The sequence below is a fragment of the Thunnus thynnus genome, chromosome 2 (genome assembly GCF_963924715.1).
Source record: "Thunnus thynnus chromosome 2, fThuThy2.1, whole genome shotgun sequence".
Taxonomy (NCBI): Eukaryota; Metazoa; Chordata; class Actinopteri; order Scombriformes; family Scombridae; genus Thunnus; species Thunnus thynnus.
In genome coordinates, this window is record NC_089518.1 from 4,705,556 (window position 1) to 4,949,008 (window position 243,453).

General features: G+C 40.4%; 2 protein-coding genes across 7 annotated transcripts; both read right to left on the reverse strand.

The window, feature by feature from the left end:
* Positions 1 to 3,762: 3,762 nt before the first annotated feature.
* On the reverse strand, positions 3,763 to 85,223 carry fam189a2 (family with sequence similarity 189 member A2). 3 transcript variants are annotated; one of them, XM_067600209.1, is made up of 11 exons: positions 84,683 to 85,223; positions 76,789 to 76,845; positions 18,955 to 19,065; positions 13,408 to 13,527; positions 13,166 to 13,273; positions 11,313 to 11,446; positions 10,946 to 11,081; positions 9,767 to 9,839; positions 8,849 to 9,016; positions 6,256 to 6,593; positions 3,763 to 6,119 (listed from the first exon to the last, which is right to left on the reverse strand). In XM_067600209.1, the coding sequence occupies exons 1-11, from the start codon at positions 84,959 to 84,961 to the stop codon at positions 5,802 to 5,804; spliced, it is 1,842 nt and encodes a 613-aa protein (XP_067456310.1). In that variant the 5' UTR covers positions 84,962 to 85,223; the 3' UTR covers positions 3,763 to 5,801. The 3 variants fall into 3 exon arrangements, with proteins under 3 accessions (XP_067456310.1, XP_067456303.1, XP_067456319.1); XM_067600202.1 differs by having other exon boundaries at positions 10,904 to 11,081; XM_067600218.1 differs by lacking the exon at positions 18,955 to 19,065 and having other exon boundaries at positions 10,904 to 11,081.
* Positions 85,224 to 90,072: 4,849 nt separating this feature from the next.
* LOC137190649 (tight junction protein ZO-2-like) lies at positions 90,073 to 190,735 on the reverse strand. 4 transcript variants are annotated; one of them, XM_067600174.1, is made up of 23 exons: positions 190,442 to 190,735; positions 148,782 to 148,835; positions 146,361 to 146,485; positions 145,887 to 145,989; positions 140,223 to 140,745; positions 139,075 to 139,178; positions 138,138 to 138,291; positions 129,961 to 130,066; positions 129,507 to 129,625; positions 128,217 to 128,280; positions 125,454 to 125,604; positions 125,116 to 125,224; positions 115,827 to 116,046; positions 112,606 to 112,790; positions 110,608 to 110,703; positions 110,424 to 110,503; positions 107,879 to 108,089; positions 107,662 to 107,762; positions 104,724 to 104,942; positions 103,150 to 103,257; positions 100,016 to 100,516; positions 98,106 to 98,191; positions 90,073 to 95,292 (listed from the first exon to the last, which is right to left on the reverse strand). In XM_067600174.1, exons 1-23 carry the CDS (start codon positions 190,499 to 190,501, stop codon positions 95,148 to 95,150), a joined length of 3,624 nt encoding a protein of 1,207 aa, XP_067456275.1. In that variant the 5' UTR covers positions 190,502 to 190,735; the 3' UTR covers positions 90,073 to 95,147. The 4 variants fall into 4 exon arrangements, with proteins under 4 accessions (XP_067456275.1, XP_067456280.1, XP_067456287.1 ...); XM_067600179.1 differs by having other exon boundaries at positions 95,153 to 95,292; positions 98,065 to 98,191; positions 190,442 to 190,733; XM_067600186.1 differs by lacking the exons at positions 90,073 to 95,292; positions 98,106 to 98,191; positions 100,016 to 100,516; positions 103,150 to 103,257 and having other exon boundaries at positions 104,776 to 104,964; positions 190,442 to 190,728.
* Positions 190,736 to 243,453: the final 52,718 nt, after the last annotated feature.

The following is a 243,453-nucleotide window of genomic DNA, read 5'->3' on the forward strand; positions in this document are numbered from 1 at the left end:
CTTAACACACTTAGTTAGATCTACTGGATCGATGAGTCACGGTAATCCCCTGTCTCCCACATAAACGGGCTCAGTAGGTGATTTGAGGGGGGATGAAGGGGGATGCTATCCTCCTTGTTAGCAAAATTACCAAAATGAATACACCTTGTTAACCTGCCATCCCCCCTCTCCATCCCCTAGTAGCAGAGAGAGTGCAGGGGCAGGGGGGTTATTTAGTTGAATATGTTTTTCTGGTTTGCCTGACTCATGGAGGCTTTATCTGACTGAGGTTTGTGCAAGTTAGAATATACAGCCCCAACCATGGCTCTGAAATATCCATAGCCTTACTGTGCTATGTATTGATAAATCCATGGCGCTGTCCATGGTGCTGAAGTAGCAGACAGATTAGTAAATGTGCCTTTTTCTCCATCCATCCCACCCTTCTGTCAGTTTCATCTTGGATCTATAATATTCTCTAAACTGTATACTATAAATACTCAATACTATATTATATTCTAGCCTATATAATCTATGGAGTAGTGTCACCTTCATGATCAAAGTGACAAGTAGCAATTTGTAGTTGTGGGTTACCCCCATTGGGCCATTCCCCTGTTAAAAATTCACAAATTATGACTGAACAGGCTGAATAGCGAGTTCTAATCAACCAGTCTGATGTGTGTCGAGGTATGAGTGGCTCTTTTGTAGAAGTCTGGTGTCATTTGCATGTGATTCAATGATGGTAAACACAGTGAGCAACTGTGTGTAATGGCACTGTGCTCTGATGCAGCAGTTCTCAAATCAGAGGCTGCAGATGTATCAATATATCTGTCCTGCTACCTTCAGATACTGCAGAGATTCAACATACAGTATAAAGCAACTGTGACAACAGATATTGTAATAATCACCCACATTAATTTATAGATCAATGCAGACCAATTTACTGACTTTCCCATTTTAACCATTAATTGGAAAGGATTTGGCGTTCCACCAAAGTGGAAGAATCTTGCTTAGTCAGGCAAGATAGTCTTAAAACATATAGGAAGGCCCTCTGTAACTAACTTCAATGATTTGTTCAGCTAAACCATCAACCTGTCTCTTAGACCCCATCCCAACTAGGTTGCATAAGGAAGCCTTACCCTTAGTTAGCGCTTCTTTACTATATATGATCAATCTGTCTTTAGTAACAGGCTATGTACAACAGTCCTTTACAGTAGCTGTAATTAAACCTCTTCTTAAGAAGAGACAGCACTGGTGAAAGTCACAAACGACCTCCTAACTGCATCGGACAAAGGATTTCTCTCCATACTTGTCCTGTTAGATCTTAGTGCCGCATTCGACACAATAGATCATCACATCTTATTACAGAGACTGGAACATTTAATTGGCATTAAAGGAACTGCATTAAACAGGTTTAAGTCTTATTTATCGGACCGATTTCAGTTTGTACATGTTAACAAAGAATCCTCCATGAAGGCAAAAGTTAGACACGGAGTTCCACAAGGTTCTGTGCTTGGACCAATACTATTCACCTTGTATATGCTTCCTTTGGGTAATATTATTCGGAAACACTCAACAACACATAAATTTTAATTGTTATGCAGATGATACCCAATTATATTTATCAATGAAGCCTGATGAAACCAATCAATTAAAGAAACTCCAAGCATGCCTTAAGGACATAAAGACCTGGATGACCTGCAATTTTCTACTACTAAACTCAGATAAAACTGAAGTTATTGTGCTTGGCCCTAAACACCTTAGAAACACATTATCTAATGAGAAAACTACTCTGGATGGCATTACCCTGGCCTCCAGCTCCACTGTAAGGAATATGGGAGTTATCTTTGATCGGGATATGTCCTTTAACTCCCACATAAGTCAAATTTCAAGGACTGCCTTTTTTCACTTACATAATAAGTAAGAAAATCAGGCACATCCTGTCCCAAAAAGATGCAGAAAAACTAGTCCACACATTTGTTACTTCTAGGCTGGATTATTGCAATTACTTATTATCAGGCTGCCCTAACAAGTCTCTACAGACTCTCCAGCTGGTCCAGAATGCAGCTGGATGTGTACTAACAAAGACTAGAAAAAGAGATCATATTTCTCCCATTTTAGCTTCGCTACATTGGCTTCCTGTAAAATCTAGAATGGAATTTAAAATCCTTCTCCTAACTTACAAAGTCCTTAATGTTCAGGCACCATCATATCTTAAAGAGCTCATAGTACTGTATTACCCCACTAGAACACTGCACTCCCAGAAGGCAGGCTTACTGGTGGTTCCTACAGTCTTTAAAAGTAGAATGGGAGACAGAGCCTTCAGCTATCAGGCTCCTCTCCTGTGGAACCATCTCCCAGTTTCGGTCCGGGGGGGCAGACACCCTCTCTCTAAGAGTAGGCTTAAAACTTTCCTTTTTGATAAAACTTACAGTTAGGGCCAGCCAGGCTCGCCTTGGATCAGCTCTTAGTTATGCTGCTATAGGCCTAGACAGCCAGGGAATTTCCCATGATGCACTGAGCTCCTCTCTCCTCTTCCTCCTCTCCATCTGTATGCATTCATGTACCATCAATGCATTTTACTAACTTGGCTTCTTCCCTGGAGTTTTTTGTGCTTTCTCATCTCGCAGGAAACCCTGGGTTGCAGGCTGAGCCTTTGCGGTCCTGTTGGTGTCCTTCCCCGGCTATTGCTGCTGTTATTGTTATGATTGTTGTTATTACAGCTTTTGCCTGTCGACCTTTTGACCTTTAGGGTCAATTCTGGGGCACTTCCTGCGGTTGTAATTGGGCAAAATGGCAGTCACACATTCAGCAGAACACCAGCTTTCAGACAAACGTGGTTGCAAGTCAATCAGACCTTGTACGGCTGAGAAAACCCCAGGGATGTTGTTCGGAAGGCCCCTATTGACCTTTACTGACCTCTTGCATACAACCCCCCCCCCCCAAAATCCTGAAATATATGAATTACATACATATGTTCATAAGTATGTCATCTGCATGTCACCATGTGTTGGTACATGAAATTTCAAAGTCCACGTCCAAAGTCCACAAGCTAATTTTGTTTCATCTGTTAAAAGCACATTCTCCTAGAAGGACAGTGGCTTGTCAACATGCATTTTGGCAAAGTCCAGTCGGGCTTTTTTATGTCTCCCTCTTAGAAGTGGGGTCTTCCTGGGTCTTCCACCATGGAGCTCATTTTCATTCAGGCAGTGATGGATGGTACGACTTGAGACTATTGTACCTTGAACTTGAAGATCAGCTTGTAATATTTATTGAAGTTTTCCTTGGTTCTTTCTCGACCATTTGAGCAATCCTGTTCAATCTTGGGCCAATTTTCCTCTGTAGGAGATGTCAGCTACAGTTCCATGGGCCTTACACTTTTAAAATTATTGGCAACAGTGGTCACAGGAACATCAAGCTCTTTGGAGATGGTCTTGTAATCTTTACGTTGACCATGCTTGGCTATAACCTTTTTTTAATGTCTTCAGACCATTCTCTAGTTTTCCTTCTGTTTTCCATGTTCAATGTGATGCACACACACATGTAATTTTCTCCTTTTAAACTGGCAGCATGAGTGATTAAAAGATTGAAAACACCTGTGATACTAATTAAAACACAATAGTCTGCTTAAGGTATAACTACAAATCAATTATTTCTTACAACTTCTAAAGGGTACCAATAATTTTGTCCAGGCTTTTTTAGAATGTCTTTGTAGAATAAGCATGAATTCAGTTATTTTCACAACTTTTTTGTTTTGTTCCACTGCAAACCAAACATAGACATGCATTGATAGTAAAATATCTTTTAATTTCAACACTGTTCAAGGCGAATTGTGCATTATTTTAATAAAATGCAAGGGTACCAATAATTTCAGCCATGTCTGTAGAAGGTCTACTTTTTGCAGTGCAATAGACTTAGGCTAATACAAAGAAAGTGTCAAAATATTTCATGTACTCGCTTTCTTTCTCTGTCCTCAATAAGTTCAGACAGTCTGGAAACCTTCCAGCATATCTTACTAGATGTCAGGCAGATTGAAGTAGCTGCATTATACCACTATGCAAGACCAGAAATCTCACATTTCCTATTCCAAAGAAGATGTACATAGATTTTGAAATGTCTCTCCATCCTGTGAGCACCATCAGATATGATAGTAACTCCTCAGGACAGCCATACCTTTCCAAGACAAACACTGCAGTCTACAGGCAACTCAGTGATACAGATGAAAATAAGTAATAGTAGAATAGCTAAAGAATTTCACAAACAGACATAGTACCAGAACAAACAAACACTACAGGTTCTTATGCTGCGATCATGTCATGTGGGATATTATCTTATCTGAATTACCAGTTTCCAACTTGTGAATAGTGTTTATGACAACATTTCAGTTGTAATTGAGACTGGGAGGCTCTAATATATCCCACAAGCCCAGATGCTGAATACAACAGTGGTGCCTGAAAAAGCAAACAAACATGGATGCTTTATTTACAATGCAGGACTAACTCTGTGGCCACTGTAAACACAGAATCTTTGCTATCACTACCTTCATATGATGTGAACGCAGCATTATATAAAGTTAACCTGGTATTTTCTTACATTTAAGGGTGAGGCAGTCCAAAATGGAGGGAGCTATCATATTAGCTGTGCCACATCATACACTTCCATTTATACCTGCTCTGCAGAGTATAAATTGTTCCACAAACAGCCATTAAACTCTGATTTAACAGTGTTACTTGTTACTTGTTTGTCTGGTTAACAACCAAGCTTTGTTGCTTGTTAACTGGAAGTTGGCAAGCCAGCCATCCTGGCTGTAACACCAGTAACACATTATTTAAGGGTACATAATTTTCAAGTAAGTTTGCAGACGTTCCCGAAAAGAATTATGTAATTTGGGGGAACTATGGGGAACATGGAGACACTATTCAATTGTCACACTATGAACTAATGAACTCCTAGTGTGACCTTGAGTGTATTTAAGTCAGTGCACAGCAGGACAGTTGAATATAAAAAATATGAAATTTGTCAACAGACAAACATAAATTTAACTCAACATATTGTCACGGCACAGGTAATACTGGTAGAACAGGTCAACAAATAGATGCAGAGAGAAACTAAACCAAAATACTTCTGGGATAAGGTCATCATTCACTGTCCATCACTGTCTCAATGAACAGTTGCTCCTAACCGCAGCATCATGTGTCTCTCTCTCAACCTCTCTGGCCTGGCTAATATTAGATAAGACCTGCCTTCTGGAAGCTTGGCAACCTGTGACGTGACAATATAAAGTTTCCAATAATAAATTAATAATCAATGAATATTTATTTCTTTCAAGGCCTGTATTAGTACCAAATTTCTTTCTAGGAAACTATTTTCCTATTCAGAAACTATGGAACTGCAAAATTGAACGTTATGTTTTATCTGTGTCTGGTTAAGCTGATACATCTGACCATTAAATAACACTGAAATATATGTAAAAAGATCATGTAGCTGTATTGAATTGACTGGAGCACATACACACCTAGTACAATGTTGACATAAAATCAATAAATGTTTAGTACTATATGACAATATAAGGTGTCCATATATTTGTATTTTACAAATACAGTCACAAACAGCATAAGCATAGCAAAAATTTAAAAAAAAATTGCACTCACACACACTCATTTGCACATATGACAAACACACACACACACACACACACACACACACACACACACACACACAGATCATCTTCAGTTGTTGAATTTGCAGTCCATGGATTATAATTTTTTTTTCAAACTTAATCAGCCGTTGCTGCTGCCCTACATACTTTCAATATCAGTTTCCCCTTAAAGCACTGTCTCTCTGAAGACTCCGATCAGACTGTGAGGGCGTTCAGGATGATCTGGGCGGGACCCTGTCCTTGATGCTGCCCTTGACCCTGCTCTAGAACTTGCTCTTGACCCCAGTTTTGTACTGTTTCTTCTGTGTTCCAGAGACTCGAGCGCAGTGCAGGTGAAGGAGCTGAGGTCCCCACAGCTCTGCAGGTGCAGCAGACCAGGCCTTCTCCTGGGGGGTCGAGGGAAAGTCTGGGAGGAGCCACCTGCTGGCTGCTGCTGCTGGGGAAGCTGCGGCTGACTGGGACCCATCTCTGATTCAGTGAACACCTGAAATGAATGAAACCTCATATTAATGTTCCTGAGACCACACAGAACAAACTTACTGACAATTCATTTAAATGTTTTTTGTATGAGATGTTAGTATCTGTAGTTTTGTGTTATAAATCTCTGGATGGCCTCCTACCTGTTCTATGTAGCTGGCACAGCGTACAGCCTCCTCCATGTGCTCTTGATCAGACTGCAGGACATGTCGTATACTGTCCACCAGTTCCTGAACCTCAGGGGCCAGGCCCTGAGCAGCCGGCTGCTCCAGGATTTTCCTGACCAGTTGCTGTGTGTGTTGGTAGCTCTGGTAGTCCACCATGGAGGATGGCCGGGGCCGGCGGGGCTTTCTGCTGTCATTGTGCCCACGTCGGAGTGTGACCCGTCCCTGGGAGTTGGCAGCCAGTGTGGACTGGGAGGTCTGGGTGGAAGAATCTGTGGTCTGAAGAGAAGGAGTGATGGGAGCATCGCTGCTCCGCACTATAGAAGAAATCGGAGGGAAAGGACATAGTAAGTGTTCTGGCTCTTCAGTTATTACTGGTCAGTCATGTGACATAACCACAAACATTTATTAAACATCTCTTACTTTGCAAACAGAGCCACCAATTAACAACCAGATGAACCATGAAGAAATGTTTGATTTTCAAAATAAGTCACAGAAGTGGAGCCTGTTGTCTCCCTTGTTTATTTTAAACTGGTTGGATGGATTTTAGATATTTTACTCAATTGATGTGTGTGTTAACAGATGAGTGTCTGGCCTCCAGTGGCTGCCCCTATGCATGCGTCTTCTCCTTATCCCCAGCATTATCATTCTGTATACAGGCAGCATGTCAAAGAAAACAATTTCCAGCCAACATATTAATGTGAGCCTCACATGGGTAAGGGATAAACTGCTAAAATGGGACCCTCAGTGTGTTTATGGGCTCCATTGGTTAATGTGGGTTACTATTGGAGCCACAAGATATAATGTAAGTGATTAACCTCAGGCCTGACATCGGGCCCTATTTATGAGTATGCAGGCTCATATTAGGAATAGATTGGGCCACTAGTGGGGCTTATGACACCAGAGAATATAAGATGTCATATAAATATTAAACAGATTACACAGAAACACTTTCATTCACTATACAAAAAATTAAGTTAAATATGATTATCTCCCCTCATTTCTTGTCTATCTCTACACTGTCAACTACAGCTAACATTAGCTTGTTGCAGATATTTACACCAAATCAGTGTAAATTTGGTAAGTAATAATATAACAGTAATAATAAGTATCAAGAAATTACAGTGAAGAAATGCCAAACTAGATTTGATGTAATTTAGAAACAGTGTCGACATTACGTAGTTTACCCACCAGACAGCTCTGACAAGTTGATGTCTCAACTGCAAAATGTTCTGCTTATTATGTGTATGTGTTAAAAAATTTACTATTGCTTCATATATTGGCCTCTGCTTTTTTTTTTTACTCCCAAATATCAATATGGTTATCAGCTTCAAAAATCCAGTATCAGTTGGGCTATACTGCCAACTATCGAATAAAGGCATTAATAGTTAATGTAATATTTAAATTTGCGCAACAGCCATGTTTAACCCCAATGATTAAAAAAAAAAAATCAAGATACTTTTTTTTGGCATTTTATGCCTTTATTAGATAGCGACAGTAGAGAGGTGACAGAAAAGCCTTCTGAAAAAAGGGGAGAGAGAGATATGAAAAGACACATGAAAGGTCCACTGTCGGAATGGAAGTGCAGACGTTGCAGTTATGTAGCATGCGTCCTAACCTGTAGGCTACTGTAACTTGCCAAGTATTTAACCCAAATGTTAACCAACAGATATCCCCATTTGCACCCCAGTTTGGTCCACAAGGGCCCCACATGGCTGTGGAGCCAGTCATCATCCCATACATGACTACAGATGCAAATTAGCTTCAACCTAACTCTGGTGCACTGCATCTTTTATGTTTCAAACTGCACACTGTCCCATTCAGTAAATAAATAAATATACTATAAGTGGACACAAGAAGGAACCCATGTGGGTTTGGGGATGATTGCTCTCATGAGCTCCACTTGTAGTACACCTGCAGTTCAGACACACATATGGATCTGATGGAATTTCTATCAAAGTCTATGTTAATAACTCAAGTGGGGCCCACATGGACATGTTGTATGGGTCATTACATTTGTTGCTGATACCATAATACTCACTCAGAATGTACTAAGGATGTATTAAGAATTAACTTGGCTGAATTATTCGTCATTTTTAATACTGTACATCATAATTTGTCAAACATGAATGTATATTGAAATGTGGTAAATAATAAAAAGACAAATGATATGGTTGCGGACATCAGGAATGGTGAAGTGTCACCAGTGCAGTTGCAAATCAGTGGTGGTTAGAAAATGGTTAGGATTGTCACACAGTGTAATTACCTTAAGTTTAATGACTATACTTTTGCGCAGATAGCCAAATTAAACAATGTCTTATAATAATGTTTTATAATCTTTTTAATAAAATATCTATTATACAGATCTTTTATTGAATCTATTTTAACTGATTGACTGATCTGGTGGTAAGGAAACTCAATGTTAAGATTGGGGCTCAACCTTTCTGCAAACTCATTGTCTCTTGGAGACAGTAAACATCTACTGAACTGACTGGCTTATTGTTGTGCTGGATCTCTGTGTCATGATTCTCATCTTACACTTGTCTAGATCTACGTGAGGAAAAAAGTGAACCTTTAGCGGCAAGATCCATCAACACTGGGTCACTGTTGGAGCGGTGGATCCTTGCTTTCCTCTGAAGTGTCATTGCTAGAGCATGCTGCTGCTGCTGAGTAGGCTGGAGCTGAGGCTTGGCCTGCGGCGCGACGCCTGGTGAAGCTGATTCCATTTGTGGACCTGTGTCTTAGACATGGACAGACAGATAGACACTAGAACAAATTCCAGTTGTCAGACATTCATCTGAAAATCTTTAGCTAAATGAAGGTAAAACAGAAGTTCTTGTTATCAGTCCTGAAAATGGCCCTACTAGTATAGCCAGTTCTCTAAGATCTCTCAATCTGTTGATTGGTAGGCTGTAAAGGAGGACATCCTGTTCTCCTGCGCCTCAAGGATGTGGTGTTGAACAGGCCTGTGATCTTAGCTTAGCACCAAGCCTAACCCATTGGTGCTTCTCCATCCTTTATTTGATCAAGGGTATGAGAAACCTGGTTCTGAAGCTCCTCGATTTCCGATGCAATCGAGTTGGTCACTTCAGTGAGTGATAAATTGTAGGACCTATCAAAATGATCACCACAGCAGTAAAGGTTGTTATAGAGTGGTATACAGATGCAGTCTAAATAGCAATTATTTCATCGATCTGTCTTGTAAAAGTGAAATTCATTGTTCTGTTCCTGAAAAACCGCCACTGCAGCTGCCACAGAAGTCAACACCAAGTCCAGAGCTTTTGGCAGCTCTGCATTTCCACATTGGAATTTGTTGGTAAGTATGATGCATTATAAAAACATGAAACATGACAGACAGACTTGCACTTGCATTTTGTGTCTGTATCAGATTTAAGCTAAGGACAGAATGTAAATCAAAGAAGCCAAATTAAACTGATGTTAAATTAGCCCTAAACACTAACTCTGCCTGCTGTATGGACATGTGTCATACCTTCAACAGAGGCTCCTGCCTCAGGAGTGGTAGTAGGGTTTATAGTGAGCTCTGTCAGAGCAACCTCTGTCTCCTGAAAAAAACCCCACAAAAAACAGAGACCACCATACAGTTATACAAACAGGTCAAAAATGCTCAGTTGGTAATTTGAGTTTATTGGCAAACTTAAGTACTTAAATTAATAATAAATTAATTAAATTAATAATAAATAAACTAATTTATTAATAATAATTAATTAATACATTTATTTTGGTCACAGTTGAGTTCTTCTTGACCCTTGACCCCTATGAATTCAGGAAGATCAGTGACAGTGACATGGTTTGGCTGCAGTTTTTACATTGTGTATTGGTTGTGATGCTGTTGTGAGGCCAAAGTTGCCGTCACTTACACCAAATTACTTGGATTACTGTCCTGTGGTGAACTGTCTGTCACCTTTAGAATTGTACTACAGTTTGTACTATAGTTTTTCAGGCTAACCTAAATTCTATATAAATAATCCTACATAACTTTAAACTGCAACAATGTGAAATCAAATGTTTCTTAATTTTCAAATAGTGCTATTATCATGTGAAAGAAAGGCTGCTTTTAATCCATCCATCCAACGGGGGTAAACTATGTTCTGCTATCTCTCTGGTGCTCGCTCTCTGCTCTTTTGTTGAGGAAATAATGTTGTTTTAGCTGTGTATGCTCAGGAGCGGACGACTTGTCCTTGCAGGGGTGTTTTGTTGCGAAATGTGTTGATGGAGGCAGCTAGCTGTTTCATTAGCCGGAGAGCTAATATCTGCTGGTTGTTTGTAGTTGGATAGCATCGTTTTTGTTGTGTTGTTGTGATGTATGCTGGTCGTTTCATTGACGTTAGCTGGAGAGAGGTAAGGCACTTGGAGGCACGCAAAACATCACTTCTGTTGGATTTTCATGGAAAATCCGGCCCAGGTCCTTCACATAGAAATCAGTCCACAGGGTCTTACAGACAACCGAGAAAGTCGGGGAAGGTCTCATTTTTTACATTACATTACTACCCATTCACTCATTGGCAATAAAAAAAACATTAATACATGTAAATTGCTTCACTGTTCTACATATAGAACCTTTAAGCACAGTATAATCTTGATGATGACTATTCCAGATCTTTCCCACCATGTGTAAAGGTGACTGTATGCATCCTAATCCAGTGTGTACCTGAGGGACTGTATTGCTGGGGCTTCCAGCAACAGCCTCATATGGAGGTGGGGGGTCTAATGGACAGAAGACTTCCACCCCTTTGATCCGAGCCCCGTAGATATGAGGAAGAGGGATCACACTATCCCCAAGCATCCTGGAACACACAAGACAAGCATCAAGCAGCTCATGAGTGTGAGATATCATGTTCTACTCCCACCAGCCAGTGTCAAGCTAATGAGACACATTCCACTGAAAGCAGGACAAGTTTACAGTCACAGTTCTGAAAGCTGTCTCTAAGGATGAACAAAGCAGAGCTATACCGCTACGCAGAGGACTGATGGATGAAAAGGACTGTGTGTGTGTGTGTGTGTGTGTGCACTGTTACCGGCGGGCCAGGCGTGGTGTGTATGAGTAGAAAGTGGAGAAATAGGAGGGAGGAGGGGCCGGGGCCACAAACTCATCTGGGTCCGGGACCTGGGCAGGCTCCTCCCCTTCTTCCACTGTGGCTCTGGGCTCGTCCTATCACAGAGCAGGGACATGTGACATCACTCACTTGTCATTTCAAATACTATTAGATCAGATGCACTTGTTTAAAACATATTAAGTGACTGGTCACGGGTGAATAACTTTCAGGCAAGACTAATTTGATACACAAAATGCACACTGAACATTAACCAATAAGGCTAGATTACAAACTGCAAGAAACATGTTTTGCATGTGCTTGTCTATAAGTAAGTCTGATAAAACAGATATGAAACTCACTTTCTCACTCTTTCAATTGTAGAAAATGTTTTAATAAATACCAAGATGTTTTTAAGTTCGTTGAGAGCTGCAGCAAGCTTTTTCTTCATTTTTGACATGATAGGGGCCTTAAGTCAGCTCGATGTAATCTTCAGTTCCGGATCTAGTTCAGTATGTTTATTGGATCAATATTAGTTAATATTAGTCTAACATGGTGCCTAAATGTAAATGTACCTAAATACATTTGAGTTTAATTCAATTACCACAATGTGGGGCAAGTGATATTTCAGTATAAGAGCACAGACAAAGTAATAATGAGGCCGCCATGTGTAGTCTGCTGTGTGCTCTGTACCTGATGGGTAATTAAAGACACAAAGATGCATACACAATGCACAGTGTGAAGAAATTTACAGTCCCCCTCCACTCATGAATCAGTTTTTCTTATTGTTCCATCAGTTGGATGTTTGAGCTTCACTATGCAGAGTTTGTTTTCACATTCATCTGCTGAAAGTGGAACGTTTCTCTGTGCTCACTGAAAATCTGAATTTTTGGGGTGAGCCTATGAGCATGATTTGTGACATCAACTAGTTCCAATCATAGTCCAGTATGCAGTGTTTTCCCTATAATTGTACAAGCCTGGCGGGCTGCCTGGGCCAACGAGAACCCCTGCCAGGCCAAAAAAAATATTTTTTTTCAATGCCAACAATAACACAAAATATCCATTCATTCGGAAATTAATAGTGTTTGGGAGCCTGAATGAATACATTGTCATGAATACATTTGGGACCGATCAGACACCTCCCTGATAGTATTGCATAATGGATAAGAATCCAAACATCTAGGGTGCCAAAAACTTTTGCACAGTACTGTATGTCTAACACAGTAAGAAATGGATATGGACCTGCAATGGGCAGATTTAAGCACCCCATAAGCCAAATGTGGTCTGAGTGGCCTGGAGTGAATAGACTGGGGACTATGGTCAATATTATTTTTTTTCTTTTCCATGATTCTGTTGCCTAGTTTACTCCTCTTCCTCCTAATTTCTCTCTTTCTCTGGTTACATAGATCTCATTTTACTGTTGGCAGCAGTACATTAATATTCCATTTAGAGCTGATTTCTTTTCAATTTTCCCAAGTTCAGTATTTTTGTCCTTCAATCACATTTATATCTACTTCCCAGTTTCAACCTTCTCATCTCATCACGTTGGATTTAGTGAGTACTTCAATGAATATCTTTATGACGGTATTCCATGTCATGTACTTTAACTTTTTCACAGTAAACAGTAAACATTACCGCTGATTACAATCAGTAAAAATGTGTTGAAAATCAAAAATATAAATAAAATATAAATATCATCATCGCCTCATATCTTATTTATGATTTGGATATTTCCAGGGAGTAGTAAGGCTTGAGACAGCATCAACCTGTTGTAAGTAATACGCCTTGCTGCAGCAGACCTGCCTGGCATGCAGCACAGAACAGTGATGTGATCATACCATGCAGGGGGTTCTTGAGGTGAAGATCTGCAGGTATCTCAGAGCAGCTGCCATGAGGCATACAGCGGTGGTCAGAGCGTTCAGAGCACATAGTGCAAACAAGACTTTCTGGGAGAGAAAAAAGACACAATCAGATGAGTTAGAATAGAGTCATTGAGTCACTCATAGAATTACCCAACTCAAATGTTGTCCACTCCATGACCACTTTTATTGCATATAGAACAAGAGATGTGGTGGACTACCTTGAGCAGGATCCTCATGGTGCTGCAGGAGTGAGCAGGGTGAAGCTCCAGCAGCTTCTCCTCTGGACATTTGGAGCTGGGTGAGAGAGAGCAGCAGTAACACACATCTCCCACTTCACTCTGAAAGAACACACAGGAAACACAAAGACAGGGCTGCTTTTAATACTATTAAAGAATTAATTAAACTTTAAATCATGATCTACCAGAAGAAGAATAAAATACTGTCATCAGAAATCATTCAGTCCACCAATCACCAACAAATAAATACTAGTCCATGTACTGACTGTGACAATGGTTGAACAGTTGGTTAATGGTCAAGAGCAATGTATGTCAACAACTACTGGCCAAGTGGCGACAAAATATGGCCTGCATATTCCTGGTCTCTAGATGACTGCTGGTCCCCCTGGATCAGTCTGGTTTAACAAGTGCACTAAAAAGAAGTCAGATGGGTCAACAAACACGAGCAGGGAGACAGATGGATGGAAACAGTTGATGCATCATCTAAACCACAACATAATTATTTCTAATAGGAACAATGGCTCAACTCCAACTCTTAATAAACCAGAATTACCCTGCGCTGATTTTACACATGATGTGTTGAGGATAATACTGCATATGTGAAAAAAAAAGTTGTTTAAAGTCTTTTTTGTCTCCAGAGGGAGCTGTGTGAAATCCGATGAACCGACTGAAGTGACATCACTCGAGTCAGCGTCGGTTAGGGCTGAAGACTTCATGTTTAAAAATGCAAAACATCTGGGGGTGTGGAGCTAGAAATAAGTGAGGTTACGCTACAAACAGAACACACCCCAATCTCTGAACCAACTGTTGGCAGTCAAGTTACCAATTAAAAAAAGAATGTGTGGAATATAAATGATCATATCTCTGGTTTTACTGCATCAACTGATATTCTTTTTTTCACTGTCCACAAAATATGGTAATGTTTACAAATAGCCAACATTTACACTTAAATGACTGTGACATATTGCAGTTAACTATTACTCTACTAACAAGTATATAAAAAACTATTTTACAGGAGCTCTCTGTTCAAACTTCAATACAAGCCAAAAAGACCAGCCATGCAAGAACAGTATTACCTCCACTCATTTTCTGACCTCACTCCTTACCTCAGTTGTCCTCACTTAAATAAGCATTTTAACATGTAACGTTGCTGACTTCATCTATCTGTGAAAGTGGTGGCTTTTGGGCCTCTGTGATGTGAATGTTCCATAATGGCTCTGTTCAAACATGAACCCTTAACAGACAGATTCACATGAAATTGCAGTGTTTGTAAAGTAAAGCATTACTGATAAAAACTTCTGCTTGGGAAAAGGTAGAAAAAATAGCTGCTTAAAAATGATGGCTAACAAGGATACATGAAGAGTGCTGCACTGGATTTCCATTAGCTCTCTATTTATAGAGCAGAGTGCAAAACACTGTGTAACACCATTTATGTTTATATCTCCAAACCCCCCCCCCCCCCCCCCCCCCCCCCCCCCCCCCACACACACACAGGACAAAAATACCTGTGAGAAACAGTCAGGGAAGAGACAGAGGAGAGGAAACCTTGCAGAGAGAGGAAGGAAAGACAATGCAACAGCAGGAAAGGTCAAAAGTTCACACAGTGCAGCTCTGGACTCAACAAGACACATCACATTTCCTGCAGCCAAACACATGCAGGCACACACACGCACACACACGCACACACGTGAGTCTGATAGTTTTCTCTCCTGTCCAGCCACCATTGATCTGAACTCAGCCAATGATGCCTGGAATAGCAGCGTCAACGACTCCATCAGGGAGAAGTAGATGCAGGCTGTCTGGGTCTCCGATGACAATGTAAACACACACACACATACACACACACATACACACACACCTACACACACCACATTACCAGTGTTGACCTGAGAGGATCCAAATATAGTCTCATTGGATTCAGCAGAAATCTCGTGTCCTTGTTGAGCCTGGGTGTGTATGATCTTAGATTTCTGCTTTTTTAAAATTTTTTGTTAAAATGTTCATTTATTTTTTAATGTTTCATTTAACAGCGTCTGTGGTCTTGCAATCAGTGTTTAGGAAAGTCATCATGTATTATTATTGGGCAGCCAATGTCCATAAGCTGGTCTTTTGGGTCCAGGAGGTGGTGTATGAAGAACACACATGGAACAGCACTCTTGCAACCTGCTATCTATAGTCGGGTTTGCATTCAAATATAGTGCAAATTTTAACCAAATTCCCCGAAAATAAGCAAATGAAAATTTGAATGGTTATGTGTCAATTTGAAGTCCATTCTCAGTGTATGTGCACTGGAGGACTCAAGTTCCCTTGGTTATTGAATGATTCAAATCTTCCTAACCGGCCAGTCCGCATGTTCCTCACTCAAAAGGAGTCTTTAAAAGACTCAGTCACCCAGAACCCTCCGGGTACTTCACACTTGGACATTATCTCCGCCCATGGACCCAGCTTTGACCTACCATTGGTCACTGTGGCATGTGACCCATGATGTCATCAGATTAACAAAACCAGAGCTCCCCCTCTCCACCCTCTCTTTCTCCCACCGCTGCTGCAGGACGCAGCAGTAACTGCTCTCTTTCTTCTGGATACTGACTGCTGACAGCTGCTGAGAGTAGTGATGGGAGAAACTACGCTTTCTGAAGCAGTCAATCATATGACGCAATTGTTTTGAAAATGGTTCACTGTTTTGAAGCATTTGATACAGTCAAAATGGCGACATCTGCTGGGCAACTTTGACATTGCTTTTATATGTAAGGATTTGAGGCAAGACGTCATGAAACATGCAAAATATGTAAACTCACCGCTGCCTTCTCTTTGATGTTCTCTGTGATATTTTATTTCATAAAGGTCATTTACCAAAAACTGTCTCAGTGTGTGGATGTACAAATATATATAGAGATAATTAGTCATTTGTTAATAAGGTTTATAGTAACCCCTTGCTACTTTTATAAACTCTTTGATGAATTTTATGATGAAATTAAATTAAATGTAGCTTTTAACCATTTTTAACCATTCTTCCTTTTTCTCCCGCCCTCACTCTATCAAACACTTGCACACACACAGCCTTTCAGTCACACACTCACTTTCAACAAGTCATTCAAACACTTTCTACTTCTCTCTCACTCACACAGCCAGGTTAGAGGAAAAAATGAAGAAAAAAGCAAAAAATATTGAACATTGATTACAAAACTGAGCATGTGGATTGAACACTGAATAAAATGCTAAAACAACTTTCTTTTTATAAAACAGAACAATGACCACATAGAACCACATTAGAAGACAATAAGTACATTATAATTCAGTCTCCTCAGGGGCATCAGTGGATCTCCAATAACCATTTATCTTCTGGTCCTTCTGTTTATGGGGAATTACAATGTTAAATACTAGATCAAATAAATAAGAACAAACAAAACATCTGAACACAAGGTCCAAATGGTTGTTTCTGAAGCTTTAGAATATAATGGAAAAGTAATGCACACCAAGGGTTATAGTGAGGTGCTGATCACTGGAAGCACACTCGAGCAGGAAGGAAGGGTTGCACACTCTGGCTCCACATGCATTTCCCTTTTATTTGGATGACATTTTGGCCCTCAGGCCTTCTTCAAGATCAACAATCATAGTAGGACACCGGCACTGGTATGTTGTATAGGCTACACCCTAGTAGCACAGCTGATGGTGATTAGATGATCATGTTCCACCATTAGGGTGAGAAAAACAATCAGAATGCCTTCAGCAGAACAAAACTTTTAACAAACAGTGAACAGGAACTACAGCCAATCAATTATCTTCAAATAAAGTGACAAACACCAATATGTTTCATATCACATATACAGATTTAAATTTTACATTCCAGTCCTTTTGGTAAACTGCTTTGGGCCCCACATGGACTATCCCACGGGGGGGCCCATGTGTGCTTTCTCTGGGCAAGCCCACAGTTTCTTGCCCACAGAAAACCCTCACTAGGGCCCAGAAGTGCAAAACTGCTTTGGGCCCCATATAGGTTCACCCACATGGGGCCCACATGGAATTAGTGTGGGTTTGCCCTGCCCACACTGCCCACAGTTAATACCCACAGTGGCCCCACATGGGCATGTTTGCTGGGACTGTGATACTTTTGCTTTGAAAGGTTGGTATTGTGTCAAGTAGTCTGCTTCGAGCGTTACATCACTAACTGAGAGATGCAGTGAAGCTCTCTGCTCTGAGTGTGGCCTGCTCAAGGCAGAGACACTGAACTCTCCTCTGAATGGTAGCAACACAGAGCCTGCCTGATTCAAGTTTAGCGCCAGCTGCTAGACACAAAGTCTGCCAGCTGACCCCACAAGTAACAGGAGCCATTAAGCAAGTTAGTGCCGAGCTGCTAACTCTGTAAGCAGGACAAAGGAGTGACCAGTTTCCCTCCAAAGACTGCACCATCCAGCGTCGGAACCACAACTCTTCACTGAACTCAACAAAGCAGCAAACCAAAGCATCTCTCTCTCTCCATGGACTTGGTAATGAACTGGACACAGCATAGAATGACACATGGCCAAAGCACAGGACTGCTTAATTTAATCAATGTCAGTGTACATGTATTGATTTGATTTATGGTTGTTCATTGAGCTCTATTGTTGTGATGTCTGTTTATAGTCAGGAACCTGGCACCCTTGATCCACACACAGACACACACACACACACACACACACACACACACACACACACACACACACACACACACACACACACACTTAAGAGAGAGTTTAAAGCCCCACTTTAGATACTCTTTTGCTTCTGGCCCAGCACATGTGGTCTCAAGCCACCACATGGTCTGGCCTTTTGTCTTTCTCTTCTATTCCTTTGTTAACAGAACAAAGGAACATGTGGCCTCCGTCGCCATTTTGAATCCCGTCAGCCATTTTGTTTGCCTGCAATTCACACACACACACACACACACACACACACACAAAAACACACACAAAAACACATACACACCTATAATATAGCCTGATTAGTTAGATTACATATTGTGTGTTTTGCTCTTTTATCTTTTTAAATAAATGCTTTTGGATACACATGCTGTCTGTTTAATAAGAGTGAATGTTGCCAACCTTCCAAAATCCTTCTTCCTTTACTAGCTACTGATATGATAATTTTGGTTATAGCTATTAAGTTAATTATTAATCAGAGTTCCAAATTGATAGCTTAGTACATGTTATGAGACTGTATCAATCGATTGGCTATCTTTTTCCCTTTTTCCTTGATTTTATTAATTAACAATTATTTTTGATAATCGTTGATTATTGTCGATAGCTTAACCAAGTCCCAACACTGACAAGGTTTACTTGCCATGTCATGTCTTGCCCCAGTAAACTGTTTCAATATAGAATGCACTACTGTAGATTATTAAGCATGGTGTTCTCAGAATGCCACTTCAGTGTGACTCTCCACAGAATGAACAGAGGGAAGCAGAGAGACAGAAAGGCAGGAGAAAGAAGTCAGAGGATCTACAAATGGAGAGACTAAAAACAAACAGACACAAACAGGTAGCAGCCTCACCAGTTGGCAGCTGGTCATACTGGAAACTAGCTGGGCTCCCTGGCAGCACAGGATGAATCCAGCCAGATTAAGGAGCACACACACCACAGACAGCAGGACAAACACATTGACCTGGAGATGGAGGGATGGGGGAAGTTGGGGATGAAAGATGGGAGGGAGGATGGATTATTGTGTCTAATCCTATGGACATATTATAACAATACAACAAGATTCAATAGACATGATGTAATCAAATGGTGAGAGACAGTGATAAAGACAGTTACAGTGAGTTGAGATGTAGCACAGGCCACATGCCAACACACAAATATGAGAAGTCCAACTGAAATCACAAAAATCACCCCTACTGCAGTCAAAGTGATTTTGAGGTTTATAGTGCATAAGACAGGGGGTGGGGTGGGGGGGGGGTGGGGGGATGGTGAGGTGTTGAGAGAGAGAGGGAGAGAGATAACTTCCCTATCTCAATTGTGGACATCAATGGTGTAAAAATAAACTGTGAAATGCGTCCAACCAGATGCTCTTCTTCGCAAACTGTCACACTCACGAACCAATGGGATTGTTTACAGTGGACGTGTGCATGATGCATACCAGCACGGAATATCTAAACATGGAGCATCGCTCAACTTTAGCTCATATTGACAGAGTGACAGATCAAACATTGGAATTCCACATAATGGAATAACAAGATAAGATTTGTATTATTGTGGTTGAAAGTTCAATCATAAATGATGGACAGGTAGACAACAGTTTGCTACAGGTGGTAGCTGGCCAGCTAACATTACCCTTGAGCTGGGCAAGTTCACGTTTAGCCTACCAATTTAAAGTTAATAACATGTTATTATTACAGAAAGTAACAGTGTCTTGTAGGCTAAAGGCCTAACTGTTAACTAGCCCGTGTGCCCGGCAGGTGTATACAGTAGTGAGTGAAATGTATTTTACATTGTATTTTAGACTAAAATAAATAATAAAAATAAATATATATATAATAATAATAGTGTTCCAATGGAAATGTATAACATGTTAACCTAATCTCCCCATAACACACTTCAGTCTGACTGGTTTAATATAAAATAATCTGCAGAGCTGATACATTATGGAGTGATGTATGTGTTCACTGTTGCTAATGTTAGTCCAGATGCTGTAAACAGCTGCTCATTTACTGTCACCACTAAAATATATTTATACTCAGAGCAGCTATTAAAGTTCATCACTTTTGTGTTGATTTTGTTGGAAGCATGTGTAAGTAGAGTCCTGCTGTCTGACACTCAGCTCTCAGCCTGCATTAACTGAGCAGCTGCTTCTGTTCAAGATGCTAGTTTAGTGTTAGCATGAGTCTCAGATAGCTAAACTGCACAGCCGCCATACAACAACTTTCAGCAACACATTGTCTCAGTGAGCGGGGTGAACTCTGACTTTTTTCTTCCTCTGAAGGAAGGGAGGTACATTTGTTTCACCAAACGTAACCGCGTACTACAGCAAATCCACACAACCGTTTCTGACAGTTAAACTGCATGTCCCTTGTCTTCTGCATTATCGGTCAATATATTTCTAATTGGTTGAATTATTACTGAATTATTATCAGTTAATTATCAATTAACCGATAAATGATTAATCAATGACATCCCTACTTTACATCCTCTATTGTCTCTGTACTAGTAGGCTCAATATGCAACATAGCCAAGCCTATGGGAAATGTCTTAGTAACCTAAATGTGAGTATGGGTGGATGTGTTTTAAGGCCAGACACCACAGGTGAATAGGGACAAAATAAATCTTATTCTTCTGTTAGAATTTATTAATATAGACCCACATACAATATATTTCTGTATTATAATCTTTATTTTTTATCATGAAATTATGCAAATTAGGCAAACTCATGAAACAAGTCAGAACAAACATAGCAATTTCAGGTGTGTTGTTTTCCCTCAATCTTATGTGTATAATAATAATTAATTAATTAATGAGAAAAATAAAAACATGTGTACAGAAAAGTTATGTAGATGGTTGATTATTTGAAAGAGTAAAAACTGAGACAAGCTTTGCAAAAAAGAAAAAGTATCAATTTCATTTCATAGACTGAAAATAGCATTGAAATGACAAAAAAGAAAACTGGCAATAGAAAAGCTGTTCAAAAGTATCTTCTTCCCTTAAAACACTATTGGTCTAGAATATTTAAACTTGATGGCTGCATTAGAGAACGTGGTTATGTGTAGGGCTGTAGTCTGCTGGTCAGCTGGTCGATTAGTTGGTCGATATGCTCTCGTCCGACCAAATTCTCATTGGTCGAATAATCGCCGTTAACTTACTACTCGCCCTTACTTTCACAAGGAGAGAAGTGCTACATCAACAGCCTTCCAGGATTAATCCATTGCTGGTGCAGTGCCCGTTCAAAACGTGCCTGTTCACAATCTAGAGAGAGTTGTTCTGAATGTGTCCACAGTGGAACCGAAAACCCTCCATAAAAAGGATAAACATAAATATTGCACTTGGAAGAGAAATATATAAATGGACTACATAGAGGATAAACAACACAGACTGAAATAAATGAAACATAAGACACAACTTTAGTCATACATTAGTTCCACTTCCACAGTTCTTCAATGCATGTGCACATACCAACACATGAATACAAAACAGTTATGTCCCATACAAGCTGCTGATATCTACAGCATGTTACATAGCTTAATTCATCTGCCATTAATGATCTGCCACACTGCTGTGTATTCATTTTGCAGGCTTTTGACACCATTCAGAACATTTTGTGCTGAGACTGTCTCTCATACATTTAAGTTTCTGCTGTTTTTGTTTTGGGAGTAAATGTGTGGAGTGTTAGCAAGCCTGATGAGAAGACATCAGAATCTTTAAGTAAATCTTTATGACATCTCAGGACCTTGAGAATGATATTTATAATGTATCTCAGAGTCGTTCCTGGCATTTTCAGCCAAAGTTAAAGGTGTTCCATCAACGCAGCTAAAGAAAGCTGTGCTTACTTGAAAAAGCCTGGCTAGAATTAACGTCAACTTTCTAGTCTGGCCAGACTGGAATAAGCTTGAAGTGTGCACGTGCACGGAGTACATAAGCAGCCTAGAACAGTCGATTGTCAAAAAGATGATACTATGTCGCAAAAAGAAGAAAAAACTAGAGCGGTGTTCTTCTCCGCAGTAGAACAAAGCTGCTGATGAAACTATATGAAGGAGTTTTCACCAAAAAGGGCAAAACTGCTGCAATTAACGAGGTGACTTGAGCACAAAACTGATGACAGATACCTGTAGGTGGGCAGTGATGGCCTAAAGGTTAGAGGAGCGAACTTATTACTAGACAGATGATGGTTCAATCCCCACATTCAGCTTGATGAGTCTGCTTGGTGAAAGTGAAGAGCAGTGCTTGTTCCTGCTCACAGATTTATCTTTATTTGTTAATAAATGAGCATTCAGATTAATGACTGTGGTTATATTATCAATAGGCTAGATAATATCAGATGTATATTTAAAATGATGGTGTAGGCAATTTAAGAGAACTTTCCAACATTATCATACTCTTTGACACATTTTTTCTTTCACAGGATCCATTTACAAGCATCACTGAAAGATAAAAATTCACTGGAAACTGGAGAAGGATGTAAGTACATTGGAAGCCACTTATAGTGATCACGTCTGTCCGGGTCAAATATCACTATAAGCAGATGATTATGATAACCTTTTCTTTTTCTTTATTTGTCATGCAGAATACCATCTAATTGACATTTGTTCATTCATTAGCCTACATGAATATAGATATGGATTTTAATGACTGTTTCAAAATACAGTACAGCTGTTTCAAACGCAGTGTGCACATTTTTGAAGCAGTGAAATTTACTTAAATCCCCCCATTGTCATAAGTTTCGAGGAGACTACGTTTGTCACTGATAGAAAATGACATTCTGTCTCTGTCATGATTTCAGTGTTCACACAGCAGCAGACGCTTATCATGGGAGTAAAGTACAAAAATAGATTAACGTGGTTTAAAATGTTTTTCCATATGTTGTCATGTATGAAGAGACACAAAATGAACACTGTAGGCGGACTACTTGATTTCTATAGACGGCTTATTTAAACAGCATAAATGTTGTATATGAATGATTCTGTCTCAGAGCTTTTTGATCCATATAAGCAGCTGATCACTATAACTGTAATCACTATAAGCAGTTACCACTGTATACATTTAAACACAGCAGAAGGGCACAGTTTTATTTAATTAGGGCCCGAGCACCGACCGGTGCGAAGCCCTATTGAAACTGAAGGAGTTATTATTATTATTATTCTTATTAGGGCCCGAGCACCGACCGGTGCGAAGCCCTATTGAAACTGAAGGAATTATTATTAGGGCCCGAGCACCTACCGGTGCGAAGCCCTATTGAAACTGAAGGAATTATTATTAGGGCCCGAGCACCTACCGGTGCGAAGCCCTATTGAAACTGAAGGAATTATTATTAGGGCCCGAGCACCGACCGGTGCGAAGCCCTATTGAAACTGAAGGAATTATTATTATTATTATTCCTCCGAAACAAACGCATTTTTGAGGGCCTAAACATGCACGAAAACTCATGAAAATTTGCACAGATGTCAGGACTGGCGAAAATTTCGATATTTTATGGGTCTCGAAATAAAGCGGGACAAAATGGCTCGACAGCGCCACCTAGAAAGTCAAGAAAATTGAGCCCCTCGATACAGATTGTCGTAGGAGAACGAAATTCGGTATGCATATGTATCATGACCAGACGCACCAAAAAGTCTCAAGGACACATAGCCTAACTCCAACAGGAAGTCGGCCATTTTGTATCAAAGTTGAAATTTTGCACCGATTTTGTCATTTCCAGCCCGCATACTTTAACGAACTCCTCCTAGAGATTTGACCCCAGGACTTTCAAATTCGGTCCGTATCATCTACAGGCATAGGAGATTAAAAGTTGCTAAAACAATTCTCATTAGTCTTTCCTAGGGGGCGTGGCTGGGCGGCGAATTTCGATCCTTCGCCATGAAAAATGAAACGGCTATAACTCCGGCATACATGATCCTAAGAGAGCCAAACCTTTTGTGCTTCATAAGAGTCCCGCCCTGAACGGGTCCATGTGACAATACAGGATATGAGTCATAGCGCCACCTCCTGGCAACAGGAAGTTACATGTTTTACGCTCTGACACCCTGTGGGCAGCACGGTGATGGAATCCAGCTGAAATTTACTGAGAATAGCCTCAAGACCTTGGAGATCTTATATTATGAAGTTGGTGACCCTTCGTTGAAAGGTGTTGCCATGGCGACGCGGCGAATTTCGATGTGACGCCATGAAATTTCAATGCCTTATAACTTGACTCCACGTGGTCTGATCTTTTCCAAATTTCATATGCTTGTTAAGAGTCCCGATCTGAACACATGTTCAGTCTCATATTTAGCGAAAGTCATAGCGCCACCTACTGGCAACAGGAAGTATCATGCGTCGTACTTTGTCTAATTACTCCTAGGAAATTTGGCTGATGCACCTGAAATTAAGTCAGCTAATAAACGAGACCTTGGTGATGCTACATTTGGCAGCTCATGACCCAAAACTGAATGCTGTTACCATGGCGACACATCCTTCGCCATGAAATATGATACTGTTTTTCAGGGAGAAGGGATGGCTCTACAGTCATGAAACTTGACACACATGTCTAGAGTGATGTCAGCTAAAATCCTATGTGGTCGCTTTGAATGGGCGTGGCAAAATGGCTCAACAGCGCCCCCTTTAAAATTTCAAAATTGCAGCCCCGCCTTCCAGATTAACGTAGAAAGATGAAATTCACAGGGCACATGTATAATGTCAACACGCACAAAAAAGTCTGTTGACGCCTTATTGTAAGTTGAACAGGAAGTCGGCCATCTTGAAAAAAATGGTACATTTTCGCCTTTTCTTGGCCATTTCGCATACCTTGTATTTTAAAGAACTCCTCCTACAGAATCCATCGTAAGGACTTAAAAATCAGTGTGTGTCATCTAGACTAGTGTATGATCATGATGGTTTGGCCGTGGCGTGGCGTTGAGTTTTGATGTTTCGCCATGACAGAGGAAATTGATATAACTTGAGTGTACACGGTTGGATCTGCCTCAAACTTTACACAACAAGTCACTGACAAAAGCCCTTCGACTGAGCGTCACTTCGACATGCGCTGGGGTGCGAGGGCCCGATCATCGCTGCTTGCAGCTTTAATTAGGGCCCGAGCACCGACCGGTGCGAAGCCCTATTGAAACTGAAGGAATTATTAGGGCCCGAGCACCTACCGGTGCGAAGCCCTATTGAAACTGAAGGAATTATTAGGGCCCGAGCACCGACCGGTGCGAAGCCCTATTGGAACTGAAGGAATTATTAGGGCCCGAGCACCGACCGGTGCGAAGCCCTATTGGAACTGAAGGAATTATTATTATTATTAGGGCCCGAGCACCGACCGGTGCGAAGCCCTATTGAAACTGAAGGAGTTATTAGGGCCCGAGCACCGACCGGTGCGAAGCCCTATTGAAACTGAAGGAGTTATTATTAGGGCCTGAGCCCAAAGGGCGAAGACCCTATTGTTTTTCGTGCGTTTGTTTGTTTATTATTATTCTTTCTTGTTACGCCACTTTAACTCTAAATTTGACCCCCTAAACATGCTCAAAAACTCACCAAATTTGGCACGCACATCAGGAATGGTGAAAAATTTGATAAAATGTAAAAATTAAACCCCAAAGTGCCAAAATGTGCTCTCTAGCGCCACCTACGTATCTAAAACGGCCACCACGGCCCGTAGGAATGTCGTAGAGAGATCGAACCAAAACTCAATTATTCGTCTCATCAAGACCTACAAATCATACGCTGACACCCCTGACCTAAATCCAACAGGAAATCTGCAATGTCAATTTAAAGTATGATTTTTTTGCCAATTTTGGACCTTGAATAAACGCTATCTCCTCCTAGGGCGTTAATGGTATCGGCTTCAAACTTTAATACATGACTTATCACACTGTGTTGAGCAAAAGTTATTAAAAACTTTGTAATAACTCGAACGGTTTAGATTTAGTAAGCCCTGAAAGTTGGAGTGCGACATTACACCTTACAATGTAAACCAATGGGGAGGCAAATTCTTGGCATGGACTTTGTGCCAAACTGGGGCATCTGGCGTCTAAACTATAAGTCCGACCACTTTCAAACCTGTATCAATGGATTCGCGACGGAAATTCCTACAAAAAAATGATATTTTTATGTAGGATTTGGCTAAAGTTATGGGATTTATGAGGATTTTTCACAAGAAGATCACTTTGAAATCTTTCCTTCCAACTGTGAGGGAGAGAGAGAGAATGGGAGGGGGGGGATGGGTAAAGTAAACATCTACTGCCTGTGACAGAAGCCCTTGGACTGCACCACACTCCAGCTACTTAATGCTTCTACATATCTGACAGCAGTGTTCAATCCTTACTTTTTTTCAAGGAGTACATGTGCTCCTAAACGACAGAAATTAGGAGCATACATATAACTTTAGGAGCACACTGAAAAATGTTCAAGTAAGAGTTTCTTAAAGAAAACAATTCATTACATACATATTTACAATTGATCACATACATATTTAAACTCTTTGTGTGTGTGTGTGTGTGTGTGTGTGTGTGTGTGTGTGTATGTAAATCACAATTTGCTGTTTTTAGGGGTGCTTGATTATGGTAAAAATTATAATCACAATCATTTTTGTTCAATACTGAGATCATGATTATTTAACATGATCACTTTTTGACTGTCATCTTCTCCAATTGCTGTTGTTCATACATGCACATATTTTTTCTAACTTGGCTGAGGAGACTATTACATATGTAATCATATATTGTAGTAATGATTAAGAAAAACTATAGCCTATATGAGGGAAAAACTCAGGAAGGCTGGAGTTCCGGAGCTCCGTATTAAAACTGTAATGGACCTGCCATGAGGGTGGAGCAAACTCCATTTCCAAGGATGCTTTGCGATTTTCACACTTCAGCAGGGAGCAGTCAACATCGGTCCCTCATTGGCGGAGACGCTCCTGCACAGCGGAGCGTCCTGAGGACGCAGCCATGACATCACCACCCCTTTATAAGCGAGCACGCCCGAAATATACGTCTTTCCCATGTCACTGAGCTAGGAGTAACTCCTGTTTCCCTGTGAGTTAGCTTGACTACCCCACGAACATGTTTTCCCCTCATCGAAGACTCCCCTCGTCGGACGAGACGAGACTTTGCCCGTGTTCACCCGAACACATTCCTGGACCCGAGAGAGACCGCTGCTGCAACCAGCGTCCTCAAATTCCCCCGAGAAAGAGGAAATGAAGTTACTTCGGGATAACGTGGACCGGCTCTGCCCTGCGCGTCTTCGCCGAGTCATCTCTGCTGTTCTCTCCGCCACTCCACTCAGAGCCAGCTGCCGTGTTTTCGCCGACCTGTTTTACCTTGATGGTCACGGTGTTTTTTCCGCAGGTTTCACTTCACTCAGCTGGCCGACAGACCCGCTGATTCTCTCCGCTTTAACCTAAATAGCAATTCGGGACTCGGTGCTCCGTTTGGATCTAAACAGAGAGCCGGGGTTAGCTGAGAGGCTAGCAGAGGCTAACTGGTTGTGCTTCTTTCGGTCATGCTGCAATTAACGCTCCGCTGCTGCCTGTTCTCCGCTTTAACCTAAATAACAAATCGGGACTCGGTGCTCCGTTTGGATCTAAACAGAGAGCCGGGGTTAGCTGAGTGGCTAGCAGAGGCTAACTGGTTGTGCTTCTTTCGGTCATGCTGCAGTTAACGCTCCGCTGCTGCCTGTTTGCTGCCTGTTCTCCGCTTTAACCTAAATAACAAATCGGGACTCGGTGCTCCGTTTGGATCTAAACAGAGAGCCGGGGTTAGCTGAGTGGCTAGCAGAGGCTAACTGGTTGTGCTTCTTTCGGTCATGCTGCAGTTAACGCTCCGCTGCTGCCTGTTTGCTGCCTGTTCTCCGCTTTAACCTAAATAACAAATCGGGACTCGGTGCTCCGTTTGGATCTAAACAGAGAGCCGGGGTTAGCTGAGAGGCTAGCAGAGGCGAACTGGTTGTGCTTCTTTCGGTCATGCTGCAGTTAACGCTCCGCTGCTGCCTGTTTGCTGCCTGTTAGTTGTGTTCACCACGCTAGACTATTTTGTGTTTGTCCCGCTCGGGACTACTGTGTTTGTGCTGCCGTGAGTGAGAAAGTAAACTGATTTGTCGATCTGAAACCAGACAACGTGCGTTACAGACTGCTGTCCGTACTTGCGCTCTCTGTGGAAAAAGAACCGCTTCTCTCTCTCTCACGATCGTTTTCCCTACTCCCTCTTGTGACTAACACTACACTCACGCGCGCACAGATACACGCACCGACATCGTTTTGCACATCTGATGGTCAGATAACGTCGGACAAAAGTGTCCAACCTGCAAGTGTCCAACCCTGTGCAAAGCTGTTTGTGTTTTGTTTGGTAGAATTAGATTTTAGAATAGCTATTTATTGAATGAAGCATTTGTTAACTTTGTTAATTTTGCTGAGTTTAATTAACACTGTTATATCTTTAAAGAGAAGTTCTTTAGTCATTATTGGTAACATATTGTGAAAAGTGGCTGATTGAAGGAGTCAGAGCTCGAATTCAACCCTTCTTTGTTCACCCTTGAATGATTATCTCTCAGATATTAACATTCTAGGTGAACTCCCATTTATGAGATTACCTTGTTCGGTTATTGGTCCCGGTTTCGGGATGGTGCTTCGTATTTGTTAGTTCATATTAATAATTCTGTTATTTGTTATAATTATTTATTATTGATAATTGATAATTATAGCAAATAATCAACTGTGTTCCTTGCAGATCCTACAGTTGGTGCCTGAATTATTGATTAAGGTTAACAATATTTTGATTTCATAATCCATAATTGTCTGTGAGCAGAGGGGTGGGCTCACAGAGAGACACTGGTTAGTATTATGTGTCAAAAGACTCTCACACTGATCATCTCCAAACGTTTTCTTGGTTCCCAGAAGCTTAGCTGACTGCGCTGCCGCCCGCCGTGCGCAAGGGCGCGAAGGCCCGTCCAACGCTGCTTGCAGCTTTAATTATTATTATTATTATTATTCCTCCGAAACAAACGCATTTTTGAGGGCCTAAACATGCACGAAAACTCATGAAAATTTGCACAGATGTCAGGACTGGCGAAAATTTCGATATTTTATGGGTCTCGAAATAAAGCGGGACAAAATGGCTCGACAGCGCCACCTAGAAAGTCAAGAAAATTGAGCCCCTCGATACAGATTGTCGTAGGAGAACGAAATTCGGTATGCATATGTATCATGACCAGACGCACCAAAAAGTCTCAAGGACACATAGCCTAACTCCAACAGGAAGTCGGCCATTTTGTATCAAAGTTGAAATTTTGCACCGATTTTGTCATTTCCAGCCCGCATACTTTAACGAACTCCTCCTAGAGATTTGACCCCAGGACTTTCAAATTCGGTCCGTATCATCTACAGGCATAGGAGATTAAAAGTTATTAAAACAATTCTCATTAGTCTTTCCTAGGGGGCGTGGCTGGGCGGCGAATTTCGATCCTTCGCCATGAAAAATGAAACGGCTATAACTCCGGCATACATGATCCTAAGAGAGCCAAACCTTTTGTGCTTCATAAGAGTCCCGCCCTGAACGGGTCCATGTGACAATACAGGATATGAGTCATAGCGCCACCTCCTGGCAACAGGAAGTTACATGTTTTACGCTCTGACGCCCTGTGGGCAGCACGGTGATGGAATCCAGCTGAAATTTACTGAGAATAGCCTCAAGACCTTGGAGATCTTATATTATGAAGTTGGTGACCCTTCGTTGAAAGGTGTTGCCATGGCGACGCGGCGAATTTCGATGTGACGCCATGAAATTTCAATGCCTTATAACTTGACTCCACGTGGTCTGATCTTTTCCAAATTTCATATGCTTGTTAAGAGTCCCAATCTGAACACATGTTCAGTCTCATATTTAGCGAAAGTCATAGCGCCACCTACTGGCAACAGGAAGTATCATGCGTCGTACTTTGTCTAATTACTCCTAGGAAATTTGGCTGATGCACCTGAAATTAAGTCAGCTAATAAACAAGACCTTGGTGATGCTACATTTGGCAGCTCATGACCCAAAACTGAATGCTGTTACCATGGCGACACATCCTTCGCCATGAAATATGATACTGTTTTTCAGGGAGAAGGGATTGCTCTACAGTCATGAAACTTGACACACATGTCTAGAGTGATGTCAGCTAAAATCCTATGTGGTCGCTTTGAATGGGCGTGGCAAAATGGCTCAACAGCGCCTCCTTTAAAATTTCAAAATTGCAGCCCCGCCTTCCAGATTAACGTAGAAAGATGAAATTCACAGGGCACATGTATAATGTCAACACGCACAAAAAAGCCTCTTGAAGCCTTATTGTAAGTCGAACAGGAAGTCGGCCATCTTGAAAAAAATGGTACATTTTCGCCTTTTCTTGGCCATTTCGCATACCTTGTATTTTAAAGAACTCCTCCTACAGAATCCATCGTAAGGACTTAAAAATCAGTGTGTGTCATCTAGACTAGTGTATGATCATGATGGTTTGGCCGTGGCGTGGCGTTGAGTTTTGATGTTTCGCCATGACAGAGGAAATTGATATAACTTGAGTGTACACGGTTGGATCTGCCTCAAACTTTACACAACAAGTCACTGACAAAAGCCATTCGACTGAGCGTCACTTCGACATGCGCTGGGGTGCGAGGGCCCGATCATCGCTGCTTGCAGCTTTAATTATTATTATTATTATTATTCCTCCGAAACAAACGCATTTTTGAGGGCCTAAACATGCACGAAAACTCATGAAAATTTGCACAGATGTCAGGACTAGCGAAAATTGCGATATTTTATGGGTCTCGAAATAAAGCGGGACAAAATGGCTCGACAGCGCCACCTAGAATTGACCCCCTCGATACAGATTGTCGTAGGAGAACGAAATTCGGTATGCATATGTATCATGACCAGACGCACCAAAAAGTCTCAAGGACACATAGCCTAACTCCAACAGGAAGTCGGCCATTTTGTATCAAAGTTGAAATTTTGTCATTTCCAGCCCGCATACTTTAACGAACTCCTCCTAGAGATTTGACCCCAGGACTTTCAAATTCGGTCCGTATCATCTACAGGCATAGGAGACTAAAAGTTATTAAAACAATTCTCATTAGTCTTTCCTAGGGGGCGTGGCTGGGCGGCGAATTTCGATCCTTCGCCATGAAAAATGAAACGGCTATAACTCCGGCATACATGATCCTAAGAGAGCCAAACCTTTTGTGCTTCATAAGAGTCCCGCCCTGAACGGGTCCATGTGACAATACAGGATATGAGTCATAGCGCCACCTCCTGGCAACAGGAAGTTACATGTTTTACGCTCTGACGCCCTGTGGGCAGCACGGTGATGGAATCCAGCTGAAATTTACAGAGAATAGCCTCAAGACCTTGGAGATCTTATATTATGAAGTTGGTGACCCTTCGTCGAAAGGTGTTGCCATGGCGACGCGGCGAATTTCGATGTGACGCCATGAAATTTCAATGCCTTATAACTTGACTCCACGTGGTCTGATCTTTTCCAAATTTCATATGCTTGTTAAGAGTCCCGATCTGAACACATGTTCAGTCTCATATTTAGCCAAAGTCATAGCGCCACCTACTGGCAACAGGAAGTATCATGCGTCGTACTTTGTCTAATTACTCCTAGGAAATTTGGCTGATGCACCTGAAATTAAGTCAGCTAATAAACGAGACCTTGGTGATGCTACATTTGGCAGCTCATGACCCAAAACGGAATGCTGTTACCATGGCGACACATCCTTCGCCATGAAATACGATACTGTTTTTCAGGGAGAAGGGATTGCTCTACAGTCATGAAACTTGACACACATGTCTAGAGTGATGTCAGCTAAAATCCTGTGTGGTCGCTTTGAATGGGCGTGGCAAAATGGCTCAACAGCGCCCCCTTTAAAAAATGAAACGGCTATAACTCCGGCATACATGATCCTAAGAGAGCCAAACCTTTTGTGCTTCATAAGAGTCCCGCCCTGAACGGGTCCATGTGACAATACAGGATATGAGTCATAGCGCCACCTCCTGGCAACAGGAAGTTACATGTTTTACGCTCTGACGCCCTGTGGGCAGCACGGTGATGGAATCCAGCTGAAATTTACAGAGAATAGCCTCAAGACCTTGGAGATCTTATATTATGAAGTTGGTGACCCTTCGTCGAAAGGTGTTGCCATGGCGACGCGGCGAATTTCGATGTGACGCCATGAAATTTCAATGCCTTATAACTTGACTCCACGTGGTCTGATCTTTTCCAAATTTCATATGCTTGTTAAGAGTCCCGATCTGAACACATGTTCAGTCTCATATTTAGCCAAAGTCATAGCGCCACCTACTGGCAACAGGAAGTATCATGCGTCGTACTTTGTCTAATTACTCCTAGGAAATTTGGCTGATGCACCTGAAATTAAGTCAGCTAATAAACGAGACCTTGGTGATGCTACATTTGGCAGCTCATGACCCAAAACGGAATGCTGTTACCATGGCGACACATCCTTCGCCATGAAATACGATACTGTTTTTCAGGGAGAAGGGATTGCTCTACAGTCATGAAACTTGACACACATGTCTAGAGTGATGTCAGCTAAAATCCTGTGTGGTCGCTTTGAATGGGCGTGGCAAAATGGCTCAACAGCGCCCCCTTTAAAAAATGAAACGGCTATAACTCCGGCATACATGATCCTAAGAGAGCCAAACCTTTTGTGCTTCATAAGAGTCCCGCCCTGAACGGGTCCATGTGACAATACAGGATATGAGTCATAGCGCCACCTCCTGGCAACAGGAAGTTACATGTTTTACGCTCTGACGCCCTGTGGGCAGCACGGTGATGGAATCCAGCTGAAATTTACAGAGAATAGCCTCAAGACCTTGGAGATCTTATATTATGAAGTTGGTGACCCTTCGTCGAAAGGTGTTGCCATGGCGACGCGGCGAATTTCGATGTGACGCCATGAAATTTCAATGCCTTATAACTTGACTCCACGTGGTCTGATCTTTTCCAAATTTCATATGCTTGTTAAGAGTCCCGATCTGAACACATGTTCAGTCTCATATTTAGCCAAAGTCATAGCGCCACCTACTGGCAACAGGAAGTATCATGCGTCGTACTTTGTCTAATTACTCCTAGGAAATTTGGCTGATGCACCTGAAATTAAGTCAGCTAATAAACGAGACCTTGGTGATGCTACATTTGGCAGCTCATGACCCAAAACGGAATGCTGTTACCATGGCGACACATCCTTCGCCATGAAATACGATACTGTTTTTCAGGGAGAAGGGATTGCTCTACAGTCATGAAACTTGACACACATGTCTAGAGTGATGTCAGCTAAAATCCTATGTGGTCACTTTGAATGGGCGTGGCAAAATGGCTCAACAGCGCCCCCTTTAAAATTTCAAAATTGCAGCCCCGCCTTCCAGATTAACGTAGAAAGATGAAATTCACAGGGCACATGTATAATGTCAACACGCACAAAAAAGCCTCTTGAAGCCTTATTGTAAGTCGAACAGGAAGTCGGCCATCTTGAAAAAAATGGTACATTTTCGCCTTTTCTTGGCCATTTCGCATACCTTGTATTTTAAAGAACTCCTCCTACAGAATCCATGGTAAGGACTTCAAAATCAGTGTGTGTCATCTAGACTAGTGTATGATCATGATGGTTTGGCCGTGGCGTGGCATTGAGTTTTGATGTTTCGCCATGACAGAGGAAATTGATATAACTTGAGTGTACACGGTTGGATCTGCCTCAAACTTTACACAAGTCACTGACAAAAGCCCTTCGACTGAGCGTCACTTGGACATGCGCTGGGGTGCGAGGGCCCGATCATCGCTGCTTGCAGCTTTAATTAGGGCCCGAGCACCGACCGGTGCGAAGCCCTATTGGAACTGAAGGAATTATTATTATTATTATTATTATTATTCCTCCGAAACAAACGCATTTTTGAGGGCCTAAACATGCACGAAAACTCATGAAAATTTGCACAGATGTCAGGACTGGCGAAAATTTCGATATTTTATGGGTCTCGAAATAAAGCGGGACAAAATGGCTCGACAGCGCCACCTAGAAAGTCAAGAAAATTGAGCCCCTCGATACAGATTGTCGTAGGAGAACGAAATTCGGTATGCATATGTATCATGACCAGACGCACCAAAAAGTCTCAAGGACACATAGCCTAACTCCAACAGGAAGTCGGCCATTTTGTATCAAAGTTGAAATTTTGCACCGATTTTGTCATTTCCAGCCCGCATACTTTAACGAACTCCTCCTAGAGATTTGACCCCAGGACTTTCAAATTCGGTCCGTATCATCTACAGGCATAGGAGATTAAAAGTTGTTAAAACAATTCTCATTAGTCTTTCCTAGGGGGCGTGGCTGGGCGGCGAATTTCGATCCTTCGCCATGAAAAATGAAACGGCTATAACTCCAGCATACATGATCCTAAGAGAGCCAAACCTTTTGTGCTTCATAAGAGTCCCGCCCTGAACGGGTCCATGTGACAATAAAGAATATGAGTCATAGCGCCACCTCCTGGCAACAGGAAGTTACATGTTTTACGCTCTGACGCCCTGTGGGCAGCACGGTGATCGAATCCAGCTGAAATTTACTGAGAATAGCCTCAAGACCTTGGAGATCTTATATTATGAAGTTGGTGACCCTTCGTTGAAAGGTGTTGCCATGGCGACGCGGCGAATTTCGATGTGACGCCATGAAATTTCAATGCCTTATAACTTGACTCCACGTGGTCTGATCTTTTCCAAATTTCATATGCTTGTTAAGAGTCCCAATCTGAACACATGTTCAGTCTCATATTTAGCGAAAGTCATAGCGCCACCTACTGGCAACAGGAAGTATCATGCGTCGTACTTTGTCTAATTACTCCTAGGAAATTTGGCTGATGCACCTGAAATTAAGTCAGCTAATAAACAAGACCTTGGTGATGCTACATTTGGCAGCTCATGACCCAAAACTGAATGCTGTTACCATGGCGACACATCCTTCGCCATGAAATATGATACTGTTTTTCAGGGAGAAGGGATTGCTCTACAGTCATGAAACTTGACACACATGTCTAGAGTGATGTCAGCTAAAATCCTATGTGGTCGCTTTGAATGGGCGTGGCAAAATGGCTCAACAGCGCCTCCTTTAAAATTTCAAAATTGCAGCCCCGCCTTCCAGATTAACGTAGAAAGATGAAATTCACAGGGCACATGTATAATGTCAACACGCACAAAAAAGCCTCTTGAAGCCTTATTGTAAGTCGAACAGGAAGTCGGCCATCTTGAAAAAAATGGTACATTTTCGCCTTTTCTTGGCCATTTCGCATACCTTGTATTTTAAAGAACTCCTCCTACAGAATCCATCGTAAGGACTTAAAAATCAGTGTGTGTCATCTAGACTAGTGTATGATCATGATGGTTTGGCCGTGGCGTGGCGTTGAGTTTTGATGTTTCGCCATGACAGAGGAAATTGATATAACTTGAGTGTACACGGTTGGATCTGCCTCAAACTTTACACAACAAGTCACTGACAAAAGCCCTTCGACTGAGCGTCACTTCGACATGCGCTGGGGTGCGAGGGCCCGATCATCGCTGCTTGCAGCTTTAATTATTATTATTATTATTATTCCTCCGAAACAAACGCATTTTTGAGGGCCTAAACATGCACGAAAACTCATGAAAATTTGCACAGATGTCAGGACTGGCGAAAATTTCGATATTTTATGGGTCTCGAAATAAAGCGGGACAAAATGGCTCGACAGCGCCACCTAGAAAGTCAAGAAAATTGAGCCCCTCGATACAGATTGTCGTAGGAGAACGAAATTCGGTATGCATATGTATCATGACCAGACGCACCAAAAAGTCTCAAGGACACATAGCCTAACTCCAACAGGAAGTCGGCCATTTTGTATCAAAGTTGAAATTTTGTTCCGATTTTGTCATTTCCAGCCCGCATACTTTAACGAACTCCTCCTAGAGATTTGACCCCAGGACTTTCAAATTCGGTCCGTATCATCTACAGGCATAGGAGATTAAAAGTTATCAAAACAATTCTCATTAGTCTTTCCTAGGGGGCGTGGCTGGGCGGCGAATTTCGATCCTTCGCCATGAAAAATGAAACGGCTATAACTCCGGCATACATGATCCTAAGAGAGCCAAACCTTTTGTGCTTCATAAGAGTCCCGCCCTGAACGGGTCCATGTGACAATACAGGATATGAGTCATAGCGCCACCTCCTGGCAACAGGAAGTTACATGTTTTACTCTCTGACGCCCTGTGGGCAGCACGGTGATCGAATCCAGCTGAAATTTACTGAGAATAGCCTCAAGACCTTGGAGATCTTATATTATGAAGTTGGTGACCCTTCGTTGAAAGGTGTTGCCATGGCGACGCGGCGAATTTCGATGTGACGCCATGAAATTTCAATGCCTTATAACTTGACTCCACGTGGTCTGATCTTTTCCAAATTTCATATGCTTGTTAAGAGTCTCGGTCTGAACACATGTTCAGTCTCATATTTAGCGAAAGTCATAGCGCCACCTACTGGCAACATGAAGTAACACGTGTCGTACTTTGTCTAATTACTCCTAGGAAATTTGGCTGATGCACCTGAAATTAAGTCAGCTAATAAACGAGACTTTGGTGATGCTACATTTGGCAGCTCATGACCCAAAACTGAATGCTGTTACCATGGCGACACATCCTTCGCCATGAAATACAATACTGTTTTACAGGGAGAATGGATTGCTCTACAGTCACGAAACTTGACACACATGTCTGGAGAGACACCAGCTAAAAACCTATGTAGTTCCTCTTAATGGGCGTAACAAAATGGCTCAACAGCACCCCCTTTAAAATTTCAAAATTGAAGCCCCGCCTTCCAGATTAACGTAGAGAGATGAAATTCACAGGGCACATGTATAATGTCAAGACGCACAAAAAAGTCTGTTGACGCCTTATTGTAAGTTGAACAGGAAGTCGGCCATCTTGAAAAACTGGTCAATTTTCGCCTTTTTTTGGCCATTTCGCATACCTTGTATTTTAACGCACTCCTCCTACAGATTTCATCGTAAGGACTTCAAAATCAGTGTGTGTCATCTAGAGTAGTGTATGATCATGATGGTTTGGCCGTGGCGTGGCGTTGAGTTTTGATGTTTCGCCATGACAGAGGAAATTGATATAACTTGAGTGTACATGGTTGGATCTGCCTCAAACTTTACACAACAAGTCACTGACAAAAGCCCTTCGACTGAGCGTCACTTCGACATGCGCTGGGGTGCGAGGGCCCGATCATCGCTGCTTGCAGCTTTAATTATTATTATTATTATTATTATTCCTCCGAAACAAACGCATTTTTGAGGGCCTAAACATGCACGAAAACTCATGAAAATTTGCACAGATGTCAGGACTGGCGAAAATTTCGATATTTTATGGGTCTCGAAATAAAGCGGGACAAAATGGCTCGACAGCGCCACCTAGAAAGTCAAGAAAATTGAGCCCCTCGATACAGATTGTCGTAGGAGAACGAAATTCGGTATGCATATGTATCATGACCAGACGCACCAAAAAGTCTCAAGGACACATAGCCTAACTCCAACAGGAAGTCGGCCATTTTGTATCAAAGTTGAAATTTTGCACCGATTTTGTCATTTCCAGCCCGCATACTTTAACGAACTCCTCCTAGAGATTTGACCCCAGGACTTTCAAATTCGGTCCGTATCATCTACAGGCATAGGAGATTAAAAGTTGTTAAAACAATTCTCATTAGTCTTTCCTAGGGGGCGTGGCTGGGCGGCGAATTTCGATCCTTCGCCATGAAAAATGAAACGGCTATAACTCCGGCATACATGATCCTAAGAGAGCCAAACCTTTTGTGCTTCATAAGAGTCCTGCCCTGAACGGGTCCATGTGACAATACAGGATATGAGTCATAGCGCCACCTCCTGGCAACAGGAAGTTACATGTTTTACGCTCTGACGCCCTGTGGGCAGCACGGTGATGGAATCCAGCTGAAATTTACTGAGAATAGCCTCAAGACCTTGGAGATCTTATATTATGAAGTTGGTGACCCTTCGTCGAAAGGTGTTGCCATGGCGACGCGGCGAATTTCGATGTGACGCCATGAAATTTCAATGCCTTATAACTTGACTCCACGTGGTCTGATCTTTTCCAAATTTCATATGCTTGTTAAGAGTCCCAATCTGAACACATGTTCAGTCTCATATTTAGCGAAAGTCATAGCGCCACCTACTGGCAACAGGAAGTATCATGCGTCGTACTTTGTCTAATTACTCCTAGGAAATTTGGCTGATGCACCTGAAATTAAGTCAGCTAATAAACAAGACCTTGGTGATGCTACATTTGGCAGCTCATGACCCAAAACTGAATGCTGTTACCATGGCGACACATCCTTCGCCATGAAATATGATACTGTTTTTCAGGGAGAAGGGATTGCTCTACAGTCATGAAACTTGACACACATGTCTAGAGTGATGTCAGCTAAAATCCTATGTGGTCGCTTTGAATGGGCGTGGCAAAATGGCTCAACAGCGCCCCCTTTAAAATTTCAAAATTGCAGCCCCGCCTTCCAGATGAACGTAGAAAGATGAAATTCACAGGGCACATGTATAATGTCAACACGCACAAAAAAGCCTCTTGAAGCCTTATTGTAAGTCGAACAGGAAGTCGGCCATCTTGAAAAAAATGGTACATTTTCGCCTTTTCTTGGCCATTTCGCATACCTTGTATTTTAAAGAACTCCTCCTACAGAATCCATCGTAAGGACTTAAAAATCAGTGTGTGTCATCTAGACTAGTGTATGATCATGATGGTTTGGCCGTGGCGTGGCGTTGACTTTTGATGTTTCGCCATGAAAGAGGAAATTGATATAACTTGAGTGTACACGGTTGGATCTGCCTCAAACTTTACACAACAAGTCACTGACAAAAGCCCTTCGACTGAGCGTCACTTCGACATGCGCTGGGGTGCGAGGGCCCGATCATCGCTGCTTGCAGCTTTAATTAGGGCCCGAGCACCGACCGGTGCGAAGCCCTATTGAAACTGAAGGAATTATTATTATTATTATTATTATTATTATTCCTCCGAAACAAACGCATTTTTGAGGGCCTAAACATGCACGAAAACTCATGAAAATTTGCACAGATGTCAGGACTGGCGAAAATTTCGATATTTTATGGGTCTCGAAATAAAGCGGGACAAAATGGCTCGACAGCGCCACCTAGAAAGTCAAGAAAATTGAGCCCCTCGATACAGATTGTCGTAGGAGAACGAAATTCGGTATGCATATGTATCATGACCAGACGCACCAAAAAGTCTCAAGGACACATAGCCTAACTCCAACAGGAAGTCGGCCATTTTGTATCAAAGTTGAAATTTTGCACCGATTTTGTCATTTCCAGCCCGCATACTTTAACGAACTCCTCCTAGAGATTTGACCCCAGGACTTTCAAATTCGGTCCGTATCATCTACAGGCATAGGAGATTAAAAGTTGCTAAAACAATTCTCATTAGTCTTTCCTAGGGGGCGTGGCTGGGCGGCGAATTTCGATCCTTCGCCATGAAAAATGAAACGGCTATAACTCCGGCATACATGATCCTAAGAGAGCCAAACCTTTTGTGCTTCATAAGAGTCCCGCCCTGAACGGGTCCATGTGACAATACAGGATATGAGTCATAGCGCCACCTCCTGGCAACAGGAAGTTACATGTTTTACGCTCTGACGCCCTGTGGGCAGCACGGTGATGGAATCCAGCTGAAATTTACTGAGAATAGCCTCAAGACCTTGGAGATCTTATATTATGAAGTTGGTGACCCTTCGTTGAAAGGTGTTGCCATGGCGACGCGGCGAATTTCGATGTGACGCCATGAAATTTCAATGCCTTATAACTTGACTCCACGTGGTCTGATCTTTTCCAAATTTCATATGCTTGTTAAGAGTCCCAATCTGAACACATGTTCAGTCTCATATTTAGCGAAAGTCATAGCGCCACCTACTGGCAACAGGAAGTATCATGCGTTGTACTTTGTCTAATTACTCCTAGGAAATTTGGCTGATGCACCTGAAATTAAGTCAGCTAATAAACAAGACCTTGGTGATGCTACATTTGGCAGCTCATGACCCAAAACTGAATGCTGTTACCATGGCGACACATCCTTCGCCATGAAATACGATACTGTTTTACAGGGAGAATGGATTGCTCTACAGTCACGAAACTTGACACACATGTCTGGAGAGACACCAGCTAAAAACCTATGTAGTTCCTCTCAATGGGCGTAACAAAATGGCTCAACAGCGCCCCCTTTAAAATTTCAAAATTGAAGCCCCGCCTTCCAGATTAACGTAGAGAGATGAAATTCACAGGGCACATGTATAATGTCAAGACGCACAAAAAAGTCTGTTGACGCCTCATTGTAAGTTGAACAGGAAGTCGGCCATCTTGAAAAACTGGTCAATTTTCGCCTTTTTTTGGCCATTTCGCATACCTTGTATTTTAACGCACTCCTCCTACAGATTTCATCGTAAGGACTTCAAAATCAGTGTGTGTCATCTAGAGTAGTGTATGATCATGATGGTTTGGCCGTGGCGTGGCGTTGAGTTTTGATGTTTCGCCATGACAGAGGAAATTGATATAACTTGAGTGTACACGGTTGGATCTACCTCAAACTTTACACAACAAGTCACTGACAAAAGCCCTTCGACTGAGCGTCACTTCGACATGCGCTGGGGTGCGAGGGCCCGATCATCGCTGCTTGCAGCTTTAATTATTATTATTATTATTATTCCTCCGAAACAAACGCATTTTTGAGGGCCTAAACATGCACGAAAACTCATGAAAATTTGCACAGATGTCAGGACTGGCGAAAATTTCGATATTTTATGGGTCTCGAAATAAAGCGGGACAAAATGGCTCGACAGCGCCACCTAGAAAGTCAAGAAAATTGAGCCCCTCGATACAGATTGTCGTAGGAGAACGAAATTCGGTATGCATATGTATCATGACCAGACGCACCAAAAAGTCTCAAGGACACATAGCCTAACTCCAACAGGAAGTCGGCCATTTTGTATCAAAGTTGAAATTTTGCACCGATTTTGTCATTTCCAGCCCGCATACTTTAACGAACTCCTCCTAGAGATTTGACCCCAGGACTTTCAAATTCAGTCCGTATCATCTACAGGCATAGGAGATTAAAAGTTGCTAAAACAATTCTCATTAGTCTTTCCTAGGGGGCGTGGCTGGGCGGCGAATTTCGATCCTTCGCCATGAAAAATGAAACGGCTATAACTCCGGCATACATGATCCTAAGAGAGCCAAACCTTTTGTGCTTCATAAGAGTCCCGCCCTGAACGGGTCCATGTGACAATACAGGATATGAGTCATAGCGCCACCTCCTGGCAACAGGAAGTTACATGTTTTACGCTCTGACGCCCTGTGGGCAGCACGGTGATGGAATCCAGCTGAAATTTACTGAGAATAGCCTCAAGACCTTGGAGATCTTATATTATGAAGTTGGTGACCCTTCGTTGAAAGGTGTTGCCATGGCGACGCGGCGAATTTCGATGTGACGCCATGAAATTTCAATGCCTTATAACTTGACTCCACGTGGTCTGATCTTTTCCAAATTTCATATGCTTGTTAAGAGTCCCAATCTGAACACATGTTCAGTCTCATATTTAGCGAAAGTCATAGCGCCACCTACTGGCAACAGGAAGTATCATGCGTCGTACTTTGTCTAATTACTCCTAGGAAATTTGGCTGATGCACCTGAAATTAAGTCAGCTAATAAACAAGACCTTGGTGATGCTACATTTGGCAGCTCATGACCCAAAACTGAATGCTGTTACCATGGCGACACATCCTTCGCCATGAAATATGATACTGTTTTTCAGGGAGAAGGGATTGCTCTACAGTCATGAAACTTGACACACATGTCTAGAGTGATGTCAGCTAAAATCCTATGTGGTCGCTTTGAATGGGCGTGGCAAAATGGCTCAACAGCGCCCCCTTTAAAATTTCAAAATTGCAGCCCCGCCTTCCAGATTAACGTAGAAAGATGAAATTCACAGGGCACATGTATAATGTCAACACGCACAAAAAAGCCTCTTGAAGCCTTATTGTAAGTCGAACAGGAAATCGGCCATCTTGAAAAACTGGTCAATTTTCGCCTTTTTTTGGCCATTTCACAAACCTTGTATTTTAACGCACTCCTCCTACAGATTTCATCGTAAGGACTTCAAAATCAGTGTGTGTCATCTAGAGTAGTGTATGATCATGATGGTTTGGCCGTGGCGTGGCGTTGAGTTTTGATGTTTCGCCATGACAGAGGAAATTGATATAACTTGAGTGTACATGGTTGGATCTGCCTCAAACTTTACACAACAAGTCACTGACAAAAGCCCTTCGACTGAGCGTCACTTCGACATGCGCTGGGGTGCGAGGGCCCGATCATCACTGCTTGCAGCTTTAATTAGGGCCCGAGCACCTACCGGTGCGAAGCCCTATTGAAACTGAAGGAATTATTATTATTAGGGCCCGAGCGCTGACCAGCGCGAAGCCCTCTTGTTTCCAAAGGAATTATTATTATTATTATTATTATTATTATTATTATTATTATTATTATTATTAGGGCCCGAGCGCTGACCAGCGCGAAGCCCTCTTGTTTCCAAAGGAATTATTATTATTATTATTATTATTATTATTATTATTATTATTATTATTCTTATTATTATTATTATTGCGACTCTTTGACCTCAAATAACTTCTACAAACGTGTACCAAAACTCACCGAAATTGGCGTGCGCGTCAGTTCTGGTGAAAATCGCAGATTTTATGCGTCTCGCAAAAAATGCGGGGAAAAATGGCTCGACAGCGCCACCTAGAAAATTAAGAAAAGCGAGCCCCACGATACAGATGGTCGTAGAACAATGAAATTTGGTGTGCTTATATATCATGACCAGACGCACCAAAAAGTCTCTTGGAGCCATACCCTAAATCCAACAGGAAGTCGGCCATTTTGGTTCAAAGTTGCGATTTTCAGGCCAATTTTGCCGTTTTTAGCCCGCGTACTTTAACGAACTCCTCCTAGGGATTTGACCTGAGCAACTTGAAATTCGGTCAGTATCATCTACAGACCTGGGAGATGAAAAGTTATCAAAACGGTGAGTTTTCGACATTGTTGAGGGGGTGTGGTCGGGCGGCGAATTTCGATCCTTCGCCGTGAAAATTCAAACAGCCATAACTCCGGCATGCACGATCCTAAGAGACCCAAACCTTTTGTGCTTGGAAAGAGTCCCGTCCTGAACACATCCATGTGTCAATATTGGATGTAAGTCATAGCGCCACCTACTGGCAACAGGAAGTTACATGTTTTACACTTTGACGCTCTGTGGGTGGCACGGTGATGGGATCCACCTCAAATTTACTCAGAATAGCCTAAAGACCTTGGAGATGGTATATTATGAAGTTGGTGACTTTTCGTGGAAAGGTGTTGCCATGACGACGCGGCGAATTTCGATGTCTCGCCATGAAATTTCAAAGCCTTATAACTTGACTCCACATGGTCTGATCTTTTCCAAATTTCATATGCTTGTTAAGAGTCCCGGTCTGAACACATTTTCAGGCCCATATTTAGTGAGAGTCATAGCGCCACCTACTGGCAACAGGAAGTATCATGCGTCGTTCTTTGTTGTATTACTCCTAGGAAATTTGGCCGATGCATCTGAAATTGACTCAGCTAAGATGTAAGACCTTGGTGATGCTACATTGGGTAGGTCATGACCCATGACCAAACGCCGTTGCCATGGCGACACATCCTTCGCCATGAAATACGATGCTGTATTTTAGGGATAAGGGATGGGTCTACAGTCACGAAACTTGGCACACATGTCTGGAGCGACACCAGCTAAAATCCTGGATAGGTCATTTGCATAGACGTGACAATATGGCTCAACAGCGCCCCCTTGAAAATTTCAAAATTGTAGCCCCGCCTTCCAGATGAACCTAGGAAAATGAAATTCGGGAGGCTAATGTATCATGTCAAGACGCACAAAAAAGCCTCTTGGAGCCATATCGTAAGTCCTACAGGAAGTCGGCCATCTTGATAAAAGTGGTCATTTTTCGCGTTTTTTTGGCCATTTCGCATACCTTGTATTTTAACGAACTCCTCCTACAGAATTCATGCTAACGACTTCAAAATCAGTGTGTGTCATCTGCACTAGTGTGTGATCAAAAGTTATCAAAAGATTTAGTTATCATTGAAGCGTGTGGCCGTGGCGTGGCGTTGAGTTTTGATGTTTCGCCATGACAGGCGAAATTGCTATAAGTTTAGTGTAAATGCTGGAGTCTACACCAAACTTTACATGTTTGATAAGACTCCCAGCCTGAACACATCTAAATAGCAATATTCAGTCAGTGATGAAAACTGGCTCCATAGCGCCCCCTACGACATTTCAATGCAGCAGCCCCTGCAGCAGGCAGAGTAGGTGATTGAGGATGTGACGTTAATCTCCCCTTGCACTGTCTGAAAACAGCCCAGGTCTGGGGACATCTATATGCCCCTGACAGAAGCTCTTCACCAGCGCCGAGCCCCGACATACGCAAGGACGCGAGGGCCCGATCATCGCTGCTTGCAGCTTTAATTATTATTAGGGCCCGAGCGCTGACCAGCGCGAAGCCCTCTTGTTTCCAAAGGAATTATTATTAGGGCCCGAGCGCTGACCAGCGCGAAGCCCTCTTGTTTCCAAAGGAATTATTATTATTATTATTATTATTATTAGGGCCCGAGCGCTGACCAGCGCGAAGCCCTCTTGTTTCCAAAGGAATTATTATTATTATTATTATTATTATTATTATTATTATTATTATTATTCTTATTATTATTATTATTATTGCGACTCTTTGACCTCAAATAACTTCTACAAACGTGTACCAAAACTCACCGAAATTGGCGTGCGCGTCAGTTCTGGTGAAAATCGCAGATTTCATGCGTCTCGCAAAAAATGCGGGGAAAAATGGCTCGACAGCGCCACCTAGAAAATTAAGAAAAGCGAGCCCCACGATACAGATGGTCGTAGAACAATGAAATTTGGTGTGCTTATATATCATGACCAGACGCACCAAAAAGTCTCTTGGAGCCATACCCTAAATCCAACAGGAAGTCGGCCATTTTGGTTCAAAGTTGCGATTTTCAGGCCAATTTTGCCGTTTTTAGCCCGCGTACTTTAACGAACTCCTCCTAGGGATTTGACCTCAGCAACTTGAAATTCGGTCAGTATCATCTACAGACCTGGGAGATGAAAAGTTATCAAAACGGTGAGTTTTCGACATTGTTGAGGGGGTGTGGTCGGGCGGCGAATTTCGATCCTTCGCCGTGAAAATTCAAACAGCCATAACTCCGGCATGCACGATCCTAAGAGACCCAAACCTTTTGTGCTTGGAAAGAGTCCCGTCCTGAACACATCCATGTGTCAATATTGGATATGAGTCATAGCGCCACCTACTGGCAACAGGAAGTTACATGTTTTACACTTTGACGCTCTGTGGGTGGCACGGTGATGGGATCCACCTCAAATTTACTCAGAATAGCCTAAAGACCTTGGAGATGGTATATTATGAAGTTGGTGACTTTTCGTGGAAAGGTGTTGCCATGACGACGCGGCGAATTTCGATGTCTCGCCATGAAATTTCAAAGCCTTATAACTTGACTCCACATGGTCTGATCTTTTCCAAATTTCATATGCTTGTTAAGAGTCCCGGTCTGAACACATTGTCAGGCCCATATTTAGTGAGAGTCATAGCGCCACCTACTGGCAACAGGAAGTATCATGCGTCGTTCTTTGTTGTATTACTCCTAGGAAATTTGGCCGATGCATCTGAAATTGACTCAGCTAAGATGTAAGACCTTGGTGATGCTACATTGGGTAGGTCATGACCCATGACCAAACGCCGTTGCCATGGCGACACATCCTTCGCCATGAAATACGATGCTGTATTTTAGGGATAAGGGATGGGTCTACAGTCACGAAACTTGGCACACATGTCTGGAGCGACACCAGCTAAAATCCTGGATAGGTCATTTGCATAGACGTGACAATATGGCTCAACAGCGCCCCCTTGAAAATTTCAAAATTGTAGCCCCGCCTTCCAGATGAACCTAGGAAAATGAAATTCGGGAGGCTAATGTATCATGTCAAGACGCACAAAAAAGCCTCTTGGAGCCATATCGTAAGTCCTACAGGAAGTCGGCCATCTTGATAAAAGTGGTCATTTTTCGCGTTTTTTTGACCATTTGGCATACCTTGTATTTTAACGAACTCCTCCTACAGAATTCATGGTAACGACTTCAAAATCAGTGTGTGTCATCTACACTAGTGTGTGATCAAAAGTTATCAAAACATTTACTTAGCATTGAAGCGTGTGGCCGTGGCGTGGCGTTGAGTTTTGATGTTTCGCCATGACAGGCGAAATTGCTATAAGTTTAGTGTAAATGCTGGAGTCTACACCAAACTTTACATGTTTGATAAGACTCCCAGCCTGAACACGTCTAAATACCAATATTCAGTCAGTGATGAAAACTGGCTCCATAGCGCCCCCTACGACATTTCAATGCAGCAGCCCCTGCAGCAGGCAGAGTAGGTGATTGAGGATGTGACGTTAATTTCCCCTTGCACTGTCTGAAAACAGCTCAGGGGTCCGTTTCACAAAGCAGGTTCAACAAACTCTGAGTCTAATCCTGAACTCTGAGTTGATCTACTCTGAGATAGAAAACTCTGAGTTTCCGGTTCCAGAACAGCTGATTTGAGTCAGTTTAATCAACTCGGAGTAGTTTCACCTGGAGTTAAGCGCGTGCACCACAACTATAAAAAGCCAGCATCAATGGAGCCCCGATTCAACGAGTCACCATGGCAACGGGGAAGAGGATGGCTGCGTTTTTCGCCCCCCTAGAACTAGACATCTTAATTCGCTCATACGACGAGTTTGAGCATGTTTTCAGAAAGAAGTGCAACACCGCTGCAGCTACAAAAGAGAGGGAGACGGCTGCTGCTCGGTCATTGCGTAAGTTTAAATGTAGTCCTTTGTGATCACAATAATATTACAGAGGAAAACTGCTTGAATGGTGGCCTATTAATTTATTTCATTTAGGTCCAAGCGCACTTGGCAGCAGTTTAGGATGAAATTTAAAAACATTGTTCAAACAGGTGAGACCTCGGCATAATCTCATGGGGGAACCTCATTTTGATCATGTTTTACATTGTAAAGTAAATATTAAGTGGCTGTTTGACTGAGCAGTTGTTTTATCCCCAACATAATGCTGGTTTCACACACATAAATGTCTTCTCATCTACATCATGTTCTGTTAAATAATTAATCCTATTTAAACTAACACAGACTTCTACTCAGCCAACAGAAAGAAGGCAGATGTCCGTAAAACGGGTGGTGGTCCAGCACCGCCACCTCTAACGGACAGAGGAGCTGGCCATAAGCCAGAATTTAGGAAGGCCAGTGGCTGGCTCCGACATTGTACAAAAAACTTTTGCAAACCATTTGCAAAGAAACGCAGCGCAACACACAATATCTGCTGGGATGTGAGAGCATGACTACGATTGGTAATGTTGCAAATGTAAGGACGGATTAGGTTTTGTATGTAGATGATGGACTGTGACGTGAAACGGTACCGCTCAAAAAGATAATGGCTGGAAATGCTAGAACATCTATGCGTGGTCTGATAACCATCTCTCGACGAATATTTAATTCTCTGCGCAGTAATGCTGCACCTTCATCCACGGGATCGTTATCAAAAGGACATGCCATGTTAGTGAAAAAAAGTCGCCACTTACTGTGCCTAATGGACTTCTAATATACTGACTCTGATTTTTTTTATTTTATTTTATTTTTTTTTTAATGATTTTTTGAAATGACAGACGGCAGAACTAGGCTACACCAAAACTCGCCTGCTGCCTGAATGAATGAGGAAATCAAATGGAGTGTGTGGTTCTGAAAGAGGGCGGAGACTGAGAGAAAGTCGAGGTTCATTGAGAAAAACCTGGTCCCGACCAGGTTAGATTCATAGAGTCTGTTGCTACCGTAACTGACTGAGAGCTTAAGTTACCCCTCTCTCTGAAACAGGCTAGAGTTATCCCTCTTTCTCTGGTTTGAGTTACCTCCCTTTTTGAAACGGAAAACTCAGAGTTTCCCTCATTTCAGGGTTAACAGACTCTGAGTTTTCACTAAACCTGCTTTGTGAAACGGACCCCAGGTCTGGGGACATCTATATGCCCGTGACAGAAGCCCTTCACCAGCGCCGAGCCCCGACATACGCAAGGACGCGAGGGCCCGATCATCGCTGCTTGCAGCTTTAATTATTATTATTATTATTATTATTCTTATTATTATTATTATTATTGCGACTCTTTGACCTCAAATAACTTCTACAAACGTGTACCAAAACTCACCGAAATTGGCGTGCGCGTCAGTTCTGGTGAAAATCGCAGATTTTATGCGTCTCGCAAAAAATGCGGGGAAAAATGGCTCGACAGCGCCACCTAGAAAATTAAGAAAAGCGAGCCCCACGATACAGATGGTCGTAGAACAATGAAATTTGGTGTGCTTATATATCATGACCAGACGCACCAAAAAGTCTCTTGGAGCCATACCCTAAATCCAACAGGAAGTCGGCCATTTTGGTTCAAAGTTGCGATTTTCAGGCCAATTTTGCCGTTTTTAGCCCGCGTACTTTAACGAACTCCTCCTAGGGATTTGACCTCAGCAACTTGAAATTCGGTCAGTATCATCTACAGACCTGGGAGATGAAAAGTTATCAAAACGGTGAGTTTTCGACATTGTTGAGGGGGTGTGGTCGGGCGGCGAATTCCGATCCTTCGCCGTGAAAATTCAAACAGCCATAACTCCGGCATGCACGATCCTAAGAGACCCAAACCTTTTGTGCTTGGAAAGAGTCCCGTCCTGAACACATCCATGTGTCAATATTGGATATGAGTCATAGCGCCACCTACTGGCAACAGGAAGTTACATGTTTTACACTTTGACGCTCTGTGGGTGGCACGGTGATGGGATCCACCTCAAATTTACTCAGAATAGCCTAAAGACCTTGGAGATGGTATATTATGAAGTTGGTGACTTTTCGTGGAAAGGTGTTGCCATGACGACGCGGCGAATTTCGATGTCTCGCCATGAAATTTCAAAGCCTTATAACTTGACTCCACATGGTCTGATCTTTTCCAAATTTCATATGCTTGTTAAGAGTCCCGGTCTGAACACATTGTCAGGCCCATATTTAGTGAGAGTCATAGCGCCACCTACTGGCAACAGGAAGTATCATGCGTCGTTCTTTGTTGTATTACTCCTAGGAAATTTGGCCGATGCATCTGAAATTGACTCAGCTAAGATGTAAGACCTTGGTGATGCTACATTGGGTAGGTCATGACCCATGACCAAACGCCGTTGCCATGGCGACACATCCTTCGCCATGAAATACGATGCTGTATTTTAGGGATAAGGGATGGGTCTACAGTCACGAAACTTGGCACACATGTCTGGAGCGACACCAGCTAAAATCCTGGATAGGTCATTTGCATAGACGTGACAATATGGCTCAACAGCGCCCCCTTGAAAATTTCAAAATTGTAGCCCCGCCTTCCAGATGAACCTAGGAAAATGAAATTCGGGAGGCTAATGTATCATGTCAAGACGCACAAAAAAGCCTCTTGGAGCCATATCGTAAGTCCTACAGGAAGTCGGCCATCTTGATAAAAGTGGTCATTTTTCGCGTTTTTTTGACCATTTGGCATACCTTGTATTTTAACGAACTCCTCCTACAGAATTCATGGTAACGACTTCAAAATCAGTGTGTGTCATCTACACTAGTGTGTGATCAAAAGTTATCAAAACATTTACTTAGCATTGAAGCGTGTGGCCGTGGCGTGGCGTTGAGTTTTGATGTTTCGCCATGACAGGCGAAATTGCTATAAGTTTAGTGTAAATGCTGGAGTCTACACCAAACTTTACATGTTTGATAAGACTCCCAGCCTGAACACGTCTAAATACCAATATTCAGTCAGTGATGAAAACTGGCTCCATAGCGCCCCCTACGACATTTCAATGCAGCAGCCCCTGCAGCAGGCAGAGTAGGTGATTGAGGATGTGACGTTAATTTCCCCTTGCACTGTCTGAAAACAGCTCAGGGGTCCGTTTCACAAAGCAGGTTCAACAAACTCTGAGTCTAATCCTGAACTCTGAGTTGATCTACTCTGAGATAGAAAACTCTGAGTTTCCGGTTCCAGAACAGCTGATTTGAGTCAGTTTAATCAACTCGGAGTAGTTTCACCTGGAGTTAAGCGCGTGCACCACAACTATAAAAAGCCAGCATCAATGGAGCCCCGATTCAACGAGTCACCATGGCAACGGGGAAGAGGATGGCTGCGTTTTTCGCCCCCCTAGAACTAGACATCTTAATTCGCTCATACGACGAGTTTGAGCATGTTTTCAGAAAGAAGTGCAACACCGCTGCAGCTACAAAAGAGAGGGAGACGGCTGCTGCTCGGTCATTGCGTAAGTTTAAATGTAGTCCTTTGTGATCACAATAATATTACAGAGGAAAACTGCTTGAATGGTGGCCTATTAATTTATTTCATTTAGGTCCAAGCGCACTTGGCAGCAGTTTAGGATGAAATATAAAAACATTGTTCAAACAGGTGAGACCTCGGCATAATCTCATGGGGGAACCTCATTTTGATCATGTTTTACATTGTAAAGTAAATATTAAGTGGCTGTTTGACTGAGCAGTTGTTTTATCCCCAACATAATGCTGGTTTCACACACATAAATGTCTTCTCATCTACATCATGTTCTGTTAAATAATTAATCCTATTTAAACTAACACAGACTTCTACTCAGCCAACAGAAAGAAGGCAGATGTCCGTAAAACGGGTGGTGGTCCAGCACCGCCACCTCTAACGGACAGAGGAGCTGGCCATAAGCCAGAATTTAGGAAGGCCAGTGGCTGGCTCCGACATTGTACAAAAAACTTTTGCAAACCATTTGCAAAGAAACGCAGCGCAACACACAATATCTGCTGGGATGTGAGAGCATGACTACGATTGGTAATGTTGCAAATGTAAAGACGGCTTAGGTTGTGTATGTAGATGATGGACTGTGACGTGAAACGGTACCGCTCAAAAAGATAATGGCTGGAAATGCTAGAACATCTATGCGTGGTCTGATAACCATCTCTCGACGAATATTTAATTCTCTGCGCAGTAATGCTGCACCTTCATCCACGGGATCGTTATCAAAAGGACATGCCATGTTAGTGAAAAAAAGTCGCCACTTACTGTGCCTAATGGACTTCTAATATACTGACTCTGATTTTTTTTTTAATTTATTTATTTTTTTTAATGATTTCTTTAAATGACAGACGGCAGAACTAGGCTACGCCAAAACTCGCCTGCTGCCTGAATGAATGAGGAAATCAAATGGAGTGTGTGGCTCTGAAAGAGGGCGGAGACTGAGAGAAAGTCGAGGTTCATTGAGAAAAACCTGGTCCCGACCAGGTTAGATTCATAGAGTCTGTTGCTACGGTAACTGACCGAGAGCTTAAGTTATCTCTCTCTCTGAAACAGGCTAGAGTTATCCCTCTTTCTCTGGTTTGAGTTACCTCCCTTTTTGAAACGGAAAACTCAGAGTTTCCCTCATTTCAGGGTTAACAGACTCTGAGTTTTCACTAAACCTGCTTTGTAAAACGGACCCCAGGTCTGGGGACATCTATATGCCCGTGACAGAAGCCCTTCACCAGCGCCGAGCCCCGACATACGCAAGGACGCGAGGGCCCGATCATCGCTGCTTGCAGCTTTAATTATTATTATTATTATTATTATTATTATTATTATTATTATTATTATTATTATTCTTATTATTATTATTGCGACTCTTTGACCTCAAATAACTTCTACAAACGTGTACCAAAACTCACCGAAATTGGCGTGCGCGTCAGTTCTGGTGAAAATTGCAGATTTTATGCGTCTCGCAAAAAATGCGGGGAAAAATGGCTCGACAGCGCCACCTAGAAAATTAAGAAAAGCGAGCCCCACGATACAGATGGTCGTAGAACAATGAAATTTGGTGTGCTTATATATCATGACCAGACGCACCAAAAAGTCTCTTGGAGCCATACCCTAAATCCAACAGGAAGTCGGCCATTTTGGTTCAAAGTTGCGATTTTCAGGCCAATTTTGCCGTTTTTAGCCCGCGTACTTTAACGAACTCCTCCTAGGGATTTGACCTGAGCAACTTGAAATTCGGTCAGTATCATCTACAGACCTGGGAGATGAAAAGTTATCAAAACGGTGAGTTTTCGACATTGTTGAGGGGGTGTGGTCGGGCGGCGAATTTCGATCCTTCGCCGTGAAAATTCAAACAGCCATAACTCCGGCATGCACGATCCTAAGAGACCCAAACCTTTTGTGCTTGGAAAGAGTCCCGTCCTGAACACATCCATGTGTCAACATTGGATGTAAGTCATAGCGCCACCTACTGGCAACAGGAAGTTACATGTTTTACACTTTGACGCTCTGTGGGTGGCACGGTGATGGGATCCACCTCAAATTTACTCAGAATAGCCTAAAGACCTTGGAGATGGTATATTATGAAGTTGGTGACTTTTCGTGGAAAGGTGTTGCCATGACGACGCGGCGAATTTCGATGTCTCGCCATGAAATTTCAAAGCTTTATAACTTGACTCCACATGGTCTGATCTTTTCCAAATTTCATATGCTTGTTAAGAGTCCCGGTCTGAACACATTTTCAGGCCCATATTTAGTGAGAGTCATAGCGCCACCTACTGGCAACAGGAAGTATCATGCGTCGTTCTTTGTTGTATTACTCCTAGGAAATTTGGCCGATGCATCTGAAATTGACTCAGCTAAGATGTAAGACCTTGGTGATGCTACATTGGGTAGGTCATGACCCATGACCAAACGCCGTTGCCATGGCGACACATCCTTCGCCATGAAATACGATGGTGTATTTTAGGGATAAGGGATGGGTCTACAGTCACGAAACTTGGCACACATGTCTGGAGCGACACCAGCTAAAATCCTGGATAGGTCATTTGCATAGACGTGACAATATGGCTCAACAGCGCCCCCTTGAAAATTTCAAAATTGTAGCCCCGCCTTCCAGATGAACCTAGGAAAATGAAATTCGGGAGGCTAATGTATCATGTCAAGACGCACAAAAAAGCCTCTTGGAGCCATATCGTAAGTCCTACAGGAAGTCGGCCATCTTGATAAAAGTGGTCATTTTTCGCGTTTTTTTGGCCATTTCGCATACCTTGTATTTTAACGAACTCCTCCTACAGAATTCATGCTAACGACTTCAAAATCAGTGTGTGTCATCTGCACTAGTGTGTGATCAAAAGTTATCAAAAGATTTAGTTATCATTGAAGCGTGTGGCCGTGGCGTGGCGTTGAGTTTTGATGTTTCGCCATGACAGGCGAAATTGCTATAAGTTTAGTGTAAATGCTGGAGTCTACACCAAACTTTACATGTTTGATAAGACTCCCAGCCTGAACACATCTAAATAGCAATATTCAGTCAGTGATGAAAACTGGCTCCATAGCGCCCCCTACGACATTTCAATGCAGCAGCCCCTGCAGCAGGCAGAGTAGGTGATTGAGGATGTGACGTTAATCTCCCCTTGCACTGTCTGAAAACAGCTCAGGGGTCCGTTTCACAAAGCAGGTTCAACAAACTCTGAGTCTAATCCTGAACTCTGAGTTGATCTACTCTGAGATAGAAAACTCTGAGTTTCCGGTTCCAGAACAGCTGATTTGAGTCAGTTTAATCAACTCGGAGTAGTTTCACCTGGAGTTAAGCGCGTGCACCACAACTATAAAAAGCCAGCATCAATGGAGCCCCGATTCAACGAGTCACCATGGCAACGGGGAAGAGGATGGCTGCGTTTTTCGCCCCCCTAGAACTAGACATCTTAATTCGCTCATACGACGAGTTTGAGCATGTTTTCAGAAAGAAGTGCAACACCGCTGCAGCTGCAAAAGAGAGGGAGACGGCTGCTGCTCGGTCATTGCGTAAGTTTAAATGTAGTCCTTTGTAATCACAATAATATTACAGAGGAAAACTGCTTGAATGGTGGCCTATTAATTTATTTCATTTAGGTCCAAGCGCACTTGGCAGCAGTTTAGGATGAAATTTAAAAACATTGTTCAAACAGGTGAGACCTCGGCATAATCTCATGGGGGTACCTCATATTGATCATGTTTTACATTGTAAAGTAAATATTAAGTGGCTGTTTGACTGTGCAGTTGTTTTATCCCCAACATAATGCTGGTTTCACACACATAAATGTCTTCTCATCTACATCATGTTCTGTTAAATAATTAATCCTATTTAAACTAACACAGACTTCTACTCAGCCAACAGAAAGAAGGCAGATGCCCGTAAAACGGGTGGTGGTCCAGCACCGCCACCTCTAACGGAGGCAGAGGAGCTGGCCCTAAGCCAGAATTTAGGAAGGCCAGTGGCTGGCCCCGACACTGTACAAAAAACTTTTGCAAACCATTTGCAAAGAAACGCAGCGCAACACACAATATCTGCTGGGATGTGAGAGCATGACTACGATTGGTAATGTTGCAAATGTAAAGACGGCTTAGGTTGTGTATGTAGATGATGGACTGTGACGTGAAATGGTACCGCTCAAAAAGATAATGGCTGGAAATGCTAGAACATCTATGTGTGGTCTGATAACCATCTCTCGACGAATATTTAATTCTCTGCGCAGTAATGCTGCACCTTCATCCACGGGATCGTTATCAAAAGGACATGCCATGTTAGTGAAAAAAAGTCGCCACTTACTGTGCCTAATGGACTTCTAATATACTGACTCTGATTTTTTTTTTAATTTATTTATTTTTTTTAATGATTTCTTTAAATGACAGACGGCAGAACTAGGCTACGCCAAAACTCGCCTGCTGCCTGAATGAATGAGGAAATCAAATGGAGTGTGTGGCTCTGAAAGAGGGCGGAGAATGAGAGAAAGTCGAGGTTCATTGAGAAAAACCTGGTCCCGACCAGGTTAGATTCATAGAGTCTGTTGCTACGGTAACTGACCGAGAGCTTAAGTTACCCCTCTCTCTGAAACAGGCTAGAGTTATCCCTCTTTCTCTGGTTTGAGTTACCTCCCTTTTTGAAACGGAAAACTCAGAGTTTCCCTCATTTCAGGGTTAACAGACTCTGAGTTTTCACTAAACCTGCTTTGTAAAACGGACCCCAGGTCTGGGGACATCTATATGCCCGTGACAGAAGCCCTTCACCAGCGCCGAGCCCCGACATACGCAAGGACGCGAGGGCCCGATCATCGCTGCTTGCAGCTTTAATTATTCTTATTATTATTATTGCGACTCTTTGACCTCAAATAACTTCTACAAACGTGTACCAAAACTCACCGAAATTGGCGTGCGCGTCAGTTCTGGTGAAAATCGCAGATTTTATGCGTCTCGCAAAAAATGCGGGGAAAAATGGCTCGACAGCGCCACCTAGAAAATTAAGAAAAGCGAGCCCCACGATACAGATGGTCGTAGAACAATGAAATTTGGTGTGCTTATATATCATGACCAGACGCACCAAAAAGTCTCTTGGAGCCATACCCTAAATCCAACAGGAAGTCGGCCATTTTGGTTCAAAGTTGCGATTTTCAGGCCAATTTTGCCGTTTTTAGCCCGCGTACTTTAATGAACTCCTCCTAGGGATTTGACCTGAGCAACTTGAAATTCGGTCAGTATCATCTACAGACCTGGGAGATGAAAAGTTATCAAAACGGTGAGTTTTCGACATTGTTGAGGGGGTGTGGTCGGGCGGCGAATTTCGATCCTTCGCCGTGAAAATTCAAACAGCCATAACTCCGGCATGCACGATCCTAAGAGACCCAAACCTTTTGTGCTTGGAAAGAGTCCCGTCCTGAACACATCCATGTGTCAACATTGGATGTAAGTCATAGCGCCACCTACTGGCAACAGGAAGTTACATGTTTTACACTTTGACGCTCTGTGGGTGGCACGGTGATGGGATCCACCTCAAATTTACTCAGAATAGCCTAAAGACCTTGGAGATGGTATATTATGAAGTTGGTGACTTTTCGTGGAAAGGTGTTGCCATGACGACGCGGCGAATTTCGATGTCTCGCCATGAAATTTCAAAGCCTTATAACTTGACTCCACATGGTCTGATCTTTTCCAAATTTCATATTCTTGTTAAGAGTCCCGGTCTGAACACATTTTCAGGCCCATATTTAGTGAGAGTCATAGCGCCACCTACTGGCAACAGGAAGTATCATGCGTCGTTCTTTGTTGTATTACTCCTAGGAAATTTGGCCGATGCATCTGAAATTGACTCAGCTAAGATGTAAGACCTTGGTGATGCTACATTGGGTAGGTCATGACCCATGACCAAACGCCGTTGCCATGGCGACACATCCTTCGCCATGAAATACGATGGTGTATTTTAGGGATAAGGGATGGGTCTACAGTCACGAAACTTGGCACACATGTCTGGAGCGACACCAGCTAAAATCCTGGATAGGTCATTTGCATAGACGTGACAATATGGCTCAACAGCGCCCCCTTGAAAATTTCAAAATTGTAGCCCCGCCTTCCAGATGAACCTAGGAAAATGAAATTCGGGAGGCTAATGTATCATGTCAAGACGCACAAAAAAGCCTCTTGGAGCCATATCGTAAGTCCTACAGGAAGTCGGCCATCTTGATAAAAGTGGTCATTTTTCGCGTTTTTTTGGCCATTTCGCATACCTTGTATTTTAACGAACTCCTCCTACAGAATTCATGCTAACGACTTCAAAATCAGTGTGTGTCATCTGCACTAGTGTGTGATCAAAAGTTATCAAAAGATTTAGTTATCATTGAAGCGTGTGGCCGTGGCGTGGCGTTGAGTTTTGATGTTTCGCCATGACAGGCGAAATTGCTATAAGTTTAGTGTAAATGCTGGAGTCTACACCAAACTTTACATGTTTGATAAGACTCCCAGCCTGAACACATCTAAATAGCAATATTCAGTCAGTGATGAAAACTGGCTCCATAGCGCCCCCTACGACATTTCAATGCAGCAGCCCCTGCAGCAGGCAGAGTAGGTGATTGAGGATGTGACGTTAATCTCCCCTTGCACTGTCTGAAAACAGCCCAGGTCTGGGGACATCTATATGCCCCTGACAGAAGCTCTTCACCAGCGCCGAGCCCCGACATACGCAAGGACGCGAGGGCCCGATCATCGCTGCTTGCAGCTTTAATTATTATTATTCCTCCGAAACAAACGCATTTTTGAGGGCCTAAACATGCACGAAAACTCATGAAAATTTGCACAGATGTCAGGACTGGCGAAAATTTCGATATTTTATGGGTCTCGAAATAAAGCGGGACAAAATGGCTCGACAGCGCCACCTAGAAAGTCAAGAAAATTGAGCCCCTCGATACAGATTGTCGTAGGAGAACGAAATTCGGTATGCATATGTATCATGACCAGACGCACCAAAAAGTCTCAAGGACACATAGCCTAACTCCAACAGGAAGTCGGCCATTTTGTATCAAAGTTGAAATTTTGCACCGATTTTGTCATTTCCAGCCCGCATACTTTAACGAACTCCTCCTAGAGATTTGACCCCAGGACTTTCAAATTCAGTCCGTATCATCTACAGGCATAGGAGATTAAAAGTTGCTAAAACAATTCTCATTAGTCTTTCCTAGGGGGCGTGGCTGGGCGGCGAATTTCGATCCTTCGCCATGAAAAATGAAACGGCTATAACTCCGGCATACATGATCCTAAGAGAGCCAAACCTTTTGTGCTTCATAAGAGTCCCGCCCTGAACGGGTCCATGTGACAATACAGGATATGAGTCATAGCGCCACCTCCTGGCAACAGGAAGTTACATGTTTTACGCTCTGACGCCCTGTGGGCAGCACGGTGATGGAATCCAGCTGAAATTTACTGAGAATAGCCTCAAGACCTTGGAGATCTTATATTATGAAGTTGGTGACCCTTCGTTGAAAGGTGTTGCCATGGCGACGCGGCGAATTTCGATGTGACGCCATGAAATTTCAATGCCTTATAACTTGACTCCACGTGGTCTGATCTTTTCCAAATTTCATATGCTTGTTAAGAGTCCCAATCTGAACACATGTTCAGTCTCATATTTAGCGAAAGTCATAGCGCCACCTACTGGCAACAGGAAGTATCATGCGTCGTACTTTGTCTAATTACTCCTAGGAAATTTGGCTGATGCACCTGAAATTAAGTCAGCTAATAAACAAGACCTTGGTGATGCTACATTTGGCAGCTCATGACCCAAAACTGAATGCTGTTACCATGGCGACACATCCTTCGCCATGAAATATGATACTGTTTTTCAGGGAGAAGGGATTGCTCTACAGTCATGAAACTTGACACACATGTCTAGAGTGATGTCAGCTAAAATCCTATGTGGTCGCTTTGAATGGGCGTGGCAAAATGGCTCAACAGCGCCCCCTTTAAAATTTCAAAATTGCAGCCCCGCCTTCCAGATTAACGTAGAAAGATGAAATTCACAGGGCACATGTATAATGTCAACACGCACAAAAAAGCCTCTTGAAGCCTTATTGTAAGTCGAACAGGAAATCGGCCATCTTGAAAAACTGGTCAATTTTCGCCTTTTTTTGGCCATTTCACAAACCTTGTATTTTAACGCACTCCTCCTACAGATTTCATCGTAAGGACTTCAAAATCAGTGTGTGTCATCTAGAGTAGTGTATGATCATGATGGTTTGGCCGTGGCGTGGCGTTGAGTTTTGATGTTTCGCCATGACAGAGGAAATTGATATAACTTGAGTGTACATGGTTGGATCTGCCTCAAACTTTACACAACAAGTCACTGACAAAAGCCCTTCGACTGAGCGTCACTTCGACATGCGCTGGGGTGCGAGGGCCCGATCATCGCTGCTTGCAGCTTTAATTAGGGCCCGAGCACCTACCGGTGCGAAGCCCTATTGAAACTGAAGGAATTATTATTAGGGCCCGAGCACCTACCGGTGCGAAGCCCTATTGAAACTGAAGGAATTATTATTATTATTATTATTCCTCCGAAACAAACGCATTTTTGAGGGCCTAAACATGCACGAAAACTCATGAAAATTTGCACAGATGTCAGGACTGGCGAAAATTTCGATATTTTATGGGTCTCGAAATAAAGCGGGACAAAATGGCTCGACAGCGCCACCTAGAAAGTCAAGAAAATTGAGCCCCTCGATACAGATTGTCGTAGGAGAACGAAATTCGGTATGCATATGTATCATGACCAGACGCACCAAAAAGTCTCAAGGACACATAGCCTAACTCCAACAGGAAGTCGGCCATTTTGTATCAAAGTTGAAATTTTGCACCGATTTTGTCATTTCCAGCCCGCATACTTTAACGAACTCCTCCTAGAGATTTGACCCCAGGACTTTCAAATTCGGTCCGTATCATCTACAGGCATAGGATATTAAAAGTTATTAAAACAATTCTCATTAGTCTTTCCTAGGGGGCGTGGCTGGGCGGCGAATTTCGATCCTTCGCCATGAAAAATGAAACGGCTATAACTCCGGCATACATGATCCTAAGAGAGCCAAACCTTTTGTGCTTCATAAGAGTCCCGCCCTGAACGGGTCCATGTGACAATACAGGATATGAGTCATAGCGCCACCTCCTGGCAACAGGAAGTTACATGTTTTACGCTCTGACGCCCTGTGGGCAGCACGGTGATGGAATCCAGCTGAAATTTACTGAGAATAGCCTCAAGACCTTGGAGATCTTATATTATGAAGTTGGTGACCCTTCGTTGAAAGGTGTTGCCATGGCGACGCGGCGAATTTCGATGTGACGCCATGAAATTTCAATGCCTTATAACTTGACTCCACGTGGTCTGATCTTTTCCAAATTTCATATGCTTGTTAAGAGTCCCGATCTAAACACATGTTCAGTCTCATATTTAGCGAAAGTCATAGCGCCACCTACTGGCAACAGGAAGTATCATGCGTCGTACTTTGTCTAATTACTCCTAGGAAATTTGGCTGATGCACCTGAAATTAAGTCAGCTAATAAACGAGACCTTGGTGATGCTACATTTGGCAGCTCATGACCCAAAACTGAATGCTGTTACCATGGCGACACATCCTTCGCCATGAAATATGATACTGTTTTTCAGGGAGAAGGGATTGCTCTACAGTCATGAAACTTGACACACATGTCTAGAGTGATGTCAGCTAAAATCCTATGTGGTCGCTTTGAATGGGCGTGGCAAAATGGCTCAACAGCGCCCCCTTTAAAATTTCAAAATTGCAGCCCCGCCTTCCAGATTAACGTAGAAAGATGAAATTCACAGGGCACATGTATAATGTCCAGACGCACAAAAAAGTCTCTTGAAGCCTTATTGTAAGTCGAACAGGAAGTCGGCCATCTTGAGAAAAATGGTCAATTTTCGCCTTTTCTTGGCCATTTCGCATACCTTGTATTTTAAAGAACTCCTCCTACAGAATCCATCGTAAGGACTTAAAAATCAGTGTGTGTCATCTAGACTAGTGTATGATCATGATGGTTTGGCCGTGGCGTGGCGTTGAGTTTTGATGTTTCGCCATGACAGAGGAAATTGATATAACTTGAGTGTACACGGTTGGATCTGCCTCAAACTTTACACAACAAGTCACTGACAAAAGCCCTTCGACTGAGCGTCACTTCGACATGCGCTGGGGCGCGAGGGCCCGATCATCGCTGCTTGCAGCTTTAATTAGGGCCCGAGCACCTACCGGTGCGAAGCCCTATTGAAACTGAAGGAATTATTATTAGGGCCTGAGCCCAAAGGGCGAAGACCCTATTGTTTTTCGTGCGTTTGTTTGTTTATTATTATTCTTTCTTGTTACGCCACTTTAACTCTAAATTTGACCCCCTAAACATGCTCAAAAACTCACCAAATTTGGCACGCACATCAGGAATGGTGAAAAATTTGATAAAATGTAAAAATTAAACCCCAAAGTGCCAAAATGTGCTCTCTAGCGCCACCTACGTATCTAAAACGGCCACCACGGCCCGTAGGAATGTCGTAGAGAGATCGAACCAAAACTCAATTATTCGTCTCATCAAGACCTACAAATCATACGCTGACACCCCTGACCTAAATCCAACAGGAAATCAGCAATGTCCATTTGAAAGTATGATTTTTTGCCAATTTTGGACCTTGAATAAACGCTATCTCCTCCTAGGGCGTTAATGGTATCGGCTTCAAACTTGAATACATGACTTATCACACTGTGTTGAGCAAAAGTTATTAAAAACTTTGTAATAACTCGAACGGTTTAGATTTAGTAAGCCCTGAAAGTTGGAGTGCGACATTACACCTTACAATGTAAACCAATGGGGAGGCAAATTCTGGGCATGGACTTTGTGCCAAACTGGGGCATCTGGCGTCTAAACTATAAGTCCCACCACTTTCAAACCTGTATCAATGGATTCGCAACGAAAATTCCTACAAAAAAATGATATTTTTATGTAGGATTTGGCCAACGTTATGGGATTTATGAGCATATTTCACAAGTAGAGTACACTAAAATCTTCTCTGCAGCTGTGAGGGAGAGAGAGAGAATGGGAGGGGGGGGATGGGTAAAGTAAACATCTACTGCCTGTGACAGAAGCCCTTGGACTGCAGCAGTGACAGCAGTGTTCAATCCTTACTTTTTTTCAAGGAGTACATGTGCTCCTAAATGAAAGAAATTAGGAGCATATATATAACTTTAGGAGCACACTGAAAAATGTGCAAGTAAGAGTTTCTTAAAGAAAACAATTCATTATAACATATTTACAATTGATCACATACATATTTAAACTCTGTGTGTGTGTGTGTGTGTGTGTGTGTGTGCGTGCGTGTGTATGTAAATCACAATTTGCTGTTTTTAGGGGTCCTTGATTATGGCAAAAAATATAATCACGATCATTTTTTTTCAATATTGAGATCATGATTATTTAACATGATTACTTATTGACTGTCATCTTCTCCAATTGCTGTTGTTCATACATGCACATATTTTTTCTGACTTGGCTGAGGGGACTATTACATATGTGATCGTATATTGTACTAATGATCAAGAAAGACTATAGCTGATATGAGGGAAAAACTCAGGAAGAGGGTGGCAGTAATGCACCCAATATGCTGGTTGCCAACCGTTGTTGCCAACCAAAAAGGCGTGGGTAAAATATTTTTCCTCACCGAGTGGTACATCCTGTCAGCCGAGGGATTTCCTATCTGTGCAGCTGAACAAGGTAGTTCTCTACGGACTGTTTTACCGTGATGGTCACGGTGTTTTTTCCGCAGGTTTCACTTCACTCAGCTGGCCGACAGACCCGCTGATTCTGTCCGCTTTAACCTAAATAACTAATCGGGAGTCGGTGCTCCGTTTGGATCTAAACAGAGAGCCAGGGTTAGCTGAGAGGCTAGCAGAGGCGAACTGGTTGTGCTTCTTTCGGTCATGCTGCAGTTAACGCTCCGCTGCTGCCTGTTTGCTGCCTGTTCTCCGCTTTAACCTAAATAACAAATCGGGACTCGGTGCTCCGTTTGGATTTAAACAGATAGCCGGGGTTAGCTGAGAGGCTAGCAGAGGCTAACTGGTTGTGCTTCTTTCGGTCATGCTGCAGTTAACGCTCCGCTGCTGCCTGTTTGCTGCCTGTTCTCCGCTTTAACCTAAATAACAAATCGGGACTCGGTGCTCCGTTTGGATTTAAACAGATAGCCGGGGTTAGCTGAGAGGCTAGCAGAGGCTAACTGGTTGTGCTTCTTTCGGTCATGCTGCAGTTAACGCTCCGCTGCTGCCTGCTGACATCGTTTTGCACATCTGATGGTCAGATAACGTCGGACAAAAGTGTCCAACTTGCAAGTGTCCAACCCTGTGCAAAGCTGTTTGTGTTTTGTTTGGTAGAATTAGATTTTTGAATAGCTATTTATTGAATGAAGCATTTGTTCACTTTGTTAATTTTGCTAAGTTTAATAAACACTGTTATATCTTCAAAGAGAAGTTCTTTAGTCATTATTGGTAACATATTGTGAAAAGTGGCTGATTGAAGGAGTCAGAGCTCGAATTCAACCCTTCTTTGTTCACCCTTGAATGATTATCTCTCAGATATTAACATTCTAGGTGAACTCCCATTTTTGAGACTATTTTGCTCGGTTATTGGTCCCAGTTTCGGGGTGGTGCTTCGTATCTGTTAGTTCATATTAATAATTCTGTTAATTGTTATAATTAATTATTATTGATCATTGATAATTATAGCAAATAATTAACTGTGTTTTTCGCAGATCCTACAGTTGGTACCTGAATTATTGATTAAGGTTAACAATATTTTGATTTCATAATTCATAATTGTCTGTGAACAGAGGGGTGGGCTCACAGAGAGACACTGGTTAGTATTGTGTGTAAAAAGACTCTCACACTGATCATCTCCAAACGTTTTCTTGGTTCCCACAAGCTCAACTGACTGCGCCGCGGCCCGCTGTGCGCAAGGGCGCGAAGGCCCGTCCAACGCTGCTTGCAGCTTTAATTATTATTATTATTCCTCCGAAACAAACGCATTTTTGAGGGCCTAAACATGCACGAAAACTCATGAAAATTTGCACAGATGTCAGGACTGGCGAAAATTTCGATATTTTATGGGTCTCGAAATAAAGCGGGACAAAATGGCTCGACAGCGCCACCTAGAAAGTCAAGAAAATTGAGCCCCTCGATACAGATTGTCGTAGGAGAACGAAATTCGGTATGCATATGTATCATGACCAGACGCACCAAAAAGTCTCAAGGACACATAGCCTAACTCCAACAGGAAGTCGGCCATTTTGTATCAAAGTTGAAATTTTGCACCGATTTTGTCATTTCCAGCCCGCATACTTTAACGAACTCCTCCTAGAGATTTGACCCCAGGACTTTCAAATTCGGTCCGTATCATCTACAGGCATAGGAGATTAAAAGTTGCTAAAACAATTCTCATTAGTCTTTCCTAGGGGGCGTGGCTGGGCGGCGAATTTCGATCCTTCGCCATGAAAAATGAAACGGCTATAACTCCGGCATACATGATCCTAAGAGAGCCAAACCTTTTGTGCTTCATAAGAGTCCCGCCCTGAACGGGTCCATGTGACAATACAGGATATGAGTCATAGCGCCACCTCCTGGCAACAGGAAGTTACATGTTTTACGCTCTGACACCCTGTGGGCAGCACGGTGATGGAATCCAGCTGAAATTTACTGAGAATAGCCTCAAGACCTTGGAGATCTTATATTATGAAGTTGGTGACCCTTCGTTGAAAGGTGTTGCCATGGCGACGCGGCGAATTTCGATGTGACGCCATGAAATTTCAATGCCTTATAACTTGACTCCACGTGGTCTGATCTTTTCCAAATTTCATATGCTTGTTAAGAGTCCCGATCTGAACACATGTTCAGTCTCATATTTAGCGAAAGTCATAGCGCCACCTACTGGCAACAGGAAGTATCATGCGTCGTACTTTGTCTAATTACTCCTAGGAAATTTGGCTGATGCACCTGAAATTAAGTCAGCTAATAAACGAGACCTTGGTGATGCTACATTTGGCAGCTCATGACCCAAAACTGAATGCTGTTACCATGGCGACACATCCTTCGCCATGAAATATGATACTGTTTTTCAGGGAGAAGGGATTGCTCTACAGTCATGAAACTTGACACACATGTCTAGAGTGATGTCAGCTAAAATCCTATTTGGTCGCTTTGAATGGGCGTGGCAAAATGGCTCAACAGCGCCCCCTTTAAAATTTCAAAATTGCAGCCCCGCCTTCCAGATTAACGTAGAAAGATGAAATTCACAGGGCACATGTATAATGTCAACACGCACAAAAAAGCCTCTTGAAGCCTTATTGTAAGTCGAACAGGAAGTCGGCCATCTTGAAAAAAATGGTACATTTTCGCCTTTTCTTGGCCATTTCGCATACCTTGTATTTTAAAGAACTCCTCCTACAGAATCCATCGTAAGGACTTAAAAATCAGTGTGTGTCATCTAGACTAGTGTATGATCATGATGGTTTGGCCGTGGCGTGGCGTTGACTTTTGATGTTTCGCCATGACAGAGGAAATTGATATAACTTGAGTGTACATGGTTGGATCTGCCTCAAACTTTACACAACAAGTCACTGACAAAAGCCCTTCGACTGAGCGTCACTTCGACATGCGCTTGGGTGCGAGGGCCCGATCATCGCTGCTTGCAGCTTTAATTTTCTTTGTCTTTCTTTCTTTTGTCTTCACAGCTTGAACAAAATCAGTGAATGAATAAATAAATAACTTCAAAATAACGCTGGCACACTTTTATTTCTTAAATTATAAACGATAAGCTTTTAAATAAAAGGGTTGCGAGCACGAAAAGATACTTGGTGGAACCGTCTTTTGAGAGTCTGTTTCCATCCGTTGGACATTCTTTGACCGCTTGACCGTTAGCCTGCCATGGAGCAGGCTAGTTCTGCTGACTAAGTTACCATGGTTACTGAGCTGGGACTCATATAAGCCGCAGTGATGGATGGGAACTCTCACTTAAATTAGTGAAGCTTATCGAAATAAGCCAAGCTATCCTGTTAGCCAGCGTGATGGAACACCCCCCAGTAGAGCTGCTTTTGTAAACAGTCTCATTTAAACTCTGTAAATAGCAAAACACACTGTGTATATCTTTAATGCATTTCCTTTCTTATAAAACATTGTCAGAGATAATTGTTTGGGACATTGTTTATATTCAAGCTAGCAGTGTTCTTCCCTGCCATCACTGATATATCACATCACTTGTTTGCTCTTATGTCTGCATGAGATACAAACTTAAACAGGGATCCACTCATAAAAACATTGTTCCATAGCACTACTAGCAGTGATAAACTCTTTCTACACTAGGGCTGCTCAATTATAGCAAAAATCATAATCACAATTATTTTGGTCAATATTGAGATCACGATTATTTAACACAATTACTTTTTGACTCTCATTTTTGCTGATTGCCAATGCCGATATATGCACATACTTTTTTTCCACCTGGCTGAAGAGACTATTACACCTGCAATCATAGATTGTACTAATGATCAAGAAAGACAATATATGAGGGAAGAACTCAGGAAGACTGGAGTTCAGGAGCTCAGCGTTCAAACTTGATGAACCTGCCAAGAGGGTGGAGCGGTAGTTTTCTTTGAGTTTATTAGACTGACAGGATTAATGTAGGATTTAATCTTTGGTCCATAGCCTGAAGCAGAGGGTGGTGGTAATGCAACTAATACACTGATTGCCAACCGCTGTTATAAACCAAAAAGAAGAAAAGAAAAAGTTTTTTCAAACAGAGTGGGGCATCCTGTCAGCCAAGGGGTTTCCTATCTGTGCAGCTGAACACCACAGCACCTCCACGGACTATTACATCGTGACGGTCCCAGTGCTTTCTCCGCAGGCCCGCTGCTTCTTCCTACTTCCCACTAGCCAGGGCTAGCTGGGAGGCTAGTGGAGCATTAGCCGCAGCATAACTGGAGGGAAGCACAGCCAACTAGCCAACTAGCCTCCGCTAGCCTCCCAGCTAGCCCTGGCTCTCCGTTTGGATCCAACCAGAACACTGAGCCCCGGTTTGTTGTTCAGGTTAAAGTGGGAAGACGCAGCAGGTCTGTCGGGCAGCTGGGTGAAGTGGAGCCTGCGGAGGAAACACCGGTTAGCCCTGGTTTCACTACAGGTGGATTCACTCACCACAGTAGATGAGGAAATAAAACCAATGAATCAATACGTACAAACACTGGTTCAGTAAATTTCAGCTGTCAGTTAGCCTGGTGAAGGCAGGTTAGTGTGAAGACAGAGGGCTGGTTTTGTGGACAGAGACGCTCTACACCTGTCGGAGGCGTTTGGGGGCGAATGCGCACTGCTGTAAAGGAAAGAGGTGTGCTAGATTTGCAACACAAGACAAAACGAGAGCATCATTACGAAATTACAATAATAAACAATAATCGTTTTATCTTGATTATCTTGTTTTCATAATCGTTGGAAGCCAAAATTGTAATTTAAAATAAAATTTGATTAGTCGCACAGCCCTATCCTACACACACATTCAATGAGCTGCTCTGACCTGGATCTGAAGATTTCATTTAACTTCACAGCAGTTCTACTAGCTAAAGCAACAAAAAAAAAGTAAATCTTCACTTTGCCAGATGAAGTATTAAATCCAGACTGCTGTTGAAGTTTAAAACTCAGTATCAGTGTTAGAAACCTAAAGCTAGTACACAACTAGGAATTACACCTAAATGAAGATCTCACAATTCATATATTAAATTATTTGTATTAGAGTCTGAATTAAGATTGTATTGATTGATTTTCAGATTGCCTGAACTGTGCTTCCTGTGTAAAGAGTTGTATTATTGGTAAGCACAGCACTACTGTTAGGCTAAGTTTCCCTCATTATTATTAGCAGTGCTGTATTCCTGGACAGTCAGCCTGTTTATTTTCTGCTGTTGCTGCTGATTCATCCAATTGACTAATTAAATCCATAATTGTGTTTGAAGGCTCATGGCTGTGCACCAGTGATTACTTCAGGAGTGATAATAAAGAATGTGTTTAAAGGGGACGTATTATGCTTTTTGTGATTTTCTGCTATTTATTATATACTGTTATGATACCACACTGTTTTATTTCCAATATGTCTTATCTATTTTATTACTAATGTTGTTTTATTGTTTTTTGTTTTATTAATTTTATCTAATACTTGGAACTGAATTGTTTTATTTTAATTTAATTGTCTAACCATACTGTTTAATTATTGTTAAATGTTTTAACCATGTAAAGCACTTTGTAACTTTGTTTTGAAGAGTCATTATTATTATTATTATTATTATGTCAGATATCTAATGTTAAATGTAGTCAAAGTTCTAAAACTTGAGATTAACATTTGTAGAAATGCTCCCTGCAGGTCAAAAGTCAGGGCTTCAACCTGCTCTGAACGCTTCATGTTCATCGGTTTTATCTGCCTTGCCCATAAACGGCCATCCGTTCCGTAGCCTTGGTTGCTAAGGTTGTTGCTAAGGTTTTTCCATGTGTTGTTTGCATTGTCCACTCTCATATGTAAGATCAGATTCTGGCTCAAGCATGTATGGATGTATTTGAAAAGTTGACATTTCCAGTAAAGAATCAGAAAAAGTAGTGAAATCCTACTACTGTAGTTTGTTTCATGGTTTGTTGATGTAGCCTCTGGAGCCAGCTCCCCTTTAACAGAATCCAGTCATTTCCCATGACCCACTGAGCTTTGCAGTCTATATCAGACTGTAGTGAGTAAGCTGACCTGTCTTTCCTCTTTACTAAGAAAGAGGAAATGGATCCAGAGAGGAAGTTCCTTTTTTTACACTGATGCCATGGTGTGGAACAGTCTTCCGTTACACATCCAGTTGTTAAAAATGAGAGGGCCTTATAGACGTCAGGTTAAAATTTTATTTATGTAAGTAAGTAAAATTTATTTACCTTTCACAGAGCAAGCTCACAAAGTGCTTCACAAGAGTGAAGTGCTTCACAAAATAGTTAATAATACCATAAAAGCATTTACAAACTTACAAACACTAGAAAGCACAAGACTAGACAAGAGCCAGTCTGAATAAATGAGTCTTCAGCTGTTTCTTAAAAGTGTCATCAGAGACCGCAGATCGTATGTCAAGTGGAAAAGCATTCCACAGTGTTGGAGCCACAACTTCAAAGGCACGATCACCTTTCGTAGTCGAGAGTGAGGGACAACCAGTAAGCCCTGCTCAGAAGACCTGAGTGACCTACTAGTGTAGATGTAAGGATGGAGCAGATCACAGAAGCACACAGGTGCCTGACCATTTAAGGCTCTATATGTGAACACAAGAAATTTAAAATAAATCCTAAACTTGATGGAAAGCCACTGTAAAGATGAAAAGATGGGTGTAATGTGAGTCGTCTTAGTGGACCTGGTCAACAGCCTTGCAGCAGTGTTCAGGGCCACTTGTAGACTTGCTGAGGCAGGTGAAAAGGGAATTGCAGTAGTCCAGCCAGGATAATATGAAAGCGTGAATAATCATCTCTTGCTCAGGTTGTGACACAACAGACCCGAGTTTGGCAATGTTTCTTAAATGGAAGAAAAATGTACGGGTCAACGACTTAATATGTTGATCAAAGAACAGCCTGATCAAATATAACACCAAGATTCCTAAGACTTCACTTTGCAGCTGAAGAAAGGGACCCAATACACTGAGCCACCTTGGAAACTGTACTGTCAGAAGCAATGATAACAACCTCTTATCTGCGTCTTATCTGTGTTTAGCTGTAAAAAGTTGTTAGCCCTCCAGTCCTTAATGGCAATCAGACAATTGTGCAAAATAGACAGTTTGTCAGTCTCATAAGGCTTAAAAGAGACATGCAGCTGAATAACATCAGCATAGCAGTGATATGAAATACCTTTAAATTTGTTAACAATATGACTTAAGGGAAGCGTATATAAAACATAATATAGGACCCAAGACAGAACCCTGGGGCACACCACAGAAAGAGCAACAGTTTCAGACATGTAGGGACCAAGCAACACAGAAAAACTATCCGAGAGATAGGAGGAGAACCAGTCCAGGACAGTCCCAGAGACACCCACCCACTGCCTAATGTTGTGTTCCCACCAAATGCAAAGCAAATTTTTCACGCATTGAGATTACATATAAAGTCAATGTAAAGACACAAATAGATGAGAATTTGCGTGTATTTGCGCCAGGCAACGCAAATGACACGAATAACAAAACAGGAATGGCGCCAATGACACGAAATTCGCACCACGAATGACGCGAAATTCGTGTATTCGCACTGGTTGAAAACATTCAACTTCAGCGAAAATGTATGTATCATGGGGCTGGACTGGGGGATTCAGCTGCGGCTTGCTGACAGACAGCTGCTGAGAGGCGGACAGCTCTGGAGGAGAGAGCTGGGGAGCATGTTGGTGGTGCTGCTGCTGATATCTGGGGGAAAAAAACACACACTGGACCACCACACGAGTCACACCGGATTCTGCTGTAATCCGGAGCCGTTTACCAGCGGGAGGAGTTTATTTTTTTAACTTTTAAACTAATTTATCTTCACTTTCGCATCTCAACCTAACCAGGGCTAACACCAGAGTCACACACCCCCCTCGGCTGCTGTCATCAATAACAACCTAAATGCCAGTGACTTTACATAATTTTAAATTTAAACTAGTAGATATCTATGTGTTTAAACGTGTCACTGCCGTATTAGATGACGTTATTTTGTGTGGATGGAGCAGCTACGATGTTAGCATAGCTCTGATTGATCCGAACTCCATTCAGAAAATAAGCATTTTAAAAGTTGTTTGCTTGTCATCTTGTGGACAGATCTGATGAAGGATGAATTCAGACTTTTTACAAATCAGCATCATGTTGTAGTTATTTCGGGATCCTTTCGATTTGTTTATTTTGGGTTCATACCGCTTTAAGGTCTGTAGTTGTCGTCTGGGAAGTGCACTAAATAAACAGATTTTTGGGGGGAGTTTAATGCAGTTTATCACAGCAAAACGAACAGAGAGGAGTTGATGTATTTGATGTATTTCTCAGTGTTTACAGATAAGTGTCAATATGAATGTTGTTAACAGGAGGACTGAGCTGGCAGGCAGGCTGAGCTTCAGTAACATCACTGGCTGGCTCCCACTGTCCAGGTGGGGACTGACCAGTGCCTACCATTGCTCACTGGCCGTTTGGGGTGAATAAGCACAAATGATCCCGCGGCAAAACTTGTACGAATTACGCAAATAAAAACAAATGTTCCTGCATTCAAACTCATGTGGGTTACACGAGGCGAAAATTCGCTTGGCGTTTGGTGTGAACACACCATAAGCCTTTCAGTCAGGATATTGTGATCTACAGTATCGAAAGCTGCGCTAAGATCCAGTAGCACCAAAACAGAGCATTCACCCACATCAGAAGACATCATTAAGTCACTGGAGACTCTGAGAAGAGCTGTTTCATTGGAATGTTTCTGACAAAAACCAGACTGGAACTTAACCAAAATGTTGTGTGCAGTCAAGACAGCAGTGAGGTGTTTGGCAACAACTTTCTCTAAAATGTTTAGCTTAAAGTAGGCCTATAGTTTTTCGGTAGGGATGGATCAAGGTTAGTTGTTTTTAGGAGAGGCTGAACTTGTTTAAAATAAGCTGGGACACAACCAGATTGCAGGGAGCTATTTATAATAGAGACCAGGCTTGGACCAATAGACCAAAGTACATTTTTAAGCATGGAAGTTGGTAACATATCTACAAGGACTGAGGAAGGTTTCATACTGCCCATCGGATTAATGAGGTCTTGCAGGGAGATACAGTCCAAAATTGACAGCCTAGTTGGATATATGGAAAAGTGAGTAGATGAGGGGATGATGCTGGCCCTGACATCTCTAATCCTATCCATAGAGAGAAAGTTACTGCAATCCTTACTTGAATAGACAAGCACATCAGAAGGTGCAGGAGTGACAATGTTATTGATGGTGTCAAACAGACACAGTTCAATTAGGGGGCCGTATTCCATGCTGCCAAGTCTCTGTCAGAAACAGGAAATCCAAGCCTTTTGAGATGAATAAATCATTCTGTATGAAGGACTTATTCACAACGGATCAAGCATTAATCAGCACCATCATAAGGGGCACAGACCCACTGCTAGCAACAACAGAAGCCCAAGCCAAGGGGCACAGGTACCGAGAGTCCCATGCACTGCACACCTAGGAATGTCTCACTGTAGGGAAAGCAGTCAGCTAAAAGGGACTGTCCTGGAACACAGGTCAAAGACATCTGAAGCTGAGATCCACAGAAAAACAGGGCAGGTGGGATCCATCAAAAGAAAGAGCAGAACAAGCCAAGGGCAGGCCCATACCTCAGCTATTGGCCCGGACCTACAGCAACTCCTTGCTCCCAGAGCCTCGGCAACTTCACCTGCACCCCAGCCCTTTCCCCACACTTCCTCCGACATCTAGGGAAGCTCTGGTTTGGCCAGCCTACATACAGTTGACAAGGGGGTGGCACAAACGGCCATGAGAATGGGGGTTGGAAGACACCATCCCGCAGAACGGTGCCATAAATATCCACCATAGATGACCGAATACTGAGAAGGGTCTGGCAGTCATACACCCAAGCAACGGAAGCATCATGAACAAACAAGTGCACTAACAACACAACGACACATAGGACAGGAGAGACCAAACGGGATGGGTGGGCAGTGGGCAAGCCAAACACAGGTGCCACAACTCCCATCATGCTTTGCTCCTATAGGGAATGGAACAGGTTCACAGATTTATAATGAAATCTGCAATGACGTTGTCACCTCATTGCTATCAAATTGTCCTTGTATTTTGATGTAGGCATTATTATTTTTTATTTAAATTGTGGTGATTCATTTTTGGATTTCAGGATTGTATTGTTTAGTTTTTATGTTGAATGTCTTGTGCTTCTTTATATTTGTTTGTCTTTTAACATCTTGGGACTATGTTGGAAGTAGGTGTTTTCACCTTAAATGTTGTCTCTTGGATTTTTGTTTTTGTGTTTGTAATCCATAAATAAATCATATCATATCATATAAAGTAGATTTAGCTCACAGCTGATATTCTGAGAGCAAGACAGAAGAAACTCAGTGCCCCCATTCAAACAATCCAACACACCGCTGATAGAGTCTGATAGAGTGTAGGACTCCATGTAATAAATGACCTAATCAATCTCTCACAACTCCTGGTTTGTCGCTGGCATCATGCTAAAGCATGGGCAAACACACAGTGCCTGGTAGCAGTGAGCTCCCTCAGTGCACTAAATCTCTCATTACATCCCGGCTTAAATAGAAATGCCAGAGAACCCACGTAGCTCAGCTCAGATTTTATTTCTTCAACTCTGTAAATACAATTTACTTATCCTCCAGTGACCAAAATAACTGTCTATTTGTTAGAATAATTCAAAATGCAATTTGTAAAGTACAGAGCCACATTATTTAACTTACACAAAATCCTCACAGAAATACTTGAGAACAATGACGCATTCCTTCAGAACCCTATGGGAGACATCACAAGGTCTACATTTATGGTTGGGACAAGCAGGCTGACTATGATATGACAACATGGTATCTAGTTTCATGGCAGTAAACGGGCAGCAATGAATGATAAAACCACAGTAGTGTGTGTCACATAGACACACTTCCTTACTGGGTGGGTTGGTCCTGATGTGGTGGTGTTATGGATGTTCAGCCTACACTGTTCAGCTTTGACTAGCGCATTGCCACCTGAGACCACATCTCCTCTCTGTTATCTGGAGAGCCTCTGGACAGGATGATTATAAAACACATAACCACACTGTCATTTTTAGCATAAACGGTTGTGTGTGTATGCATGTTGTGTGGTTGAGCATTGGGCAGATGGGCATGGTTTAAATAACTTTGCAAACCAAAGTTCTGAGTCTAATAGTCAACACTACCTAATACAAATAATACTGTGCACCTATTTCCATCTGGCTAATTCATTAGTGTTTTACTTCTCTCTAGTTAGGTGTAATATGTTATATTTCATTATTAATGTTATGGTAAGGTGGCTTAAGGTTCAAGACCTACATGGGACAAATGTTTAACTTTAACCCTGCTATCTGTTTAACGAGAGATTAATACAATTAACGAACCAATAACCCCTAGTTCAGTGGTTTTGAACCTTTTGGGCTTGTATAATTCTTGAAGTCCAACTGAAATAAAATTGCATTAAACTTTTTTTCTACCACAGCACACATGCACATACTACATATGTAAATCACTTGTCCTGTGTTCTCCTTTGAGAAAAAATAGAAACAAAAAGAGAGAAACTTGTATATTTTAAATTCTTCGTTTTCATGATGGCACCCCTACCCTTACCATAAATTCAGCAGAATACCGTTAGTTATCAATGTATGTAGATGGATACTTTATTCAGCACCGTAAATCAAATCTGGAATAAAGCAATAACATATTCTATTATAGGCAGAGTAGACGGTCACACTGATCTTGATAGCATCCTGCTACACAACAAAAAAGCCAGAGACTCTGAACACCAACACACATAAGCTTTCCTGCTAAAGTCTCCTTATCTAACTTCTAACTATCTAACTAGTTTGTTGAGCAAGCCACAAAACAAACATTCACCAGGGAAAAGTGCCCCACAGCTAGATAGCTAATCAGCTCCTCAGCTGTAGCACATTAAACAGCATGTAAACATACCTGCAAATGTCACTTTGGTCCCGTTAGATACTGGTTTGGTTCTTACTCTTCAATACCACTGCTAACCACACACTGTCTGCCCATGACTTGTAGCTACAATACAAATTTGATTGTCAATCAGTGCATTTTCACGCACTTAAATAAACAGGTTACTCAGAGACACCAGGTTATGTGGGTAAATGGGTATAGTAACCCGTTTACTGTAAATCTGTGTATACATGCTGCAGATCAGTAACAAGGTTTCTCCTCTACCCTCAACCTCATTTTAGATGCGTGGCTTAGTGATTTTAACTGTATTAGTGATAAAAAACACTTCTTCTTGACTTTTTTTTTTGGTTTCTGAGCAGAAAGACAGTGCAGTGAGCGATGGACAGACACGGAGAAAGCATTTAAATGTGCAAATTTAACAAATAGTCAAAAGTTCAATAATGGAAACCAACTTATTGAGACTTTAATAGGCTGCTTTGTGTAAGTTTCATTTTGAGTCCAAGTCCAAAACATAAAGTGAACATACATTCACCGAGGACTCTATTAGGAACACTAATGCTAACTAATGCAATCCAATACAACAGCTCTGCCATAAATTCTACTTTTACAAAGCTATACATTTTCAGTTTTAGTTGACATTGTCAGAAAGGTGATAATTCTACTTTATGTTTATTATTGAGGTTGTAGTCAGTGGTGGTGTACTGGAGTGCATTCTATTGAAAAATGTTCCTGTATGTATGTTAATGGGATAAATTCACAGAGTGGACTTACAACTCTGAAAAGTTATCATGGCTGCGACCTTGTTTTCTAATGCGCACATGAGACATCTATGTCTGCAGACCACCGATTGTCATATGTATGGAATTGCATGTTGTCCATTTGCATATTTTGGATCTGATTAAGGCTCCAACATATGCAGATGTTCTTTACTCGAAATATAAACTTCTAAAACACAAGAAAAAGAAGTGAAATCCTACTACTATTGTTTGTTTACCTAGCCTCTGTATCTGGAGGAAGTGTGAAGTGAGGCAGCTTCCGGTCTCTTTCAGACATAGGCTGAAGTGAGGGGCTGCATAAAGTCACTCCGCTGTGCTTACCCTGCAGTCTTGGTTGCAAATCTGGTTACGTGTCTACATGGCAGAAAAATCTGTGTTCTCCAGGAGAAATCTAGCTGGGGATCAGGTTTCTCTAATCCTCTACCCGATTACAGACACCAGGTTTCTGGTTTACATGACAGTTTAGAAATCAGCTTAGTGGATAAAACCAACTGTAACTGGCTTAAACACACTGAATCAACCACAGACAGGACACGCCCCTCCAGCTGCTGAGATTAAAAGGAGCATTTCTGATATTTCCCCCAAGACCTCTCTTTCTTTCTTTTAATAGGAGCCGACTCTACATCCTGAGGAGGATCAGGTCCTTCGGTGTTTGCAGGACAATGCTGAGTGTGTTCTATCAGTCAGTGGTGGGAAGTGCATTCTTCTTTGCAGTTGTATGCTGTGGCAGCAGCATTAAAGCCACAGATGCCAGCAGGATAGACAAACTGCTAAAAAAGTCGAGGTTGTCCTGGGAGCCAGCCTGGACCCAGTGGGTATGGTGGCTGAGAGGCCATTGTGGACGACACCACCCACCCACTTCACACTTTGGCCAGACAGAGGAGCACATTCAGCAAAAGACTTATCCTATCTCAGTGTACCACGGAGCGGCACAGGAGGTCAGACTGTATAACTCATCCCTGGACTAAGTGAAACACCCCCACCCCCCACCCCCATACACGCGCACAGACACACACTGTCACTCACCAACCCAACAACACAGTCAGACAGGCACCACAAATTAGACATCTGCACTGCTAACCAACCAGCTCTTAAGAGTATTTTATTGCTTATGTCTGTTTTTAATCTTATTCATTCCTATAATTATTTTTATTCTAGCTTTTTAAATTTTTAATTTCCCCCCCAGGGATTTATAAAGTACCTACCTACCTAATAAGAAAACACGAACAACATTAACAATACAGCTAAAACACATCAACATTATTTTGACTGCAAAAAGGATGATTATTTCAGTTGGACTTTAAAATGAGGCAATGTCTACCTGGTTATGACCAGGTCAATCAAAGAGTAACTTCTTGTTATATTTGAAAAACTTGAGAATATCAGAAAATAAGACCATGCATGTTTTTTTTTCTCTTTTCTAGTCCTATTAACAGTCTGATGACTTAACAGATTTATCTTGTGACCCCTTAGAGGGTCCCAACATCCAGGTCAGGAGCTATTGCCCTAATAAAACAGTAATGATTTCATATTATCAGTAGCATAATATTGTAATCAATGCAATCAGATCTTAATAGAAGAAACCAAACTCATGTCTCTTACCAGTAGCAGCATAGGCCTTCTCCATGTCGTGAGGCCTACAATGCCCGACAAAATGACCTGGAAACACATGGAGAACAATAAAAGTAATGTGGTACAACATTGTGTAAAAAACAAAACAAAACACAAGAACTATGAACATCTATCTATCTAACAAAACCACTAACACAAAAATCCAAGTAAAAATGACATTTTAAAAACTAGAGAAGCATTTCCTGAAGAAAATGCGTGATGGTTGTGCACATTGATGTCGATTGGCATAATTTTTGTATGACTTTATAATCATATGAAAACTCATCTGTGCAGTTGAGTAATATGCAATAGTGAGCATTTCGAAGTTGGAGTTTGTTCTGTATACATGTCCTGGGTTATAACTACAGTGGGACTGAATATAACTCCATAGACATTCATGTTTTATGTGAGTTAAAATAACTCCAACCTGTGCTGTATACATGGAGATATAAATACAATGGAAGCCTAGGGGATTGTTTTTAAATCCCAATTATTCAGTCATAGTTTCGTTTGTGAATTATAAAAACAAAGTCAGCACCCATTCACATAGAATTACACACAATATGATGCATCATCTTGGTAGAATTAAAACTGAAGGAGGACATATCAAATCAAAGTTGTCTTTACAGAAATCATGTCTTTATTGTCATTATTAGTAGTAGCAGTATTATTATTGTTCGAGGCAAAAGTAGTATTAGCATTAGTATTATTAGCACTAGTGCAGCGCCTGTTCAAAACGTGCCTGTTCGTAACGGGCCGATTTCTCAATACCTAGAGAGAACAGTGTCTGTACCCTAAACACCTCTCATGCAGACTATTGATAGAGTCTACAATTTCTTAAACATACAAAGAAAGTTCCCACGTGTGAGGAACGGGAATACAGCTTAACTCTCTAAACTTTTCAATTCATTCTCTATGCTAGTTCCCATCACTACAGGTGTAATCCACCTCCGACCACAAGTGATTTCTGTTTGTTGACTCCACGGGTTGAAGAAGAAGCAAATCAATGTAATTAATGAGGTATTTTTATATATTTCTCAAGAACCGCGCATCCAAACAACTTCACACATCATCATTGCACTTCCTCGTTTCCCCAGCAATCCAACTGCCAGGTATGAAGTAGCTCAGATGAACAGTTCATCATCACCCACATACACTCACACAGACAGAGATTCCTTGCTTTATATAGAGAGATATAGAGAGATTAATGTATATTGGGCTCTTCTCATTTCTCCTCGTCTCCTCTCTCCCCCCACTTTTATCCTGGAATTCGGTCTCAGCACGCCATGTTTAAGGATGTCTCAATTCCTAAAATGCATGTCGAGGAGAGAGGAGTGAGGAAAGAGGAGGCTTGTTGGCGGAAGTCTTTTCGGCACCTTTGATGTATAAAAGACGTACAGCTGGATTTTCTTTTTTCCCAAGCTTATTTATTTATGTATTTTCCCATGATTTTCACCACCTCCCTTTCTCTTTGTCTCTCCTCCATGTGTCTTTCCAGTCTGACAGTGTGGAATACAAAGAAAAAAAACACACAGGGTACATCCTAAGTCTCTTATTTGATATTTCCTCGCTCCTCGCTTGAACTGGAAGTTATTCTGGTCTGCCATTTTCAAGGCCATCCTGGGTCTCTTATTTCTGCTCAGAGGAGCGAGGATACATGAGAGCATCCTGTCATTTTAAAGCAACAACAGTTAAATATAACGTGTGGCAGAGCGGCATCATCTGTCTATTGTTTTGCTATAGCCTACCACTGTATTTTATGTCACATGAGCATAACAGTGTTCATGACACACACACACATGATTGAGTGATATATACACACAAACACACTCATGTCTATCTATGTACACAATAAATACATATATGTACATACATAGATACATGTATATATATATTTTTTTCTCTCTTCCTTTCCCTCTCCTGCCATGGTCTGTATATTCCAGCTGTATGTTACGCCTCTTTTATATGTCATGGGTGCCGAAAAGACTTCCACAAAGGATGCACCTGTGCATCCTCGCCTCCTCTCTTCTCGCTCCGCGTCATGCATTTTAGGAATTGAGACATCTTTAAACATGGCACCCTGAGATTGATATCTGGGTCACAGGCAGGAGGATGGAGGAGAGAGGAGACGAGGAGGCACAAAATAAAGAAATGAGAAGAGCCTCTTGTTTCCTCTCTCTTCGCATGGTTTCCTTGCGTCTCTCCGTGCATCCATGGTGGGAGGGACTAAGACACAAGGATGCAAGTGAGGGAAACGTGGATGCAGTTTAAGAGACTTGGGATCCATGGTCTATTGGCACCCATAGACCTTTGAGTTTGAGCACGTTAAGGCGGAGACACACATGATGACTGAATATGATTTGGTCATGGCGACTGAGTCGGAGCGGCTCAATGGAATAAAATAATGGTCATAAATATTTTGAGCTTGTGAAATGGTTTGTGAATGTGTAATAAAGTTTTGCAGCTGTAGAAATATTTTGTGTATGTGTAAAAAAAAAAATGTATGCAGGATTTTTTCAACAGTGAGGTTTCACAAAGTCGGAGAGACAGACACACAAATTTCTTACCTGTGTGTGCAACACTGAGGTTACAACTACAAACTGCACGATACGAGTACGAAAATCGGTCAAATTCAGAGTCAATCCGTCCAACCAGAGAGCAGATAGTTCCGTTGCTTTCATCCACCTGCAGGTCTTGAAAGATTTATTTCTAACATCTTTTTAATAATAAGTAAAACAATTTACTTTGTGTGTAGTTGCTAAATATGTCAGTGAGAAGCAGCGCTGTATTAGCAGACATATCATTTGTGTGAACTGATATCACCCATTTGTTAGTAGACATAAGTTGTCATTCTCATATTTCAGATACTGAAGGAGGCCAAAGACTACAGCTCCATCCCAAAAGTTCAGAGGGCCATGGTAATAAAATGAGTGTTATCAAGGTCTTGGATGCCACAGCTTTAATCCAGAAGGCCAGATGATCCACGTCAGCCTGGTTTACAGTCTGCTGCACCAGCCTCGAGCACTCAGGAGCCGTTGTAAAGACACAGATCACTAGGAGGCATGACGATGTATGAAAATGTATCACTGACTCCACTGCTGTGCAAGAGGTGGTTGTGTCATGATTAACTGTTAATTGATCTGTCTATGCCATTAGTCTAAGTAAAAATAATTATGGCAAAATGATGTAACAAACATGTATTTGTTCAGAAACAATTCACTGCAGTCACTTTATTGTAAAAGAAACAATAGCACAAGAAATATTACATAGCAAACAAAACATACATAAGTAACATATTTACAGTATAAAGCATCGCAAACTATTTACAATTAAAAACTGAAATGGAAGCTACATCCTCATACAGATGAAACTGTGCTTTCTGTGACACTCTGACAAGTATACGACCTGGACCGAGAGTTCCACACTGCCATGCAAATACTGTCTGTTAGCCTACGCTGTATCTGGCAGGTCAGCTGTTACCTGGGTGTCATTCCTGATCTTCTATGCAACACTCCCTCCTGCGATATATGTGCCTCCATACACAGCAGCGTTGAAACCGTCTCTAGTAATTGGTTATAGCACTTACTCTCCACAGCTGTCGGTATTTCCCTGCATTTCTGACCAACACACTAAACAGGATCCTCAGAGCCAGGATCATCAACACTCTCTGGGATGAACTCACCATCAGCTCTACCTGTGCCAACAGAATAAGATCAATACAAACCAACCACAGCACAGAAAATATAATCCGCTTCCTGCAAATTTACTAGCTTACTGTTATCATTAACCTTACCTAAGCTAATAGCTAACTTTATCTTAGTAAGCAGGCAAATATGAACCTGATACTATCTTCACATTTACAATGACGCTTCTGTAATCCCACAGGAGCTAAACGGTCCTAAATCCACAAAACTGTAAATACAAAGGAGTGTGCTAGTGTTCATGTCTAACAAACTACATGTAATTATGGTACATGTCATCATAGTTGGTTTGCCTTCAGCTTGAAAAGTTCCTGCCAATGTTGATGCTGCTACTTCGGTAATGTTAAAGGACAATTACTAACAGAAAGCTACATCACTGTTCTATTCTGGGTACATAAAGCAGTAAGTACAACTACATACACAACACAACACAACACATTAAATGTTTACCATTAATATCTACAGCATCCTCAAGTACAATAAGACCCACCATCGTCCATCTTTAAAGACCTGCAGGGGGATGAACGCAACAGAACTATCTGTCCTCTGATTGGACAGATTGACTCTGCATTTGAACAGATTCACGTGTAAAAACAGGGTCAAAATGTGTACTCGTGACTGTAGTTGTAACTTCAGTGTTGCACACAAAGGTGGGAAATGTGTGTGTCCATCTCTCAGACTTTGTGAACCCACTCACTGTTGATAAAAATCCTGCACAAATTTTAATTACAACACAAAATATTTCGACGGCTCCAAAAACTTTTTACATTTGCAAATTATATCTGTGTGCACAAAACTTTTTCACACATGCACAAAATATTCCACAGCTGCAAAACTTTATTACACATTCACAAACCATTTCAGAAGCTCAAAATATTTATGCGGCAAAGTGCGACCTACTAAAAGTTGGGAACAGTTTAACTTTTTGCTGCAAATTGTAGCCTGAAAAACCTGCAGCCAGTCAATACACACAGTCCTCTGACGTGTCGACCTATGTGTCAAATCATTTCTTCCCACCAAAAACACATTAACAATGGAAGATAAACTGACCGTGGCTGTTTCTTCACACCCCATACTGTACGACAACACGTTGTACAATTACAGAGATTCAGAAAAAAGAAGGCTGTATGGATAGAGATCACCAGTCTGCTTGGTGTGACTGGTGAGTTCAAACTGAGAAGCTAGACTTCCATGTGGGTCAGTATTTGGATGTGCAGTTTCATGATATTCATACCCCAGAGTTTGCCTTTCTGCTTCAAGTTTATTATCCACCTTACACACAAGTGATAAAATAGACTGTTTATGTCAGACACGTAGGCAACATCATGATCATATATGTGACAGCAAACAGGAGAAAGTGCATGTCTTGTTTCACATGTTACTAGCTAGACTGTAATCTATACACATGGTGGAAGAAGTACTCATCCTCCCGAGTCTGGAGGATGGGATGCAGAAACCTAACCCTAACCATCTCACTTCTCATGCCTAAACCTAACCAGCCTAACCAACGAAGGCAACAAGTACTAACCAAACAGAGGCAGAATGAGGCGGAGTGGGGCGAGTTACCATCCCAGGAAAAAGATTGGCGTTCATGTCTGCGTCATTCAGTGTTAACAGTCAGCAGATAAAACTGTTTCGTCTGTGATATGTAAAGATTCCGAACTCTTCAGATGCAGTCACTGCCAGTCCTTCTCATAAAGACTTTTTTAAACATGTTTGGTATTTGTGACGGAGGAAGATGTACTGTGAATAAATAAGAGAGAGAGAGGGAATTCGGCGAGCAGGTTTGTGGTGTGAGAGAGCAGTGGAGAACTGAAATGGAAGAAGAGCTGATAGAGCTGTAAAGAGAAGGAATCTCTACAAAGTTAGCTACATTTTAAAACTTCATATGCTCTACAGTCCACATTACCCACGCCTCTCCATCCAGGATCTCACATAAACACACGCTTTCTCCTTTTTTTCTTTCTTTTCAGTGCACACTGCTCTGCATATTAACCATGGATTTGTCATGGATGTATAAAGAGAACTGGGTACAGTGTCAGAGGCAGGGCCCCGTTCACTTCTATGAAAGTTGCTCAGTGGTGCATGAAGCCAAAAAAGTTCAACTTCTTCTGCATTGCTTCCACATCTACGGAGCCCATAGAGCAAGCGCACTAGTGACTTTTGCTAGCCGAGCTGGCTACTTGCGGTTTAGCCCTCCAACTAACTTATTAGTACAAGTGGCTAACATATGATGGTTGGTATCGTTCTCGCGGGATTATCTCTGAGAGATGCTACCACTGACTGTGTGTATATATATACACTGTATTACCTCTAGTTTCACTGCAGTAAACTGGTGGTAATGGCTAATCTAACCAGCTGCTGATTGTAGCACCATTACACAAATGGAGACTCCACTACGGCTAATGTCCAGCTTCCTCCACTCTCAGCTTCTTATTCTCAGCATGGCATTTTTGAACAGCCACAGTGCATGATACAGTCCATCAATGTCTGTGTTTGCCTGCTTCCAAGCCTTCTGCAGGCACACTAAATCATACTACTTATAATATATACCGTAGAACAACATACAAACGGCCCTACGTAACACATGGTGTGAAACAGTGGAATGCTGCTGCAGCAGAGACTGGAGAGCTGGAGTGGAAAGTGAGAGGTTTTATCCTTTAATAGCTTTGAATTGATGGAGAAATATAATAAGCAGAGAGAGGATTCTCTCCAGGAGGTTAGACAATATAATCTTTTCAAAAGGCTGGAGGAAAAGCAACATGAGATGTTGTGTTTGTGAGGAAGAGCTGCTGTACAGCAGGGACTTTACCAGAGACGCTCACTTCAAACAAGAATTCCCCATTTATCATGGACTCATGATTTCTATTACATGCCATATTATCCTTATCATAGTTTACATAAAATGTTACAAAGGGTGCCCATGATGTTCAGCAAGTTAAAGTAACAGTACGACATTTTGAAGAATGTGCTTTGTTTGCCACCTTACCTCTGCACAGGATGTGTTTCACCTCGCTGAGCACATATACTGACAGCTGGAAGAAACTAGCAGCCTAGTTTCATCAAAAACCAAACAAAAAACCCTCTAGTAGAGCTTCGTATCCTGTACATCATTATAATATCAAGATCATTTTTGCACTATTTCACAGGTGGGCAGACAGCAAGTGAGTGTCGCTGCGTACAGAGTCAGTCAAGTTCGAGTCAAGTTTCAACTCATTCGAGATAAGTCAAGTCACAAGTCTTCACAAGCAACTGTCCAGTCAAGCTGCAAGTCTCTTAAGTCTCTGAATGACAACTGCTGAAATACACAACATTAGCATTTGAAAAGTGACTTTATCTTGTCAAAAAAAGCCTCAAGTCAATAAAAAGAAGTCAAAGTCAAGTCTGAATGATGACTGCTGAAATAACACACAAGAACATGTTATGTCCCAAGTGTTGTCAAAGCAAGTCTGCAGTCAGCTCACGTCAACAAGTCTTTGTTAGCAACTTATGTTTACCGCTAAAATAAGCAACATGTAAACATTTTACTTGTGTTATTAGTGTTTTTCTCATGATTAAGATCTAGTCCTTCTAATTTTTTGGCCTTTGATTGAAAAGAAGCAGTCAGACCAGCTGACAGTTTATCCAGATGATCATTTTATTTGGAGGTCAAATAATGTTTGCACAGCTACAGCAGGTCAGAGCTGAGGCTGCTCTGTACATTTCTATTCACTTTTGTTTTCTCTTTCAAATTGTTATAAATAAGCTGCTGGTTTGTTTACAACCTGTCTGATTGTCCTTGTTGATATTTCTTCCACTGATGGACTGGTGTTCATGTTGTTGAGAAAATAGAACCCAAGTTCTAATAAACTGTATTTTTGTGTCAGATCTCTACAGCTCTGACCTTGTTTTATGGGATTTTTTCAGCATGTGTGCATCTACAGTATTAGCACTGATATATCCCTGACAGTACAGTATTACTGGCAATGGAAACCAGTCAGTCCTGCTGCAGCTGATATGCTTTTGTGATAGCCATGGTATTTTTTTTGTCTGTCGTCATTTCCGTTTAAATAGTAAATAGTAACATAAACGCCTTTTAATTCACATTATGTGTGAAGGCATGTGAACACATTTTAAAGGCATTATTGTCATATAACATGAAAAGCCATGCACACTGGTGATGTAGCGGCCCGTGGCTAACTTACCGAGGAGCCTGCCCAGAAGGGACAGGAGTTTCGGATGGGGGGAGAGTTGCTGAGGGACAGAGCTCCGAAGGACAGCGCCACCATGGAGCCGCCGAGCAGCAGCTGCAACAAGCCCAGCGAGAGCAGCGGCCGACCGGGCAGCAACAACCGAGAACCACTACCGGCGATACGGGAAGAGGCGGACAAGCCACGGGGTCGGTTTCGGTAGGACGGCTCTGCGAGCTGCGAAGCCCCGGTAACCGGACAGCAAGAGCCCGGCAGCACCACTGGGAGCGACATCTGAGGCTCGACAGACAGGACGAAAAACAAAGAATCAGCCGGAGAAGCGCAGTTTTCACGGATCAGAGGGTGGATCCTCGCGGAGTACAGCGGAGTCGCTCGGTGATCCTTCCATATTGGTGTCCCGTTCTAAATAACATGCTCGCTGAACGGCACGGCTTGGATTGACTTTCACATATTTTGGCAGCGGGCTGAGAAAAGCCAGGCCTGGGGAGGGGCAGAGCAGACCATGTGTAACATGTAAACAGGACACATCTCCTCAAGTCAAACTAGTCTTGAGGCCTAACATAGAATTAAACACCTAAACACAATAGTTCTCATTTTTTTGAGCGTGCAAAAGGGTCACTCACTGTGAAACAAGACCCCACTCCATTACATTTCTATCAATGTTTAGATATTTATATATCTCACTGGAATTATTGATTGTGCACTCTGTGGACCTAATACACAATACAAACAAAATGGTTTCCCCACCACCAAAAGTTAAAACACAACATTGGAACCACTTATCTCAAATGAATTAACAATCTATTATTATCTTTATTATAAACTTGTTATAATTTATTTCCCCCAGGTATATACATCACATTGGTTGTGATGTCCCACTTTATTGTTGGAGGTTATATGAAAATAATAATAAAGATCTTGCTTGAAAAAGAATGTGACTATACATCAAATGTCAATTAGGTATATTTGAACCTAATTGTAACCTCAGGAGAACACTGATTAAACGTATGTGATGGAAATTTCATTGGTACACAATCATCTGGTCTGGTGAGTTGTGATGAAGCAGTTCACTGACTGAATTTAATTGAGCAAAAATAATAAACAAAATATTTTTCAAATGAATAAATTGATTGATAAGGCCTTAAATTGAAACACATCAATAACAACCACTGTGTTGGGAAAGCCAGGGGTGCTATCTAAAGCCAGTCGTTAGTGCAGGGACTTGGTACAATAACTTGCATAATATAGAACTGTGTGAATTCAACATTAAGACAGAGAATAAAATAATTTCTTTTGTGATAACTTTCCAACACGTGTCAAATCTGCCTGGTAGGATGTAAACCACTGTGCACTGTCTTTGCCTTCAAAGTCTACGTCCTGATCTGTATTACATCCCGCCCCCCATGCAGCCCACTATTGTATTGTGTAGTCTGTTTGAATACTTAAAAGGCTCAAGAGTCATGCTTGCCTTTTATTTATTTATTTATCTTTCAAAATTTAAATAGAGGATAAGCCCCTTGAGATGTGGATCCTCATTTTTACCAAACAAGTCTTCTAAAGTAAGTAATTAGGTCATCTGTCAGTGCCATGGCCATTACAAAAATGATTGATAAGAACATTTTTTAGTTTGGTGAGGATACAAGAACATAACACAATAGACTCCACAATTTGCACACATTGCATACAATCTCATCAAAACAGGAGACAAGATGTATCAACATCTCCTTCCAAGGTCTTTACACTTTAAAAATAACAAAAAAACAAAAAATACCCACCCACCCCTTATACCCTATAGCCCTTGGCTGCAGAAAAGAAAACACAAATAAGTAAACAATTCAAAAATACATAAGAAAAAAAAATAATTATGAAATGAACATCATGTATTTCAAACATCATCATTTAGAGAGGATGGAAGCAACTTGAATCTAAAACAAGTACACTTTTCAGCATGCCCACACTGTATGTATGGAAATGCAAATTGATTTTCGAGCACAAAAGGTGCATAGCGGATTTTGAGAAATCCTTCCATATTTTGCACGTTACACAAGCAGATTCTGATGTGCTACCTCTGTAGATAAAGTTTGGTTAGGTTTAGGCACAAACATTTCTTACATGTATTTCAGGAATTTTTGACAGTCAGAGCTGAATAAAAGTGTGTATTGTATTAAAAGGAGGTGAGACAGGTTGACTAAGGTGCAGTTTGGCAGTGCCAACTTGCATTGCAGATCCATAACAAAGTATTTAAAATGCTACCTTGAAAAAACATCATTCCCCTTTGAAAAGAATGAAAGGTTAAAAAAAACTGTGACCATAATCCACCATGCTGTTATACAGTATCTACCTGTGGCTGAATCTTGTGTCACCTTCACACATTGTTCTTGGACTGTACCAGCAGCAGTGATAAATCTTGAATAATATGTGCTGCTGTTTGAAATCATGTGACAGCAGTGTTGACCTGGCTGTGGCCTGAGCAGACTATTTACCAGCCATCACTAAATCTCTGCTGACAACATACCAAACAACACAGTTCTTTTTACAAGACCTGCTGAGCTTCACTGCTTGCAGCTGTTCTTTAAAGCAGATCTGCTCATTTTCATCATTTCATATATAACCTATTGGCTTTCTTGGCTCAGGTGTCATCATGTGACTTAAGTGTGGCACACTGCTCACGTGATAACAAATTGTCACCAATTGCTGTCACAAGACTGACATTTCACACTTAGATCACATGATGACACCTGAGGCACTTCCATTTACTCATGAAGACTGTAACTGGGACTCCGTGTGTTTTTTGCTATCGATCTTTATGCCATACACAAAAAATGCACACGGTAAAAAAAAGGCACATAGTATACTATATATGGACTGCGTTTATGTAGCACCTTTCTAGTCTTCGACCACTCTAAGTGCTTTACACTATATGCAAACATTCACCCATTCACACACACATTATACACTGATGGCAGAGGCTGCCATGCAAAGTGCCAACCTGCTCATCAGGATCTAATCTAAAGCTCATTCACACACCGATCATACAGCCTTTGGGAGCAATCTGGGGTTCAGTGTCTTGCCCGAGGACACTTTGACTTGCGGAATGGAGGAGCCAGGGATTGAACTGCCGATCGTTCAGTTAGCGGACAACCTGCTCTTGAGCCACAGCTGCCCTATACTAGTATATAATACTATATAATGGAAGCCAGTATTGGAAATGTTGTACTTCCTTCATCTTCTCCATATGCTTCAAATGGAATCTTTACACACTTAAAAGGCAGCTTCCACCAATTTGCAAAAACATATTCCTTTTTAAACCTTTACTGGTACAATAGCTCTCCATGCAGATAGTTTTGGTTTTGTTCCTCCAGGTTTTTAAATATCTCTCTGAGATTTCTGCCTTCAACCTAATACAAAGGAGGTGACAGCACAGCACTGAAAAATGACCCTGAGTGTCCCTGTTACCACAGATAATCTATACATATATATATATAATACACTGTCAACTATCTTCAGGACTATTTCTTTGGTAGAAAGCAGTTCCAATGAAAACTGGTCACAGTGAGAAGACACAGTGCTGCAGATTTTTCAGTGCTCTGAGCAGCACAAACTAAAATTCCCATCCCCTCTATTGTACCTGGACAGACATCTCAAAACCTGCACAATTAAAACCAAAACTATCTGCATGCAGAGAATAAAGGGAAGTTAGAAAATAAGTTTCATTGTAATATGGGTGAACTGACTCTTTAAGCCTTCAATAAGGTCCCCATATCATGAACACCTGTCCTCCTCTGACTGCTGTTATCCTCATACTACTGATAAACAACCAGCAAACATCTCCCTAAAGGAAATCAATATTTCAGAGAATTCTATCAAATTCTACAGGTTGACATGAAATGGCAAATGACCAAGCTATTTGGTAAAGTGACAGATATTAGTGATGGCTTGTTGTTGTCATGGTGACAGTCAGGTTGTTATTTGTCTGCCAGCCACCGACTCTCTTGTCATTTCAGAACCTGTCACACCTACGTCGCACTACTCTGGCAGATGTTTTATTTTGGCTTCCCTGCTGTTCCAAACTTATGCTTGTTTGTCTTGCTATCCTGCTTGCTGTTTTTTTTTTTTACTCCTGCCTGCCTTTTTTGAGTTCACCCACCTCTATATGGTCTTTTGAACTTTGCTGCTAGTCTGATTGCCTGCCTGTTCCGGTTCTGTTATCAACCCAAAAAACACTGCAGATACCTCATTGTCCAGCAATGCAAATACCTTATTCTGCCTGAGCAAGTTGAACAGAGGGTCAAAGGTGAGACAGTACTATTCTCATGAACCTAGTTTGTTCTTTAACCTGGAGGCTGCAGCATCCTGACATTCGTATCTCCTCAACACTATCAATAGATGAAGTATCTGCATCTCCTGCTGAACATTGTGGTGTCAAATCCCTGCCTGTTCAACCTGCCAGGAACTATTGATTTTCCAGGAGTATGATCCACTGTGAATACCTTACTGCAGATCACACTGAAACACAAAGAAAAACAAAACAAAAACAACAAAATCAACTACTTTACTATAATTATCCTTTGTAACTAATTAATGTTACATTCATTTTAATTAATTAACATGTCTCCCTGTCTCACTGGTTCAGTTAGCAGGTTGTCAAACTTAATGCATTCAGCCTATACAATATTACAGTTGTGAAAAATTATCATCAATGTACATTGGCAGCACATGCTATCAGTTTTGTCAACTTAATAAACCTGAAAGATAATCTATGGCTCTTCCCTCCAAATGTCAAGGTCCTGTCTGTGGCTCTCTAGGGGGATCTCTGATTGGCTGCTTTTCATGGGGCTCTATCCCTACACATCTTACTAATCAAAGGGACCAATGCTAAAGTCTCTATCAAATAAAGCTTCTGCATTCTTATAATGTGTGTTGTCTTGCCTGACTGACCTACTCTCTACAGATGAAAACGTCCCTATAACTGTTGATGGTTTGGGTGATTTGACCCTTTAAATGATGCTGGTTGTTTCTTAACTGTACTTAGCCAAATAATACAAATGCAGACTACACTACGCTAGACTAGTACAATAATGAGCAAGGAGAAGAAACAGAAGAATAAAGGATAGGTTTGTATGTTTTAGACCATCTTAATACAATAAGATCACATCTCATGTATATTCAAAGATTTATAGGTTGCTGTAATGACTCCTCTTCTCCATACTGACAGTGAGGCAATGCTTTTGTAGAGTGACTACAGCAAGAGCTGGGGGGCAAAATCCACAGTTCTCACGCTGTGCAAACATTTATTCTACAGTTCAGCTGAAGCTAATATGAAGCTTCAATAGTTTCCCTGACATCTCTGTTTGTCAGAATGAACACAGTACATACTGTATGAATGTGGTTAAGACTTCTTTTATTTGGTGTTTTACGGTGAAAACATGGAAAAACTCAGCAGACACAGTCCAGTCATTCTTCTCATTCTCTCTGTTTCATTTGTAATGTAACCCTCTGCCGTCACATAGTACAGTATACTCCATGAGTTCAATGCCAGTCCATATGAAGGACGTCACTCATTAGCACTTAGATTCTGACAGAAAGCACTTTGTAACTCATGTGTGGAGTTAAAGAGTGAACTGAGATATACAATCAAGTGTATTTGAAACATGAGGGATACCATTCATTCACACTGATGGTGGAGCCCAGACCAAAGACAGGTGACTGCCTCCACCACAGACACCAACACCCAGGTCAGAGTACCCCCATCCCCCATCTCTGTGGGTTAGCTAATGTGGCTTCATCTATCACAGGTTTCCATCTGGGTATAACTTGCGCAACACCATTTTATTGCATACTATTACCACAGTTGATGGTGATGATTGTTAATGCGCACTCTCTTTCCAGTATGCTTACACTCCAGCATAGAATTAAAATAATAATCTGTCATATTTTCATTTAAATAAATCTGACATGACAACAAACCCAACAGACATAACACAAAAATGATTCAGACATTTGATAAAAGATTTTACATTTGCTATCCTACAAATTCCACGTCTGGTACAGTAGGTTTTAGTCAAGAAAAGATCACTGGCATAAGCATGTGATCTCTTTTTATGTCTCTGGTTTGTTTGGAATAATAAAAGAAGCTGTGTCTCAATTCATGGGTTGCTTCCTTCGAAGGTCATGGCCCATAAAGATGTGTCTTTCAGATGAGGTCAGATTACCAACCTGGCAGATTGGACTACTGCGCAGGGGACCCCTGTAAACTGTCAGCTTGTTTGTGCTTATTTTAATGAAAATCTTGGAATATGCAACATTAAAGCACAATATCAACTGATATGGTAAGGGCCTCACATTTTTCAAGTTCAATTTTTAAAAAACACTCACATGCCCCATTGAAAGAGCTATCGGTTTCTATAAGGATTATGAATCATGAATTTGTAGTTTCTAAGCCAACACAAAGATTACTCAAGTGATGTCACTTGACTCATCTTCTCAGACATTACAGTACATTGGCATTGGCATGTAAAATCGATGGAGCTCCCTTTTAATAGTAAATATATCCATTCCATTTCTCTCTGTCACAATGTGTAAGTGACTGTAAACTGTTACTGTGTAATGATGAACAACATGTCACCAGTACTAACAGGAGCAAACACTGCAGTTTATTCCTGGCTTCCATCATTTATCTCCTGTACAAACATGTATGGAATATGCTGTGGTCATGTGACATTTCCCAATTTTACAAGTTGACATGGGCCAAATGAATGCAGTGACTGGACTACAGTGGATTTTGAAATACAGATGACCACAAAGTTTATGCGAAAGACAGCTGTATTTCTCACACGCATTCAGAGGGGTCCTTGGAATGGGGCAGCATTGATAATATATTCACTTTTCAAAGGAAGTTCTCCTGAAATGGGACACAGCTTTAAAAAGGTAAGGCTAGTATTCCAGATTTTTCTCACTGTTAAGCAAATCCCATGAAAAGACCAAAACCAATGTGTTAATACATCTCTCAATATTTTCAATCTTCTGCACTCTGTGACTCTCAGCCCAAAGCCCATTGGTTCTTACTAAAGATGTAAATCTTTACAAACAGCTCACAAATATATTGTTTCTGTTTTCTAAAAAGGCTCAGCTAATGTTACTCAAACAGGAGCAAACAGTGCATCTGTTGGGGACTATTTTCAGCATTGGATTGTGTTCATGGTAATGAAAAAACATGTCACCCACTGCAACAGAGAAACTCATTAATGTGTCTTTAATAGTTTTTGGACAACAATGGAGCTCTATATTGTTGGTAGATCAATTAATTGTTGTATTTGGTCTGCACATGAGATTTGCTGACAAGAAAAACTCATCCTTTAAGTGGGTTGTTAGCATAGGCAGTGACAGCCACCATGACTGAACAGACAGAAGAGAGCGCCACCTGCAGATTTTTCTTCAGCAAAACATTCCAAGGCAAAATACATCACTCTACTGGCCACACAATTAAGACTGACAAATCCTTTCTGGCTGGGAAGTGCAGTGCAAAAACAGCACAGTATGAATGCTGAGCACCAAAGGTAGCAAAAATAAGAAAAATGAATCATAAGGCCTGGTCACACCAAAGCTGTACAACAAAATATATCTGTGTATCTTTGCAAAATATGTAGTTCAAGAAGTTTGGTGACGTTCTGACTACTCACAGGGCTAGTTCACCAAGTACTGTAGCTGGTGAGCTAACCACTAACACGCTAGCTAGCCAGAAAAATGTTAGCACGTCAGTTACAAAGTACAATACAATTGCAAAGTGGGAGGAGTTATTTCAGGGGTTCCTGGTTCCAGAAGTAAAAGCAAGCCCCCAGGAGGTCAATTGGACTTAGTGGCCAAACCATGGAGTTACAACTTCAAAGTCCAACAGGGGCTCAAAAAGCATTTTTTCCCCCAAACACAATCATGGAAAAAGGAGCAGCTGTAATATGGTGGATACATTTTTTTTGAGCGTCGCAACCCCCACAAAATGACTTGTTTCACTATCAGAATTTGATCCATTCAGTCCGATAACATTTTGAAAATCTAGAAGAGCCTCAGGATTGAATCATTTTAACCCTATTCAAGTGAGGGTTAAAAGGCTAGGGCTAAACTGGAAGTTAGCCACCACACCAAACTGACATGAAAAAATGACTGATTTCACAGAAACAAAACTGAAATAATTAAAACTGGTCACCATTACATTAAACCTATAGGATCTTTACATTATCCAAGATAATTCAGTTTTTCTATGTTGAGCAACATTGGGGATATCATAAAATAAAAATCTGAAATGGGATTTCATTCTTTTGTTTTTTAGTGAATTTTAATAAAAATCGCTGATAATATGCTGACAGTGGCTGGCATATCTTAGTATTTGCTGAATTTATGATTTAGCCCACGAGACTCTGATATTCCTGTCAGTGCATGATGATCAGCCTATCTGTGCAATGAGACAACATAAAGTAAGTTATGGTACCATAAATTTTGCTTGAATTATTACTATATTACTATATGTTTCCATATATTGTGTTATTAACTAATTTACTAATGATTAGAGAGGGTGCATTCAGTACATGGATATGCTAACATGCACAAAAAGGCCACTGCAAATATTATGAGACAAAGCATTTAAGCAAGAAAACTGAAAACTCCTCTAACAATAAAATTTGACAGGACAGAATCAAATATCTGAAGTTTGAACTTTGACTCAATAAAAATGTCCTCACAGCTCTGATGGAGCTCAGGACTCATCCTGAGTAAGGCTGCTTTATTCCAAATAATTTCTTCTACTTGGAATCTGTGTGTAATATCTTACCTGTCTGAAGTGCAGAAAAACACAGAACATTAATTACCGCTTTATCCTGACTGATGCTGTCACTCTGTCAATGCTATGCCACTAGTATAAAAATGCACATTGCGCAACCTCGATTTGGAGGGCTGAATTCTACATACAAACAGTTCTGGGCAACAAACAGTATATAAACTTACTGATGTTTATGCAAAACATATACAGCTATTTGTCATCCAGCAGTGGCTTTGTGGTTTTTATTTGACATGAGATTTATTAGAGAAGTGTGAGCAAGCCTGTAGGCGGATGTCTCATGCCAAAAGCGTAAGAATTGGCAACCTACTCAAAGGTCAGTATTGTCAAGACAGTTTCCTATTTGCCATTGGTCTGACATTGCAGGTCAAAGTTCACCAACATTGAACTCACTTAATTAGAAAGAAATTGGAAAGATTAACTTCACCTCTGTAAATGAATCCCCTGATTGTGGCAATTGAAATGAATACACTTCACCATGAAATGATGCCATTTCAAATGCTGATGTGACCAGGCCTTTACAGATTACATTTAACCAACTCTAATAATCTCTAAAGGTAACACTGGTGTTAGACAGAAATTGTTTTTGATTGAATCCTAAAGAAGGGACATTGTTTGCCCTTGCTTACACATGGCAGATAGGACTGGCTGCAGGGTGTGTGTTGTAGTTTTAAGGGTGTGTATTGTCACTGTAGGTGACAGCAGACAGTACAGTGTGTGGGGAGAGCATTAAGGTTTTGGTGTCACTGGTTCCCTGGTTTCCCTTTAAGCTTGACAGCAGCAGAGGTTTTAGTCCGGCTGGGCGGCTGAGGGGCAGAGGAAAGACAACCCAAACCTCATGGGACTAAGAAAGTAAAAGGCACTTCAAAAAACTGTAACAAATTCCAGTGTTACTAGATAGACTATCTCTTATATATTATATATATATATGTGTGTGTGTGTATAGATATATATATATCTATATCTACATATATAGATATAGATATATATAGATATAGATGTATAGATATATATACTGTATGTATACACAGGCATTGTCATATAGGAAGGAATGCAAAGACAGAGTATAAACACTTGACTTTAGATATATAATATATATATATTTATATATATATATATACTGTATGTAATAATATATACGTAACCTTTGTTGATCATAGCTGGCAATTATAGGAGCTTAAAAAAGAAGGGGATAGAGATGATCAAGCACATTGTGGGTTTTTGGGTTTGTTGAGGTTTTGTGAGGGCAACACTCGTGGCAATAGGTTTCAGTTGCTGTGCACAAACTGAAGAGTTGCATAGGCAAGAAAACAAGTGGTTCCTGGTCACTCAGTTTTGACCATTAAAAGAGGTACGTAAGAAAGAAACAGTTAAATATAACATAAAGAGTAAAGCGAAGACAGTGTTCCTATCCAAATGGATAGAACAGATTGCTTTGACTTCCTTGAAGCAAAAAAATAAGCAGTTTTTTCCTTGATATCAAAGAAGCGAGAGTCAGTTCAAAGTCAGCAGCTGATTTGTGCAGGGCGTGATGGAATGGTAAGTGTGTAAATAGACTGCATATGCAGTGTGTGTGTACATGTACTGTATGTCCAGGAAGCTGAGGGCTGGCACAGCTGCTGTGTGTTAACCCTACAGTTCAGTGTCCTGGTACTGGTGGGAGTTGGCGGTGTAGTATCCTGGCACTGCCTCCTCCTCTGCCTCCACCTCGCTGGGGTAAAAGGGACGTCCCTCCTTGGAAGACAGAGGAGTCCGGTGTTCAGGACGGGAGCTGGAGCTGGAGGGACAGAAAACACCAGCTGCACTGAGTCCTTCCCCACTTCCAGTTAGGCATGTGCTTCACTAGCATCGACCACACTATGTATGTACTCATTAACAATTTGGCAATGTTAGTTATTCAGTTAGTCAGTCCATCACTTTGGTGCAGACTGAAATACAGTAGAAACCACTTATAGTGATCACGATTACAGTGATCAACCACTTATATGGATCAAAAAAGCTTGGAACAGAATCATTCCTATACAAATGCTGTTTAAATAATTTACTTATCGTAATCAAGTAGTCTGCTTACAGTCTTCATTTTGGGTCTTTTCATTCATGACAACATATGGAAAAAAATTTAAAACTACAGTAATTCTGTTTTTTCTGCTTTACTCCCATGATACATGTTTGATATGTACTTAGCAGCTGCAGCACCATTATTGCCTTGTGGTAACCCGTCCGCTCCCGGCTAGTTACCTGAGGTTGGTGCTGTGTGCACATTGAAATCATGACAGGAAAAGAGTCATTTTCTCTCAATGAAAAACATAGTGTCCTCCCTCAAAGCTTATGACAAGCTAAAAACAAGCCAACAAGATGCAGCAGCAAAATGAAAAGTGTTTGAAACAGCAGTACTGTATTTTGAAACAGTCAATAAAATTCAGTAAATAGTGAAGCTGCCCATTTCATTACTTTATAATTGTGTAATAAATATCAATTAGATGGTAATCTGCATGAGGAACAAAGAAAAAGCAAAGAAGAAAAAAAAAATTGGTTATAATAATCATCCTCTTATAGTGATCAATGTGACCCAGAGAGACATGATCACTATAAGCAGTTTCCACTGTAACTCAGAAACTATTGGATGGACTTGACATGAAATGTTCTTCAAACAATTACGGTCTCCAGAGGAAGAACCCTGCTGACTTTGGTGATCCCCTTTTCCTCTGGCGCCACCATGAGGTTGACATTTGTGTTTCAGAGTGAAATACCTTGACAACTATTAGATGGATTGTAATGACATTTGCAGGATTGAGGATCAATTCTAACTTGCCACTAGCAGGCCAAAGTTTCCATTTATTCAGTGAAATGGCTTGACATCTACGCAATGGATTGGCACAAACGACTGCACATTCCCTAGAGGATACATTCTAATGACTTTGGTGATCCTCTGACTTTTCCATAATTTCTTGTTTTACTACAGTGTTGTTAATATGCATTGCATATTGATTGGAGGCAGTGCCACCTTCAGCCTAATCCCACAGCAGGAGTTAGCTTAGAAGTCAGCTCATGAACAAATTTCTTTTCCTTCCATGCCGGGGATGTGCTTACTCTTTGTGTTTCTTGCCACGTCTTACACTGAGTTCTCAGCTAATAACTTGGTGAAAATGTTATTTTTACTGATAAGAGAGATGGCAGTAACTACAAAAAGAGACCCAGAGTATATGAAACTGGAACTTCCTTTTATCTAATCCTATAACCTATTATAACTATAACCCTTTACCAATTAAAGAATTATCACCTTTCACTGTATTTTTCTCAAACAGTACAAACTTTAACATAGTACAGTATAACTTACATAGAAATTGATATATGTTGAATACTTACACACTCTATATAATGTGCAATATATGCCACTATATTAACATTTTCTTAAAAGTATAATGCCCGTGCATGAACTATTATCATTAATGTTAAATATATTTTAAATAATGACAATACTTAGTTGTAGTACAATATATGACGTGGCAATGATTTAGTATTGCACTTCTAAATAAACATTACACAAAAAGTAAGGAAATTTGTGTTTGGTAGATTCTTTCTTTGTTGTAACAATACTTCTTGGCAATAAATCTTATACTGTTGGAAAGCCTGTTTATTTCCCTTTTAAATGGTGCCACATTTGTAAGGAACATGTATCTGTGGGATGAGCAGCAGAACTGAGTATGTGGGTTGTGCCCATGAAAAATTTGCTGAATCTTCTCTGCCAATGCCAAACAGCCTATTCTGCCATTGACTCTTGTTTGGTGTTTGGTGGATTGGATGATTGAAGTTTGAAGAAACAAGACATATTGGCAATTTAACAATTTATTCATTTAACAAACAGGAGCCCCAGTAGCATGTGGAAGAACCATACACAGCCACAACAGCCTGGCACCTCCTCCTCTTACTTGTCGCAAGTCAGCCAATGTGGTTGTGTTGGTCACTCTGGTACGAAGAGCACACCTGACGGTGAAGGGCAGTCATGGCAGGCCTCCTGGCCAGGTGCTGCCAATCAGGTGCCTGCCTGGCACCTGATTGGCAGCACCTGGGGGTACCAGAACTTCAAAACAAGAGTCAATAGCAACAGCAAAATAAGCTTATGGCATTGGCAGAGAAGATTTGGCATATTTTTCATGGGCGCAACCCACATACTCAGCTCTACTGCTCATCCCACAAATGCATGTACTTTACAAATGTGGCACCTTTTAAAAGGGAAATAAACAGACTTTCCAACGGTATAAGATTTATTGCCAAGAAGCATTGTTACGACAAAGAAATAATCTACCAAACACAAATTTCCTTACTTTTTGTGCTATGTTTAGATATCCTGACTTTTATGCCCTTCAGCTCCAAAAACATTCCTACATTACCTACATATTGAATGACAAAAGTTGAAATACTCTCTTGCTGATATAATTCTCTCTTTCTTTAATAATAATATTCAGGCTGCACTATCAGAAATATCTTGTAAACAGGGAGGTTATAGCAAGCACTGCAGAAACACAAACACACTGACAAACACACTCACAGCATAGCTTGGAAACAGTCGTATGGCAGTGGTTAGCCTACCCGATAGGCTGTGGGCGACTGTGATCCAGCTTGGCTGTCTTCAGGGGAACAGCATAGATGTCTGGATGCTTCTGGGCAATTTCCAACTGGAAAGAGAGATTGATTGAATTAAGTCTTTGTATGTATATTTTTGCTGCAAGAATTCCTTTCTGACAGATACAAAAATGCAGTTCACTACAAGAAATTTCAGAATTGAAGTAAGAGACTAGAAGGAGCTGTGTGGAAGACTGAGGTCCATGAAACCACTAGAAACTACCAGATTTCTACTTTCCAATACTAGACTAATGCTACAGGATTTCAGATCACTCTGCTGTGTCTCAGTGTATGGATGTGTTTTGCATGGCATCTGGATATATACAAGATTGTATTTCAATGTTGGTAGATTAATTATTTTTTAAAGGGGCATCCAGTGATACTGAAGCAAAATGTATTCACAGAAACAAAAGTATAGATGTTATCTAGTAATTATGACTTGACTAATTATGACTCATAATAACTGATCAGTATCTTGTAATTAAGAGAAAAAAAATCTTACACTTCTGAGATTTGTGTCTCATAATTACAAGACAGAGATCTAGATGAGATATTTTTTCATGTGATACAGATCTCATTATGAGATGCTGGGTCATAATTACAAGATGTAGAAGTAATAATTATGAGATAATGCCTCCAATTTTTGTGCCTCTGTACTATGTACACATTACTAATTCTAAATCATGAAATGGTTTCAAACATTTAAACAGTGTAACGTGTGGTGTTGGTATTTTACTCTTTGGTGTCTGCTGAACATCAGTTCTCTGCTTCATCACAGATCAGACTGATCGGTCATAACAGAGTGTTCTGCCGGTTCATGCATTACAAACTGCGGACAGTGACATTCTTGGGATGCACTGTGCACACACACTTTGCACCTTTCACAGTGAATATTTTTTTACATGAACGTTAACCCTGTCTTATGGTTGTTTCCAACTCTTCCTCTCTTCAGCTGGAAAGTGTGTAACACTGCACATACAAAACATTCCACAACCAGATTTTTACATTATGGCAGGTACTGCTGCCACCATGACAAAATAAGTAAATAAAGATAAGTTTCTCAATGTTCTTGTTTAACAAGATCTGTTTCACATGGATATAGATAATGGATAAAGGATGAATGATATAATATGACATGATGTCTCATTCCAAGCATTAAATAAAACTTAAACCATGTCGACCAGTCATTGTCAATTTTTCAAATCATTCTAGCTACAATGTCTTCTGTCAGGCAATGACTGCACGTCTTTCTCATTATATAATGAGAGAGGTTGTTAATGAAATATGTGGGATTTTGTGTAATAATGACAATGTTTATTGATTTCACAAGTTACCGTGATATGTTGTTGAAACAAGAGAAGTTTCTTGGTTAAACAGAATCATTTGGTATGCAGTGATAATAAGTAACACATGTCATTATCACATGAAGAGGATCTTCATGAGCAAATTATTTGTGCATATATACTATCTCTACAACCAAATTCAATTTGCACATGTTCTACCTTTGGCTGCAGATATGTGATATCATATGTCTCAGAAGAACATGGTAAGCATGTGCTCCAGACCTCATGTCCTATAGTTATGCTTTATCTCTGTGCACATCTTGGGCAACAATACTCATTTTTTCTACCTAACCGCTCATTTATTAATTTAATGAGTCATTGTTATTTTTGCAAGTGTTAAAATGTATAACTCATTGCATCTGGTGTGCTGTACTTGTATGAACAACAATGAGTGCTTGAATATGCTCTCACTGTTCTTACACACATGACTTTGTGCTTTGGGCTGGTTATTGTGATGCACCATTAAAATAGTGGTTTACATCTACAGAACTGATCACAGTCCCTGACCACACTGACACTCTTTCATAAACCCACCCTGGCATTCTGTGCCTCCTGTAGTTCCAGAATCCTTTGGGCCCGCGCAAAGTGATCCATCTTCTCGAAGGCCTTGATCTTCCCCATGAAGGACCTCATGGACGGGTCCTCCACAGGGCCGTCCTCGGCTGCCTCCTCCTGCTTCCTACAGGCTACCACACTCACACTGGGCAGAGCGACAGGTGAGTGAACTGAAACCTCTGTTGTGCTCCCGCAGCTGCTGGGCTTTGGTGTGGCAGGGGGCTGGGGCGCTGCCTGGGCCCGGGGTTTGCCGAAGGAGTTGAAGTGGTGAAGCGGAGGTGGGGGCGGTGGGCCGGAGGAGGCAGCTAAACGGGAGATGGGTGGAGGAGGGTCGTTGTTGCTGCTGGCAGGGCTGCTGCTGGACGGAGAGTCATAACTTCGGCTGGAGCTGGGGGGTGGAGGGTGGTGCTGACGATGGTGATGGTGTGGGTTGGTGGAGCCTGATCCAAGGACCTGCTCCTCCCTAAGAGACAGTTTGACCTGACCAGGGAGGGGAAGAATTAGAGCCAGAACAAATACTTACAGGTGGTACTGTGGTGCAAAAAAAGTCTAATCTGACTTTCATGCCAAACAAAACCCTTTTGACTTCAAAACAGCTGCAACTCTCAGCAAACAGTACTACTGTCCAGTCGTCCGGCACTTAGCAATGACTCCATATTGCTGCCAAAATGCTCCATACTGAGTCTGTAAATCAGTGTAATAACTATGAACACTTGAAATTTCATAAATACTGAGGGAATTATTTATCCCAGTAATGCCAGTAAAACTTCTACTACTACTCTACTCTACTACCACCACCACCCAGACCTGGAAAAGTGGATTCTGACCTTGGATAGCATGCAATCTGGACTTGAAATAGATTTGACATTGCAATTAAGTTGGGGTTTTTTTTGGACTTTCTAATGCAGTGGAGGCCTGTAATGGTGAGTGGCTGAAGAACGTGAATGTTTTGCTAAAAGAAGCAGGTACCACAATGCAGATCTGTTCTTATGTGAAGTCAAGACTCAAGTCTTAACAACAACTAACAAGTCAACAAGTCTTTCAGGTCTTTTAATGACCACTCAAATGACGTGTCAAAAAACATTTGAACAGCTTACTTTCAAAGCTGTTAATAGCGTTTTTTAGCGTCCTTTCACTATGTTGTATAATTAAATATTCAGGGCCTGTCTGCACCTGTTATACTTTTTTTTTTTTTACCAGATCAAAACTTCAGACTTTAATACTTTTCCTTTCAGGTGTCAAGGAAGTCATGTCTTCCAAGTCAAGTCTAAAGTCTTCATTTTCTGTGTAAAGAAAAGTCCAGTAATCTTCTCTTTTTGGATATGCCATCTTAATGGAGAGTAAACACTTTTTTGCAATAATATTCAAGCTTTTATTTTCAAATGCATGGCATTTCCAGTCAGGTTTTTTTAAGCATGAACTGGAATTTAAACATCATCTTATCTCTGAAATGTGTTCAATTACTTATTTGAAACAGTTAACAAAACATGTTTGGCTGTTTACTGACAGGATCTGCTTTAATCAAGGGGCTATGTCCTGTTTACATTGTTTTTTCTGGACAGATGAAAAGGTTTGACTACAAATCAACAATTTCAGACATTACAAATACTACTAGATGTAGAGGACTAGTAGATTATCATGACTAGTGGGTCTGTTTTAGTGGTATAAGGGAGGAAAGCACTAGAAAAAGTGTTGGATACAGAACTGAAGTCTAATGGTTTTCATGCCAACCAAACAGCAGCTCTTGAAACAACTCCTTCCAATGGCGATGAGGACTTATCATCTGATGAGCTGTGTTGTTGGAATGAAAACCTGAATACTCTAAGGTCACCACAGCTGAAGACTGAACATCACTGTGATAGAGGAGTGCTACACACAAGCCCACCACCATGTACCAACAACTGAGGGGAATTCTGGGTACCCATCTGGTCCAATGAGCTGCTGTTGGAGGAATCTGAACTGCAGTGAGAGTGTTTTCTCCATATCAGGCCGTTCCTCAGAGGGAAGGGCAGTGTATTCCTTTGGATGGATGTATAGAGCTGCCAGGGTGGAGGTTAGAATCACTGTTAGGTTATCACACTTTTCCATCCGTTACTGAGAAATAATGTCATCACGTAACAAATGATGTTTTTTTGATATGCGGTGAACATGGTGTGTGCTACAGTATTTACATCCCCTGACTAACCAGATTCTATTAACAACCATGTGTGTATATGATGGTAAACTTGACTTTGATATCATTTCAGGAAAATATTTTATTGATGAAATTGAATTCATTGATTTTTTTTTTTTTTACCTACTTGGGGTTACCTATAGCTGTAAACACATCTGCTATATTATAATCTCATAAAGGTGATATGGGAAATATGTTAGCAAACACACAAAAACACCTATTTACACATCCAGCAGACACAGAGCAGCATTATCATTCATTTGGAGTCATGTTTATGTCTATCTGGTGAATGGAAGTCCAATATTCACTCTCCCTTTAGCTCTCAATTAGTCTCCACCAACTCCTGAGAAAAATATTTTTAGCTGCTAAAAGCTCCACTATGTTCACCAGTTAGTCTTTAACTGTCTGCTGCTGTTTGGTGCTGGGTTAAGTGAATAAAGCTTCCTACTGCTGCTGGAAACCAGGTTGATGAAAGAGTTTATGGGCTGGTAAACCAAAACAATAGGTTAAAAGAGGCTAAAAAGCTCTGTAGAGCTGAGGGGAACCGCAGAGTAGGTAACAATTCTCTGGGTACACAGTCATGTAATCCATCATTGATATATAAAAAAACTATTGTTAAAGTCTTCCAGGTTAATTTATTTACTTTTTTGAGTGATTCCAATTGTAGATTTAATCATTGACTTTATTTTGTTTATTATTTGTTTTTTAATTATTATTATTATTAATCGTTCAGTGTATGAACTGACAGAAAATAGTGAAAAATGATACGTTTCCAGATCTCAAGAGACCAGCAGTCATTCACAATGGTATAAAACTGAGAAAAAAAACAGCAAATCTTAATATTTGAGAAGCTGGACCCAGTGAATGAATTGTTACCTACCTTGCTCCTCATTCACACCCCTTTGCTTGCACCAAAACAGTACAGACATGTGTCCCTCACCTTGCTGTCTGTAAGGAAGACAGGTGGAGGGCTGGACCTGTTGAGGACTTCACGACTGCTGATTTTCCTCATGCGACTCCGGATGTCTGGACTGTATCTGCGTAAGATCTACACACACACACACACACACACACACACACACACACACACACACACACACACACACACACACACACACACACATTGCTAGTCTGTCTTTTTGACCTGCTGTGTTAAAACCTGTGGCTTAAAGCTGACTGTGATCAGCTGTTTTAGGAGCCTTAGCTTTTTTTTCTTTAAAAAAAAAAGAAACTATATATTTTTGACCTGTTTTTAAAGATTGATGTATTCAATAGGAACTAATGGGCTTGGGGCTGGGTCAGAAAGTATTCGGAAATGTACTAACACATTTTTGATTTGGGTCTTTCCATTGGATTTAATTATAAGAAAAAATGATAAAACACCAGCCTTATTTCTCCTGGAGAACACAAGCCCTGAAAGCAACATCTTTGTCCTAATAGCCACACTGAATTGAGCTTTTCCCCCCAAAATAAACATTTAAAAGTGATCTTTATGAAATGTGTTGCCAAGACTGATTTCTATATTTATACAGTATTACTGCAATTCTCTTTTTGTCCCCTTCTTCATGTTTGTACATGAGCAAAATACTGGATTAAACAGATGTAACTGTAATACTGCTAACTCAGATGACATCATGTTGGGTACTGCACTATGTACAGAAGTTACTGTAGCAGATTATTGTATTTTCCTGTTACAGCAGACATGTAGCTGTAATTTACAGTCTGGACTACAGATGGCAGCAACACCCTGAGAGTGAATGGAGAGAAACCTGGAGAACTACAAAGTCTGCATCTCAACAAACACAGATTACGCCGAGTAACACATTTTTACTGTTCCTGGGTAGTAAGTGTTATTTCCTTCTTGCTCACGCCTAAAAAGTATAGAAAATGGCCATTACTCCCTTCAAACTTTGCTTTTGTGACCAGGACAGGGATATTTTGAAATGTACCTATTTCCAGGGAAAACGGCTGAATTCATTCACATAAAGTCAGAAAAAAACCACATATGAATCATCGGATACGATGATGGGAGACCTGATTTTTTTTGGGTGGCTAAAATACGTCTTGCTGCTGCTCCTGTCCACAGCAGTACATTACTTAGCTACTGTGCTGGTACTCCTGTCTGCTTCTCCAAACACTGACTATGGATAAATACCTCATGCAACCCCACTTCAAAAAATGCAAACTCTTCCTTTAAGTTGTTAAAAGTGTTTCACATAAAAGGTAGTAAAAACATTAAAATGATGATCAAGACATGAAAAAGATATAAATCATTGTCAGAAATTGAAATACAAGAGAATGACATAGAGAGAGAGTATGATCTCAGCTGAAAGGTAATCTCAGTAAAAAGATTCTCTGAAATCACCAAAATGAGTTTGTTTTAAAGAAAGACTTTAGACTGTGATAAGAGAAACTCCCTGTCATTCCCTGAGTAAAGAAAAGTTAAAAAGGATGAACTGACTTTAACACACACTCCAGTGTACGGAAGCTTGTGTTTGTGTATTTGACTCTGACCTCCTCGGCTGTGACCGGTTCAGACGAGCGGCTGATGGCAGAGATATGCATCGTCTCCACATCAGGCTCGTTGTCGGTGTAGGCCCCGGCCTCGTCAGCGGTGTCGTCCAGGTCGGAGGTCAGCCGGCTGTCCATGCTGAGGTAATCGGCAGACATGGCGGACAGGAAGGACAGACGCTCCACGTCCTGGCAGTCCAGATCACTCTCTACTCCCTCCAGCTAAAAGAGACACATGATGGATCTTGGGTGTACAGGAAGGAAGGATGGACAGACGGATAGCACAAGAACAAGAGAGAAGAAAGAAAGACAAACAGAGCCGAGCTGTAGAGCACCACTGGCAGGAAGTAGGAAGACACACAGTGAGCATGCTCAGAGCGCACACACAGGTGGCTGCTATGAAGGTGACAGAAAGATAGAAGAGCAGTCAGTCTACTATCGTCTACTGACACTGAATAGTAAACTATACTTTACATGTGCACTATAATCATACACATGTGCACACACACACTACTATACACACCACAGTGTACACTTCTACCCATTCATAGACTACAATAGTTAATGTGTGTGTGTGTGTGTATGTCCATCAAAATTAAAACACATCACCAAACTTTATTATTAGCCAAACGTTTTCAGCCATCTTGCCTTCATCAGGGTGGTGTCTGAGGATGCTGCTGTTTCCCATATATACAATAAATTGATTGGTAATGTTTGTTTTTTTAACATGTTGCTGAAAATTTTCTGAAATTTGCAGGTGTTTAAAGTTACTATAAGGAACTTTCATTTTGTGTTGACTTTAGCGGCCCCTGTGGACAAAAGCAGTAGTGTTTTCCTGGAATGGAAACTACATTTCCCATGAGCACCACTGCCTTGTGTCATAAAAATCTTGGCTAGCGTGTGCTTTTGTTTTGGAAGTGAGTAAAAGAACGATGCTACTTATTGTTTATGCTATTTTTCTTTTTTTAACAGCTGTTTACAGGATGCATAGTGATGAGATAATGAATCTGTTTGTGGCTATTTAAGATCAATAACTGTAATATGATGATGGCGAAGCACAGTAAACTCTCTTTGACAAACATGTAACACTGCTGTCCACTACTATATTAATACTACTTGTGATTGGCTGGTGTGTGTGTGCATCATATTCAGATAAGCTCATAGCTCTGACGTAGCACCTTCATCATGCTCTAAATTTAATACTCCTCCTTGAAGGCTGCTGGCTTCAGCTGTTTCTGGAGTAGTAGAGGAACAGCTGACAAAGACACTGCCAACAAGTTCACATTTAGAGTGTGTTGCTCCAAAATATGAATTAACACCACAGTTCAGAATCTTTGGCCGATTCTCTCAGCCTCAGCATTAAGCATTTTATTTTGATAACTGCCTAGCTTGTTTTGGATTCCCCTTATATAACAGTAAAGTAAAATAAGAAATCACATAATGTAAAGTAAAAGTAAAACTTAAATCAAGTAATAGAGTAAAAAGCAATAGTTTGAATAAGAGATGGATAAACTGAATTTTTAAAGTGCAGTGCTGATACTGAGACGTGTTTACTGAAGCTGCAAAGTATCACTAATTGTACAAGACTGATCATGAAAGCAGAGTGTCATTAAAATATTGTTTCGCTTCTCGTTCTCTTCTCCGTGCAGAATGTTGTATGTGCAGAGTTTGTTTTCACATCCATCTGCTGAAAGAGGAAAGTTTCTCTGTGTTCACCTTCTTCTCAGTTTAAGACATATACATACGAGCGTGATTGGTGACATCACAACTTTTGGAGCCAATTGTGGTCCAGTATTCAACTTACACAAGTGTGATGTGGAAACTTGAAGCCTCCGGTGCATAAACACTGAAAATGCACTTTACAGTGAAGTTGGAGACATCTTGTGTCCAACAGTTCAAACAATATTTGCATATTCACAGAGTCTGGAATTTTATATTGTGATGTAATTTATTTTTTTGAATTTAGTGACGTTTTGATGTTTTTTGTGGGAAAAACATTACACACAAATTATTATTCCAAGTAGAGTATTTTTCTATGTGTTGTACAACATGTCTAGAAGGGATCTTTAAACCAGCATTCCTATCATGTTCCTGGTTTTCAGGAATTCTACAGCCTGTCTAGTTTTGGCCATCCTTCCTATCAGTTATGATATACTGTACTTACTGTATTATATGATAGACAATATGACAGTCTTCCAGATATATAAATTTAAATAGCATTTAAATGTTGCTGTTAAAGTCAAGACAAGACCCAAACTTGTAAATGTTCAATAGATCTTGCAGAGCTACAATATGTTTACTGCCTACTGTACTGATCATAGCAGTGCACACATGCGATTGAACAAAGACATTTCTTCCTAAAGTAAGTAGTTTATTTATGTAACCTGTCTGGTCATCTGATCAGATCGTGGGGCTTGCCCTGTTGGATTTTCAAGTTGCGGCTAGCAGTGCTAATGTGTGCTTGTGAGTATGAGGTTATCATTATTGACATAAATGAAAAAGTTGGAATTGAGAATAGAATCACTGTTTCAGCAGTCATTCATTCCTTCTCATTTATGTTTGTGATGTTTGGGGTTATACTATTTTAGTCTGGTTTCCACTCCATTCAGGTTGACAAGTTGGAAGTCTGCATATTTGTCAAATCTACTGAGGTTAAAACCCTTATGTGTCAAATTTGAAAATTTGCTACTTTGGTGCCTCCCAAAGGCAGTCTAAAAAAGACACTGGGGCAGACTGTACCACTTCTCACTGGGATTGTCTCAATTTTTTTACAAATAAACGCTTATGCCATCAGAATAATTGGAAACGTCACAATGAAATTCTACAGTCAAGGGCTTTAATTCTCTGTCTGAAGTATACATGGGAAGCCTTTAAAAACAGTGTGTGTGTGTGTGTGTGTGTGTGTGTGTGTGTGTGTGTGTGTGTGTGTGTGTGTGTTTACCTTGCCGTCAGAGACCCAGACAGCCTGCATCTGCTGCTCTCTGATGGAGTCCTTGACGCTGCCGTACCAGGCGTCATTGGCTGAGTTCAGATCTATGGTGGCTGGACAAGAGAGAAAACTATCCGACCTCAGTATACTCACTCAAATAACAGCAAATACAACTAGAGCTGAACATCTGACTGAATCTCTGTATGTGTGTTGACTGTTCAGCACCAACCAGTGAATAAATGAGAGCAGGTCTTCCTCAGTTTGACGGCCTGTTCGTAGAGTTTTCGGGCACTACGGTTGGAGTTCGGGATGATCCTCTGTCTCATGGCCTTGATGCCGTGCTTGCTGTCTGGGTTGAAGAAGATGACGATAGGGTACCACTGGGTGTAGTTCAGGGTGTCCACTGCCTTGGGTGTCACATCCAGCAAGGCATGCTTGTCCTGTGGTGCGAGGAACAGCGGACACAAGATCATGGAGGTCAGTCTTTTGTTAACAGAGGTGTAACACAGTGTTTCAGCAGAAAAGCTGTGGATCAGCAGACAAAGCAAGTTCTTCTCACTAAGGAACGTTTGTTTGATCCAAAACAGATTTAGGGAAAAATGTGTCACTCCAATAGTAATAAAGAGAGTCACTTTATGTCTTGATAGTTTTGGTGATTTATTTTAGAACTACTGACAAATCTTGTCAGAGAATATAGAACATATAACAGAGCGTATATGTGATCAACAAGCAATGGGAACAATTAAACAACTGAACCTCCTCATACAAATGAAAATTTAATTTCATAAGCAATCAAATGCACTGTTGCTCAGTTCAATGCAATCAATACTACATCAATATTTGGTCTGGTATGAATGTTAGCACATTTTAGATAAACACTGCTGTGTAACTGACAGTACGTAGTCAATGAGCTATCTTCACGACTCTTTTTTGTGCTCAATATTTTTTATTTTCAACAGTAATAAAATGCTACAATGCAAAATGATACGATACAAAGACGTACAATCAAGACAAGACACAAGAGCAAACACAGACACATAAACAACAAATAAATAAATGAATAAATAAATAAAATAAAACCAGCAATAGTCACAACCCGGTGAGTTTACAAAAAATGGTTAGTATGTACTTCTTCTGTTAAATTTGTTAGCCCTATACTTCTCACTCTTGACCTTTCCTCTTTCAGGTATATTGCTATGGGGGACCAGTCCCTTACAAACTCCTCAAGAGTACCTCTTAACACATTCCATAGTCTCATACAAAGTGATTCTAAGAACGTACCTGTATCTGTGTTTATAATTAGAGTCCGATCCCAGTACAAAGTGATGTGGATTTAGAGGCATATCTATCCCAAATTCTCTTAATCTCGTTTTGGACTGATAGATAAGATAAGATAAGATGACTGTATGTACCACAGCTATTTTTACATTTCACTTATTTAAGAGTCCTAAAAAGAGATCATGTGTTTTAGAAATATCAGCATCCTCCCATTTTTGAAACCTACATCTGAACAAGATTTTGCAAAATCAGGATAACATACAACAGGTGCCAAAACAGAGTATTGATTCATTATCCAAAAGTGCCTATGTACCAGATTCCAGGTTTTAAGAGTACATATATACCTCCACACAAATTTACAAATCATACTATGTAGTGATTAAAAAACTTAACTAGGATATAGTTAGGCAACATCAGAATTGAATATAATAGCCTCGGTAAAACATTCATCTTTATAATGGCAACCTGTCCGAGTAGTGATATTGATAAAGGGCCCCATCTTTGAAGATCTCTTCTAATTTCACTCACCACTGGGTCTACATTTATGATTCATGATTGTTGATTGTTGTTGCCTGAGGGCCGAAACATCATCAAAATAAAAGAGAAATACATACGGAGCCAGAGTGTGCCACACTTTTCCTGATTTTGAATCTAGATTTATTTTTTAACCATATCATCAAAATTAAAAGAAAGAAAAACGCCAAGATACCTGAACCCCTCAGGAGACAACTGATCTTCATACTTGTGCTACTGTTACACTACATTTTAGCATTTAAGGCCGTAGCAAATACTGCATCGCTATATAAAGACAACAAAAAACACTGTGTTGTCGAATACTGTGTAGTGAAACCAGAACTTCCTGGTTCTTTAAGAGGTAAGATGACCTCATTCAAAACAACAGTGACATGTGTAATAACACAATGTAATATTGTTTATTTCTGTTTTTAGCAGCCTTTAACAAAGAGCTTGACCTGCAGTGACCTCTAGAACATGCAGAGAGAGATTACAGCCAGTCAGAACACTGACATTAGAAGACAGTGTGGGGGGGTTGTCATGGATATTTTTGCAGGTTAATGATATAAACATTGCTTGAGATTGTTAAAATCACGAAAGGTTCAAATTCTAACACTAAAGGCTGTTAAACATAATCATTGATTGTTTATCTAGAATAAGGATAGTAAACACATTTCATTTTTTCCAGACCAATGAAAGAAATGCTAAATGACGGATTGTATTGAGTCACAGAAGCTGGAACAGAGATACGACAGGATGGAAGTGACTTTGGCTCTCTATATAGATATAATGTTTCCATCAAAGGCCACAGGTTGCTTCTGTTATATCTGTTCTACTTTTGGAAGGGAAGTGCTATCATTTGTTGGTTGACAAAATCCTTTAAATTTTACATTTCAGAGACACAGAAATAAACTTTGAATGTTCCTTACCCAAATGAGATGTACTGGACAGGACATAGAGAGATTGATTTAGTGTGTGTATACCTGCTCAATGATTTGTCGGATGGTGTTGAGGCGAACCACTCCTGAGGACTTTTCAGAGCCAGCATCTTTTGGCTCGGTTTCTAACAAAAGAGCATAAGCACAATGGAAGTGTCGTTTTGAAACAATAATATCTGTTACTATAGTCTGTTCAGACGTGGACAGAGACAAGCTGGTAGAGACTCACTGGCAATAACAAACAGGTCAGGCATCTCCGAGGCCAGTTTCTCATTAGCAGCGTCAGCGATGGGGCCGAACAGCACCACAGGACGCCGGAAACCAGCTGCAACGACACACTGTTAATTACAATGCTGCTCACAGATCACAATATTTATATGATTTACATATCGTTGGATATTTCTGGAGACCTATGGACACTAGCTCACTGATGAGGTTTTTAAGTCTTTCCGTTTGAAAGTCAGATGGTCTTAAATCATTCATATTTGCTAAAAAAAAGTTTCGGATTAAGAGGGGGTAAGCCTGATTTGAAAAAAAAAAAGTGTCTGAAAAGGTACACAGAATGATAAGACATTGAATTTCATATAATGCTTTATCATCATCAAGTCCAGGCAACATGAAGTAAGTCACCGATGCTTCAGAAAATGTGAAACAGTAGACAGTTCCTGGAAATAAAGATTCAAACACAGTCTTGTGATGTCTGATGTCTTGCAAGAAAGCAGCTGCTATGACGGGTGAGCTAAGGCGACGCTTTTCTGACTGATAACATATTGATAACCATGATATGTGGTATACTGTACATTTCTTCCAGAACATGTCTCAAAAGGTGTGTGGTTGGCTGGCTGGTTCTGTGCTGAAGCCATCTAAGATTCATTTTCAGACCTCTGGAGCTCTCTTCAATTAAACAAGATGTTTCAGTCAAAGGAAATTTTGATTTTTACGGTTGTGATAAGTTGTGTCTTTCACTTCAGCCCAAAATTTCACTTTTGGCAGTTTGATAAATATGGGCCCATAGCTCATATCTCAGTCAAACAGACTGTGGTTCAAAAAATGTAGCTGTTCTTTACACACTCTTCATAATGACACACATGCTTTTCCATTTAGCAGTTTACTGGGATTCAAACTTCTTACAACATAAATTAATTAGAAATTAAAGCCCATGAAAACACGGTTTCAAATCTATAACATAAATACTCATCACTAAATAAACAAGCGAAAACCATCTTTATGTGTTAACTATTAAGAGAAATGAACAAGGCAGGTGGTAAGAAGTTCATTCTTGTGAATCTGCCTTTAACTGGACCTTCTCAAACATCAGGCATCAAGTCAAACCTCTTCTCCTTTCATGAAGTGTCCTCCTTCTCCACTTACTTTGCAATGTAGACATTTAAGAGTCTTTGCTATTATAAAGTGAGCAGCTGTTGCAGATTGAGGCACAGTTTCTAAAAACTCAGAGCAAAAACAGCAGAAGTCACAAGACTTGAAACAGAGGGAAAGGGAGGCGGTAGTGTAGCTGATACTACATTCACATGTCCAAAATGAATCTCAGGCAACATTAACAACTCGTGCACTGCACAGGGATGTATCACTAATAAGATATTACCAAACTAAAAACATTTATTTGAAATGTTTCATCAAGAAGTTGACGCTTCAAAAATTGCTGCTCAACTTTGTTCGAGGTGTGCGATCTCTGTCTGTTGTTCAATTATTTAAAAAAAACTAGTCCGCTTCATCAGGACTGTGTGGGTTTGATCAGATTTGAATGACAGTGTTCTGGTAAGTAAACAACCCAACAACTGTCACGAGAGTTTGATTCAAATGTAGCTTAATTCTGATTGGTGCACAGCACAGCAGTGTGTGACATCACCTTCTCCAAGAGCACAGGAAAAAAAAACATAAATGCAGAAAAAGCTCATCAGAAAAAAACAAAACTGTTCCAACTTTGGCAGAAAGTTTATGTATTTGAGTAGGACCCACTGCTCATAGTGAGAAGCTGACTGCAAAGTTCCTGCCTTCTTATCCCTTATCATGTGACACAGCCTGAGAATAGTTCAAGAGAAACTAAATTCTTGAGAATTTCTGTGGATTTCTAAATGTGACTAACCCCCTCCTTGCGAGGGGGTTAGTCACTCTTTGAATAAACAACAAAATCATGCATGCAGCTATTTTTTTTTGCACTTAATGAACAAGATATATATTTTGAGTCCAAACCAGTCGTTCTACCCACCTTCTCGGAGCACCACCCGTTCGTAGGCTGGGAAGCGGGTGGCCAGGGTCTGACCGCTCAGGTTTTCTCGGCTCTTCCTCAGGTCCTTCCTCTTCACAGAACGCTGGCCTCGCAACCGCCAGAAGTCAGCTCGATCGCCCGCAACAACTTTATGAGAGCTCTGGACACTGGCCATCTGCTCCGCTCTGAGAAGAAACGCAGCTCTCACTAATACATTCAGTACTGTATAAACACATACTGTGTGTAAATGTACATAACAAGTTCTGAAACATTGTAGTGCAAAGTGGAAAATTGACCTGATGATGGCGCTAGATGAAAAGTTCTGCTTTTGTCTTTTATTGTGGAGCACTCCTTTAGCAAGATGTTAATACACCTTATCTGTATAATTAGTTACCCTCAAAAAAGAAGAAATTCTGCATTGCAGGCACTTTAACCACACACATTTTTCCCAGGGTGATGGAATGGTGTATGTTCTCTCACACCAGTGATTTGCTCTGCCTCCAGGCTCTGGACCTGTAATTACAGTAGATCTCTTGGGCCAATTAGTGTAATGTTGCTGGAGTGCAGCAGTGCTCTGCACCTTTCCTACTAACTTTGTGCCACTGAAAGAACGTTTTTTTAATGAGAGGACAAGTGGAATACTGTTCACACTTTGCACTCTTTGACAGTATTATACAAACATACACTCTATAGTTATATTTGGACCTGAAGACTATAGTGACCTTCTACTTGATTCTTTTTTATTTTATGTTACCTCAGGTTGTCAAACACGCTTGACATACAGCTGACATGAGGATTTATTGTGTGGATCTCCAGGGTTGATTTTCCACGTCTGAGTCACAGTCACACAGTGGTGTCACTGTGTGGGATGTCATGGTGACCTTGCATTGCTCAAGGCTGTCACTCTTGGTAGAAGACTGACTGACTGTTGACTGGCTGTAAGCAGCTTAACTGAGAGCTTAAAGGAGAACTCCACCAATTTTCCACATTAAAGTGTGTTTCCAGATGTTGAGGAGTACTAGTAGTATAAAGCCTCTTGTGTCCAGAGGGAACTGTGTGAAATCTGATAAACCGCCTCAAGTGAACTGATTTGAAATAGACACAAAGATAATTAGACCTGATTCAAAATGCAGTAGACTCCCAACAGACCTCCATAGATGCTCCACCAATGAACCAGCGGCTGCGGTGGGACAGAGCAACAATATTGCACTGCACATCACAGTTCTCTGCCTGAAGAACATATTTTTCTCTTGCAATTATGATGGTGACACATCATGTGATAAGAGCTGATAAAGAGTCCACTTGGATCCAAACTGGTATGAGACACATTGGTACACAGACCTGCAGAAATCTCAGGAGGATACGACAATTACAAGGATAGGAGGAAAAGATTTGACTTCTGAATTCACTGGCGACAGAGAATGAAATGGAATAATAGCCTGATCTGAATGTAGAGTTATCACATATGTTTGAGACCACCTAAATCAAGAACAATGGAGGACTGAGGGGTGAAGGTTTAAGACTTTAACTTTTGTCACAGATATTATTTTTGTTGGGAGCTCATAGTCACACCCTAAAATGTATACCATTGTCTTATTAATATTTTATAAATGCGGTAAGTCAACTTTAATACAAATAAATATGTAATCCATATTACTGATTTAACTAAAAGCAAAACTTTGATGTTAACCTGTCAGAATGGATTGGTCTGAAGCTACAAACAGTAAAATGATGATGAAATTATAAAACAGCCTCAATGTATTAAGTGTGAATATGAACCCTAGAATGACACATGCCATAGACAGTACAGCTGTTTCTATTTAAGATGCCTCTGTTTGTTCTCTAATTATGCTGATCTGTAGCTCATGATTGCTCCTAAAAAGCAGACAGAGTTTCTGTAAATGCAGGTTGTCTTAATGTTAAATGAGTCATCTCATCATTTTAACCTAGACCGGGTAAAAGTGCAGGTGAGACCGAGACAAAATCAAGACAAAAATGTGTACATTAGACACGGCATGGAACACTATACATTTTTAAAGCCTCTGTGTAGGATTTGAAAAATTCAGACTTTGGTGACTCCTGGAGGTAGCGTTCAAAAGACTAGAACAGACAGCAATGCACCCACTAGAACCACTGATGAAACCCAAACATTCCAGTAGTTCAGGCCCTGAAACTCTGCATATTCAAAGAGCATGCATGATGTGGAGGAGCAGTCAAGATTAAAGTGAGGAAGAAAATAAGAGATTAAAGGGATGGGAGGGTGGATGAGAGTAGAGGATGTTTTGATGGAGAAAAAGATAGAAGCAGAGATGAAAGGATGAGTGTAGGAATGGTTAGCTGGACAGACGTTGAATGTGACATCTGGTCTTTTCAGATAGCCAGCAGCTGGCCTGTGGCCAGGACAGACCTATCTGATCCACCAGGGAGTAGAAAAGATGCTCAGAGTCACTCAAGGCTGTCTTAAAGCTGGAGATCTCATTTAAGAAAGTGATTTAGGTGTTGAGCAACGATCTCTGAAAGAAATCAGGTTCATATATTTACTGTGCAAGTTTTAGAGAACTTCTCAGAGATAGAGAAGAGACCTGCTTATCTGTTCAGACAATCTGCTAATACACGACAATCAGTGAAATAAAAAAATAAAAAAATCACAGGACAGTGTGCACTTGAGGACTGTGTTGGGAAACAGTGGTTTACACTGAGGGGAGATAAGAGCAGCATGAGGCAAACTCCTGATTTCATACTCAATGATGTAGTGTAGAAAGTCCAGGCCAAGGTCTGCATCCAGCCCAAACTGTGAATAAATCATGTTCACTTATTATTATCACTTTTATTGTTATGTTGGGCTATACTATATTGGGACTAAGGGTGCCCACATCCTCCTCCTGACTGCATCACATTGCCTCCCTGATAATGGCTCACACATCTTTGACGGCATTCATGGTTTTGCACTCGGTGGCGTACAGAAAAAGTGATGGAAGTAGTTTGAAGAATGAATAAGAAAGAGAAGCTCAAACTGTCAGATCATGTGTTGGAAAATTACAGAAATAAGACATAGCTGCCTCTGATTTTACCACCGGACAGTAGGCTTTAAGGTGCTGTCAGATGATCTAACAAGCATTTTGAAGCACACTGAGGCTTTCAAGTCTCTGAAAGAGACCCATTTGTAGTCTTTGTCTGCCCCTAAAATGGGAGCAGACTGATGACAGGCTGATGCCCCCTACCTGCTCTTGTTGGGGATGATTCCCTTCTCCAGCAGCTGCTTGTCCTTGCCAACACGGATGGCGAGCCAGTTACCGAGCTTGCCATCATACAGGGTGTCCACCACCTTAAAGATGTCTCCCCGACTGAAGGCCAGGCTCTGAGGAGTCTCTTTCTCATACTCAAAGTGTGTCCGGATGAAGAAGGAGTCTCCACGCCCCGACACCAAGATGTCATTATAGACTAGAAGGACATAACAGTGGCAGATGAAAAGGAGGCAGCAATGCAGGGAGTAGAGAGAGATAGAAAGAGTGAGAGAAAGATGAATGCAGGACCAAAAGAGGAGGAGGGAGAAGCAACAGGAGAAAAAAAAATCAGGCTCAGACAAAGTATTAAACACTTCTCCAAGTTCAAGTAAAGTCAGAACACCGCGGGTGGGAATAGTCAGAGAGGTGGCAGCCTGGAGCAGCTGTGTCAACCTGTGATAAGGTACATGTAGGGAAAATATAGTTTAAAACAGGATCAGTTAACATAAAAATTGTAATGGACATGCTACTCCTAATTATCCTGTTGCTAATCACTGAAAGGCATGTCCTCTCACTGTTTCTCCTCCCCACTTTCAGAGCCTGTGCAACTGCAAAAGGCTCATTACACTCTGTGTGGTTAAATGTGGATTTTGATATGAGCAATAATCTGTATAAATTGAGAATATGGATGTGTGGTGAAATGTAATTTCCAAAGTGTTATCTAATTGTCTGTGATGTGCCATTGTGCCATGATCTTCCAAAAACATGTAGAAGTATGCACTTTTACAAAAAACTTCTCAGTACACATAAAATACTCAACGGGAATGATTTCAGTTTATGGGACATTATTCAATTTCTTTTAAAGGGAAAAAGATGAAATGCTTGTAAAGCTGGATCTTTTTTGCAGTGTATGCTATAATGTTATTTACTTGATTTTATTTTATATAAACCAATAATTAACTGCTCCTTATGTGTTAGCACAGCTGAGAAAGTGGACAGAGATGATCATCAGTTTGTGAGAAGAAATATTGATAGATTCAGGCTCCCAAATCTGAGAATTTGCTGCTTTTCTGTTGTGTTAAATCATCATAAATGATATCTTTTGGGTTCTCTGTCTGTCAGTCGTCGATCTGTTTGAATGTCTTGTTTTGTCCGTCCAACAGTGCAAAACTCCAAAATAATCTGTTCATGATACAACAATACAAACTTTAGGCATTTTTCCTTGGAATATAACTTGTATGATTAATTGATAATCAAAATCGTTTTCTGTCAATCAACTTGTTTCAGCCCTAACTCACACGTTCTCAGAAGCACTCACAGTGTTTGTGAAACCTCCTTGATATCATTTGTGCACACAATTTCATTTAGACGTATTTTTTCTACAACTTCAAATCATTTCTACACATTTACAAACTTGCATTTCTGCGACAGAATTTTTGACAGGTTTAAAGGATGATTTACAAGCGCACATTTACTGATCATCATTTGAAAAGCTCAAAATCTCAAACTTTGAGACCATAATTATCTAATTTGAGACAACTAGACAAACTATTTGTACTCAGGTTCACTGTAAACTCTGGTTTATTGATCCCACTGTTTAGAAGCAGAAAAATATCTCAGCCTGAATTCTTTTGAAATCTGCAACATCTGAAGTAAGTAAATAAAGTAGGTAAAACTTTATTTTTATAGCACCTTTTTAAATGCAGGTTACAAGGTGGTTAACATTGACATTGGCACACAAAGATTCATTGATTTGTCATTGATTTACACCAGGACTACAAACTGCATGAATACTGGACTTTAGCTCCATCAGAGAAAACTCCACTGAGTTCAGACTGTTTTCTGACAGCTTAGCTACTCTCACAGATAACTGAGCCTCCTACCTGCCTGTCAAACAGCAAACAAACCAAAAACCTTCTCTAGAAAGTATGGATCTGAGTGGAGTCCTTGGGGATCAACAGACGTGATGTCCGGTGGCTGCTCGCTCTGCCTGACCCAACACAAGCAGCTAACAGTTCATCAAAATACTGTACCTTCTCAGTTAAATCAGTTCTTATAGAGTCAGTTAAGCAGTAGAGTTGCTGTGTCCTTGTATTGTTTAGTGCAGCTTTTTCAATTGAGGAGATTGTCACGGTTTCAGCTGCCTTTTCTGTGGACATCACTCCACCATGGGTAACTCACTTTTTAATATACCAGCTACCAAGCTGCTGCCGCCTTAATCAGAAGGGGATCTGCCATATTGAACCAGGATGTAATATTGCAGTAAGGATGAGTAATTCTCTGTGAAGCTGGAAGGTGGCAACCAATCAAAAAGAGTAATAACCAATCCAGTCACGCTCGACTTAGCCCCTCTGGATATGCCATGACCCGGATGACTGAGAATCTTCACACACACACACACACACACACACACACACACACACACACACACACACACACACACACACACACACACACACACACACACACACACACACACACAGGTTTGCACAGTTATCCTTGTTAGGACATTGCATTGACTGCATTCATTTTGTATAGCCTAACCCAAACCTTAACCAGGACCTCAGAAATGACGTTTTGCCGCATTAGGACCAGGCTTTGGTCCCCAGGAGGATTATTGGTCCCAATAAGGTCTGTGTTTAAATGAGAAATGGTCCCGGTTTTCTATAAGGTTAGAAAAATGCGTACACACACATATGCATGCATGCACAAATACATGCTCGCACGCACACAAACACACACACACACACACACACACACACACACACACACACAGGAATAATTAAGTTTTCATGAATGCCCTGAAATGTAGTTACAATTTTGAGGAGGTGCATGCTAGCTAAGTCCTTAACGCACAACTATAAATCCTCCTGTATGTCAGGTGATTTTCCATATGTGTCTTACTGTCAACAAATCTCATGTGAAGAGCCAAACCAACAATGAACTGATCTACTAACAAGTACTTTGTGTATATCAAAGCCTGATATATCTTATTCCTCTGTGCCATAGTCCAAAAAAATATTAAAAACATATCAATGAGTGAACTGTTGCAGTGGGTGTCATCCCTGTGAGGAAGCCTGACCAGAGAGGCTAGGAAGGTGGTAGGAGGCAGACTCAGACTTGTTGAATGAGTAAAAAAAAATACTTGGTCTAACTTACAACATCACTGGTGATGTCAGTGAGAGTATAAAAGCAGGAAGTCATTGGGTGACTCCCAAGCCCCCAGGAACAGCGCCGGGCTGTGAGGCCAATTTGACATAGTGGCCAAACCCTGTAATTACGTCATGTAATGCTATGGGGCCCAAAAAGACTTTTTCACATAGACTTACATTGTAAAAGAGACATCTGTAAATCAGCGGATACATTTGAGCATCACAACCCCCACGAAATGACTCGTCTCATTATCTGAATTTGATTAATTTGGTCCGATCACATTTTGAAAGCCCAAAAGAGCCGCATGATTGAATTATTTTATCCCCATTCAAGTTAGCCGGAGGGCTAAACCGGAAGTAGCCGGCTCTGCCGGTGAAAGCCACTAGTGTGCTTGCTCTATGGGCCCAATGATCCCGGAGGATCCGGATAATTTTATACGCGGGAGTCTAACTTTTTTGGCCTCACGCGCCACTGAGCAACTTTCATAGGAATGAACGGGCCCCGCCTGCGACGCTGTATCCAGTTCTCTTTATACATCCATGGTGACTGCCCCTTTGTATCCTGGAAAGCATGGTGAGTGTGGTAAGAAACACAAGCTAATCTATAACTATATAAGAAACTCAGGACTTCAATTTATAAACAATGAGTGAATTTAAATAGTTGTCTGTCAGGTGCAATGCTACATATACTGGCTAAAACAACAATTGGCAAGTTTGGAAAAGAACACAAACTGTAAGAACTTCAGTAAGAACCAGTAAGAACTTTGGCTTAAGTTTGGCAAAAAGAAAGATCTTTACCTTCACATTCTGCCTTTATTCCTCTATGTGTGAATGTCTGCTATTTCCTCCTGCTTTTGGATGTGCATGTCTTCCTTAATCTCTCTCCACTGACTCCTGGTCAGTTACTTTTACCTCTATGCTGTGATCGGCCTGACATACACTTTGGTCATGTGAACTGAGCCATTTCCATTGGCTGACCAATGACCATGAGGTATGGCTGAAAGCTTCACAGAGCTAGTATGCAGACCTTTGAGCTGATTATTTAGATACACATACTGTTCTCAAAGGTCAAGAATGAACCTCCATGCACAAATTTCCAGTCTTATTTACACAATGAAAACAAAATGCACATATTTGTCTGACTGTTGCATGGAAATGGACTTCACAGCCTGCTCCAGGCTTTTGCAAGGACTCCTGATTTGATAAATGTGGTCCGACAGAGCGCTGACCCAAAAGGACCAACAGCAGCAACAGTCATATTGACTACAATCCACGGCTGCCTAGGCTGGCTGCACACATGAAGTTCACACATACTGTGGCCACGACAGAGTAAGACAAAAAGCATATATTCAGTCTACTGTAATCACACACTCACATGGATAAAATACATAAAACAAAGGGTTCCCCTCGTATAACCCTCTTCCGGTTCAGTGCGCCTCCAAAAATCCCCAAAGACTACAAAAAACATGGGAATAGTGGTGCTCCATTGGACTTACTATGAAATAGAGCATTCAAAAAATATATATGTTATTGTGTTATTATGCATGTTCATCATAATGGTCATTATTTTGGTCATGCTTATTTTCATTAACTGCAAACCGTTTTATTCACTGCAGGAGTTTTCCTCCTTTATTCTGGTCAGTGTTTACATATCAACTCAGGCCTGCATTAGCAAGGCCTTACAACACCTTGCTAACCAGATAACCAGCATGGAGCAGAAACATCAAGACTCCCTTCTCATTACCCTTGGGGATTTTAACAGAGCAAAACTCAGCCACAAACTGCCAACATACAGACAGCATATTAAGTGTCCCATCAGGGATAAAAACACACTGGACCACCACTACACAATATTAAAGGATGCATATTGCTCTGTTCCCCGGCAGCTTTGGGACTCGCTGATCACTGTCTGGTTCATCTTCTCCCAACCTATAGGCAGAAACTAAAATCTACAGGCCTGCTCTGACTGCACTGATTGGAGTGTTTTTGAGGCTGCATCTATAGACCTGGACGAACTTAATGACACTGTGACATCTTACATCAGCTTTTGTGAGGATGTGTGTGTCCACCAACACTTTCTGCACCTTTAATAACAATAAGCCCTGGTTCACAGCAAAACTCATGCAGCTTCATCAGGCCAAGGATGAGGCCTACAGAAGTGGGGACAGGATCCTGCACAAAAGACCAGAAACACACTAACCCCTTTACACAGCCTGTTCAAGGCAGGGATGCTACCCCTTTATTCCACCTCACTGTGTTGTATAAAAGGTATGGACACGGAGTGGGGGGGCAGATTGCTCCGCCAATAAGCCAGCTACCTATGCCTGCAGGACATCACTAACCACAGGAAACCCTCCACCCACACTGCAAAGAACCTTCAACTAACCGTTGCCCTGAATGTGTTTTACTGCAGGTTTGATCAACCGACTTTCACACCCCTTGCCCACTCCAATTCAGATATCACACAACCAACCGCATCCCCTGATATCACCTCCCCCCTGACTCCCCATCGGCACTGACGGTCTGTGAAGAGGATGTTTATCAGCTCTTTCAGAGGCTCTGTTCAGACCTGGTATTAACATCTGTCTTAGGTGATCCAATCACAAGTGGACAGCTCTAAATACAGGATTGAATGCACCCAAGACACACATTCTGGGCCACACTGAAGGATCGCCTACTCAACTGACAGCAGACTAGGCACGGGAAGGGCATTGCTGCCTCCCAGTCCATGTACTCTCTGTCCAAAGCTGTGTTCAACAAACAAATACACAATGCATCATTTTGTTTTATTTGTGTGAATTTTAAAAAAAAAACAGAAATCCACATGCTTTTCCTGTGTTTAGTCTTCAAATCAGCAATTGGAGTGGAAATTAAATCAAAACCAGAAATTTCATTATTTTTTGCTTGTCTGTCTAAAAACTTTTAACTGAAAAACATTTTATTTGGGGGGGGGGGGGGGGGGGGGTGTTAATAATCAGTACCCCCACACCGTCCACTGAAATCACGTATGCAAGGATCCTGTTCGTGGACTTCAGCTTTGCATTGAACACCATCATCCCAGAAGTCCAGTATTAATTCAAACACCAGTTTACAAAAAGCATTAGCATGATTAAACAAGAATATGTTTTGTGGATTTGTTGCTCATGTTTTGTCATGGACAGGGATTAGATTACACCGGGAATTTATGAATTCATTATCAAGTTTGTGTAAAGCCCTTGCAAAATCCTTAGTCACTAATGAGTCTCAAACTTTACTTTAAAATCAGGTTGGACAATTAAAACTGAAAGGACTATTTTCGCATTTTGAGAGATAAATTTATTCCCCTTCTTGCTGAGCGTTAAATGATAAGACTGATATCACTGTCATGTCTGTATGGTAAACATGAGGCTACAGCCAGCAGCCGGTTAGCTTAACTTAGCACGAAAATTGGAAAAGGAGGAAAACAGCTAGTCTGGCTCTGTCCAAAGGTAACAAATTCCACCTGCCAGCATCTATTTATCTAAGTGCATGTATAACGAGTTATATCTCATGTGTTTAATCTGTACAAAAAACTGTAAAAATGACATTGTGGTTTTTTGTTGGGTTATGTGCTGAATGCAATCACATCCTTGAGTCTTGTCTTCACTGTAAATTTGCCAGAAAGTGACTGCGCCTGGCCATAAAAGTCCAAGTGCTTAAATAGTCATACATGTTTGCAACAAACTAGTTTTGTCAGTCGGTTCAGTCAATAGTTAAACTTTCATAACAACTAATCTCAACTCTGTCTTGTGGCGTGCCCAAAGGTTCTGTTCTGGGTCCTATTTTGTTTACTGTATATATATTTGACCTTGGGCAGATAATTAGTAGTTTTACAGGTATATCTTATTACTGCTATACAGATGACATTCAATTGTACATTGTACCCTCAAAATATTGCAACATTGTCCATCATATATCAGGCACCAGACTACATTAGAAAACTACTGCAGCACTACCATTGATCAGAAGTCGCTGGTTATTTCTCAGTTCTATCCCTTTTTATTTATTTTTTCAATTTTTAATCTTATATTGCATCTGTATTATTTGTTTTCTTTTGTCTTTTATTTTTAAACAATTTGTGATTTCCATTCCAAAAATGTACTATAAACCTTAGCTTCCTATCCTAAATTAACATCACGGTCACCACCCTGACCTTTCTAATCTCAACCACTATCCTTTATGTGAGAACCTGCTAACCCTCTCTGATAACCTTAAATGTCCTCACTGAGCTTGGCAGTGAAGAGTCACACGGTTTTCATGTCAGGTCAGTGCTACTTCATTGCGTGATGTGTTTTTGTGTCATAAATAGATTTTTTCAATAAAAAGGCCCTGAAGCCCTTTTTTGAATGCCACAAGCTCAGGGGGGCCAATGTGCGCATTACATAACACAGTTTGTGTTGCTCTCTCTCACCCAAATGTTCTTGACTGGATCTGTGTGGGTGCATGTGTCCACGTGTGCCACGGTTGGCTGAACCAAAACTAGCCTAATCTGGTCTCAAAGCCTCAGGGGACCAAGCTGGTATCTCCATCATTACATGGAAACATCGGAGGGAGAGAGAGACTATGGTCCTGAGGTGTGAGTGTGACAGCTTGCAGAACATTGTGGGATAGTACACTGTGTTCTGGGTTATTCCACAAGTCTCTGACAAGCCTACAACAGACTCAATTAAAACTTCTCCTGGTAACACCTTCTATCATTCTAGCATTTCTAGTCACAACACATTCAAATACTGATGGAACACTGGCCCCAGTTATCTTACCCTAATATATTGCAGTTAAAGGATAAGGGTGCTGTTATTCTATATTTTTCCATGCGCAGACCCAAACCAACAATGTGTTAGACCATCTCTCAATACCTTATGTATGACTCTCATTAAACCTGCAACTCTTGTGAAACCTGAGTGTTACAGTCTGCCATAATTTCAGTCAATCTGACAATTAGAGTAAGTAATTTGATTGGTTGTTTTGCTTATAGGAACATCAATAAGTAGAGAAGCATTCAATTATTTATGTTCTTGTTAAAAATATTTTTATGTATTCAAATGCCTCATTATGCACTCAGAAATAAGACAATAATGACAGTGTCATCCAGTGCAATGGTGTGACTCACTGATGCATTTTTAATCATTTTAGGACAACATTAGAGCTCCATGGCACAGAGGAATAAGATACTGTATATCAAGATTTGGATTTGGTTTTTTTTGGGCCATACTTCATAGCAGCAATGTAAACTGAGTCAGGTCAAAGTCCAATAAAAAGTAAAGAGGAGTTTAGGAGTTTATTTCAATTATGTTTGGACGGCACATGACAGATGTCACATTGACTCATATTGATAGACTCATAGAGAATTATCACCAACTCTGCAGTTCTCACACAGTCTCAGTCTCAGCAGGCTGATGTTTTCAGTAAAAATGCTCTGATAAACCCACTGTACACTACTAGCCAAGCATCAAATAGCAGATAGACACAGTTAGTGACTAGCTGGTGAACATGTGGAGCATTAAGCACATATTTTTCTCAGGAGTTGGTGGACACCAAACAGAGCTAAAAGTAGAGTGAATACTGGACTTACATTCATCAGGTGACACAAACATGTCCCCAAATGAATGATAATGTTGCTCTATGTCTGCTGGATGTGTAATCAAACAACTGTTAGCTAAGACATTCACAACAACACCTTTTTACATGATAATGTTTCAGATTTTACAGCTTGTCCTGCTGATCCCCAAGTTACCAAATAAATTCATTAATGCAGCTTTATAATCCATTGTGCAGAATTTAACTACTTGGGAGGATGAATGTGCTCATTAAACTTTATGGCAATATACTAGTTAAATCATCAGATTTAATAATTGTACATTTTGGCTTGGAGAGGGTGGCAAAAATGAGAATCAATTATCTGAGGAGAATAAATGTGCTCAGTTAGACTGTTATACAGCATTTCTGTATCACAGAGAGGAAATGTTGGCCTAACGGTGGCACTATAAACATTGTGTTATTGTTCAAACTTTACCTATATACTTGATCCAGCAACATGTTTCAATAATGTGAGAAATATACTATGTTAATAAACTATGCTTCAGGGTTGTGTGGTGTTTCTGGAGGGAATGTTTTACCATCAGGTTTGCTCTGGGCCAGGATGGTGACCACTTCTCCTTTAGGAATCTCCAACAGGAAGAGCACTGCTTCCTCTCTCACTACACCTTGAAAATCCACGTTGTTCACCTGCAAGACACAAACAAGAACAACAGCAATTAGTGCATCAAACATCTGTCTTAACTATTAATGTTCATTTCATATACAGTACAGCACAAATATTTTTCTGTGAACTCACTTTCATGATGTAATTTGAACTATGTCTGAAAATTAGCACAACAATGGAAACATTGTCAGCTTCATTAAGTAGAAAAAAAAAAAGTTTATTAAATGAAATGAGCTGTGTCTTGATGGCTACCTTTAAGATCTGGTCTCCGATGCGGAGGCCTTCTTCCTCAGCAGGACTGCCCTCTTGAACACCAGCGATGAAGATGCCGACATCATTTCCTCCTGCCAGCCGCAGCCCGACACTGTCTCCCTTCTGGAAATTCACCATCACTGTGTTTGGCCTGCAGGGAGGTCAAACATGCTCCAGTTAAGGTTTACAAATTATCATCCACACTAATTGTTAGTATGTCCAGCTGAGTGTTCAATCACTCACTTTTATATCTCCTGTTTTTTTTCTGTGATCCTCTTTAATACATATCTAATAAAGAAGAAACCGTGCAAAAAGAGGACGAGTAAAGCAAAGCCATGCTAGTGGCACTGTGAAGCCGTACTTAGCCTATGCTTTGAGATAAATAGTAATGTCAGCATTCTAACATGCTAAAATTACAGTGTTAACATGCTGATGTTTGGCAGATGTAATTTTTACATTTTACATTAGTTTAGTTAAGAATTAGCATGCTAATGTTTGCTAATTAGCACTAAAGTACAGCTGAAGCTGATGGGAATGTCATAAATGTGCATCTAATTTTGACCTGATGATGGCGCTAGAGGAAAAGTCAAATTTCATGGTCATCCATCCAATATCTGTTGAGATATGGACCAAAGCAGTGTCCTGACTCACCATTGAGTCGGGCACCTCTGCCATCGACAGAGCCATGTTCCATGTGGGTACAAATTCATGCAAATGACACACAAATAACAATTTAATCTTGGTGCACTTGTTGGATGCATGCATTTTGGGGCAGAATGTGTCACATCTGTGCCTCAAAAAACTGCTGCAGAAACCTTCTGTGTTACTGAATGTGTTTGTTTCTGTGTTAAGCATTTTGATGGCTAATGTTAGACAAGAGAGTATGCTGTGTTATATGCCCAAGGTAGGTAGCTGTAGAAGATTGCTTGGTGAAATGGTGGCTCAGGCAGCAAACTTGTTAAGATGCTAGTTAGCTTAGCTAACATACTGGTCAGCTTGACATACTGTTAGCTGGTTGCAGTTAGTTAGCATGCTGTTAGCTGGTGATATTTACACAAAGTGATTATAAGTTGTTACAGGGTTGTGTTGAGTGTGTAGGTGCAAATAAAGGGGTGGGTATGATGGGGGGGGTTCTGGAATGCTGGAACCCAATGAGCCTTCTCAGTGTCACCAGGGCCCAACTCAATGAAACAGCAGTCATTGAGAGGATGACCCTGTAGACTTGCCTGCACTCTTACAGGAGGTAGGATTTTTTGATGTAACTACCAAAGCATTCTGGGGATACAGGCCAGGCAAGGGAATTTAGTCTCTTCCCCCCTTCCCCTTCCTCAGAATGCCTTGTGGTCCAACAAAGGCCGAGTACCCGTCACGACGGGTTGGACAAATGTTGAGCATGATGTAACAGCAAATCTGACAACGGGGGAACAGAGAAACGCCCTGAAACCCTTGGGGAATGGATCACAACACTCTTATATCATCTGCCAGGCCTTTACAGTATACTTATCATTACACAGTCCTAATTTTATCATAAACACAGAGCTAACATCATGCTATCAGATACACAGGATGCTAACACTGTGCTAACAGCCTTACAGCATTGTAAGTGTGTTTGGGTGAGAAAGTTGCTGCTGCTTTTTTATCAGATGTGTGGAAATAAAACAAATGGAACAGTTACACTTATTAAACTAACTAGTTAATCTTCATTCTTCAAGTTTTCTGTTGTTACAGTAAATAAAACTCCTGACAGAATATGAATCTAATCTTTGTGTCGCTTGTAGGAGTTTAAATCTGCAGATTCATGTTTTATCAGAAGTGTTTCTGTCAGTGGTGGAAGAAGTACTGAGATACTTCACTGCAGTAAAACCAGTACAACAATACCAATAAAGTAATGTAAAAACACTCCGTTACAAGTAAAAATCCTGCATGAAAAATCCTACTGTCTGATAGTCTGATAGTATGATGTTAGCTCGGAATGATGTTAACTTAAGACTGTGCAACACAAGTACACTGTAGCCTACAGGGCCGTGAGAAAAATATAAGAGAGTCTTGTAACTCATTCTCGCAGAGTTTCATGGTGTTTCTCTGTTCCGCTGTCATCAGATTTAATGTTACATAATGTTCGGCATCCCTCCTGACCCATCCTGATGGGACCTTCATCGGACCTCAAGGCATTCTGGGGATGTAGGCCCAGAAAGGGCATTTAGTCTCTTCCCAAGCATGGGAATTTAGTGTCTCCCCGGGCCATGGCATTATGATACTGCCTATGAAGCCAGTGATTTAACATGAATACTGGGCATCCATAGGAATGCTCACCCAACTTTTGGCACATTTTACTGTGTATTGATAACTAATCATCTGAATTATTTTAGCCATTACTATTTTTCCACTTATTGTCCACATCTAAGTAGTAATAACAACTGGAAATCCTTTTTCCTGAACTTAAATTTTCTATTTTTACATTCCTGATGGCCTGTAAGCTTCAAATCATAATCATCACTTCCTTCCACCCCAAATGATATGAACATAGCATCCCTGATATAAAATGCACAAGTGACATCACTACATTCTTCATACTGCCAACAGACCCTTAAATACACTGTCACAGCAGGGTGAACACAGCTCCCACATAATATTGATTTGGTATTGATTTTGCTGTGCTAGTTAGAAATATTTAGTTAGCTAGTTAAAAAAAAACACTACCAGCTGAACTAGGGACCGATCTGGGTTGAGTAGAGAACTGAGACAAAAGACAACAAAACTCACCCATATATTTTTTCATCTTCTGGACTTGGTCGGAGGAAAATCTTGGGCGTTGTTGTTACAGCGACTATAGAGAAGAAAATCCACAAGAATCTTGATTTTAAAAGACATGACTAGATTATTGTGCTACATATCACTCAACCTCTTGACTGTAGACTAAAGTTATTTACAATGTACAATGTGGTACAAAGTCAAGAGGATGTGATATGTAGCACAACAAGCACGCATGCACAGTGGTGTCTGCCTTATAGGAATGCTCTCTGGAGAATGAGACCGTGATTGCTGTTATTAGTCTTTGGAGCTGTGTGACGTGTTTTTGGACAACAACAAAGCTCTATGGCACAGAGAAATAAGATATATCAGAGTTTGGATACACACACAATACTTGTTAGTACATCAGTTCATTGTTGGTTGTATCATAACATGAGTTTTGTTGACATTGAGAAAAGTATAGAAAATGGCCAGCCAAATCCTTTTAGAATGTAGGGGCAGCTGATAGCAATTTTCTTTGAGATGGTCAAATAGATTAATATGTTTACCCTTTGTGTTCAAAAATATGATTTACATGCTTTATCATTTTATTGATTTAATTTGATTCAGTGTCTACAGTATGGTTGTTTGACTGGTATTTATTAAAAGACAGGTTCACAATTTTTCAGGTGTGTCTAAAACAACAGTCAGGAGCCCAAATGAACATTGAAACCTGTTTTTCTCACAGTAATCATTCTTCTTGTTCATACTGGCCATTAGAAGAGCCCTTCATAATGTACTTACAATGGAAGTGATGGGGGACAAAATCCACAGTCCTCCTTCTGTGTAAAAATGTATTTAAAAGTTTATCTGAAGCTAATATGAAGCCTCAGTTGTCCAAATGAGTCCCTCTTTTTGTTACTATACTTCCACCACAGCTCAACAGGGAAACACTGTCCGAGGGAACACAAAGAGGGAATTTGATGCTAAAAAGACCGTGAATGTGTCAGATATCCACTTGATATGACTAACTCAGACTGCTGAAGCCTCATATAAGCTTCACATCAACTTTTAAATGACTGTGTGGACACACTGTGGATTTTGGCCTCCATCACTGACATTGAAAGCACATTTGAAGGAGATCTTTTAATATCCAGTTTGAACAGGAGGAATGATTACAGAGGGGAAAACCTCTTTCACAGTTCATATGGATACCTGACTGTTGTTTTATAACACACTTGAAAAATTGTGAACCTGTCCTTGAATGTGAGAACTCTAACTGTGCCATGGTAGACTGAGGTGGATGGTGCAGTGAGTGATAACCTGGAGGCTCCTCTATGTGTTGCGTGTCTTTGTCCAGCTCAGCTAAGGCCTGATGGTCTTCAGGTACTCGGAATGGTGAAGCCATGGCTGACATCTTGGCCGACCTCAAAGGTTCTTCCCTGTCACACCCACACACACACACACACAAATATATATGCAGGATTAGAGGCTGTAAATGAACAGGACACCACCTGATCCTGAGTATGTTAAATTAGCTCATGTAGGAGGAGGACAAGATCACAATGGGAATCATGAATTTCAGGTCAAAATCTGTCAAATTTGAGTCCCAAGTCCATCGAGACAAGTCTAAGTCTCATCAAAGCAAGTCTGGAGTCAAGTCTCAAGTCACTGAGGCAAGTCCAAGACAAACAGATTGAAAATCAATTGTTTCAAGTCTCTCAACACCTGAGACTTGAATTTTCTTGCGTTCAACTCATCCATTCACCCATCCTACCTGGGGTTGTCTCTTTCATTAGAAGAGTGGGAGGAAAGATCAGACTGGCGGGACCTCCTCTCCTCTGGGGGGGAGTAGGAATGGTATGACTCCATCTCTGATATGTCTGACAGACAGGCAAACAGACAGAAATCTCAGTTAGACACAGTAGCACTCTTTTAAGCTAAAACCCCCTGTCCACTCTGCGTGCCACCACCACCAGTATGAAATGGTTCCCTCGGGAAGCCCCAACACCAGCTAATTAACCCCCGGGACAGAGTGAAGACATTATTAGAGATGTTTGTCAGAGTTATGAGGACAAACTTTGGTGCCACAGCTCAGTGCTCAAGATAAAAGCAGCCATTACTCAAACATGCTGAATTTATAGACCAGAAATCACCACAAAAAAAAAAAAAAACAGCATGATTGTTCAGATTTATGTAAGAACACCCAAAGTGCAAAAGTTTTTAGATTAATTTCCTACCTTCCACACAGCCACTGGTTTCCATTCATTTCAGTGTACTTTGAAAATCAGCTTCCATATTGTACAGTATGTTGATCAGCAATGATCCTAATACACTAGTGTTAAAATCCTGATGATTTCAGTCCTGGTTAATTTGCACCTGTGTTTACTGGCGGTAACAACATAAGCATTTTAATTTTCTGTTGGAAATGACAGTTGTACTGACTACTGGGGTCAGCAAACATGTCTTGAGCAGCAACCGCAAAGCAACTGGTGTATCTGTGTCAAGCTGCTAGGAACTGTGAAGTGATGTTGGCATACTGGCCTTTGAAAGGGACTACTAAGGGCAGCTCTGGAAACTGATCAGTATGGATGTCTCTCTTTGGAGGTTTTCAGGGTACATCCAATTGGGAGGCAGACCCAGAACACACAAGAGAGTATGTCCTATCTGACCAGGGAACGCTGTGGGAAACCCTAGGACCACTGGTAGAAGGAGGTCTGGGCTACCTTGCTTGGCTTGCTGCGATTGAAATCCCAGATCCAGATAACAGATCAAACATTAAATGATATATACACTGAACACTATTGCTGAAAAATTGTTGGCCTTGAATACTACCAAAAAATGGGGTTTGATATAACAGAAATGTTAAGAATCATAACTTTAAATAGACATCAGTAAAGCCAGAAAGAGTGAATTCAAGTTTGGAGACTTTCAAGAAATACTTTCTAAGGATCCATGAAGCAACCTCTGAAATGCCAGTGTGAGGGCAGTGGGATTATCCATACTGCTTTATAACCCAGAAACAGGCTGGTTGCTGTGGCTCAGAAAGTGCTTACTCATACCCCAGACTACTTTCCACAGAGACCGCCTGGCTTTCATTCAGTCCCTGTGAACATGGTGGCAGAGTCTTTGATTTGGCTGCTTTTATCTGACAGACTGTGGCACTTAGAACACTGCTCTGAAGAGAGGAGGGAGGGAGGCTGAAGATTGAAGCTTTGACAGAAGCCTGTACACCACCACACCAGAAACAAAAGAAGCTTTTGAGGACTCAGGTTTCAGAAGGACAAGCGAGTGAACCTCATAAAAGAGCGAATAAAAATTAGCAATAAGTCTGTCCCTCTGAAACCACAGACCATGACAAACCCCTTTACCAGCAAACAACTCTGTCACTTTTGACAATGTTGCAGGATTCCTTCATGGCTTTAGCCACATCATTTTGACCATCAATTTAACAACCCTTAGAGGTCACAGAGGAGGAGTGAGCTGGTTAGCTGGGGATCTGGCACAGCTGTGTTTCACCAGGGACAATCCAGTATGTGATGGTTAGTTTGATTAGAGTTAGAGACATTCTGCATGCAGGCTGTAACTAGAAGTGGAAGGGGAGTTGAGGTGGAGAGAGAGACAACAGAGGAGGAGAGAGACAGACAGTGAGAATAAGAGAAATGTGAGGATGACGTGTCAAACCTGATATGGATGAGGACTGGCCAAATATGTCAGAAATAACATCAATCATTAGGATTTATGTCAAAGCACCAAATTTGAGTGTTACATGGACAGTGTGTTGATGTAAAGGATTCAGAAATATAGCCATAACAAAGACAGGACCAATCAGAACACGGTCCTGCCCTCTTAAAGATGGTGATGTAGGCCACTCTATCTACCCATCACTGTAAAACCCAAACAACAAGATATCTTCACAATTATAGAGCACATTGGATAGTTGTGAATTCTAATAGTTTTGGTGACCACTTTCTCTGAAGACCTTTTGTTCTGCGCCACACTCAAGACTGGGGTCGGGTTCCAAGAGCCAGTTCTGTTTTTGGATCTGGCTCCAGGATGATAGAATAACTGGATTCACTTAGTTCTGACACTGATGATCTACTGTTGAATCTTTAATCTGTTCTCTATATTTTTTACTATAAAGAATAATATACAAAACATTCAGGTAGCAGGTTTATCACTTCAAGCTGACGGCAGAAATTTGAAGTGTCTTCTCCAAAAGCCAAAATGAAACTTGGTCATGGTCTGTTTAATGTGCTCTCTGTAGATGGTGTTTTGTGTATGTTGCAAAAAGAAACACCACTTTATCAGTATTACTGGTCAGAATTTCCCTGTTAAATTGCAAAAATGTATAAAATACCAATATTTAATATAGATTTATCTATCTAATAGAGACAATCTAATATCTATCTAATGAATTAGGAGCTCCAGTATTTAGAGCAAACACCTTGTGAAAAATAAGGTATAAAGGTCAGTAGGCTACAGACTTTTCAATGTGGCAGATACATTTCATCAAAACATCATAAATACTGTTGTTCATTTTCAAGTTGGAATTTCAAGTTTCAAGTTAGTTACATTGTTGTAAACTTAGCAAATGTTGATGGTTAAACTTGAAAAAATGAAGTCAGGGATATGAGAGGACATCAAATCAATGAGCTGATTCAATACTTATTAAGTCTGTTTGCGTCCATTCCATTTGGTCACTGTTAAGTAACTTTAACAAAGCTTTAGTTGTTAGTCAGTGTTTCAGTGAGTGGCAGAGATGCATCAGTGTATTTCCAGGTGAACAAACCCAACACACACACACACACACACACACACACACACACACACACACACACACACACACACACACACACACAGAGCTGCTCCATTACTCTGAACAGCATGTGCCAGGAAGGTGAATGCTCCGCTATGTTTGGCTCACAGCATAGTTATTTAACAAACTTGGTTTTGGATTGAGACATGTATCATAACTCTGTGGTGTTGCTGTATTGAACTGTATCTGTTATTGTCTCCTTGGAGGAACAAATGATTAGTAACATGTAACACTCTAAATAACCTGAGTTAACGATGTACAAAACAACAAAGCTTAAAGGTTGAAAAAAAAAAAACAACTCAAGGTAAAGTATCTTAAAACTTGAACAAATTCAACCAAAACTATCTGCATGGCTGTACACCACAGTAGGGAAGACAGAACATAGGTTTTTGTAATGTGGATGAACTGATCATTTAAAAATGGCATTGTGTTCATTCCAGTGAGCAGGGAGAAATTTAAGGGCTGTATGTTAACTGCTGTTTGATGCTATCATCTTAGCCTTTTGAGGATATATGGTGCTGAATATTAATATAAAAAATACAGCAAACATGCACACACACACACACACACACACACACACACACACACACACACACACACACACACACACACACACACACACTTGTCCACACACAGCTGAGGTGTAGAGGTGATGCAGCAGCACTGGGAGCAAACAGACAGACAGCTGTATTCCTACTGAGTCAACTCTGGGGATTAATCCACGACAATCTAATCTACAGAGCAGTGGGAATGGCTGTGGGGTGGGGTTGGGAGACTTGGTGAAGGAGATTTAGAGATTTATGTTTGACAGTAAATTCTTATCTTAAAAAACCCCAGAGATTTTTGGCATGGAAAGGAGTCGAGAGCTAAATGGGTCAGCCTCTGTCTGGAGAACTGCACATCCTGACTGTTTACAAGAAGGCAAAATAACGCGCGTCAGTTTGACGCATCTGTTAATCTCAAGAAAACCTAATTTTCATGTACTTTGAGGTTGATAAAATACTGTAAATACATAAAACATAACAAACATAATAAGGAGGCTAATTCCCTTTGTGTGAGGGACACATCACACTTTGTAGCAGGTACTGTCATATTAACAACATGCTCACTCATGTATTTTCTTTGTCACATTAAAACATTTTATTTTGTATTTGACTTCTATAGGATGTAACACAGCATTTAGTTAATTAGGCATGCCATATATTGTTCTTCTCAGGATATGTTAGGTTATTGCATGTGAGTAGTACCATACATGCGTGAATCGACTTTTTATGGAAAAAACAAAATATGTAAATGTAAATGTTCTAATTTTGGTCTTTATGTCCAGACATGTTCAATACAGCACAAATCTCTGTATATGAGTGAGAAGAGGAGATTGTCAGGGTGCCATGTTAGTAATGTCAAAAAAATGTATTGATAGAACCAAACAAACAAAAAACCACAAACCCCATTTTCAGTGATAAGATCACTCTGATTGTTATGCTGATTGTATTCGTTCTGTATCAGACATGATTCTGATTGATATCAATGTGACATCATCATGATGTCAAGTTTTTGGTAAAGAAGATAAAACCTTTTTTTTCTTGTTTACGTTACAGTGAATCTGCGTGTGCTTTTCAACACCTGCGGTTCTCGCGCACATGCATGTAGTTGTAAAAACTTTTATTGGAGAAAAAGACAGAAATTTGATTAATATGAACCAAGATCTCAAGCATGTTTTTTTCTGTAATACAAAGTGGATTTTATCCTTAACAGCAGAGAAACAGCCTTCTTTGTAAAGGGTAGGTTCTGCTGATTTTTTCTTTATAATGTATTTATGATGTCTGTGCGTTCTGGTTTGACAAAGTTATGATCTTGAGATTAAGGGGTAGAGTTTTTAATGCAAACTGCAGAAACAAAGGTTAAACTGAACACCCTGCAGAACTGCCTGTACTGACACACTACATACTGTATTGTAAGTGCAATGTTTTTTGTTTAGAGTGATCAGAAATGATAAAAACAATGTTATTATTCTGCATGTTTCTTGATTCTCTATGTTCTGTAAACTCTAGGCAGCACACGTTTATGCATTTATCATTATTGCAGTTGCAAATTCTAAAATCTGTGCTGACATTGTGTCAGGTTACCACACAGGGCTTTAAAGCCAGTCTATGTAATGAATAAGTAGCACAATTATTCTCTAACAAATCAGAAATGTCACTCATAAGCAATAACATGCACCATTTTGCTGCTACAGTCTAATGTTCAGCTTTAGATATTCTATATATTGTTAACTTACATTACTCGGTCAGTTCACTGACCTTATGACTCTTCTCTGTTTGTGCTGTTGTTAATTCATTTGAGATTGAGGATTTCCTATAATACATGAATATTTCCTTGGATTTCAATTGATCTGGTTGGTTACTTACTATGTGTTGTCTCTATTCTCTTCTGAGAAACTTCATAGGAAGTTGTTAAGAAGATATGGGATGAATATTGGTGAGTCCAACAGTGCATGGAAAAAGGAGAGCAACTAGCCTAGCACAGTTTGATATACACTGTATGTTAGGTGAGAATATCTGTATCTATTTTGTTACTTTTTGAACCGTAGCATCGAGTGTACAGTTTTCCAGACAGCAAATCTGCAGCCAGCAGCAGAGTCCTCCCCAGGTTTCAGACAGCAGTGAGGTATAGTGAACCTATTAGTGCACTGAGATGTGTGAAAGTGATGTGAGAATGCTTGCATGAAATGGAAATATAGTGAGAGACAACAGGGAGATGTTGGGAGGGTCAGATATACCACCTGGACAGAAAACGGCGAGTTTCTACACTGTTAGGACAAATCATTAATATGTTATTACACTGATAATTCAACAAGCATCTTACCCACAGTACGAGTCACGCTTTGTCATGCAACACCTCTGTATTCACAAAAATAAACCATCACCCTTTGTCTGAAACATCATGGCATGATTTAATGATGAAACATCTAAGAACATTGTAAAAGAAATCACCTCCATCGGATACAAGATGAAGGCAACTTACAAGCTTCTTCCACTGGCATTATTCAACTTCTATACTTAATGAATCACACAATTCAAAGAACATAGTGATTAAAATAAGTTTATTTATTCAGGAATATGAACCATGTATTAAAAAGTTAAAAGATTTAGAGCAGTATAAAGAGAAGTGCAAAAGGTGTGAAAGCTTTACAACTTAGTCTGGTTGTGTCACAGCCGTTTTACAGCTTAGAAAAAGGCAACAGATTGTTACACATGCTGTGTCTCGGGTGGTCCTTCATCTAAAAGTATGACATATTATCTGGAAGAGAAAACACAGACAAAGATTGCACTTTTGAGCGATTACAGGGATCGCTTTTGCTTGTCAAGATGATCAACTTCAAATCAATGTGATCAGTTCAGTTTCTAGTCAGATTTTTTAGGAGGGCTGAAGCTTTTCCTACAATCAGGTCAGGTGCTTACAGTCAGCCCACACTGCAGTCTGCTGCTTTTAATCAATCCTGACCTGCTGACCGCTCTCTTTTCTAAGAGCTATACAGAAGCTAAACAGCTGCCAGCAGAAACTCTAGACTGCTTCCTTTCAGATGGTATTTTTAACCCCTTGAATGCCAGATATTTTTAACCTTTGTACATGTGTGTACATACACACAGTGTGGCTGTATGTCTATAGAAAACAGTTGAAATAACGCCAATGGACACATTTCTACTTATTGCTTTCATCACAGATCCATAGTCAGTCTACTGTGTTCGGTATGGAGGCAGAAATGTGCCAAGAGGAATGATAATTAACTTTTCAGTTAATTATCATTCATTCATTAGATATTGTATGTCACTGAAATTTTTATTATCTACAATTAAATTGTAAATGGCACTAGCAATTACATTGAATTATTTAAAAAAGCTATGAAGTTATAACAAATAATAATTAATGTGCTAATTACTGATTATATCTTTGTCATCATTTTGTTCTCATGTTTTTATTTATTCACGGATAACTGAAGACTTCCAATAATTAATAACACTTACAATTTACATAGGGCTCTGGCGGATTGCTGCCTTTCTTAACTACTTCATTACTTGTAGAAAAACTTATGATGATTCAGTTACAATGTTCTACAGTGGTAGTAACGCTCTCAACACTACACAGGTAGAGATAAGAACACTCCCTGAAGCTATTCCACCCTTGAATGGAAAACTTCAGGAGTTTGTGCTGTTTTTAGCTAAATGTCTTCTTTATAATTATGTTTATTCATATGATGGTTGTATTGGAACACTGTGCTGTTCTTGTAATGGTAATCAAGTCAACTTATTTATAAAAAAGTTTCAAAAAAGTCTAATGACTAATGAACTGAATTTAATAATTGGCATTTTTAATGATCACTGTATGACTGTTATGTTAATTACTGTATTTAAAATGCACATTCATTTAGTGAATCACTAAACTATCTCAATTAAGAAATGAATAGTATTTACCTATTAACCTTTGAAAAAAATCTATTATTATTCTGGTGACACACTTCAACCCACACAGCTTGGAGCAGATCTGAGAAGCTCTGTGTCTTGGTCCTCTGTCAAGGTTAAATTGATAGAGGACTAAAAACACTGCATATATTTACACTATGACTCTTAAAATTGAATGATCAATCCTACATGTAATCTTAGCCTTAAATCAGTGTCCTTCATGCTGAAACATAAGCCTGACCTGGACTTAAATCACAGTTTGGTGGAGTAACGAAAATTCAGCCACAACATACAGTGTTTCCCACACGCAGGCTTCTCTCAGGTCTGCTTAGATCGACATACAGCACTCCTAGTATATTATAAGGTCATAAATATGAGGTCACACATTACTTATTGAATTGATTTGATAGAATTTGAAGATTTTATTGACACTTTGAGGTGTCCATAGCTCTCTGATTAAGGAAATAGTACGAGGATGAGGAGAATAATTACAAGTATTATAATAAAGCTCACAAACGGACCATTTGTTGTTTGTGACGTGTCTCCATCCAGACTACCGTCGCTGTGGGAAACACTGTACGCAGCATTCCTGCCTACACCACACGATAACCACTGCTAATCACTCTGTGGTTTCACACCAACCCTACTGGTCAGGTCTAGTGTTCAGTGACTCACCATCATTATCAGAGTCGGAGTCTGCGAGCGGGGGGATGCGGACCAGGATCTGGCGGCGGTCTCTCTGGACCACCAGCTGCAGCTTCCCTCTCGACTTCTCTATCAGCTTCCCAGCATCATGCAGGGAGAGGTTCTCTGTCACTGTCCCATTGATCTGCGCATGCACACGCACACACGCACACACACACACGCACACACACACACACGCACACACGCACACACACGCGCACACGCACACACGCACGCACACACGCACACACGCACACACGCACACACACGCACACACACGCACACACACGCACACACGCACACACATACACACACAGTACAGACAGTCAAAGACTATGGGAGATCTGACGGTGGAGCTTATTTTTGTTTCTTTTAAATTTTTAGATTGTTTCTTGAATGTGATATTTTATAATTTATAATTTAGATAAATCTTGCAAATTTTATTTATCTGAAAAAACTTAATCTGTTTTTGTTTTTAAACTTGCATTAAAATACTAATATTACTCAAATAAAATAAGAGAACGGTGTGTTGTGTAAAATTAAATAACTGGTTCACAAATACGCTTTTGGTGTTGCAGACCATCTGACATCTGCGGAATCACTTGATTAAAACATCCATCCAAATGAAGCCACGCCCACTTATGAGCCTTCATCACAGGTTACGGCCTTGGTGGAAATGAATTGTTCAACCAAAGAGTGATTTTCCTTTTCAGATTGTTTCATCTGAAGGATGTTAAGAAGGCTCAAAGATACAACAGTATCCAGAAATTCACAAGCTAAAAAAACAACTTTGTATAACAAGTGTTTTTCTTCTTTATTCATTTAATCATCTAGTGAGCCCTCATATTTATATGTGAGGAGGGTCCTGGGCCTCTGGGTTGGGAACCGCTGTGATGGATGTGACTGTATGACTGCGCTGTCTGTGCACCTTGAGAATGATGTCTCCCTCCTGCAGGTTCCCGTCCTTGGCAGCCAGGCCTGTGCTGGTCATCTGTTTGATGAAGATCTGACTCCCCAGACGTAGACCATACTCTAGAACACACCAACAACACACCACAGTTACTGCGAACCCTGCTGGGACTGACGGGAGATATTTCATGTTGGAGGTGAACACGGTACTGTCCAGCAGATGATTTCTCTCTTTCAGTTAGTTGCTGGTTCCATATTGCCTTTTCACATTTCATTGTCTAGAAGCTGCAAATGGCTATGTTGCTAATTAAAAATGCACCTTTTTAAAGGCAGACATGCAAACAGGGTACATGTGTTACAAGAGAATGCAAAATGTTATGAAGAAAATGATAGAAAAATGACAGGTTTTAACACTATAAACAGTTGATGTTAGAGTTACAATTGAAGCAATGAAAGGGTTTGAAGTGTCAGGTGAAGTGAACACAATTAAAGGAGCTGAAGTGAGTTCAAAAGTATTTGAGAGTACAGTTTAAAGTTTCATCCTTGTTAGTCTCGCGATACTAGACGATCAGAGATCTCAGTCTACCGGAGTCTGGGGATTTCTAAATGCAAGGTAGTCGCTTGAACAGCAGCGAGAACGGCTGCTGACAAACCTGCGCCCCTTCAATTTTGTCAAGGTCACACCTTGCCGGAAATGCTGCTCTCCCCCCCCATTCTCCTCCGTAGTGAACTGCATGTCACCAGTGTTAACAACGAAACCTGGGAGATTGTCATCAGTCTCTATGAGCGAAGCGTTGACTTGTCAGTCTGAATTTGAGCACTTAAAGCAGTTGAACTACGAGTTGAAAAGTAAGAGATTAAAGCAGCTTAAATGTCAATTTACTCAAAACAACAAAATTGAAAGTTTGAGTTGAATATGAAGCAGTGCAAATAGAGTGTTAGCAGTGTGTTCACTATAAGGAGGTGAAGTGTCAATTGGTATAAAAGGAGTTACAGCAGTGATGACGTTTGTCTGTCTACATGAAGAGCAAAGAGTATGTAAGAAATATCTTTATTTTAAAATGCTCTCATCTCAATTCAAAGTGATAATATTGTGATTCTCATTGTAACCAGTCATACAGTCCTTCTTGTAAACAGCAGCCATGACAGGTAGCTGGTGTGTTTTACCTTCGTTGGGTCTGTTCTTCACCAGCAGGACGTTGACAGGTTTCTCCAGTGGCTCCAGCTCTCTGGAAGGTTCTGGGGATGGAGGGTTGTCATGAAGCTGGTCTCTGCTCCTGTACCTCCCTCCTCTTCCTCCTCCTCCTTCTCCTCGCTCATACTTGTCCTCCATGCGGTAGCTGTCCCCGGGGCTGCGTCCTCGGCTGTGGTACTTCTGACGGTCAGCGCTGGTGTCCAGGGCTCGTCCCCGGCTCCCGTCCCTCCTGGATCTGTCGGGACTGGGAGAGGATCTCTCCTGGCTCCTCCCGCGGCTCCTACCAGTCTGGTTATAGTCCCGTCCTCCCCTGTATTCAGGCTCCAGGTACGCTTTGCTGTCAGAGGGATGGTCACGGCCTTCATCGCGGTACCAGCCGTTGTCATTGTCGGCATCATAGTAGTGAGTGGAGGGGGAGTAGTCCCGACTGTCTCCGCCTGGGGACGGGGGCGGCTTCAGTGAGTGGACCGCCACCTTACGAGGTCTCTTCACCGTCTGACAGAGAAGGAAAAAAAGAAAAACACAAACAGTCTGTTAATTACAACCATTTAGACCAGTGAGGTTCAATTCACACCCCCTGTCTGATCAGATGAGTCTCTCCATCAACACCACCAGGCATGTTCCCAATGTGTTCACTGGAATGCATTTTAAACAATGCTATTTAACACTATAAATGATATTACAGTGGATATTGTTATAATAATTGTTTCATACAAGACCTGTATGTTCCTGGAGTGTCAAGACTGTCGCTCTTGACACTCACACCAATTAATAATCGTATTTGCATTTTGTTTTAAACCTAAACACAAATATGTGGATATATTTTTTTCTCCCAAACATAATTTTTAGTTTTTTGAAATTCTGAGATTCCCCATGAAAACTGCAAAAGTACTTGTTGGGTTGATAAAAGTAGCCCTGGTTGGGATTCACTCATTTAAATGATTTAGATTTCTTAAAGGACACACATGTCCAATGCCAGTCAAAAGTTTGGACACACTTTCCCATTCCCTTGATGAGAGAGTGTGTCTTAACTTTTGACGGGTACTTTATTTAACAAAGATTTTACAGGTTTTTGGTTGAGACCAATTCAGACTTGAAATCACAGTTTTGTTTTGTTTTGTTTTGTTTTTTTACTTGAAACACAAGAAACTGCAAAGATCTGAGATAAAAGATAAGTTGAAAACTCTCATATGTTGCTCAGTTGATGGAGAAATATTGGACTGATTAAGACATAACTGAGAACAGAGGGTATGTGAGTCATGTAGATGTAGAATAATATTTTCATATTAAAAAGTTTTTTGGAGTGATCAGAACAAGATCAGATCTACCAAGTGTCACATTAAAAACGTGCACGCCACCAGTTAACGATTGTATCAGTGATCTTTGTACTCTCATTTTCTTTCCTTTCATAGTTCTTTGAAACAGCAATAATGAAATGTTTTAATGAATGTCTATTTGATCATGATAGAGCAGATTCACAACTATTTTAAAATCTGTATTTTATTCCTGTCATTCACATCTGATGCCTGTTATCATGTCACCACTGCTCCATGTTCACATGACAGCCAACTACATGGAAACTAAGCAACCTCTATGCTAATGAAGGCCACAAGATGTGTTTGAAAGCTCTGGAAAAAATGAGTAAGAGGACCTTTAATTAAGATTTGTATCTGCTTGTTCTCTCCAACATTCCATTTTTATATTTCTCGCTTTTAAAAGAAGGAAAACAACAGAACAGAAAACAGACCGTCTGTGTACTTTAATTTTTTGAACTGTGAACTGACTGAAAAAAGCAAATATTAAAAGAGAGATTAAAAAAGAGACACGACTTTAACTAAAAGGCTTCTATTTCTGACTCTCTAAGACAGGAGTGAGAGAACTCCACTATATGCAGCGGGATGTCGTGAAAGCTGTGATTCAAAGCAGCACGTCACATTCCCTTGACATGTAAGGCTTTTATATTTAACTGTGTGGACCAGTGAGATTAGTCCAGTATACACATGGGAGAGAACTGCTGCTACTTTTAGAGCTGCAGCAGCGTGAGAGGCAGCCAGGCTGAAAACCTGAGACATTAATGTCACACACACACACACACACACACACACAGATACTATGTGTTCCTGTAGATGTAAAGTGCTACAAAACAGCCTCTCCAGTGCTGGCTCACCCTCAGCAAGCCTCATCACAATGTTTTCTTTTGGAGTTGTATGGTAACAATATCATCCACCATGGCAGATTGAGTTGAGGTTGGCACCAATAACGGCCAATCACATAAGGGCCCCTTTAACCTTTCAAAACTAGATACATATACAGTACATATAAATATGCTTCAAGTCTATTTTTTTTTGTTTAACTACAGTGACTGTGTGTTGCTCAGAGCTCTGCCACAATGCAGGTGACCTACATTCAATAGTGTGCCTGAATGCATCATGTGTAGACTGAAGCTGCGGCTCTGCTAATGCGCTGCTTCACTACAAATCTCGTGTATGTGTGAGTGTGTGTATTAAGGGAGGTGAGGGGAGTCATCAAAATACCACATGTACACGTACGTTTGTGTATTTTCAGCACGTGTGTGTGTGATAGTGCTCCTTTAAAAGGCGCTAGCACATGTACACAAGCAAGCACAAGTTTGTCTGCCACTATGTTTTTTTAATCGACACTCATGATTCTTTGAACATAACACACATTAACATGTCTTGCTGAATATTTATGATCAGGAGGTTGGTGGTCTGTTTCCTACAGAAGGTGCTTTTATTGATTTATTCAGATGTTTGATTCCACATCAAATCTGTCACAAAGACTATCTGCACGTCTTCAGCATGATGAATAGACTGTGGTTATATTAAACATACGGATACATCAAAGGCCATAGATTACTAACTTTATCATTTTAAGCCCTGTGTAATATTCCTATCATATCCATACAGCCACTCGGATAATGAAGGGTTCAGTCACTTAATGTCGATATCATATTTATAAAATATTCCTTAAGTCTCTGATGATATTTTATGTGTTGTTATATTAATATTTTTTTATTGTAGCTACTCAACAGTGACTTTATGATATTATTATTAGTATAATATTAGCCTACAGGTCTGTGTAGTGACTGTCTGTCTGTGCGTCCTGTCCAGAGTCTCTCACACCCTCCATACAGCCGGCCCCATACTCCATATAATGAAACCTTCCCCTACACACACGGACACACACACACAGATGCATGTGCAAGATCTCCACATGTATGGGTCATTAATACTCTGCATGTTGGCACTGTGCTTGTGTATGTGTGTGTGTGTGTGTGTGCATTATGGGAGCTTGCAGCTGAGGTGTGTGTGCATCTCTCTGTAGTGTGTTTGTGTTAGCAGATCTGCAGTGATGACTCAGTGACCTCTCAGCTGTTCCGTCACTACTGACTGCATGGTGAAGTCATTTAATGACACACAGCAGCCACGCTCACAGTCACAACTATCTTGTCAAAGAAATAAAATGATTCCAAGATTTTAAATTCTGGACTCCCTGCAATGACACAGAAAAAATAATGATGCTTCTGTTAAAACAGAAGCTTTTTCACAGAATGTCTACAAGTTCTAGTCAAGCTGCACTACCAATTCTCAGATATGACAGTCTTTAACGACAGAGGCCAGGAGATGCTGTATGCAGGTCTGGTGGGCTGCCAGGCCAATGAGAACCCTCACCAGACCCCCCCAAAAAATCTTAATGCCAAATATTCATTTATACAGAAATGAATAGTGTTAACACTTCACACTGCTGACACTTTACTTTTAGTTCCTGGATTTAGCATTAATATCAGTATACAAACAGTTATACATGCTTTATAATACACTAAAATGTAGTTGTCCTTATAATGGCTCATAATTACATGAGTCATTATTAGTAGTGATATAAGTAAAATCAGTGTGTAATAAATCATTTATTAAATGCTAATATACTGCTTATAAATGCTAAATAGGGGGACCTGCTGTTAAAAATAACAGTGATGATAACAAAACAGAAATGAAGAGAACCAGAAAAGATGGAACCGATCAAGTCTCATCACAATAACCTTAAACTTTGGGTAATTCTGGGTTATGAAAAACTCACTTTTTCAGTGATTGTGTGTATATATGTGACTACTAACACACAAACTGTGAAATAAGACCCAGTCAGTTTGGTGTGGGCTGGCTTGCTCTGTACTCTTGTGATTTAAGCCGTTCAGATTTGACGCCCCTTCTTACATCACTACGGGCTTCACTGAAATTCTACCACCCCCCCCATCCATGTCTCTATCTGAGTCTCCACTCACTTAACTTCCTGAGGTTCACCATGTTTTTCTCACATGCACCGGCCAGGACCCAACTAAACTAAGCTAAGATAAGCTAAGCTAAGCTAAGCTAAGCTAAGGGCGAAAAATCTGCACACATGGCGGGACTGGAGCGGGGGACAGAGCAGCTGCTGAGTGCAGACAGCTGTGGAGGAGAGAGCCGGGGAGCAGAGCTGGAGAGTCCTGCATCGCTGCTGCTGCTGCTGTCTCACCTCCTGGAGGAAGAAACACCTGATTCTGCTCTGATCCACAGCACTTTACCAGCAGGAAGAGTTCATTTTTTAAACTTATTTATCTTCAAACTCAGAGTTACACATCACTTCAGCTGCTGTCATCCATAATAAACATCTTAAATGCTGGTGAGTTTATAGAATCTTAAAGTTACACAGCATGTGGATATCTATGAGTATAAACAATAATGTCACTGCCGTTTTTATGCCTTTAGGTGATGTTATTTTGAGTGTTAGCATAGCTTTGATCGATCTGAACTGAAGTGGTTTGCTTGTCGTCATGTGGACAGACCTGACAAAGCATGAATTCAGACTTTTTACAAATCGGCATCATGATGTAGTTATTTCAGCATCCGTTTGATCCGTTTATTGCAATTAAATCACAGCAAAGTTTATTTTGTGTTCATTCAGGCTGAGCTTCAGTAACATGATGGTTCCTGCTGTTGTTCGCTGGCTGTGTGGGGAGAATAAACACAAATAATCCTTCCATTCCTGATTTCTCTGGCAGCCATGTTTCTGTGGGGTTCATGCTCAACAGTTGCCACGGTAGCCGGCGCACCCCGCAGAAGAGGGGTTGAGGTGCGCGGGACAGGTGCTCTGTTCTGTACAGGGCTGTTTAGGTGCTTCATCCTTGTGGTATTTTGACCACAGCATGTCAGATACATTTTATTAAAACCCAAGGGAACTGTGTTAATTTGTGGAAAAGGGTATAATATGGCCCCTTTCAATCGAGAATAAAAAGAGGGTGCTGAGTGCATGATGATCATATTTATCTAGATTCAGGAGCTTGTGGAGGACAATGTGAAGCTCTGGAAGAGGATAAGAATGAGATTTATCTATGCAGCAAAAGCCCATGAGAACTGGGCCAGATGTACAGATCCATCATTCTGAATCATTCTTATTAAATGCTCCACATTAATGCTGATTAAATGTTCCACATTAACGCTGATTAAATGCTCCACATCTAGAACTCCATCCTGACAATGTGTATTTGTGACTGTGACTTGATGAGAGCAGTGAGCATCTACATACATTGCTTCAACTCTGCAAAGCACACTGTGTTGTCCTTGTGTAGGGTTCATACTCACTATCTTGGCCACTTTGCCACATTTACGGAGTGACTGCACGGCGAAGGAATGAGGCACGTTGTCCATGGAGATGGAGTTGACCAGAATGACACGATCATTCTCACTGGTCACAAAAGAAACACACAAATAATATAAGATAACGCTGAGAACAAAACAAAAATCAGAAAGTCATATAGTTATAGTAAATGTTTCACAAATAATACAGTCCTGTTTGAGTCAATTAGTCAAACTAAATTTAATTACAGAAAGATTTTTGGCTAATTTTTGTGTTTTTATGACCTTCTGTTTAAGTATTAAGTCACCTCTGCTGTTAACTCATAGTATGTTCTGCAGACATACAGATTTCATCAGAGCTTTGACTGAAATGAGAGTTAAATACAGGATGACTGCACTGTGGGCAGGCGAGTTTCTCCAGAACATGGCAGACAACTCCTCCCACTGAGGAGGATTTTGGTCACTGTTGGACAGACTTACAAGAGTAATCCATCTGCTGGTCCTCCCTGCAGCACATCGGAGACAATGATTGACGTCTCACCATTCTCCACGTTGGGGTTGTCACGCCCACCTGACACAGCGATTCCAAAACCCATCTTAGAGTCCTACAGAAGAAGAAAGATCATCAATTACTGAATACAAAACGTTGAGACAGAATGTGACTCACAGTAAAACTGAGCCAAACTGATGTGAGAGCTTCAACTACTGTCATTTACTTTCCACCAGGCAGGTACACAGGTACTGATGTTGGTTTTGTTAACAAATAAAGTGGGTGGAAATTTCCTTTGTTACTGTCTTTCCCATTAAGCCAGAATAGTTTTGTGCTGCTTGAAAAATATACTGAATCTGATGTCAACCCTGCTTCCTGAAACTACATTTCTATACTACTAAATGCTTCTGCTTGACACCTTTGGGAGGAATCCATAGTTTGTATATGCAGATGGACATAGCAAGCTGTGACATCACCTGCTGGTTTACATTGGAGCTGGTTGGAAGCCCAGAGTTACTGCTTATGGTCAGTGCCAACATGCCCTGCTACCTCAGACCGAAGCTAATGCTAGCTTGCAGGGATCACCAAGCCCTGCACACTAACAGGCTAACGTTAGCTACTTTAGCTAAAATGTGCTAACAGGGCAGGTATCATAATCAAGTAACATCAAACTTAGTGAAATATTACAGCAATAGTCAAACTCAGTGCAAGTCCCAGAGTTGGGGAGAGCAGCAGGTGAGTCAACTGTCAATCACAGCTGTCAATCAACACCCACACAGCAGACACTAAGTCTTCAAATCTTATTAACAGAGCAATAATTTCCAAAATGACCACCAGCACACTTATTAGAGGGCTAAATTTAGAGATGGAGAACATAATGACTCACTGAAAAAATGATTGACTTAGTATATATGTAATGGGCGTCAGTTTGTAGCATCTTAAGGCACCTCTGCACTGGCTTCAGCCTCAAACTGTGGTAGCTGCCACTGGGATAACTGGCAACAGTTTTCCACTCCATGAAATGCTACATGGAGGTGGTCGCGGTGGGTGGTTGGCAGTATGGACTGGAGTTAGTGTCCTGTGTCCTACTAAAAACCATTAAAAGTTAGGTTAGGGAAAGATCATGATTTTAGTAACACAATGAAAGATCATAATGTGATCAATATGACCACAATCTTTGCCTAACCCTAATCAAGTGCTTTGAGTTGCCCATACATAACCATAAAAATGATGTGGTTGATGTGTGAAAGTATTGACTGCTGAGTTCAGAGAGGAGAGGCAGCCTGAGGGCGGATTAGCCGGGGTGAGGGCAGGTCTATTTTAGAACAATGTTCATTTTCACTGGTGAGGCCTACTCTAGCAGAGATAAAGGTAATTTCCATCTTTGGAAATTGTATTTAATGGTCTGTAATTGAGAAGGAGAAAATTACTCTTAATGTTTCATTTTAATTTGGCCTAATATGGATTAGGCTTTTTATATTAGAGATGTACATTTAAAAGGTAAATCCACAACCCCAGTATCCCAGTTGACTTGGACTTGGCTCAGCTGATGGAGTAGCCACACTCCTTCATTTAGCTATTAATTAGATCGTGAACTGACAGAAGGGAGTGTTGGGAGGACGTCATGTACAATAAAATGGTATCTGTGTAAGAATTTGTCTTTCGAGGTGTAATCTGGATTTAAAATCTGAAATGCTGGTAAAAGCTTCTGCAAAGACAAATTTTTTGATATCATATCAATTATCATTCAGCTGCCCATCTTAGATCTTAGGATCAGTGGAAATGCAAGTAGGAAAACCAGTTCAATAATTCTGGAGTTAATTAACCCTAGCTGTAAAATAGGGTTTATTTTATAAGCGCAGAGATTAGTCATCCACAATGTATAATATCTCCAGTTATTATAAGCATACAGTAGAGAAATTACGCTTTACTCTTTAGGTAAATGTATATTTTCTGCATTTAATTGAAGTTGTTTATACTGATTCCACTTTTGATGAGATAATTCTGTACATCTGGTTGCTCTGAGAGCTATGTGGAGCATATGGGAGGATGTTATTGCTTTTTTTTATACTAATTTTTCTGCACTGAAGAAGGCACAGTGTTGCTAAAACACAATGCGATGAGTATGTTTCATATCAGTTACTCCAATGTCCTCCTGCTTTTTAACAAATAGTTATAGTTCACGTTCAGCAGCAACAGTTTATCTCCTTCCTTCTGACTTTAGTGTCAAATGTTGACATCCATCCTCCAGACATCCAGCCAGATTATAGACAAATAAACGTGATAACGATTTGAAGTATACAAGCTCAAGGTCAGAATTCTGATTTATCAGCATTGCATTATAAATGTTGTGGAGTTAGTTAAGTTCATCCTTTGGGTTGTAGACTCTTCAGGTTACTGAATGAACTCACCCGCTGCAGAGTGACTGAGTACTGCTCCCACACCATCTCTTCCATCCCTGAGCTCTGTGGAGAACACAGACACAACACGGTTAGCAAACACTGTCTGACCAGGACATTTCAATGCAAGCAGCAGAATTCAGGCTATGAAAATAAAAACTAATTGTGATGATATAGTGCATTATATTGAAAAGTGTTGCCCTACACATGCATGTTTATGGTACAGACAAAATATTAGCAACACTTTTCAATATAATGCACTCCACATAAAGTAGAATTATCACTGCATTTTCAACAAAAACTGAAAATGTATAAGCTTTGTGAAAGTAGAATTTATGGCAGAGCTACTGTATTGGATTGCATTAGATTGCACAGGTGTTCCTAATAAAGTGCTCAGTGAGAGTATATATATATATAGTATCACAATATAAGACTACATATGCTGTGATAGTGGATTTTATCCATATGGTCCACCCTTAGTTCACAGTCTTATACCTTAACTTTGAAAGACAACTGTCATTGTCTGTATTGATCATAATTAGTAGAGTGTAATGCCAAGCCAGTCACTTCACATGTCTATAGGATAAAAGAATGGGGATGTCTGATATAACCTGGAACACAGCATTATCATGCATAACTGTTAAGTGCACCAATGACCTGCAGTAAAAGAAGCCTCAACACGACTACACATTCATTTTTATGCACTGAAATATACATCACATAAATCTGTGTACAGTGGAAACATATAGACCACTGGGGCTAAGGACACACTAGTGGAAAGGAGACTAACCCAGATTATCTCATACACACACACACACACACACACACACACACACACACACACACACACAAACAAAGGGCCCTGTGTGTGGGAACTGACCCCAGCGAAAGAACAGTCAGTATCATGTCAATAACAGCAGCACAACAGCCCTGCATGTCGTCCTGTCTGTCTCACTGCCTGGCTGGTGGATAATTTTAATTGGACAACTATTCCAGCAGACATCTGCCCTCATCTCTTTCCACCTCATTGCTCTCTCTCACACACACACACCACAGCTCTGATGACAGTGATTGAGGCAGGCAGCTCTGCTCAACTTCAGCTGCTTCTAAAAGAGTGCCGAATGAGAGACAATAGAGGAGGAGAGAGGGGGGAGCAGAAGGAGGAACAGAGGTTGCAATAAAGTGCTATGCTTTTTTTTTCTTTTTGTTGTTTGCTCTCAATCTGCCTCCACTATAGTTCAACTTACATATTTGTTGTTTTACAGAATGCTTTTCATAACCCCCAGAGAAGGAGCGGGGACTACTTTTCATCAAACATCAATGGAAGAAGAGAAAACCCTCTCTCACCACAGAGACCTGGGGTGCAACAGTGTCCTTGTCCCTGCATTGATATAGTTCATTGTGTTTTACTTGAATAATTGATTGAGATATTTATCAGCCTTGGTGTGTTGGTTAATCACACCTGTCATCAGAAAACCTATTGGTACATGTTTATATGATCGTAGGAACTATTTTTTTTTTAACATTTTATCTAGAGATGGACATTATAGATCACTCTGCTGATTCAAACTGGCTCAACTCAGTTCAGTGCACACACGTAGTCACTAAATGCAGTTCATTTGCTTTTTTCTAAACTTAGCAATTGCATCACTGTTAACTGCATGTGGTGCCACTACCCCATATAAAGAGCAGAAGATGTTGTTCGGCACTGGAAACTTTTAAAGGGATGTTAAAAAAGCAGGTCAGCCAGCCGGACTAATGCACAGCTACGAGTGCACCAAATTCTACAGAATTGTCATTTACTACAGAACGGCTTTATCCTTCCTGTCTCAACTCACCAGAGCCGTCACTCACTGCTGAGTAGAGCTAATGATGCACACCTGTTGTCACTACCAGTGATTAAGCAGATGAATAACACATCACAACAGGACTAAAGCCCTTCAACAAATAACATTTTATAAACTACTCAACTGAAACCGATTGTGTAACATGCCTGATAATCACCAGAAACATTGGACTCAAATTAGTGATTTAACACAAAACACAACTAATGTTGGGAACCAGGGCCTAGTGAACACTGCACTTCAGCACATACAACTGTACAGTAAGTGAACGCATCATATAGGTGTTTCTTCAGTTCAGTAGTTCAGGGTTAGGGTTGTTCAGTTCACTACTAAACCAGGCCTATAGGAGCACTGTTTATAAGGATCTCAGCAGAGTTATCAGATCATGATTGTTTCTGTGGCTTCTGAGGTCTTTTAATGAGCTTTTAACAAGGAAATAACATACTGTGTATCACAACTGAGCTGACAACAGTCAGCAGTGAGGAGCTCCACTGCTAAATGTTACTAACTGAGTCAGTTAAGATGAAGATTAAATTCAAAGAATATTCAAAGAATCTTTCATTCATGTATTGAAAACCTCAAACTGGGAAGTCAGTGTATGGGAATTATCTGACAGTTTTGCAAAGCCCTGCATCTAAATGTGATGTGCACACAAAGTCCAGACATTAAGTATTTGGAAAGTTCACATTTCATTCTTCAGGCTCTGTGCTTCAGCACGTTCAATTAGAAATAAAGTCATGGACTACAGTACATCAATATAGAAAGAACATCTTGTTGTGAATCCTCTGAGATTCTGTTCATCAAGTCTTCTCTTGATCGTTGACTGGGAAACATGTCCATCTACATCGTGGAGAACATTCTTGACTTGCTGTGCAGTCGTTAAGGGACAAATCACTATCTGCTCATTCACAAGACTTGTGCTCCTTGCTTTGCCAGCTCGGTCGCCACTTTCTAGTTTTGCTGTGTTCACCTGCACTTTAAGAATGAACCCAACATTCAACAAACCAACGATCTTTTCTATCTCTTTACTCCTCATATTGACAGACAAACGGCAACTCTCAACTCTGAGCCACACGTGAGCTCTTTTGTGCTGAACTGAAGTTGAAATGGCACACAGCTGCCCGACAAACATGTAGTTGTCAGTAGTATATTCATGTAAAGTTACTCAAATTAAAGCTGAGGCTTTGCACTTTCATGTTGTACCTATTACTTTATTTCTAATTGAATGTGCTGAAGAACAAAACATGCGTAACTGTCCAAATACTTACTGTCTGGACTGTCTGGTAGATCTCTGCATCTAAAGGACTTTTACTGTACAACTCACAGAGCAATTCATCTTATTCACATGACAGACATATCGGTCACATCTTAGTCCTGGAACAACTTTTGTATGTGCTTAACACAGTGTACAGTACTTCTGCTGCACTAACTGAAGGACAGTTAGAGAAACTCGGCGTCCCTTGAGACCTGACCCAAAAAGCCTTTCCCTCCAAGTAATGCCACACTGCTGTGACTTAAGGCGAGATAGTTGGGCGGCAGGGCAGGCATACACACACACACACACACACACACACACACATACAACAGTAACCATGGTAGCATTGTGCTAGTTGTGCTGGAGAGTGTGGAACAAGGTCAACTGCTTTAGAACATGTACTGTTGGCACCAAACAAACACACAAATCCAGTGTTTACTGCCCATGCACTATTTGTTCTTGCGGTGTTAATTCGTCAGTGAGTTCCCTACGGAGGCAACTGGAAGTACAACTACTCAGTTAATATTGTATATTAAAGATTCATAAAACTGACTTTATAATTATTACTTCCCAGTTTAAATTGTTCAAGTTTCTTGAGGAAAAATATTCAATCAGTGCAGTATGCTGCGATGCTGTCAATGAAAATGATGGTACCCAGAACACAGAGACATGTTCTGACTGACAGCCGGACTTCCTACCTTCAAATCAAACTTGTTTGGATGGAATATTTGACGAACTGGCCACAGAGTCACACGGTGGTCCACAGTCATTAATTCAGAGGCTCATAAGCAATATCCTGTTTAATAAACATCATCAGACTCTGCTCCATCATAGTAGAACACCAGTCATCACTCCAGTGTAGCCAGCCTGTGTGATTGTCTTTGTTTTCTGATCACCTAAAATGGCAAATAACTGCATTTTAATACTTTGCTTTAGTATTTTTAGTTTACTGTCGTAGTTTTGAATCCTCCTAAGTTTGTACTTTGCACAGAGTATGGGTTTTTCTGGCTCAGAGTGCAGATCAGTGGTTAAAACAGCTGCCTTCTGACCAAAAGGTCCAGGTTTCAAACCCCACTCTCAAACTCCAGTCAACATGCCGGTTGGTCTATTCCTAGCTCATCTGGGACATTCTGATGTGCACTGAAGAACTTTACAGTGAGCACACTCAGAAATATTTGCCTTTTATAGTTTTCTTTATTTCTAACTTAGTCTGTGCATCTTTTCCAGAGATTCTCCAATTGAAGGGGAAGACATTTGTTTGCCACTTGTTGCCACGTGTCACAGCAGAATGTTCCACACACACTAACATGAGCAATGCAACTTCCAGCAGAGTGGTTCTGTACATGGCTGCCAGTAAAGGTCTGTCTCACCATTATGAAATACAACACAGTACTTCAGAGAATCCAAACTTTTCATTGATTCATATTCTTGGCAATAACTGGTTTCCTTAACCACATACAGTATTACACACATGTATGCCTCTGACATTTATATATTCATGTCTCTTTCTCTTCTACACACACACACACACACACACACACACACACATCAATAGTTCACCCTGTGTTCACAGCTGTCATGATCAGAATGTGAAACCCATGACAGTTCTGTCAGGCAGAATACATTACAGTACATGTACTGTACATGTAGTATATATTTTGCTTGCAGTATTATTATTTTTTTTTTTAACTTAATTAGATTCATTTTAGAGGTAAATTTACAGAACTTTACACCAGTGTGATTAAGTCAAAGAGTGGGGAACCTCAGGAAAATGCATTTGTCATTTTAGAGGAACCACGTAAATTCATCAGTAAAAACATGAAAAATTGCTGTGCAGTGAGTATCGTACAAATTACAGCACAAAGAGAAAGAGAGTTGACTTTTTAATAACAAAGATGAGCTATTCCACTGCTGAATACAAATCATTTTAACATGTGTTTATGCTGTGGCTCATGTAGCTCTCACTCGGCTGATTGGACAAAAAAGTAAAATTGCGATGATCATTTTCACTGTAGTTTGTTACAATCTTCAACATGTACAGTGTTGTACGGCACTTGCACTTTTTTGGCCTGTGATGCCACACTTGCTCTTAATTTGTAGATATTTAAACTTAGTTTACACTCTTAGAACTGATTCATCATCAAGCAGTAAATACACAATTACATTATTAAACAAAGCATTATCGTCACATCACAATTATGCATCAGAAACATCTTTATGCATATTATAAGCTGACAAAATGTCATCTACCATACTTTCATCTTGTAGTATTGTCACTTCAGACAACATGTTTGAACAAATGAGCAATGTTAACAGCTGATCACCATAACATTACCCAGTGTGATGAGTGTCTCCTTCAGGGATCACAGTAACAAGACTGATTCTCTCCAAAATAAAGGTAAAGAGAATTATTTTTAACAGTCTTATTAATTCCAGTTTAAGATCAATTCCATCTGAGATGGAGCCTTAAAATTGTACATCTGAATCATATTCCAGCCACATTCACTGAATGTGGCACGTTAAAGATTAAATGTATTGTAGATCGCTGGATTTAATCAGTGTAAGTCCTGCGGATACACGAACACACCACATCAACACACTCCACTATCTATCCATTCATCCTTCCATCCATGCATGTCCCACCAATCTGAGTAGAAAGGAGTTCCCAGCAGGTGCGTAGAGGACCACCAGGCTGCCTTTCAGCTCTTCAGTGTCCAGCCCCCTCAGCTGGATCCTCGCCCCCCCACTGTCGCCACTGCCTCCCCTTTCCCTGCAGCCATCTGAGGCCCCAATCTTGCCTGTGTCAGCCTGCCTGCACCGATGCCAGCCAGGGTAGCCGGTGCAGCAGCCAGTCGGCAGCCAGTCCAGACTCATGGCTAGCAGAGGAGCTTCCTCAGTGCTCTTGTGAGCCGAGCGGCCACAGTCCCCCCGCCCTGTCAAACCCACAGCCCTGGCTAGCACAATCCTGCTTCGGCATGTTCTGACTCAGTTTGGGTAGTTTAAACAGCATCACAAGCAAAGTAGGCTTCCCACAGGAGCGAGCGCTTAACCTTCCTGCCTCGGTGTCCTACCTCCAATCTGGATAAGCCTGTGCAGCGGCGGATTAGCCTAGCCCCAGGAGGGAGGAGAGACTAAAAATAACAGCAGACTCACAGCGCCTCCTCCACCTCCTGCTGCTCCCGTCCCACGGAGAGTCCTGAGCGCTTGCACGGCGCTCCTCCACTTCCTGCGCAGGCCGGATGACATGGCCAGGTAGGAGCGGGATCCACAGGTTCAAAGGCAGAGCCAGGCTCAAGAGCTGCCCAACAGAGCGCTCTGCCTGTCCTCCCTCCTCCTTCTGTCTGTCACTCTGCTCACTCTCCTGCTGCTTTTACTCTCTCTCTCTCTCTCTCTGTGTCTCTGACTCTCTCTCACTTACTCAAACACACACACACACACGTGTGGTGGTGCAATACTTGTGAGGACCTTCTGCCAACTACATTCCTTCTCCAAAAAAATCACAGTCAACATTTAGCCACCAGTCAAAGTTCATTATAATTTGTTCTCAATCAATAGTGTTTTATTTTTCCTCCTACATTTGTTCATAACCTGAAAGAAAATAAATAAGAAAACTCTACACCTGATTCGTGTAAACCACTGATTTGTTCTTACTCACGTAAACATCTTTACAAATTTGATTCTTAAATTGGAGGCACATTCCTGACAATAGATCATCATCATAAATGCTTGTCTGCACAGGAGGATTTCCTTTTTTTGAGATTATTTTTTTTGGCATTTTGCCTTTATCTGAGACTTAGTATAGGCCACCCCCACAGGAGGCTTCCCAGCTGGAACACAACATTTGGAAACATGTTCTTATTTCTTCATTTATTCATACACACAAGACAGAATGTGATTACAACTCACTATCTGTGCATTCACGGATGCTCTACCATTCAACAATTCATTCATTCACTGAGAGTTTTTTGTCCTACAGCACTATACGATACAATACATAGTCTTGTCCTGCCAATGGTTTCACACTATTCCCCTGATCTACAGGTGGCTGTGATGTGCCAAGAAACACATCAATGTGCCTACAAAGGCAGAGAAGAAGAAGACTGTAAGCTAGTAAATGCAAATGTTTAACAGGCAAGGAACACATTCAACAATTCTGTTAAAGCTGAAGGATACACACAATGATCCTCATTGACAAACAGTGTGTACGCACTAATCTGTGCTTACACTGTGCATACAAACATTTTAAGCACAAATGCGGGATTCGTCAATATGTTCTTACTCTGAGAACAAATGTAGAACTGTCTTATACCATGTATACGCACAAATCATAAACACCCCACAGTCTTAAAAAATGATACAGTCAATATTTATTCAATGTAAACAGAATATTACAACCACAATTATTTAAAAAATGATTGGACCAAATATATAAGATAAAAAATTGCTAATAATAAACTATTTACTGATTATAAAATTAATAAATAAGACGTTATGATCCATAAATCATCATCATAAATGTAATGAAATTATTAATATATTAATTGTTCCCACTTTTAGATGACAATAACTTATATATCAGAGTTTCCATACTGGAATGTGACAGATTTGGCTGTGATATATGCAGCTGGTTAACCAGCAGCCTGACGCTCTGCTTTCACTACATCACAGCCTGTTACGGTCAGAGACCAAACACAATGTATACCTGGTGCAGTTTATACAGATAAACTATGAACAACAATAGAATGAAGCAGTGTTGCTGGTTAACACAGGGGTAAAAACATTGAATGAATCATGGTTGTATGTGAGCAACCGGCTCTGCACGCTCACTCTGGGGGTTTAAAGCTCAAACTGATTTCCACAAACTGTGACATATGAACACACAGGACTGCATCCATGTTCTCTACACACTTATACAACAACATCCCACATTTACCAACTATACAGCCATCAATACTAGCAACCACATGGGCTGCCCTGGAGCTGGACTAGATAACACTTAATACATTTATTACTGAATATTAATGTGAATACATAACCTGAACAAAGGCTACAGAAGTATAATATATATTTTTATTAGAATTTGTAGTTTGCCCATCTAAAATAGATGCGGTTGGGATTTGTTGATGTTAACATGGTTGATGAAGTAAAATGAGACAAACAAACAAGTAAGTGGTTTCCAGATCTAGAAGAGACTAGTGGGCGGCTCTGTGGCTTCAGGCCTCTGCTGATCCTCTATCAGTCTTTAAAATGGATGACACATCATGGTCTGCTCTCAGGTAGACCTTTCAATAATTCATACATGAAAAGTGCACACTAAGACATATAGTGATCTTCTCTGCTGTGGACACAGTGATGTGCTCTTTACTGCATGTATGACATCATAAAGAATCATATGGAAATTTCCTCAGCAAAACATGCTAATCTTTGATGTTTATTTCATTCCATCAACATATGATTAATTTGATGGCATAAGTACATTCATCTTTCTGTTGTGAATATGGAAGAGGCCTGCATTATGAATACTCTGCTTAAACCAATGTGACATGCTGCATAAAGTTGATCAAATAAATGCAGCGCATGAAAAAATCCTACCAAAGGAAATGAATGTAGTCCACTGTGTTAGCGGTAGATAGAATATTACAAATCTAGAAATTTGACAATATAAAAAGCATTGACTTAACAGAAGAGCAGCATTGAAGCAACGACTGCGCATGTTTTCAGAAGCTGAGGAACACTCGCTGTAATTCTCTGAGTAAGTCTGTTCAGTTATCGGCCTCCACTTGACTTGTCTACGTCATCAAACTTATATTATAAAAGAACGTTCATGCCCTCTAATCAGAGGTGGGCAGCCCCTGACCCATAAACAGTAGGGTTACGCCTGCTTACTGACACTCCCCTACAGACACACACACACACTAGCTCAAGCTACAATAAAGGTGCCGCACAGAAACTTTAATAAAGGGCCATGAATGTGCTTCCAGCTGACTCTCTGTGTTTCCAGCGCAGACACAGCGAGTGTGACAGCAGCAGCTCATGGCTGGTTAGCTCTGACTACCAGCTCTACATTACTATTCATGCTACACTGAGCGCTGGTCAGTTGGTGTCCTCTGACCCCCGCGTCACACGCTACGTAGCCACACCCCCCCTACAGTCATTGTCCTGTGCAGTCTCTCTGCTGCATTTTTTTAAAAATAAGCTGGTAGGGAGGGAGCAAGCAGAATTTGGGTGTGTAGTTACTTTTTAACCTCGACATCAAACCCAAGAAATAGGTTTACCAAGTCATGTTTGGTTTGGCAAATCAAACATGACACAGATAGTCACTTTGTACCTGCTCTCGTACTGGTGGCCTTTCTGACAAACAATGACTAAACCCTCTTCTTCCTTGATGTGGAGCTGTTGTGTTGTGGACTCCACTGCAGTCTCTCAAAGCTGATGGTCTCAGCACTCAGCATGACAAGCGGGAGCATGTTGCCTTCATCAGCACACTCTCAACTGCTCTCTCTGCCTCTCCTCCTTCTCTTCTCTCTGGACTCATGGGTCACGTGTGTGTGTGAGTGTGTGCGTGTGTGCGTGCGTGTCTGCGGGTGGCCCTCGGAGATTCAGACAGGCCTGCTCAGTGCTGTCACAGCGCATCGTCATCATAACACCCTCACACCAAACACAATGCTCTCTCTCTCTCTCTCTCTCTGCGCTCTCCTTGTGTCTCTACAGTACTGGTAGTTGCCACAGTACAGAAGACACTGGCTACAAGTGACAATAATCACAATGTAATACAGAAACTTTATTCAACTCTGAGAAGCTGGGTCACTGCAGAGGGAGATGTGAAGGGAGAGGAGAACACAGATATATGATTATCCTGTTAATACACACAGTTTATTTACACTCAAATTTATATTTATATCTACATTGGTATTCATACTCTTATTTATATTCTGCTTTTTTGCACACACATAGTTTTTATCATGTCAATATGCAAGTACATAGTCCATCCACACTACTGAGAATCTTTAGCCCCGCTCAAGGTGGGAATACTGCGCCTTTAATCCACCTCACTGTTCTGTGTAAACGGTGTGGACACGGGGGGTGGGCGGGGGGGGGGGGGGGGGGGTGTGGGTGTGTTTGTGCTCTAGAACATCTCAGAACCGCAGTGAAACAATCAGAAAATAACGTTTTATTGATCCGATTTACCGGCTTCCTCACTAAACAGCGCTCCCTCTCTTCATTCGCTCTCTAGCTCACTCGACCGCAGCTGCTCTATCTCTCTTTTTTCTCTCATCTTTTTTTTTAAAATGAGTCGGGAAGCCGACAGCAAAGTCTAACTTTACTTTTATCAAACAAAGAGAAATGTCCTCCCCTCGTCCTCCCTCATGACAGAGTTTACAGCTCTGATGGGTCTGATCTCCGTCACGCCTCTGAATCCGGAACGTTGGCACACGGAGGCGGCTTTATGTGGTTCAGTGTAAAAAAGTAAAGGCGGCTCAAAAGTGGGTCCTCTTTACAACTATAACGCGGGTTTCCTGTATGAAAGAATGAAAGTAAAATGGCTCCAAAGACTAATAACAGTGATCACATTTTCAGTCTCTGGAGAGTAGTTCCATGTAAAGCAGACACCACACTTCTGTTTACAGATGGTCACTAGCTTGTTGTGCTACATATCACAACCTTTTGACTTTTGTAAATTTGTCAAATAACTTTATGATACTGAATATTTTTGCCTCCACTGGTTTACATCTGAATGGACAGAGGAGCGTGTCAGTGTTCCGGGGATAGAAGAATAATGCTGATGGGACGTTGTGAGCCCTAAGCCCTAAGTACTTTGGAACCAGAGGAACTAATTTCAGAAACTAAACTTGGAACTAAGAGTCCCTGTTATGCATCCTGTTTGCATTTCCATCATCTGAGGAACCAAGATCCTGCAAATTAGCCCCACAAGAGATTAAAAAATGACAGCGGCGCTTGAAACATAGCGTTCAAACATGAAGAAAAAAACAACACAGATTTGTCCCGTTGTTCTTTGTATTTACTGCTGCACGAGTTTGAGGTGATGAACGAGTGAAAAGGAGAAATGCAGATGCATCTGTCTCCAGAGTAAATCATCTGTCGAGTGTTAGATGGTTATTTATTTCTGTTTTAGAACCTGACAACATGAAAAAAAATATCACTCACTGCTGTGTTCTCTCGAGCACCACTTGTTCTCTTCATTGCTCTCATCCTTCCTTCTAATCTGCCAGCACATGACAGCAGAGCAGTAGTGTTACAGACACCAACTGAAGACTTCTGATGTTAAATAAATGAGGGCATGAGGTGTTCACTGTTCAGACTGCTAGCTTTAATGTAATTAGCTGCTAATTAAGTGTGAGTGAGGACTCGGAGTGCTACTTCGGTGTTAACTACGTGTTCACACGTGGATTCCACATAATTACATATGATGTATAAATAACTTTGTGCAGTTCAGGAAAGATACATCTCAGTTTGCAATCCCCTGGTCCTGGATTGTCCAGGGGACATATTTTTTGATTCTGGAAATGGGTGCTGGGTTTTAGTCATTATTTTTTGACATTTATCGAATAAGAATGAAATATGGCTGTTAAAGTAGTCTTTAAATGCAATGGATCAATGGTTCAATGTCATTAATGGCTTTGTTCTATTCTTTCATTACTTGTGACCACTTCTTCTTCTACATGCAGACTCTGGATTAAGCTGCTTAATCCTCCATTGTTGGCTGTTAAACTGGATCCACTTTTCCATCAGACGTTTTGACTTCATCTCCCCAAGGTTCTCCAAACCTACTTCAATCTTTGTCTTTAAAAGCAAAGAGCAACTTCTGCGATTGTTTTACCTCATGTCTTATTAAAACACTTTCCTCCCCTTGTTGTTGTAAATATTTCAGACATTAGTTTTCTATTATAAATAAGGAACAAGGCTCCTTCAGACAGCCACAGAGAGGAGGCTAATGGGATGAGAAAAACTATGGTTGGTTGAACCCGAGAAGGCTGCATCTTTACTTGTCCACAAACAGCGACGGACATGTAGCGGATGCAGGGATGTTACTACTCGGCGTGACCTGCTGGCCTCCAGAACTGAAAACCACAACCCGCAACCGAGACAAAGTGAACTAAAAATATCTATATTTTAAATCCCACCACAGAATATCTTGTGGCTTTAGTTCAGTATGCAGCATAAATCAGATGAGCTCCTTGTCAGCAGAGTAGCAGTTTTAGTGCTACACAGCTGGGCAAAACTTCAAATTAATCTTTTTCTTTTAATATATTGCCGTAATTAATTGTCAATCATCAGAAAATTAGTACGTTTCTATGGTGATAATTGGTTCCAACCACTCCAAGTTGGAGGTTTTATTGGCTTTTTTGTGGCAGTCAAAAAGAACTTTTCCTCCATTCTTAATTAATAACCTAATGGTTTTATTTCTAGTTTCCATCCATGTTGTATGGTGACAGTGACTCTACACTTAGCATTAGTAACCAATTTGTATCATGCCACACTTCAAACATTTTCTACCCTGTTTGCAGTCCTCCATGAAATGCCATAAAATCAAATATGATGTATTGCTTCAAAGGAAGACAGCTGTTCACTCTGTTAGAAATGCACTGGCCAGAGGTGACATCACCACGCAGTGTGTCACCCTGTATGCTTGTGCAATATTAAAGTATAGAGCAACACTGGCTACAAGTGCACGTCTGCACTCCGGAACGAAAGCTATTTTATCACATTCCCACCCCGGATTGGCACACCACATGACAGCATGATGATGAACATTCTGCATTAAGTTGCAACCAACCGCTGCATCCCCCAGTCTGTTGCTTCCAGGTTCTTCAGATTAGAACCTGGAAGCAAGACCTCAGGATGCTCCTGGTTACAGGTCATTAAGTTCCTGAAGTAGAAAAGAGCAATATGACTGATGATACATAAATCAAGTCTGACAACCTACAGCTGAGCCTGAGAAGTTAATCTGAGATTAGATTAGATTCATTTTAATGAGACATCTTCATGGCACCAAGGGATAAAAACAATTTCATTTAGGTAAGAGCACAGTCTTTCCTCTGGTGCCACCCTCAGGCACATTTTCATTTTCTGCCACAGTAATACCACAGCTATTGGTCTATTTTTCACTTTTTTTCTCTGGTGAGTAATCAGCATCATAGCCTCAGGGTCACTAGCATGACTAAAGACATTTAGTCTTGTTTAACACCAGAAAAGCAACTCGATGATTTATTATTTATCATCCAAAACAGACTCAATATCAGGCAGTCTGGAAACTCCACCATCCATCCCACAATGTGAGGAGGAAGAGGAGGGAGGGAGAGAGTGTGGTGGTAAAGGGGGAGAGAAGGCTTTCATTAAAATGGAAGTTTAATCTTCAAAGAGGAGCTGAGAGGCTGAAGCACCCAGGGATTCCCTATCACTGCCTGTGACCTTTCCAGCCCACATCAGTCCAGAGAAGGACGAGTCAGCGGAAGCTAAAGAGGAATCAGACAGACGAAAGGACTCGCTGGCTTTTAATGTTCAAATGACGAGCTGCACTGTGCACTCTGCATACATTAAAACCAAACATGACTTCCTGCCATGATGATGATTATTTATACTCCTGCAATTTCAAAGTAAATGAAAAGTCTTTTTGTACATTCCCAGTATTCAAAGGATCCAGCTGTTCTGCTCTTAATTAAGAAATTCACAAAAGACGTTTGGCTGGAGAGGTCTTCACACGTCCAAAATGTTGGACCTGATCCAAAAATCCACAATTCATTTTACAGTATAAATCTTGCAGATGACTGTTTTTCCTAAAATAAATACGGCTTCAGTTCCCTCGTTAGAACTTTTTTCTCACCTTTGTCCACTATTTGCAAACAGCTGATGTGCTGGTTGGTTTTCATTGCTTTGACTTGTTTCTCTTCTCTTCAATTCACAGTTGAAATTGTCCTCTCACCTCAGAACATATCGTTTTCTCCCAGAGTGATTGTGACTTACCACATGATGGCAGCTTATAACAGTGTACACTCGGGTCCGTAGAAGACCCCACCTGATTAGACTGAGTACAATTTGGACCCGGTCCAACGAGGGTCTCATGTTTGGTGTCGGTTCCTCAGAACCAAGTGGACCTGTGAAGACCTCTACTGTAGAGCCCATCTATACCAACAACACCAACACAGGATTACAGATTCAAGGATCTATTTGTCACATACTCATATTTCTCAATATGTGCAGTGAAACGCTGAGGTGGCATACTCAAGAGGACGTGCTAAAGGGTACTGCGCAATAATAATACTGTGTTGGCCAAATATAATATAAGATTTCACATTTGAAAAAGTGAGGGTCATTTTATATTTGAGATGGATGAATGGAGAGAGTACTGCTGGCTCCTACAGAGAGTGATTCATTCTGGGTTGTTGGTAGCATTAACGTTGCTAGGCTAGCCAGTTTCTTCCAGTGTGTTTATAGTGAGTCTGTAAGTCAGTCAGCAGTCAGTGTTTGGTTAGCTCAGTTGAACCTGCAGGAGTTTCTGAAGGCTCGTGTGACGTGTTTTCAAATTGACAATGAGTGAAAGATGTCTTTACCGCAGAAACACAACAGAAGAGCAAGAATTACTGCTGTCACAGATGATGATGAGGATCTCAAACAGACACAATCATCAATGACAGGAGAGAGTTTGAGTGTGATTCACCTTCTGCTTTAATGGAAGCAGAGGACCAACAGGACAGATGTGAAAGTATCTTCAACAAGTCTTTTTCCAAAAACAACTGTTGGAAAAGGTGGGGAGCGGGGGTCATCTTATAATCAGGGTTGTCTTATATTCAGACCAATAGGATATTAATCATTTGAATAGACTTCACTTAGCATGTCTCAGCCTGTATTCCTCCACATTTCCATCTGCAAGTCCTGAGCCACAAGCAGCACAAAGGGCCCCATCAACCCAAGTGAATATTTTACTATTTTATTTACTAATAGATCAAATATCAGTGTCAGGCTTTCATTACAACCAGGAAGCTGTGCTTCAATGCCAGCATGTTATAATTTGGGGGTAACATCAGGTGACATGAGAGAGAGAGAGAGAGAGAGCGAGTATGAAGTTAGCGGCTGTGAACGTAGCAGTGCAGTGTGTGTCAATGAATAAATGCTACAACTAGACCTAAGCCGAGTACCCGTGTCCTGCTTGCCACATGCTGATTAAAGTGAAGGGGGTTAGCCCCAAAGTTAGCAGCAATGGGTTAGCCTAACCTAACCAGTTTACTTAAAGTGGACCGGCTACTGTCATTGTAGTAACAATCTCAACAGACAGCAGACCCCAATCAACAACCCCCCCCACCATGTTGTCGGGCTCATGGTAGCTGGTAGGATCATTCTGACATATCGCTCTGATGTATTCATCACTTTTGCACATGTCGCACAGCTGTTCCAATTAAATGTGTCAACATGGTTTCACCCTGGACAGCCTGTGTGTGTGTGTGTGTGTGTGTGTGTGTGTGTGTGTGTGTGTGTGTGTAAATATCAGACTAAAGACTAGTTAACTGGGGACATCTTGTCCAACTGGGGACAAAAGCGGATTTTTGGTTCAGTGGTTAAGGTTACGTTACGGTTAGGATAAGGGTTAGGGTTAGGATAAGGGTTAGGCAGGTAGTGGTTAGGATTAGGGTAAGTCTCCAGGAAATTAGTGTAAGTCTAAGTAATGTCCCCAAAAGTGACCTAGGACAACGTGTGTATGTGTGTCTGTGTGTGGTATGCTAATGTGTGGTTCTATAAACAGGGAGTAGGTCAGGATATACACACACATCTAATGAGGCGTGAGTGCTTTGAAGTGGAAATGCAGCTGCAGGCAGAGAGAAGCTCTGAGAACAATAAAAACCTTCTGACATGAAAGCAGTGGCAATGTGCTGCAAAAAGTCTCAAACTTCAAAAGATGGACTATGTACTGTCCACAGTCCAAATTCTGTCCCAATGTGCACAGACTGAGCCGGAGCAACACTTGCTGCTGAGGCTGAAGCAGCCTGAAGATGATGGAGGAATGGAGGTTATAACAGCTACATAAACCCAGCAAGGTGAATCCCAGACGCCAAAGGTCATCCTGCAGGGCTTTAACATTGAAATAATGAAAGCTTTGTGCACATAGTTCAAATATTACACAGCTACCGTCCATGTTAAATGAAGAGCAGCACAGTCAACAAGCAACACGATACGGGAACATTTAAAAATAGGTAAAAAGCAAAAATAAGACACTTCTTTGCTGTCAAACTCCTGTGAATGTCTGTGCTTCCAGTACAAAAGTCTGGGATAAGGTTAAATACTGACAATCTAAATCCTGATATTTGCCCTTTCTGACTCAGGTTCATGTGTTTGTTCAAAATGCATAAAACAGACCAAATATCGTTCATTCAATTCATGATGAATAGTCCAACCTTGACGTAGGCAAATCCATATGTGGTGTATGATGCAACATACCTACCATTCATTCGATTTCTTGTAATGCAACAATAAGTAAGTTGCATGAATTAGTGCAACCTGATCATTTGAATGATGTATTGTGCTCTAATTGACTTCAGTCACACAATAACATTCAATAGTGCACAAACCTCTGAACTGGAATTGTGCTGGTTCCTCCATCCTCTCATGTTCACCTGTTTGTTTAGATTCTAGAGGAAGTATTTAACAGATCGTTTTTATTGCTGGGCTGGCTGTCAAATATTAGATGACTTATAGGCTATAATGTGAAAAAGAACTGATGAGTAGTCTGGAAGAAAATGATCAAATGTTGCATGTTTGATTTTACCCTTCGACAGTCAATTTTTTAAACACTTCAGTGTAATTTAGCGTAAACGTCTCTAAATGTTTGACTAGTTCAACCTTGGAAAAGGTCAAACCTGCAGTAGGACTCTATCTCTGAAACCTCTGGTTCTTTAGTTCATTCATTTAGCTAGTTCATAGCACACAGCATGTAAGCATGACACAGTACCTGCTCACTCCTCTGAACCACTGTCCTGATGCTTTAATAAATCCGTCATCTCAGCACACGTTGCAGTGTCAGCCAGCAAAACATTTTTCTTTTTTTTTGGTGCACCTTCTCAACACCACTGGCTGCAGGTTTTCTCTTTCTATCTACGTTTCAGCAGCAAGCGCTAAATACTGCCTGAGTCAGTTGTGATGGCAACTGCTAACTGCTATTATGGGTTGCAGCAGCCATGTCACTGAATATCTAAAATGCCGAGTTTGGACCGGCCCTCACGAGGCCAGCCCACTGGGAAAACTCACAAACTTCCTGACGTACAAACCTGGCCGACAGTCCCCGGGGTTCTGATGAGTGCTAGGAAGGAAGACTTTACAGATGCTTTTGACATGTGACATAGTATGTTCACCAGAGAGCACAAGGTCATTTTTACACTGTAACATGTCCTGCTCAATTCGTTTATGTTAAAAAAATGTTATATCAGCCAATATATTTTATCTGACAAATATCAATACTGGCTTAAAATGCAGGTTTAAATGTAAGAATTCTATAAAGCAGCAGGCCAGGCAGCAAACAACGATGATTTTCCAGCTCAGTAAAGTATCGTCAGAACACAAGAAGAGTGAGAGTCTGTCTCAGCAGCCCTTCAGCTGCAACCGTGTACTTAGAAGGTTTGGTATTCAGTGAATGACAACAATGGAAATATTGTGACATTACACACAACACAGACCTGAAACTACATGCAGAACATCCACACAGGCATGCCCCCCCTCCCCCACACACAAACACACACACACACATACACAGAATCGTGTGCACAAGGTCATGGGAACCAGTTCCATCCAGTCAGCAGCGAGCTTTAGCTCTGTTAACATAACACACAAAACACACAGCACACATGTACGGCGTCACTCACACACTGCTAAACACGGCTGGTGTCGCACGGCTGTGGAATAAGTTCATAGAGCTGCTCAATATCCTTCAGATACCACCTGCAGCCTTGTTCAGACCCCTTTCTTGTCATTTTACAACACAAAGTGGCATAAACACAGCAGGTGAACACTGATAAGATAGGAGCCAAAGACTGATATCATTCTCTAGGATGTTTAAAAACCATATTTGAAACATCCTAGAACATCCTGGAAGCATATTTTACTCATTTACAACAAATCCCATGTTCTCTACATTGCCTTTGTTTAAATCATAGCACAGAAGTTCAGATTTCTGAATGTGTAGACTATAAAGATCAACTTCCAGACATGAAGTGAGGTAATCCTCAGCAAGACAATCATGTCCGTGTTCATTTGGGCGACTGACTGTTGAATTAAGTCTTGATAAATTGTGAATCTATCCCTTAGGTTAAACTTTCTGGTGTGCAGTCCAAACTTGCTTTGGAAAATATAAATGTAATTTAAAAAAAAGGCTTGGAATCTGATTATGGTTATTATGAATAAAATATTACAAATACAAATATCAGTTTCTGCTTATCTGTAAAAGATTAGAGTCTGTGATGGCCTGCTTAGGTATTTCATATATTATATATTATTAAACTGCTTCATGCTTTTCTGTGCTAAGCTGAATCTGTGTGCTACTGTGTCAGCCAATGTAAATCATAAAATCTTCAATGGCATAAAAATTAAAATCATGAGCTCCCTCTCTCTACTGGACTCTCCTGTTCTGCAGTATTCAAACGACCTTAACCTGCTGTATGACCATTAAGACACTGAAACCATGTCTTTCTTACACATGAACTGATATCAAAAGAAGAATGTGCAGTCTACTTTTGGCATTTCATCATTTCCCCGTGTATGTCCTTTTTTATTTTTGAACACTGTGAGGTAGACAGGAAACAAGGGGAGAGAGAGCGGTTTGACCCTGGACCCCGCCAGGGTCGAGTGAGGGTTATGTGGCTCCGACGGGTCAAAGGTTTGGTGCTGATTGAGAAACAGCCTGACCGCTGTGCTGATGATAGTTTCCTGGTACATCTTCTGATTAAGGAAGTGTTGACAATACCTGTGCTATAAATAGCAAAGCTCTGTGTGTTGGATGCTGTTGTCATGAACACAGTTTGGTGAAATTACGCTTCTTCACCGTTGCTGACAGCAGGCAGAGGTGTTAATATACAAACATATCATGCCTTTCATATGCAGCCATATATGAAAAGCCATGAAGTCAGGCTTTAATTTAACAGAGAGTGAGATTTATGAAACAGAAACATGAGTACAAGCAGCTTTAGGAATCTGATGAAGAGTGTATGGATGGATATTTCTAAGTTTGTGTGTACAAAGAATTTTAGTCATGAATCTACACAGAGTATAAAGTATAATGGATACACAGTTGACAAAAGGCTGTAAGAAGCTTCTTCTTTTCCTTTGTGCAATGCATTATGGGAGAATAGTGTCCATCAACAGCACACTCAAAAATCAAGTGGGGTCCAAAAGTTTGAGATCACATCTCTAATAGAAAATATTTGTTATGTAAACCTGGAAATAATCAGAAAGTTTGAGGATTCAGAAACATTTAAAAACACAAGAAGTTATGACATGGAAGTACAGTCTAGACCTGTTCTATGTGAAAAGTGCCCTGAGATGACTTTTGTTGTGATTTGGCGCTATATAAATATAATTGAAGTGAATTGAATCATAGATACAGAATTTGCTAAATAAAGAACACAAGACTCCAATCAGCAAAAGTACCTTTAAAAGAAGGCTGTGTTGTAGTTTCTAAACCACTCATTAGAAGGGAAACAAAGCCAAACACTTCACAGTAGATGACTGGAAAAAATGTTCTGATGAATCCAAGTTGGAGATGTATGACAGTAACAGAAGGGTGTTTATAAGGAGACGAACAGGAGAGAGAACGATACCACAGAGTATCAAACCCACAGTGAAACATGGTGATAGGAATATTCAAGTTTGGGGGTGTTTTGTCTACTCTGGAGTTGGACACCTGCACCGAATTGACTCCACCCTGACCGAGGTGAAGCAGCACTCCTCTGGTTTGCATGTTTGTGGAGAAGGATTCATACTGCAGCAGGATAATGATCCCAAACACACCGCAAAGCTCAAAACTATTTGAAGACCAAAGAAGACCGAGGAGTCCTGACTGTCCTGGACTTTCATCCACAGTCACATGAAGACTGAGAAAGCCAAGCATTCTGTGACATCACAAGAAGCTCTTTGGAACATTGTCAACTCATGCTGGGAGTCCATGTCAGCTCAAATGCATGCTGTTATTAAAAGCAAAAGGGGGAAATACCACATACTAAAATATACATCAGCAATTCAACTTTTCACTCTAATTGTTAAACTGATATTTTCATTTATAATGAAAAATGAGTATTATATTCAAAACAAATACAAAATAGAAGTGTTTTGTATTTGCGCGTGCTACAGCCTGAAACCAAGTTAGATTTAGTGTGTAGCATGAAACTGGGACACAGCTACTGTTAGCACTACTGCTGAGCCTTGAAGCGATGAGGTTGGGGCGACATTCGGTCAGCTGACCAATGGAATGTATCTCAGTCCTGTGTTCAGCCAATGGGAGCGCAGGCTGGACCTGTGCTGTAAGGTAACCTCGCTGTTTGAGGGCCCTCCAGCAGAGGGAAGGGAGGGCACCAGACTATGGTTTTATTCAATGTATAGTAACTCAGATTTGAAAAGTAAGATTTCAACACATTTGACCTATAAAACAAAAAAAAACTTTGTTACATGCCAAATAAATAAACATATTGTATTATGTCCATTCTATGCTTTTGAATTAAGCGTAGCTCATTCTGTGTGTAAGCATGTACTTTCCCAAGGTAAGTGTGAGGTCAGATCACATGATGCTGCTCTGTTAACATTATCTGTGATTGCTACAATGATCTTGACCTTTTCACAGCTTTAGTCGCTCTTGGTGATAACACTGTCCTCAGCTGTCTGATCTTTATCACCTGCCGCCACTGCAGTGGATTAGATCTGCTGTGACTGAGAAGGAGGAAGAGGAGGAGGAGGATAGACCAGTATCATGAGGAAGACATCTCCTCTCCTCAGCCATCACAAGTGTTCTTCCACTGTATTAGCTCACAGTACTCCAGCAGTCAGGGCTGAGAGCTCTCACCACACAGCTCTGCTGTTGTGTTTGCACAATGAGCTTCTGTGGAGCACTGCTGTTCACAGCGCGCACACACACACACACACACACACACACACACACACACACACACACACACACACACACACACCTTCATTTGCATCACCATCTTTCCATTCTATTGTTTGTCTGTCTAGTGTGCCCGTTGTTTCATAATGTCATTCACTCAGTCTTCATTATGTCATCTGACCTGCCTCCTATATAAGAATCAGTGAATTCAAAGTTCTTTCTATCATTAAAAAAATATCAGCACAGAAATGTCCAAGATATGTTTAAATGTTTGAAGTCACAGTTAAATGTCCTGCTCACTAGTTTATATTCATCTTGTAAAGACAGACCGGGTTGACTCATCTTCATTATGTGTCCTGCAGAGTATGACAAATCCAATATGGCTGTCATGTGAGTGAAGCAAATGAAAATGAGTGTCCAGTGATTGTCTTCATTTTGTTCCGTTCTCAGGCTCTTGTAACAGCTCAAGGTGCTTTGTAATGACAGAGTCACAGTGTGGAGGCTTATAAATGACTGCAGCAGTCAGACACACAGTGACAGGTCTGAGTGGAGAGCTGGAGGCTGCTGCTACCTGACTCACTGAGGAAGCCGCAGCTTCTCCACCATGATAAATGATGCTGCTATTTATACATTCTCTACTCGCTGCACCTGCAGTGTATGTGTGTGTGTGTGTGTGTGTGTGTATTAGTCAACAGTAGAAGCCTGAGGCACAGACTCATTAGTAGAGCAACCAAATCTATTCCACTCACATATTCATTCATTCCCAGCGACCACAGTGCTCATTAGGAGATGTGACACAGTCTGGCAGGTTTAGTGAGATGTGCTGTTCAACATACAGAAGGTCACCAGTAAACTTTAAATAAAGTAGAGTTTGGCTGACTTGTGATCAAAAATAGGCTGATTGTATGCAGGCTGGTCAGGTGAGTTTGGTCCGCCATCTGCAACACACTGTTTACCACGACTACTCAGAACTGTCATGTGAGTATACAAGCTCACACTAGCTTTGCAAGCAACAGCTGCAGATATATTGCAGATGCACTGAAACAAACGTCTCAGAACTGCGTCTGTTGCTGGATCTTATGATTTTATCAACAAAGTACATGCAGACAGATGAACACTGTTTTAGTAAACCACTCTCCAACATCTGTACATCTGAACATCTGTAAATCAGTCTGCATTGATCTATAAATGAATGTGATTCTTACAGTGTCTGTTGTCCGCAGCTGTTTAATTCTGTATGAAAAGCTTCTTCTTCGGTTCCTGAAATCCCTGCAGCATCTGAAGGCAGCAGGACAGATCCGGTATGTGGATACTTCTGCAGCCTCTGATCTGAGAAGTGCTGTGTCAGGGCGCAGTGCCATTATGCAGGTTGTTCACTGTGTTTACCTTCATTAAATGATGTGCAAATGACACCAGGCTGCTGCAGAATAACTGGTTGGTTAAAACTGGCTATTCAGCCTGTTTATGAGGGATAGGATGGATTATCATGACTCATTAATCCTGCGCTGCATAACCTCTTTTCCAATTTTCTTTTTAGCAGAAGTGTCATCTCATGTTTTATTCTTGAAATATGACACAGATGCTGTTGTGTCACAGCAATTACTAAATGATGTGAGAATTATGGCTAATTTAGCGTCACATTGATGCAATCGTATAAACGGGTTAACCTTTTTTGTTATTTATTTCTATTGTTGTTGTTAAAAAGCCACCCTGCTGTATCTGCGTCTGGCTGCAGATGTGTGCTGCTGTGTTCATGCTGTGATGCGATGCTGCGTCTTTCTATCTGTTGAGCTTCTGTCGTCATGTTTCACACACAGCTGTTTCAGCGCTATGTTACGCAGCTCTTTTGCACTGCTGCACATATATGAACCAAAATATTAGGTGCGCCTAAGGGTGTGCATCTCTCCCTCTCAGATAATATGAGTGGATAATTTGCTTTGGATCTGTGGTTTTATATTAAAGTAACTATTTCTGATGTTTGTATCAGATTTCAGGTCAACTTTACACTCCTGTTTAAGAATATTGGAGCAAGAAGTTTTCCCTGTTTCCAATGTGTCCAAACACACCTGTTGATATATACACTGAATTAAAAACTGTAGAATCATTATCATGTGTGTGATCACATGTCGGCTGGCAGGCCGGTGAGGAACCGTGTGACACGCAGGCATCCCTTTGGCTCAAAGATCGCAGTATGCGGCTGGATTGGCAGCAGCAGCAACACACCCTGAGGCGCACAGCGACTCACCAAGATTCCACACTGGCACAGCGAAATACAGCCGTCTGCTTTTTTACTCCTCTCCACCTTCACTCGTTCCTTCTTTGCTTTTTTTCTCCTCCCTGGTTTCCAAGAGCAGAAGTGAGTCGAGCCATTGTTCTGTCTGACCTGAAAGCAGCTTCCTCTGCCCTGATCTGCTTACAAACTTACATGATCGCACGCTGGCCTGCTGAGGGGAAATAAACTCTCTCTGCTTCCTTAAATATGTTGTTTAAAATGATATTGTATTACACTGTTATGTTGTGTTTATGGGAGGACTGTCCAAGAGAGCGAGGCACATTTCTTTCCCTGATGACAATAAATATCTCCACTGATGATCAAACACACACACACACGCGCACACACACACACAGAGTGTATTCAAAGGTCTCCAAAGTGCTCTTCCTGTTATTTCTTAGTAATTACTGAGCTCATTTCTCAGATTAACATTCCTGTCACAACAGGACCACACTTTGATTTCTGGGTTGCTTAAAAGTGTGTGAACCGTAGATCTGAACATGTTTGTGTGTCCTAAATGAAACGACATGAAGATTCATCATTCATCAAGACTTACTTCACCTAAACATGACTTCAATTTTCACTTTTCTTCAACTGATATCAAAATACTTTCAGTCAGTGAAACCATTAGGCTCAGAGACAGCTTCATATGTACAAATACAAAAATCCAGTCATATGTTGTCTATTATGATGTGTCATATTGGCCACATATGTCTGCTGTGGTGAGCCAATAGTGACTAAATAAGGGAAAAAGTCAGAAGTTTAAAGCTGAGGCACAGCACGGCTTTCTGAATGACTAATCCCCATCACTAATGTCTGATCATCATATTCCAAAACAGCTGAATAGAATTAGTAATATTAGTGATCATTAGGTGGAAAATTCTAGAAATAAACATGTGCAGAGGACTGAAAGGTTCTCTGTATAGACATGCAGTAACAGTCTGATCTTGCTGCATCTTGACCAAACATGAGTGGCATTGCACATCTGACAGTGACGGCTGAGTTGTGGTAGGGTATTGAGACCACTGGTGACCCCACCACCACCACCACCACCACCATCATGATGATCATCAGCAATGACAATGGTGATTTCACTGCAGATTTGTAAAATGGATGAGCTGTGGAAACAAGATGACTCACCGTCCCTTATTTACATATGGCACGCATGTGGTAATTTATGCAGGTGTGGTGATTCCTATTATAAAGGAGGGTTGTACATGCAGTAGAGAACAGAATATAGCAACAGATCTGCTGCGTCTATTAGAAAAGGAATATTCAGACATACTTAAAATATCTCAGATAAGTAGTGGAGACTAGTTTCTGAATCTGTGCGGCCAGAAAAAACACACAGTAGAGCATGACAACAGCCTTCTGTCATTTCAAAAGTTTTACATAAGCAGAACACTTCATAAATTTTTTTTAAAAAAGGACGTTTTTGAATCAGAACTTCTGTTCACAACTGTCGACAGCTTCAGTGTCTGGATTCAACGACAATGACGATGATATTAAACGAGTTTGACGAATGAGGGCCCGAGGCTGCACTAGTGGCTAAGGCAGTGAGATAAAGTGTAAACTTGTGCAGCTTTGTTTTGATCCAAACAGAAGTTGTGGTCTTGTCTTGGGTTGGGTGTGGTGAGGTGGAAACACGGAGAAGAGAGGCTTCTGCTGCAGGAAGCCGTCTGTAAACCATCACTCCCTCTTCCTGTCATTCCACAGATAACATCATGTTCAGTCACAGGAAGCAACAATCTGTGGTGAAACACACACACACACACACGCTGACCTGTACTCTTAGATACATGGGTAAATGCAATGACACAAAAATAACCAGTACAGTGCATCCATACACACTCTGTATGATTCAAAAAACATTTGCTAATGGTGATATCGTTGCTCGTGAAAACTTTCAAGTGTTTTATTAAAAGGGATCTGACTTTCAGTGTAAAAACTTCCCTGTTCCCCAGAGAACATCACTGTATCTCAGATCTCTTCTCCCTGAGTCAGACTTCAATTAACAAGATAATTGTAAACCACCTCCAAAGGACTCACACAGTCCTCCTCAAACTACTGAATATATGAAGTATAAATCTAGTAAGACGAAGAGTCGACAGCTATCTAACAGCTCTGAGGCTCAAACATACAGCAAGTGTTTAGAAGCTACAGTTAAAATGCTTATGTCCACCATCGTAGTTTGGCATGTTAGCATGCTATCATTTGCTATCACAAAAACATAAAGTAAAAAAACAAAAACAAAACATAAAGAGAAGGTCTTAAACCAAAGTATTGGACAAATTTAAATTTTGACCTGATGATTAGAGCTGTAGTCTGCTGGTTGACTAGTTGGTCAATATGCTCTGCGTCAGAGTGTCACTGGGTGTTTTTTGAATTTCTCTAGCTCTCTCATTTACAACGAATAGCAGCCGTCACTCCCTGGCTTTTATATCTGTCAGGCAGCAGGATAAAGTGAGAACTTTTTCTGTATTTCTCATGCAGATTACCATCTAATTGACATTTGTATATTTATTACATGAATATAAAGTAATGAAACAGGCTTCTTCACTATTTACTGAATTTTATTGACTGTGTCAATATAAAACAGCTGTTTAAACGCTGGTTGTTTTGGCAGTATGTCATAAGCTTCAAGGAGAGAAAATGACTTTCTTTCCTCCCGTCATGATTTTAATGTGCATGCAGCTTCCCGACTCATTTTGGAAAAGAAAGATCAGTGAAAGAGAGAGAGAAACAGTGGTTGAGCAAGCTAGAGAGTGGATGAGGAGAGCGAGCAGTGGTAGCGAGAAATAGCTTACAAATAAACACCCACACCCCGCACCTCCACACAACCCTGCAACACCTGACAACGGTGCCATAGCTGCTAAATACACATCATACGTGTCTCATGGGAGTAAGGTCAAATAAAACATTGAATTACCGTAGTTTTAAAATGTTTTTTCCATATGTTTTTCATGAATGAAAATTAAAAACATGTTCTCCCTTAAAATAACCTCGTTTATTATCATTGAATAAGAGCGTATTCATGTTTCTAGTAAAACAATACCATCGTTGTCTTGATAAACCTTACAGTGAAGAAATCTATAAATAAATAAAAAAAGATTCTTAATTGCAAAAGTTCTGATCAGTCAGGAACGGCTATTTACAGACTGTGTGAAGCCTGATTCTCCTTTACAATAATCCCCTACATGTTTACAACTCTTTCAAATATGCAATAATTAACATCAGTGTGTATGATGGAATAGTGGCATTAGAATGTGCCAGACGGCAACAAATTTGGGCTTTTGCAGCTAAAACTTTTCTGCGGAGGGGGTACTGCCCCCGGAGACTGTCCTAGCTGACAACTTTGTCCCACTAGCCAGTGACTCCATATCCTTGTGGAAAGCCCTGGCCAGAGGCTTGAGTGCAGAAGCAGATGGTGAACACAGAGCATTTGCCTTAAAAACAATAACTGAGAGTCTGTAGTCTCACACTGACAGCTACAACCAGCCTATTCAACATGGCTACAGCTGTCTCCAACCTACCAAACAAGCTGATGTAGTCAGATAGATGTATGGGTAACACATAATAGTAGGTTACATTCACATTTGTTATTATAATACCAAGAAGGCTGCGTACTGTACTTGATGTTATGTGTGTTGTGTGCTGTTAATTGACCAGAAGTATTTCCATTTCCAGTCCAGTCTAAATTAAACTCACAAACAACCAGCCACAAACCAAAACCAGGAGAGGATTTTGAATTATTGCCCAGAAAAATTGGCTGTATGAAAGCAGTTTCACAGCGTCTGGAGGAAACAGTTAGTGCTGGACTACACTTAATCCAAAGATCTATTCTCACAGGCCTCGAAATAATATTGTAATGCTTTCAGTGGAGCAGTGCACACTGCTCTGTCATGTTCTTGTCCATGTGGACAGTCATGTTCACACTCTTACTCCACAGGGCCCCCACTAGATTCTAAACTTTCCATGACTTAGTGACATGTTCCTGTGACATGTGAGCAGTGATTGTCCACTACAGTTTAACTGAAACCATCTAACTACTTTCTCAATACATTACTAATTACATTACTCACATTCTCTCTATTACAATAATGCTCCTGTCTACAAGGTGACCTTTGTTTCTCTCTATACTGCTTATTTTATGGGTTGAGTCTCTCCGTGCATCTACTGTACCACATCACACATCTAAAAGAGTCATACTAGTGTTACACACCTAACTTTATAAAACTGCTGTACAGTTTTGTTTATACTGTATGTATTATAGACTATACTTATTACTCATTGTTACATTCATTTCAGTGCTTTACTTTTCCTTTTGAGAGTATTTTCATATCATAATTTCTATCTGGTTTCTTTCTTTTTTAAAACATTTTCTCATAAGCTAAGAATTGAATTGTTCACTGCAACTCATTGTCTGTTCAACAAAGCTTTGAATATTGAATAAATCTTGAGTGGATTCAAAAGGTTGATTCAATGGTCTTGGAAGTATTTCTATTTTTTTTCAAGACCATAGCTCAACTGTTAAATACTTAACAGTATCTGAAACTATACTGAAAGTGATTCACACTCAGAGTAAACCCTTGGATAACCAGAACATATTGTATATTATTACAGACATTCCGTGACTAGTCTGAATTCTGATCTCAGAGAGCCTGCCTGCTATGTGAGGCTGATAGCAGCTATAAACCAGTACAGAGAGAATCCTGACTGGATCTGTCAGGGGCAGGGTGGAGTGAGTGTTTGTGTGTGTGTGTGTGTAGAGGAGGGGGCACCACCTTCATCCACAGTACGAATTGCCTAAGAGAGGATATTTTAAGTACGTGAACTGATTTGAGTGAGTGAGGGTGGGGGTTGGAATGCTAAAGAAAGGAAGCGTTGTTGTTATCCGCAGCAATAATAGGCCCAAGCCAAGCTGCCGCCAGAGGAATGTAAATCTAACACTTCAGTCCCTAACACAGGAGTACACAGCATCAGGGCTATGAGGATTTGGGTGTGTGTGTGTGTTTGTATGTGTATGGGGGTGGAAAGGGTCACTGAGGACTAGACACACATACATACGTTTGTGTGATTATTTACTAAAAGTCCTGTATGTATGTCTACGTGTGACTCTTGACCCAGGCTTCAGCTGCCAGAAGCAAGTCAACACTATTATCACAGAGACAGGAGAAAACTAGCTGTTAATCTAAACGTGGACCACGTTATATGATTCATTATTGTTGTTTTATCTGTTTTTGTTATTTGTGTAGCTTTATTTGAATTTTTAACATCTCTCTTTTTTTTTTAATTGCTTCAGGCGCCCCTGTTTTTATATGCCAGAATTTTGGTTTAGTGTTAGTGCATGGCCACAATAGTGTAGCAGTAACGCACAGATCTACAAAACTGATGTCAGCAGTTCAACACAAGGATCCTCTCCAGTGTCAAGTCCACACACAAGCCTCCTGAAAAATCCATGTTGTCCACAAAATTAACTTTGGTTCTCTCCATCAAAATCAAAAGCTGAGAAGGCCTTAAAGGAAAACAAACAAAAAATTCTTCAAGTCTGGTACATTTCCTGATACATTGTTACACTTTAATTAAATAAAACAAAAACAAGTTAGCCGACTTCATTTGAAGGTATTATGTCCTTATGCAGCATGATGGAAAAGACCAGACAATGATGATTCTGAAGCTGACATACTTGAAAACATGCTCCATGTTTGGCAGATCTGTGCATTACTGCTACGCTACTGTAGGCAAGCGCTAGCACGGAACAAAATTTCTGTCACATAAAAAACAGAAGCGCCTGAAGCGATTAAAAAAAAGAAAGAAAAAAAGTTAAAAATTCAAATAAAGCTACATAAACAGACAAAACAACAATAATGAATCATATTTACATGGTCCACATTTAGATAAACAGCTAGTTTTCTCCTGTCTCTGTGACAACAGTGTTGACTTGCTTCTGACAGCTGAAGCCTCGGTTAAGAGTCACACACACATACGTACGCGCGTGCACACGCAGTCCCAGGATGTGTAAACAGACATACGTACACTGTGTGTTAGGAGTCACACATACGCACACACACGCGTCTGCATGGCTGAGTTACACTAATCACAGACGCACATACGTACGCACATGTAGGACTTTTAATAAATAATCATACGAACATATGTATGTGCGTCTAGTCTTCCATGACCCTGTCCACCCCCCATAATGTGCGTGTGTGTATATGTGTCTGTGTGTGTGTGTATTAATATTCATGACTGGCAGTGAAGCAAAAGAGCTGACGTAGGCTATGCTAAGTGGCATGTCATTAAGTTGCCTGCTCATGAGCTGAGGACAGCCATGACAACACTGTCCCACAAAGACTTACACAAAGTCAGCTGCAACTCTCAGATATTAACTGTATGTTGCTGTGGACACCACAACATTGTCACAATCAAAGCTATAAGCCATTACAATAGACACTGGACACAGAATATTGATCATGTTTAAAGATTTAAGACATAAAAAAACTTGAATAATCATTTTTATCCAATGTGGTTTTTCAATTCTAAAAAGTTAAATTAAAATCCAAAATCTAAATACTTTTAAATACTTTTCATTTAAAAGTTGAACTACTGGGCACAGGATGTCTCTTACGTCACTGTAAAGTCCATTCTCAGTGATTATGCACTGGAGACTTCAAGTTTCCACATCACACTTGAGTAGGTTGCATATTGGACCACAATTGGCTCCAAACTAGTTGTGTTGAAGAAGAAAAACATTTTTTTGACTGAAGAGGAGTATTGTAGCACAGAGAAATTCATTTGCATGTCCTTGTGAAATGAGATATGTTACAACATGTGTTGCACTTTTGGTAACTACACAGACAATAAGCAGGCTACAGCTCAAGGAGCTGTGTTAGTGTTGGTGTGATGCTTGAAGTACCATAAAGGCTAAGTCATACTTTCCATGTCCGTGAGGGTCCGCGCAGACATACTCTATGTATGTAATGTATTCCTATTGTCAACAAGCTGTTGCTTTTCTTTTTTCGACTTTTTCTTGTTGTTTGGCAACATACAGGAACTCCTCACTGCACTCAGACTGAAAACAGTCCTGTGTTAAACAATGCAAGGGGCTGTGTTGGTGTGGGCGTGTTGTTTAAAGGGCCAGTGAGACAATGAAATACGATCTAGCAAGTCTGGTTGGAGTAACAGATTATTGTGTTTAAAGGCTGATCAGAAAAACACTGCACAGCGGTTTGTAATACTCATAGACTGGATTTTACAACTCTGGAAAGTAATGAAGCCGTAACCCTGCTTACTAGTACGTACATGTGGAACGTATCTGTGTCTGCGGACCCCTGAAAGTATGTATGGAACCGCATGCGTGTCCGCAGTCCGCATGCAAGTCCACAGCTATTCACAGATGCGGAGAGCATGAATTGGCCTAAAGGGTTAGGGTTTTAAGGCTAATGAGATGCTAAAGCACTACAGCAGTTTATAACTACAAAATGCAACATTTCAGAAGAAATTTTAGGTGTGCTGGTGACCTGCCACTGCTGCCCCCAAAGCATTCACCATCACAGGAAAGTTGCAGGCCGAAAGGCAAAGAAAAAAGTTGAAGTGTGCAATAATATGCAGTTAATATGCAGAGCGGATGGACAGGGGTACCTGTGTACCAAGTCAATCAATCAGTCAAACTTTATTTGTATAACACCTTTCATACAGGTTAGAGCAGCTCAAAGTGCAGAAGTATCAGCCCTGTACTGTTAATAGAAGTGCAGTTTTTAAAAAATTTATGTTAACTGAATTCCCACCCAGTGGCAAAATTGCATAAGATTTTATACACTAAATCAGCTTCTGTTTGCAGATGTGACCCTGTTTGGTTAAAATGGGTTTTTGCATTCAAGAGTTTATAGCCTTTTCTTCCCACTTGAGGCCCACTTCGGCAGTCAATCATAGGAAAGCGGTAAGGAATATCGAAAAACACATGTGACCATTGTTCCCGGAGTGACCCAAATAGGGTATGTACCAAGTTTGGTGAAGATTGGATGAAATATGGAGGATAGGGAGTGAAAAAAGTGTTTTAGAAAGGATTCAAAATGGCCGAAAATCTAGTAAGGCGCAAGTGGGCAGTCCCATTGAAAGAAGATTTGTAATGATCCAAGAATTTTTTATTCTAGGCCTCAGGGTTCATGAGTTATTTGTCAAAAACCAAGCAGCAACCTCTGGGGCTGAAAAATGAAGCCATGAAGTGCCAAAAACTGCAGTTCCTTGAATGGCCACTTGAGTCAATCCCCATAGACCCCCATGTTAAAATGCCCAACTTTACGACAGAAATAAACGTTTAGAGCCTGGTACAAAAAACAGTTTTACTAATTTCCCTTTTCATGATAACTGTGGGGCGTGAATTTTTTTAACTCACCTGTTTAAATTTTATGAAGCTGTAAAGTTATGCATAATTAAGGACGTGGCTGCTTTGAGTGACAGTTTCAGCAACCAGGCTTCATTCGGCCCGCTTGAGCTCCACCTCTTTGCCCATTTTGGGTTAGCTGGGAGTTAGGCGGAGTCAGGCGCTGCCAAGATGGTGATGGCTGGAACCGCCCACTTTGAGCTTCCAAACCACTCTTCAGAAACCAAAAGTTTGTGTCAGATAATAAATATTATCCAATTCTAAACTTAAAAAAGATTAAAGATTATCCTATCCTAAACCTAATATTTTCAAGTGACACTTCACTTGCAGCTTTTTTTAATTTGCCATGGTGAGCTTTTTAATTTGACTCGCCATGAGCCCTGTAAAGTACAGTAACTCATCAGGGTTGAAAAACGTGAAAAAGATGCAAATACCCTAGGAGGGTCCAGGGGAATGCCCTTAAGAAAGAATTTTTTTTAATATCAGCTTTAAAATATTGGTTTTACAGTTGATTTTTCACATGGGCTTGACTATGTTGCAAATTGGGCCTACGAGTACAGAGAAAATACATGATATAATGTAGGGAAGTCAATAATTCATCAATTGTCAGTGAATTGCCATTAATAATTTAACTGATTAAAAATATATTAACCAAAGATGATGAAGACGTGTAACTGTCAGATTTCCTGCAGTACGTGGTTGCGCCACTAGGTGTAGCCTCTTACTTTTTAATGAGACTGAGTTACAAGTGTGTTTGGCATACCCGCCAACATTAGGCTGTGAAAAAGAGGGAGGTTTTCTGGGGTATCAGCATGGCCTTCCCTCAATGCCCCCGCCCCCCATATAACCCCACACCACAGATTAATAGAATAAATACAAGGATGTGAAAGTAAAATGACTTTTAATTAGCCTTAAATTTATAGCTCACTGTAAATTAATTTAAAAAAAACATATAAAATGTACAAAAAAGTGATCAAAAGTTTAAAATCAAAGTTTAAATATCATCCAGTGCAAACATTGTGAGAGAGTATGAATGAGTGAGTGAGTCAGTGTGTGTGTGTGTGTGTGTGTGTGTGTTAAAGGTTCCCCTCTATGCCTCCATGGCTTGTTTGTGTTTAGCATAGTTACCACGTTTGGTAACTTGATTTTTCCCAGCGTGCTCCCCGCTAAAGTCAGCTCGACATATCTTGACAAAACGCATGGTGTTTGTTGATGTGGCTAGTGGTTAGAAAGGGGAAGGTCTTGCACCAAGTGGACTGAGTAGAAACTCGCACATAGACTTTCGCAGACTACTGGAACTACCCGGAAGCTAGAAACTTTTTTTGGCGTATGCGCCAGCTGAGCAGCTGAGCTGAGTCCTATAGGACTGAATGGGCGCCATTTTTAGTCTGGTATCCAGCTCTTATAATACATCAGTGGTCAGACAGCGGAGAGCACTGCTGCAGCTGCTAATACCGACAATGTTCAGGACCAGCAGGACTCTTATTACACATGCTTCTAACAAAATCAACACAAAAGTGATGAACTGTATAAGTGACACTCCCCTGCTCTGAGTATAAATGCGTAACTTGGAACTATGAGCTAAAGTTGAGCAAAGCTCTGTGCTTAGATATTCCGTGCTGGTCTGTGTCACTCTTGTCAGTGTGACAATCTGAGAAAAGCAAAATCTGGTTGGATTTTTTTTACACCATCGCAGTCCACAAACCAGAGAGAATGAATGGGAATTATCTCTTGCTCTCTCAACACCTCAGCTACACTTCCCAATTTCAAAAACTCATTGGCTCTACATGAATCACACAAATGACCTACTTTGGATTCAAAACGGTGATTTTCGCCTAAAGTTTGCACCCTGTAAAGTATGCGTACAATCATCTTTGGATACTATTCGGAGACCAACAAAAAATAAACGAATGCTCACATTTGGAAAAATAAGTCAGTATTCTCTGAAGTGTGTTCTTTCATTTGGTAGAGGCATTTCTTCATCAAAAGGTCATACAATGTAGATATGTTGGGTTTTAGTGTGTTTCTCTATGTATCTCCCACAGGCTTCAATAGAACTGGCACCAAAGTCTGGCACCAAGCAGATCATTAGAACATTGGTATTAAGATGTAATGAGCCCTCCTTCTTTCATAGTTTCCTCGACTCAAACCCAAGGTTCCCACTCACCTAGTGAACAACTTATGATCATGAGCTAAACTAGTGCTGGTTGATTAACAGGGTCCTTCATGCAGTTACAGTCGCAATGTAGTTTGAGCCTGAAAAGGAACATGTCCCCTCATAATGGTGATTTTATCCAGAATTATAAGCTCTAGAGCAGACATTATTTCATCGTTAGAATCAGAAGGAGCTGGCAAAACAGGGGAATGTATATTTTGTCCAGATATGTCTGAAAACGCAGTGAGGGGTGTAGAAAGTGCCGAAGACAAACTGAATTTGTCAGAAAAGAATCAATTTCCAGGGAGATTGTTTTACCCCCCAAAAAATCCCTGCTGCAAGAGTAGTACTTTACAAAAGTACATGAACTTTGGGGGCAGGGTTTGCAGGGTTGACCATCACTGATTGGTCAAACACACACTGCGCGGCTGCTTCAACTTGTACGCCGCTTCATTCATAAAACAAGGACGTACTCTCTGATCGATTTAGGACCAGTTTAGGATGAGGGGAGGACAATACTCTTCGTCTGTTAACATTAAAAGTAAAGTAAGGTATTGTTGTCGCTTCCTGACTCATTTTTAAAAAAAACAGCGAGAGAATAAAAGAGGTAGATAGAGCAACTGAGAGAGAGAGAAAGTAGCAGCGGTAGCGAGAACGCAGTGAATGAGAGAAATAAAACGTTATTTTCTGATTGTTTCATGGCGGTTACGTCCCAAAGTACTTGATAACCATCAAAGATTCAACAGATGATTTACTGTGGAGACAGATGCGTTTACTTTCTGTTTCATTTTCATCCTCTGCATTCTCTCCTTTTCATTCATTCATTACATCCAACTCACACAGCAGTAAAGAAGAACAGGACAAATCCGTGTTGTTGTTTCCTCATGTGTTAATACTGCGTCTCAAATGCTGCTATCATTTTGAATTCCTCATGGGTCTAATTTGCATGATCTATCTGGTTCATCAGATGTGGTGGAAACACAAACAGGATGCACAACAGGGACTTTAAACCTCCAAGTTTAGTTCATCTGGGTCCAAAGTACCTGCAACTTTTGGTGGAAACAGGGTTATAGAGAAGGTCAAAGTGGCCAAATTGTCCACAATTTGTATTCATGCGGATACAAAAAAAACACATTACTATAGATCGTTACCAAAAGTCATAACACACTTGTTTGCCGGCATGCCACGAGATACTGGATCAGTGTCCATGACACTCAGAAACTGTGGAAACTTTTGGTGGAAGAATAAAAGCAAGAGGAAGAAAAGTGAAGAATAATAAGTACACACCTTCGGTGCCAGCACACCTAATAAAGAGAGACGCAATAATGTCACAACTCCGGAAAATAATCATGGCATCAATCATTTTATCTTCTGTCTGATGAGTGCAACACAGCGCCCTCTTGGAAGATGTGCCAGTATGTAGCAGCAAAAGTCGAGTTTTTATGCTTTTGTGCTAATGTCTGTCTGAACACTGTCTTGAAACATACATGGACCGTCCGCTACTGCCTCATGACTGACAACACTATGCAGCTGTCACTTCTCAAAGAATCACATCTGGAATGAATGACAACTAACATGTTAATTGTTCTTAATAAAGTCATGTTCATGTTACAGTGAGGTAGCTGCATTGTACAAAGTCCGCAACTTTTATCCATTATTTTTTAAACTTTGGTGTTGAATCCAAAATGCTTCCACACATTACTTCTCAGATGGTTTGGTGTCATGATTGTCTGTTCGGCATGGCGTTAACAAAGAGACATCAGCCTAATATACTGAGCCAACATGGCTTCAACACAACAGAGACTGATTGAATATTTAAAAAACTGACAGCCTTGCTTCAAACACTCCTGCATCTCTTTTGAGTGGAGCAGTTCATACTGCAGAGCAGAGTTAAATAAAATTGGACGGTGCACACAGCTAGTAAGAAAATCATCCCTCAAATGTCAGCAGTGACAAAATGGTTTTCAGTTGGTTAATGTTGTGAATTGATGTGGTAATGTTCACAAAAGACTACACAAAAGCACCACACAAAATTACTGATCATAAATTTGAAGCTGAAACTTTGAAGTTACACCTTTGGTCAATGTCAGGGTGTAGATCAGGCAATCTGAACAGTTCCACATTTTAGGCAATATGCCTGTTTGCAATCTTGCCTGGAACTGGAGAAGAATGTCTGTGTCCAGTTTAGATTGATAGGACTAGGGTGTATTTAGCCTAGCTTAACACAAACACTGGAAACAGGGGGAAACTGTTAGCTTAGCTCCAACTAAAGCTAAAACGTAAATAAACCTCACAACTTTAAGGCTGTCTTAATAAACTAAAGGGACCTTCACACCCTTACTGTTCATGATGTTGTCTCAGTTTATTGTCTATGTTCAGTCTTTTATGTACTTGTCTGACTTCATGTGTACATAGTGTACTCACTTTCTAAACTTTATTTACTTTAAGTCATGCACAGACCAGTTAGAGACCAGCATGGCACCAAATGTGGTCTTCCCTGATGTCAGCTTGGGTTTCATCAGAGCACCACGCCCTTGGCCTCTGAACCTATTCCCCAGCCAAAGGGCAGTGCCAGTAAACACTAAACACAGACACTCAAGGAGGGAGATATAAAGACACAGGCAGGAATTTTATCAGTCAGCTACTCCCAGCAGCTGCTCCAGCTCATGTAGCTTGGTTCCCATTGGTCAGGGAATTTCTGGAATATCTTGAAGTTTTCAGGAGTGTATTCAGACAGAGAAAATTCTCACTCAGTCCAGTCATTTGGGTAACAAAGTTTATCCTCTGGGCCATGTTGATACTGCTTGGCCTGGATATATGATGTAGGGTGGGGCTAAGCCTCCTGCTTCCACATAAAATCACATGTAGAGAAAAGAACGAGCAGAGCTTGGGCTAAAGGTGAAACAATCTAATCATCAGAAAACAACACAAGTTCCAGAGACAGACGTACCACTACATCACTGACTTCAATCAACTTACAGCTATTCTTTTAGACTTGCAGTCTGAAATTAGCAAACAGTTAATGACAAACTTGTCTTTCACTCTGATTACAGAGCATTATGTGAATCCTTACTCATCTTACAAAAACAGCTAACCAGGATGTTACAGAATGTAAACAATCACAATTTTCATTTTCTGAGAACACAGATTTTCATGACTAAAAAAAAAATATAGACATCTGTTCATAAATAATTGGCATTGTTCATTTTCCTTAACTGTTTTGTGGAAAAGGCTCTGCACACAACACTTGTCTTATCCTGTTTGTACATTATTATTTCTTCCGTGCACACTTGTAATGTTGACTATCCTGATCTCACTCGCAAAAACCAACTGTGCTTCAAAAACCCTGATGAGAACAGTGTGTTTAAACACCACATACAGTAGTACTGGATCACTAAAAGCAACTTCTGTTACTGCTATTTTTAAATAAAACATGTGTATGTGTGTCGGGGGAGGGTGGGGGTTTGTTGTGCTTACTGTCGCCACAAGGAAAGCTACACACCAACAAGCCAAGCCTAAAAAAATGACATTGTGGCATGAGAACAAGAAGAGCTGAATCTTCAGGCAGAGACAGCCTGAATCTCTTATAATCTTCCCAAATGTGAGCAGTCTAATTATAGAGAGTCTTTGTCTGTTGCACAACCGTTGACTGTATATAAAGATGGCATCATGACAGCTCCCCAAAAGTGATACCAAAACATCTCAATCGCCCCCTGGTGGCTGGCTGCAGTATAGGTCATAAGTCCTGCCCCCTCCATGTTAGTGGATGGGACATGAGCCAAACTAAAAAACTCAAAGTACACGTCAAATAAATTCTTCCCAAAGATGGTTTCTGTCATTTTAGGTAGTTCTTATCACAGTGATGTATGTTCAAGTGCTCATTTTTCTGATAAGTTTGTTTTTAATGAGTTATTTGACGATATAAAAGGGGGTGTGATGTCATGATTGACAGCTGTGACAGCCACTCTGACATGATATATTGTCAACTGATGGAAAATTCATCGGCGACAAATGTGATAACTGATTATTGGTCAAGTCATCTATCAAGCAAAATGCCAAACATTACATAAATGTAACACTTTGCTGCTTTGACTTTAACATCTTTGGGCTTTGGATTGTTGGATGGACAGAACAAGCTTTTTGATGATGGGAATGTTTTCTGACATTAATAAAAACAAGTAATCTATTAAATGGGTACTTCAGCAATTAAGTTTGCACTTACAGTACAAGTTGAAAGTTTAGACACACTTTCTCATTCAAGAGAATGGGAAGTTGTGTCCAAACTGGTACTGTACATCAGACTTGCAATAGACAGAATTTTAAAAGAATGGTTGAAAGCAAAGCCTCAGATGCTGACATATCCTGATGTTTTAGCCACTTGTATGGGTCAAGCTCCAAAAACACTAGATTCTATATTTCCCACATTGTAACTCAATAACTTCTTGCATTAAACCCTTCATTCTTAGTAAATATGTCTTTCAAACACCACACCTCCAGTTTTTTTATTTATTTATTTTTGGATAGAGGGCAGTGAAGGGGTAGACAGGAAACAAGGGGAGAGAGATGGGTATGACATCCACCAAAGGTCCCTGGCTGGAATCAAACCAGGGACATTGTGGTCATGTGACATGCACAGTAACCATTCGGCTACCAGGGCACTCTGACACCTCCAGTTTTTAAGTCAGTCTTTCTGTTTGTGTTCTCTAAACCCAAAGTGAGATATCCATGATGATGACATCACTATGACTGTTTTCACAGGCTGACCATGAAAGCAAACTGATCATCTTCAGTGGAACACCACTGTAATGAAAAAAATATCAACAGACTTATAAACAAAGAAAATCATCTTTAGATGCAGCCTTCGCCACACTGCTACTCTTGTTTCCATGGATATAGCACATGAGTGTTTGACTGTGCCAGTCGTTTATATTTGATATGTGCCAGTGAGTGAATGCTCTCCCTGTTCACTGTCAGCAGCTGTGTTGGTGTGAATACGTCACATAGCCTGAACTCAGCTCTCTGCTATTGTAAGAAGACAGAATGGAGCTGATGAACAGACCCCACTGAATCATGGGTGTACTGATAGAAATGACAGAAATGACGCTTAGCTTACTTCAATGCCATCGTGATGATGCCTTCCAATAACCAGTACACATTCCGATACACTTCTCACTCTGTTAGAAAGGAGAGGACTCAGCTGTAACGTGATTTCATGTTCCATAATACATGAAGGTGCTGTGCTACATTCAGTTGTCTGTGTGAATGAACAATGTGTACTGACTAGATTAGACATGGCTCAGGAATGAGAATGCATTCAGCTTATTAAGAAGTACAGTGGATTTGTGATCGGTACATTTCAGTATGCACTGCTGTTGAGTTCCTTTTTTAAATTGCATGTGAAGCACCTCATTGATCCAAAGAGGAACTCACATAACATTCGCTAATTCATTCAAAAAGAGGAAAATAATTTTCCTTTACTTGCTAAGATCAGCAGGGGAAAAAAATCTGTATTCCTGTAAGTTTTGTGGAAGCTCATCCATGACACTGATGTTGACACTTAACTGCTTCCTGTAGTTCAACTGAAACATCAACTGCTTTCATCTCTTACACTTCAAGAGACAGTGCAGCTATTTTTAGAGCTGAAATTTCAAGTGCTTCACCACTTACACTTTCACCAACACCTCAACTGCTTTCCCCTGTTACATGTCACCTGACATTGCAACTGCTTTCATTTTTTTTATTCTTCAACTAACAGAACTACTTTCAGCTCTTGGTCTTAAACTGAAAGTTTTGATTCTGTCGCTGAAAAGCAACTGGCACTTGACTGTTTACAAAGTTACTGACACTTCACTGCTTACAGTACAAAGTAACTGACACTTCATCGCTTACAAAGTAACTGACACTTCACTGCTTACAAAGCTACTGACACTTCACTGCTTACAGTACAAAGTAACTGACATTTCACTGTTTACAAAGCAACTGACACTTCACTGTTTACAAAGCAAATTACACTTCACAGCTTCAGTGCACTTACTTCAACCATCTCTGGGACACACACTCCAATTGATAATTCAACAGCTTTCAGTACATGTCTTACCTTTCAACTGAGAGTTCATCTGCTTTCAGTGGTTACCCTTCACACTTCAAATCCTTTAACTACAGCTGATGCTCCCTTTCAGTGCTTCACCTGAAACTGACACTTCAACTGCTTTGGTGCTTCACCTTCAACTGTAACTTTGCCACATTTCACAATAAAATAATTAATATTTTCAGACATATTTTGACCTGTTTACAACATACATTTTGGGCACAGGCAAGTCCAAGTATTTACATTTTCTACAGAAAGTGTTTCTATTAATAGTCTATCGAAGAATGGAGGAGACATACACCTGAGACATTATGTTTGTATGTATGATAGATAGATAGATAGATAGATAGATAGATAGATAGATAGATAGATAGATAGATAGATAGATAATTAGTAGCAGGCTGAATTCAAGATAAGAAGCTTGACTACTGTGGCTGAGAGGACTGAAGAAGAGTCTCCGGTCTGTCATTAGTGTGATCACCAAGAGACTGTAAACCACCACACACACACACACACACACACACACACACACACACACACACACACACACACACACACACACACACACACAGCCCCAAGGCTTTTCCCATTATGGATCGCCATTAAACTAAGCTAAGCCTAAACCTTCTACTGGACCCAATCAGCTTGACCAGAAGGAGCCTTTGGGGGGGTACGCACACATACACACATACACACACAGGAAGAGTCAACCTTGACCTACCAGTGGAGCTGTATTGTCATATCAACCCCCCTCCCAACATCACTCCTCCAACATGAGATGAAATAATGTTCTTACAAGTATTTAATAGGGCCTTTCATTAAAAAAACAACAACCCATTTTCATGATATAGGCTACAGTGCAGCTAGGCTACTGTTAAAGTTCATGAATAGATGTATGCTCTTGTACAAGGAAGTGTAAAAGGGAAAGCACTTATTTGTTAATCCTCTATAGAAATAAGACATTTTTCATCTAGAAATATTCTACACACATTTGTTAAGATTTACAGGTAGTCAAAAAGCAGGTAGGGGTCTTTTCCTCAAGAGCAATATGACAGTAATGTTATAGCTGTCCTCATTCACTTTCCTCACACACATTCACACGTTTCCTACTGGTATACGGATTACATCCAGTGACCTTCCAGCCACAGCCCAGCTGCTGTAATCTCGATCAAATCAAGATGTCAATCTGGACAAGATTACAATCACTGCAGGGTGTCAGATAACTCTCAGCACCGGATTTTTTATACTTTCAGGCAAAACTTTGACAAGTTTCTACCAAGTTGTAGGCTGATAAACATCTGGAAACACCAGAGTCATACTCTTCGATGTGGCAGGCTCTCCTATTGGCTCTCCTAAAGCACAACAGGTGTACTGCCAAGCTAACTATTGGCTGGCAAACATGCACCTCACAGCCTGAACAACACTTCTCTGTCACTTCGCCCGAAATTACACATACGCACACATTCCACACGTAACTTCGACGATAAGACAATCTGGCGAAGCGCGTTCACGTTATGAACGAAGTTAGGATACTAAATGTTTCCAAATGTAACGTCACACATGTCAAATTGTGCCACTTACTCCGACATTTTCGCTCTTGCTCGGGTAAGAGGCCAGTCTTCCTCCGCCTTTCACTGGCATCCTGCTTCTCCTCGAGTCGGTGTAACAAGCGCTTTGTCGTCGCGGTTAAACCCAGAGCCGTGTGGATTCAGACAGTTGTTAGCGTGGTGGCTAGTTTTTGAAATGAAACATATCTTCGTGACAGCCAGGCCAGCTCCGCCCTCGTTGCTGCCAGGCTTGTGTTCCTCGGGCGGACAGACAGCCTACTGGAGCCAGCAGGAAGAAAGAGGGAGGTAACAACTGTCAGCTCCCACTGCTGCTACGACAGCACAACAATCATGGAAACTCACATTTCCTGTTTCCCTACTTGGCATCATTGTTTTATATTTGCTGAAAGTAACAACATTTAGCGATTGGTCTTTTAAAAATCTGGTCAGGACCGCCCAGTGTGTCCCAGCTGTGGAATATCTGGACTAAACTGTTGTCTCACATGACAGCAGATCGAGGTCTTTGAGAAGCATAGGCCTACTGTAATTAATCTACACCAAATGACTATTATAAACGTTTACGGCTGTCTTTCTTGGTATTAAATTCCCCCGACGAAAAATCTCCGGCGCTACAATCTTTTACTTCAAGCTGAATCTCACTTTGATGAAACACAAATTTTGTATTTTTGTATTGATGATGGATGTAGGCTATTAATTAATTTTCTGGTGACGCAGACAATAGAATACAATGCACAACATTTTAAAGGACAATTTTTCAAGTGTGTCTTAAAACAACAGTCAGGTGTCCGTATGAACAGTGAAGGTTTTCCTCGCTGTAATCATTCCTCTTGTTCATACTGGATATTAAAAAATCCTTTAAATGTGCTTTCAATATAAGTGATGGAGGCCAAAATCCTCAGTGTGTCCACACAGTCATTTTGTTCAAAAATGCATTTAACAGTTGATGTGAAGCTTATATGAATCTTCAGCAGTCTGAGTTAGTCACATCAAGTGGATATCTGACACATTTACAGTCTTTTTAGCATCAAATTCCCTCTTTGTGTTTCCTCAGACAGTGGTTCCCTGTTGAGCTGCAGTGGAAGTATAGTAACAAAAAGAGGAACTAAAAAGACTGTAATGTTGAAAGATGTCTACTTGATTTGACTCATTTGGACGACTGATAAACTATTAAATAATTTTTTTTTACATTGTAAGTGCATTATGAAGGGATCTTCTAATGGTCAGTGTGAACAGGAGGAACGATTACAGCAAGAAAAACCTGTTTCAGTGTTCATTTAGGCTCCTGACTGTTGTTTTAAGAGAGACTTGAAAAATTGTGAACCCGTCCTTTAAGGATGGACTTTTTCCAACACGTTCAGAACTGCACTGCACACAGTCTGTTAGTATTACATTTCTGTAAACACCTTGAATAACACTTCTGCACATAGCATTGTTTCTGTCTTATTAATTAGGCTATGTATCAGCCAGACAGACCTGCAAAAAAGTTGCCAAAAAAACCCTCAGGTTGTTATGTGGAATTTAATAGTCTACTCTATTCGAAAAATCTAATCTATAACACGTTTTATGTTCAATTTCTCACCAGTGATTCATTACCTACATCAAGCTAGAAGAACACATCAGCTTTACCCTGTGAGACAAATCATACAGGTAGCACATGTTTGTATTCAAGCTGAAATTTTTCCATGACCAACACTTTGATTTGTAACAAAGTCAACGTGACTTTGACAATGTGAAAAGTGAAAACTAACATACTGCATTTCAATTAAATTCAATTTATGATGGATATTAACAATCCCCAGAGGATGAATCCTGATGTTTTCAGTGTTTTCTGTGGCGACCTTTCATCAAGTGCCACCATCAACCCAAAATTTCAAGCTGAACACAAAGAATGTCAAAATCGAAATGTAGGATTTCCATTAATTTTACCAAACACATTCATTCTCACCAGATGATGACCCCTTTCCATTTTGGAAATTTCATTCACCCGCATGACAAACATTACATTTGTAAGTCAAAGAATGGCTGTGTTTGTGTCCCATGCCAGTGTCAGGCTGTAATAACATCACAGACTTTAGGGGCTTGCAACTTATATATTTATAGGGGACAGTGCACATTAATCAACATTGACATCATTTAACAACAACCAAAGATATGCTGCTCTCACACAAAAAGCTGATTGTCCAAATTTGCTGCCTCTATATGGGACTATATAGTCGTCTCTAGTAACTGCCCTTGTTTTCCTGGAGCTGCTGTCCATTAGTTTATCAAAGTGGCTTAAAGGAGGAGGTGCTGTTTCATGCAGAATCTTAAATAGAAGATACAAGCCCACTAGAACTCCACGTACTAAATAAATTACATCTCTGAATGATATGACAGTGGTGATAATAATTGGGTTTGTTGTAAAGTACCTTGAGTGTTTGTTTATAAAGTGAGGGTATCGGCTTTAATATAGAATTTAGTATAGAAACTTGTAATGCAATCCCAGATTGGTGGGCCCACTCCATCTCTATTTGTTGCTGTTCAAGTTTTCTGAATAGATTTTTCGAGTCTTTTCCTCAGAGCCAAACAGCTTCTCTTGGCAAGATTTTTTGACAAGATTGCTTCTCCAAATAATCCCCTTTTCTATCCATAATGCTGAGGCTTGAGCTTACTGCTGTAATATTATTGCCTAGTTCTTTGCATTGGGTTAATACAGTCTCACAGTGTCATTTTAAGTCATCCACCTCCCTCTGAGTGTATTGTAGACTAGATTTAAGATCACACATTTCCTGTAGAACATCATCTAGCCTTTTATTGAAACTATCCATGAGCATTTGAGCAAAGCCTTTGTAATTAGTTTCTTGCTGTTGGAGCAGATCATTACAAAGTAACTTCTGTTGTTCCATCAACTCGTGTATCTATGCAGATGTGATGATAAATACAAATCTAAAACAGAAGCTGCCTTAACTCACCAAACTGATGAGATTAGACTAGACTATCCACAGCTAACAAACTACGTAGGCTATTAAAAAGGATTGCGCTGATATTAAATAGATTATTTTTAGGCCAAACGTCAAAGTTAGTAGGCTAACACATTCAATCCTGTTGATAAATGATTACAGAAGTGGAAAATTCTGATGACACTGTATCTTTGTTGTTTGTTGTATTTTCTTCATGTCATGTTAAAATTGTATTATCTGTGCAGTAAGGTTCGATCTTGAGGGGAACCCTTGTTGATTCACACAGAACAAATACATGAAAGCATACTGGTATACATATCAGTAGACACATATGAAATCATCAAAACATACCTCTTACCTAGCATATTAGGCAGAAAAGTAGAAACCTGAACTTCAGTCTTCCAACTGAAAAGAGATGTAGATAATTTTCTCAACCAAACCCTGAAATAAACCTAAACAGAGTTGAAAACAGAACCCTTTTGGCAGGATTCACAATGTTACCACAAAACATGTAATCACGTTCTACCATCAGACTGTATAGAAATCCCTGTTAATGTCAATTTTCCATTTTGTTTCTTGTATTCTTTCCATACCTGACCTAAGAAACTGAAACTGCCTGTTTCAGGTCAAGTCTGTCAGTATGGTAAGAGTTTGTCCACCTATTGCAGTGTCTTGGTCTCAAGTCATAATGTTCCATATGACCTTGGTAAGGGTCAGACAGAGTCATATGTGAGTGTTCCTCAAGATCACAGGCCCTGTCCTGTACTGGGTCAATGACATCAGCTGTGCCATAGCCAAGTGGCAACCTCTGGGGCTGAAAAATCCAGCCAGCTGGCCTTAGCCTGAATTCAGACCAAAATCAGCTCTGTGTTAAACAACTGTTCTTTTGTTGCAAAGATTGCAAGGTCAACAGTCAAAAACAACGTTCACGTTACAAAGTAATCAGACCAGGAATGTGCGCTTGTATGTAAGCGATTGGCCAACACAACGCCTTGCCAGATGATGTTCTGTTGCATTGTGGCAAAAGTTGAGCCTGGTAAAATGATTTTGCTGGACGTGTTTTGCCAAGGCCTCTATGATTGCACCCCCACTGTGTCAACACACACTGCCCCCAGTCAAGTAAATGAGAGGGCTGTGTATTTTCATGCAGAGCTAATGTCAGTATGAACACCATGTAAGGCTGCTGTGGTCTGTGAAGATGTACACATAAAGGCCGTCAGTATAAGGTCTCAGGTGTTCAAGAGCCCAAATGACTGCTAAGCACTTTCTCGGGCATTGAGTATGGCTTTACAGCTTTGTTCAGGGATCAAATTGCATATGCCACAACAACTTCTCAACCCTCCTCATCTTTCTGCATCAAGGCTGCTCCCAGGCCAAAGTCACAAGCATCAGAATGAATGAAATAGGGCAGTATGAAATCAGGAAACCTCAAGACAGGTGTTGATGTGACACACTTTTTTAAATGATCCACAGAGGCTAGACATTTGTCATCCCAGTGGAAAACTTACAACCTTTGGTAATGCTTTAGATTACAGCCCGCAACATACAGCATTATTACTTTGTAGTTACGGTGTAATCATTGTACTAATGGTGTACCAGTACAGAAAATATCAATACGTATATGTAGGTACAGGGGAACAAGATGTGAAGTTATGGAGTAAGGGAGTAACAATTCAGAAACTTACAAAGAACTTATACTGTAGTTATTATGTAACTACCAGGTACCTATTCTATTATTACAGAGTATGTGCGACCTACTGAGTAATATATGGACGATTGGGTACCTATTCTATACCTATTCTGTTATGGGGTACAGTATGACCATAAAACTGAGCAAAACTTTGGATGTTTCAGGGAAGATGGAGTGATGACTTCTGCAGTACAAAATAAATCTGATATGATTTTATTTCAAAATGACCTACCAACAAACAGGCAAACTACATTGTTCTTTTATCATTTTGGGGTACTTAAATTACTACAGGGTACAGCTATGTTTTACTTCGGAACAAAGGTCCAGGGGACAGTGTTTTGTCATGGATGCTGCCGTTCTCAGCTGTCGTCAACCTCACCAGCAAACTTCATTTCTGGACACTGTAAAGTAAAATTGAATTTGAAACAAACAGTTCTCACGTTCTCTGTAGTTACAGGGTAAGTACAGTGTATGCAGGCTGTGATCTAAAGCAGCGATAGTTTCCCTTGTCACATGTAGTTACAGGGTAAGTACAGGGTATGCAGGCTGTAATCTAAAGTGTACATTGTATGTCTTGTATCATATCAAAAGCAAAATCTTACATCGTTAACTGACAGCCTTTTTTTAACATACCTATTTAAAATAAATTAGAAACATTTGAGGAACAAATAGCATTGAATTCTGTATTTCTTTGGTTTTTTTGTATTGCTTTTTCATCTTCCTTTCCACTTCTGATGAAGATGACAAGATTGAGGTTGAGACGAGGGGAAAGCAGATGGTGCACCGTGGCCATATGTTGACCCTATAGAGAAAAACTGTTAGCATCAGTCTCTTGACCATAATTTATAGTGTTAGATATCTGGATCTCTGACAGCTGTGATGTCTCCCAGAAGTCATAAGTATTAAACTGGCCACACAGCAAAGCCATCATCGCTGGCATTCTAGATGTGAATAAATACAATATTTATGGGTTACTTAAGGACATACAAGAAATACAACTTAATAAAATCAGTGTCTAGTTTCTATGGGCAATTTTCCCTTTTATTTGATTTTACTGACACGGCCTAAATGCAGCATAGGACATGTTTGATATGTTGCTAATTGCCAGTAAAGTAATCACAAGTTAATATTAGCTCCGATGAGGATGTGTTGAAAGTTTAGCCAGAGCAGCAGCAGATTAGTTTAGTGTAGATTGCTATGTGAATAAAATCACCTGAACATGTTTAAGCTTCTGTAAGACACAAACCCATAAGTGTTATACTGTATTACATTGAATGTAGTGACATTACTATTAGAGCAATTATTAGTGTTAGTTCGTAAAAACTAGGGTTACGATTTGCTCTTTCAGCTGGGTGCACAGCATTAGCTAGAACACTAACGTCCGGTAGCTAACAAATGATTAGCAAGCAAACAATCCAACAGCACCTTTAATTTGCTCAATTAACACTACATTTGACAAGAGCCACAAACCAGACAGTTCTTTGCCAATAAATATATCCACATTATTATCCACTGTATGTTTGCTGTAAGGTAGGTTAGCAGGGAACAGATCGGGTATGTTCCCTCATCTCACCAGCATACACCTGAAGGGTGGGCGAGTGGAGAGCCTTTTCCATTTCTCTATAGAAAACACTCTGTCCCCTGGTGTGATCTGATATGAATGAAGCGTACCCATTCAAACCATGGTGAGTTTTGATGAAGGTGATGTAAAAGGTTATAGGTCACCACTGTAATAAAAAAAAACATAGTACTCTTGCATTATTATTGTCTTTCTGCCATTGCTTTTATTGCTTTTCTATCCAAATCATTGTCACTTATTTGATTTATACTTTGTAGTTTGCCTGTTCGTTGGTAATAAGGTCATTTTGATGAAAAAAATAAAATCACATCAGATTTATTATGTGCTGCAGAAGTCATCACTTCCCTGAAATGTCCAGATTTTTGCTCAGTTTCACGGTCATACTGTACCCTGTAATAATAGAATAGGTACCTGGTAGTTAAATAATAACTACAGTGTAAGTTCTTTGTAAGTTCCTGAATTGTTACCCCCTTATTCCATAACTTTACATCTTGTTCCCCTGTACCTACATATATGCATTGGTACATACTGTAATGGTACACCATTAGTGCAAAAGATTACATGGTAACTATGGAGTAATTACACTGTAAATTGCGGGTTGTAATCTAAAGCGTTACCTTCCCAGCCAGGGCAGGGAAGTGAGCTTGGTCGACAAAGCAGAGAGATGCAAAGAACAGAGATAAATACTGGGACTGTACTGCTGCCTGAGATGTGAAAATCTTAATTGTATCCACTGTCTGGCTGGGCAATAGCACAAAGTCTGGTTCTGATCTGATACTATGGCCACAATCACTGATACCGACAGAGATACTTGTATCATTAAAAGCACTAAATGTATTCATGTGTAGGGGAAAGCAATGTGTCATGATTTATGAGGTGAATGCATCATTAATAGGCTACTACTGAGTGATTTCCCAGACATTAAGCATTTCCTTTTACTATTCTGTTAATTATTTAATCACATCCAAGTCAAAATACAAGATGCTTTTCAATGGAAAATAAATGTTTATTAATGTGCTCACTTTGTGTGAAATATCTGAACTAAGGAGTGGATCACTGCATGCATACATACATACAGCAGCAACAGAGAAGCAAAGAGTGCATACACTACACTAAAGAGAGTCTTCATGTGTCCAGAACACCATCTAAAGTAAGCCACATACATTTTTGGGGGCCAACTGATGCAAGTATCAATACTCAAAACAAGATTTAATATTGGTAGTGTCAACACTGCACCCACCCCTACCTTTCATCACAACAACAAGAACACTAACCAGCATGGTAGCAGCCAGATTTGGATAGCACTTTATAATAAGGGTACAAATCATAATGCTTATCTAATACATGACTCATGATGATTCAATGCATAAATTATTGCAGAAAATATGAATTCCTAACAAAATGATCAAGTCACTATACATTTATGTGATTAGTTAACAGTTATCATCAGTTAATGAATGCTAATTCACAGTTACTTCATACATTATTTGATATATCACCAATTTAGAAATACTGTACAGTTACTATGGATATAAAATTAAAGCATGATACAACCTGCCAGTTTGTGAGACTAGTATAAATTAATGTAGGAAGTAAACGTGAATTAATGTTCATTTATATATCATCTATTAAGTGTTCACTAATCACATATTTGTTAATGGTGAGCAACATGAATTCCTGACACACCTGGAAATAAACCATGCATTAAATCATCATGACTCATGCATTAATTAGGCATTACATAAGTTTAAATGTTGTACTCTTATTATAAAGTGTTGTAGACTTTTTTTTTAAGATGATGGCATCAGCAAGTTTCAGATGTGAAGAGTGAATTCCAAACAAGGTGTTGGGAGCAGTGTGAGGCCTGCAGGGCTTTTGTCTGGCAGAGCACATTTCTCCAGGCTTTTACCTCCACTTTGGAACTTTGACGATGTTTAACATTGTACCCTGACAATACAACACTTTGTGAAGGAGAGGATAACCACAAAAAACATAATATGTCACCTTTAACTGTATGTTCAATGGGTGGACAGTGAAATTAACAGTCGGTTGCATGATTCTCTCCTCCTCTCTGCTCACTTATTGTTGTCATCATGACATGACATCATGATTGTGGCTGTTATTTCATTCTTAACAATAAGCTACATTGAACCTCGAATGATTCATAAAGCCCTTCGCTAATTCTCTTCTTAAATCCATCAAATGATAGTTCAGTTTTGGGCCCTTTTACACTGTATCTTTCTACTGAGGTTACAGTATGCCCCAAGTGTTGTCAAATTACAACTTCTCATTAAAAAATCTATGAATCTATCCTTTAAAAAACATTTTCACAATTTTGACTTATTAAAAATTTAATTTAAGTCAAATTTCATTATACTTTAGTTTCATTGTTATGTTCTAATGGAAATACTTTAAAAAAAAATCACGCTAAGTTAAATATTTAATTTGTTCAGCCTTTGCCATATTTCAGAATGTCTCAAATCTTTTATTGGGAAGGTGGACAGCAATAATGTATTGACTGATGTGAAACAAGTGACTGTTCATGTTCAATTACAGTGTGTATAGTTACACCACTAGATTAATTCTGTGTGGCAAACTGCTCACACTGTCAGCACATCCATTATCTACTGACCTTGAATTTTCAGGCCGAATTTCATAGCAAACTCATCAAGCATGGGCTGCCTATAAGTGTGACTGTGTGTGTGTGTTGTGTGTGTGTGTGTGTCCTAACAAACTGGCCAACCGTGCTTCAGACAGAGCCCTCCTTTCAGCCTCAGTGAGTCTTAACACATTCCCAGCAGCTGAGAGAACCACCAGTCAGTCACGTTCCAGCATCACTGCCAGACAAAGAGAAACAGCGACATCTAGAGGCCACTGAAGGAAACGCACACAAACAGCAGGATGAGAGAAAGTGAACGGATATCGGATAGGATATGAATATTGTTATTTAAAAACTAAAGATAGCAATAACGATTTGGGTGGCTGATTATAAGTCTCTTAAGACACAAACCAATGATCAAAAGAATCCTGTGGCTGTGCATTTTAATTTGTTGACATATAATTCATCTACACCAAAAAAAAAAAAAAAAAAAGAAAAGAAAAACCCAGAGTTGAGACAACATCCTCCTAAAGAAAGAGACATCAAACATATTTACCCTGAACACCTTATCACCCAAGAGCATCTTATATTTTGATCTTAACCTTTTTTTCTGTAAGTGCTCAAGGTTGGAAAAAATACTTATTCTACAGTATCATTAATAAGTCTTACGCTTTTGTTTCAGATTTTAAGATTAAGATTGAATATCTTGTTTATTACTTTGTTGGAGGTATTAATATTAGTTTTTGCACTTTGCTAGTTTTTTTTTTTTATTATTAAAACCTTATTTGAGAAACTAATACATTTTCTTTGTCCTTATTTTTTCTATTTTCCTTATATATTTGTTTTCCCCTGTTTAATCATTTCCATGGTTAATCTTTGGTTAATTGAAATTAATACTTTCACTATTCTATGACAGTAACTCTGATGCAACCTATCAATAACTATTTTCCCACTTCACACAATAGTGTGCAGATCACTGGCTGAGCTTCAGGGGCTGCGAGGGTCGCAGCTGTGGCCCTGACCCTCCTAGCAAAGTTTTTAAAAAATGTACAACAACAACGTACAACAGTGCACTAAAGTTAGTTAAGGGTTATAATTCAGGTTTTAGTTATTATACCTCAGCATAACAATGGTTGCATATACAGTACCTTAGTTAATCACTGATTTAGTGCACCACCCATGGAGCACACTAAGTGTTTCAAATCAAACACACCCACCTACCAGCAGCCTACAGGTACATTCACAAATGTCACACTTAATGTAATAATGCAGTGCATTCATCCCAAATGCTGCAACCTTACAAAGACAAGAAATTTGAAACATGGAGTTTTAAAATCGAAGAAATTAGATTTTGTTTTGGTTTTTTCTGCATCATCGTCAACCTACAGCAAGGTCTGTACTGCCTTTCTAGTTTTTATGACTATTCCTGTCACTGCTGTGACTGCCGAGTGCCCAAGCTAAAGCTTATTCAAAACTATTTAATGAGTGCAAAGGGACAGGACAGGCTGCATGAACTGGCAATAACCATTGAAAAAGAAAAAGCAAAGAAGTTGGACCTAGGCCCGAATGTGGAGGACTTTGTAGAGCACAAGGCTTGCATAAAAAACACGGTTGTAAAAATGTAAACTATGTCTTAATATGAGAAGTTATAACTATTGACAAATGCTTTACATGAAAAAACACTTCAACATGTCCTTATATCTGCTAGTCTCAAATACGGACTCATTACACACATAAACATGCACACACACACACACACACACACACACACACACACTGCCAGTGTGTCCTAAAATTGAAATGTTAGGATGTTTTTTTTCACAAGTCTTCCTTCCCTGCAGCAATCGTTCCGAGATGTCACACTAAAGGCAAAGGAATCTTTCCCCTGCCAAAAATGACGGACTGAGGCTGAGACTGATGGTATATGTTGTGACAGGCAGAAAGAGAGGAGAGAGTGAAAGGAGGAAAAGAGAGCAATTCCATATTGCACAATGCTACACAAATTAGTCATAGGGCTCAAAAAGCAATACAACCCTCCGACTGCTGATAATGATTTTCTTTCTTCTGACATTCTTAGAAACCTGGCTGGCAGGATGACATTGGAGCAGTGGTTCCCAACCGTTCTGGCTTGTGATCCCTTAAAACTATGCAATGTTTGCCTTTGACCTGCGTTCATACATGACTATGAACTGTCAATATGTGCAGGGCTCTACCCTCTTTATCCCCTCTGCTGTCTGCCCTCACAATTCTTCATAGGGGCTTTTTTTTTTGCACTTTTATGCTTGTATGACTATGTGTGCATCTTTTTAGATTGGGTATACTTTTAGATAGTTGGTATAATTACTTCTTTAGATATTTATATTTATTTATTACATTGTTTTTATGATTGGTTACATGCATGGTTCAGTATTGAGTCCACATCTTTAAAACTCTTCCCACAGTCGACACAACAGCAACAATTATTGACCAAACTGTGAGACAGTTGCATTCAATGACTACAGCTTTCAGATTTCCTGAACACTCTTCTCACTTAAAGACAAACAAGCAACAAAACTCTTCAGTTTATGTTCAAACACTAACATGTATTCATACGGACAGCAATCTGCCAAATCATAACCACACTGGGATACATCTATATTCAACCAAGAAACAAGACATGGTGTCAGAAATAAAGCCCACTGAAAGCTTCCCTGCTGCATTTCTATGACTCCTTCCTGTAGATACACTGTAGTATGTTCTATAGAGAGCTACACATCTAGTGTTTTTATCTCAGTGTGATTGTCACTTGAGTTGTTGTGTTTGTGTCTGCTGGAAGTATTTGCTTTTGTGTGTAAAATGAAGTGCTGAACTGTGTCCAGCAGTGTGTTGGCAAAGTTGACTGAGTTTTGAAGATGTTTACTCAGTACTGAGCCATGCAATCATAAAAAACTGTAATGTATTTATTACCAATTCCACGTATAGTTTTTTAAGCTAATAGCTTTTGAATGTTTTTATGTTTGTGATTAACATTATTCTTTAATTCCAATCTACTGTGTCAGTGTGTGTTTCCTCCCACTGTCCAAAGACAGGTTAGGTAGGCTCTAAATTGCCTAGGTGGGTGCTGGGATGAAGTTCCTCACTCAAGGGCACCTCTTTCACTGCCCCCACCCAGATTATGAAGTTTGTTTGTATGTTTGTTTGTTTCTATTTATGTGTCTTAATGACAACGATTTTCATCTGCTATTGTGTGTCATGCTATAGGAGGTTATGCTGCAGGGGAACAGGGGATGTGACACACTGTGACCTGAAGCGTCTCTGAAGCTGCTGAGTCGCCTGTTTGATCTGCATTTGGAAATTGTCTTCCATACAAATCAGAGTTTAGCCTGCCCCCATCACAGCCTGCTGTCTGTCACACACGTCAGAGCAACACTGCAGTGTCTATCAAACATAACTGACAAACATTCCTTTTGCTATCAGGGTAGGTCTTAAAATTGTGCAATGTATTGAGTGATAGTTGTGAGGCGGTAACTTTGTCATATTTGTAAATGAAGTGTGTTGTAAATATGGTGTCTTATACCTACAGAGTCACAGCAGTGAAGAATATGAGTCAATCCAGGGGCCGGTCTCCTAAATGGAATCATAATGCAGCTGGAGGTACAACTGAGCAACACATCGATCCACAAACTGCTTTGATATTCTGGTTAGGATATGATTTCACTTGTTTTCTCCCTATTCTGCCTGTGTACAAAACTCTTAGTCTCTCTTATATTAGAAATAGCTGAATGACACAAACATGTTCCCTGAATTATAACTTTGCCAACTGTGTTATGTCTTGGAGAGGAGGTTTATGATCACGAGGGAAAAGGGAAGGGAAAAAGGGAAGCGTGGATATGATGAAGTTTAAGACAAATGGAATGGAGTGTCGATGTTAATTAAACTTGCTGACCTATAGAAGCTCGTCATAACTAAACTATGTGGTCAGCAGATATTTCACACCGTGCTCACTTAATTACCTGCTAATTGAATGTCATTTCATGTACAGCTGATCCTCCTGGCAAGCACACATGGGAAAATTACAAGTTCTCAAAGCTCAATAATATCTCAATTTTATTTCAACCACAAGTTTAATGTTTAAAATCTGATTAGACAACAATGTATCCACAATGTACATTGATGGAATGAACTGCTTTCTCTGCTATCTAGCTGTACTACTGTGTGTAATGTGTAATGAAAAACATTTTGCTCATAGTGACATACCCACAGAGAATTATCATCGACTCTGCAGTTCCCCTCATTTCTTGCCTGTTTTAGCTCGTTTTGGTTTTAAAGCCCACAAACTCTGCTGGCTGTTATCATTGAAAAAGCTCTGATAAACCCATTATACAATGCCCTCCCAGCAACAAACAGCAGACAGACACAGTTAGAGACTAGCAGGTGAACACAGTGGAGCATTTAGCAGCTAAAGAGTCAGATATTTTTCTCAGGAGTCGGTGGAGACCAAAACAGAGCTAAAAGGAGAGTGAAGATTAGACTTACGTTCATCAAGAATTTTATAAGGTGATAATAACATGTGAAGACCCACTGGAGATAAACAAATGGTGTGCCATGTCTTGCTATCTGCTGTGAGTGAGTCAACACTTGCAAGCTCGTGAGTAGCTTTCCCATTAGCAAACATTGTGTAAATAAGCAGCCAGCACTTTTACACTTTCTCCAACAATTCACATGACAATGGTTGTTGTTTGTATGTGTAATCCTGGAGGCAATGGACATAGAAAAGATCCCTCCTTTCAATGAAACTACAATAATGACCTCTTCTGCCTTCCACAGTCATGCATCCACAGCAGGTCAAGACTAAACTTACTGGCCTGCAAGTGCATTGCCAATAGAGGAATTTGCACAAACTTGCATAACATTCAAAATTTTCAACTTTCAACCCCTCCCTTGTGTCGCATCCCTGGTTGGTCCCTCATCAAACCCACAATGTCTTATGAAGTGACTCATGTGTGTCCCATAGAAAATGAATAGGGGAGAACATCACATTGCTCAGGGTCCAAACTTACGCTGCCCCTGAGAGGCCACAAAAACAATGAATGCAAGTTTAAACTACAGAAATGAAAAGAAGAATCATAAATACAGTTGCATTCATTGTCAGATTTGATTGTTCTTTGTTCAGACACTCATCACAAAACTTAACTAAAACTACCTTTTTGAAATCAGGGAAAGATCATGGTCATAGTTCAAAGAAACCAAAGTTGTCTAATAGAAACACTTTGTACGTCCAACCACCCACCCTGAGCTCACATTTTTCACCAGCATAACAATGTCACACTATGTCCACCTTTGTTCTGAGAGAGGACGGTCATTACACTTCATCACCTTCATCACCACCACCACAAACTCAAAATCAAAACAATTCTGAGATCATCTGTATTTTGAACGCTGGAACTTGTGACATTAGTATATTTGTGTACACACACTGGTTTTGGTTTATGGTGGTGGCAGGACACCTCTGAAACAGACAAGCAAGGACTGCAAATTGCCATTGAAAATTACTATTTTTTTTGCCCAATGCTGTGGTCATCTGCACATTACATTGTTTCCCAGCTAGTACATCTGTTACTATTTACTATCAAACTGATCAGAATTACCTGTACTAGTTAGTTAAGACACTAGCAAGCGAGGAGTTGCAGTACAAATCAAGTGGTTTTTTTATTAGAGTGTATCTGACCATGCAAAGTGAATTTTCATGTGTAAAGTATGGGAGGAAGAAATAGATTTGTTTTGTTTTTAGAAGAACGAAGTTAATAAATGAGGGCAGAAAAGAGAAGAGAAAGACGAGCAGCAGCAGGAGGACGAGGAAGAGGAAGATCAATGTTTACTGGAAGGTGAAACCTGTGAACGTGCAGCCTGCCTGTGACCCCAGCTCACTGATGCAGCACAGGCCTGAATCGATCCAGTCCTGTCTACTGACCACACTGACATGTTGGAAGGTTACAGTGGTGTTGACAGGGAGCACACTGCATTGATGCTGCTGCACAGCATTCAAACCTTCAACTATGGAAGCATAACTTATACTAACACACCTGCACAACCTCAGTGTTAGTTTCTGCAGTTAGCTGTCTGTGTGATAATATTCTACATAAGTATTCATCACATTTTCAAGTTATACTCAAATTATAACAGAAATTCTGCTTGACAAACTGGGTGTTTGGAGTTATTAAAAAATATTATTAAAGTTATTAAAATCTGCTATTCAGTTGCATTAAGTTAAGTGTAGGAACCAGAGTTTTTGGAGCTTGAACAATACTAGAGACTAAAATCTTGTCTGTGCTGCTTCGGCTGTAACTATTCTTTTTCAAATCAATCTCTTGTGAGTTGCCAACTTAAAGGAAGTGCAATATTCAATCATTGTAGGACTCTGTAAACGTAAATGGTTCACCAAGCTGAAAATCAGGCCCATGTTTCACTGCTCTCTCTGGTTGAAAGTTTGTTTGGTGTTGTGTTTGTCTGCTTGGAGGCAGAACAGCAAGCATTAACATATTATTACCTAAAGTAGATGTGACAAATGTGTTAGCGAACAGTTGCCTATTTCTACCTTCTCGAGCAGTTACAGAGCAACATTAGCATCCATTTCAGTCGTGTTTGTGTTCACCTGGTGAATATAAGTCCAGCATTCACTCTCTTTTTATTGTCTGTTTTGGTCTCCACCAACTCCTGAAAGTAACACAGTATCTGGCTCTTTAGCTGCTAAATGCTCCACTATGTTCACCAGCTAGTCTCTAACTGTGTGTGTCTTCTGTTTGGTACAGTGAGTTTATTAGAGCTTTTTCATTGGAAATAGCTGACTGCTACTGCTGGAAACCAGGCTGATGAGACCTGCTACAAAACAAGTTGTGGGCTGTAAAACCAAAACAACAGCTGAAAGAGGCTAAAAGAAATCAAATTCTCTGTGGGTTCATCACTTTTCAAACTATACATAGATCAAAAGTTAATATAAGAATACTAATTAGGGCTACTAATACTAACTAGTCAGTACACACAGGCAAGTACCCAAATACAGCAGCACAGTGTATGCAGCTGATTCCATCAGAATGTGTGAACATAGAGCCAACAGCTGAGAGAGCAACACATTCAAGGAGTTCACAGATTCTATATTACCCCAAAACAAACAAGCTAAACTAAATTACTGAACAAATCTTTAATTCATTCTTCTTCCTTTATTTAAGCAGCTAAAAAGTCTCATTGAGATTAAAATCTCTTTTTCAAGAGAGACCTGGCCAAGACAGCAGCATAAAAAAATCTAAACCAAAACAATATTATTGTTCACAAAAGTAGAAATTCGTCTTCAGCTTGCATGACAATCAAGATCAATATCACAAGTAAAGTGGCAGGTACATGGGATTCAAAACAATGTTGGCATGTTCATTGATGTTCATTAATGTATGTTTAACTGATGTATGGCATGTGGGATGAATTACTTTTTATAGATATTTTTCTTTGCACAGGGGACTCTATAGTCATTGTAGTATTGACCAAACTGAGTCATACACAAACTGCACCACACACACAGCCCTGCTGAATGATGATTAACGTCCGTCATTAAATACAAATCAGGAACATATGTTACTGGTGGATTGCAGTGCTGTATAAAGAGATTTAGAGTTAATTTACACAGTAGCTACAGTATCCTGACTGTACATGGCCTTAATGTGAAAGCAAGCTTCCCTAATACTTCCTCTTTTACTTTTAATTACACAGAGACCACAGGAGATAACAGCATGCGGAGAGGCAGCAGCTATTTTTTGCTCTCCTGAAGTCAAACAGCCCACAATTAATCAAAGAGACACAACAGGAGAGGAAAGACAAGGTTTCTATCTATAGCTGAACTTCTCATGTTTGACAGCTTCAGTTTGAAATTTTATGCAACATACAGAGGTAAGGATATGGAAAAACATAAAATCCACAAATTAATTCACAAATAATTATGACATGTAAAACACAACATAGAGAGGAAATGTAGACTCTTGAAGGCTGGTTTTCCCCAGCGATTTCCTCTTATTCATCTAGTGCTTATTTAATATTCAAACCCAAGACTCAATGTTTTTTATGGCTGCACCATTCCATCAAACGGAAATATTCTCAAATGTTTTGAGCATCATTTTATATACATTTCCCTGAATTTCAGCCTGACAGATTTGGTATTTATGGAAACTTTGGGATCTTCACTGTGAAGGTTAGCTGGTGAACAATAAAACCTCTAGAGTTAGAGGTGTGTGACAGTGACTCATCAACCAGGTTAAAGTATGGAAGCCCATAAGGACTTTACTGAGTTTTTTGAACTATGGATCATGCAAAGCTACACTAGTGGAGTCCAAAAATAAAAAAAAAATAGAGAGCTGGAAATGAGCATAATAAGTCCCTTTTAAATATTGCATGCATAAATGGAAAATCAGGCTACACTGTTTGTATTGCATTTTAATTTTCAAATTTGATTTAACATTTCAATATTGTCCACTGTACAGTTTAAGTGTTTGAAAATGAAATTTACATTTTCATTTTCATTTTCAAATTGTTAGAAAATTGCATTTTAATTTTAGTTGTGACTTAAATATTGTTTTCAAATATGGAAAATTGAATTTTAACATTTGAATGTCCACTATACAGCGGGGTACGACTTTGAAAGTTAAATGTCAAACAGCTTTTCCATTTTCATTTTAATATGGTCACAGAACGAGAAAAAGAAAGAAAACTCAGAGAAAGATGTATCAAATCCTGGATGAAGAGAAGTGAGAAAATATTATTTTTTATCATTTTTGATTCAACTGACTCTTACTTTTCTGGACATTGAAAAGCAAACATATAAAATGGGATGATGAAATAAAGGGTGATACAGATGCTATGAAAATAAGGGAAAAAAAGTCAAACATGCATAAATAAACAGGAATTTCATGCAATTCATGCAATTTTACAGGTAAATGTAAGTTGCCTCAGATATTACTTGAATGCACTGAAAGTAGATACAAGAGTTATGTAGGAAAATGTGAGTTACAAATAAATGAGGTAAGCTCTAATCATGAATCAGCTGTGTTGGTGTTGAGTCTGAGTGAACCTACTGTACAATTATGACATTAGAGGCGGTTGAGTGTGTTGGTGGAATACCTGGTGATGACAGGAAGCCACAGACACACATAGTGTATGAGGCTGCCGGGAGTGCAGGCAGTGTGTGTTAAAGCCATCCGAGTGCCTGAGTACATACACCTCTGAGCTGTACCACTCCCTACAAGGAAACACCAGGGTCAGCACCTGCACCTGCTGCGCACATACACACACATACACACACACACACACACACACAGAGAAGCATATTCTAGCTGTGGCGACAACCACATTCATATGCTTCTTTAATCACAGGTGGTCACAAATGCACAGATGGAAACATTTACACATATACAGTGTCTAGATCTACACATTAAAAGTTACATTAGAGGAACAGACAAAGATTTTGGGAAACTGATAAATTATTACACTATTCACACAGTCCAAAATCACAAATGTGTACAACATATGAAACCCTCTAGTAGTCATGTCTGGGGAATATCATTAGTTTTGCAAGTATTTGGACATAAACCAAAGTGTTCAAGGGAACATGAATGTCTGAACCAAATTTCTACCAATCCAATGGTTGTGAGATATTTCACTAAAGAACAAAAGTGTCAACCTCATGTGGTGCTGGAGAAAAAGTCAGGGGAAAGTCAGCAGGATTCATCCTCTGGGGAACACGAGATATTTGAGATATTTCAGTGTGGTGGAACAACAGACAGACCGACGTTGCTATAGAGTCACGTGGCTAGCATGGCTGAAAAGTGTGTGTAGTTACCAGTTAAAGACACCTGGATGCTGCATGAAAAGTTTTATAAGGTATTTTGTGCATTAACACATGTTTTATAACACGTACAATTCTCTGCTTTGAACAATAATTTGTGTCTGATAAGGTATTAAGTTAAGATCTATCTGCTATCTATCTGCATCACTTATAATTGGCCCTTTATTAATTGATATTGATCAATAGTATTTTTTAAATTGTTTTACAATTTAGTGTCCAGACAGGCTCCTAAAGACCAATCTTGCCTTAACAGCTGTTGTACACAGCTGATGCAGAATACACACAGTTCATACAGACATACCAACATATTAGTAATAATCACACAAAAAATTCTACACATTGTGGCTTCAGTTTAATCAATTAAGTCCTCATAACATGGTTCAATCCAAAACTAATATGAATCAAATCTATAATAGCTGTAATCCATGGGATTAAAACTCATCTCTCAATAAATACTTTACATCAGCCTCTCTGTTGAATGAGCTCCTCTTACTCTACTTTTTCTTCTAGCTCTGTAGAAATCCCTCCTTTATCCTTTATCTGACTGTGTTTCATCTACTCTGCTTCTATAAGAGCATTTTGTTCTCACAGGGATTATACAGGACATGTAAACATTTGACATTTAACCTTCTGTCTTGTGATTCTTGTGCTTAGTGATCCCAGAATTGAAGTTCATTTTATTGTTGCTGTATTTGGATTATATTCTGTGGAAAAAGTCCCATGACTGGGATTTTTTGCAGAAATACTGACTGAGTAATGGATGGTGAGGAAATGGCCATCCAGTCTGAATATCTGGCTATCTGAACCAGATATGTGACATGATAAGCATCTTAGTAGACTTCTAAATCACTGCCCACATCTCAGACTTTTTTAAGTGATTCAAACAAGCTGTCTCACTGGTCGATGTCGAGCTTTATAGGGGTGATTAAAAATGTCATACTCTTGTTCCAGAGGTGCAAAAATGGTGACAAAAAAAATCACAAAAATATTGATAAGTGTGGTTTAGATCAACACAGCTGTAAAGGTTTAAATACATAAGAACTTGCCCCTCTTTGCACATTTCTTGGAGGTAATCAATACAGTCTCATAAATGATCTCAGTAACTGTCAAACCATCTACAATTTTGCTTTATTTAGAATCACCTCACACCTGTAACTCTTTTAGCTGGACCTCTAACCACAAACCACTGGTCTGCTGTGCACCCATATTTGATTGAAAGCAACAATGTTACACTCCTCAAATAGTTTGCAAAAACTGCATTAATAAAAGGAACTGGATTCACTAGTAACATTTGACTGTGTAGTAGTGGTAAGTCAAATCGTTGTCTCTCACACACAGATGTATAAACATCCACTTACAGCCCCAAGCACACATGAATGCACAATCACACTTCATCTGGATCTCGATAATACACACATACATACACATACATAGGCAGGGGCAAGTCTGTCCTGTATCTCAGTCGGGCCTGTCACTTTGTATTAGACCATGGTACTACATCACACATCGTCTATGTGTGTGCATGTGTGTGAGAGAGTTCATCTAAAGATAAGGGAAATATTTTCAAATCAGTAAACTGGTGTGTGTGTGTGTGTGTGTGTGTGTGTGTGTGTTGGAGACAGTCAGAGAGAGTAGTAGCCATCAAATTGTTCGTACATGAACATATTATAGTAGCTGTGTCACAGACACTGAAAACTGACAGCTCTGTTCTAGAAGCTTTATCTCAAATGCTTACACAGAGAAAGACAGAGACGGAAACAAAGAGGGGGAAGAATAAATTAAGTGGTAAGGATAAAGAGGATGAAATGTACAGATTAGAGAATTTTCACATAGAGAAGGGAGGATGATGTGACCTAAAGAAAGAAAAAAAGAGCTAGAACGCCCAGAGAAATGTAGTCGCAGAACTTGTTAGTGTATGTGGTCAGACAGCCAGCTCAACCATAAATAAAGCTAGGCTGCCGCTAACCAAGATTATCAAAAGGCACAGTATCCCAGGAACAGGACAAAATAATGGAAACACCAGGTGAAACTGGACTTCAAGTCCCCATTTACACCTGATGTTAAGATAGGATCTGTATCTGGATACATTATCTGGATAATGACATCCGATCAATGGGTCTTCACATTCATACCTGGTATTAAAATGCATTCTCGTTTTCTCAATTAGGATGGGATCTCAATATGCAAATTAGCTAGGCATGGCTGGCAGATTTGTCAACTAACATGGCGAATCCCAAGTCAAGGGAAGACATGCCAGAAACAGCACTACTTATCTAAGCAAATATGCTGAGATAAGCATATTTGTGTGCACACATGTGCACATATGAACAAGAAAAGATAGAGAGCAAGTGCACATTTACAATTGATTTTTGTCATCTGAAAAAAATGAACCCTAACCCTAACCCCAACCCTAACCCTAACAAAGATAACATGAAATCTATCCCTTTGTATGAGATAAATGATAAATTGCAGGTACCTGAATTTGTGATCACAAAAAAGAATGGTCTGGAAAACTTTATGCAAAGCACGGCACATGGAAATCTAGAAGTTGCTTACAGACAGAAAACATTACAATTGATTGTTGACAAGAGTTATGCAGCTCCAAGAAACAGACAGTTATACAGAAAAATCATTGGAGCTTAGCATGTGGTCATCTTCTCTTCAATATGTCATTGCAAAGAGCAGCACCTAGTCTTTGGTGTGCATTCACCTGACACCTCTTGCTGGATGAGTCAACAAAACATTGGAGATCACTATTCATTACAAGTTTCCAACTGTCAGTCAACATTTTAACCTAACCAAACCTTAAACAAAACGTGAATGGACCAAAATGTATTGTATGACTTGCTGGGATCAAATCAGATCAGAGGTCCTACAGTATGTCCTAGATTCTAGATACGAAGCTGTCAGCTGAGTTGGTTGGTAAACCCAAACATGAGGTGAGCATGAACTGGGAATGTCTGGTTGAGCCTGCGGTCCACCAGTACTTTTTCCTACATTCCACGCTTGAGCACAAAGATTCCAAGGGAACCATAGTCAAAGTCTCCACTGTTAAGGTGGCAATTTGGAGACGTGACAAGAAGGTCATCAGTGCACGTAGTGGTGGCAGCCAAAGAACCCTTTGGTGGACTAATGGTGAATGAAGGCTTCTACCTCAAGACGGAAACCTTTCAGGCATTGCTGGCTGCTCCATCACACTGAAAGGCATTTCAGTTGTTTAATGCATTTGATCAGGATGGTTCTTGGACACCTGTAGCTGTGTTTTCAGGTGTGTCAAACTTAAAGAAGAATTATATATGCTACCTGGCCTGAGAACAACTTGGAATCCCCGAAGGACAGCTGGATGTCATGGCTGGGGGGAAAGACATCTGAGCTATCTCGCTTTGTTTTTAAAATGAGCCAGACTTGGAGATGGATGGATGGATTGGCTGAGCCCAATGTTGCCCAAAATGAGCCCAAATATCACTATTCCCAAATCACAAAAGTAAACATGACATCATAAAAATGATTATCCTGGACTTTGTACTACCTGGCTTTTTTCCCTAGATCAAATATAAGTTTAATGTAAGACATAGTGTCACATGAACATATCTAATGTCAAGAGTGGTAATGGGAATTTCATCAGATCTTTGGATCACTTTTACCATAATGTCACATTTAGGACACTATGAACCTTGTCTTTCTTTTTTAAATCTCCTGTATTACACAGATGTTGTTATGATATTGAACTCCATACTGGCCCAATCCCCATTAATATATGAAAGACAAGGAACCTCTAATGTGTTGATTGTAGGTCACATACCACCTTTCTTCTGCAGGATTGCATTCTGAAATGAGTAATCTTACATGAGGACATTTTTTCAATGTCACACCTTTAGGCAGGGCTGGGCCTTACAGTGTACACACTTACACACACACAGAGACACACACACAAGCTTGTGGATACCTCAGAGCTAGAGAGGCATTTTATCTGCAACAGATCCACTGCCTACAGAGAGCTAATCCACTGAAGTGTTGATAGATAGATAAACAACAATGGCTGATAACACTGTAGACTTTTGTTAATAACCTGATACTGTGACTTATTTGAATGTTGATGCCTTCAATATGAAATGAACATCTATGCCACATTAACTCAGAATGTAACATTAGATTCTGTTGTGTCATGACAATAGAGCACATGTATGAATGTGCAGTATTATATTGCAGTAGACACACCCTCTGCTGTGCTGTGTCCTGTGGAAGCAGCAGTCAGCAGATCTCAGTTTGATCCTGCTCTCTACATTCCCCAAACCTCATATCCATTCATGAGGCTTTTGACATTTAGGCTCTGCTGAAAGCTGCAGAGAAAGTCATTAAAACTCACTTTGCAAGACAGAATACTGTACTACAGGTACCATCCATTTGGGAGATGTACAAGAAGACATCCTGATTTGTCCAGAATTAGAGGGCTCAGGTTCTGTCTACAAATCAGCTGATTCTCCTGCTGCTGTTCCCTTTTTTCTGGGATGACTTTGTATCTCATATTCCTCTGTAATGCCAGTTGCTGGTTGAGAAATCCAGCTAGATTTAGGCTGATTTAAGTTGTTACCATTAGCTTATCAGGCTTTTTCAGAACTTTAAAATGCAGTGACTATTGTTTTGTGGACTTTAGTTAGTTTTTTTTTAGTTAGCTTAGTTTGCATCAGCCAGTCACTGCTGCTTGTTCTGTCTCCATAATATATAATCTGTGCATTAAGTACGGAGCTGGAGTCAAGACATGGTTCACCGAGAAATAGCCCTGGCATGTAACTCCCATTAAAACCAAAAATTGTCATCTGTACTGTTGTACACCAGGGTTTCCTATACATTCATTTATTTTTGGCAGCCAACTACAGTATCAATATTGACCTGCACATATTGATTTTCTATTATTTTGCCATTTAAAATTAGTAAAATCTTATTTCATTGTAGAGCTAGGCACAGTGCGTTGATTCACTCAGCCCCAGGGTTGTTTACCGAACTTGGTACTTTTAAGGGTACTGACCATGGATGTATAAGAGCTGGATAGGGTTCTGCTGCTCAGCCTTGCAGAAATTTTTTCTCAGTGGCCACTTGCAGTATTGCAGTGAAAAATCCCCCTGCGGCCCAAAATATTAAAACATATATAGAAACTTTTTTTTGGCGTATGTGCCAGCCGAGCAATTCCTATGGGATTGAATGGGCCCCATTTTTAGTCCGGTATCCAGCTCTTATAATATATCCATGGAACCGACCCAATTACATCAATACTACTGAGCACTGCTTTACATTAGATCAGTCTGTGCCAAATTTAGGTACCCTGAAGGACTGAGAGTGCAGCCCCGAAATAAGTTTTAAAAACATACATTTATGGACTGAAGTGTCTCATGTGGAGGCTCCGACACTGACAGGAGCATCAACCTGTGGATACAAAGAGACATGATGGATCCATTTTACCAGCTTGCATGGTGGCTAGCAGCTAGCTAGCATGGCTAACATCGTTAGCATAGCCGTGCTGTAGCCATAGACTGTATAAAAGTAAGGTTTAGCTGCGGTGTTTCTTCCTGACTTCAGCTTTGTACGTAACACACGTCTCCCTGACAAAGACCTCTAGTGGCCGTGTGAATTATCACCCCTGTCTACTATGTTGACCACAAATACAGGCCTGTAGAAGAATTTATTGAAAATAATCACAATTTAAACTGCATTTGCAGTATTGGTCAGAAAAATTGCAGTTAGGTATTATTCTCAAATTGTTCAGCCCTTTTTTTTAACACAGTTCCCCTTCATTTGCACTGATGACCATCAGGTGATTTTCATGCCCATTCGAGTTTTGAGAGTACTTATGTGAGGAACCCCACAGAGGCTTTTCTGGCATATGCATTCAGTGAGCATCATACATGGGCACGTTCATTTTCATGACAATAAATCCATGATACCAATCATACCCCATTTACACCTGGCATGAAAATGTGATCACTATCTTGATATGTTATCTGGATAAGGGAAAACAAATGTTAATGCAGGTGTAAATGCACTCAGAACGCACTGTGATCAGAATTTGATCGGATCAGTCAAACCACATTTGGAAGTGGTCAGGCTCATGTTGAGATTGGATCTCAACCAGGTGTAAATGCCATCTGTACAGTATGACCACATTCATAAAAAAAGAGCCCAGCAAGATGAAAGGTCACCTAGCTCTGTCTCTTCCTGCTAGCTAAAGTCAACCCCGCAAAAACTACAAGTAGTAGTGTTCGCTAGAAGTCTTCCCTTGCAAAGATTCTATTTGTGGTCTCATGGGTCAGATATCATTATCCAGATAATATATCCAGATACAGATCACCTGTTAATGCCAGGTGTAAATGGGGCCTCGCTATCACTATTAGAATTCCATGAAAGACCAAAGCTGGGTCACTCTGCACATGCAATATCTACCAAATTTGCTGCAGTGGCTCTGTTACGCACAGTGTAATAATACACTTCACTATACTGCTTCCGATCTGACCTTGTTATTTTACTGCTTATGGTAAATACAGCTTGTTCTGATCCTGAATCGGTGATTAAGAGTCAAAGAGCAATTTCTGCAGTCTGTGCCTCTGCTGTCTGTCAAGGTCACTGTGTCAGTGTGTGTGCGTGTATGTGTGATTATGCTTATGGGATAGTGGCTGCTGAGGAAGCCAAACAGAGGAGTGGAGTGGAAGAAAGAGAGAAGGAGAGAGAGACTACTGCAGTGCGTCTAAGCAGAGAGAGAGAGAGTAACCACTTTACCTCTGTCTCCACCTTTCTCTCTAAATCAGTTTCTTCATTGGCTGTTGCCCACATTATTTTTGGAAAGGTATAAAAAATTGCTGTGATGCCGCAATCTATCTATGTATTTATCTTCCTGTCTTATAACACTCTATCACCCTTTGAGCCTGTACCAAAAATACATTGTGCTAAGTTACCAGAAATAGCAATAAAGGACAGAAAGGAAACTGAGTTAGTCAAAGATTTCAAATGACAGCTGTGTAGTCTAATCATCTGCAGACAGATAGTAGAACGTTTCACTTCTACCCCAAAATAGATATAACTGTAAATAAGGGCACATCTGCACTGCACTGTGTTTGTGTTATGTAAGCCTGTGTGTGTGTGTGTGTGTGTGTGTGTCTGTGTGTGTGTATCAGCACGTGCTGGATAACAGTGGGAGTGGCGTTGCAGAGGGTACAGTAACACGCCGTCACCTCATCCATCTGGCCTTCGCTAATTAACACTGCTGCAGGAGATGTGTGCACTCACACATACACACACACACACACACACACACACACACACACACACACACACACTTCTGACTCTGAGAGCACGTGCAGGACAAGGAGCTGAAAGGGACAAAAGATGAAGGAAGATGTGATTTGAGGTTAGAAAACAAGAGAGAAAAGAAAGAAAGAAGGTAAAACAAATAATGGAGAGACATATAACTGGATTGACATACATACACCTGCACAATTGAACAGTTTTCCTCTGATAGTGTGGTGTATGGTTTAAGATGGTAACTCTCACACCGAGGATGAGTTCAGGGAATCAGAAGCGCTCCAGCTGTTTCTAACTCAACCTAGTAACTGACTGTTGATTTATTTATGCTCCACTAAATAAGAACAGGTGTCAGCACACAAACTAATGAAGGGCTTATTTATTAAATATTTACACTTACCAACTTCTCAATGGAACTGATACATATCTGTGTGGCATCTGTTTACAGTAGGAGCAGCTGAGATTGACACTAAAAGAACAATAGCTGGTCCACCTTAAAGGTAAGTCCACCATAAGCCTGGTCAGGTTAAGCGAACCCATTGTCGCTAACTTTGGGATTAACCCCCTTCACTTTTCCAGCAGTTGAGGAAACAACAGACGAGACTTTTCTCTGCCTAGAAAAGCAGCAGCAATTATTAACTGACACACTATCCTGTACTGTACATTTACTGCTATACTGACAACTTTCTGTTAACCTTTTCCTCTGCTCGGCTCGCATTCACAGTCACTTTTCTGCTGCTCGCTCTACTCGCTCAACCACACATCCACTAAGTACACACATTACGCACTGCCCTGTTCCTTAATGGAGCTACGCTACTCTTTTAACAGTACCTTTCATATAGATGTCCTTTGAAGAATGAGGAAAAAGAGGATTCTGGGATTCGATGATTAGTCAATGACTCAAAACAATTCCACAATAATGTAGTAATAATGTTATTGTGCTCACACAGTGTGTGGGTGAAAATCTAGTAGCCCATTGATATTAATGATTATGTGAAATTTTAGCAACAGTGCTCATAATTCATTCTGCAGGGCCTCTGCAGAATGAATATAGGGGAAACACTGGAATATATTGGGATCCCCCAGGGGTATCTTGAGGACATACTGTATGGTCTACCATGTTTAGTCTGCTGACTTCGCAACTGTTTTGCATTGCACACCAATGACTTCTTCCTCTGGAGCAATTTGAGGTTCAGTATCTTGCTCAAAATAATTTGACATGTTGACAGAGGAGCTGGAGGATTTGAGCTTCAGAAGATTCTTTATTAACAAGAATAATAATAATAGTAATATGAATATATTTTATTCATACAGCACTTTTAAAGGCACTCATAGCATTTTATTAAAATAATGCACCATTCGCTTTGAACAGTGTTGAAATTAAAAGATATATTATTATCAATGTATGTCTATGTTTGGTTTTCAGGGGAACAAAACAAAAAGTTGTGAAAATAACTGAATTCATGCTTATTCTGCAAAGACATTCTAAAATAGCCTGGACAAAATGATTGGTACCCTTTAGAAGTTGTAAGAAATAATTCATTTGTACTGATACTTCAAGCAGACTATTGTGTTTTAATTAGTATCACAGGTGTTCTCAATCTTATAATCACTTATTACTGACTCTGCTGTTTTGTGCTACTGTGTGCATCACATTGAACATATAAAACAGAGGGAGAACTAGAGAGTGGTCTGAAGACATTAGAAAAAAGGTAATAGCCAAGCATGGTCAATGTAAAGGTTACAAGACCATCTCCAAAGAGCTCCAAAGAGCAAAGATGTTCCAGTGACCACTGTTGCCAATATTATTAAGAAGTTTAAGGCCCATGGAACTGTAGCCGACATCTCTGGATGTGGTTGCAAAAAGAAAACTGGCTTGAGATTGAACAGAAGGATTGCTCAAATGGTCGAGAAAGAACCAAGGAAAACTTCAATACAGATCCAAGCTGATCCTCAAGTTCGAGGTACAATAGATTCAAGTTGCACCGTCTGTCGCTGTCCGAATGAAAATGGGCTCCATGGTAGAAGACGCAGGAAGACCCCACTTCTAAGAGGGAGAGACAAAAAAGCCAGACTGGACACAGTCCTTCTGGGAGAATGTGCTTTGGACAACTGAAACAAAATTAGGGCTTGTTGGTAAATCACATCAACCCTATGTGTTCAGAATAAAAAATGAAGCCTCCAAAGAAAAGACCACCCTGCCTACCGTGAAACATGGAGGAGGCTCAGTGATGTTTTGGGGTTGCTTTGCTGCCTTGAATCTGTGCAGGACATAATGAAATCAGAAGACTATCAAGACATTTTGGAGCGAAACATACAGTCCAATGTCAGAAAGCTGTGTCTTAGTCGCAGGTCATGGCTCTTCCAGCAGGATGCTGACCCTAAAGATACATCAAAAAGCACCCAAAAGTGGATGAGAAGAAAACATTGGACCGTTCTGAAGTAGCCTGCTATGAGTCCTGATCTGAATCCCATTGAACACCTGAGAAAAGGGCTGAAACTTGCAGTTGGGAGACAGCATCCATCAAACCTGAGAGAAATGGAGCAGTTTGCAGTTATTCAGAGTTACAGAAAGCACTTGACTGCAGTTATTGCCTCCAAAGGCTGTGCTACAAAATATTAAGTTAAGGGTACCATGCCATTCCATTTTCATTTGTTTTATTGTATTAAATAATATGTTAAGGTGTAAATCAAAAGCAAAGTCTCAGTTATATTCAATGTGAAATAAAGGATGATGTATTGTATATACTTGTCAGTTTCAACTTAATACAGAGAAAATATAATTTTTCTCTAAAAAAAAAGGTGGAAGGGTACCAATATTTTTGGCCACATCTGTAGATTCAAGAATTGTCTTTAAACTCCAATTAGTAGTTTTGTTCTAAAATAGAGTGTGGAGCAGCAAATCAGCCAGAAGACAAGAAAAGTTAGCACCTGGTGTCATTTCTGGTCATCACCAGCTCATCAACAACCAAACACCACATCAAAAAACAAAAAAATCAATAGCCTATCAATTATCTTGATCCAATTTCAGAAAAATAATCTCATAATAAAGTGAAATCAATCAACTCATCACAACCAAGTGATCAGCAACCAAACATTATTTTCTACTGTGGTACACTGAGCACTAATCATACTCTGGACACTATAATACTTCCCCACCTAAATTACACTTTGATTTCTTTACTGTGCAGTGTCACTTTATACTAAGCACTGCAGTATCTCACTAGACGTGCTATGTGTGTTACAGCAACAGACCAAGTCCAATTTGTGTGTGTGAGCATATACTTATATATAAAAGTTTGACTGTGGGAGCAAATAGTTTAGTGGATAATTTGTAGTGGATGAACACCCCTCCACAGTTACACATATTGTATATCATAGTCATTTGTGAGACAGAATAAATCATGTTTATTGCTCCTTTGATTCTTTGTGAGCTTAATGAACACTTGCAGCAGAGAGTGTCTGTATGTCATAATAAAGGCATTGGAGTTGTTAAATGAGACAGTGAGAGGCAGGGAGGAGGAGGTTACAGATACATGGTGGAAAAAGCCAAATAAGACGGGACTCCTGCCATAAAAATGAACACTGGGTCAGTGCGTCATTTTCACCTTGCTCTCTGCGTGTATGTCAGTGTGGCTGTTGAGAATGTGTCAAGATGGCAAAAAAATTTTGCTTGTGTGCATGCTTCTTCCTCTGCACATGTGAAAAGCCTGTGTGGCATCAACTGCTGTGTTTGCAGCACTTGTGTTTGTGTGCATCATAGACTGTATATAACGATGGATGATGTGTCTCCACTTTTTACTGCTAAGTAAAAGTGAAGCCAAAATATCTTGTCTCCGGGAGCTGCCATGTTGCTTGTGTGACATCATTTGCAGCCAGAGTCTGTGCAGTAGAGTTGGGCGGCGGGATGACGCTACACTGGACACACCTCCTCAGCGGTCCTATCGCCTGACGGAGGTTTAAGAGCAACTGTCACAGCTGTTTATCATGACATCACACCCCTTTTTACATTGTCAAATAACTGATTAAAAACAAAGCACTTGAACAAACATCAGTGTGATAAGAACTACCTAAAATGACAGAAACCATCTTTAGGAAAAATTTGACATGTACTTTGATTTTTTAGTTTGGCTCATGTCCCATCCACTAACATGGGGGGGGGGGGGGGCAGGACTTATGACCAGGGCACAAAATTAGCACTAGCCACTAGCCAAATGCTGGTAAAATATGCAAGTGGCTGGTAGAGGCTCTCACCAGCCTTTAAAACAATAGTAATCTACTGAGTGGCTGGTAAACTTTGAAAATTCACCAGCGATTTGGCCGGTGGAAAAAAAAGTTAATTTTGCACCCTGCTTATGACCTATACTACAACCAGCCACCAGGGGGTAATCAAGATATTTTGGATTTACTTTTGGGGAGCTGTCATGTCAGGGCTCGACATTAAGGCTTGTCCGGGACAAGTGTTTTTTTTAATAGGGCAAGTAGAAGAGAAATTTACCTGCCCCACTCGGAAAAGCGTCTTGTTTCACTTGTTTCACTTCAGCTCAGTGTAGAGAAATACACCGATATGGACAAACACCTTACTGCACGCGTCTATGATGACACTGTCAACACCATGTATCCATGACACGCCCACCCTGTAACAAAACTAGTAGTTTCAGGGGGCCTACCAACCCTCTCAAAAAGTCAAGCCCTGCGTGTCGTCCATCTTTATATACAGTCAATGGTGTGCATGTGTGGCCAAGAGGCCTTAGTACAGAAATACAGTGTTTTTTGTCAAAGGTATGTCTGCCAGCAGACAGCACAGGTAAGGATCAGTAAGGTGGGTACTCTGAACCTCTGACATGCCAGCCCCATGAAAACACACACGCACACACACACACACACACAGACATTTATAAGATTAGTCTGCAGGATTCTCTACCATTATGCTGAGACAGGTCAATACACAGAGCTGCTTTTAATCTAAACTGCAGCAGAAAAATAGAAATAGAAATAGAAAAGAGAAAGTTTATGGGGTTCAAGCCTGGTGGGAGGAAGTGTGTGTGTGTGTGTGTGTGTGTGTGCGCGCGCACGCGTGTGTGTAGTAGACTGTATAGTCTGAGTAAAACAGCTAAAAACTCAGTTGCATTTGGCTGCAGTCTCCTCATTTATTGTGTACTTGTTTATATGCAGGACATTTGTAAGAACAAACAGCCCAGAGTTAAACAAATGCAAGACACCTGCAACATGTGTAAAGATATAAATAAAGTCAGACAAGGCGCAAAAATGTAGAAGTGGATGAAGGTCATGGAAACAGATGCAATTTAAAAACTGAGTGAAATACAATAAGTGAACCAGTTGGATTAGTTGGTTTGATTTGACTCGGTTCTTTTGATATGATGCACTGTCCAATATTTCCTGCCCTCCTTTTCCCTTGTGATGTACTATAGAATATTCCAGCTGGGGCATTTAAGTCCTTGAGTATTAAGTTACAAAGATGTACTATTCACTGTCCTGATATTGAAAATACCAAGAAAATATACCTTACTTTGCTCATCAGAAGAAACTTCTATGTAATTATTACGAGAGCAGTGAAGTTCGAGTGTTTGAGTTGTATCAGTATAACTGGTCCGGACTTCTAAATTTATTCAGTGTTATTGAGTCTTTGTCCCATTTAAGGTGGGGGGTTTTAGTCTTTTTCCAGTCAAAGTCGCCTTAGGGTCAGTTTTATGCTTTTAGTTCAGGCCATACTTTTTGGATGTTTGGTCATAAATGGTCTCTTAGGAGGTCTTTCTGAGTCTGTTAAGCATCATTGATCAACCCCACTTAGAGGGTTACAAAGGTCGGGGGTCCGTTATTACCAACTTTGGAATCCAGGCAAGTCTGTAATCAAGAACAAGCGGATGTCCTCCTACATGAGAATTTCAACTTCAACTTCAACTTCATTTTGAATTTTTCTTCCAAGTTTCCTTAGAACACAGTCTAACCGTGGTGAAAGTCAGCCTCACACATGTAAACAAACCCGTACGCACAGATGAATAAGTAGGGTTATTAGGTTAGCCAGCAAGTTATCCCAGAAGTAGTTCCCTGTGCAGTCTGCAGTAATGGCTGCTACATGTGGCTAGTTTCTGTGTTTACTTTCAACCAGTCTCAGAGACAACCATTTGAAATGATTCATGTAAAATAATGTTTATTTGGAGAGCTGTAGGAGGCTCAACAGTTTGCCCCAATATACGTTGTTTTGCGCAAGTCACCACGGAAAAGTGCTCCACTGACGTTAGTTAGCATGCTAGGTAGCTAATTAGCTGCTCAGGGGTGTAGCACATTAAACAGTATGTAAACGCACCTACAAATGTCACTTCAGACCTGTTACATGCTGGTTTGGTCGTTGCTCTTCAAAATCCCTGTTAGTGACACACTGTCTGTCCATGATTTGTATCTACAGCAGTTTACTTTGTCTCTGTTCTGTACAGTGTAACACCAGTAGCCTGCCAGCTAATCAAAGACTGCCAATCAAACACAGATAGACCCATCTCCCCAGAAAGGAGCATTTCTGAGATCTTTTTTCTTCATTTTCATAATACAGAATTATTAACAATACTGCAAAGAGGGATGATTAAGTGTGCTCAAGTGAGTGAGTTCAGTTGGACCTTAAGATTCATCACCTGGGGATCATGAATAATCGAGACAGTCCTCTCAGGATCAGTTGTTTATGCTGTGCTCCAAAGACATAATGTATTTTGCAGTTTAATTCGAAGGACTTAAAATAACCACAGCAAATTTGTGGTCAATCTGGCATGTACTTACTGAGATGTCTTGCTCAGATGGAGTGATGGACAGTTCAGTCAACATAATCATTCTTTAGATCCTGCTGATGGGCCAAAAATAACTCAGCAGAATGAAACTATAAAAAGACATCAGACAAAAGCACTGATGTAATAGCTGACAGTGTGTTGTTAATCTATACCACCTTTCACTATTCCCACAACATTTACTGTTTCCTCAACCATTCACACCAGTCTGTGTTCCACCGTGGTTGACTGCTTCTAGAAAGCATCCTTCACCTGGGAACCCTGGAGTCAGCCTCATGTCAACAACCATCCTCCCTGCTCAAGTGTCCTCGATCTAAAAGCATCAACTCTCCACCATTTCCAGGGCTGCTGTTGGAGCTGACCCTGTCAGCTGACTTACCCAGGAAGTAAATCTTCATCACCTTCACTCCACCCCCTCTCCTTCTCTGTGTGAACATCCCTTGTCTGGTACCCTCTCCTTGACATGCTTCTCATCTCTCCTGACTCCAGAGTCATTAGCAGGAGAGGATGCTAAGATTCAGTATCAGATGGGATCATAAGACTGCCATAGAATCATGGGCTGAGGGTTGTACTGTAATACCGTGCTGGCTTGTCACAGACTTCAAAGCATTGTGGTCCTACATGGTTGTCTTCATTCTGTTGTTTAGAAAATTCATAGAGCAAGAGTTATGAAAAACTACTTTAAATTTGAAGTTTGAAATTCAATTTAAAATGCTGAGTGCACCAGAGTATTGACTGGGTCAAGACACCACAGCCCTGTTTGTATTGTGCTGTCTTTGTTGTTTAGCTGTGGGATTTTCCGACCTTGACTTGACAGACTGATGACATTTTCTGAGGGCTCACTGTTGCAGTGGTGTTATAACAGCATTCTAGCAGTTCCATAAAAGTCTTATGCAGATGCTGACTGTCCAATTTTGATGATTTTTCCAGTTTTAGAGATCCAATGTGACAGGAAGACATGTAGCATTTGTTATCTGACCACATCCTCATAATCAGGAGCACTGCTGGGAATGTTGGAAACTGAAAGCAGCTCAACGGCAGCTCGGACACAAAATTCCTCCAGGGTCCCTGTCCAGCCCAGGCCAGGATCATTTAGGGTCCTTTATTCTACTCAGTGACTGACAGCAGATTGTATTGAGCATACCTACATTGTGAGAAGCTGTCTGAAGCTAATCCTGTGTCCTAGAAATTAAGTTTACTGTATATATTACAAAGGTGCTTTCAAAAATATATTTTGAAAGAATTGTAATGCCTGCGTTATATTCACTTGCAACGTATACAGCTATGTGCAGAAGGCAAAGGGAGGAAGTTGAGGTAGATAGTGGACATACAACGCAAAGGACTTTGTCACAGGAGACCAGAGTTTGCAATCTGAACGTGAGACCATCTGTGATTAGGTTTAGGAAACAAAAGCACTCTGGTGCTTCAAGTCACTATAGACTTTTTAAATATTTAACCAAAACCACATCTTTCTCTAAACTTGATGAATAGTTTTGAGTGTCTGAACATAATCATTAAAACCTTAATAATCCTTTAGTCACTACATAGTCTGTTGCAAAAATGGATGTTAACAAATGAAATATGTTGGCACCATGAACATTTTCGGATACATTCATTGCAAACATTCACTCATTATGCTCCCATCCAAACGCATTTGCCGTTGCAAATTAGAGGTATATAAACATAATTGATGGGAGACAGAGTTTCTTCAGCTGCAGTGAACAGGAAGGTTTCAACTTCTCTTTTGCGCAAGAAATTAGCATCTTACATACAGAGATTCAAGAGAGCTTTGTCTCTGACAATTGAACTGCACTTGCATCTTCAATTAGGTGCCAAGTCATTTAGAGAGAAGATAAATAATAGCCTAATAATAATATGAAAGTATAAAATATATACAAAGCCATTGAATAAAAAGACTATTATGGTATGAATATTAAAATGAAAATATCAAAATTATACAGTGAGTTGTATAGAAAGAATAGATGTAGAAATGTGGGATAATATAAATGTATTGCACTTAGTCTGTATACATGTTGTTTTATTGCGCATCATTGTTGCACGGTGCAATTGTCAGTCTCAACTTTGACCTTTTTGTCGGTGACTTTCAAAGCTAAACCAATAAGATGACATCAAGTGGCGTGTGATGGATGAAAAGGACGGAAAAGATTTCAAGTCTAAAAAGCGTCTCTTTTCTCCTGTTGCTCCTGTTAACTGTCTGCTGGTTTTGTTTTTCAGATTTACGGGCACTTTCTTGCTCCATGGTGCAAGTTGGTAATGTAAAGCTACACTGCACTTTGCCTCTGTGCTTTGCTCTGCAACGTACAATACCTTGTGATGAGCACAGTTCATACTGCTGGTCATGGTTTAGGGTGTGTTCTCTTGATTGACAGGTTTCTGTCACAGGTTTCTGCTGGTCGAAGCTCAGTTCCTACTCTCTGGATTTCCTGGCTGCAGTAATTGAAAAATTGCTGTCAGATGTAAACTGCAACTCCAAATCCAGCCTTCAAAACCTCTACATAAGATGACATACCTGTGTGTTTTTGTAGTTGATCAAATGAACCAGTGTAAATGGAGCCTAGAGAGCGCAGCCACCCTCCAGTAAAACCTGTCACCTCATGGTCACTCTCTGACTGTTTACAGCAACATACAGCCGGCTGATTATCCCTTACTGACAGCTCTCTGCCCACTCTTATGAGCTACATCTGTGTGTGTGTGGCAGTGTTATTGTAGTGCGTTCCAGTGTGCAGCAGTGTGTAAACGGTCAGGGAGAGATAGTGGATACTGAAGCCATGTGGGTCACCTTAGGGTGCCATCTATCCACGCAGCCAAATGGACCAATCAATAGAGGAACATTAATCTGTAGAAGCACTCGCCTATAGCCCCGACAGGACAGCACTGATTAGAATGAGAAATATGGACCCACCCACCCCTGGCTGATGCCCACACACACACACACACACACACACACACACACACCACACACCCATTTCCATCTAGGGTGTCACTCTGCTGACACAAACAGCCTCCACTTCGCAGAGAGACACAGAGAAACACCCTTTCTGTCTCCACTATGAGCTACTGTCTACAACCAAAGTGTAAAGATTCAATTCACACTCTTTAATTAACTGAATAAATTAGTAATCAAGGTGAGACAGACTGAATGTTCAGATTTGTGTAAGCGAGCAGCAAGTTAGTGTTTCTTAGGGCTTTTTCTGAACTAAAATGTTTCTTTCAGATCACATGTACTGCATTAATATATGTGCATTAATACGTGTATTTCTCATGTTAAAGACGACATGTTACAGTTTCATCTATCATATCCAGTTGTCGGATGAATCGTTAATCTGAAAATCTGAAATGATTTTTAAAATCAACTGGTTTCAGAAGTGTCTCTGTTCCAGGTAAGTGTGAAAACATGTTTAAACCAGAGATAAAAGATTTCTAATTTCCCTTACCTGACATCAAATGATGCAGTGTTTCCAGTCAATTGAATCTACTGAGATAGATTTGATAGATTTGTCCCTACCAAAAAAATTTTTATGATTCACAACAGGAAACAGTGTTTTTTTTTTTTGCCTTCTTTGGTCTAAAGGATACAGAAAGTGGAGAGAGGAAAAGATGCTGTGCAAGACTTGAGTAGTGTGTTAATGAGGTCTATTTTCTTAAAATTTAGACAAAAAAAGCAAACAGGAGTTATGTGTGAAAGGTAATGGGACTTTGGTACCTTTGTGCATTAAAGGGATGTGAAAATTAGTCTGACCGGTGGGGTACTTGCTTTGTCCAATTTTTATAATAGTACATAAATGTACCTCACCTCACAGTGTAGACAAATACAGCACGATCACTTGTGGGTACATTGTGCTGGTACGTGCCAGATGTTGCTGGTGCCGGGTCAGTGCACTGATTAACAATATGAAGCAAGTGGAGGAGGAACATGGACTATTAATGGTGATTTTTAGGTACTTATTGTGATGATACACAAGGAGCTGCATGAGACATGACCTGATATGCTGCTACTGGCTGAAGAACCAACAGTTATCTGAACCTTATTATTTATTTACTTAAGGATTTATGTAGCAAAGAAACTGTAGTGATACTGGTTGGCTGGTGATATTCTACATTTTTCTTAATGTCAGTGAGTCTCATTAATATTCCAAGCAACAATGAATTGTGTTATTCCTTATTCCTCTGTGTCATAGAGATCCATTGTTGTCCAAAAACTATCTAAAACACATCAGTGAGTCACACTGTTACACTGGGTGACATGTTCCTTCATCACCATGAACACACACACCATCCTGCTGCTAGAAATACTCACTAGAACACCAAATGTGGATTCATCCGACACTAAAAATAGTCCCCGACAAATGTATGATTTCCTCCTGTTTGCTAAAACTATTGATAACAATTACAGTGAGCAGCTGTTTTATCAAATTACAGAGGAAAAATTAAACTGCATATTTATTTTTGAAGATATACGTCTTCAGAAGGAACCGATGGACTTAGAGTTGACTGTCACAGACGGGGTAAGGTAGTCATAAAGTGTTGAGAGATGCATTAACACCTTGTTGGTTTTTGGTCTTTTCAGTGAATTTGTTGATCATAAGAAAATCCAGCCTTTCATTTTAATGTCATATTTATCTTAGAACCGGCTCTGATATTATTCATGCAGTCTGATTTACTCCTATTTCATTCTCTCTATTTGCTGTGTTTGCATTCTCTTGGGGATTTCACTGTTGTTTGTATAATATCACGCCATACTTTATATGTAATCAATCAGATTGTTGAGGTTGCTTCAAGACATCAGGTATTATAAATAATTATGGTGAAAATAAGAGACATGCAGGTGTATATACTGTAGCTTTTGCTGTATATGTTGACAGTGTTTACTGCCAGGTGACCTTGTCACACCTTAGCTTTAGCTAAATCCATGCCTGTGGGCTGTAGCACAGTAATGACTACTGGATAAATAGTGCAGGGATGACAATGTGTTTCTCCAGCTGTGTGTGGACAGAGACTCTGCCAGTGTTTGATTGGTTTATCAGCAACGGATCTGCAGCTGCCTCTGCATTCCCCTGCCGACGCCCACCACCGAATCTAATACTGCTCCAGTCCCGGGACAAATCTATCAATTTAACACACACACACACACACACACACACACACACACACACACACGCACACACATACGATAAGCTCCATCTGAGTAACATATCAAGCAGCTCTGTTGTCACTGTTACAGTGCATTCAAAAATTCAGGTCTCTATATATCTACTCCGTCTCTATTTCTTTCCCTGTTTCTCTTATACACACCCAAAAGGGTGTCTGTCAATATCAATAAAGTAATCTCTTCATCTTGTTGTCAGCATGATCACACACAAACACACCCACACACACTGCATCTGTTGTTATAGATTCCAATACTGCTGATAGAGCACAGGGTTATAAACAGCCCCGTTAAACAGCTGAGCCAAACACAGCAAACACAAATATGTTTTTTTTTTTTTTTACAACCAAATAGCCTTTAAATACCCTCAAAACAAGCCCATCACACACACCACACACACGTACTTGACCTTCCTTCTCTCCATACATCATTAGACTGTCTGCAGTACACACAAAACCACACGCAGTACATTTACACAACTACACAAACATGGTATGTGCTCCTCATTCAGACAGAACAATAACAGATGTACAGCGTACAGTGACTGCATGCACAGATGAAATGACCTGAGTAAGATGGGCACAACTCCAGCTGTCATGAATTTTTAAAGTGGAATGAGAAATTCACCTGACACAGTAAAATGAGAGATAATCAGCTTGAATAGGAATCTCACCTAAAGTCCAACCAGGTATTTGTAACCAGTAAACCTGAACAATGACATCTGCAAAAATATGTCTAAGTCTAATAATTACAATGCAAAACATATTAATGTGTGCAATGATGAAACTTAATTTAGTTTCATATTGGGTAAAGCCAGGCAACTGACATGATGATGATTTGGTAAAATGAATAATAAATAAAAAATCATTTTGCTAAATAAACCCAGAGTTCATCAAAGTACAGTTACCTTCAGGATGTGTTTAGGCTAGTTTTGCAAAAATGGAAGCAGGTGAAACTGCTAGCTTCTGTCTGTGCAAACTGAAAAAGAGTTTTTATACGCTACTATAGCTTTTTCATTTTATAAACAGAAATGTATCAAAACCTGATCTACAGCCATGTAGTAATAACTACAAATCTCTGTGAGGCTCTGTTGTGCTTTGAGCTAAATGCTAACATCAGCATGCTAACATGCTCACACTGAAAATGTTAACATGCAGATGTTTAGTATGTATAATTCTTATCATGTTCACCATCTTAGCACTAAACACAAAGTATATCTGAGGCTGACAGGAATGTCATTAGTTTTGTAGATATTTACTCATAAACCAAAGTATTGCACAACATGAGATTTTGGCCCGATGATGGAGCTGGAGGAAGAGTAAGAATATCACCAAAGTTATTACAATGTGTATCCTGACAGGAACGTGAATGTTTGTGCCAAATTTCATGGCAGTAGTAGTCATTGTTTTGTAGTTATTTCACTGGTGAACTGACAGACTGATGTACTAACATTGTCATCCCTCCAGCCAAACATTTTAGAGGCATTTTCTTGACCAACAACCACTGCACACAGTGACTGCTTGCAGTGTACAGGTCTTTTTAAGTCCTCTCAATTTCTAGTAACCAAGACTCACCGCAGGACCTGAGTCAGGCCAGGTCCAAATTACATTCAGTCTGACCGGGTCGGCTCCTGTTGCCAGTTGCTATGGAATGTTAATGAGACAAATTTTAATTTGAAAATTTTGCTAGGCTGGCAGTTTCTCCCTGCTTCCAGTCTTTGTGCTAAGCTAGGCTAAATACATCCTAGACGTCTTAACTGGATACACACAGATTCAACTGATCTGACCAAATGAAAACATTTCTAAAAATGTTAGACTGATCCTTTAATGTCAGAACGTAGGTTACACAATTCAAACTATTTCTTTAGGGTTAAGGTAAGGTCATGGGTAGTACAGACAGAACATTTCAAACGTTCTGTCTGTAAAAAAGTGTTTCCATCAGCACATGGAGTCGCTGGATGGTTTGACTAATATGAGAACACTTCTAACCACACAAGCCTCTCTGAGTCCTGCACAGTCCCTCTCTCAGTACCACCAGACTGTCACCAAAGCAAACAAATAAACACACAAACGTATACTGTATATTGTAACTATTAACTATCAATCAAATAGTAAAGAGCTGAGTCTGAGCAGGCTGAGCAAACTTAGACAATGATGAAAAAATTCTGCACAAAAACACACACAGCAAACTCTTCACACACACAGTCTGTCCACAGCAGTAAACAGGGCCATCATCTAATCAAGCAAGAGAGTATGTGTGTGTGTGTGTGTGTGTGTGTGTGTGTGTGTGTGTGTGTGTGTGTGTGTGTGTGTCTGTCCAGTAGCACCCAGAGGCCCTGAGCCCTGCTGCTGCCTTGCTCCAGAGCACAGCAGCAGGGCGGTGGAAGTGCTTTCACTCTACCTTGCCCTCGGTCCAGCAGAAACAGATGTTACTGGAGGTATTCAGGATATCCGAAATGAAGGAGGAGATGCCGAGACGCATGGTGATAGACGACAACAACGCCCGTGAGATGTACAGATAAAAAAGAGGAGAGATAAGAGAGAGGGATGTAGGAGCTGTTGACAGAGCGGAGACCGAGCAAGACTGAGGAGGAGAGAGAGAGAAAGACAGAGAGTGGGAGAGAGGGAGGAGGAGAGAGGGAGAGAGGGAGGAGGATGGCTGCACTGCTACTGCTGCTGCATGCAAGACTTCTCAGAGTGTGTGTGTGTGTGTGTGTGTGTGTGTGTGTGTGTGTGTGTGTGTGTGTCTAATGCTCTGGTATAGGATGACAAAGCCAACAGGTACAGACTAAGATGAGAATGTGCGACTGCTTATCATAATGAAGAGATCAGTCAGCTTTCAGCATAAGGATGATACAATGACAGTTACACACACATACAGGTGCACAATGGTGTCGGTTTGGTGTCAGAATTGCATTTATGTCATTTTATATCAATTTTGGAAATAACTAATTCTGATGAAATTAGTTATTTGGTTACTCTCCATAATAATGTTCTGACCATCGCAGCATTGTTAATGCACTAACCCTATAACCCAGTTTAGTTTTCTTGGATAAAGACCTGATGAATCACATCGTATTTCCGTCTTTAATACAAACAGTTCAGCCCTTCTCTACGTTGTCTTTGATTGATGTTAATAGGACTGTAAATATTGTAACTGTTATCTGATATCTGTTAACTGATATCTCTGTTTTTTTCATGCAGAGCAGGTAAGAGTTCTTTTTTCAGCTTGGAGTGGTGTTTGCAGTCTTCCTTTTAACAACCCCAACAACCTCCACCCTATAGGCCAGTCTGTATGTTGCCTGAGAGGAAAAACCCAGGGGCCAAAAAAAAAAGTCATCACTCATAAAGGCATCTGGACAGTCAGAGGGCACCGCACAGAGAGATGTTAGTTAGTGGAATCAAGCTACTGAGTGTCCATTGGCCTATATCTCTACTGTCACTATCAAATAAAGGCAAAATGCAAAAAAAAAAAAAAAAAAAATCAAGCTGAGAGTGGAGGGGTGTATGCGCGCACTCTTGCACACACACGTTCATATGTGCATTTTCTGCACACGATTATAAATTCAGCCCTTTAAATCCATTAATTATTTAGGAGTTACTACTCTGATTGAGTAACGTGCCCTCCACATTATGGAAGAACTTTGAGCAGTAACACACACACACACACACACACACACACACACACACACATTTGTTCCAACTCAGTTACTGCCTTCTGGTCAGAGAAAATATCTGAGCTCCTGCTGCACTGTTAAATACACTGAAGGAATTCTTTTAGCTTGTATGTGTTGTGAGTGACATTTCATACAATGCCTCTCAGCGATCCTGTGAGAAGGTGTTTATTAGTTGCTTTCAGTCAATGATGGGTGTACACCTGGTGAGCACATAATGAACACATGAGAACAACAGCAATAATTATGACAGATAAATACTTTATAACTAACTCGTCATTTATTCTATCTCTGATATGTAATGATAATGCATGATAAGGATGAACTGCAGATGAATAACTGCTGACTGTTATGTTTGGAGTTGTATCACATTTAAGACAAAAGATTAGGACATTGGTAATGCCCTAAAGTGTTGGGAAATATTTCATTTACTCAGTCTAATAACTGGGAACCAAATCATTTTCATATTGGGCTCAGGTTTAAGCTTCAACTACCCAAAGAAACCATCAGGCTTTATTGTTTTGTTTATTAGAGCCTCTTAAGTTTATTTTTAATCAAAGTACAGTTATTGGAAATCTCTGGACTGTGCCTGCATATTGACAATTTCAGTTCATATAAACTTTACACCTTTAACACATGAATGAAATGTGACGCCAGCACCAGCATCCCGACATGGACAAAACTACTGATTCACATTCAAGTACTGAAGAGCATAAAGTGATGTCTCTACAAACAAGACATGATAATGTACTGTATCAGATCAGATTTATAGATCACAATGGAAATATAGATTTATGGAATTTTTATGAGAGGTACCTGCAACTCTAGATTATCAACCGGGCAAACCAGGGAGCCATACTCTGAGGGACCCTGAAGGTCCACAGCTCATTTTCACCTTAGTTGGTGAAAATTATTTTTGAATACGACTTTTTTTTGTTGTTGTTAGTATTAACAATAACAAACCATTAAAATTAGAGCAGTATCAAATCTTATCACTCCTCTAATATATCCTTATGGGATGCAGTGGGAGTAGTATATATATATATATATATATATATATATATATATATATATATATATATATATATATATATATATATATATATATTCTATTACAAAATTGTATTTCATCTCCGTTCAATGTTATTATTTGCAGTTTCACTTTACTTGACTTCATTTGTTTAGTTTTAATACATTCACACTGAATACAGCTGAGCTGAAAATTATGCAAATCAATGATGATTAAAAAGTTCATTTCTCCTTCTCTCATTCTTTAAATAAAATATTTCACAATATTGTAGAAATATCCAACCAGTAGGAATTCTCTTCATAAATGCAATGAAATATACGATTATGCAGCTCTTTAAGCCAGTAAACATGCATGGCGCTTGCATTAGCAAAAACATGTAAGTGTTTGAACGGTTGGAGTGGCTGTTAAAAATTAATGTCTGCTTTTGATTTGAAGGCCTGCAGGGAGCCGAGGCATCGTTAACATAAATGGATTCTCTTTGATTTTACATTGATTTCTTGACCACCTCACTCTGGCTTGTTTCCCACACACTCTCACACATTTAATGGAAATATACTTGCAAAACACACACACACACACACACACACACACACACACACACACACACACACACACAGCAACTCACCGTGCAGGTTTCCAGAGTTTGCGTGGTGGTGGGATTAGCTCTCTCTTGTTGAGGGGAGCGACACCCAGAGCTGCCTGCATGATGGTAATGAACTTCTTATATTTCATGATGCTGCTCATCAACACTCAAGCATCCTGGCAACACCTGTCAGTCAATCCGTTGTCATGACAACACCTCCCTTTGCCCACAGTCGGTCCACCCTGCCTGTCACTAGGTGTTTCTGGCTGCAGCACTGAGGAGTCGAACGCGTTGTCTGGAAGCTGAGCGCTGAAGTGAGGAGATAGAGCAGCAGTGGAAAAAAGCCAAAAGACAACAGTCGTGTACTGATTTGTGTTGAAGCATTACTGTTACATAATTCACACAGAAAATCCCACCACAGGAGGATAATAGTGGCACTAAGCCTCTGGGTGCTTAAAGGGGTAATCCCCTACATCCTCCTCCCCTTTTTTCTTCCTCTTCTTCTTCTTTTTTTTTGTTTGCTGTAAACTTTGGTCAGTCACACTGTGGCCTAGGTGTAAAATGACATGATTTTACATTAGGGCCGGTTTATAAGTTAGTTTAAAAGTCAGAAGAAAAGCACAAAAATGTTCTCTTGACAAACAGAGAGAAAGACAGCTGCTGGCCAGTGTGACGTGACATTAGCTGTTTTGTTTTTAGAAATTATGCTTTTTCTTGAACCACACTCAACACAAATTTTTGCTCCAAAAATGACAACATTATGGTGTAACAAACATTGGCTAGTGGAGATTTAGACTCCACTGTCAACATTTTCATCAACTGTCCCCCAGAAAACAAACAGCATGGGTCATTTGTTCCAATGCTGAAAACTGCATGAAATCAGTGTTCAGCCAGGGCTGCATGTAGCCTGTAAGGCCTGGGGGTGCAGTAAAAAATGTCAGGGGGGCATTTGGTTAAAGTCAAAATGCACTACTTCATTCCATCCCTGTGGTTATGTGTGTGCACATTTGCTGTTTTTAAACTGTCTCTTTGGGTGCTTCGACCCAGGAGGAACACTGAGTTTGAGTGTATTTCAAATCATACTGTATCTGTAGATTTATTTAACATTGACAATTAACACTGCCATACATATATTTTAATTACAGTAAATGTGAGTTCATCTGGTCTCCTCACAGAGACTCTAAATAGAAATGTATACACTGAACATCTTCACTTACCCACCCATCCAAATTTAATATAACAATTCTTTAATACAAATAGACAAAACTTTTGTAAACTAAAGACACAATTTACCATGAACCTTTTCTCTCATTGTATACTTTTTTGCCTCCACCATAAGCATAAATATCCTTTATCAGTTTTTTCAGTGGTGGCCCCAAATTTCAGATGGGGGAAGCAAATGCAGACGTTTTGCTTTAAGCCATTTCAGCATAAAGTAACTCTGTTTAAATGCACATGGACCCTGACCAGCAGTCTCACCATAGATGAACCTGTAGAGGCAGACTGAGCCTGAAACAATTAAAAAGGAAATAACGTCTTAATTATGTCTCCTAAACTAGCAGTCTGCTCTCTTTTCCCAGTGTTGCTTATGATACCATGACAGCTACAGTCACTTGTTCAGTTAAGTCACTTGTTTCAATCAGCTAATGATCAGCCAATCAGAAAGAAGAAGAAAAACTCAATTAAATTTTTTTAATTTTCTGTTTCCTGATCAGCCAGTCAGATATTAGAAGGAACATTTAATATATAATATAACATTTCTGTCTGGAGTGCAGATCCAGGCCTTAGCCATTGCAAATTTAGGTGAAGCTCCATCTGCATGAGCTGAAAATATCTCAACTTGAGTGAAAAATGTGCCCTTTTCCCTGGCTTTATGACGTCATATACATACCGAGACAAGAGTAAGAAGAAGAGACTGGAGGAAAAGAACAGGAAGAGCTGAGGTCACACAGACATACAGTTTGTGTATATGTTGCTGGATGCAGCTAACATCTGAAGAGATGGTACATTAGCTGTGTGGGAAATGCAAAAAATGTAGCTTGCTCATTAGCATACCATTCACTCTCATTTGCATAAGGTAAGCATTTTAAACTTTCCTTCACTGGTAAGTCCCTTGTCTTCTGCCATCCCATAATGCCTTGCAAAATTAATCATTCATAAAAAAATGAATAAGGGCGACCTTCTTCACGTTGGCCAGTTCACTTCAGAGTTCACAAAGAGGTCAGCGTAGATAGATGGGTCTTTAAAGATTCCTTCCAGACATATTTTAAGACACAAAAATACTCTGCCTGGATTATAAATATGTCTGATGTGATTTTTCCACAAAAGATTACATTGAAAAATCAGGAATCTATAAATATGCAAATATTGTAGACACAAGATGTCTTCTACTTCACTGTAAATTCATTCTCAGGGTATTTGCAGGCTTAAAGTTTCCACATCATACATGTAAGTTTAGGACTGGACCAGGATTGGCTCCAAACTAGTTGTGATGTCACAAATCATGCTCAAAGGTATACGCCTTAAACTGAGATTTAAAGCTGAGCACAGAGAAACTAATATGAAAACATCCCTCATACATACATACATACATACATACATACACACATACATATATACATAGATACATACATGTATGTATGCATGCATGCATGCATACATAAATAATATGCTCTGGTGAAGGTCTGATAGACTGAAAGCTCAGAAATAAAGTGAATACTGCATAAATCTACGTGTGTGGAAATCTCTTTCATCAAGTTTGGACTCATTGATGCTTCCAGCACCTTACAGAGACTTCAGGGTGGAGCAGCAGTCATCCTGCATTATCCGCAATGGTATTACATGACAGAAACAAAACACACAAATCCTTCAATTTACTCAAATGGGTGGGAGTTTGACTAAACTGTATTTATGAATACTTTCCCCTATATGAGCTCATTGTAAGGTAGCTGTTTATGAAATGAAATGTCAGTGTTCATGGAGCAAATCTGTGAGAGGATGAGACAGCAGATTCATCTTGTTGGATTGGAGCTCTGCTCTATTATTCCTGTAAGATGAATGAAAAAGGATATCACTGTAATAAGCTTATGTGCAAATGGATGCATGGAGTGCACAGACGTTATCTGTAGTATGATCCTAATCATGGGCTCTGCAATGAGGATGATGAGGACTGGTGGTGTATGATGGGACATTGTGTCATGGTTGCATCATAAGCTTCCATGACCCGCATCCTCTATCACAACAGAAGCATTGTGTGGATCCACTACAGACAACAGCAGGGATTCCTGTCATGCATAATGTCATGACAGGAGAAACATGCTAGAGAAAAAAAAAGTATAGTGAGAGCTAGAAACAAGGAAACCAAAGTTTCCTTATGAACCAGACCACTGACGGTCAGTCTGGTGACTTTGTTACTTCATGGAGTGGATTCCACTGATTAAAGGAAACTTCCAATCTAATATTCTCCTACATTCCTGGCCATCATCAGTCTGTGACTCTCAGTTTATTTCAGTGATTTGATGATGGTGTAGAAATTCTGCTTTGAAGTGTTTTCATTTTCCTGTAAGAACCTGCCTCTACTTCTGCTTTAGGTATTATTGCTGAATGCTAACAATATATTTGGTTAAAATGAAGAGGTGTTCAAACTATAAACTAGCCTATTTAGCTTAGAATATGGACAGAAAACTGCAGTATCAGCTCCAGAAGAATGATGAAAGAAATTAGTTCATTAGCACCCTTCGTCCGGAAAGATTCTTTTATTGCGCAGGAGTCATAGGGAGGTGGTCTGGGTGTATGGTTGGTGTACAAAGCGAAGCACTTTGACAGCGGAGACCAGAGCTTAACATTCCACATGTGGTTAGGTTCAAGTTTTGGTTACTACAACATTTAATTAATAGTTAATTAGTTAATGCTTGGAAATATAGTGGTTTTGGTTAGATACTGAAAAAGTATACATGTTGTGTGCCATGCTTCAAGTCAGTGTTGACTTTTTCAGTATTTAACCACAACCATCTTTTTCTATCCTTAAAAGGGGAACTCCACTGATTTTCCACAAAGTGTTTTTGCAGGTGTTGGGGCGACCCAATCACCAGAATAAAACGTTGGCATTGTATCTTTCTGCAAACCACGGATACGTTGAATCTCTATGTTTCAATCGCTTTTCGTGTGTCATTTAAAATTGCATTAAATGGCCATTATCAGTTGAATAATGATGTTTTATGTTGTGAAAACACTGTGGTTAAGGTCTGGTTAGGTTTAGGCACAAAAACCACTTGGTTAGGGTTAGGGAAAGATCATGGTTTGGGTTAAAACACCTGGTTTTGTGGGTTGAAACAGGAAGTGAGCAGTGGTCTCAAACTGTGGTCTCTGCTGCTTTGATACTTTAACAGCTTTGTGCCATGCAACCAACTCGCTAGCCAACCACCCAACCCGTCTCATCTTAATATGAAAGTCAGCTCATATAGATGTAATTTGAACTACGCCACTTTCCCTGTGATATGTATTATAGAAACGTTGACATGCTATGTGTTAAACATATTGAAACGTAGAGATTTAACGTATCCGTGGTTTGCAGAAACGATGCCAACATTTTATTCTGGCGACTGGGCTGGTTGGGGAATATGACTGCACATGTGTAAAAAGTAGTATAAAGCCTTTTGTGTCTTTGCTTATTGTGTTTCCTCTGATTAAATTACCATCATTATGAACATAACATAGCTGATTTGTAGTGAGTGTTTGTTTTCAGCCCTCAGAAGCTGATAACAAATCTCAGAGGAATGTCAGTAGAAATTCAAAAATGATGAGTGCAGTGTGAGGTTTGCATATACAGTAGATGGCTTTGAGTGCAGCACTTCACGTTTCAAAGAAAAAGTCTAATATCCCTTTAGTTGATTCAAATATATACAGTATACTGGGGAACTCTCGCAGGAATCTGACCTGTCCAGTGTCCAAGAAGGTTTTTTAGGGTATATACACATGCCCAAAAGTATTTGGACACCAAAACAAAGTATTCCAAAACCATAAGCATGTGCTACTACAACTGCTACTGCACAAGAGCATCACTGAGGTCCAACACTAATATTGAGTGATAATGTCTGGCTCACAGTCAGTGTTCCAGTTCATCCCGAAGGTGTTGGATGGGACGGAGGTCAATCAAGTTCTTCTACACAAAACTGGGGAAACCATTTCTTTAAGGAGCTGCTTCGTGATTGAGGGCATTATGTTGAAACGGGAAAGGAGCAAAGGAGAAGTAAGAACAGAAGTGTACTTAGGTGTTGCAGGGTAGATTTTCCATTTAAGGCAGAGAACTGGTGAAAGAATTCAGCAATAACAAGTAACAATTCAAATGTATAGAATCATTTTATTAAGATATAAAATACAAATAGGAATGATCTCTGATGCATTTCTTAATATCATACACTTTTTTGATATTTGTATATTAAATACAAATATGAATAAACTGTGATGTCTTCCGCAAAATGTTTTTATTTATTTTCTGATGATATCTACTCAAACCAAGAGTTTACATATAATGGTATGTGTGAGGGTCAGATCACAGTTAAGAGTCCAATACTGTGAGTATGATGTGATTGGTAGCGAGACAGTAAATCCTCTTGTTCCCAGCAGCCTCAGCCTTCACTCATCCTCCAGTCAGAGTGTGTCAGGCTGGTCTGATCCGGGAGCAGTGAACAGGATCAGGCTGATTTCCAGAGGATCAGCTGCTCACAGCCTCTGCAGGGGAAGACTGCTGTCTAGAGGCCAGCAGTGACTGATCACTGAGTGGTCAAAACAGAGACACACATCCTATGCCATTTTAAAACACCTTCAGCAAGCCTACAAAATGAATACAACACGTCTAATGGTTAAACCTGTTGACTCTTCAGCTCTTAAACAAAACTTTAAAGAATATTTGATATATCTTTTATAAAATCATGACTGTAAAACATGCTTATAAATGGACAGTGGAGGCAAATTTTAAGCAATTTCCTTAATTGTTACTAGGGTGAGTTAACAATCATTAGTTGGTTAATCATAATCACAGTTTATGAAATAAGGTGGACCTTTTTCATATTAAAAAGCATTTTTTTATTTAATTGGAAGCATGTGTAATTAGAGTCCTGCTTGTCTGCTGTCTGACACTCAGCTCCCAGCCTGCATTAACCCATGGATGTATAAAAACATCTTATCTTATAATACATTCATGCATTAACCCAGCCGCTGCTTCTGTTCAAAATGCTAGTTTAGCATTAGCATGGATCTCAGATAGCTCACTACACCAGAGAGCTGCCAGACAACAACTATGTGGAATTTTCACAGCTTCAGATTTCATCAACACAACACAGTGAGCAGAGTGAGGCACGCTGCCACGTTTTTCTTCCTTGGACGACAAGGAGGCGTGTTTGTTTTAACACACCTGTAACTCAATCTGATGAAACTATAGTCTGTCTATGGATTAAACCACAAACTGTATATAAAGATCACAGATATAGTCTATGGATTAAACAGTAAGAAGCTCCACCTAGAGGTGTAACCAGGTACTACAGCAAATCCACAGAACATTTTCTGAGTTACACCTCATGTGAATATCTCTGGAAAAGATTACACCGTATTATGAAAAGTATATCACCAAAGTTGCTGTTCCTCATCAAAAGTGCATTGTTATATGGCCCTTTGAGCAGAGAAATTCCCAGGCTCTTAGTTGGTGGGATAGATTTATCAGATCGTATGTATAATAATCTTCATATAAGAAAAACACTGACTTCAGAACAGAGTTATTTTCCAAAATCAACTCTTTTATGGAAACTAACTTTTTCAGAAACTTCAACAGAGAAAATTTGGTCAGATCCTAATGAATTCCTCATCCCAAATAAAATATCACCCAGATACTACCCTACATTTAAAATAGATATTGAATCACTTATTCTATGAATGTATTTACTCTCAGGAGTTCTGGGTTGAAGTTGCTCTGTTGATTTATCAAAGTTTCAACAAATTGACTCCAATTTTAGAAGATTTAGAAGTCTTGTTTCCAAACTGCAATACAGATTAACAAACTACTAACAATGCTCTCAAACTTATTTGCCTTGTCGGTAAATATCACATTCATAAGGACAGAGTGCTTCAGATCACATCTCTTTGACTCTGTTTCCAAGATAATAAATAAAAAAAGCTATTAAAACCTCTCAAATAATCAGGAAGTTACCCTGTAATGAAAAATAAATATTTTGCATAAAACATATTTCAGTTTACATCTCCCTCGTACGCTTTGATGTTCTCTAGTTTGATTTCTGTGTTTTCAGTATTTCAGTATTGGTTTTTCATATTTGAACATATTCAGAAGATGACAAAACGATTGTCTCTCGATGTAAGAATATGAAAGCTGTATATATGTACAACCCATTTGTAATGTACGAAATGTTCAATAAAAAAAAAAAAATACACCCTCATCTTCTGCATTGTCAGTATATATATTTTTAATTAACTAAATCATTAATGGCAAGTAAGCTGTAATTGATGGACTAGAATGGACAAAGGAGAAGTGGATGGATTGTACTGCTAGAGTGGTTAGAAAAGTTTCTATAGAACTGTCCCTCTGAGAGTTATAAATTATTGGTGTATTAACAAGTACATTTGGGACACTTTATTCCTTTTTTATTAGAAAGAGATAGTAGAGAACAGACGTTATGAAGATGGATTGAAGATGCTTTGAGGACCAACACCACATTGGGTCTGTCTAAACACCTGCACTTGAGGCCTTGAGCAAAGATGTGCACTGTCAGCTAAATATGTAGATGTGGCCAAGTCACACACAAACCCTCCTACTGCTTCACAGTGGCAGTTTCATCACGGTCTACTGTTCCACATCAGTCCCATTGGTGGTGATAATGTATGGAATATTAAAGGAACAGTGTGTAAGATGGCAGAAATAGAATATAATATATAAGTATGTTTTTTATTAGTGTATAATCCCATGAAAATAAGAATTGTTGTGTTTTCGTTACCTTAGAATGAGCCCTTTATATCTACATAGGGAGTGGGTCCTTTTCCACAGAGCCCGCCATGTTATACTGCCATGTTATACCGCCATATTATACCGCTATGTTATACCGCTATGTTATACCGCCATGTTATACCGCCATGTTATCCCACCATGTTATACCGCCATGTTATACTGCCATGTTTCTACAGTAGCCCAGAACGGAAAACCAAATACTGGCTCTAGAGAGGGCTTTTTGTGTTTTTCTAGAGTTTCGCAGTTACTGTAGGTTCTCCTACACACTTGGAAGGGGAGGGGGATGGGAGGGGTATTCATTTGGTTGCAATCTGCAACCTCCCCACTAGATGCCACTAAATGTTAAACACTGGTCCTTTAAATCATTCATGAAGGAAAATTCACTTTTCACTGATGTTTCAGCAGCAGCCGGAGTGTTTCTGACACTGAGATTTGTTAATGCAAAAAGTTTGTAGGGTTATAAACATTTCATTTTGAGGAATGACAAATAGGGTTGAAGCTATTAATGACAAAAAAAAGATATTTGGTGTGATGACCCCTGGTGTCATCTTTTGTTTGGCCATGTGATTTACCTTTCTGCTCTGTCTCTGCAAGTGTTCGTTAGGGCAACTGGCAACACCTGAAGGCCTACAAGGTTGCAGAGTTGTTAAAATCCAGGTTTTAGCTGCGGCAGTCTCTGAATTTTAGTTTTGTGCTAACACCTTCAGATCAGCAATTCATAATAGGGTTATCTGTGCACTCACACAAGAATTGTATATGGCTTGATAGCAGGGTTGACAACTTCAGCAACCAGATGGAGAGAGATTCAGATTTGTGTCTAATGGGGGCATGCAGATTGCTTACAGACTCTTTTTCTTGTTTTCACTCAACCCAGCTACGTTTGTGAAGATGACAGTGGTGAAAGGCAGAAGTAAACCGGGGCAAAAGACAGATGACTTCACCTCCTCAGAATTGACAGGATTCATTTCTTACTACTGAGAGAGACTGAGTTGCATTCTATAAAAGACTGAGTCAATGTTCATTTTTTCCAGGAGAGAAAAATTGCATGGCTTGATCTACAACTGATACAGATAAAGATCATATAGATTGGTTAACGTGGATAGGGATACGCACGGTCAGCTGATTGAGTTGGAAGTGGTGAAAAATTACAAATAAGAGAGTAAACACCTGAAAAATCTTTGATCAGACTTTCACGATCGGTTTCTACTTCTTTGTACGACTTGAGCTAGTCTTCTTTTACAGGACCTACTATTTTCCTGTCCCAAAGTTTGTTCTTTCCTTGAAAACAGTAACAAATAATTACACAATAAATCTATTTCCTGTCAGAATCAGCAGGAGTTTGTGAAACTGCTCACTTAGCTGCTGAAATATTTATCCAATAATGGTGATATTTCACATCATTCCCTCCATCTTGCATGTTCTTCTTCTCAGGATGTACTGAGCAGTCTAACAGCGGTCTGCAGCCGTGATAAATAAACCAGTCTGACTTCACAGTCAAATTCCCTTAGATCAATGGTTCCTACAGCAAGTGTACTGTGTTGTGCTAATGATGTAATTACAGCATTTTATGTTAGCCTTAAAATATTTATTGTATTTTGGATTAACTAATTAGTGAGCAAAATTATGTCCAGTGTAAAAACACAAACTTTGTTGTAGAGGCAGGACAGAACATTTAAATGGGTGCAATTGAAGTACAATCACAATCATAATTTTATATGTTCAACATGTAGGATCTAAGACAGTCTGACGCTCGGACACACATTCCCGTTCACTTGTAGAAAGTGTGTCCTAATGTTTGGCTGGTACTA

Coding starts and splice junctions, on each gene's coding strand:
- fam189a2 (XM_067600202.1), bottom strand. CDS start 84,961: ATGTCGCTCCCAGTGGTGCTGCCGGGCTCTTGCTGTCCGGTTACCGGG. Junction 13,528..18,954: donor GTATGACCAGCTGCCAACTG/GTGAGGCTGCTA, acceptor GTGTTCTTTCAG/AGTGAAGTGGGAGATGTGTG. Junction 6,594..8,848: donor GATGGATCTTGCCGCTAAAG/GTTCACTTTTTT, acceptor TTTCTTCTATAG/TGCGGAGCAGCGATGCTCCC.
- LOC137190649 (XM_067600174.1), bottom strand. CDS start 190,501: ATGCCAGTGAAAGGCGGAGGAAGACTGGCCTCTTACCCGAGCAAGAGC. Junction 146,486..148,781: donor ACTCAGTCACTCTGCAGCGG/GTGAGTTCATTC, acceptor CTTCTTCTGTAG/GACTCTAAGATGGGTTTTGG. Junction 112,791..115,826: donor ATCATCCCCAACAAGAGCAG/GTAGGGGGCATC, acceptor GTTTCTTCTCAG/AGCGGAGCAGATGGCCAGTG.